General features: G+C 42.8%; 5 protein-coding genes across 10 annotated transcripts in view; 4 read left to right on the plus strand and 1 right to left on the minus strand.

Annotated features, from left to right (window-relative positions):
* Window positions 1–6,984: 6,984 nt before the first annotated feature.
* dpa (disc proliferation abnormal) lies at window positions 6,985–68,524 on the plus strand. 2 transcript variants are annotated; one of them, XM_069332290.1, is made up of 13 exons: window positions 6,985–7,139; window positions 21,353–21,520; window positions 33,555–33,700; window positions 35,099–35,359; window positions 42,871–42,969; window positions 43,999–44,134; window positions 53,743–53,985; window positions 55,176–55,408; window positions 55,531–55,721; window positions 56,378–56,626; window positions 66,397–66,933; window positions 67,091–67,301; window positions 68,090–68,524. In XM_069332290.1, the coding sequence occupies exons 2-13, from the start codon at window positions 21,379–21,381 to the stop codon at window positions 68,186–68,188; spliced, it is 2,547 nt and encodes an 848-aa protein (XP_069188391.1). In that variant the 5' UTR covers window positions 6,985–7,139; window positions 21,353–21,378; the 3' UTR covers window positions 68,189–68,524. The 2 variants fall into 2 exon arrangements, with proteins under 2 accessions (XP_069188391.1, XP_069188392.1); XM_069332291.1 differs by lacking the exon at window positions 6,985–7,139 and adding an exon at window positions 18,660–18,679.
* A 7,314-nt stretch (window positions 68,525–75,838) lies between these two features.
* On the plus strand, window positions 75,839–112,765 carry LOC123762840 (uncharacterized). Of its 2 annotated transcripts, none has more exons than XM_045749604.2 (5): window positions 75,839–75,961; window positions 86,164–86,247; window positions 91,248–91,321; window positions 107,105–107,277; window positions 110,574–112,765. In XM_045749604.2, exons 1-5 carry the CDS (start codon window positions 75,939–75,941, stop codon window positions 111,672–111,674), a joined length of 1,455 nt encoding a protein of 484 aa, XP_045605560.2. In that variant the 5' UTR covers window positions 75,839–75,938; the 3' UTR covers window positions 111,675–112,765. The 2 variants fall into 2 exon arrangements, with proteins under 2 accessions (XP_045605560.2, XP_069188393.1); XM_069332292.1 differs by having other exon boundaries at window positions 75,881–76,016.
* Window positions 112,766–123,726: 10,961 nt separating this feature from the next.
* Window positions 123,727–243,293, plus strand: LOC123762747 (transmembrane 9 superfamily member 1). 2 transcript variants are annotated; one of them, XM_045749507.2, is made up of 13 exons: window positions 123,727–123,881; window positions 148,297–148,386; window positions 156,761–156,842; window positions 175,996–176,219; window positions 178,623–178,729; window positions 185,298–185,433; window positions 186,950–187,097; window positions 187,452–187,670; window positions 199,432–199,542; window positions 200,587–200,749; window positions 218,169–218,360; window positions 223,527–223,755; window positions 240,204–243,293. In XM_045749507.2, exons 1-12 carry the CDS (start codon window positions 123,801–123,803, stop codon window positions 223,726–223,728), a joined length of 1,755 nt encoding a protein of 584 aa, XP_045605463.1. In that variant the 5' UTR covers window positions 123,727–123,800; the 3' UTR covers window positions 223,729–223,755; window positions 240,204–243,293. The 2 variants fall into 2 exon arrangements, with proteins under 2 accessions (XP_045605463.1, XP_069188394.1); XM_069332293.1 differs by having other exon boundaries at window positions 223,527–223,660.
* Window positions 243,294–262,721: 19,428 nt separating this feature from the next.
* On the minus strand, window positions 262,722–265,232 carry LOC138369083 (sarcoplasmic reticulum histidine-rich calcium-binding protein-like). Its single transcript, XM_069332015.1, has one exon. It carries the CDS (start codon window positions 265,230–265,232, stop codon window positions 262,722–262,724), a length of 2,511 nt encoding a protein of 836 aa, XP_069188116.1.
* Window positions 265,233–265,931: 699 nt separating this feature from the next.
* LOC123762748 (NBAS subunit of NRZ tethering complex-like) overlaps window positions 265,932–268,901 on the plus strand; it is a 504,795-nt gene continuing 501,825 nt past the window's right edge. For all 3 annotated transcript variants that reach the window (XM_069332294.1, XM_069332295.1, XM_045749508.2), the window contains exon 1: window positions 265,932–266,101. In XM_069332294.1, the coding sequence (XP_069188395.1) occupies window positions 266,012–266,101 (90 nt within the window). In that variant the 5' untranslated portion in view covers window positions 265,932–266,011. The remainder of the gene's footprint in view (window positions 266,102–268,901) is intronic.

Genomic DNA, 268,901 nt, shown 5'->3' on the forward strand with positions numbered 1-268,901 from the left:
CCGGACTTAGGAGGAGTTGGTTTGGGTCGTTGTTGGTCAGTGGTTCCCTTGTATTGAGACTTACCACACTTGTCTATGGTATGTCCATAGAGTCTACAATATTTGCAGTACAGTTGTGAACCAGCTTGATCGGGGCTCACCTTCTCGTAACTGTACCACGACTTCTTACTGGAGGATGGTTCAGGTGTCAGCCGGTGGATGAGGCTGTAAGTGTCAGCCGACTTAGCACACTTCAGGTAGTCGGTTTCTTCTTTATCTGCTAAGTAGAGGCGGACAGGAGGCGGCACACGTCTCAAGAATTCTTCAACAAGCATCAGGTTGACGAGTTCTGTAAAAGTAGAGACATGTGCTGCTTCCAGCCATTTCATGAAATACCTCCGTTTCGTGTTAGCAAACTCGAGGAAGGTAGTGGTACTTGCCTTCAGGTGGTCACGGAATTTCCTTCTATAACTTTCAGTAGAGAGGAGGTAGGCGTCCAACACTGCTTGTTTCAGAGTGTAGTAGTCATTCTCAGACGCCAAAGTACTGAGTGTGACTGCAGCTCTACCTGTAAGATGGACTCTGAGAAGTGTTGCCCATTGGTCGACAGGCCAACTGAGTTGATTAGCAAGGGTTTCAAAGGTGGTAAAGAACACATCAACTTCTGCTTCTACAAAGGATGGCATTAACTTACTTGCATGTGATATATTAAAACTGACGGGAAGATTGGCAGTAGCTTGTTGGCGTTGAGTGAAGTGTGAAGTTTCCAAGGAGATTTCGCGTTGACGACACTCTAGAGCCAGAGTCGCTTGTTGCTTGTCATGTTCGCGTTGCATCTCCAACTCGCGTCGTTTGGTTTCAAGCTGTACTCGTTCCCGCTCCTGGAGTAGTGCAACCTCACGTTCTTGTTCGTCTCTCCTCAAGGCAGCTTCACGTTCTCTGAGGGTGATTTCTCGTTCTTGTTCTTCCCTCCTCAAAGCAGCTTCGCGTTCTTGTTCTTCTCTTCGTATGGCAGCTGCTTCTCTTTGCTGCTCACGTTCAATCTTGGCCAGCTCTAGTTTAAGTTTCATCGTTGCCAAGTCAGTTTTCTCTGCAATATAGTAAGTTTCATGAGTGTCAGAGTCTATCTTACCTTGCTCTAAATAGTAATCCAGCAACAGGTTGTGTAGGTCATTTTTGTTGGCTTGGTAGGGAACTTCTAGTTGATACTCATGTGCAAGAGTTTGTAGTTCAGTCCTCTTGGCACGACTTAAAGTCCCTATTTCACCTGCTGGATTTGCACGGAAAGTTTGGAGACGAAACATGGTGAAATTAGCAAATAAAGGTACACGAATGTTCAATAATGAAATGTCAGAAACAGGACAACGTGGCAACTGGTACCTATCCTGTGTGATCTTTAACAATTAACGTTAAGTGAAAGATATTAAATTAAATCAAGGGCGCAGGAAATCTTGTACCCGGTACTCATGTAAGAGAATAAGGGCAAGAAAATCCTACTAACAAATGAAACAAAGTTTCGAAAACAAATGAAACAGTTAAATGCTTCAAAAGTAAAATTGGTAGTCCAAGGATGTAGGCATACCTTGCCAAGTCTCTATAGGACATAAAGCAAGTTTTCCCCACTGAATTTAATATGATACTTACAGAATTAGCGAACTTTTGTGCTCTGAAAAAATAAGCTAATTCCCTACCGTTGTATGTATCATCATCTCTGACTGACGTGTAGGGGTGCGAGGTGTCAACTGGTGACGAGAACTGCTGCTGAGGTCCCAATTCAGCAACTAAAGTTCGAGCTAGAGGAACTATGGCCCTCTTTGTCCTCCTACAGTCAGATTGCAGAAGATTGGGTACTCTTGACCCGGGGCAGACCACAGTACCAGGGTACCAATATGATGATCTGTCAGAATGAGAAATATTCAAGGGACATAGATGGTAAATACGAGTAATAACATGGAGGGAGAGATGACCAATTAAGAGTATGACTGAGGCCTACAGTCACCACGTAATCCAAAGTTGTCTCACCTTCACTATATGTTACTCTCGTAATGCACAATACACCGCACCTTATAAAAAATGAAATTGAATGAAAAATAGTAAAGCTACGTTAACAGAGTTAAATACGCTTACCATAAATTACCACTTGGCACCAGTACCTGAGTGAAGCTCCTAGGACAGGCCCCCATATAACTTGTGACGGTAACGCGTTGGTGTTCGGCTGTTTAAGGCTAGGGGTATGGCCTCGTCACATAGTTATAAAAAAAAATAGAAAAACTGGAACTTCGTCTGTGGTAAGGTAAGGAGAAGACACACAAAACACAAGTAAAACTTTAACAATGAAATTTTAATTACGTTAAATAAATCAAAACATGAAAATATGGACAAACAAATATGTATAATAAAATCAATGAATCAAAATAATAAGAATACTTAAATGACACAATGAAAGTTACGTTAAGGCAAAATAATAAGAAGTGCAACACAAAAGTTAAGTGGGAGGTGCTGGAATATTGGCTTAAAGCCACCACCTCTCTCAGTACACGCTAACGTCTAGCTGGGAGGAGTGCTGGCTACGAAAGCACGGAACATTCTGAGGACTGATGTTGGGGCGACCCCAGACATCAGGTAGTATTGGGGGCGAGTGCAGGTGCAGCCAGACCGGCGACCAATCAGCGGAGCCGTAGCGATCAACGGGTAGTTTGGTGGTTGGAGTTCGAACAGGTGGCTGGTTGCATACGTTTCTGCTCACCCTGGCAAGCCTTGCTGGTGCTGGTGTTGTTGTCGTTGTTGGACATTTCTTCCATAGTCTTTTTATATAATTGTGAAGACGTAATTTTGGAGGGAAGAGCAGGCTCAATCTCTTGAAGGAGATTATCGTCACAATATATATATATATATATCCATTTTTTGCTTTGTTTACCATAACTATTTTATATTTTTAGCAGATTTAGTATTTTACTGCTCTGTACTTGCTTCCTTATTGTACCTCGACTCCATTACATCCACATGCAAGCTGATATTGATCCTGAACAAAATCTACTATCTCAAATATACAACAACCAACACACTGATCACCACTGCAGGTATTACACAGCTCACCAGGCAAAAAACAATTTCCTAAATAACACTTATCAGTTTTCAACCAAAATGTCAAATCACTTGGTAAACATTTTGATGATATAAATGCACTACTCTCAGCGCTAGGTACTGAACTATCGTTCATTATTCTAACAGAAACCTGATTAAGTAAAGACCATACCCAACTTTTCAACTTAGCTGGTTATAGAGCCATTCACAACTGTAGGCCTAATAATAAAGGTGGCACAGCTATAAACTACCAAGATACCTTCATCTGCAACAGTGTCATTAGTGATAGAGATGACTACTGTGAATGTACTTTTGCTCAATTTTCAATTAAATCCCATAAATCCTCCTTGACTATTGGAGCCATCTATAGATTTACCAATACTAACATAGCTGTATTCTCAGATAACTTAAGGAGTCTTATCATAAACAATAGCCTCAACAAAAATTATATAGTTATGGGAGGTGACTTCAATATTGACCGAGGGCAACAAAACAACCCTCAAGTCGACTATTTCCTTAACCGCATGAATTCCTGTATGCTCATCCCCACAATCACCAGGCCCACCTGATTCACTCAAACATCCGCTACTACCCTGGATCACTTATGGACCAACATAACAGCTCCCCTTGTAACTGGTATAATCACTGACAGAACAACTGACCACTATCCTACCTTCCTGGTAGCGATCATGGCCATAACACCACCAGCTAACAAGAAAATTACCTTTAGGTTACACAGTGAAGCAGCAATAGGCAATCTCACAAATGCCCTCCACAATATAAACTGGGAATCTGAATGTAATAATACACAGGATATTAATTCGTTAACTAGCCTCTTCCTTTCTAAAATTCTAAGCCTTTACAATACTTATTGTCCTCTCCTCACCAAGCAAGTAACTGGCAAAAGGTTAAATAATCCCTGGCTCACTAATGTCATACTTAAAGCAATCGACAAGAAACATGAATGTGAAAAAACTTAGGATTGGTCTAGTTACAAAGGAAGTAGTTAAGAGGTACTCGTCAGTGCTTACCAGTATAATAAGAAGAGCAAAGCGTTCCTATTACGAGAATAGAGTCAAAGAAACAAAAGGCAACATGAAAAGTACATGGAGAGCCATCTCTACCATCCTAGGAGCTAAACAACATTCACATAACCAGATAATAAATCTCCAAGGATGGTTATACACCTGCAACGGATCTTGAAACAGGCAACTGAATTTAATAGCTTCTTTTCATCGATTGGTGCTAACCTTGCCAGAAAAATCCCACAGACCCAAACACATGTTACCATATATTTTTCACGCAGCTACCCAAACTATCTTCTCACCGGTCAGCCCTTCAGATGTTGTGTCCATCATTCACTCACTAAAAACCAAAGCTGGGAATATTAGTGAAATACCATCTATGGTATACAAGAGTGTCTCCCATGCCCTTGCGCCACCCATAACTTTGCTGTTCAATAAATCCCTAGAGTGTCATCCCTTCCCTGATATCCTTAAAAAAGCAAGAGTAACACCAGTTCATAACGGAGGTAACACGGCAGACATAAATAATTACAGACCCATATCAAATCTGATTATATTATCAAAAATATTTGAAAAAATTATTTACAAACAGCTCTACTCCTATCTTGTAAAATTCAGTATTACGAGAAAACTGACAGGGACAATAGTCCCTGTCAGTTTGATTTCCGCTCCCAAAAAGAGTACCAATGATGCAATTGTTAGTCTGCTTGACGTAATATACTCAGCACTTGACAAAAGTGAGTTCCCAATTGGACTCTTCATTGACCTGAGAAAGGCCTTTGACACTGTCAACCAGTAACTACCTCTTACTTAAACTTCATCATTATGGAATCCGAGGCCTTGCCCTCGACTATATCCGATCCTATCTTAGTGACAGACACCAATATTTAGCCATCAATTATTTATTTATTTATTTATTTATTTATTTATTATTTATTATTATTTATTTATATACAAGAAGGTACATTGGGTTTGTGAGGATACATAGCATAGTATTTACAATCTTGTAAAGCCACTAGTACGCAGCAGCGTTTCAGGCAGGACCTTAATCTAACAGATAATTTTAAGTAGGTAAATTCTAGCAGAATTAATAAAATGATAACAGATGCATTGCAAGAAAAAAATGAGATTAGAGAGATTAGCAAGTATATTACAGCACATTGGTATATTAACGCCCTGATTGATTACATTGACAACTTGATTGGTAATTTAAACAAGATTAATAGATACCATACAGTAGATTGATAGCACATATAAGAAGACAGCAATGATCACAATGGTAAAGATGTTCGGATTGGGTACATAAAGATTGGGAGATTGGGTTACCTTACCTTGAGGTTACCTTAAGGTGCTTCCGGGGCTTAGCGTCCCGGCGGCCCGGTCGTCGACCGGGTCTCCTGGTTGCTGGACTGATCAACCAGGCTGTTGGACGCGGCTGCTCGCAGCCTGACGTATGAGTCATAGCCTGGTTGATCAGGTATAGTGTGTATGATCAGGTAGCAATAGATACAGTGCAATTTTAAAGCAAAAGGTAAAAAACTATGAAGATGAGATTAGGTACTTTTTAGTATTGTTTTTGAATGACGCAAAAGTTGGACAGCTTTTCAAATCAATAGGGAGTGAGTTCCATAGACTGGATCCCTTTATTTGCATAGAGTGTTTACACAGATTAAGTTTGACTCTATGGATATCAAAGAGATAATAATTTCTGGTGTGGTGATAATGGGTCCTATTACATCTGTCCAGGGAGAGTTTCAGAGCATGGTTTGCATTTAAGAACAGGGTTTTGTAAATGTAGCTGACAAGAGAATGTGTGGAGGGAGTTTATGTTTAGCAAGTTTAGGGAGTTAAACAAGGGGGCTGAGTGTTGTCTGAAAGCAGAATTTGTTATTATTCTGATAGCAGATTTTTGCTGGGTGATGATGGACTTGAGGTGGTTTACAATGGTTGAACCCCATGCACAGATACCATAATTAAGATAGGGATAGATTAGTGCATAATATAGAGAGATGAGAGCAGAGTTAGGTACATAATATCTGATTTTGGAGAATATACCAACTGTTTTAGAGACTTTCTTAGTTATGTGTTGTATGTGGGTGCTGAAGTTGAGTCTCTTGTCTAGGAATAGACCAAGAAACTTTCCATCATTTTTATTGCTAATGTTTACATTGTCTATCTGAAGCTGAATTGCAGATTCAGTGTTGTCTATTTTCCATGTCTTGCTATTTTTTTTAAACAATGCTGTTTGTTCACCAACTTGTACAATTGCTGATTTCTGCCATTTCCCCCCCCCACCCTTTTTATCTTTTATTCCTTTTTTCAACACAATTTATACCTAATCCCAATTAGTTTTAGGTTTTAATATATTTTTTTCCCCCCACACCATGCCCGAAATGCTATGCGTACCTAGTGGCTTTAGGTATAATTGTATGTACTCACTTTATCTATAAATCCAACATTATGTTTGTAAATCAACTATGTATGTACATTCCTGAATAAAATTTACTTTACTTTACTTGCCTTTACTTCACTTAACTTTAGTTAGTTTTTTAGTTTAGTTCATTTATTATGCACCCCATACCCATCTTGTGGGCGGTAGTGGAAAGGGTTACTGAGGCACATTAATAGGCTCAGGGGCTGAACCCCACAATTCATTTAGCTAAGCAAGTTACAATCATTGATGAGCTAGTTACAAAATTCAATATAAGTCGATGTTAAATGGGATTCTTGTATTGTGATTTGTGTATCTGTACTCACTGAATTTGTGCGCCCCGTGAGGGACTTGAAATAGAGAGGGGGGGGGGTAGAAATAGCCTAAGCTACTCTATCCCTTTGAGATATATATTTTTTTTCTTGTCGCAATAAACATATTTGAACTTGAACCTGGTTAGTCATACATGGAATCAGGGGAGCAAATTGAGGTGTCTGGCAACGCTTTACGTTTGGCGCCTTTTTGTTGTCAACAATAATTTGGCGGGAAAAGTCCCAGGACAGTGGTGTCTCCCGGGGTTGTGGTCGTCTTGTGTCCTCAAGTTCACCCTTATTTGCACGGTAAATATGACTCCTGGAAATGTTACTGGTCAATATAGTACAGAATATTGTGTTACTTTAATCAGAAGCCAAGTAGGTGTAGGAATAGTACAGGAGTCAACAGCCAATTGGTTATCAGGACCTGTTGCCCTAGGTTCCTAAAACTAATCACTGGTGAGCAGGCCATCTCATACAGACCAGCACTGAAGTATTTGGAGCTTTTATAATTGACAGATTTTGGTTGAGTTCTGTGCTTACTTCAGTACTGTAATTTGGATGAATAGGTCAGATTGTACTTAAGTTGGTTTACCCACAGATCTTAATACTGTACTTACCTAACCATACCTAGCATAACCAAGTCTAATAGTAAGCTAATACATCCTTACCATAACTATATAAGGTTTTCAAAAATTGAAATGTCAAAAGTGCCATTTGGATACAATAATAATGTATTTGCAAGAAGGTACAATGGGTTGGTGAAATTACATAAGATTGGTATTTTTACATTCATGAGTAAATATATCATATTATTCATTACTAACATAAGCTTTCTGAAGCTTGTGTAGCTGGTGGTAATTAGACGGACCGCACTCCAGGTATGCAGGTATCCATAGTGTATTGGGCAGACAAGGAAAGGACCAGGTTACAGGAAATGTAACCAGAATTACATGTAGTTATAATTTTTCTTACTTATCCAAGTAATTAAGCCCATCATCACCCAGCAAAAATCTGCAATCAGAATAATAACAAATTCTGCTTTCAGACAACACTCAGCCCCCCCTTGTTTAACTCCCTAAACATGCTAAACATAAACTCCACAAATTCTCTTGTGTCAACTACATTTACAAAACCCTGTTCTTAAATGCAAATCCTGCTCTGAAACTCTCCCTGGACAGATGTAATATGACCCATTATCACCACACCAGAAATAAATTTCTCTTTGATATTCCCAGAGTCAAACTTAATCTGTGTAAACACTCTATGCAAATAAAGGGACCCAGTCTATGGAACTCACTCCCTATTGAATTGAAAAGCTGTCCAACTTTTGCATCATTCAAAAAAAAAAAAAAAACTAATAAGTACCTAATTTCATCTTCATAGTTTCCTACCTTGTGCTTTAAAATTGCACTGTATCTAGTGCTACCCAATCTCCCAATCTTTATATACCTAATCCAAACACCTTTACCATTGTGATCATTGCTGTCTTCTTATATGTAGCTATCAGTTTGCTGTATGGTGCCTATTAATCTTGCTTAAATTACCAATAAAGCTGTCAGTGCAATCAATCAGAGCTACCAATGTGCTTTAATATACCTACTAATCTCTCCCATCTCATTGTTCTTTTTCCTTGCAATGTATCTGTTATCATTTTATTAATTCTGCTAGAATTTACCTTCTTAAAATTATGTTAGATTAAGGACCTGCCTGAAACGCTGTGCGTATTAGTGACTTTACAAGATTATAAATGCCATGCTATGTATCCTCACAAACCTAATGTACCTTCTTGTATATAAATAAATAAATAAATAATTCAAATTCATATTCAAAAGAATGTGTGTACAAAGAACATAGGAGTAATGTACAATTGTGGGGACAGGCGTTACACAAACTATTGAAGGCACTATTACACAAAGCATTTCTCGCAAAACCTAAAATAATTTGGAAAAAATAAATAAAAGTGTGAATGGGTAAATACCTAATACAGTATTAAAAGAGAATTAGCTAACACATTGAAAAAGTTCAAGAAAAAACAACAGATGGCTACAATAAACAGGCAATACATAACTATGCCAGGCATCAAGTCATACCCTTATAGAGTTTGAGGGTTCCCGGTAGTACAATCGGGTTCATTCTCAACGCACAATTGAGAATTTCAGGTTCGAATCCCAGGCGGGACAGAAAAGATTGGGCACATTTCCTTTCACCTAGCAGTGAGTAAGTACTCAGGAGTTCACCCAGCTTGTTGTGGGGGTTGCATCCTGGGTGGGGTCAGTAATTTGGCCTGGGGGGGGGTGTACCTTGATAAAAGCCAAACATGTATGAATACGCAGGCGATGAGTCACAATAACGTGGCTGAAGTATGTTGACCAGACCACACACTAGAAATTGAAGGGACGACGACGTTTCGGTCCGTCCTGTACCATTCTCAAGTCGATTGTGATGAGGAGGTAGGGACAGGCAATAAATAGGCAAGAGAGAGCTGAGGAGGAAAGTCAGGTGTAGAGGATAGTATTTCAATTCAATTTCTAGTGTGTGGTCTGGTCAACATGTATGAATACATTCTAGCTACCTGTTCCCTGACACAGTGAATTATATATTATAGAGTCAGTAGGTCTAGCAGCAGTTCAGTAGTTTATTTACATTAATAACAATGTAATTACTAAGGAGTAATTTAGAAAAGCAACTGGAACATAACATAGAGTAATAAACAAATCCACAAGGGCCGTGACGAGGATTCAAACCTGCATCCGGGAGCATCCCAGACGCTGCCTTAATCGACTGAGCTACGACATGGTCAAAAGAGTTGAGTAAGTTCAGTAGAACTTTGGTTTCAACTCTGTCGTAGCTCAGTCGATTAAGTCAGTGTCTGGGATGCTCCCGGACGCAGGTTCGAATCCTCGTCACGGCTCTTGTGGATTTGTTCATTTGATGCATCACATTATTGTGATTTCTGTGGGTAATGATGTAAGGGACGAAGAGGGAGAACTGGCCTATTGACATAGCTCGAGTGCATGGGGGAGTTGTGTAAAACCCTGGTTTGTGTCTCGAAGAGGCTGCGGGATCCAGTAAGTTCAGTAGAACTTCAGTTTCAACTCTTTTGACCATGTCGTAGCTCAGTTGATTAAGGCAGCTGTCTGGGATGCTCCCGGACGCAGGTTTGAATTTTCGTCACGGCCCTTGTGGATTTGTTCATTTGATGCATCACGTTATTGTGATTTTTGTGTGTAATAGAGTAATAAAGTATAAATTAAGTTTAATCAGGCCAGCACTTCAAAATTAACAAGGATAAAAAAAGGACACGAGTTTACTTTATAAGTGAATTGCACAAATTTGATGACAATGAAGAAAGGACATTTATTAGTAAATAAAATTTACGAAAAGATTTAACAAAAAAAAATTAAAAATAGAGAACATGTGAGAGAAATTAGTTAGACGATATTGATAGCGTCCAGTGAGCCAGTAGCCAACTTATCAATAGTCTTGGAGTAAGACTTCATTCAGGTATTTCTAAAATTACTCCTAACCGAGAAATTTGTGCTTTCTCTAACACTTCTCATCACTTTCCACTGATGGACAGAGCAATGTCACAGTTTCCATGATACTATGGCAGCAGAGAATCTTTTTCATTAATAAGTGGCATTGCTAAAATTATGGCAACTGTTAATGTTAACAGTTAATAACTGTTAATCATTCACATTAGTGGAAGATATGATAAGCTCTGTGGTTAAATTGTACTACAACAACAGCACGAGCCACTACTTTCATGGCACAAGGTGTTGATAATATATGAGCACTAATGTCTTGTTTTCTTACTGGACGAAAGTATAAACAGTTTGGAGTATAGTTAGGTTAGATGTTATTTCCTTGTAATATGGTATTGGTTGGAGCTATTCACATAACAGTGTATACATACAATAGAATAATAGAAACTGCATAAAGCCTTTTAGTCAATATGAGTGGTCCTGTTTATACCCAACCAAATGCATTAGTGATGCCACACTTATAGTCTTCCCTGGTAATTTAGTTGATAAATCTACAAGATTCAATTTCGTCTTGCCAGAAACGCTGTACTAGTGGCTTTAGGCATAGTATGTACTTGTACTTTATCTAGAAATCCAACATATTTTTTTAGTTTTTTATTTATATATATACAAGAAGGTACATTGGGATTGTGAGGATACATAGCATAGTAATTACATTTTTGTAAAGCCACTAGTATATGCAGCGTTTCAGGCAGATCCTTAATCTAAGAAAATTTTAAGTAGGTAAATACTAGCAAAATTTATAAAAATGATAAGTTACATTGCAAGAAAAAAAATAAAAGATGAGAGAAAATTGTAGGTATATTAAAGCACATAGGTAGCTCAGATTGATTGCAATGACAGCTTGAATGGTAGTTTAGCAAAAATTAGTAGGCACAATACAGCATATGGCTAGCACATAAAAGAAGACAGCAATGAACACAATGATAAAGATGTTTGGATTAAGTACCTGGTTAAGTTAATATTGCCTGTTACTCATTTTGTATGTATGTACTTTTCCCTAAATCAGAAATTAGCTTATTATACATTAACCACTGCACTGCGCAAAGCGCCTTTATGCACTCTGAGAGTTGTGCTATTTTCTGGGGGGAGCCCCGTCGGCTCCCCGGAGCTATCCCAGGCTGATATGCTAATGTCAGACTTTGGCATCAGTCATGTGTATGGAGTTCTTAGGCCTACCGGGGACCACGGCCAGAACCGGGCCCCCTCAGAGAGGCAAGGGGAGCAATGGCCTATAGAAGCCCCCGTGTAGTTGGAAGCATTCTATGTCTGCCATCGACCGGAACAGGCACCCAGAAAGGTAAGCGCCCCAAAACAAACCCCTATTCTGGTTAAAATTGCTACCTAAAACCGAACTAGTGGATAGAACTCCCCAACCGAAAACAAGCAAACTAGTGTGACGTCACACACTGCCGCGCCGCTGTCTGCGCAGCTCCCCCCTCCCCGGGAGGGGGAAGGGGGAACCCCAGACCCCCCGCGCCGGCTACCCACACCTCAGTTCTTGAGGCTGATGCTATAGGCGATGGTCGTGTGCTCTGGCTCCGGTGTCGCTACTGCACTGTGCTTTGCATGTGGTGTTAGTTTTGTGGGTGCGAGAGCCAGGAGTTCTCTTCAGTACTCGGGCTGCATGCGCCTAGGGCTGCCTTCCCTAGGTGCCCTGTAAGTACTGCCCTTGGGGCTTGGGGCCACCTTCCACAGGCTCCTCGGAGTCTGCCTCTGCTGGTCCGTTTTACCTTTCGGTTTTTCGGCCGCCTGTTGGGCTCTTGGGTGTTCTGTTCTCCCTTGTTACCGGCAGGTAAGAGGCAGTTTGCACTGGTAGGGGCGCAGGGTGCTGCTCAGCTTGTATTTCCCGACATCGCGGCCGGCTCTGTTCCTTGGGGTTCGCTGTCCTCTTGCGGGGTTTTGTTTTTCTTTTTGTTTTTGCCTGGTGGGGGGTTCTGTCATTTTATTCAGTTTGTTTTTGCCCTTCCACTGTTCTCCTCGGTGGCGCCCCCTGCTAGGTCCCCGTGAGTGTACACGTCCCTGGGGTTCAGCTTTAGAAGTTTGCTTGGTAGTTTTGGGCGCCGGTTTGCAGCACCCTGCCTGGGACTACCTGAGCGCGAGTCCTCTTAAAGTAAACGCTCAGGACCCTGGGAATCCCCTAGGGGGCGCGTGGGTCCGATGGATGTGACCCCGGAGTCCCCACTCGCTGTGTGCGAGTTTGAGGGTTGCTCGGTCCCCTTGTCTCAGGGTGACCCTCATTGTTTTTGCCTCTGCCACGCTGCCTGTTGGGTCGGTGATACTTTCGACCCTGAGTCCTGTGAGTGTTGCTGCTTGCTTGTGACTCAATTTACCCAATCCTCTGATTCTATTCGGGTACAGGCGGCACGTGCGTTGCAGTCTAGGTTTCGTCTGTTGCAACGCGCTCGGTTGGTTGCTTCCCCGGATGCCCCGGGGCTGCCCCACTTTGCTTTTCGAGACCCGGACTTGGGGGTGGGGGTCGCTTCGATCCTGGTTCAGTCCTTCCCCTCCTGTTCGTTCTGGTCCCCCGCCCCTGCTTCCGGCCCCGAAGCGTCTGAGGGTTTCGGGGTCGGAGCAGGGGTTACTTGATCTCGAGACTCGGGCAGCTTCGGGGGTTGCCCCTTCCGGGGGGGGGCGGCAGAGGCATTCGAGTCTTGTCTCCCGGCCGAAGCTTCAGGGTCTGACCAGTGGGCCCCCCTTCCTCCAGCTTTTCCGGCTGCTCCGTCCTTGTCTTGTGGGGTCGGGGCTTGGGGAGAGGACTCGGCCTCGGGTCTTGTGGTGACGGACCTCGAGGCTGGGGAGGGGCTGACTTGGGGGCCTTGGGCCCCGCTGGACCCCGCCTGGGTTTTTCTTCCCACTGAGCGGGGCTTATTGTTACAAGGAGTGGGGTTTTCTTTCCCCCCCTCTGCGTACGAGTTGGATTTGGTGTCGGCCCCTCCCTGGGTTCGGTTCCGTGTTCCCCCGGGTACGTCGGTTCCGTCCTTCCGGAGGTTTTCGGCTTATCGCATCCAACCTGGTGTGGTGCGAGCGGCCTTTGCAGCTTACCTCCTGCGTGACCCGGATTATGCCTCGGAACTGGATCCGTCCACGTTCAGGTTTGGGACTTCGTTCCCTTTCTGGCTCCATTACGAGGTTCCGGAGTTGTCCTGGCTAGCAGACTGCCCCTTGTTTGGTCTGAATTCCTGGCATTCCTTCTGTCTTTCCCGCACGCTGGAGTGGCGGGAAGCTTCCACGGTGCTTCAGGTTTTCCTGGGGGGTGAACTTGAGTACCTGAATGAGTGCTTGTTTGCCCCTGCCCTTCCCCGCGATGTGGGCGTTATTCAGCTCCATGTGCAGGTTCCCTCCCTTTCGGCGGCGCTCGTGGCGGAGGACTTGCGCGCTCGGGGCCTTTTGTGTTCGGCCTTGCGGTTCTTTTCCCTCCTGGAGCTGTCTTCGGATTGGCTCGTGGAGGATGTGGGGACGCTTGGGTCCGTCTCGGGGTCCGGCACCTTGTCCTCGGCTGCGCGTTCGTCGGCTGCCTTGTTGAAGCTGTTCACGCCGATTTTGCGGGATGCGGTTTCCCTGTTCTATGCTTCCCGTCTCGCGTGTCGGCAGGCGGTGCTGGGTTCCTCCGTGGAAACTGCTTGGGCTCTGGCTCTTAGGCGTTCTTCACATTTTTGTCCTCTCCTGTTTGGGGAGTCGGCCGTGGCGCAGTTTATTCAGGCTGCGTCGGCGGCTTGTCGTCCGATGTCGGACTTGTTGGTTTTCCGGGGGTCCCGGGGTAGGTCTTCCCGGAAAGGTCGTGCCAGGGCTCGGGGTTCCTCTCGTCGTGGTAGGCCTCTGGTGTCAGGTTTGGGGTTGGCTCCTCCTGCGGACCCTCCCTCGTCTGGTCGGCGCGGTGTTCGCGCTGTGCGGGGTTGGTTCTGGGTCTCGTAAGGGTCGCCGGCCCTTTCGCGGTTTGCCCCCTTGACGGGGCGATGGGGGGGCGGCTTGTGCTGTTCGCCCGCGCCTGGTCCCACGATTCGTGGGCCTTTCGGGTCGTGTCTTGCGGCCTGCGGTGGCGTTGGGTGGCCCCTCCCCCCTTTGGGGGGTCGGGGCTGGCAGGGCAGGCTTCTTCCCCTGCGCTCTGTCGAGTCGTCTTGGAGTGGGTACGCTTGGGCGTCGTCGAAACGACGTCGTCCCTCAGATGGGTTTCCCGTCTGTTTCCGGTTCCGAAACGGGACTGCGCGGACCTGCGGTTCATTCTGGACTTGTCCCGTCTGAACCCCTGGGTTCATTGCCCCTCCTTTCGGATGACTACGCTGTCTCAGGTTCGGCTCCTCTTGGAGCCGGGAGCTTGGATGGTGTCCCTGGACCTCCGGGACGCTTATTGGCATGTCCCAATTCATCCGCAGTTCAGGGACTGGCTCGGTTTTGTAGTGGGGCGTCTGAGTTACCGCTTTCGTTGTCTCCCGTTCGGGTTGAACCTGGCACCTCGCGTGTTCACACGCCTTACACGGGTTGTGGTGGCTCGTTTGCGTCTCCTAGGTGTTCGGGTGTTGGCCTACCTCGACGACTGGCTGGTTTGGGCTCCCAGCCAGTCAGCTTGCTTGCTAGCCAGGGATTTGGTTCTTTCCCAGCTCGCCGGGTTCGGGTTCTTGGTGAACTGGAGAAAGTCCCATCTGGTTCCCTCTCAGGTTCGGACTTGGCTGGGTCTCGTGTGGGACTCTCGAACCGCCTCCTTGTCTCTCCCTCCGGAGTCTCTCCTGCGGCTGCGGTCCCGCCTTCGTCTGTTTCTGGAGGGCCCTCGGGTCACCCGGCGGTTGCTCGAGGGGCTGTGCGGGAGCCTGAACTTCGCGATGGTGGTCTACCCGCCGGGTCGGGTTTGGCTTCGACGGCTGTTCTGGTTCCTTCGGGGTTCCCCCTTCCGCCTCTCTCGCGATCGCAGAGTTCGACCCCCGGGGGACTTGCGTCGGTTGCTGCGTCACCGGCTTCCTCTTCGGGTTTTTCGGGCTTCAGTGCCTTGGCGCCTACCCGAGCCCTCGCTCGATGTGTACACGGATGCGTCGTCTCTCGGCTGGGGTTTTGTGACCAGTGCTCACCAGGCCGGCCAGGGGCGTTGGGATCCGTCCTTCCGTCGAGCTCACAGTACGGTGCGGGAGTTCGCGGCAGTGTGGTTTGCTCTGGGGAGGATTCGGGTGGCCCGCGGATCGACGATTCGGCTCCATTCGGACTGCTCTCCGGTGGTTCATTGCCTGAACCGCGGGGGTTCGATGCGGTCCTTGTCTCTTTGGGGTTGGTCGCTTCGGGTGACTCGTCTGCTGAGTTCTCGGGGTTTGGCTCTCCTGGCGGTTCACGTACGGGGCGTGTCCAACGTCTTGGCCGACGCCCTGTCTCGCTTCGTTCCCCTCTCCACGGAGTGGACGGTCGACGACGAGTCCTTCCGTTGGCTTTGCCAGACGTTCGGGCGCCCCGAAGTGGACCTCTTCGCGTCGGCGTGGTCGCGGCGTCTTCCCGTTTATGCGGCGCCCTTCCCCGATTGCGAGGCCGTCGGGGTCGATGCCTTTCGGCTCGACAGGTCGAGGTGGGGGTTCCTGTACCTCTTTTCCCCGGTCCGGCTGTTGCTCCAGGTCCTGACTCGCTTAGAGACTTGCCGGGGGAGAGTTGTCTTTCTGGCCCCTTGGTGGCCGGCCCAGCCTTGGTTTCAGGCGCTGGTTGCTCGGTGTCCGAACCCGAGGGTTTTCCCGCGGCTCCGCCTCTTTCAGCAGATCGGGCCGGTACATCACGTAGCTGGTTCGATCTTCTCCTCGAGTCTTCGCGTATGGTTTTTTTGACTCGAGTCTATCATCATCTCTATGGTGATCAGGTGGCCTCCTTGTTGGTGTCCCACCTGAGGGCTGCTTCTCGGCGGCAGTATGAAGTTTCCTGGCGGTCCTTCCGTTTCTTTTTGCGTCTTCGTCGTGTTAGCTCCTTGTCTGTTCGGGTGGTCTTGTCCTTCCTCTCGTGGTTGTTTCAGGACCGTCATCTTATGCCTAACACTGTCGCTTCGTATCGTGCGGCGCTGGCGGAGCCGCTTCAGCTTGCTTTCGGTATCTGTTACGTCTGCGCCGTTTCGCAAGCTGTCTCGTGCCTTGTTTCACCTCCGGCCTGCTCATGCGTCGCCTGAGCCGTCCTGGTCTTTGGACAGAGTGCTCGCTTTCCTTTCATCTCCTCGTTTCGTTGTGGCCCCTTCGGTCCAGGATTGTTTTTCCAAGGCACTTTTCTTGTTGGCTTTGGCCTCTGGGGGTCGGGTAGGGGAGCTTCATGCTCTCCTCCGGCGCAGGGGTTTCTGCTCTTTTGGTCGTGGTGATAGTTTTGTTCGTTTGCAGCCGTCTCCTTCTTTTCTGGCGAAGAATGAGACTGCTGCGTTCCGGAGGGGTCCATGGGTGGTTGATGCTTGGTTGGTCAGGCCGGGGGTGCATCATGTTTTGTGTCCGGTTGCGGCGCTTCGCCGTTATTTGCGCGCCACAGCTTCTGTGTCCGGGGACACGCTGTGGGTTGATCCGGTTTCCCTTCTTCCCTGTTCGCGGGTTCGGGTCTCTCAGGTCGTCCGCAGGGTTATTAGGTCCAGCCAGCCTGCGGTCTATCCCCGTGCCCATGACGTTCGTAAGTTCGCGGCTCTTGCTGCCGTCTTTGGGAATATGTCTTGGTCTGATATTCGGGCGCGGGGATTTTGGCGGTCGAACAGGGTCCTGGCTGCTCGTTACCTTGTGAATGTCCCTGGGCCTCGTCGGGCCTGTGTTGCTTTGGGTCGGCGGTTGCAGCCAGTTGTCTCGGCTTCGAGTTGAGGGGTGAGCGACGACCGCCTCCCGGGTAAGTCCCTCTTTTTCTGTCTGTGGGTAGTTAGCTCCGGGGAGCCGACGGGGCTCCCCCCAGAAAACCAGCGTTGAATGTAATGAAACGCCATTTTCTGGGTGAGTCCCGGAGGCTCCCCGGCATCCCTCCCTCCCTCCGGTCGGCGGTTTTTCGCGTTTTTGACATCCAGCCTCAAGAACTGAGGTGTGGGTAGCCGGCGCGGGGGGTCTGGGGCTCCCCCTTCCCCCTCCCGGGGAGGGGGGAGCTGCGCAGACAGCGGCGCGGCAGTGTGTGACGTCACACTAGTTTGCTTGTTTTCGGTTGGGGAGTTCTATCCACTAGTTCGGTTTTAGGTAGCAATTTTAACCAGAATAGGGGTTTGTTTTGGGGCGCTTACCTTTCTGGGTGCCTGTTCCGGTCGATGGCAGACATAGAATGTTTCCAACTACACGGGGGCTTCTATAGGCCATTGCTCCCCTTGCCTCTCTGAGGGGGCCCGGTTCTGGCCGTGGTCCCCGGTAGGCCTAAGAACTCCATACACATGACTGATGCCAAAGTCTGACATTAGCATATCAGCCTGGGATAGCTCCGGGGAGCCTCCGGGACTCACCCAGAAAATGGCGTTTCATTACATTCAACGCTGGTTTTTTTTAATTAAGCTATATTTTAATGTTTTTTTAAATATGTCCTTGACAATTGCACTAAGAAGTTTTTGCAGAAACCAGGTGCATAGTGCAGTGGTTAATCTGCTATCAGTACTATAACAAACTCCAGGTGCATAGTGCAGTGGTTAATCTGCTATCAGTACTATAACAAACTCCGTCTTCAAGCAACACACAGCCCCTCTGTTTATACTCACTCCACACTTATCATGGGCTATTAACATGTATAAAACCATGTTCCTAAATGCTAATCCTGATCTGAAACTTTTCCTTGATAGGTGTAATAGAACCCATGATCACCACACCAGAAATAATTTTCTGTACAGGAGGAAAAACTCATGCTTAGAATGGTGGTATTTATTTATTAAATAATTTTTTTTTAAATATTATGTTTGTAAGTAAATATTACAAACGTAAATATTCAGTGTTCTGTATAACTAAACGTATATGTACTGTATAAGTATAATGTAAGATAAGTACTGTATTACATAAGTATAAATGTAATTATTTCCATTTCCATTTTTCTCTGGTTAAATGAGAGAAATTAATTGTGCCTTTATTATTTCATTTATGAATAGATGAATTAAACATTGTTAATTACAATTTGCATTTTCCACATCAATTGTACATTCTTGCTGTAACTCATTTGAGCAGTGTAAATTTATGTTTAGTAACATTAAACATGTTCTTGAATAATTATATACTAGATGAGACACAGCAGCTAGTAAATAGCATATCACTTTGGGGTTTCCGGCAGAGCACCCCTGCTTATAGATATAATGAAAAGCTGAGGTCTATGGGAGGCAGGTGGGATTCTTGCTTGTGGAGCAAGCAGTGACTGAAGGTGAACAGCGGTCATGACCTCCGCTGCCCACGTTTTAAGTATCCCTACTTGTTGCGCGCAGTGCTTGATGCGAACCGCTGAACATATGTTTTTCTTTCCCCAGTAATTTCTTCGCTTTCTTTCAAGTAATGACCATATCGCTTTGATTTCCCTAGAATCAAACTAAATCTGTGCAAACACTCCATAGAAATAAAAGGACTCAGTCTTTGGAACTCGCTCTCTGAAGAATTAAATAATTGTCCAAGCCATACTCTATTCAAAAGTAAAACCAAAAAGTACCTAATTTCCTCCTCATACAGTAGTTTCCTACCTTGTGCTTCAAACTCATTCTGTATCTTGTACTTACCCAATTCCCCAATATTAGTACTGAAGACATACTGTATATCTTTACCAGTGTAATCACCTCTGTCAATTTATATGTTATTTGTTGATAACAAACCTTTCTACAATGTACCTTTTCATCTTGCCTGATATGTTAGATTGAGGACTTGCCTGAAATGCTGAGTGTGAGAGTAGCTTTGGAAGAATGTACAAATACCAATCTTATGTAATCTCACCAATCCATTGTATCTTCTTGTGAATAAATTATTATTATTTTGATTTATTATTATTATTATTATTACTGTATCTACTTACAATCAAATTCGAAAGCCAGTATGTGTTAAGACCTTTTATAAATCTAAACTTATGCAATTTCTGCCCATTGTTTTGTGCTGATATATTTGCCAGTCTTAATATCCCCTATTATATAACCTTTCTTCCATTTGTATACTTTAATCAAGTCTTTGCTTTTCAAAAGAATGTAAATTAAGCTTCTATTTAAAACAAAGAAAACAAAGGGTCTTGCTAAATGGGAATGAATCTGACTGAGGAAATGTGGTAAGTGGGGTGCCACAGGGACCCATTCTGGGGCCAACCCCTGTTGTCATACACATCAGTAACATAGATGCAAATATTACAAACCACATCATCAAATTTGCAGATGACACTAAGATCTATGGTAAAGTGGGAAGTGAAAATGATTTTGAGACTTTACAAAGAGATCCACATGAACTCCACAGGTGATTAGAAGACTGGCAAATGTTTTTGAATATCGATAAATGCAAGACCTTATATGTGGAACATAACTATCTATGTCACAACTACCAAATCAGCAGCATTACCTTGCAGCAGATTGATGAAGAAAAGGACCTTGGAGTCAGAAACCATTATTCATTGAAAGTTGCATAAGTGGGAGCGGCAGTGAAAAAAGCTAATCAAACCCTGGAAATAATGAAGCGTACCTTTACCTTTTAGGAAAAGAAGGTAGTCATTCATTTTTACGAGTCTCTGGTGCATCACTTGGATTATTGCATCCAGGCATGGAGACCTCATCTTCAAAAAGATATACTGTAGCTGCTCTGGAGAAGGTGCAACACCAGGCAACAAAAATCATTACAGAGCCAACTTATCTCTCGTATCAGGAACGGTTGAGGACCACTGGGCTAACAACACTGCAAACCAGGCATGACAGGGCGGATCTCATCTTAACCTTTAAAATACAGTACTGTACTGAACAATTTGGAGGATGTTGATCCGGACAATTGCTTCAAAAGGTCAGATGTAACACAAATGAGGAGCAATGGTTTCAAGCTCAACAAGCCACAATGTAGGACTGAGAACAGGAGATGCTATTTCACCGATAGGATTATAAACCCATGGACCCGCATACCCACCGAAGGCGTAAATGCCAAAACTCTGTTGTGTTGTAGAATACAACTGGAAAAGATTATCAGTGTAAAGGGGGGGGGGGACTTTTGACAAGCTCCCTGCATCATGTCCTCATCAAGGCCACTAGTATTAGTGACCCTCAGGTAAATTCTCTCTTCATACAAGAGGTTTCTAATTCCTAGGATTAACTGCCATCCTTTCGCACTTGGGCTGGATGGTAGAGCGACGGTCTCGCCTCATGCAAGTTGCTGTTCAATCCCCGACAGTCCAAGTGGTTGGGTACCATTCCTTCCCATCGTCCCGTCCCAAAATCCTTATTCTGATCTTGATCCTGATCCCTTCCCTGTGTTATATAGTCTTAATGGCTTGGTGCTTTCTCCTGGTAGTGCCCTTTCTCTGCACATTTCCATATTTTTATCTATGTTCTGTAGAATTTTATATATAATTTTATATATTTGTAGAACCAAACTGCATAATCTAAAGGGGGGGGCTTAACTAGGGGCAAGATAAAGCTAAAAAATAAAATTAGATATTACTCTTGGTATCCTAGTTGCCATATTTCAGATAGCAATTTTGATGGTTTACTGTAGGTAGACATGAATCTTTAACAGGTAAGTCTAACATTATTTGATTATTTTTGGGACATTCCATGATAATTTTTTGGTTATTTACCTGAGGGCCATTATCTGTAATGGACTTGATGGCTACATGAATTTGGTGGCTTGTCAAAGGTCGCTTTCGGCTGTGACTTGATTATGCTGACCACTGTGCCACAGGACCGTCAGAAAAATTGTTAACTAATTGCAGGGACATCATGCTGCTTTATTAAATTTAAACATGTGACAGTTACTGTACAGTGCAATATTGCTTTTGAAAAATGTTATTTTTGTGTTGGGTGTATTATATAGAGGAAGTGTAAACTATAATTCCTGAAATATTGTATTCTACTTTCATTGTATAAAGGTGGTCAATAGTAAGAGTGAATCATCATGTCGTCTCCTGGCCGTCGCAGCACACGTTCGACGCCTAGCAAGCAGAGTGACACAAGTGAACTGGTTCCTCTGCCTCCGTCATCACCTGGATCAGAACTTCTGCCAGCCACTTCACCAGCTCCAGTACGCTTTAACCCTGGTAGGTAATCAATAATGTACTCCTTATAATATTTCTATTATAAGGAGTTATAAGGTATATTATAATATTTTGTACTCCTTATAATATATTTAATGTACTCCTTATAAATATTTCTATGGGTTTGTGTAAAAACACAAACCCATAGAAATATTTGGTATCTCTGATGTATCCTAGGCTTCACATGCTTTTTACCAAATACAGTACAGGCAATCTTTGACTTATGAGGGGATAAGTTCTGAAAATGCCTTAGTAACTTGGTCCTTTGTAACATGGAACCAGATTTCCATAGTGCAATGCTATAAATGGGGGATGTGTTCCTGGACCACCAACAAGGCCAGTAGGTGGGGCATTAAGAGCTAGGCTTCACTTGTTCGTATTTACTAATAGGTAAACACCAAAAATCAACATATGAAACCCAGATTTTTCTTGACAAATAACATAAGAAATACAATGGCATCTAGACTTACAACTGCCCCTACTTACGAATTTTTTGAGTTACAACGTAAATTTCATTGAAAAATGCGAGTTGATTTGTGACGTTTGCCTCGACTAGCGACTTTGTTGATAGGCGTATGGGTCTACTGATTATGTGGTTCCTGGTGGCATAGCCAACCCCGCCTCAGTTTACCAGAGCTGCCCGCTTAGTCACGATTGTGCTTGTAACGAATTTCAATATTTTTGTGCTTTTTTTGTTTATTAAACATGAAAGTAATTATTGTATATCACACCATGGGTCCCAAGAAAGTCAGTGGTAAAGTTCAACCTAAGAACACATGTGTGGATGACCATAGAAGAAAAACAAGAGATCAGTCGTAAACATGAAAATGGTATGAGTGTTGTTGATGTGGAGTAGAGGATGTCCCTTCCTCATCTATTGAGAAAATGTGTGCAGTATGGGAAGAATTGCAAAGCTTATCTGAAAAGTTTCACCCAAATCAAGCTGTAGCAGGCTATTGTGTGAAAATTTTTAACCCTTAAGCTGCGCATGGCGTATAATACGACAGAACCCGATGATGTCATAAGTTAAATTTCTCAAACTTGCTCTAACGCTTTCCAATTTTTGTGCATAATCTACGTGGCGAACGTTCCAACTTTGTTTAAATGATCACCAACGTAACTTGAAAAACGAGAAAATTAAAAATAATATAAAATTTAACACTTTGGCGTACCCCGCGCGCCACTCCTCAACTGTGCGATATGGGACCCAGGGTGTCACGGGAGCGCGCGTAAATTCTGAAAAGTGTATACTCTCTTCAACTTTGTCACCTTAATTCTCGTCCTACGAGATTAAATTTGGTATCATTGTGTTCGCAATAGAATTCTCTACAGCACTAAATGCATATAAACTCCAAAAGCCCGGCTAATTACCCAAAGCAAACAGAGAAAGTGCGAACGAGTTACCCAGGAGCGCGCAAACGCGATAAAATGTTTTCACTATTTTCACTCTGGTCACCTCAATTTTTGTCCTAGGTCTTTCATTTTGGTCTCAATGGGTTCGCAATAGAATTCTCTAGAGGAACATTAGCATATAAAATAAAAAACCTGGTCACGCTTCAACCGCCGACGAGTTGAAGACGGGCCACACGTTAGCCCGTGAGTGAGCGCTCAGACGCCTTCCAGCTACACTCCCAATTCCGGCCCTTTTCAAGCCTTTCTTTCACAATTTTCTTCCTGGAAGGGCCTTGTTCATGATCACTATCCATCGTGGAGTAAGCGTAGATAGTTTCTAAAGCCGCAGTAAGAAATATAGCCATGGAAAATAGCCGAAATGTTCACGCGTTTTAGATGCGAGGGGAGGCGACATTGGTCACAACAGTGGAGCGAAAACAATGGGCCCCACGGCGTGTGCCAAGCCACCTGAGGGCTACGAGGCTCAACAAAGAAAATGAGAAGACATCGGCGCACATTTTAAAACCAGTCCCCAAAAAATCGGATAAAAACCTGATTTTTGGCGATTATTTTTATTTATTTTTTTTTTTTTTGAGATATATACAAGAGTTGTTACATTCTTGTACAGCCACTAGTACGCGTAGCGTTTCGGGCAAGTCCTTAATCCTATGGTCCCTGGAATACGATCCCCTGCCGCGAAGAATCGTTTTTTCATCCAAGTACACATTTTACTGTTGCGTTAAACAGAGGCTACAGTTAAGGAATTGCGCCCAGTAAATCCTCCCCGGCCAGGATACGAACCCATGACATAGCGCTCGCGGAACGCCAGGCGAGTGTCTTACCACTACACCACGGAGACTGCGATTTAAAGTGGATGACGCAATGCTGCGTCATCCCCGGAATTACCGACAGTAAACGGATGACGCAATGCTGCGTCATGCCCGGGCGAAAGTGTTAATATTGAAAATTTCAGATTTTCAGATCAAGCTGCAATAATATTAAATATCACCAATTGTTATTACAGTATGCTCTCAGAATAGTATGTGATCTTTATTTTTAGAAGATGTAGAATATAGATTTTCAGTTTGGTTTAGTGTAAGAAAAATCATCAATATGGCATTTGAAATATGCACCAAATTCAGACAACAAAATTTATAACTCCAAACATTTAGGGTTTATAAAAAAATCCATTCTAATAAGATTGTAGAACAGGCAGCTGAGCACACTATATGTAAAAATGGTGAGAATCGGCCAGAAACTTTATTTTCTGAAGGTAACACAATGATGAAACTCAAGTTTTAGAGAAATGGAAGTTGAAGTTAACGACACTGTATAAGGTAGTTCTAATTCATTAATTTCATTGTATGTTTACTAAAACATTGTTTGGCATTCGTACTCGAATGTGTGAAAGTTGTAGGTTAATATGTGTTGGAATGAAGTCAAGAAAAAATACCCCCCTCCCCACGAAAAAAAAAAAATATAAGGATAATTATAATTATTTAGGGGATAAAGATGTATACTTTATATAAGTGAAAAAGCCTTAATCTGGTCTCTAATCATCAAAACAACCTAAAGAGACAAAGAAAATTAGAGTTTGAAATTTGTGAAAAAATCACCCAAAAAATTCAAATTCCCAAGTTCTGCCAGTTATGACTGATTTATTTGTTGACCAATTTAATTCTATCTTCACATACTTACGGACAGGTATGCACTCTCCAGGATGTAGAGGTTACAACAAAATCAGATAATAAACAAAAGAAGAAAAAATACAAAATAAATCCCCCCCCCCCCCTGAAAAAAAAATTGTGGACATTGGTGAAAGTAACAGATATTACAATTGGACAATGTAATGTATTTGTATGATATATAACAAAATACAGTAGAGCATAATAACATATTCATTATTATTTGTGTTGTTATGTATTACTCAGCAATGCTATTAAGACACCTACCAACTGCATATCCACTTTGTGGACCCTCCTTACTACTATTCTTCTTTGTGCATTGGACTAATGCTTGCATCTCTTTATTACTGCATTATCCCTCAGTTCCAGTTAATAGGAGCTGTTCTCCTTATCAACAAAATGTTCTTTTTTTCTGGGGGGAGCCCCGTCGGCTCCCCGGAGCTTTACCGGCTGATATGCTAATGTCAGACTTTGGCATCAGTCATGTGTATGGAGTTCTAGGGCCTACCGGGGACCACGAGCCAGAACCTGGCCCCCTCAGAGAGGCAAGGGGAGCAATGGCCTATAGAAACCCCCGTGTGGTTGGAAGCATTCTATGTCTGCCATCGACCGGGTCAAGCATCCAGAAAGGTAAGCATTCCAAAACAAACCCCTATTCTGGTGAAAATTGCTACCTAAGCCGAACTAGTGAATAGAACTCTTCAACAGAAAACACGGAAACTAGTATGACGTCATACGTCACCGCGCCGCTGTCTGCGCAGCTCCCCCCTCCCCGGGAGGGGGAAGGGGGAGCCCCAGACCTCCCACGCCGGCTATCCACCCATCAGTTCTTCGGCTGATGCTATAGGCAATGGTTATGTGCTCCGGCTCCAGTGGTTGTTTCAGCACTGTACCTAGAGTGTGGTGTCTGTTTTCTAGGTGGTGCGTGAGCCGGGTGTGATTCTTCAGTACTCGGGCTGCATGCGCCTAGGGTTCCCTTCCCTAGGTGCCCTGTAAGTACTGCCCTTGGGGCTTGGGGCCACCTTCCACAAGTTCCTTGGGTCCTGCCCCTGCTTGGCCGTTTACCGCTTGGTTTTCGGCCGCTCTTTGTGTGCTCGGGTGTTCTGTCTCCCTTGTTCGCCTTAGAGTAAGGGGCAGTGTTTGCACTGGTGGGGCGCGGGGTACTGTGCAGCTTGTCTTTACCAATCATAGCGGCCGGCTCTGTTCCGCTTGGGTACGCTGTCCTCTTGCGGGGTTTTCTTTTTCTTTTGTTTATATACCTGGTGGGGGGGTCTGCCTTCGTTCTTGCCCCTTGTGTCCCTTGTGTTCTGAGTATTTCTGGTGGTACCCCCTGCTAGGTCCCCGTGAGTGTACACGTCCCGGGGGTTCAGCTCTTAGAAAGTTGTTTGGTAGCTTGGGTGCCGGTTAGCAGTACCCTGCCTGGGATTACCTGAGCGCGAGTCCTCTTAAAGTAAACGCTCGGGACCCTGGGAAACCCCTGGGGGCGCGCGGGTCCGATGGATGTGACCCCAGAGCCCCCTCTCGCTTCCAGCGAGTTTGAGGGTTGCTCTCACCTTTTGTCTCTGGGTGACTCTCTGTTTTGCCTCCGTCTGCTGCCTGTGGGGTCGGTGTCACCTTCGACCCGGTGTCCTTTGAGTTTGGTTGCTCGTTGTGGCTCGGTTACCCAGTTGTGCTAACAAAGCGGGTGCGGGCAGCAGGGGCGTTGCACTTGAGCCTTGGTGGTGGCAACGTTCTCGTGGTTTCCTCCCCGGGAGCCCCGGGGCTGCCCCGTTGTATTTCGTTTTGGGACTTGGGGGTGTTGGTTGCTTCGGTTCCATCCACGCCCCCTTGTCTTTCCCCTGGTTCCCCTTCCTGCCTGTATCCGGTTCCTTACCGTCTGTAGGTTCAGGGCGGGGTGTTTGGTGGTTTTGAGACTCGGGCAGTCTCGGGGAATTCCCCTTCCGGGGTAGTGACGGGGGCATTTGGGCCTGTTCCTCCAGCCGTGTTGTATGAGTCTGCCAGTGGGCTCCCTTCCTTAGTGTTTTCACGGCTGCCCCGGTTTTCTGGTACGGCCGGGGCTTTGGGGGAACGGCTCGGCCCCGGGGCCTGTCGTGTAGGTTCCCGGGGCTGGGGAGGGGCTGACTTGGGGGGGCCTTGGCCCCGTTAGACCCCGTGGGGGGTTTTATCCCCCTCTCGGCGGGGCTTGTGGTTACGCGGAGTGGGGTCTTTCCTCCCCACTCGCCGTACGTGCTGTTGGACGTCGGCCCCTCCCCGGGCTCGGTTCCTTGGCCTTTGAGTCGGTTGGTTCCGTCCTGTGGGTGGATGTTTCCTCCCCCGCTTTTTGGGACGGTGTTTTTGTCATGTTTCCCCGTTCGATGGGGTTCTGCGTGACTTTTGATCTCGGGTGCGCCTGCGCCTTCGTGTGCCTTCGGGACTAGTGTTGGCTTCTGTGTTCTCGAGGGTACGGGAAGGTTTTTCGCTACTTCCCGCATTATTGGAACGTCTGTCGGCTCCTAGTACTTGTCGCCCTGTTGGGCTACTTGTCGCCCTGTTGGGCTACTTGTCGCCCTGTTGGGCTACTTGTCGCCCTGTTGGGCTACTTGTCGCCCGGTTGGGCTACTTGTCGCCCGGTTGGGCTACTTGTCGGCCGTTTGGGCTACTTGTCGCCCGTTTGGGCTACTTGTCGCCCGTTTGGGCTACTTGTCGCCCGTTTGGGTTCCCTTTTTTTGGGCTCTTTGCTTCTTTGGCCGGTTTTATTGTTCCTGCTTCCTCTTTTGGCTCTTTTTCTCGTGCAATAGTCCTGGCTGGCGCCTTCCCGCAGGGAGGGTGTGCGGTTCGGCCAGCGTGTTATGCGCATGCGCCGTGGAGTTTGTTTTGGTCTGGGCGATGGTTCAGTGCTGGGGTTTTGCGCCCTTTTTTGCTACAGTGCTTCGCCTCTCGTTCTTCTCCCTGGCTGCGGTATGTGCCCCTTTGCGCCAGGGGTGTCCTGGTTCCCAGTTGTGGGGAGGACACCGCGGTTTTCTGTGTCATGGGTGTGGACCGCCTCCTTCGCCTCTCCCTGTTCTCCTGCGGGTCCGGCTCTGGCGTCTTCACCTGGCGGTGCTCCCAAGTTCTTCTGGGCACGGTTGAGTCGTGTCAAGTTCGAGCCACCATTCGCCAGGTGAGTTTCTGCGGTCTGGCGTCTTTTGGCCGGGCGCTGGATGCGGCGGTGTTCATATACCTGTCTTTATTTAGGTATAATTTTGTACGACTGAGACCGTTCGCACACCAGTGACTGTCCCTTTATCACCCCTTCCTGTCCCCCTCATGTGCATGTCCAACCCATGCTGGAGTCGTTCAGGGGACCCTCCTTTTTTAATGTTGTGAGGTGTGGGGGTTGTAGGGTTGGTTCTGTACTCACCTGGTGAGGCTCCTGGCTGTGCTTGCAGGATTTGAGCTCTGGCTCTTGGGTCCCGCCTATCTGGTAGAACTTGCGGGATAGTACCAGTGGAGTGCAGTGGTGCTATTGGCACTTTTGGGGAACACTGTATTACCATCAGTGGTCTGTGCTTGTTACACGACCTACTTGCGAGCATAAGCCTTCTTGCTGGTTCGTCCGTGGACTTCCAGGGCGCACTGGCCTGTTTTCGTATGGCAGTTCCGGCCCGTCCTGGTTGTGGGGGTATGTGGGCCGGTGGACTGCTCCTAGCAGCTGCCTGGTGGGCCATCCTCTGGCCGGTCTGGCCTGACCTTGGGCCGGGCTTGAGGTGTAAAAGAGCTCCCAGTACCTCATCCAGCAGGTATCGAGCGGGGTTTCTCCGCCGTCGGTCGCCTGGTGCAGGTTTCTGGGCCTGCAGGGTTTTGTCGTGTCTCCGTTGGCCCTGTCTGGGGTCTGCCTGCTCCGTTCTCTGCCTTTGCAGAGGGGAGTTGCTATTTACATGTTGCATGTTGCAGTGGTGCCTGTTGCTGCTGCTGCTGCACGTGAGCATTGGTACCGTGTTTCACAGTGGCGTGTCCTTGTTCCTGTGTCCGGTTGTGGAGTGGCGCTTTGCTGCCGTTTTGTGCCTGGGGATTGCGTGGGGTTTTTGTCCCTGCCTGATTGTCCACCCCTGGTTGTTCTCCTGGTTTTTTTTTTTGTGCTTCTGCTCTTTCTTCCTGCCTCTTCTGCAGCAGGAATGTTCTGCGTGTGTTCTTAGGCGTTGGTCAGCCTGTGTCCTGTGATGTGCTTCTTTGTCTCGGTCTGTTGCAGTTGTTCGTGCCCCTTGGTTCGGGTCCTGTTCTGGCGGCGACCCTTCCGCCTTCTTTGGTTTTCCTAGCTTGCCCTGCCGGTTGTTGTTGTTTTATTTTTTTGGGGGGTCTTGCGATGTCTCGCGTCGGACCCGTCGTTTCTGAACTCCTGGCGGGCTTGCATGCTTCGGAGTTTTTCTGTTCGGCAGACGTTCCATCTCCTTGTGCCGCCTGGGTTTCGGTGCTCGCGCCCGAGATCTTCTCGCGGCTCCGCCTTTTTCCTGGGCTCGGGGGGGCCTTGTCGGGGCTGCTTATGTTCTGCCTCGTGGTCTCGCCTCCGGTTGGTGGTCGGGTGGCTTCGTGGTAGGTGTCCCACCTGCGTGCTTTCTTGGCGGCAGTATGGGGTATTTTGGCGGTCCTTCCTTTTCCTGTCCCTTCTTCGGTGGGTCCTTCTTGTTGGCTTGGTTTACTCTCGGCTTGGTTTTCTAGTGGGGGTTGGGGGCCATCGTCTTGCCACATACTGTCGCCTCTTTTCGTGCGGCGCAGGCGGAGCCGCTTCAGCTTGCTTTCGGTCTTGGTGTTGCTTCTGCACCGTTAGTCAGCTGTCTTGTGCGTCATTTCACCTCCGGCCTGTTCGTGCGCCGCTTGCACCATCCTGGTCTCTGGTCAGCGTGCTCTGTCTTCTCCTCGGTTGGTAGTGCCCCTTCGGTTCCGGTGTGTTTTTTCGTCGGCTCTTTCCTTTGGGCCTTTGCCTCTGGGGGTCGGTTCGCTGTTTTCTTGCTCCTTCGGTTTTAGCGTTTTGGTTGTTTGATGGCAGCAGTCTCCATCTTTTCTGGCGCGGGGTGGGGCTGCTGCATTCTGGAGGGGTCCAGGGTTTGTTGGTGCTTTGTTGGTCGGGCCGGGGGTGTGTCGTTTTTGTGTTCAGTGGCGGCCCTCTGCTGTTGTTTGCGTGCCACGGCGTTTGGGTCCGGAGCGCGTTTTGCGTTGATCCGGTTCTGTTCTTCCCGGTTCGCGGGTGATGGTGTCCCAGGTGGTCAGCCGTGTTCTTGCGGCTAAGCTGCCTGTGTTCTTCCCTCATGCCTATGGCGTTCGTGGCTTCGCTGCTCTCGCTGCCGTCTGGGCGACGTGGCCTTGCAGTCTTTCGGGCATGGATTTTTGGTGTTCGTGCAGGGGCCTTGCTGCTCGTGGTTCTCGTGTTGTTCCCGGGATTTTCGGGGCTGTGGCGCCTTGGGTTGGCGTTTGCTGCAGGTTGTCTCTCCTCCTTGGGGGGTGCGTGGTGTCCGCCTCCCGGTTTTGTCCCTTTGACCTTCCTCTGTGGGTAGTTAGCTCCGGGGAGCCGACGGGGCTCCCCCCAGAAAACCAGCGTTGAATGTAATGAAACGCCATTTTCTGGGTGAGACCCGGAGGCTCCCCGGCAACCCTCCCTCCCTCCGGTCGGCGTTTTTCGCGTGTTTTGACATCCAGCCTCAGAACTGATGGGTGGATAGCCGGCGTGGGAGGTCTGGGGCTCCCCCTTCCCCCTCCCGGGGAGGGGGGAGCTGCGCAGACAGCGGCGCGGTGACGTATGACGTCATACTAGTTTCCGTGTTTTCTGTTGAAGAGTTCTATTCACTAGTTCGGCTTAGGTAGCAATTTTCACCAGAATAGGGGTTTGTTTTGGAATGCTTACCTTTCTGGATGCTTGACCCGGTCGATGGCAGACATAGAATGCTTCCAACCACACGGGGGTTTCTATAGGCCATTGCTCCCCTTGCCTCTCTGAGGGGGCCAGGTTCTGGCTCGTGGTCCCCGGTAGGCCCTAGAACTCCATACACATGACTGATGCCAAAGTCTGACATTAGCATATCAGCCGGTAAAGCTCCGGGGAGCCTCCGGGTCTCACCCAGAAAATGGCGTTTCATTACATTCAACGCTGGTTTTTTAAATGGTCTAAAATCCATTTCTGAAAATATTGGGATGAAACTTTCACGACGCTGAAGCCAATAAGTTAGAGATTTGTTTAACATTTAATATTAATTTTCACATAATTCAAATATTTTTAAGCCTAGCCCCAGCTTATACCCCCATTTACAGCCCAGACTGTAGCAGTGTAAGGGTTAATGACAATGTGATGTCTCACCCAGACTGTAGCAGTGTAAGGGTTAATGACAATGTGATGTCTCACCCAGACTGTAGCAGTGTAAGGGTTAATGACAATGTGATGTCTCACCCAGACTGTAGAAGTGTAAGGGTTAATGACAATGTGATGTTTCACCCAGACTGTAGAAGTGTAAGGGTTAATGACAATGTGATGTCTCACCCAGACTGTAGCAGTGTAAGGGTTAATGACAATGTGATGTCTCACCCAGACTGTAGAAGTGTAAGGGTTAATGACAATGTGATGTCACACCCAGACTGTAGCAGTGTAAGTGTTAATGACAATGTGATGTCTCACTTCAAGCTAGTGTTGCAGCATAGGGAAAAACAATTGTCGCTAGACAGGTATTTAGCAAGAAAAATAAGCAGTGAGCCACTAGCAGGTATTAGTGGTATGCAGGCAAAATGTAGGAGAGGGAGTACCCCCAGAAATTTCATTACTGCCTGATGTTATAATGTAACAGTGCAACATACAATCTCGCACAAGGTGAGAGGGGGACCCAGGGGTCGCATCCATTGGACCAAAGTGCCCCTGCGTGGTTTCCCCAGGGGCCCTTAGACAGGAAACACCCTAAGGAAAGCCCCAGGCGGGGTACTGTTAACCAGCATCCAAGTCTACCAAGAAAACTGCTAAAAGCTGAACCCCCGGGATGCGTCCACTCACGAGGGGGGGGGGGATGAGGCTAGCAGGGGACAACCCAGGGGGTAACCAAAACCAAGGCTAACCAAGTTCAATCTGCGAAAATAGTTGAGGATGACGATAGAAGAAAAACGAGATCATTTATAGTGACACAATGTGATGTCTCGCTACAGACAAGAGTTAAAACGTAGGGAAAAAACAAGTGTCTATAGACAGCTTAGTAAGACTAGCAAGCAGTGAGCCACAACCAGGTCCTAGTGGTATGCCTGCAAAATGTAAGAGAGTACCCCAGAAGTGTCATCACGGCTATTATAATGGAAGGGGACTCCCCTTCCAAATACTAACACCTCTCCTCCCCCTTCCTGTCTGTCTTCCATACGCCAACAAGAGTCCTCAATAATGGTAAGATATACTTGTACATACTGTAATACAAAATATAATTAGTAGTATGTATAAAATTTATTCTTTAAATAATACTTTTGGGAGTGTGGAACGCATTAATTCAATTTACATTACTGTGCAGGGGTATTCTTTAGAAGGTCTTCGTGCAACACCCTGGCTTTCTCACAAATAATGGCCTCCGAAACACTATCACCCCTCAACTCCTTGTCGTGTATCCAAATTAATAACAACTTTTCCACTTCTTCAAGTATTTGTGCCGTTAATGTTCTTACTCCTTTTGCCACTTTAGCACCCATAATCTTATTTTTCTTCTTAAGTATAGTGCATATTGTTGATGTGGCTTTGTTGTACTGCCTACAAAGTTCAACAACACGTGTACCGTTCTCATGCTTCCGAATGATCTCTTGTTTCTCCTCTATTGTCATCCTCACAGGAGCTTTCTGGCCTTTATCCTTACCACTGGCTTTCTTGGGACCCATGGTGAGATATATAATAACAAATTGTATAGACAAATCACCAAAAATCCAACAAAACACTGAAAATCCGCGAGAAGAATTGATGTGGGGGTAGTCACTGAGCGCCAGACAATAATAAACTGAGGGGCGGAGGGGCGACGTATCTTATAGGAAAATTTGTTTCGGTTTTTGAATTTTCAGTTTTTGAACCATCTCTGGGAATGGATTAAATTTGAAAACAAAGGTACCACTGTAAATACTAATAAACAAACATTAGCTTGCAATATTACAAATCATTGTAATGAAACCAAAATAATGTAATACAGTAGTGACTTTTCGAGATAGGGCTTCGTCGTTGCTGTATTCAACTTGCCATGTAAAATGTAACCATTCTGTGGCAGTGCTGCCTATATAGAAAAACACTTTGTTAGGTCTATTTTTTTTTTTTTCTACCACAGACGTGGCCACACATTTACAATGCTAACCAGCATATATACATTTTCTTCTGTCCTCCATGGACTGGGTTAGAGAAATGTTAAACATACAGTATAGTTCAAGGGTTTATTGAAACACTCAACCACAGAAGGTGATTCGGTGCTTTTAAAATGGTAAGCCTACATACGTAAATACGTAAACCTACATACCTAACCTACATACGTAAATACATAGATACACAGATTTACGTATGCCCTACATAAAGTGTTTGATGTGTCTTTTACATAGTGTCATTAATGTACATTCACAAAGGTGAAATGTAATTCTGATCAGCTTCCATATATACTTTATACCCATACATATACATACACACACATATACATACATATATACACACACATGCATTCACATACATCTGTCTCATTTACTCTGACAGGGTGAGATAGCTGATAAAGAAACTAGTGTGCAATTAATCACTGAAGGTGATGAAGGTGCTTTTACAAGCTCAGGTTATATAGTTACATCATATATATACATTGAATAAATGATATATTACATGGTCAATCTTGGATACAAATCCAATATATCTGCTGTATACTATACAGGTGTGGTGTTGGGATATGCTTGTCGTTTTAGTTCGTGTCCATTATTAAAAGATTTTTATTTCTTATTCAACCAAATAAATATTAAGTGCTTTCTCTTATTAGCCATCAGTGAGGTGGACTTGAGCTCTCCTCTTAACTATGGGACACCAAGCAGTGTTGGATCATCCCTACGAACGCCTCGCTCTGGAGTTCGAGGAACACCCATCCGTCATAGATCAGATATCCGATCTGATCGGCGCATTAGACAGGTAATGGGTTCCTTTAACCTTTAATGTTTAATTAATTTTGTTCTTAGTCATTGTTGCCACTTTTCTCTCTCCTTCCCCTAGTTTCCCTCACTTCTGATGTGTTTCTCTTGTCTGCATTATTTTTCTAAGATATTAATTGCCTAATTATTATTAGAAATAATCTTGTCAAAAAACAGCATATTGTATTTACATTGTTCCGGTTATTTAAAAATACTAAATTTAGCCATATCTAAGCACACTTCAGCATATACTGTACATACTATGGTATGTATGGTATACTATGGGTTAAAGATTTGAACCCCCAAATGGTGTTTTGTTGGTAAGAATATGTAATCTTTCATATGACATTTAAAATATGTATTGCATATTTGGAATATGTGTAATAGGTATGTATATAAATAACCCAACTCACACATGAAATGAAAGTGACTTTATTTCACTTTATTGTGAATCCTTATCAAGATGATACTGTGGATTGTCTTTGTTTTCAGTCACAGTATGGTGACTATTCTCTGTAACAGATGTGTTTATTATAAAATATTGCATTAAATGTTAATGTTAGAAGAAATTGTTGAATAAAGTTTTAATAGAGTAGTTGCTATACAATAATCTTGAAAGTGAAGGAAGGACTCAGTACATGTGTGTGTTAAACCTAAATTTTGAGATGCAACCTACATCCATTCTCAAGTGCTGTAAACAATTGTTTACAGCAGTTCGTGAAAGGATGTAGGTTGCATATCAAAATTTAGTTTAAATAAACTTAAAACATGTATTTGGTCTTTCCTTCACCTTCATTCAATCACTACAGCATTGTATTAAGTTTCTCAATATAATTGTTTTGTGTATGTAGGTCTGTTTGTAGTGTTTTTCATATTTATTTGGGACAAGTAATTTATTTAGTAAGAATTTTCTTAACTTAAGCCTCTCTTATGATATTAGTTACATTATTAATAAATATGGCTTCTCTACAAAGTATTTGTTATGCTGAAGATCATGAACATGTATGATGTTGTGTGCTATAGTTCAATATTTGTTGTTGCATTGGTCATATTAAATAATCACTAGTTTCATTGTACCTATTTAAAAAATATTATACCCCAAGGTAGGAATAACTGCTTTATTTTCCATTTTTGCTTAGAATTTCCTGACCCTCTCATATAGTAAACACTGCCAAAATATTCCCAAAGATGCTGTATAACAATATCTGTATAACATTACTTGTTATAAACAGTGTTGTAGTCTCCCTGTTTAAGGATTTTAGAGTTCTGAATTTTTTGTTTTAATTAATAATTTTTAGTAATACTAGTAACATTTTTGTTAGTCCAGTCATTATTATAATGATTTGTGCAAGTTTTTACAAATGTAGTTTCTCATTCTATATCAAACCAAAAAAATCAGGTAAACATCTCGACTGACCCAGCTAGCGAATCTAATGCAGAGGGAGTAGCTGCTACTTCAGCACCCCCTGGAGGATCGGCCCAAACTGAGGGACCCCAAGGCCCCCAACTTGTTATCTGGGGCACAGACGTAGTTGTAGCAGACTGTAAGGATCGATTTAAAACCTTCGTACTTCGTTTTGTGGATCCTGATGCAGCAGAAGATGAACGAGTTGAGGGCATGAATACTGAGGAACCATTGTATCTACAAAAATTAGAGGAGGTATTGTTGCTAGTTTTGTTTGTTGCATTACATGGTAGCAAATTAAATTCTCAGCTTTCTCCTTCACCTATCAATACCACCCCTATATAGACCCCACCCTCTTACATTCAATCTCATAATTACATGTTTATATTCAACATACTAGCAGTACCTGGCCATGTGTTGCTGTGGCTCAGCAACACATGTGCGTTGCTGAGCCACAGTCCTGTCTCCCAGTCCTCCCCACTATTTCCCCCTCACTCGTCTCCTCGGCCTCCCAACCATTCCCCAATCAACCATCCCCTTGTCTTCCCCACCATTCCCCACTCCACCATCCCCTCTTCCTTCCCATCATGCTCACTCCCCTGTCCCTTTGTCCTCACCACCATTCTCCATTCCCCCATCCCCTCGTCTCCACCATCCCAAACTTCCCCGTCCCCTCGTCCTTCCCCACCATTACTCCCTCCCTTGTTCGCCCCACCATCTCTCACTTCCGTTCCCTCGTCATCCCCACCATTCCCCACTCCCTCGTCCGATGCCTTCCCAAATGGTCTGATGTTCCCATCACTGAAATACTGTATAAGAAAAAAGTTAAAAAATGAAATGAAAATATGAAAAAGTAAAAAAATTAACTCTACTCACAAAAAGAACGGTATAGTAAAGAACACAGCTCAATTACAATGCAATTCACATAAAATAATTAAATCAAAATGAAAATAAATAAAAATCTATGAAAATTCAATTTATCAGTGCAATTAGAAACATTGAAATGTAATTGTAACATATTTAGTATAGCATGTGTGTTCCTCTTACATGCAACAGATGGCACTGTTTTTCAAGAAAAGCATAGTTTTACTTGTAACAGGTGTGGCATCTATACTTATACTTACGAAATGAGCAGTATGGTAAACAACACAGCTCAATTCGAACACAATGTCCCACAAAATAATTTAATAAAAAATTAAATAAATCAAAATCTATGAAAATAAAATTTATCATTGCAATCGGAAATATTGAAATGGAATTCATGACATATTTAGTAAAGCGTGCATGTTGCTATTATATGCAACAGATGGCGCTGTTTTTCAAAAACACATGCTTTTACCTGTCACAGGGGTGGCATTTATAAAGTAGGTATATAAAAAGACGCGCATATTCGAATGGAGCGTTGTCAGAATTTCAAAGCAATCAGTGAAGAACCTTGAAAGATTACAGCGTGTGTTGTTCTTACGTCCAACAGATGGAGATGTTTTTAAAAAAAAAACATGTTTTCTCCGGTCACAGGTAAGGCATGTATATAGTAGGTATATAGAAACACGCGCCTATTCGAATGCAACGTTGTGTCAAAATTTCAAAGCAATCGGTAAAGAGGTTTCAAAGCTTTCTCTCACATGAAAAACAGTTTTTTAAAAAAAAGCATGTTTTTCTGTGGGGAGCCCCTACGGCTCCCTGGAGCTCATCGGGCTAATGTATGTTATGTTAGACCGGGACATTAGCTAAGGAGTTCAGACCTACCAGGGACCAGCGCCAGAACCTGGCCCCTTCAGAGAGGTTTCAGGGAGCAATGGCCCTGGAAAACCCCATATGGTTGGGGGTTTTCCTTATCTGCCATCGACCGGGGTTAGGCACCCAGAAAGGTAGGCGTAACAAAACAAACCCCACATGGTAAGAAACTACAACAAAAACCGAACAGAGAGGTAGAAAAACTCCCTATAATCCCAAGAAAACAAGCAAACAAGCAAACATCACACTTTACTGCCGCGCCAATCGTCCGCGCAGCCCTCCCCACCCCGGGAGGGGGAGGGGGGAGCCCCGGACCTACCGCGCCGGCTGCCAAGCTTCAGTTCGTTCGCTAATGTCAACCGGGATTGACGCTTCTCTGGCCTCAGTTCCTGTGCCTCTTGGGCTCTGTCGTGTCTACATGTGACATTGTATGGGGGTCAGCCTCGTTACTTGTGTGAGGAGTCGCCACATTACTTCTTAGTGCTTTCCCGTTCCCATTCTGACACTCAAAAAAAAAAAAAAAAAAAAAAAAAAAAACTAATTCTATCTGTGGCTCTTTTGGGTACTCAGTTTCCACCTGTGTCCCCTAGTGCATGTGCCCCTTATGTTACATAGCCTGTCCTTCTCAACCCTGTCGATTCCCTTGGGTATCTTGTATGTGGTGATCAGGTCTCCCCTCACTTCCTCTTCCAGCGAAGTGTGGTTTCATTCCCGTAGTCTCTCCTCATGACTTCGGTAGTGTACTTTTTCTTTCTGAAGGGGTTCTGTTCCCTTCTCTGTTGACTGGGCGCTGGGGGAGCAGCTTGCTCTGTTGCCTCTCGCTTGGTCCCGCTGTTGGTGGGCGCTTTGGGTTGTCTTCCGGCCTCTGCTGGCGTCGGAGGACGGCTTCTCCCCCTTGGGGGGGTTCAGAGCTGGCGGGGTGGGCTTCTTCCCTGCGCTTCGCCATTTCCTCTTCGTGGGTGCTTGGGGCGTGGTCGATCCGCCCCATCCTTCTGGGCTTCCCGTCTGCTCTTTGCAGTCATGAGCTTTTCCCGTCTGCTCTTTGCAGTCTTGAGCTTTTCCAGTCTGCAGTTCTTCTGGACTACTTCCGTCTGCGCCCTGGATCCTCTGCCCTGCTCGGAGGACTGTTGTCTCCTGTTCGGATTCTGTTAGGGCCGGGTGCATGGATGGTGGACCTGGACCTCCAGGTCACTTCTTGGCACGTTCCTCTCCAGTTTTTCTGGGGCTAGCACGGTTGGTAATTACCTATGTGTACTTACCTAAGTGTAGTTACAGGATGAGAGCTACTCTCGTGGTGTCCCGTCTTCCCAGCACTCTGTCATATAATGCTTTGATTATAATTGTCATATTGTCATATAATGATTGTCATATGTCATAATATGTCTTAATATGATTGTCATACAATGCTTTGGTGGTGGGGCTTCAGGTTTGCTGTTTTTATTGCATTCCCTATTTTGTGAAGGGCACTTTGTATACTCTTTGCATCTATACCGGATCTTAGTGCCCTGTCTGCGTCTGAGATTCGGTGTCTGGCCTACCTCGACGACTGGCTGGAGTGGGCTCCCAGTCAGTCCGCTTGTCTGCTCGCCAGGGGATGGTTCTTTCCAGATCGCTGGGTTTGGTTTCCTGGTGATCTGGAGGTTTTACCTTCTGTTTCCGTCCCGGGTTCGGACCTGGGCCTTGTTTCAGGCTCTTGGGCCCCTCATTGTCTTCCCTCCAGAAGTGTTACTGTGGCTGTGGTCCCGCCTTTGGCTGTTCAGGAGGGGGTCCCGGGTTGCTCAGCGGTTGCTTGGGCGGTTGTGCGGGAGTTTGCACTTCGGCGTGCTTGTCTGCCCGCGGAGTCGGGTTTGGCTCCGGCGTCGGTTGGTTCCTACGGAGACTCCACTTCCGCCTCTTGCATTCCTTGGGTTCCTCTGGGGATCTGGTGTTGGTGCTGCGTCACCAGCTTCCTCTTTGGGGTTTTCGGGGTTCCGTGCCTTGGCAGCTCCCCGAGCCTTCGCTCGATGTGTTCACGGATGGGTCGTCTCTCGGCTGGGGCTTTGTGACCAGTGCTCACCAGGTCGGCCGAGGTTGATGGAGTCTGTCTGTCCGTCGGGCTCACAGCCCGGTTCAGGTGTTCATGGCTGTCTGGTTTGCGCTTCGGAGGGTTTGGGTCACTAGGTACTCTACCATTCAGCTCTGTTTGGACTGTTCTCTGGTGGTTCTTGCCGGAACCACAGGGGGTTTGGTTAACCGTGTGGTTCGTGTCCGGGGTGTGTCCTGCGTCCTGGTGGACAGCTGTCTCGGTTCATTCCTCTTCGTGGGTTGGCCAGTCGTCGCCGATTCGTTTTGTTGGCTCTGTTGGGCTTATGGACTCCTGGCCATGGACGTCTTCGGGTCGGCGTGGTCTAGGCGTCGCCCGTTTTGTGGCGCCCTTCCCACCTGCGAGGACTTCACGGTGGAGGCTTTCGGCAGGCCTGGTCGAGGTGGGGGGTACCTGTACCTCTTCTCCCGGTCCAGCTGTTGCTTCGGGTTCTGGCTCGGTTGCAGCCCATTCCCATGAGAACAGTCCTTATGGTTCCACGGTGGCCGGCCCGGCCTTCTTTTCAGACGCTGCTTGATAGGTGTCCGTACCCGGGGCGTTTTTTCCTGAGGCTTCGCCTCTTTCAGCAGGCCGAATCGGTCCTGTCCGTGACTGGTTCGGCCTTCTCTTTGGCTCTTCGCGTCTGGTATTTTGACGCCGGTATCGCCATCTCTATGGTGTTCAGGTGGCTTTGTTGACGGTGTCCCACCTGCGAGCTTCGTCTTGGAGACTGTATGACGTTTATTACGTTTTCTCGCGTTTTGTTTCCCCTCCGGCCTGCTCATGAGTCGCCTGAGCCATCCTGGTCCTTGTTCAGGGTGCCTTCTTCTCTTCCCCTCAGTTTGTGGTAGCCCCTTCGGTTTCAGTTTCCTCCTCTTTGGTACTGGTGGTAGCTTTATTGGTGTGCAGCCTTTCTCTGTCCTGGAGACGGTCGAGACGGCTGCTTTCCGGAGGGGTTCTTGGGGTATTGGTACTTGTTTGGTTTGGCCGGGGGGTGCGTCCTGTGTTGTCCAGTTGTGCTTTTTGCTGTTGCCGGCGTACCGTGCCTGGGGATGCGCTGTGGTTGATCCGGTTCCTTCGTTCCCTGTTTTCAGGGCTCGGGTCTCCCGGGTCGTCCGCAGTGTTTTCCTTCTTCCTGCGGTCTGTCTTTGCGCCCGTGCTGTTCAGACGTTTGCAGCAATTGCTGCCGTGTTGGTGACGTCTCGGGCTCATTTCGGGCGCAGGGAATTGTGGGTCGCACAGGTTTTTGGCCGCCCATCCATATGTGCGTCTGTTCTTGGGCGTTCTTGTTGCCTTGGGTCACAGGTTTGCGACCGGTTGTCTTGGCTTTGCGTTGCAGAGTTTGTGGCGGCCGCCTCCCGGGTTAGCCCTTTCTTTTCCTTCTCTTTGGGTATGAAGCTCCAGGGAGCCGTAGGGGCTCCCCACAGAAAACCAGCGTTGAATGTAATGAAATGCCATTTTCTGGGTGAGCCCTGGAGGCTCCCTGGAAACCCTCCCTCCCACCGGTCGGCGGTTTTTTCGCGTTGGTTGAAGCTTAGCTTCCGAACTGGAGCTTGGCAGCCGGTGCGGTAGGTCCGGGGCTCCCCCCTCCCCCTCCCGGGGTGGGGAGGGCTGCGCGGACGATCGGCGCGGCAGTAAAGTGTGATGTTTGCTTGTTTGCTTGTTTTCTTGGGATTGTAGGGAGTTTTTCTACCTCTCTGTTCGGTTTTTGTTGTAGTTTCTTACCATGTGGGGTTTGCTTTGTTACGCCTACCTTTCTGGGTGCCTAACCCCGGTCGATGGCAGATAAGGAAAACCCCCAACCATATGGGGTTTTCCAGGGCCATTGCTCCCTGAAACCTCTCTGAAGGGGCCAGGTTCTGGCGCTGGTCCCTGGTAGGTCTGAACTCCTTAGCTAATGTCCCGGTCTAACATAACATACATTAGCCCGATAAGCTCCAGGGAGCCTCCGGGGCTCGCCCAGAAAATGGCGTTTCATTACATTCAACGCTGGTTTTTTCCATCACAGATGTGACATCAATATAATATGTATATAAAAACCTGCTCGGATCCGAGTGGAACATTGTGTGAAAATTTCAAAGCAATCTGTGAAGAACTTTTGGAGATTAGCGATTTTGAACAAAGGAACATTTACATTTTTATTTATATAGATGTAGTCAAATAATGTACTGTATTTGAATAGCCTATCTTTAAGTTTATTAATTTTCTGAAGTGAAGTATACATGGAGGAAAATGTGTTATTGCATTTTTTTATATTTTCTGGGGAGGAGCCCCTTGTGGCTCCCTGAAAAGCAACTATACTGATGAAGTGCCAGACTACAAGATGCCATCAGTTGTGGAGTTTTATTTGGCCTACCAGAAACCATGAGCCAGAACCTGGACCCCCTCAGAGAGGCAGCAGTGGCATCTATGAAACTTTTGATATCAATTTATTCATGTTAGCTACCACCAAGGGAAGGCACCCAGAAAGTCAGCAAAACAAAACACACCAATACTTGATTAGAAACAAGTCAGCAGCCTCAAAACGGGTAAAAAGAATTCCCCAATTATGTAGACCAATGATAAAAAATTTGTGAAATTTGCATGAGCTATTTCGTCTTACCTCTCCCCCTCGTTTGGAGAGAGGAGGGAGGGAGGCAGACCGGTTCAGCTGGTTGCTCCCCCTCCAATTCTTATTCTGATGTGTACGTGCCTGGTTGCCCTCCCAGTTCACTCTAGCTCTAGTCTCCCATCTTTGGCTAAGTGGTGTGTTGCCTTTGATGATTTACCTGTGCATGGTTGTGCAGCTTGAGATAGGAATTTACTGTGCTTGGAGCGGCATGTGCTCAGGGCTGCTTTTTCTGTGTACTCCTAAAATGCTGCCCTTTTGCTGTCAGGGAGCTGTCTTCCCTGGAGTGTTTGGGGTTCTTTTCTTTAGGGGCTCTCCTCACTTGGGGGTGACCCTTACCTTTCTGGTTTTCTGGTGGTCTTAGACTATCTGTCTTCCCTTATGTTGGGTGATTTTGGCTTATAGGATGCAGTATGATTCTCATGACCTTGCGAACATCCTGGCTGCACACTACCTTGGGAACGTTCCTGGGCCCAATCGGGCCTGTGTTGCTTTGGGTTGGTGGTTGCAGCCCGTTGTCTCAACTTCGAGTTTTAATAGTGGAGCACCTCCCACCTCCCAGGTAAGTCCCCTTTTTCTTTTGTAGTCTTTGGTGAGGTAGCTCCTGGGAGCCGTAGAGGTTACCCCCATAAAACCAGCGTTGAATGTAATGAAATGCCATTTTCTGAGCGAGTCCTGGAGGCTCCCCGGCAACCCTCCCTCCCCCCAGTCGGCATTTTTTTTTTTCAGTTTTTAATATCCAGCCTCAGAACTGGGGTGGGGATTGCCGGAGCGAGGGTCTGGGGCTCCCTCTTTCCCCCTCCCAGGGAGGGGGAAGCTGCGCAGACATGCGGTGGGGCTTGTGTGATGTCATGCTTGTTTGCTTGTTTTTCTTTTGGGGAGTTCTGTCCACTCTTTTGACGATTTTCGTTGTTAACCAGAATAGAAGTTTGTTTTATGGCGCTTACCTTTCTGGGTGCCTGTCCCGGTCGATGGCAGATATAGAATGCTCCAAATCACATGTGCATTTCAATGGGCCATTGCTCCCTGTGCCTCTGTGAGAAGGCCAGGTTCTGGCTCATGGTCCCCAGTAGGCTAGAACTCCACCCACATTGACTGATGCAAAATAGTTGGGGGTATCCATATCAGCCTGGATAGCTCCGGGGAGCCTCCGGGACTCACCCAGAAAATGGCATTTCATTACGTTCAATGCTGGTTTTTTTTTTAGAGATGACCTAATATTTTTATTTTAACACATTAAATTTGCAAAATTTTAGATTTAATCAGTTATAAATTAAGTTTTCCTAAAATTTACAAAACTTTTAGTCCTGTTTTAATTTCTTATCATCAAACATTTAACATGTTTTTAATCATTTTCAGATTCACACATTGGAGGAACCTTTCTTGAATATAAACTGCTCACATCTCCATCAGTATGATTCAGACCTGTACCGCCAACTCATTTGCTATCCACAGGAAGTAAGTATGAAATAGCTTATTTTCCTCTTCAAAGTAAATGTAATAGTTTAGACACCTTCCATGTCTGAATTTTTCATAAATAAAATCTGGATGAAATTCACCATTATGCATGTTTTTACATCATTCCACACCAGACTGTCTCAATTATGCATATAATTTAAAGAGCCTTATTTCAACATAGCCTTATTTTCAGCCTTGGGCTTGATATCTGGGACGATTCCACATGGAAGTATAAAGAGTTTTATTTTGAATATCTTTATGGTAAAAAAAAATAATAATGCTGCTAGCTTTCATCTTCAGTTTCTTATGCTTCAACACTAAAGAACTAAATTCTGTGTGACTTAAATTTTGTCAGTTAGGATCATTGGTTGAACAGAACAAAGTGGTGACATTGTTAGAAAAAGATGTGTTTGAGATTAGACTACAGTGGCACCTCCATTTCTGTGGGGAACCCCTACGGCTCCCTGGAGCTTACCGGGCTAATGTATGTTATGTTAGACCGGGACATTAGCTATGGAGTTCAGACCTACCAGGGACCAGCACCAGAACCTGGCCCCTTCTTTCAGGGAGCAATGGCCCTGGAAAACCCCATTATGGTTGGGGTTTTCCTTATCTGCCATCGACCGGGGTCAGGCACCCAGAAAGGCAAGCATAACAAAACAAACCCCACATGGTAAAAAACTACAACAAAAAACGAACAGAGAGGTAGAAACTCCCTACAATCCCAAGGAAACAGTCAAACAATCAATCAACTGCCGGGCCGGTCGTCTGCGCAGCCGTTCCCTCCCCGGGAGGGGGAAGGGGGGCCCCGGACCTCACCACGCCGGCTGCCTTCGGTTCGCAAGCTAGTGTCGACCAATAACGTTTACATTTAATTTGGTTTTCTACATTATGAAAACTTTCATCTATATAAAGCACTCATTATCTCTTTATGATCTTTATTATTTTAAATAAGAACCTGAAGCTAGTTCACCATTTTTTATTAACTTATTCTATAATATCTTTACCAAAATTATGCCTTGATTACAGGTTATTCCTACTTTTGACATGGCTATCAATGAGATGTTCTTTGAACGATACCCAGATACCATTTTGGAGCATCAGATTCAAGTGCGACCCTTTAATGCCGAAAAGACAAAGAACATGCGTGCATTGAATCCGGAAGGTTGGTGACCTGTAATTTTCATTAAGTTTCCCTAATATGGATGCTGTTTTGTCGTCATTCAGTTCCTGAGTAACTCATTGTATTGACTAACTTTAAATGAAGGTATGCTCTCTTATCTTTGAATAAAAAAAAGCATGGGGATCTGAAATTTAGCAGTGTAAACTTGTACATGTATTTTACTTTTGAGTTATCTTCAGATAGCCTTTTTGTATTAACTTGAATTGACAACACAAGTATGAAAATAAAACTAAAGTTCCTTATGGTGTGTGTGTGTGTGTGTAATTTATTTTGTTTATCTTGAGCAAGGATCCTGATGGTTGCTCCCCAATCCAAGAACGTGTTTAGGCTGTTGACCTCTTCCCCACAGGGAGGTACTTTTCACATTCTTGCCCCTCTGAATTAGAGGGAAGACGGGGTCAAGAAAGTTCAGTTCACTACCAAGGAGATATTGTACTTTGATAACAAAGAGTAGAAACACACTACCACCACCTTGAAGAAATGGAAAACCAAAGGAATGCTGGCAGTTCAATTTCTGAAAACTATTCTTATGCTAATTTGCCAACTATGCTATCTGCCACCAGATGGCAACACTGTCGCTATGCTCAGATTGAGAGTTTGGAAATCTTCTTATTACCTCCTACACTCTTGAATGATTCTCAGTGGGGTTTCTCTGTCTCTTTCTTGTTGCCAAAAGTTTCTCTGGCTCTTTCTTGTTGCCAAAAGGTATCCAAGTCTCCATTCAACTCTCAAAGTCTCTGGTTTGTGCTCTGGGTCTCTTGCTTTGGTTTCTGATTTCCCGAATGCATTTCCATGTGTGAGATTGCTTCTTGGTTTCTAGGCTTGAGCTTTTGGTACATGGCTCAGAGTCCTGGGGTATTTCTGGTATGTTTCCCAACCCTCTTGCTGGGAGGATTCACCTGCTCCTGGGCATTTTTCAAAATTCTTTCAGGAAAAAGTTTGTTCCTCTGGTTGGATGCCCTGTTTCTGTAACTGGGCTGTGTGCTTTGTTTCACAGATCTGGGTATGTTTCTAGTTCTAGGGGTCTGCCTCCAGTTCTTTCATCTGGTTACTTTTGGGCAGTTTTTATCCTAGCATACCTATTCCATATACTTCAGGGAGTCCAGGGATGAAAGTTCAATCTCGTTGTATGGTGTCAATATTTTATTATAAATACATCACGTACTTATAATTTCATTGTACATCCAGTTTAATATTGAATATTTTGAAATGTTGTGCCTGCCAGATAATGGATTGCATCATTAGACAAGAAATGTAGAAAACATTAACAAATGCTCCATGAAAACTGCTGCTATAATAGGTAATGCTTATATTTAAATCAATTGATTTTTTAATTTTGATTGTGTAATGTGAGAATGTTGTTTTAGCATACATTACAAGGATGGATTGTGTAAGGAGGCAACATGGGAAGTATAGTGATATGGTGAGGAAATATGTCAGTGTTTGCATTTAATGGTAATGGTAAATACTGGTAATGATTTTTGAGAATAGGAAGCCTGTTAGGCTCATCAAGGTCCCTCCTAGCAAAGTGAAATTCTTTCTGCATAGTCACTTATCCAGTTACTGGCAAGACCCAACTGTGCTTAATCATGCATCATGCGCTGCTCCATACATGGATGGTTAATGGTTATTGAGTACATTTTCTGGGGGGGAGCCCCTACGGCTTCCCGGAGCTTACTAGGCTGATATGCTAATGTCAGACTTTGGCATCAGTCATGTGTATGGAGTTCTTATGGGCCTACCGGGGACCACAAACAAGAACCTGGCCCACTCTTAGAGAGGCAAGGGGAGCAATGGTCTATAAAAACTCCCTTGTAATTGGAAGCATTCTATGTCTGCCATTGACTGGGTTAGGCACCCAGAAAGGTAGGCATCCCAAAACAAACTCCCCTATTCTGGTGAAAATTGCAACCAAAAGCCGAACGAGTGGATAGAACTCCCCAAACAAAAACGAGCAAACCAGTATGATGTCACCCGTCGTCACGCCGCTGTCTGCGCAGCTCCACCCCCTCCCTGGGAGGGGGGAGGGGTAACCCCAGACCTACTGCACCCTAGTTCTTGAGGCTGATGCTATCAGCTCGGTTGTGTGCTCTGGCTCCAGTCTTTTTGTGGCGCTGTGCCTTGTGTGTGGCTGCTGTTCTCCATGGGTGCAAGAGCCAGAAGTTATTCCTCAGTACTCAGGCTGCATGTGCCTAGGGTTCCCTTCCCTAGGTGCCCTGTAAGTACTGCTCTTGGAGCTTCCATAAGTTCCTCGGGATCTGCTTCTATGTGTCCGTTTTACTGCTCGGTTTTTCGGCCGCCCTTTGGATACTGGGTGTTTTGTCTCCCGCGTTTACCTTAGGGGTAAGAGGCAGTTTTTGCACTGGTAAGGGGCGCAGGGTGCTGCACAGCTTGTTGTCACCTATCACAGCGGCCGGCTCTGTTCCTTGGGGTACGTTGTCTCCTTATGGGGGGGTTCTGCCATACTTGCCACTGGTGTTTGGCCTCACCCTGATATTTGGTGGTGCTCCCTGCTTGGCCCCTGTGAGTGTACACGTCTCTGGGGACTGTCGCTTTAGACAGTTTGGTACTTTTGGGCACCGGTTAACAGTACCCTGCCTGGGTTTACCTGAGTGCGAGTCCTCTTCAAGTAAACGCTCAGGACCCTGGGAATCCCCTAAGGGACACGTGGGTCTGATGGATGTGACCCCGGGGTCCCCCCCCCTCGCTTCGTGTGAGTTTGAGGGTTGTTTGGTTCCCTTGTCTCAGGACGACCCTCACTTTTTTGCCTTCGTCACGCAGCCTGTTGGGTCGGTGACACTTTCGACCCTGAGTCCTGTGAGTATTGTTGCTAGCTGGTGACTCGATTTACCCAATCTGTGGATGATCATCTTTGAGTACAGGCTGTATTCTAGGTTTCGTTTGTTGCAACGCGCTCGGTTGGTTGCTCACCCAGATGCCCTGCGGCTGCCCCGTTTTGCTTATAGGGACCCGGACTTGGGGGTGGGGGTCGCTTCGATCCTGGTTCAGTCCACACCTAGTCCATCCCCTCCTGTTGTTCGTTCTGGTCCCCCTCCCCTGCTTCCGGCCCCGAAACGTCTTGAGGGTTTCGGAGTCGGGGCAGGGTTAGTTGGTCTTGAGACTCTGGCAGCCTAAGTGGATGCCCCTTCCGGTGTGGCGACGGAGGCATTCGAGTCTCCTACCCCAGCTGAAGCCTCTGGGTCTGACCAGTGGGCCTCTTTCTATCCGGCTTCTACGGCTGCGCCGGCTTTGTCTAGTGGGGTCGGTGCTTGGGGGGAGGACTCGGCCCCAGGTCCTGCGGAGGAGAACCCTAGGGCCGACTTGGCTGCTCTTCGGGACCCCGCCTGGGTTTTTCTACCCTCTTGAGCGGGGCTTACTGTTACAAGGAGTGGGGTTTTCTTTTCCCCCCCTCTGCGTATGAGTTGGACTTGGTGTCTGCCCCTTCCCTGGTTTGGTGCCATGTTTTCCCGGGCACTTCGGTTCCATCTTTCCTGGAGGTTTTCAGCTTATCGCATCCGACCTGCTGCGGTGAGGGCGGCCTTTGTGGCAAACCTCCTGCGTGACCCGGATTATGCCTCTGCAATGGTTCTCTCGGCTTTCAGGTTTGGGACTTCGTTCCCTTTCTGGCTCCGTTACTAGGTTCCGGAGTCGTCCTGGCTTGCGGACTGTCCTGTCTGCCTTGGAGGCTTGGCACTCCTTCTGCTGTTCACGCACGCCTGAGTGGCAGGAGGCTTTGATAGTGCTTCAGGTTTTCCTGGGCGGGGGGGCGACCTTGAGAACCTCAATGAGTGCTTGTTTGCTCCTGCCCTTCCCCAGGGATGTTGGTGTTGTTCAGCTCCATGTGCAGGTTCCCTCCCTTTCGGCAGCGCAGGTGGCGGAGGACTTGCACGCTCGGGGCCTTTTGGTTGTGGTCTTGCACTTTTTTTCCCTCCAGGAGCTATCTTCCAACTGGCTCACGGAGGATGTGGGGGCACTTGGGGCTGTTCCTGGGTCTGGCGCCTTGGCCTTGGCGGCTCGCTCGTCGGGTGCCTTGCTGAAGCTTTTCGTGCCGATCTTGCGCAATGCGGTGGCTCTGTTTTATGCCTCCCAGCTCGCGTGTCGGCAGACGGTGTTTGCCTCCTCTGTGGAATCCGCTTGGACTTTGGCTCTTAGGATGTCTTCCCCTTTTTGCCCTCTCATGTGCGAGGCTTCCGCCGTTGCGCAGTATACAGGCATACCTCAGAATACGAGTTTAATCCGTTCCTGGAGACGCCTCGCCTTCCGAAAACTCGCATTCCGAAGTTAATTTCCCCATAAGAAATAAAGGGAAATGAATTAATCCGTTCCTGACTACCCCAAAAACCCCACATCAAACTAAATTTTTATACCTAATTTACCTAATTCATCTAAATAAACCTACAGAACTGTGTTCCAGTTATTACTTACCTTGCTGTCGAGTGCTGTAGGCGTATGGAAGATGGTGAGGAGGGGGGAGGAGGAGAGGAGTTACTGTTTGTAAGGGGAGTCCCCTTCCATAATCACATCACATAACCCCATGCCTTGTAACACTATGGATACCACTTCTCTTTCTAAATTTTTCAAACCAGCCCCTGATTGCCTTAAACTCTTTCTTATCTGCATCACTCGTTGCAGGGGTATTCTTTAGAAGGTCTTCGTGCAACACCCTGGCTTTCTCACAAATAATGGCCTTCGAAACACTATCACCCCTCAACTCCTTGTCGTGTATCCAAATTAATAACAACTTTTCCACTTCAAGTATTTGTGGTCTTTGTGCCGTTAATGTTCTTACTCCTTTTGCCACTTTAGCACCCATAATCTTATTTTTCTTCTTAAGTATAGTGCATATTGTTGATGTGGCTTTGTTGTACTGCCTACAAAGCTCAACAACACGTGTACCGTTCTCATGCTTCCGAATGATCTCTTGTTTCTCCTCTATTGTCATCCTCACATGAGCTTTCTGGCCTTTATCCTTACCACTGGCTTTCTTGGGACCCATGGTGAGGTATATAATAACAAATTGTATAGACAAATCACCAAAAATCAAACAAAACACTGAAAATCCGCGAGAAGAATTGATGTGGGGGTAGTCACTGAGCGTGAGACAATGGTAAACTGAGGGGCGGAGGGGCGACGATCGCCGAACCACCACGCGCTAGGTCGGCCTGTACGCGTATCAACAAACTCGCGTCCCGAAGTAACCCTCGCCTTCTGAGACAAATTTTTGGAGTAAATACTGCTCGCCTTCCGAAAACCTCGCATACAGGGACAATCGCATTCCGAGGTACCACTGTAGTCAGTTTGCTTCGGCTTCTTGCCATCCTATGTCGGACTTGCTGGTTCTCTGTGGTTCCTGTGGCCAAGGCTCGGGGTTCCTCTCGTTGTAGTAGGCCACTGGTGTCAGGTTTGGGTTTGGCTCCTCCTTCGGACCCGCCTTCCTCTGGTCGGCGTGGTGTTCGCTCTGTGCGAGGTTGTGGGTCTCGTAAGGGGTGCCGGCCCTTTTGTGGCTTGCCCCATTGATGGGGAGGAGGCTTGCGCTGTTCGCTCACGCCTGGTCCCACGATTTGTGGGCATTTCGGGTCGTTTCGCACAGCCTCTGGTGGCGTTGGCCACCCTAACCACCCTTCCCCCTACAGGAAGGGGGGGGGGGGTCAGGGCTGGCAGGGCAGGCTTCTTCCCCTGCGCTGTCAGGTCATCTTGGAGTGGGTTCGCTTGGGCAATGGTCGAAACGAGGACGTCCCTCAGATGGGTTTCCTGTCTGTTTCCAGTCCCGAAATGGGACTGCGTGGACCTGCGGTTCTTTCTGGACGTGTCCCGTCTGAACCTCTGGATTTATTGCCCTTCCTTTCGGATGACCACGCTGGGCCAGGTTCGTCTCCTGTTGGAGCCGGGCGCTTGGATGGTGTCCCTGGACCTCCGAGACGCCTTATTGGCACGTCCCGATTCATCAATGGTTCAGAGACTGGCTCGGTTTTGTTGTGGGGCTTCGTGCTTGCAGCTTTCGTTGTCTCCCATTCGGGTTGAACCTGGCACCTCGCGTTTTCACGCGCCTCACGCGGGTCGTGGTGACTCGTCTGCGTCTGTTAGGTGTTCGGGTGTTGGCCTACCTCGACGACTGGCTGGTTTGGGCTCCCAGCCAGGCCGCTTGTCTGCTGGCCAGGGATTTGGTTCTTTCTCAGCTTGCCGGGTTCAGGTTCTTGGTGAACAGATGAAAGTCCCATCTGGTTCCCTCTTGGACCGCTTCCTTGTCTCTTCTTCTGAAGTCTCTTCTGCGGCTGCCGTCCTCATGTGCCTGTTTCTGGGGGGCGCCCAGGTCACCCGGCGGTTGCTCGAGGGTCTGTGCAGGAGCCTGAACTTTGCGATGCTAGCCTACCCGCCGGGTCAGGTTTGGCTTCGTCGGCTGTTCTGGTTCCTTCGGGGACGTCCCTTCCGCCTCTCGCGAATCGCTGGGTTCGGACCCCGGGGGCTTTGCCTCAGATGCTGTGTCGGGTTTTTGGGGTTCAGTGCCTTGGTGCCTACCCGAGCCCTCGCTCGATGTGTTCACGGACGCGTCATCTCTCGGCTGGGGCTTTGTGACCAGTGCTCACCAGGCCAAGCCAGGGACGGTGGGGTCCGTCCTTCCGTCGAGCCCACAGCACGGTGCGGGAGTTCGCGTTGGTGTGGTTTGCTCTTCGGAGGCTTCGAGTCGCCCATGGGTCGACGATCAGGTCCATTCGGACTGTTTCCCTGGTGGTTCATTGTCTGAACCGGGGGGAAGGGAGGAAGTTCCATGCGCTCCTTGGCACTTTAACACTGGTCGCATCGTTTGACATCGTCTGCTGAGTTCTCGGGGTTTGGCTCTCCTGGCAGTTCACATGCGAGGAGTGTCCAACGTCTTGGCCGCTGGCCTGTCTCATTTCGTTTCCCTCTCCGCGGAATGGACGGTCGACGCCAACTCCTAACGTTGGCTTTGCCAGACATTCGGACACCCCGAGGTCGACCTCTTCATGTCGGCGTGGTCGCGGTGCCTTCCCCTGTATGTGGCGCCCTTTCCCGACTACGAGGTCGTCGGGGTCGACACCTTTAGGCAGGACTGGTTGAGGTGGGGGTTCCTGTACCTCTTTCCCCTAGTTCAGCTGTTGCTCCAGGTCCCAACTCGTTTGGAGACTTACTAGGGGAGAGTTGTTCTCTTGGCCCCTTGGTGGCCGGCCCAGCCGTGGTTTCAGGCGCTGTTTGCTCGGTGTTCGAACCCAGAGGTTTTCCCTGTGGCTCCGCCTCATTCAAGCAGATCGGACCGGTACATCACGTGGATTGTTCGATCTTCTCCTCGAGTCTTCGTGTATGGTATTTTTGACTCTTATCATCATCTCTATGGTGATCAGGTTGCTTCCTTATTAGTGTCCCATCTGCGGGCTTCGTCTCGGCGGCAGTATGAAGTTTCCTGGAGGTCCTTGCGGTTCTTCTTGTGTCTTCGTCGTTGTACTTCACTTTCTGTTAGGGTGGTGTTGTCCTTTCTCTCTTGGTTGTTCCAGGACCATCTCCTTATGCCTAACACTGTCGCCTCGTATTGTGTGGCGCTGGCGGAGCCGCTTCAGCTAGCTTTCAGTATTGATGTCACGTCTGCGCTGTTTCGCAAGCTGTCTCGGGCGTTGTTTCATCTCCGGCCTGCTCATGCGCCGCCTGAGCCGTCCTGGTCCTTGGACAGAGTGCTGTCCTTTCTTTCTTCTCCTTGTTTTGTTGTGGCCCCTTCGGGTCTGGATTGTTTTTCGAAAGCTCATATCCTGTTGGTGTTGGCCTCTGGGGTAGGGTAGGTGAGCTTCATGCTCTCCTCCGGTGCAGAGGTTTCTGCTCCTTCGGTCAGGGTGATCGGTTTGTTTGTCTGTAGCCTTCTTCTTTTCTGGCGAAGAATCATTCAGAATCAACCCAGGGACCCTAACCAGGGTCCCTGGGTTGTTGATGCTTGGTTGGTTAGGCCAAGGGTACATCATGTTTTGTGTCCGGTTGCGGCTCTCCGCCATTACTTTCGCAATACGACTTATGTGTCCATAGACGCGCTTTGGGTTGATCCAGTTTCCCTTCTTCCCTGTTCAAGGGTGCGGGTTTCCCAGGTCGTCCTGCTGGGTTATTAAGGCTAGCCAGCCTGCGGTCTATTTCCGTGCCCATAACGTCCGCAAGTTCGCAGCTTTTACCGCCAGTCTTTGGCAATATGTCCTGGGCTGACATTTGGGCACAGGGATTTTGGCAGTCGAACAGGGTCCTGACTGCTCGTTACCTTGTAAACGTTCCTGGGCCCAGTTGGGCCTGTGTCACTTTGGGTCGGCAGATGCAGCCAGTTGTCTCGACTTCGGTTTGAGGAGTGAGCAGCAACCGCCTCCCGGGTAAGTCCCTATTCTTTACCTCTGTGGATAGTTAGCTCTGGGGAGCCGCAGGGGCTCCCTCCAGAAAACCAGTGTTGAATGTAATGAAACACCATTTTCTGGGTGAGTCCCGAAGGCTCCCCTGCATCCCTCCCTCTCCTCCGGCCTGTTTTTTTCGTGTGTTTTGATATCCAGCCTCAGAACTGGGGTGTGGATCGCCGCCTTGATAGGTCTGGGGCTACCCCTTCCCCCTCTCAGGGGATGGGGGGAGCTGCGCAGACAGTGGTGCGATGACGGGTGACATCATACTAGTTTGCTCGTTTTTGTTTGGGGAAGTTCTATCCACTCGTTCGTCTTTTGGTTGCAATTTTCACCAGAATTGGGGTTTGTTTTGGGACGCCTATCTCTCTGGATGCCTAACCCGGTCGATGGCAGACGTAGAATGCTTCCACTTACAAGAGGATTTCTATAGGCCATTGCTCCCCTTGCCTCTCGAGGCCCATAAGAACTCCATACACATGACTGATGCCAAAGTCTGACATTAGCATATCAGCCTAGTAAGCTCGGGAAGCCTCCGGGACTCGCCCAGAAAATGGCATTTCGTTACATTCAACGCTGGTTTTTTGTATATTCTCATTGCCCCAACTTTTGTTCAAAACAAACAAGGCTAATAAAAGCAACTGATTATAGAAAGATGCATGTAGTTGCACTGTCCAGGAGTGACAGGTCGTGCCTATCATTTTAATAAGTGACGATTGTACTTACCACCCGGGAGTACTTATCACTATCGATTGTACTTATCACTAGGGAGCCAGGTCGGCCGAGTGAACAGCACACTGGACTTGTGATCCTGTGGTCCCGGGTTCGATCCCGGGCGCCGGCGAGAAACAATGGGCAGAGTTTCTTTCACCCTATGCCCCTGTTACCTAGCAGTAAAATAGGTACCTTGGTGTTAGCCAACTGTCACGGGCTGCTTCCTGGGGGTGGAGGCCTGGTCGAGGACCGGGCCACAGGGACACTAAAAAGCCCCGAAATCATCTCAAGATAACCTCAAGATATCACTGCTAATTAGTTAGTACTACTTTTACAGTAATATATTCAGCTGTGTGTTTTAAGCATAAGAGTTATAAAATAAACAATCCTGACTTGGTTTGTTAAATGGTTAATGGTATTTTGGAATGTTTTGTTTCATTTTAAACATTTGTATAAATTTCATTTTAAAATGCAGAAACTTGTTTAATGCTCATTATTTTCCAGATATTGATCAGCTCATCACCATCTCGGGCATGGTGATCCGCACCTCAAACATCATTCCTGAAATGCGTGAAGCTTTTTTCCGTTGCCATGTTTGTTCATTCACAACTACTGTTGAGATTGATCGTGGACGAATTGCTGAGCCAACTCACTGTACCCACTGCAACACGAGTCACACATTCACATTAATCCACAACCGCTCACAGTTCTCTGATAAACAAATGATCAAGTTGCAAGAGAGTCCAGGTATGGGAAATAAGTCACTAGTAGTATAATATTTTATAAGATGAATAACTTTGCCTTATAGGTGGTTCTGTTTTCTTGTGATGTGCATGCTTTCTGTAAAATTATCCATGTCAGATTTTTGTACATGTATGTAAACTTTCATATCAGTAGTATTATACATATGTATTTAGTGCAGTTTGAGTAACTTATAATGTTTATTAAGAGGTATAGTACTTCATGTGTTATTAATGTACCTGGAGTGTACCTGGAAGAGGTTCTTGAGTTGTTCTACTCCAAAAGCCTGGCCTAGGGCCAGGGGCCAGACCCAGGCAGTACTTGTTTGAAATATTTTGGGAATATTTACGACTGTAATGGCATACACATAATACATTGAAAATTCACAAATGCCTGTACAGTTATTATTTAATAATTAATTTTCTTTGTACTAGACAGTAGAAGAATCATTTGCTAAAATTTTCATGGATTTTTTTATATACATAAATCAGTTCACAAACAAAATTAACATGAAGACTTGTGTTCAGCACAACAGGAGCCACTTATGGGATTTTGTTTTCTTGGGTGGGAGTGCTACATGACTTGAAATTTACAGAAAATGTAATTAATATGCAATCTGTTTTCTTTGTTCCATACTATACACCAATAATATGCAAAATTGTGATAATACAACAATAAATGTATGACAATAAACAGCCACACAAACTTTGGTTATAAAAAAAGTATTGCATTGAGTGTAGCAGGTGCTTGCTCCTGGCCTGGTTCACTCATGCTTGCACACATGCAACAACGTGCTTAAGTGTTAATATTATTAAGTTTTTATTAGATGGATCAGTGTGAAATTGAAATAGTTTGGCTCCTGTGGCTGACACTGATCTTGATTTTTTTTTCTTACAAATAAAAGTATGTAAACATGCTTTTCTTTTGTAAGTTGTCTCCTTTTTTTCTTGTCATCTCTTCCTTTTTTTCGTTAGCTCTTCTTGTCATATAATTTGTACATTTTAGTTTCAGTTTTCATTTTTTTAAAGTGCTTTGTATAACATTGTGACTGGCATATTGTTAAAAATACTGAAGGCATGTAATTGAAATGGTGACTTTGTAACTTGTGCACTTTGCTAAATTTAAGCAACTTAAATTAAATAAATAATTGATTGAGTTCAAGTTGCCTATGGTTATAAAATTTGATTCTCTAACAGATGACATGCCTCCTGGTCAGACCCCCCACACTGTGCTTGTTTATGCTCATAATGATCTTGTTGATGGAGTCCAGCCTGGTGACCGGGTCACTGTTACTGGTATCTACAGAGCCACCCCCATGAGACTGAACCCTCGCATGCGAAACCTCAAGAGTGTTTACAAGACACACATTGATGTTGTTCACTTTCGCAAAGTGGACGTTAAAAGACTTCATGGACAGGAAGAAGGGTATGTGTTAAAATTTAGGGGTTGAAGACCTCCTTTTCTACTGTTTACTAAAGTTGTTATAGCTGAAATTATTTTTTATATTTCACTATTTCCTTTTGTCTTAAATTTATAATTTGAACAGAGGAGACTCCACGTTTTCCTCCTGAGCGGATTGAACTGCTGAAAGAATTATCCCGCAAGCCTGATGTATATGAACGCCTTGCTCGTGCAATTGCTCCCTCCATTTATGAAAATGAAGACATCAAGAAAGGAATATTGCTGCAGTTGTTTGGTGGAACTAGAAAAGACTTCACTAATGCTGGCCGGGGTCACTTCAGGTGGGTGTTAAATTAATCATGAGATTGCTATAAGATTTGAAAAGTGCTAAGTGTTAGTAAGTACAAAAGTCCTATAATTTATTGTTATTTGATGATATGAATGGCTTAGAGCGATTTTTTGCTTCATTCCACCATCTGTCACTGTGGGGAATAGACCAAGAAAACTGCATGTACAAATTTAAGAAGTACATTTCCTGAGTTACATTCCACTTCACTCAAGCCTACTTGGTAAATATATTAAAACATAATTTCTGCTGTTAATGTTTAAATATACACAGGTTTGTGTCTTTAATGCAGTAGTTGGTACAACATACATTATGCTTTCTTTCTTGTTTAGTCATTCAGTGCAGCACTAATGTTTTATTAGGTTCAATAGCAGCAGCAGATTTCAATCAGGAACTAAGATCTCAATGCCACACCATGAGTCAGAGGGTCATGTCAAGTCAATCAGTAATCCAAAGAGCAGATCCCATGTTTAATCTTCTAACATATGATGAAACCTGCCAACAAATATTCATACACACTAACTACAATAAGAAGCTTCTCAAGTAAATATCGTGTATATATTTTTGGGCAGATATGTTTATGTGTATAATTGCAGGAACTCGATATGTACCAACTTCATTATAAAAAAATAATATTGATATAATTTACAGATCTGAGGTAAACATTCTTCTATGTGGTGATCCTGGAACATCCAAATCACAACTGCTTCAGTATGTGTACCACCTGGTGCCACGATCACAGTACACCAGTGGCAAGGGCTCCTCAGCTGTAGGTCTGACTGCTTATATCACTAAAGACCCTGAAACTCGGCAACTGGTATTGCAGACTGGTGCCCTGGTATTGGCTGATAATGGTATTTGCTGTATTGATGAGTTTGACAAGATGAATGACTCCACAAGGTAAGTTGTCTTCACATATTTATGGGCTTGGCTGAACAAAATTATTACATTAAAATTTTGCTTAATATTTTTATTTAATGTATTTTTCTGGGGGGAGCCCCTTCGGTTCACCAGAGTTAACCGGGCTGATATGAATGTATTAGACCCCTGGCATTAGTCAAAGCAAATGGAGTTCTAGGCCTACCAGGGACTACGAGCAAATACCTGGCCCCCCCTCAGAGAGGTACAAGGAGCAATGGCCTATAGAAACCCCCGCGTGGTTGGAAGTATTCTATGTCTGCCATCGACTGAATCAGGCACCCAGAAAGGTAAGTGCCCCAAAACAAACCCCTATTCTGGTTAAAAAATGGCTACTGAAAGCTGAACTAATGGACAGAACTCCCCAAATGAAAAAGAGCATGACATCACTGCGCTGCTGCCTGCACAATCCCCCTTCCCCCGGGAGGAAGAAGGGGGAGCCCCAGCCCCCTGTGCCAGCTATCCACCTTGCAGTTCTGTGGCTGATGTGAACTGGCAAGGTTGTGTGCCTCTGGCACCCGTGTTTCCAGTTCTGTACCGTGTGGTGTGGTGCTGTCTCAGTGGTCGTGCGGGAGCCAGGAGTTAATTCACGAGTAATCGGTCTGCAAGCTTACTGGAAATATTTTAATATGCATTTTAATGATCTAAAAAACACGAACCCTCGCTTTATGATTTGAAGTAAAAATCCTCAAATTTGGTAATATAGTGACTTTTTCATGTTTTTCATGTGTGATTTCAGTAAAAATATTCAAATTTACTAATATTTTGATAACCTATTTAGCCAAGTTTTCTTGCATTTTGATTTGTACTAAAAAATCATTGAATTAGCAATATTTTGAAGCCCCTGTGGTCCCTTTCCCTAGGTGACCTGTGAGTACTGCCCTTGGCGCAGTACTCATGCTTGTGCTCTCTAGAGTGGAGTACTGCTGCACAATGACAGCCCCTTTCAAAGCTGGAGAAATTGCTAACCTGGAGAGCGTGCAGAGATCCTTTACTGCTAGAATCCACTCAGTAAAACATCTAAATTACTGGGACCGACAAAAGAGCCTAAATCTGTACTCCCTTGAGCGCAGGCGGGAGAGATACATAATAATTTACACGTGGAAAATAATTGAGGGGCTGGTCCCAAACCTGCACACAGAAATAACATCACATGAGACCAGAAGACATGGCAGGATGTGCAGAATACCCCCGTTGAAAAGCAGAGGTACAACAGGTACTCTGAGAGAGAACTCTATCAACATCAGAGGCCCGAGACTGTTCAACACGCTTCCACTACACATAAGGGGCATAACTGGCCGACCCCTCACAGTGTTCAAGAGAGAACTGGATAAGCACCTCCAAAGGATACCTGATAGACCAGGCTGTGACTCATACGTCAGGCTGCGAGCAGCCGTGTCTAACAGCCTGGTTGATCAGTCCAGCAACCAGGAGGCCTGGTCGACGACTGGGCCGCAGGGACACTAAGCCCCGGAAGCACCTGAAGGTAACCTCAAGGTAATCTCAAGGGGCTTGGAAAGGTGCAGACACCTTCTCCAAGTCACCTTGGGGTCTTCCTCTGCAAGGTCATTTGCTACTCGGTGATTGACTGCTCTTGGAGTCAGCTGGGGTGTTTCATGCACCACTGTTTGCATCTGGGTAGGGAGTAGTTTTGTCACTGGTTGGGGAGCAGGGTACTGTGCAGCTAATTTTCACTTCTCAAAGCGGCTGGCTCTGTTCCGCCTGGGCACGTTGTCCTCTTGCGGGGTGTTTCTTGTGTTTTTGTTTTCCTGCCTGGTTGGGAATCTGCCCCCTTGGTTTTGGTCACACCCATTTATATATAGGCCCCTGTGAGTGTATACGTCCCAGGGGTTCGGCTTTAGCAGTTTGATTGGTAACTTTGGGTGCCAGTTTGTGATAATGTCTGGGCTTCTCTTAGCGAGATATGTGACTAAGGGCCCTGGGAAACCCCGTGGGGGCTCTTAGGTCAGGTGGATGCTCTGTCCTCTTGTCTCAGGGTGACACTCACCGGTTGTGCCTGTCATGCTGCCTGTTGGGTCCGTGACACCTTCAACTCGAAGTCCTGCGAGTTTTGTTCCTTGTTTGTACTCCAATACACCCATTCCATTGATCATGATATTCGGGTGCAGGCAGCCTCTGGGTTTCATACTCGGTTTATGTTGCTGCAACATGCTAGGTTGGTTGCTACCACAGATGCCCTGAGACTGCCCTGTTTTGGTTATAGGGAACCGGGATTTTGGGTTGTAGTCGCATCGAGTTTGGTTCATTCTGTGCCCCTTGTCCTCCCCCCTTCATGGTTTGTCATGACCCTCCCCCCCCCCCACCCTCTTGCTTCCAGCTCAAGCATCTGAGAGTTTCAGAGTCAGCACAGGATTTAGTTTGTGTTGAGACTTCTCCAGTTTCGGGGGATGCCCCTTCCGGTGTGGCAACGGAGGTATTTGAGCATGTTCCTCCAGCCGGAGCTTCTGGTGCTGACCAGTGGGCCCCATTCATTCCTGCCTTTTCTTTTGAGGCAGGGGACTTGGAGGACAGCTTGGCCCCAGGTCTGCACTGGTTGCTGAGGACTTGCACGCCTGTGGCCTGTTGGTGATGGTCTTGAGGTTCTTTTCCCTTCTCGAGCTGTCCTCGGACTGGCTGGAGGAGGATGTGGAGTCGCTTGTGGCCGATCCTGGGTCAGTGGTTCCAGTTTCAGGGCTGGCGCAGCCTTCGGAACTGCTTTCATCTGGTCGGCACGGTGATCACTCTGTGTGGTCAGGTTCACGTAAGGGAAGTTGGCCCTTTTGCGGTTCGTCCCATTGATGGGGGCAGTGGGTGGGAGGCTTGTGCTGTTTGCTCACGCCTGGTCCCCCATGATTTGTGGGCATTTCGGGTCATTTTGTGTGACCTGCGGTGGTGTTAGGTGGCCTTTGCTCCTTCGGGGGGTTCAGGGGTTGGTAGGGGAGGCCTCTTCTCTTGCACTCTGTCAGGTCATCTTGGAGTGGGTTCCATTGGGCATGGTTGAAACGACCTCGTCCCTCCGGTGAGTTTCCCGTCTGTTTCCGGTTCCGAAATGGGACTGAGCGGACCTCAGGTTCATTCTGGACTTGTCCAGTCTGAACCCGTGGATTTATTGTCCCTCCTTTCGGATGACTACTCTGTCCCAGGTTCGTCTCCTCTTGGAGTTGGGCATTTGGATGGTGTCCCTGGACCTCTGGGACGCGTATTGGCACGTCCCGGTTCATCCGGGGATCAGGGACTGGCTCGGTTTTGTTGTTGGCGTCAGGGATACCGCTTTCGTTGCCTTCCATTGGGCTTGAATCTGCCACCTTACTTTTTCACACACCTTACTAAAGTCGTGTTGCCCATCTGCATCTTTTAGGAATTCGGGTTCTGGCCTACCACGACAACTGGCCGGTGTAGGCTCCCAGCCAATCTGTGTGTCTGCTCCCAAGGGATTTGGTTCTTTCCCAGCTTGCTGGGTTCGGGATCCTAGTGAACTGAAGGAAGTCCCATTGGGTTTGGTCTTGGCTGGGTTTTGTGTGGGACTCTCAGACTGCTTCCTTGTCTCTCCCTCCGGAGGCTCTGCTTCGGCTGTGGTCCCGCCTTCACCTATTTCTGGGGGGAGGGGAATAGGCTCCAGGGTCACGCAGCGGTTTCTCGAGGGTGTATGTGGGAACCTGAACTTTGCCGTGATGGTCTACCCGCCGGGTCGGGTTTGGCTTCATTAGCTGTTCTGGTTCCTTCGGTGAGGTCCCTTCTGCCTCTCGCGATCGCTGGGTTCGGCCTCTGGTGAAGCCTTGCATTGGTTGCTGCGTTGCCAGCTACCTCTTTGGATTTTTCGGGGTTCAGTGCCCTAGCGCCTACCCAAGCCCTCGCTCAATGTGCTCACTGACACACCATCTCTTGGTTGGGGTTTTGTGCCCAGTGCTCACCAGGTCAGGGACGGTGGGGTCCGTCCTTCCGTTGGGCCCACAGCACGGTGCAGGAGTTGACGTCAGTGTGGATATCGCTTCCGAGGGTTCAGGTCGCTCGCTGATCGAAGATCAGGCTCCATTCAGACTACAGTACTTCCTGGTGGTTTATTGCCTGAACCGGGGAGGTTCGATTTGGGACTTTGTTCTTTGGGCTGGTTGCTGCTTATGACTCGTCTGCTGAGTTCTTGGGGTTTGGCTCTCCTGTCCGTTCACATTCAGGGAGGGGGAGGGCGTAATCCAACATCCTGGTTTACAGCCTGTCTCGGTTCATTCCCCTGTCCACTGAATGGACGGTTGATGACTCGTTCAGTTGACTGCCGGGCATATGGGCCACCGGAGGTGAAACTCCGGAGGGAGGTTCGATTTGGGACTTTGTTCTTTGGGCTGGTTGCTGCTTATGACTCGTCTGCTGAGTTCTTGGGGTTTGGCTCTCCTGTCCGTTCACATTCAGGGAGGGGGACGGGGTAATCCAACATCCTGGTTTACGGCCTGTCTCGGTTCATTCCCCTGTCCACTGAATGGACGGTCGATGACTCGTTCAGTTGACTGCCGGGCATATGGGCCTCCGGAGGTGAAACTCTTGGTGTTGGCGTGGTCGCTGTGTCTCCCATTGTATGTGGCAACCTTCCCCAACCATGAGGCTGTTGCTGTCAATGCTTTCAAGCAGGACTGCTTGAGATAGGGTTACTTGTACAGTACCTCTATCACCCGGTTCCGCTGTTGCTCCAGTTTCTAGCTCGTTTGGAGACTTACCAAGGGAGAATTGTCCTTCTGGTTCCTTGGTGGCCAGCCCAGCCTTGGTTTCAGGGGCTGCTTACTCGGTGTCCGAACCCGAGGGTCTTCCCGTGGCTCTGCCTCTTTCAGCAGATTGGTCCTGTTCGTTACGTGGCTGGTTCGATCTTCTCCTCGAGTCTTCACGTCTGGTCTTTCTGACTCGAGTCTATCACCACTTGTATGGTGAGCATTTTGCTTCATTGATGGTGTCCCACCTGCGTGCATTGTCTCAGTATGTAGGGCGTTTCTTGGTGGGCTTTCCTTTATTTCTTATCCCTTCGTAGGTTTACTTGTCTCTAAGATTGCTTTGTCCTTCCTTTCGTGGTTATTCCAGGGCAGTCATCTTATGCCGAATATTGTCTCTCTGTATCGTGTGGCACTGGCAGAACCACTGCAGCTTGCGTTCGACATTGGTGTTACTTCTGCACCGTTTTGCACGCTGTCTCGTGCATTGTTTCACCTCCGACCTGCTCATGCACTGCCTGAGCCATCCTTGTTGTTGGACTGGGTGCTCTCCTTTCTCTCATCTTGGTTTGTGGTGGCCCCTTCAGTTCAGGATTGTTTTTCCAATTCTTTTCCTGTTGGCCTTGGGGGTAGGGTTGGGGAGCTTCATGGAAGCTCCCCAACTTCCCCAACTGGGAAGCACCTTAGGAGGGGAGGGTCTCCTCTGGCACAGGACTTTCTGCTCTTTTGGTCTTTGTGGTAGATTTGCTCATTTGCACCTGTCTCCTCCTCTGAAGAATGAGACTGCTGTTTTCCAGAGGGGATTTTGGGTTGTAGATGCATGGTTGGTTAGGTCAGGGGTGCATCATGTATCTGGTTGAGGCTCTTCGCCGTTACCTATACGCCACGACCTTGGTGGCCGGGGATGTGCTTTGTGTTGACCTGGTTTCCCTTCCCTGTTCCAGGGTTCGGGTCTCTCAGGTCGTCCACAGGGTTATTCAGTCCAGCCAGCCTGCGGTCTATCCTCAGTGCCAACGCTGTTTGTAAGTTTGCTGCCCTGGCAGCCATCTTCGGTAATACAGTATGTCTTGGTCTGACATTTGGGCACTGGGTTTTTGAAGGTCGAACAGGGTCCTGGCCTGCTCGCTGCCTTGTCAGTGTTCCTGGGCGTAGTCGGGCATGTGTCACATTAGGTAGGCAGTTGCAGCCAGTTGTCTCAACTTCGCGTTTAGGAGCGAGGGCCGACCTCCTCCCGGGTAAGTCCCCCTTGTTTTCTCTTTGGGTAAGTAGTTCTAGGGAGCCAAAGGGAGCCAAAGGCGCCCCCAGAAAACCAGCGTTGAATGTAATGAAACGCTAGTTTCTGGGTGAGACCTAGAGGGTCCCCAGCATCCCTCCCTCCCTCAGCCTCAGAACTGCAGGGTGGATAGCCGGCGTGGTGGTCTGGGGCTTCCCCTATCTCCCTTCCCCTAGGGAGCCGGTCGGGCGAGCGGACAGCACACTGGACTTGTGATCCTGGGTTCGATCCCAGGATCACAAGGTCCAGTGATCATTGGCAAGAAACAATGGGCAGAGTTTCTTTCACCCTATGCCCCTGTTACCTAGCAGTAAGATAGGTACCTGGGTGTTAGTCAGCTGTCACGGGCTGCTTCCTGGGGGTGGAGGTCTGGTCGAGGACCAGGCCGCGGGGACACAAAAGCCCCGAAATCATCTCAAGATAACCTCAAGATAGATCTCCTCCTGGGGAGGAGGAGGGGGATTGTGTAGACAGCAGTGTGTTGAGGTGGTGATTTTTTTTTTCTCTGGGGATATTCCTGTGCAGGCCCTAAGTCTATGGTTGACCCACTAAGTGTTGCTTGTTTCTGTTTTACTTGGGCGGAGTATGAGTGTTTATGACTCATATGGTCGCTTCAGTAAGATATTGCCTCATGTGTTTAACACTTTCGCACGGGAACTGACGCAGCATTGCATCATTTTTGAAGTTGAAGCATTCCTGGGAACGACGCAGCATTGCGTCGTTTTCAGGCGGCAAATTGGCGGCGGCTTCAGGAGGGGTGCACAGCGGTTTTGGATATTATATGCATATACTCTTGTAGAGAATTTCATTGCGAATACATTGATACCAAAATGAAAGACCTAGGACCAGAATTGAGGTATCAAAGTTGAAAACAGTATACCCATTTTATTAGCACTCACTGGGATTATGCTTCGTCACTTTCTCTGTTTGCTGTGGGTGGTACGCCTGGCTTTTGGACTTTATATTTGCATATACACCTGTAGGGAATTCTATTGCGAACACAATGTTACCAAAATGAAAGACATAGGACGGGAATTGAGGTGACAAACGTGAAAGGAGTGTACACATTTTATCGCTCTTATGCGCTCCTGGGTAACACACGCACTCACTTTTCTCTGTTTGTTGTGGATGGTACGCCGGGCTTTTGGAGTTTATATGTCTTTAGTCGTGTAGAAAATTCTATTGCGAACACAATGATACCAAATTGAAAAACCCTGGACGAGAATTGAGGTGACAAAATTGAAGAGAGTATACACTTTTCAGAATTACCGCGCGCTCCTGTGAAACGCTGGGACCCACTCGGCCTAGTTGAGGGCTGGCGGGCTGGGGACCGCCCAAGTATTAACAACTTTTTCTGCTCTGTTGAATCGAAGTTGAAATCTAAATGGGTTTGTAACTGTGCACTGTGTTAGATAATGTGGTCTCCCAGTGGTCTGTTGGACATTTCCCCACAGTGCTGATACAGTGGGGCCTCAACTTACGATGGTAATCTGTTGCCAGAGACAGGATCGTAAGTCGAAGCGATTTTTCCCATAAGAAATAAAGGGAATTGAATTAATCCATTCCCAACCCTCCAAAATATTAACTTAAAAATACATTTTATACTGAATACAATGTTTTTTCTAACTACAATACAGTACATATGTATGTCTTACCTTCATGGAGGATTCATGATGCGTATGGAAAATGGTGAGGAGGGAGGAGGAGAGGTGTTACTGTTTGGAAGGGAAGTCCCCTTCCATTATAACATCAGGCAGTGATGACTTCTCTGGGGTACACTCTTTCCTACGTTTTGCCTGCATACCACTAGGACCTTGTTGTGATTCACTGCTGGTTTGTCTCACTAAAAACGTTTCCAGAGATTTTTGTTTTTCTACGTGTTTTAATTTTTGTCTGTAGTGAGGCATCACAGTGTCATTAAAAAGTGTAAGGCAACGGCCTACTGCGCCGAGATTAGGGTGAGTAGTTTCAGCAAAAGTTTGCAATTCTTCCCATGCTGCACACATTTTCTTAATTAATGAGGAAGGGACATTCTGTACTGTCTCCTCCTCCCCTTAAGAAATTTCCTCAGCTGTCTCTTGTTGCTGCTCCTTGTGAAGTTCTTCAGGTGGTCAGTTCTTCGCTGTGTTTCTCCACCAGCTCGCAACACACAACACTTGGAACACTATGAATGCCACTTCTTTTTCTAAATATCTCATACCATCCCCTGCTCGCCTTAAACTCTTTCGCATTTGCATTACTCATTCCAAGGGTTTTCTTTTAAAGGTCTTCATGAAATTTCCTTGCTTTTCACAAATGATGGCCTCTGAAACTGTATCACCCGCTAACTCCTTGCTGTGTATCCAAATTAATAATAACTGTTCAACATCCTCAAGTGTTTGTGTTCTATGTTTTGTGATTATTGATACGCCTTTTGCCACTTTAGCACTCATAATGTCCTTTTTCTTCGCCAGTATGGTGGATATCGTTGACTGTGATTTGTTGTACTGCCTAGCTAGTTCAACAACCCGCACACCATCTTCATATTTACGAATGATCTCTTGTTTTTGCTCTATGGTCATCCTTACATGGGTTTTCATATGTTGAACTTTACCACTGACTTTCTTGCGACCCATGGCATGATAGTCAGGGTAATCGTAAGTCGAGGTGCCACTGTATTTCCTCTCGTCTTTGTCATGCTCATTTGCTCTGTATTCATTTGGGGAATTCTGTCCACTAGTTTGGATTTTAGTAGCAATATTTTAACCAGAACGGGGGTTTGTTTTGTGGCGCTTACCTTTCTGGGTGCCTGACCTGGTTAATGGCAGACATAGATTGCTTCCAACCACACGGGGGTTTCTATAGGCCATTGCTCCTCGTACTTCTCTGGGGAGGCCAGTTCTGGCTCGTGGTCCCCTGTAGGCCTTAGAACTCCATGTGCATTGACTGATGCCAGGGTTTAATACATTCACATCAGCCCAGATAGCTCCTGAGAGCCTTCGGGTCTCACCTAGAAACAATGGGTTTAAATTGGATAAGTTTAGATTTAGGAAAGACCTGGGTAAATACTGATTCGGTAACAGGGTTGTTGATTTGTGAAACCAATTACCGCAGTAACGTGGTGGAGGTGGGGTACCTTGATTGTTTCAAGCGTGGGGTTGGACATGTATATGAGTGGGATTGGGTAGTTATAAATAGGAGCTGCCTCGTATGGGCCAAAAGGCCTTCTGCAGTTACCTTTCCACTTACGTTCTTATGTCTCGCCCAGAAACTGGCGTTTCATTACATACAACTTTGGTTTGATGAACAAATCCACTAGGGCCGTGACGAGGATTTGAACCTACATCCGAGAGCATCCCAGACGCTACCTTAATCAACTGAGCTACAACAAGGAAAAGAATTGCAACCAGAAATTCTACTGAATTTACTTGGATCCTGCAGCCTCTCCGAGACACAAACCAGGATTTTACACAAATCCCGTTTGAAGTAATGTAATGAAGTAAGGGCGAACGGCCTATTGACATAGCTTGAGTGCATGGGGGAGTTTTGTAAAAACCTGGTTTGTGTCTCGCAGAGGCTGCGGGATCCAAGTAAATTCAGTAGAATTTCTGGTTGCAATTCTTTTCCATGTCATAGCTCTGTCGATTAAGGCAGCGTCTGGGATGCTCTCGGACGTAGGTTCGAATCCTCGTCACGGCTCTTGTGAATTTGTTCATTTGATGCATCACGCAATTGTGATTTGTGTGTGTTCTAGTTTGATGTCTAAAATAAAATTGTTTCATGTAAACTAATAAAATAATTGCTTGCAGATCCGTGCTTCATGAAGTGATGGAGCAGCAAACTCTTAGTATTGCAAAAGCAGGGATTATTTGTCAACTTAATGCTAGAACCTCCGTACTTGCTGCTGCCAATCCTGTTGAATCACAGTGGAACAAGAACAAAACCATCATTGAGAATATCGAGCTTCCTCATACTCTTCTTTCACGTTTTGATCTTATCTTCCTCATCCTGGATCCACAAGATGAATTGTACGATCGTCGACTTGCACGCCATCTCGTTTCCTTGTACTATCGCTCAGAAGGTTTGAGTGAGGAAGAAATGTTGGACATGAGCATTCTTCGAGATTATTTGGCATATGCACGTGAATATGTCCACCCAAAACTTTCTGAAGATGCTTCCCAGCGTCTTATATCGGCCTATGTTGATATGCGTAAGGTGGGTAGTGGCCGTGGACAAGTGACTGCCTATCCTCGTCAGCTCGAGTCTCTTATCCGTCTGGCTGAGGCACAAGCTAAAGTACGTCTGTCTCACACGGTGGAAGTTGCAGATGTGGAAGAGGCATGGAGGTATGCAGTTTGTCTTATATTTTGATCAAAGATATGTGCAACATTTAATTTTCATGTGAAGTTGAAACTATGATATATCCTGACTGTAGAATACACCTGTAACAATTTGATTACTGTATTAATATGCTTGTTTTAAAATTAAATATTAATTCTTTAGATTGCACCGTGAAGCCCTCAAGCAATCTGCTACAGACCCCATGTCTGGTAAGATTGATATCAGCATCCTAACAACAGGAATGAGTTCTGCTGCCCGCAAGCGGCGTGTTGAAATAGCTCAGTCTTTGAAAAAGTTGATTCAAGCTAAAGGCAAAGTGGTTACTCTAAACTTCCAGAAGGTATTCCAGGAATTGAAGGATTCTTCAGACTTGGTAAGCCGGAAAGAGTGTTTTTTTTATATTTTTATTTTAGTGAGTTAATTTATGATCAGTAAGCAGAGTACTGTATTAAGTTAAATTGCAGTTTGTGATTTCTTCATGATATAATTAATAAAGTGGAAAAAGCTATTTTCATTATCCACTTGCCTTGTGTAAAGATGTTGGCCTGAATATGCAAATGTGAAGTATGTACTGAGAACTTTTGTAGTGGAGCATGTACTACTAAACTAAAACATTTTACATTGTATCAAGAATATTTTGTCACATGAATTGATTGGCTATGCCAAAAATCCTACAAGAATCCGATATTTTTAGTATCTAAAGAATTATCATATTTTTAACTACCGGTAATAACTTTAATATTACATAACATATAAATACAATTCAAGCAGGAAAGTTGTAAAGGCATCCTAGTGCCTGAGTGCCTTATTAAAGGCTGACTCATTGTCTCACTACTATACTACACCAATGCTACAAAATTGATTAAACATGTTTTGAGGGTGATACAGGGATGTGTAGCACAGCTTTATTCTGGACTTGTTCATAAACATGTTGAGGATTCCTTGATATTCAGTGGTGTAAGTCATCACTACCTAAAGGAAATGTTCCCCAATCTTTGTGAATTTGATTTTTCTTCAAGTATAATCTTCAGGCAACTTCTGCAAAAATACATTATTTTATTTCAGAATAGAGAAAATAGTATAAATAACTTTTAACTGCTTTTTGGAAATGCTTTTGCTCCTATGTTTCACTTGCTAAACTTTTTCATGGCTTACTTTCAGATGATCACTCGTGAGATGTTCGAGGATGCTCTTCGTGATCTACAGGATGACGAATTCCTTGCTCTCACTGGCAAATCTACTATTCGTATAATTCATTAGGGACTGAAGACATCTAAATAATTTGCTTAGTATTGCAAGCTTCAGTAAAACATCTTTTAATTTTTATGAAATCTACAGTATTTACATAATTTTCCTTGGAAGATGATTGTCACCTTATATTGATCTTCATGTACAGTAGATATTGGATTGTCTCTTGTATAGTAAGTTCCTTCTAATAAATCACAGTTGATATAGTGAGAGGTCTGTAAAATGTTGGGTCACATTTTTTTATATAGATTATATTACTAAAAGTAAAAAATGGCTATTTTAATGTAAGCCTTACAATTTTCTAAAAATGCATTTTTCTGAAATAAAGAGAATTTTCTGACTAGCAAATTTAATTTTTCTCTAATGACCTTGCACTAATGCGATATATATATATGAGAAAATCCATTGGGGCTCTGAGTGACACAAACTTGCAACCAAAGTACTGCTAGCCACATGCTCTACCACTGTACCACCATTGACTTTATAAAGTCATGCCACTGAAATTCTAATGAAATCTCTCTCTATTTTTACCAAGTATTTTACTTGGAAAGGTACGTTAACACTTTCGCAGTTCCAGAGCGATGGCTCCACCTTTCCTAGTGGTTTTGGGCATTCCGCAGGAGCGTGCGGTAATACTGAAAAGTGTATACTCTCTTCAACTTTGTCACCTTTTTTCTCGTCCTAGGTTTTTCAGTTTTGTATCAATGTGTTCTCAATAGAATGCTCTACAGGACTAAAAGCATATACACTCCAAAAGCCCGGCTTACCACCCTCCAGCAAACGGGGAAAGTGAGAGCGAGTTACCTGGGAGCGCGCAAGAGCAATAAAATGTGTATCACTCTTTTTCACTTTAGTCACCTCAATTTTCATCCTAGATCTTTCATTTTGGTATCAATGGGTTCGCAATAGAATTCCCAACAGGAGTATATGTATATAATGTCAAAAACCATGGTATGCTCCACCCGCCAACGTGATGAAAGCAGGGAGGCGTGCCCAGCCTTCCATTAGAGAGCGCGATAATACTGAAAAGTGTATACTCTTTTCAACTTTGTCAGCTCAATTCTCGTCCTTGCTTTTTCAATTTGATATCAATGTGTTTGCAATAGAATTCTCTATGTGATTAAATACATATGAAGGCCAAAAGCCCGGCGTACCACCCGCACAAAACAGAAAGTGAGAGCATGTTACCCAGGAGCGCTAAAGAGCCATAAAATGTGTACACTCTTTTCACTTCGTCACCTCAATTCTCGTACTAGGTCTTTCATTTTGGTATCATTGGGTTCGCAATAGAATTCCCTACAGGAGTATATGCATGTATAAAGTCCAAAAGCCTGGCGTGCCACCCACAGCTAACAGAAAAAGTGACAGCGCGTTACCCTCATGAGCGCTCATCAAGAGCAATAAAATGTGTTTACTATTTTCAACTTTATTACCTCAATTCTCGTCCTAGGTCTTTCATTTTGGTATCAATGTATTCGCAATGAAATTCCTTCCAGGAGTACAGGCATATAATGTCCAAAACCACAGCGCACGTCTCTCGCAGCTAAGACAAAAGCAGGTCAAATTTTTATTTTATTTTTGACGCCATACTTTGTCATTAGTGGAAATAAGGTACTAAAATTTTGACTATACTTTGTTATTAGTGGGCAAAAGTGTTAACAAGTCCCTGGTAATTACCTAAGTGTAGTTACAGGATGAGAGCTACGCTCGTGGTGTCCCGTCTTCCCAGCACTCTTTGTCATATAACGCTTTGAAACTACTGACGGTCTTGGCCTCCACCACCTTCTCACTTAACTTGTTCCAACCGTCTACCACTCTATTTGCGAAGGTGAATTTTCTTATATTTCTTCGGCATCTGTGTTTAGCTAGTTTAAATCTATGACCTCTTGTTCTTGAAATTCCAGGTCTCAGGAAGTCTTCCCTGTCGATTTTATCAATTCCTGTAACTATTTTGTATGTAGTGATCATATCACCTCTTTTTCTTCTGTCTTCTAGTTTTGGCATATTTAATGCTTCTAACCTCTCCTCGTAGCTCTTGCCCTTCAGTTCTGGGAGCCACTTAGTAGCATGTCTTTGCACCTTTTCCAGTTTGTTGATGTGCTTCTTAAGATATGGGCACCACACAACAGCTGCATATTCTAGCTTTGGCCTAACAAAAGTCATGAACAATTTCTTTAGTATATCGCCATCCATGTATTTAAATGCAATTCTGAAGTTAGAAAGCATAGCATAGGCTCCTTGCACAATATTCTTTATGTGGTCCTCAGGTGATAGTTTTCTATCTAGAACCACTCCTAGATCTCTTTCTTTATCAGAATTCTTTAAAGATTTCTCACATAATATATAGGTTGTGTGGGGTCTATGTTCTCCTATTCCACATTCCATAACATGACATTTATTAACATTAAATTCCATTTGCCAAGTGGTGCTCCATATACTTATTTTGTCCAGGTCTTCTTGAAGGGCATGACAGTCATCTAAATTTCTTATCCTTCCTATTATCTTAGCATCATCAGCAAACATGTTCATATAATTCTGTATACCAACTGGTAGATCATTTATGTACACAATAAACATCACTGGTGCAAGAACTGAACCCTGTGGTACTCCACTTGTGACATTTCTCCATTCTGATACATTGCCTCTGATTACTGCCCTCATTTTTCTATCAGTCAGAAAATTTTTCATCCATGATAGAAGCTTACCTGTCACCCCTCCAATATTTTCCAGTTTCCAGAACAACCTCTTATGTGGAACTCTGTCGAAAGCCTTTTTTAGGTCCAGATAGATGCAGTCAACCCAACCATCTCTTTCCTGTAATATCTCTGTGGCTCGATCATAGAAACTGAGTAAATTCGATACACAGGATCTTCCAGATCGAAAACCATACTGTCTGTCTGATATTATATCATTTCTCTCTAGGTGTTCTACCCATTTAGTTTTGATTAGTTTTTCCAATACTTTCACTATTACACTTGTCAATGATACAGGTCTATAATTGAGGGGGTCTATAATTGGTGGTATAGTGGTAGTGTGTGTGTGGCTGACAGTGCCTTGGCCATGGGTTCATGTCACCTCAGAGCCCCAATGAATTTTCTTATCATTATTTATTAATATTATAAATGCTAATTATAATAATACACAGTAATTACATGATATATCATGTTAGTGTGATTAGTCTCTTGTGTATTGAAAGAGAAGCATCAGAGGTAAAACAGTCCTGGATGACACAGCTAGTGTACTTGAGAGGATTGTGTGAAAATCCTGGTCCAGCTGCAGTGGAAGCCTTGGGAAAACGTGTGTGTGTGTTCAGTACAACTGCCATGTTGCAATCCTTATTACCATGTCTTGGAGTAGTTGCATAGGTTCTAGGTCTAGTTGTCCCACCGCATAGGTTCGAATCCTCATCACGTCTGCTACCGATTTTCTCAATGATAATAAAGGTCATGTTATTAGCCTTACTCCACTAGTGTTCCTTGCAATATGACCTGCCAATCAATTTTACTCCCAGGTCTCAAATTACTGCTTGGAGAACGGTTATGAATTTATTTATATACAAGTAGGTACATTGGGTTTGTGAGAGTACATAACATTAGTGTTCTTATATTCTTACAAAACCACTAACAAGCATAGTGTGTTGGGCAGGTCCTTAATCTAACCGATAAGGTAAGTTTATTAATTGGTGCAATGTCGCAAAATTTAAATTCAATCCATTTAATCCATTATCACAATCGACTATAATGGTCCAGGACAAACCGAAATCTACGAAACCGTAGTCTCTTCAATTTCTAGTGTATGGTTTGATCAACATTTTTCAGCTACGTTATTGTGATTCATCATCTGCTTTAAGTTCAACATAATAACTACAATATAAATTGATGTTAATGATTACACTGAAGAAACTGCATGTTTTAAGTACTAATATTAGGGAAGTGGGTAGCACAAGATACTGTGCGAGTTTGAAGCAAAAGGTAGGAAATTATGAGCATGAAATTTGAGAGTTTTTGGCTTTACTTTTGAATAAGGCATAAAGTGGAAATTTAATTTTCCAACCTATTGTTTAGAGGGGGGGGGGGTTTATATTAGGGACTGAGTTCCATAGTCTGGGTTTTTTATTTGCATGGAGTGTTTGTACAGATTTATTTTGATATTTATTTATGGTGTAGTACTCATGGTTTCTATTACACCTATCAAGGAAGTTTCAGATCAAGATTAGCATTTAGGAACAAGGTTTTGTACATGTAGATAGCACATGAGTGTGTGGGGTGTGTATGTATGTTTAGCAAGCTAAGGGATTTAAACAGGGGCTGTGTATTGTCTGAAGACAGTTTATTACATTCTGATAGCAGATTTTTGCCGAGTGATGATAGGCAATTTGCAGTGGTTGAACCCCATGCACAGATACCGTATGTAAGATAGGGATAGATTGCTGTAGCAACTACTGACCCTAAGAGTAGAGCAGAGTGGGGAATATAGTATCTGATTTTAGAGAGTATGCCAACAGTTTTTGAGACTGCTATATGTTGTATGTGGGTGTTGAAGTTCAGTGTCTTATTTATTTATAGGCCAAGAAACTTTTCATCAATTTTAATGCTAATGTTAGCATTGTCTCTGAAGTTGAATTTGGATTGATGATTTACTTCCATATAAAATGTAGTAGGTCTTTTCTGTGTTTAGCGTGAGTTTGTTGGTTGACAACATGGATTTTCTTCAATTCATTATTTTCAATATTCTTTGGTGTGGGGGTTGGGATGTGAATAGATGAAGGAAATATCATCAGCATCAAGTTGGTTCCCAATCACTCCTCCCTGGATTTGTTCAGTGTGTGTGTGTGTGTGTGTGTTTATCACACATTGTATGTATGTATGTTGTATGTCTTAACCACTAATCCAACTACTGAGTATCACCAGGATGTAGCCCCCAGAATCTGTCTGAACTATTAAGTACCTATTAAATGCTTGGTGAACAGAAGCACGAGGTGAAAGAATATGCTGCCAATTTATTTCTGCTCTGGCCAGGATTTTAATCCAGGAGGGATTAATATATATGGAGGGATTCTACCCTCTGATTACATAGGAGGGAGATAAATAATAATAGGAGGGATTATATACATATGTAATTCAGAAGAAGGGAAACTATTGGGGACCGACTAAAGAGCCTAAATCTGTATTCTCTTGAGCGCAGGTGGGAAAGATACATAATAATTTACACATGGAAAATAGTAGAGGGGCTGGTCCCAAACCTGCACACAGAAATAACATCACATGAGACTAGAAGGCATGGCAGGATGTGCAGAATACTCCCGTTGAAGAGCAGAGGTGCAACAGGTACTCTGAGAGAGAACTATCAACATCAGAGGCCCGAGACTGTTCACGTTTCCACTACACATAAGGGACATAACTGGCCGACCCCTCACAGTGTTCATGAGAGAACTGGTTAAGCACCTCCAAAGGATACCTGATAGACTAGGCTGTGATTCATACGTCAGGCTGCGTGAATAGATGAAGGAAATATCATCAGCATCAAGCATCAAGCAGCCGCGTCCAACAGTCTGGTTGACCAGTCCAGCAACCAGGAGGCCTGGTCGATGGTGGAGACGCTAAGTCCCAGAAACACAAGTTAACTTCAAGGTAAGGAGGGAGAAAGGGATGACCTCCCCCTCTCTCCCTTCCCCTGCTCCCTACATCACTAAGAACACTTTACATATGGTCTAGAAACAATTATCACCAGAATTAGCACAATGTTAGAAATGCGGTGTCCAAGAGCTAATTCAAGTTCAAGTATGCTTAGTGAGACAAGAAAATACATCCCAAAGGGATAGAGTACTTTAGGCTATTTCTAACAACCACCCCCCCCCCCCCCACCCCAAGAGCTAATAGCTCGATTCTGCGAATGCAAATACTAAATACAATCTAAAAAAGAAAATCGTCATCAGTATTTAGAGTTTAAGATATTTTTTATTTTAGCATGATCAATCTACAAATGTTTTACGATAGAAAACAAATTCAGACTGTTATAATGGTTCTCTGAACCCACCCATGTTGAGCATGTACCCATCAGAAATTACCAGGTAAAATTGAGTGAAGCTCCAAGCGTTGTTGTTATAGATTCAGCTACTCGGAACAAGTTCCAAGTAGCACGGGCTATGGTGAGCCCGTAGTGGACTTACCTGGCACAAGAGTGGTGCTCCAAGCGTCTGGCATTTCTACTTATAGATAAATTGACCTGAGGGCCGAGCATATACCTAGTGGCCTCGACGTATTTTACCCACGGGTTACATAAATTTCAAACACAGGATTCCTGTATTTTCCTTGATAATGTGGTGAAACGCCAAACGTTTGGATTTTTCGTTTCGTTTTCCTAGAAGATATTTATGCATAACAGAATCACATGTTTTTTGTGACTATTCTTGCATATATATATATATATATATATATATATATATATATATATATATATATATATATATATATATATATATATATATATATATATCGTACCTAGTAGCCAGAACGCACTTCTCAGCCTACTATGCAAGGCCCGATTTGCCTAATAAGCCAAGTTTTCCTGAATTAATATATTTTCTCTAATTTTTTTCTTATGAAATGATAAAGCTACCCATTTCATTATGTATGAGGTCAATTTTTTTTTTATTTGAGTTAAAATTAACGTAGATATATGACCGAACCTAGCCAACCCTACCTAACCTAACCTAACCTATCTCAATAGGTTACGTTACGTTAGGTAGCCGAAAAAGTTAGGTTAGGTTAGGTTAGGTTAGGTAGGTTAGGTAGTCGAAAAAACATTAATTCATGAAAACTTGGCTTATTAGGCAAATCGGGCCTTGCATAGTAGGCTGAGAAGTGCGTTCTGGCTACTAGGTACGACATATATATATATATATATATATATATATATATATATATATATATATATATATATATATGTCGTACCTAGTAGCCAGAACTCACTTCTCAGCCTACTATGCAAGGCCCGATTTGCCTAATAAGCCAAGTTTTCATGAATTAATGTTTTTTCGTCAACCTAACCTACCTAACCTAACCTAACCTAGCTTTTTTTGGCTACCTAACCTAACCTTACCTATATATATAGGTTAGGTTAGGTTAGGTAGGGTTGGTTAGGTTCGGTCATATATCTACGTTAATTTTAACTCCAATAAAAAAAAATTGACCTCATACATAGTGAAAAGGGTAGCTTTATCATTTCATAAGAAAAAAATTATAGTAAATATATTAATTCAGGAAAACTTGGCTTATTAGGCAAATCGGGCCTTGAATAGTAGGCTGAGAAGTGAGTTCTGGCTACTAGGTACGACATATATATATATATATATATATATATATATATATATATATATATATATATATATATATATATATATATATATATATATATATATATATATATATATATATACATACATACATACAGGGTATATATATGCACGTACGTGTGTATAAAGCTGCCGGTGGGAGAGAAAATGAGAATATAGAGTGTTCATGTAAATGAACATTCTATATGGATGTGTCATATAGAGTGGCATAATTAATCTGTAATTAGTAATTAGTCACAATTATCTACCAAAAAAGCGGACAAATTTGTTCATGAGAGAGTATAGAGTTTTGAGAGGACGTGCGGGCGGCGAGGGTGGTGAAGTAGGCGGCGGGAGGTCAGTGTTGGGAGGCGGCGAGGTAAGGTGACGTCTGCTGCTGCTGCTGCTGCTGCTCTCAGCTCCTCGACCATGGGCAAGCTCTCTCATACAAGGTGAGATACGCAGGATATACACATTGCTGGAGTGTCACGTAGCCTAAGTACATGGGTGAGTTTATCTGGGTTATTGTTGACTTTTCAAAGCACGAGGTTTGTTGTCAGTCGACTTCCCCCCTCCTCATTTGTGCCTTCATTTCCGCTTAATGTTGACAGCTTAATCCAACACGAGTCCAAGTTTTGTCAGCTTCTTGTATTAGACAAGCATAAAGTGCCGTAACCCTAATTGAGCAACAGGTCTTCCAATTATATGTTGGGTACAAACTATTGCTTACTAAGGTGAATATTTTTCTGCATCAGTTTTTGTTTTGCACTTTCGTATGCATTAAAAATGTCTGTAATTAGTCTGCGAACGCATTTTCGTGACTCAGATGTGTTAATGACTTAATTAAGTACTAATAAGCATTGTGTTTGAAGTTGAAACTGGTGCTATAGGCTAGGGCTTTACCTCAAGTGACCCATAGTAGCTACAGCAGTCACTTTACACATGTAGTAATGTATACACATATACGCCACGTTAACAAAGTTGAGTGGCCTCCAGCTATAATAATAATGATCATTTACTTCACATCAAAACAGTACTTAGTTCCTCACGTAACCGAAACAGGAAATATGAACCTGAGTACACTTGATTACGGAAGGTTAACTTACAGCAAAGTAAGTACATTTGTATTAGTGTAAAGCATGGAAACTGTGGACACTGATTACACATGGCTTGTGTGTCAACACATTTGCAACAAGTCTTAACTCTACAGTCGTGTGATCTGCCACACAATGGTCACAGTCTTGTTGGTATCAATGTTTGAAGGCTACGGCCTAATGATTTTTTTTTTTTTTACATTTTACGCCTAGTGTTTATTAATTGTTCATTTAAAAGCAGGGTGCCCCAGTTTCAGAATGACTGAAAAAATGTCAAAATAACTGAAAGTAGACGCTTTAAATAACAAAACTATTATTTTTGAATACGATTACTTCAGTAAATGTTTAAATAATTTGTTTACCATGTTTTAACAGCCAGGAAGAATCTATTCAACTTTGATGTAAGTGTATGAGTTTCTTTCTTATAAGATTGTGAGTTTCTCCTTTAAGATTATGAGTTTCTTTCTGAACTTGTCATAATCTTGATTTTAACCCACAATTATAAAAATGTAGAGTAAACTTTATTTTGGTATATACAAGACGACATCGCACATTGTATGCAGAGTCGCTTATAATGTATTATTAAAAAAGTATGAACATTTTATGAACGTAAAGAAGACTGAATTAAAATAAAAATATGGAGTTACGACATTTTAAATTTCCCGCCAAAATGCGCTTGATATAACACTACAAGAAATCAATCTATACGTACGGTCAGCACAAAACTTCCCCAAGACTTTATGACACTGTTATTGCCAGAATTAGGCTGGGATAATGATACAGTTAAGTGTCTGCAGGTAATGAGTCTCCAGCAAACTGCGAGCATTTGTACGCTATATGGGAATAAGTCGAGCCATAGGACACACTCTCCTTTTATTTTATTCCAGAGCAAATGACACGAAATACTTTAAGTTTTGTAACTTTCGTACACTCACGAATATTGGAAGATATTCTCGTGCTCTACTTAAAGTTTAGTACAGGCTGTAGTAGATTAGACAGGCATCTCATGTTTTCTGATTTCATGCGTGACTAATATCTCCCATCCTGTGAGATGGGAATATTAGATGAACTCGTAGCTAACGCTTGATCTGTACTTTGTAAACCCTCATATATAGAATAGGGTAGCAGCACATTATAATTGTTGTGTGTACCTAAGTTTGTTAATAAAAAAAAAGAAACTACAAGAATTTAACGGTGTGGTATGTATCGAATCTGAAACGTGTTGATCTAGCATCAGTAAACTGGAAAAGAGCTAGAACATATAATTCAACATTATATTAGTAAATGTTCAATTGTCTGTGATTTGAGAACAAATGACATGGTGGTTTGTAACTTTAATTTACTTAAGGATATACAAAATGTTATAGATCACCCGAAGTTTATATTCTTTATCTTTTGCTAAACTTCTTGAACTTCGTGCATGTGATGGAAGATCCTGTACTGGGCCTGGAGAGTGTGACAGTGGGGATGGCAGACAGGATGATACTAGGCCGTATCAAGCAGTAGTAAACAGATATAAACGGAGAAATATTCAAAGACAGTGAGGAGGAAATAACAAAGAGACCAAAAAATGAAGACATGCTCAGCAGGACGCGGGAGATGCAGACTAATGGAAGGAAGAGGCTGTTGTTCCCTACAGCATGTCAACTGAATTTCCATCAAAAGCTGGAGTGGACGGTTCGTTTGGCTAAGGAGTTTTTTGAATATGAACCACTATTCAAGGAGGGTCTTCACCGGCCCTATATAACAGTTGGGACAGAGGAGGCCGTGGAACACCTAACGAAGGATGGGTTTGAGAATATTGTGATGGTTACTCCGGAAAAAGGTATGATGTACACCAAGGTCATAGTGTTTAAGTATCCAACTTATTTGGATCCTGATTATCTATTGCTCAACAATGATAGTGTTGTTTGGGCAAAGAGGAACAGTGTTCGTGGTGAAAAACAAAGCCAGGTTGTTGCCTTGGTAAAGGGTGAGGCTCCAGAAAGAATTTTTGTGCAAGGACTAGGCTACAGGAAAGTTGTAAAATACATTGAGGAGCCCATATTATGCATGAAGTGTTCTCGTTGGGGACATATGGCTTGGAAATGCCAGTTTGACTCCAGGTGTCGGTACTGTGGTAAGAAACACGACTCTCGAGAGTGTAGAGTCAAGATTAAAAACGGTGAAAAAATCGTCCCATCTTGTTGCAATTGTCGATGAAGCCACAATGCTGGTTCCTATCTATGTCGCATGAAGCCTCATCTGAGAGACTCGAGGACGGGTGCTACAAGCAGGATAGATGTATCCTCGAAGGAAGGAAAGATTGTGCAGCAGGAACATGGAGGAAACAGTTGGAAGCCAATGACAGCGCCTATGAACAATGTGTGGGAGAAAGGAACAGAGACAATTAAGGCGAGCCTAGGGAAAGTAGGAAATGCAGCTGAAAAAATTAAACCTTGTGGAAACAAGGTTCAGGTCAATATAGTGAACTCTGAGGTTGGTACTCAAATATTGGAATATCTAAAAAAACTAGAAAAGAGGATTGAGGCATTAGAAAAATTAACTATGGGGGGTAGACGGGGTGAAGATGGTGGTGAAACAGGACGTGAAGTGGAAAGTGAAACAGGACGTGAAATGGAAAGTGAAACAGGACGTGAAATGGAAAGTGAAACAGGACGTGAAATGGAAAGCCAAACAGGACGTGAAATGGAAAGCCAAACAGGACGTGAAATGGAAAGTGAAACAGGACGTGAAATGGAAAGTGAAACAGGACGTGAAATGGAAAGTCAAACAGGACGTGAAATGGAAAGTGAAATAGGACGTGAAGTGGAAAGTGAAACAGGACGTGAAATGTGCGTTGAAGAAAGTAAGGAAGAACATGACGTATTGATGATAGAGGATAGTCAGGAAAATGAACTTTCTAGTAGTGTTAGCGTTCAACCTTCTGTAGTGACAAATGTCGAAACAAAGGTTAAAGTAAAACGGTATAGAGAAATAAGAAAGAAATTAGATATGAATAAGATCACCTTTGATGCTAGTAGCTGTTGTGCAAATGAGGAGAAAGCAGAAATGTTACAGTGTTGGGAGAGTCTGTCTGAGAAAATCTCGTATCTCATGGAATGTGACAGACAGGGCAAAGGTAGTTTTATTAAATCATGGATGAAAGTAGAGTGAGAATATTATCTTGGAGCGTTAATGGGTTAAAATCTAGTGCGGTGGATGTACACTATTATACTCTTAGATAGTACTATATTAACCTGATATGTTACATGGGAATCTTGTATTTGTACTCACTGAATTTGTGCGCCCCTTGAGGGACTTGAAGTATGGGAAGGGGTAGAAATAGCCTAAGCTACTCTATCCCTTTGAGATGTATTTTTTTCTTGTCTCAATAAACATACTTGAACTTGAACTAATTCCTTCTTGTTTAGTATTGTTTACCCGATAATAGCTATAATTTTGTTTAACTTAATCTAAGTTTTCCCGAAAGCGTTTCGCGTATTAGTTTATTTTTTTTTTTTTGCAGGGATATTCCTGCGCGGGCCCCAAGCCTCTGACTGGCCCACTAAGTGTTGCTTGTTTCTGTTTTACTTAGGCAGAGTATGAGTATTTATTAACTCGTATGGTCGCTTCAGTAAGATTTTGCCATATGTGTTTAACAACTTCTTCTGCTCTGTTGAATCTAAGTTGAAATCTTAACGGGTTTGTAACTGTGCACTGTGTTAGATAATGTTCCAGTGGTCTGTCGGGCATTTCTCCACAGTGTTGACATTTCCTCTCATCTTCCGGAACCTGTAAGCCTATTTCCCATGCACATGGGTATCCAAGCCTGTCTTATCACTTTGTGTCCCGCTCCTAGACGGTGCCCTGGGATTGCTCTCGTTATATTCAGTCGTGATTTTGCTTTCTCCTTTAGATATTGAATTTGTTTGTTGAATGTCGTTTTAAAATCTATCCACACTCCGAGATATTGATATTGTGTAACCCACTGAAGGTTAATGTCTTGAATGTGGCTTGATGTGCACTTATACTGTATGTGAATATTTTATGAATGAATTGATTACTAGTGATTACTACATATTTAATCACCCACACAAATACACACATCAATAATCTTTTGTGTCACAAGTGATTCAAGAAGAAGCTCACAAGTCACAATACAAGGCACTTTACACATATGATGAATGTATATGTATACGTATGCAAACAAGCCTGAATGGTCCCCAGGACTATATGCGAATGAAAACTCACACCCCAGAAGTGACTCGAACCCATACTCCTAGGAGCAACGCAACTGGTAACTACAGGGCGCCTTAATCCACTTGACCATCACGGCCGTCAAAAGGAAGTGATAGCCGAGGCTATTTGAGCCACTTCCCCGACGGCAACCCGGATGGTAATCTTGGGCATAGCATTTCACCAAATCACCTCATTCTTTGGGGCACACGTGAGGAACACAAATGCAAACAAGACATTCTTGTTTGCATTTGTGTTCCCCACGTGTGCCCCAAAGAATGAGGTGATTTGGTGAAATGCTATGCCCAAGATTACCATCCGAGTTGCCGTCGGGGAAGTGGCTCAAATAGCCTCGGCTATCACTTCCTTTTGACGGCCGTGATGGTCAAGTGGATTAAGGCGCCATGTATACGTATGTATATATACATGTATGCATGAATATGTGTACATGTATATATAACATTGATAATTTTGCAACTAGCGTCAAAAGATTGTTATTTGCTTAGCTGAACGAACTAGAGGGTTCAGTTCCTGAACCGATATGTGCCTCTGTAATCCTTTACACCACCACGCATGGGATGGGTATGGGGTGCATAATAAAGAAAGAAATTGAAATAGTGATTACTACCATTACACTTTAGTCACATTCCATGCAATTTAACAAATCATTCTGCGAGATAGGCATATTAGGTAAACATAAATAACCTTTGAATTAAACTCTGTAGGTCTTACTCCTCATAATAATAATAATTTATTTGCAAGAAGGTACAATGGGTTGGTGAGGTTACATAAGTTTAGTTTAGTTCATTTATTATACACTCCATACCCATCTTGTGGGCGGAAGTGGAAAGGGTTACAGAGGAACATAATGGGCTCAGGGACTGAACCATAAGTTAGGTATTTTTACATTCATGCAAAGTCTCTAACACGCATAACGTTTCGGGCAAGTAATTCATCTAACATATCAGGTAAGATGCAAAGGTACATTGTAGCAAGGTTTTATATCAACAAATAACTACAACATAAGTTGACAGAGGTAATTACACTGGTAAAGATATATGTCTTAAGTACTAATATTGTGGAAGTGGGTAGTACAAGACACAGTGTGAGTTTGAAGCACAAGGTAGGAAACTATGAGAATGTTATTAAGTACTTTTTTGGTTTTACTTTTGAACAGGGCATTGGTTGGGCAATTTTGTAATTCATCAGGGAGCGAGTTCCAAAGACCGGGCCCTTTTATTTGCATGGAGTGTTTGGACAGATTTAGTCTGACTCTGGGGATATCAAAGAGACATATATTTCTGGTGGTGATCATGGGTTCTATTACATCTATCAAGGAAATGTTTCAGATCAAGATTAGCATTTAGGAACAAGCTTTTGTGCATGTAGATAGCACATGAGAATGTGTGGAGTGAGTGTATGTTTAGCATGTTAAGGGACTTAACCAGAGGGCTTTGTGTTGTCTGAAGACAGAGTCCGTTATAATTCTGATCGCAGATTTTTTTTTGCTGAGTGATGATAGGCTTGAGGTAATTTGCTGTGGTTGAACGCCATGTATAGATACCGGATGTAAGATAGGGATAGATTAGTGCGATTAGGATAGCAGCACGTACACTGATGTACTCACCTAGTTGTGTTTGCGGGGATTGAGCTCTGGCTCTTTGGTCCCGCCTCTCAACCGTCAATCAACAGGTGTACAGATTCCTGAGCCTATTGGGCTCTATCATATCTACACTTGAAACTGTGTATGGAGTCAGCCTCCACCACATCACTTCCTAATGCATTCCATTTGTCAACCACTCTGACACTGAAAAGGTTCTTTCTAATATCTCTGTGGCTCATTTGGGCACTCAGTTTCCACCTGTGTCCCCTTGTGCGTGTGCCCCTTGTGTTAAATAACCTGTCTTTATCTAACCTATCAATTCCCTTCAGAATCTTGAATGTGGTGATCATGTCCCCCCTAACTCTTCTGTCTTCCAGCGAAGTGAGGTTTAATTCCGTAGTCTCTCCTCGTAGCTCATACCTCTCAGGTCGGGTACTAGTCTGGTGGCAAACCTTTGAACCTTTTCCAGTTTAGTCTTATCCTTGACTAGATATGGACTCCATGCTGGGGCTGCATACTCCAGGATTGGCCTGACATATGTGGTATACAAAGTTCTGAATGATTCTTTACACAAGTTTCTGAATGCCGTTCGTATGTTGGCCAGCCTGGCATATGCCGCAGATATTATCCTCTTGATATGAACAATTTCTGCTTTCAGACAACACTCAGCCCCCTTGTTTAACTCCCTAAACATGCTAAACATAATCTCACTCCACAAATTCTCTTGTGTCAACTACATTTACAAAACCCTGTTCTTAAATGCAAATCCTGCTCTGAAACTCTCCCTGGACAGATGTAATAGGACCCATTATCACCTCACCAGAAATAAATTTCTCTTTGATATCCCCAGAGTCAAACTTAATTTGTGTAAACACTATGCAAATAAAGGGACCCAGTCTATGGAACTCACTCCCTATTGAATTGAAAAGCTGTCCAACTTTTGCATCATTCAAAAACAATACTAAAAAGTACCTAATTTCATCTTCATAGTTTTTTACCTTTTACTTTAAAACTGCACTGTATCTATTGCTACCCAATCTCCCAATCTTTATGTACCCAATCTGAACATCTTTATCATTGCTGTCTTCTTATATGTGCTGTCAATCTGCTGTATGGTGTCTAGTAATCTTGTTTAAATTACCAATCAAGCTGTCAATGTAATCAATCAGAGCTTTAATATACCAATGTGCTTTAATATACTTACTAATCTCTCTCATTTCATTTTTTTCTTGCAATGTATTTCTTATCATTTTATTAATTTTGATAGAATTTACCTACTTAAAATTATCTGTTAGATTAAGGACCTGCCCGAAACGCTGCGCGTACTAGTGGCTTTACAAGAGTGTAATTACTGTACTGTGCTATGTATTCTCACAAACCCAATGTACCTTCTTGTATATAAATAAATAAATAAATAATGTGCTGCAGGAGACAGGTCTGGCATGATATCAACCCGCAAGTCTTTTTCTTTCTCTGACTCCTGAAGAATTTCCTCTCTCTCCCAGATGATACCTTGTATCTGGCCTCCTGCTCCCTACACCTATCTTCATTTCATTACATTTGGTTGGGTTAAACTCTAACAACCATTTGTTCGACCATTCCTTCAGCTTATCTAGGTCTTCTTGAAGCCTCAAACAGTTCTCTTCTGTTTTAATCCTTCTCATAATTTTGGCATCGTCCGCAAACATTGAGAGAAATGAATCGATACCCTCCGGAAGATCATTTACATATATCAGAAACAAGATAGGACCGAGTACAGAGCCCTGTGGGACTCCACTGATGACTTCACGCCAATTGGAGGTCTCACCCCTCACCGTAACTCTCTGCTCCCTATTGCTTAGGTACTCCCTTATCCACTGGAGCACCTTACCAGCTACACCTGCCTGTCTCTCCAGCTTATGTACTAGCCTCTTATGCGGTACTGTGTCAAAGGCTTTCCGACAATCCAAGAAAATGCAGTCCGCCCAGCCCTCTCTTTCTTGCTTAATCTTTGTCACCTGATCGTAGAATTCTATCAAGCCTGTAAGGCAAGATTTACCCTCCCTGAACCCATTTTGGCGATTTGTCACGAAGTCCCTTCTCTCCAGATGTGTTACCAGGTTTTTTCTCACGATTGCATGAATGATGTGTATCTATAAGCTTGTTAATATATACAAAATATTGCTACAATAATTAATTTTGAAGAAATTTGGTGAGACGATCAAAGCAGTCTTCATATGCAAACAAAATCATCCCATCTTGTTGCAATTGTCGAGGCAGCCACTATGCTGGTTCCTATCTATGCCGCATGAAGCCTCATCTGAGAGACTCGAGGACGGGTCCTACAAGTAGGATAGATGTATCCTCGAAGGAAGGAAAGATTGTCCAGCAGGAACATAGAGGAAATAGCCGGAAGCCAATGGCAGCGCCTATGAACAATGTGTGGGAGAAAGGAACTGAGACAATTAAGACGAGCCTAGGGAAAGTAGGAAATGCAGCTGAAAAAATTCAACCTTGTGGAGACAAGGTGCAGGACAATATAGTGAACTCTGAGGTTGGTACTCAAATATTGGAATATCTAAAAAAAAACTAGACAAGAGGATTGAGGCATTAGAAAAATTAGCTATGGAGAGTAGACGGGGTGAAGATGGTGGTGAAACAGGACGTGAAATGGAAAGTGAAACAGGACGTGAAATGGAAAATGAAACAGGACGTGAAATGGAAAATGAAACAGGACGTGAAATGAAAAGTGAAACGTGCGTAGAAGAAAGTAAGGAAGAACATGACGTATTGATGATAGAGGATAGTCAGGAAAATGAACTTTCTAGTAGTGTTAGCGGTGTTCAACCTTCTGTAGTGACAAATGTTGAAACAAAGGTTAAAGTAAAACGGTATACAGAAAAAAAAAATAGATATGAATAATATTACCTTTGATGTTAGTAGCTGTTGTGCAAGTGAGGAGAAAGCAAAAATGTTACAGTGTTGGGAGAGTGTGTTTAAGAAACTCGTATCTCATGAAATGTGACGGACAGGGCAAAGGTAGTTTTATTATTAATCATGGATGAAAGTAGAGTGAGGATATAATCATGGAACGTTAATGGGTTAAAATATAGTGCGGTGGATGTACACTATTATACTCTTAGAGTACTATATTAACCTGAAATGTTAAATGGGATTCTTGTATTTGTACTCGCTGAATTTGTGCGCCCCTTGAGGGACTTGAAGTATGGAAGGGGGGGGGGGGGGGTAGAAATAGCCCAAGCTACTCTGAGATATATTTTTTTTAACTTGTTACAATAAACATACTTGAACTTGAAAGAATATTATGTTTTAGAGTGTCAACTTATTGATAACTATATAAATAAGGAAATAAGTAGTGTGCCACATCAAATTGTTTGGATGTGTGATAATGGTATGATAGACAGTATACTTAGGAGCTACAAGAATTTTGCCCCAATGATTGTAACACTTATATGCTGTACTTACTATATTAACCTGCAATGTTAAATGTTGTATTGTGATTTGTGTATTTGTACTTACTGAATTTGTGCGCCCCTTGAGGGACTTGAAATAGAGGGGGGGGGGGGGAGGGGTAGAAATAGCCTAAGTTACTCTATCCCTTTGAGATGTATTTCTTTCTTGTCTCAATAAACATACTTGAACTTGAACATATGCAAACAAAATCATTTTAGAATCGTTAATAAAAGCTTTAGAATAAATAGGTTATAAACACGCCAGTAATGCCGATTTTATCTTTTAGCACCCTGCGGCAGTCACCCATAGAGGAGTTCATTCACCTCCAGCACAAGCAGCCATTTATGCTCAACAAACCCTCCAGGCCCAAGTACGTAGGTTACCTTTTGTAAGCTATTGTAGAGTAAATAATAAATAATAAATAAATGTTTATTCAGGTAAAGTACATACATACAAGAGGTTTTACAAAAATGGAGATTTATAGGTAGAGCTAGTGCATACAATGCCTAAGCCACTATTACGCAAAGCGTTTCAGGCAGGAAAAACATTAAAGACTAAAACTTAATACTAAGCTTTAGTATCATAAAAAATAGCAGTAGAAGTTGAACATGTATAAACAAAATTATGCTCATTCGATTATGGTTTCAAATACTGACTTTGATTAAAAATAACAACAAAACGCTACATATATCACATGGTAGCGATTATTATTTTATGTGACGGAAATATTTCACTAAGCAATTGACATTTCTGTACCTTGAAGGAAACTCATGTAGAAACTTACGAGTATGCATGGGACTTTTTATTTAAATTAATTTAAGTAGTTTATACTAAATATTATTATAAACAAACTTTATATGTATAATTTATAAGTAGTTACTATTATAACTGATTTAACCTAATAAATAATTATGGTACGGAAGAGAAGGGAATTTCCAGGGGAAAGTACCATGCCATTACGACTATATAGCACTTGGAACGGGGACGGAATAAGGATTTGGGATGGGTTGGGTGGGGAAGGAATGGTGCCCAGTCATGCAGGTCGACTTGCAGGACGCCTGACCGTCGATCTACCGTCCAGCCCAAGTGGTGCGGGGGGGGGGGGGGGGAGTTAAGTAAGCTATAGTCACAGTCTATATCCTAGTTAAAATTAATAATTCATGAGTAATGCAGTTACTCAATTCAATTGAGAGTAATTCAATTACGCAATACGGTCTTATATTTTTAACACCATCATAACTCTGCTATCAGAACTATAACAAACTGTCTTCAGACAACACAAAGCCCCTCTGGTTAAGTCCCTTAACATGCTAAACATACACTCACTCCACACATTCTCATGTGCTATCTACATGCACAAAAGCCTTGTTCCTAAATGCTAATCTTGATCTGAAACATTTCCTTGATAGATGTAATAGAACCCATGATCACCACCAGAAATATATGTCTCTTTGATATCCCCAGAGTCAGACTAAATCTGTCCAAACACTCCATGCAAATAAAAGGGCCCGGTCTTTGGAACTCGCTCCCTGATGAATTACAAAATTGCCCAACCAATGCCCTGTTCAAAAGTAAAACCAAAAAAGTACTTAATAACATTCTCATAGTTTCCTACCTTGTGCTTCAAACTCACACTGTGTCTTGTACTACCCACTTCCACAATATTAGTACTTAAGACATATATCTTTACCAGTGTAATTACCTCTGTCAACTTATGTTGTAGTTATTTGTTGATATAAAACCTTGCTACAATGTACCTTTGCATCTTACATGATATGTTAGATGAATTACTTGCCCGAAACGTTATGCGTGTTAGAGACTTTGCATGAATGTAAAAATACCTAACTTATGTAACGTCACCAACTCATTATACTTGCAAATAAATTATTATTATTATTATTACTATTATTATTATTATTATAACACGGTAGGATGTAAGTAGATATAAGTATACACAGAGAAATCACATTATCGTGATATATCAATGAACAAATGCACAGGAGCCGTGACAGGGACTCGAACCTATGCACTGGGTGTTCAAAGATGCACACTAGTCAACTGCGTCACGACATGGTACAATAATTGTAACCTGGGGTACACCTTCACCCACAAGGATCCCGAGGCTGCCACTGAAGATCAACCGGGGTTTCACACAATCCCCCCCCCCCTACCCTCGGGCTCTGTTGTCCAGGGGTTCTGCGTCTTTCAATACCTCTTAGATACAAGTATAACTATAATAAGCTAGGGTTAAAGCAGATCATAACTTATGAATAGTAATTTCTTACCGAAGTTTACAAAGTTATAGTTAACTGTAGCTATAGTCTGAAGTGCATTTAACTGACATAATGGAATGTATTTGAGTTAACTGATAAAAGGAAAATTATGTAACCAATTCCTATTAGTAAACTAGAGGCAAAGGCCGCGATGAATAACAGAGTAACTAGGGATATAGAAGGATAACGTAAGCAATTAACCAGTTACCCGATTCATAATGTAGGGGTGCCGAATGGAGCTGTATGAAGCGTATATATGACAAGTGGCACCTGGGGCTATGCAAGAGTCCCGTACGCTACGAGGGAGTGAGTGTGGGACATCACGGCGAAATCTGGGAGACAGGTGGGCTGTGCGTTTAATGTGGTTGGCGGCTGCTTGTGTAGAGAGCTCGCGACCTTCTTGTTGTTTTAGATTTAGCTACTCTGAACTAAAAGTTCCAAGTAACACGGGCTATGGTGTGCCCGTAGTGAACTTACCTGGCACAGGAGCGAACCGTGGTTGACCTCTTAAGTACACGTAGGATGTGCGCGCGCAGCCCCACCCAATCCGATTCACTCGTTTTCTTCATACAGAAACTTTCCAGCAGGATTATTTCTCAAACTTGAAACTGGCATTTAAAAATGTTTTAATGTCGTATATAGAGCTAAAGTTATGTTATGAATTAATATGAATGACCAAAGGTAAGGATGATTTATCAGAGATTTGCCCTTAACACACACACGCACACACTCACACGAACACGCATATACACACACGCACACGCATATACACACACGCACGCCGAAGAAATATAAGAAAATTCACTTTCGCAAACAGAGTGGTAGACGGTTGGAACAAGTTAGGTGAGAAGGTGGTGGAGGCCAAGACTGTCAGTAGTTTCAAAGCGTTTTTTTTTTTTTTTTTTTTTTTATTATTTTCTACCACAGACGTGGCCATACATTTACAATGCTAACCAGCATATATACATTTTCTTCTGTCCTCCATGGACAGGGTTAGAGAAGTGTTAAACATATAGTTCAAGGGTTTATTGAACACTCAACCACAGAAGGTGATTCGGTGCTTTTAAAATGCTAAGCTAACCTACATACGTAAATACATAGATACACAGATTTACGTATGTCCTACATAAAGTGTTAGATGTGTCTTTTACATAGTGTCATTAATGTACATTCACAAAGGTGAAATGTAATTCTGATCAGCTTCCAAATATACTTTATACCCATACATATACATACACACACACACATATACATACATATTCTCCAGCAAGGTGCTGGAGAAGATCGTGAGGAAAAGGCTCGTAGAGCATCTGGAGGGAAATAACTTTGTAACGCACCATCAACATCAGTTCAGAGATGGTAAATCGTGCCTCACAGGTTTAATAGAATTTTGTGACCAGGCAACGAAAATTAGGCAAGAAAGAGAAGGGTGGGCCGACTGCATTTTCCTGGATTGCCAAAAAGCCTTTGACACAGTACCCCATAAAAGGCTGTTAAAAAAGTTGGAGCAACAGGCAGGAGTAAAAGGGAAGGTGCTCCAGTGGATAAGGGAGTACTTAAGCAACAGGAAACAGCGAGTAACGGTGAGGGGGGAGACATCAGAGTGGCGAGATGTCACCAGCGGAGTCCCACAGGGCTCAGTACTTGGACCCATCCTGTTTCTAATATATGTGAACGATCTTCCAGAGGGTATAGACTCATTCCTCTCGATGTTTGCTGATGATGCAAAAATTATGAGAAGAATCAAGACGGATGAAGATAGACAGAGACTACAGGATGACCTGGATAAACTGGAGGAATGGTCTAGAAAATGGCTGCTAAAGTTCAACTCGGGAAAGTGTAAGGTGATGAAATTAGGCGAAGGGAGCAGGAGGCTGAACACAAGGTATCATCTGGGAGGGGAAATCCTGCAAGAGTCAAATAGAGAGAAGGATCTGGGGGTTGATATAACACCGAACCTGTCCCCAGAGGCCCACATCAAAAGAATACCATCAGCGGCATATGCTAGACTGGCCAACATAAGAACTGCCTTCAGAAACTTGTGTAAGGAATCTTTCAGAACCCTGTATACCACTTATGTAAGACCAATCCTGGAGTATGCAGCTCCAGCCTGGAGTCCATACCTAGTTAAACACAAGACAAAGTTAGAGAAGATTCAGCGGTATGCCACCAGGCTCGTCCCGGAACTGAGAGGATTGAGCTACGAGGAAAGGCTAAAGGAGCTGAACCTCACATCCCTGGAAAACAGAAGAGTAAGGGGAGACATGATAACCACCTACAAAATTCTCAGGGGAATTGACAGGGTGGACAAAGACAAACTCTTCAGCACGGGTGGGACACGAACAAGGGGACACAGGTGGAAACTTAGTACCCAGATGAGCCACAGAGACGTTAGAAAGAATTTTTTCAGTGTCAGAGTAGTTAATAAATGGAATGCACTAGGAAGTGATGTGGTGGAGGCTGACTCCATACACAGTTTCAAATGTAGATATGATAGAGCCCAGTAGGCTCAGGAATCTGTACACCAGTTGATTGACAGTTGAGAGGCGGGACCAAAGAGCCAAAACTCAACCCCCGCAAGCACAATTAGGTGAGTACAATTAGGTGAGTATATACACACACACATGCATTCACATACATTTGTCTCATTTACTCTGACAGGGTGAGATAGCGGATAAAGAAACTAGTGTGCAAATAAGCACTTAATCACTGAAGGTGATGAAGGTGCTTTTACAAGCTCAGGTTATATAATTACATCATATATATACATTGTATGATTGATATATTACATGGTCAATCTTGGATACAAGTCCAATATATCATCAAGTGTTCCAGTACTCATATAGTAATTACAGAGTTCAGCATACCTTAGCCCAGGAGGGCGAAAGTCAGTCAATATGGGACATTCTACAATATAATGTTCAAGAGAGTGCATGTTTTCTCTTTCACAAAGTTGACACATTGTGTACTCGACATTTGGCGTTATATGACAAAGAGTACTGGGAAGACGGGACACCACGAGCGTAGCTCTCATCCAGTAACTACACTTGCAATAACCTTAATTCCAAGTACAGTTGTTCATAAATGCTTATTTCAGCGTGGCGCAGCACGCCTTCCTCTACCTGCAGTGGCTCAAGGTGGGCGTGGCTGTCCTTGGTCAACAGTGTCCAGGTTGGTACTTTACTAATCTACCACTATATATATTGACTCTAGAATTGACCGCTTATATACATTACCACTTCACTATTATATTGTAAAGTATTCTTGGAAGGCACATCTGTACTGAGGTTAGAGTAAACTTACAGGTTAATGTAGCACCACTAATAATTTTCCTTGCGTGTTAGTGACCTTGCAAGAATGTAGAATCATCAATGCTATGTACTCTCATAAACCCAATATATATATATATATATATATATATATATATATATATATATATATATATATATATATATATATATATATATATATATATATATATATATATGTATATATATATATATATGCAGGTATTTTTGTTCAACATTTCTCTTGTTAGAGTAATGTCATGGGCTTGTCTCATGTGATTCCTAGGGGCACCAGATTGAAGATGGTTATCTTCAATCTGGTGCCCCTAGGAATCACATGAGACAAGCCCATGACATTACTCTAACAAGAGAAATGTTGAACAAAAATACCTGCATAATAGACAATACCCAAGATGCAAGAAGATTACAAATTCTTGAGGCAATATATATATATATATATATATATATATATATATATATATATATATATATATATATATATATATATATATATATATATATATATATATATATATATATATAGCATAAAATACAGTGTAGGCACTTGACCATATGTATTAACTGGTAAGTTTGCAGGTAGAGTAACTACCTTACCAGTAAAAAGAATGAAAGTAATTCATCTCACCCATCGGTGTACACCTTAATACTCAACACACACATTACTCAACTTTACATACATTACCTAGAATGTCTGATTTACCTGAGGACCATTAATACTCTAGTGGCCTCGATTAGGACAGGAAGCCGGTGGCTTGTCTCAGGTTCCCCTATTTGTGCTATTTGTGCTATTTGTGCTGATAATTTTTTCAAGCTGGATTTTAAAATTCAGCAGTACAGTATTTTGACATTTATGACTTGTGAGGGTAGGCGTTTCCTTGGATTTTGTTACATCTGACCTTTTGAATGTGTTGTCTGGATCAATATCCTCCAAATTGTTCAGTATTTACAAAGTTTCTGTGAGATCCGCCCTGTCATGCCTGGTTTAGTATTAGCCTTATGGCCCTCAACCGTTGCTGGTATGAGAGTGGACTTAGCTCGGGAATAATTTGTGTTGCCTGGTGTTGACCTTTCTCCGAGGCTGCACTGTGTTTCTGAAGATGAGGTCATCTCCATCCTTGGCTACAGTAATCCAAGATGGGGGCACACCACAGATTTATACCTTTCCTTAAATTTATGCAAATTTCCTTAAAGTCAAAGATTCGTTTGACTATTCCTAAGGGTTTGGTTACCATTGTTGTTACTGTAGCTCCCATTTGTGCATCAAGTAAATACACTACCTACAAGTGCACATGTGTAAGTCATCAGTGTTTGAATGGAGCACGCTAGGATCCGTGTTTGAGCTAATCTTGTTCTTAATTTACGTCAATGACAAAGTCTAAAACTGCGTAAAAGCACATACAATGCCATATGTATGCCATATATGCCATATATCAATGGCATATTACGTTATTACAAAATGGCTTGCACAACCTTCACTAATGGTCAAAATATTAGAAAATGCTTCTTAGTATAGAAAACTGCAAAACCCTGCATATGGGATACAGAGATCCACATCACATTTAATACATTAAAAACACTTCCTGTTTGCTACCGGTACTGATTGAAAAATTATAATAAGTTTGGCGCGATGGTTTACCAATGGTTACTGGCAGTACAGTTGGAGGAGCTGTACACAAAGATAACCCAAACTTGTAACAACCTGAGACTCGTCGTGTGTGGTAGTTTATTATGTCGCCCCGACTTTGTGAGAACCCTGTCACTGTACCTGAAATCCTTGCACTGTACCCACATTTTGCTTCCAGTAGATGAACGACATATGAGATTCAGAAACAAGTAGTGTATTGTGAGGACTAATAATAAATAGAAGCTCCCCTATGACTCTGTAATATCCCCATTGGCCAAACTATTATGTATTAACGACAAGATCTACCATTAATGTATGATGACTTACTGTAAATATGTAGCTCTTGTAATAGCACTTTCTCTGTAACTAGCTGACATTGAATCTATAAGGTGTGAAGGATAGATGAAATTGTTTATGTAATAATCTAAGATGAGGTCTGATAAAGACCTTTTGTGCCCTCTGTAATGCTTTTGCACTACCGCTCACAGGATGGGTATGAGGTGCACAATAAACTAGCCGCCTTCGGCGGCAACAATCAAAACCTGTCACTGTTTGACACGGTTACAATTACCACTATGTGCACTGAGAATGTCATTGATGGTAACACAACAAATTATTATTGGCGATATACTAAATATGCCAATAAGGAAATGTTTGTACTCTAATTGCTTGCTTTAATAATTGATATGCATATTTATTATTGAGTAATGTAAGTAATGCAGTGACTTGAATTTACTATAATTATACATTTCTTATAATTTGTTTATGTACATAGTTTCCTTTATCTGATAGTATACCAAGATCTTCAACAAGATCTTGTAGATCTGAGGCAAAGTGAAATTGACACCAGTAATTCCATCTATCATCATACTATCATGCAAGAGGAGCCACACATCTATGGTTCATCCAATAAAATCAGCAGACTTCTAGATGTTACTACTGCTCGGCTTAGACTCGGTTACAAGTATCTCTGGGAATTCTCATTATCTGCTGATGTACACCTGACCAAATGTAAACTGTGTCAACAAAATTATTCGCACACCCTCCGTCACTATGTGATGGAGTGCGAAAAGATACATGAATTTAGAGGCAATTCTATAACCAATGTTCCAGCGATGTGTCAATATTTCATTCAAAATGATCTGCTACCAGAAATTTTATCCAAATATCCCCAGTTTGCTAACTGTAGGTAGTAACTGAGTGATTGTAACCTATCCACCGCTGCCCACTGGATGGGGGGCGGTGTGCAGGACAAACATATCAATTGTGACACTAGCTCTCCACATATGTCAGTTGCATAATTTAGAACCTGTACTTGAGGTCGATCTCGAACCCATTGTTGATGTGATGACTTATATTGAAGTTTGTAACTAGCTCATCAAGATTGTAACTTGCTTAGGTAAATGAATTGTGGGGTTCAGTCCCTGAGCCCATTATGTGCCTCTGTAACCCTTTCCACTACCGCCCACAAGATGGGTATGGGGTGCATAATAAATTAACTAAACTAATTGTTAAGGCAAAATGTGAATACAGTATAGAAATTTCAGATATTTTACTGTTAATGATAAAGTGGTGCTCACGTTCAGGCGCAGAAGCAAATAGACAATGTACAGAATGATAGTGTGCAGAATCCAGGAACAATCTCAACCCCTAGCAGCAATATCGGGAGTTTAAATTGCTTATAAACAAATGCCAGAGGTTTAGAAAATAATTTTTATGTATGGTCGGCCGGTATGGTTTGATATAGGGAGCCGGTCGGCCAAGTGGACAGCACGCTGTGCTTGTGATCCTGTGGTCCCGGGTTCAATCCCGGGCGCCGGCGAGAAACAATGGGCAGAGTTTCTTTCACCCTATGCCCCTGTTACCTAGCAGTAAAATAGGTACCTGGATGTTAGTCAGCTGTCACGGGCTGCTTCCTGGGGGTGGAGGCCTGGTCGAGGACCGGGCCGCGGGGACACTAAAGCCCCGAAATCATCTCAAGATAACCTCAAGATGGTGTGCATACACGAGGTTGAGAACCTCGACATCATTGGGATCAGCGAAGTATAAGGACAAGAAGACATAATTAAAGGGTAATTGTGTCATGCAGGATACGACCAACCTTTCAAAAGGGACACCAACAAGAGCAGGTGGCGTGATAGTGGGAATATACATAGTGGGAATATACATAGTGGGAATATACTCCACCTGAAGCCCCATGCTCATATAATGGGGGGATTTTAACGCGAGAAAATATATATAAATTGTTCTCCTAATTACAATTGGAAGGAGAACAGAGTCTGGACGTAGCACAGGAGTCTTCTAGTGTACCATGTGAGGACGGAGCCCTCTCGAGGTAACAACATACTTGTCCTAACATCAAAAGACGACATGATCAGTTCCAGGTAGAAGCTCAACACTTGTTGTTACCACTGTATCCTAAGACGGAAAACTATTTACACTAGTCTCCGTGGTGCAGTGGTAAGACACTCGCCTGGCGTTCTGCGAGCGCTTTGTCAAGGGTTCGTATCCTGGCCGGGGAGGATTTACTGGACGCAAATCCTTAACTGTAGCCTCTGTTTAACTCAACAGTAAAATGTGTACTTGGTTGTAACAACGATTCTTCGCGGCGGGGATCGTATTCCAGGTCCAGGTTTCGGGCAGGTCCAGGGACCTGCCCGAAACGCTACGCATACTAGTGGCTCTACAAGAATGTAACAACTCTTGTATATATCTCAAAAAAAAAAAAAATATATATCGAGATCTGAGATGATGACTTCCTTCGAGGAGGCTATCATAATATGAGAGAGGAATTGAAGAATACAACCTGAAGGGAATGAATAGATCAAGACATGAAAGCGTCATGGAAAAAATTCACAAAGTTCGTCAACTACCATCCGATCAGCTTGAATTCACACATTTGCAAATACACGGAGAATTCTAAGAGAGGAAATCATTCAACATCTCACAATGAACAATATTGTAAAATCAATACAACATGGGTTTATAAAAAATAAATCCTACTTTCCAAACCTGCTCACATTTTTGGAAACGGTAATCAGCTATTCAGGCAAAGGATTTCTGGATTTCCGGTAGATCTAGTATACATGGACTTTGCTGACGTTTTTGATAAAGTAGCACATGAAAGACTAGCAAGGAAATTACATTCGCATGGAACATATGGTAGAATACTGGAATGAATAAAGCAAAGGTTAAAACAAAGGGTCGTGCTAAACGATAAGGAATCTGACAGAAATGTTGCGAGTGGGGTAGAGCAGGGGTCCATTTGGGGGCCAACCCTTTTCGGTCATATATCAGTGACATAGATGAGGATATTACACACACCACATCGTCAGATTTACAGACAACACTAAGGTTATGGTAAAGTGGGAAGGGAAAATGATACTGAAGTCTTTCAAAGACATCTACATGAACTCTACAAATGATCGGTAGACTGGCAAATGCTTTTAAATATCGGAAAATATAAGACTTTGCATGTTAGGCATAACGACCCACGCCACAACTATCAACTTGACAATACTGAACAACAAGTGGGAACAGCAGTAAATACAAAAAAGCTAACCAAACCCTACGAATAATTTCGCTTAGCTTTGACTTGAAGGAAAAGAAGTATTTATTCAAGTGTATAAAATCTCTGGTGCTTGGATTATTGTATCCGAGCATGGAGACCATTTTCAGAAAGACATTGGAGAAAGTTCATTTTCAGACTGCTTCTTTTGGAGAAAGTTCAACACCGGGTAACAAAAAACTTTCCAGAACTAAATCACTCATACCAGAAACAGTTGAGGGTCACGGGGCTAACAACAGCATTGCAAACCAGACATGACAGGGCGGATCTCATCGAAACGTTTTAAATGCTGAAGAATTTAGAGGATTTTTGACCAGACGACACACACTAGAAGGTGAAGGGACGACGACGTTTCGGTCCGTCCTGGACCATTCTCAAGTCGATTGTTGACTTGAGAATGGTCCAGGACGGACCGAAACGTCGTCGTCCCTTCAACTTCTAGTGTGTGGTCTGGTCAACAACCTAGGAGTTAAGTCATTGAAAGTTGCACAACAAGTGTGAGCTGCAATAAAAAAAACTTACCCAATTTTATAAATAATCAAAAAAATCTAGCTTGACTTCAAGAAAAAAATGTTGTTATTTAGCTGTACAAATCTCTGTTGGTCCCATCTGAACTACTGTATCAAAGCATATAGACCTCACCTCCTTGAGGTTACCTTGAGGTGCTTCCGGGGCTTAGCGTCCCCGCGGCCCGGTCGTCGACCAGGCCTCCTGGTTGCTGGACTGATCAACCAGGCTGTTGGACGCGGCTGCTCGCAGCCTGACGTATGAGTCACAGCCTGGTTGATCAGGTATCAAAAGACCTCAAAAAGAGTTATTTGCCTCGGAGAAAGTTCAACAAATAGCAACAAAAATCATCATGGAACTAAGTGAACTCTCCTCCCAGGAACGGTTGAGGCAGGACTAACACGACCACAAACCAGACATGACAGAGCTTATCTCATCGAGACTAAATATTGAACAAACTGGGGTATATTAATCCAGACCACTTCTTGAAAAGGCAACAGCAGTTACAGCCCAGCTCCTGTGCCGGGTAAGTCCAGTACGGGCTCACCATAGCCCGTGCTACTTGCCCCGCTCCTGTGCCAGGTAAGTCCAGTACGGGCTCACCATAGCCCGTGCTACTTGCCCCGCTCCTGTGCCGGGTAAGTTACGGGCTCACCATAGTCCGTGCTACTAGGAACTTTTTCTGAGTAGCTGAATCTATTAACAACAACAACTTGAAAAGGCCAAAGGTAACGCTGACAAGGGACAACAGCTTCATGCTCAACAAGTCACAATGTATGACAAAAAATGTTTTTTAAACTATAGGGTTATAAACCCATGGAATTGGCTACCCGTCGAAGCCGTAAATGCCATAACATAACTTCAATTTAAAATCCATTTTCAAAAAATCTTCAGAAATAATGATGGGAGGGGGTGGACCTTTGACAAACCGCCGGCTTTATGGCCTCGAGGAGGCCACTGAAGATGGTGGCCCTCAAGTAATCTCTGGTAAATAGTCCAGATCTATCTAAACGGCGCAATTTTCACAGTTGAAGATATAATGTTGTGTGTTACTCTTTGTCCACCCAATTATGTCATTAGAGGTAGATCGTCGGAAAAGCTGAACTATCTGAGATTGAAATTGAAATTGAAATAAGTTTATTGAGGTAAAATACACACAAAGGGATGAGGTAGCTCAAGCTATTCTCACCCCGTTCAGTACATCGTGTTAATACATACATAGACACACATCACAAACTAGTTCAGCTTTTACGATACTTAGATACTTGTAGTCTCGTCGTATATGAGCTGACACATCAACTAGTCTTACTAATTTTCTGTTCGGGGAGAAAAACTCGCACCTAGTGTGGGGGGGATACTTATTTATTATATATAAAGATTTTAATACATATTTATATAATAAAATATAAATTATTATAAAATATTATTATATTATAAAATATAATAAATATAAATAGTTGTAAATATTTCATTTATGAATAAGTATTATAAACGCAACCGAGAAGTAGTTTCATAGAAATAACTATAGATGCCGGTATAAGTATTACATAAGTAAATGCACGTATATATTTATTGCTAAGTATGAAGGTAAGTATCACATAGTGTGTAGCTATAGTATCTTTCCATTTACATTTTCCTCTGTTTAATGGTAGGACTTACTTGTGCCTTTTAGTACATTTATGAATAATGACTTACGCTTAGTTATTTACGGTTTGCATATTCCTAGCATTCGTACCTTCTTGGTTTTATGCTTAGTACCATTAGCCAGGGGTCAGATTCACGAAGCAGTTATGCAAGTACTTACGAACGTGTACATCTTTCCTCAATCTTTGACGGCTTTGTTTACATTTATTAAACAGTTTACAAGCATGAAAACTTGCCAATCAACTTTTATTATTGTTATAAATAGCCTCATGATGCTTCGGCGCTCATTAACTGTTTAATAATTGTAAACAAAGCCGTCAAAGATTGAGGAAAGATGCACACGTTCGTAAGTACTTGCGTAACTCCTTCGTGAATCTGGCCCCTTGAACAGTTATGTACTAGCTGAGGTACAACAGCCACGGCAGCATACCACTTTGGGGCTCCGGCGGAACACTCTCAGGGTATTTCTGGTAGGTGGCGGTGAGAACAGGTACAGCCTGTGGCAAAGGTCTCCGGAGCGGGCGGGTGTTAGGCTTGTGAAGTGGACGGCGCCTGGAGGTGAACAGAGGTCGTGACCTGTTGTTGTTCTTGTAGATTCAGCTACTCTGAACAAGTTCCAAGTAGCACGGGCTATGGTGAGCCCGTAGTGGACTTACCTGGCACAGGATCGGTGCTCGTGTATGGTCGTGACCTGATTGATTGATAAAGATTAAGTCATCCAAGAGGTGACACGGATATGAATAACCCGTAAGTGGTACAATTTTTTGTTTAGTAATTCTTTTTAGTATTCTGAGGATGCATTTAATCGTCAAACTGTTATCGCGGGAGAGAATACTGCTTGACAGTCTTTATGAGGGTGTCCAGCTGCTGGACACCTTTGTTGACCAGGAGAGTGGCTGAGTTGAATGCTTCAGGGTGGCCACTACAAGATTCAGGGACTCTTAAAGCTCTTCTAAGGTCGTTGGTTGCATCACATTCCAGGAGATAGTGAAGTAATGGCTTTTTCGTGACAGTTTGGCAGAAGATGCACTCTCTCTGTCCGGGTTCACCAATCTCCCAGTTGCATCTGTAACCTAGACGTAGTCTATATAACCTAACTGCTATTTCCCTGTGGATTCCTTTGGGGATATTTAACCTTTCTAATTGCCTGAAGATACCATATTGCAGAGAGCGAACCTTCAGCTACTCTCTGGTGTAGATGGAATTTGTTGAGGTGTGAGAGTTTTTTGGTGATGATGTTTTTTATGTTCTCTAGGCTGGGTTGAATTGTTTTATGTATCACTAGATGACAAGTTGCCAACGCTTCCTAGAAGGTTGTAACAGAACTCATGGGCACCAGAAACAAATACCTATTTGATATTCCAAGAGTACGACTTAATCAAACTAGGAATGCTCTACAAATCAAGGGATCCAGAATGTGGAATGACCTTCCCAATCATGTCAAAGATTGTACCTTTCTCAACCAGTTTAAGATGAAAACTAAGTACTATCTAATTAACTCCATGTAACCTTCCTTCTAAATGTCTATCCATGTCTTACTATTTAAAAAGAAAATTGCTGTTTGTTGACCAACTTGTATATTGGCTATTTTCTACCATGTTCCCCCTTTTTTTATCTTTTATTATTTTTTTTCATTCAACGCAATTTATACTTTAAGCTCAATTACTATTAAGTTTTAGTCTAAGTGTTTTTCCCCCACCTCACCTTGCCCGAAACGCTATGCGTACTAGTGGCTTTAGGTATTGTATGTACTGTACTCCCTCTATCTGTAAATCTAACAGAATGTTTGTACTGAAACTCTGCAACTATGTATGTACTTTTCCTAAATAAATTATTATTATTATTATTATTATAATTTTGCAATTTCATAGGCTTTCTCATTTAATGGGATTCCAACATGGGATGGGATCCAGTTTAGGGTTATGTTCTTTGCCTTTAGCGACTGCTCCAAGATACAAAATGGTGGTAATTATTTCCACGTTATCTTTTTACTGCTTTTGTCCTAATATTTGAAGTGCAGCTTTTGAGTCTGTGTGTATGATTGCATTTTGAGTGTTTTGTGCAATCACATATGCGAATGCCTGTTGTATGGCAAACAGCTCAGTTTGGGTTGATGATACTAGTCCTCCCAGTCTCCATCCAGTATGCCTGAACGCTGGTCGTGCAAAGAGCAGCGCCAGCACTCTCATATTCTGTGTCCACCGATCCCTCTGTGAAGATGTGGGTGGCTCCTGCTACTGCTATGCTATCCATTTGCTTTTCTATTATGCGTCTTAGGATTGTTGGATCATAGGCAGCCTTTTTCATTGGGAGACTTTCTATTATTATTATTTTGAAAGTAGGCTCTTCCCACGGTGCGGAAGAAGTGTAATTTGGGTGTGGTTGATCACTCTCTATCAAGGATCATGTTTTTTAAATATAGTCTGTTTAGGACATTTCCTGCTTTTGCAGCCTAAGAGTTTCCATTGTTTTGGCCTAGTCCAACCACCAAGGCCTGCCGTACTAGGATTGGATCAGAAGAAATAATTATCTTACTGATAATTGTAGCTGTTCTTTGTGATATTCTTTCTTGAAGAGAGGGCAAACCCGTTTCCAGTCTTAGAGTTTCAAGCCTGGTCCACATAGGGGCTCCCATTGCGGCTCTCATAGCATTGTTTTGGGCAACTTCAAGCTTTTTTCACTGTTGGTGTGATAGACCTGTAAGTGCAGGTGCTTTGTGTTACCTATCGTTCGTTACGGCTCGTGACCCTACAGCAGCCAAGCTTTAATTACGTCTAGGGATACGAGAAAACTGCTGTTCTCAAGAGCGGGTCACCAGTATAACCCCTTGATAAGTAATGAGCACGTAAATAAAAATCTTCCTTTAGGACTGAAGAATAGATACAAAATATTATATAGATATATATTCAAGACAGTATAATATAAAAACACAGATGGTCAAGTTAACTTATACAACAAACAAGAGGTATTGTCCTTCTCCTAATATAGTAAAATAAAATATGGCACAACAAGAAATAAACAGACTTATCTCCCACATGTTACTCCGTCGAGTCCCGTTCAGCTACTGAACTCTCGCTCTGTCGCCACCCACATTCTCACCTCCCGTCTGCCTCATCCCAGGATGAGGGATGGAAACTAAGGACTTTTTAATATTTAAAACTAATTGAACAACCACTTGTTCTCAAAACACACAAGAATGCAAATTACAGATAATAGTTACTTACAAAATATATAAGTACAATGCCACCGGTTTAATTGCAGACAATAAACAATTATCTAAACTAAATAAAAGTGACATCTGGAACTCTCAACTGAACAGGTCCAGCTTTCCCGAATCTAACAGGTAATAGACGTGTATAAAGCAACCGCGCTCCTGTCTCCACTGACGCTGCCACACCACACGATAATTTACCAAAACACAATGTGTGTACATATACAGGCAATGATATAATGGAATCAAAACAAGTTATTTTTAATTTATATACGTATTCTGCTAGGAGTACGTAACACTTTGCACGTAGGCCCTTCCTAACCACTCTACATACTTTGGTTACCTTGGTGTGTTGTGCAGGCTCCTGTGTCAGGTTAGGTCTCCGCTGGTGGGTTTTTGACGGGTTCCTTCATGGATATCCTACTCCCTCTTTGGGTCGTGGGTGCCGAGTTGTAAACCTGCTCGGATGAGGTGATCCTTGATGGACTTACCTCGCCTCCACGCAATCATTGGTGGATTTTGCGGGAAATTCTCCCAAGAGGGGTGGTCACTGTACATCTCCCTCATCCAGGTCCATACGTCTGAGAGTTTCTGTTTTAGTTTCCCAGCAAAACCAGGAAAGAACAGGGTAGGGAGGATCCATCTCCTATCCTCCAACCGTGGGGCCAGGGGCCTGAGAAGTTGTTCTCTGGTCTTTCTACGTAGTTTCTCTTGGGCGTGGTTCAGCGTTTCCTCAGGGTAACTTCTATGCCTAAACATCTCCCATAGGTCGTCTAGCTGGGGGTAGAGGGTTTCGTCCTTGCTGTTTATTCTTTTAAGGCGTAATCCTAGGGAGAAGGGTAATAAATAAATAAATGTTTATTTAGGTAAGGTACATACATAAAGAGATTTTACAAAGTTTGTTGGGTTAATAGATAGAGCTAGTACATACAATGCCTAAAGCCACTATTACGCAAAGCGTTTCCGGCAGGAAAAACATTAATGACTAAAGCTTAAAACTAATGGGTAAAAAGAATAAAATGTGTTGAGAACAAATAAAAATAGAGGTAAAAGAGGGGGGAACATGGTTGAAAAAGCAGCACAAATACAATTACAAATTATTACAGAAAATTACATTCAAACAGCGTTGTTTTGAAAAAAAAAACAAAAAACAGACATGGGTTGACAATAGAGGGGTAAGGTAGGTTACAGGGAATGTATTAGGTATAGCTTCGTTTTTATCTTAAACTGGTTGAGAGAGGTACTGTCTTTAACATGGTTGGGAAGATCATTCCACATTCTGGGTCCCTTGATTTGTAGAGCATTTCTAGTTTGATTAAGTCGTACTCTAGGAATATCAAAACTGTATTTATTTCTGGTGTGGTGCTCAGTAATGATTTCTTTAGGGTTAGCGGATGGCATGAGTCGAACTTCAAGTATGTGCGAAGGTTCGTAGGTTTGTAACACGCCTTCGTGTTCAGGTGTCGGGTTGTTTCGTCCACGTACACCGTGGTGTCCAGGAAATTTATTGTGGTGTCGTCGTGTTCTGGAGTAAATTTGATATTTCCGTGGACTGTGTTCGCCCAGGCAAAGAAACCCTCTAGACGTGGGAGTCTGCCTGCCATGACTCCAAAGACATCGTCTATATATCTGTAGTACACTGCCGGGGCGTCTTCTCTGTGGGATCTCTTCCTTTCAAAAACTACATGCATAAAGATGTCAGCAATAGCCACGCTACTGGACGCTCCTATGGCAGTGCTCTTCGTCTGTCTATATGCCTTACCATCGAATTGAACGAGGGTATCCCTCATTACATGGAGTATTGCTTCCTCCAATAATTGCCTGCGAGGCGGCCTCCATACTCCCGCTTCTCGTAGTTGCTGTGTAATTTTGTGTTTGTTTTCATCAAAGAAGGTTGCTACCACTTTGGCTGCCTCTCTCTGTGGTATGCTCGGGTAGAGCGATGCACGTCCAATGAGAAAAGTCAGGCTCCGCTTGGAACTGGATTTCTCATGCTGGCTATCTTGTTCAGGAAGTCTGTTGTATCTTTAAGGCGTTTCGGTAGGAGTCGTAGAAGGGGGTTGAGGAAGGCTGTTTATATCCAGTGCACCGGTCTGGTAGGTGCCCGGCAGCCGCTCAGCACTGGTCTCCCCTGCCACGTTCCTGTCATCTCGTTCGGTGGTTTGTGAATCTTTGGTAGAAGATAAAGGTGTTGGATAGCTTTCTGTTTGTGGAGTGTTTATATGTTCAAGGATACTTAATTTAGCAGCAAGCTGAGTTTGAGAGTTATGTCTGATTAGTTCCTTTGGGCATGTAGCCCCAATGTTGTATCTAATAATAAACCAATGTACCATATAAATAAATAAATAAATATAGGTGTCATCTGCCAGGTTGACTGTTTATATTTTGTTAATTTATTATGCAGCCAAAGCTATCCCGTGGGCAGTAGTGGAAAAGTTAGAGACTCAGGAGCTCAACCCCAGAATTCATTTAGTTAAACAAGTAACAGTATTGTTCAGCTAGTTATATAGCTTAATGTATTTATATTAATAATCTATTAGAGCACAAGGGGCTTAAGAACTGGCCCACGACAGTCTTTCAGCAGATCAATTTACATTTAATCAATTTATCAAGGCAAATGGGGGGGGGGAACTTCGACAATCCGCCGGCTTTCTGTCCGACGAGGGCCACTAGGGTTAGTGACACAGCTAAATGAGGTAACTCTGTGATGAGCCCGTTACATAATAATCCCGCATCCCCACACTCCATGCAGTGGGCGACAGCTGTGGAGAGTGTAGTCATGTAGTAGCCTTTACCTAAGGCCAAAAAGCTCTCGCACTAGAAAGTGGTAGTGTTAGTTTAGTTCATTTACTATGCACCCCATACCCATCCTGTGGGCGGTAGTGGAAAGGGTTACAGTGGCACATAATTTGTATATGATGTGCTTAATAATATCACCAGTGTCACATTATCAATATCACCAGTGTCACATTATCAATATCACCAGTGTCACATTATCAATATCACCAGTGTCACATTATCAATATCACCATTGTCACATTATCAATATCACCAGTGTCACATTATCAATATCACCAGTGTCACATTATCAATATCACCATTGTCACATTATCAATATCACCAGTGTCACATTATCAATATCACCAGTGTCACATTATCAATATCACCAGTGTCACATTATCAATATCACCAGTGTCACATTATCAATATCACCAGTGTCACATTATCAATATCACCAGTGTCACATTATCAATATCACCAGTGTCACATTATCAATATCACCAGTGTCACATTATCAATATCACCAGTGTCACATTATCAATATCACCATTGTCACATTATCAATATCACCAGTGTCACATTATCAATATCACCAGTGTCACATTATCAATATCACCATTGTCACATTATCAATATCACCAGTGTCACATTATCAATATCACCAGTGTCACATTATCAATATCACCATTGATAATGACCACACACTCGTCTGTATAGTTAAGTAGTTCGGCTTTTGGTAACTTGAACTTTCACAATTGACTTGAGAATGGTCCAGGACGGACCGAAACGTCGTCGTCCCTTCACCTTCTAGTGTGTGGTCTGGTCAACATACTTTAGCCACGTTATTGTGACTCATCGCCTGCACTTGAGCTTCATGAATGTAGCATGAGACAGGTGAAGAGGAAGGGGCTTAGTATTCCTCCCTGCGGAGTCCCATTTTCCAGCCTCTTTGAAGAGGATATTTTACTTTGAAATTTGACTTTAGCTTCTCTGTTGAGCAGACATCATTTGGTTTTTATTTCCTTATCCACCTATATACAAGAAGGTACATTGGGTTTATGAGAGTACATAGTATTGATGTTTTTACATTCTTGTAAAGCTACTAACACGCATTGCATTTCGGGCAGGTCCTTAATCTAACACATAATTGTAAGTAGGTGATTTCTAGCAAAAGTGAAGATAAAATGTTAAAAGGTGCATTGTAAAAAAATCCTACAAAGATTAGTAGGTACATTAAAGTAAAATTTGAGGGTTATCAACAGGTACATTGTAGCATAATTTGAGGATTATTTCAAGGTATAATGCGGTAAAATATGCGTTCATTATAACAACAATGATATAAGATGATAGCAATAATTACAACGGTGAAGTTGTGTTGCTCAGGTGCATATATTGGGGGATTGAGTAGCACTAGATACAGTGCGAGTTTAAAGAACTAGGTAGGAAACTATGAAGATGAAATTAGGTATTTTTGGGTTTTATTTTTGAATAAGGCAAAGGTTGGACAGCTTTTCAATCCATAGACTAGGTCCCTTTATTTGCATAGTGTTTACACAGATTAAGTTTGACTCTGGGGATATCAAGGAGATATTTATTTCTGGTGTGGTGATTATGGGTTCTATTACAACTCTCCAGGGAGAGTTTCAGAACAGGGTTTGCATTTAAGAACAGGGCTTTGTAAATGTAGTTGACACACGAGAATGTGAGGAGGGAGTTTATGATTAGCATGTTTAGGGATTTAAACAGGAAGGAGGGGGGGGGGAATGAGTGTTGTATGAAAGCAGAGTTTGTTAGTGTCCTGATAGCAGATTTTTGCTGGGTGATGATGGGCTTGAGGTGGTTTGCAGTGGTTGTACCCCGTGCACAGATACCATATGCAAGATAGGGATAGATTAGCGCGTAATATAGTAAGAGGAGAGCAGAGTTTGGAACATAATATCTGATTTTAGAGAGTATACCAACCGTTTTTGAGACTTTCTTGGTTATTTTTGTATGTGGGTGCTGAAGTTGAGTCTCTTGTCTAGCTTCCAAATAAGATGTAGTAGGTCTTTTCTATGTTTAGTGTGAGTTTCTTGGTTGACATCCATAAGTTGACTTTTTTTAGTTAATTATTCACAAAATTATTTAATATGTGTGGGTTGGGGTCTGAGTAGATGAGAGTAGTATCATCAACAAATAATATAGGTTTAAGAATGTTAGAGACACTTAACCTATCCAGAATAGAGACACTTACTCTGGATAGGTTACAATCACTTAGTTACTACAGAGTAACTGTACATTGTATCTGATATAGCGTTTGTCTGTTTTGCAGAAGACAAGAGTTACAATAAAATAATACAACTGTTTGGTGAAAGATGGGCAGAAAGCAGCTGCCAGCCCCAACGCTTAGAACTGCTACAAAAGCAACAGTTAAAACACAGTCATCAACAGGAACAAAAACTGCAGCAAGACAATAGGCGATTGTCAGTCTTGCAACACACACAGGTAAATGTCGTAGTTGTACATGTGTTGCAGTAGTGAGATGGGTTATTCTCGTATTTTGTACACAATGAGTCTTATTATTGCAGTCATTTATTATTTTTTCCTAAATTATTCTTAATATTACAGTCATTTTCGTCTTTTTTACAAAGTGATTCTTAATATTTGCAGTCATTTCTTCTTTTTTTACAGAATGATTCTTAATATTACAGTCATTTTCTTCTTTTTTACAAAGTGACTCTTAATATTGGGGTCATTTTCTTCTTTTTTACAAAGTGACTCTTAATATTGAGGTCATTTTAACATACATTTTTTTTTTCAAAACAACGCTGTTTGAATGTAATTGTCTGTAATAATTTGTAATTGTATTTGTGCTGCATTTTCAGCCATGTTCCCCCCCTCTTTTACCTCTTTTTTATTTGTTCTCAACACATCTTATTCTTTATACCCAATTAGTATTAAGTTTTAGTCATTAATGTTTTTCCTGCCCGAAACGCTTTGCGTAATAGTGGCTTTAGGCATTGTATGTACTAGCTCTATCTATTAATCCAACAAACTTTGTAAAATCTCTTGTATGTACCTTACCTATATAAACATTTATTTATTTATTTATTTATTTATTTATTTATTTATTTATTTATTTATTTATATAGTCGGGATTTTGTAATGTTTGAATTAACTTCAAAGGTTAGTTTATAAACGTGTTCTTGGATCCATCAAGATACTGCATGTTAACATGTGATGTCATAATTATTACAAGGGTTGTTTATGAACCGTATAATAATGTTAACTGAGAATAACACATAGAGGAGTTAAACTAGGCTCGGCCCCGCTAGGAATTAATTCCACAAGTCAACATAAAAAGACTGTTGTCTAGCTGATGACTGCCTTACTCCAGGCGAGGGAGGAGGTAAACTCCAGTTAAGACATACTCTATTTAATAATTACTGAAAACCTCCAAGTAGCATCACATGCTCTACCACATCCTTAGGATTGGGTGGTTATAGATAGGAGCTGCCTCGTATGGGCCAATAGGCTTTCTGCAGTTACCTTTGTTCTTATGTTCTTATCCTACTTTACGTTACATCTCAGACTCCACACAGGCAGGAGACGAGATGTACACACCAGCAAGCTAGTAGCACACCTAGGGGCTCCATTAAGGAGAACCTTCAAAACTTAACGTGAGACTTGCAAAATATGCGCTCTACTTGCTAGTGACTGGGTTCCAACTTACAGGATCCCCAGCTTCCAGCTAGGGGGTAACATACATAAAACTATTCTCAAAAGAGAAGGGTGACACATTACAAAATAGAGCTACTTAACTTAGAGAAGGAAGAAGGGCAGTTCCCCATGGTGTAGTGGTTAACACACTCGCCTAGCATTTTGCGAGCTCTTTGTCCTGGGTTCGTTGGATTTACTCGGTGCAAATCCTTAACTGTAGCCTCTGTTTAACCCGACAGTAAAATGGGTACCTGGTTGTTAAACGATTTGGCGAGATCGTATTCCAGGTGTGAAAATTTTCTTTACTTGTCCTTTTAAAGAAAGTAATTGATTGAATATTAATATATCCTCAGCCAGAAAGTACTGATTAGCCAATATGTTAAGTGTCAGTAGCAGCTTGTACTCTAAGGCTGACAATATGTAGATATGCGAGAGCAAACGCCACGGTTCCAACGATGGAAATCCTAATCCACTAGGTCGTTGAGTTCCTTCAGTGCTAACTGCAATTGTAAGGGTAACTCATGAGTTCTCACACCAAATTTAATTTGATGTGTGTGCAGCTATGAATCTGGGTCGAATCCTGAAGCAGGCCTTCATTAAAGATATCAAGAAGAGCTCGACATTGTTGCATAATATGTGTATTGGAAGAGATGGATGGTAACGCCATGGTGATGGAGATTGGCTGCTGGCCGACAGGCACAATCTTACACACTTCTACTCAAGACAACGCGGGGATCAGAATAGCTTGGCGAGGGCGAGGCGGGACTGAGCATGCTAGTCCCCTCTGTGTCCTGTGTCCCCAGCGTAGCGCGCCAAAGGTCTCTGGTGCCGCTACGACCTTTGGTCACGTGATGCCTGGGTGACGTGATGTCACCCGGCCGCTTCACGGAGGCAGCGAGGGAGACCGTTGGATCCTGTCCGCAAGCCCTCCCCGTTTTCCTTCCCGCTGACTACAGATTGATGATTGATTAAGATTAAGCCACCCAAGAAGTGGCACGGGCATGAATAGCCCGTAAGTGGTGGCCCTTTTGAGCCATTACCAGTATCAAGAGATGATACTGGAGATGTGTGGAGGTGCGACTGCACCCTGCGGGACGGGAGATGTCTCCCGTGACTGACTACACAATTCTCACGTAAATCATGCCAATGTCTGTAACTCTGCTCACAGATGCGCTACAGTGGCCCCTGTAGTCTTAATGGAATGGTCTGGAGCTAGGCTACCCATAGACTCCAAGCAAGAAATGTTTCGTGGAAGAATTACGGAATCTAGAAAAGAGTGCATGACTGTGCCACGTGTCTCAGTGCACAGTAACGGTTTAAGCACTCCCACAGTCTAAAAGGAGCCGGTCGGCCGAGCAGACAGCACGCTGGACTTGTGATCCTGGGTTCGATCCCAGGCGCCTGCGAGAAACAATGGGCAGAGTTTGTTTCACCCTATGCCCCTGTTACCTAACAGTAAAATAGGTACCTGGGTGTTAGTCAGCTGTCACGGGCTGCTTCCTGGGAGTGGAGGCCTGGTCGAGGACCGGGCCGCGGGGACACTAAAGCCCCGAAATCATCTCAAGATAATCTCAAGAAAAAGTTAGCTGGAAAATTCCATCCCCTCACACCAGGGAACAGGATTAAGGACCTGCCCGAAATGCTACGCGTGCTAGTGGCTGTGCAATAATGTAAGAACTCTTGTATATATAAATAAAAAATAAAGTTCGACACCTGCCCTGACCAGCACCTAACTACGTCGCGAAGGAAAGAGAGCAAAAGATCGCGGTTGGGTCCCTGAGCCCATTATGTGCCTCTGTAACCCTTTCCACTACCGCCCACAAGATGGGTATGGGGTGCATAATAAATGAACTAAACTAAAACTAACTGGTGCACCCGTGTGCATTTGGGTAATTGTATCGCATTTTAATTTTGATAATTTGAGAGATTGTGTAACCCTTCCCTTTCCCCCACTTCTCTTCACACACAGGTCACTCAGAGAACACTCTTCCCTCATCCTAAATGTAATTTTTTATATGTAAAAATAGTTTATGTTATTTAATTTTAATAGGAATTCACGTATGCATATGTTTTAATCCCAGGCTGATCGTGAAGTAAACGGGGGCGACTGCTGCCATTCCTCCAAATACTCCACAACACCTGCAAGAACAGATTTAGGCTGTTGGACACAAAATTTACCAACCTCACAGAACTATAAGGACCACAAGACTGGTATCAGTGAAGCTAGGAGGAAGTATAAGCAGTTTGAGAATTTAAAAAAGTTATATGAACTCTCTAAACGACATCGTCAATGGAAAAAACCTCACAAGACTCATAACTATTATAATGATAATGTAGAATATGACAGAAGTGGATGGATAAGGAGGCTGCAAAATAAGGACCGTCTTGTGTCAGGTCATGGTGTTGTTACCCAGAATGAGGTGGATAAAGTGAGCAAGCCTTCAACCTCACAAGTAGTGGCCTCGGCACGACACTCACACACGCTGCCAGATAAGATTCATGTTGCAACAGAAGACATAGGTGCCAGTAGACGCAGCAACATTAAAACAGTAGAGATCTACAGTAACCATTCTCGCAGGACCAATGTTAAAAGCTCAACACATTTTAAAAGAGTGCATGACATTTACTTGGAAAATATAAACAATAATCAGAAATGCTTGTCCTCACCATACCTTACACTGGCTTCATGCAAAAATTACGGCGATTACAAGATTGGCTCAAGTTTCCATTATGATATTTTGGATCCCATGTGGTCTCACCAGAAATGTACTGATTCTGGCAGCATGTCTCCAAAGATCGTAGAGTCAATAGTGAAAGACTCAAGTATGTCTAGTGCTTGTCCCCAACAACTCGACAATAATTTTCAGAAGCATGCTTATCCCTGTTCACCTTATGTTAAGAAAGAATTATTAACTGATTCGGATAATTCTCCCCTTCAAGCTGTTTTGAAAATGAACATATTTAGTTCACCAGCAAAAAGTATCCCCATCATCTCTGATGTCTCTAAAAGCCCTATTTACGAAACCAAACATTGTAATTGTGGACCTACAGCCCCTCTTTCACCATGGAATACTTGGAGTTTACTTCCAAGAAGCCCTTCATTTTTCTCTGCCACAGCAGCAGTATTGAGTGGAAAAGCGTTGGTTAATGAAAACACCGAGGGAGTGTTTATGTCTCCATGATCACTACCAAGAGGCATGGAAATGTACACCACGGACTAGGCCTTATGTGCTCTTAGGTGTCATCAAAGAAACCTCAAGCTCAAATTTTTCTTTTTATACTGGGTATGGTAACATTACTTACGGAGAGCAGAACACCAAGAAATCCAATGTGTAAAGTGGAAGTATGAACTAAGATACAGTGTTTGTGAATTACAATTGACTGATTGTACACAGGAATTTGATTTGCTGTGATGGTTTGAATGAGAATTAGTAATGAAATATTCGTATACTGTATATAGAGTTAAAGTAATATCTGCACTGGATCTATTTAATTTCAAGCAGGCAATATAGCACAGATGAATTATTTTATTTTTGCTGTTATACTTGATTGTATTAATTCTATTAAGGATTCAGTTCATACTTAATTCATTGTGATCAGTATTTCACTTCTTTATCATTACTTTTATTATATGTATTAATCATTTGCGTGCTTGTCGGAGTAATTAGTGCGTAGCCGAATACAGTATAGCGTTTCCATACGATTAATTCATATAGGTAGGAAATTTGATTTTTCTTATAATATTTCTTCATAGTTGTTCTCGATGTGTTTATCTGGCTGTAATGTTGAGGCCTTCAGTATTATACTGTATTTTGAGGATAGTTGGAAGCACACAAAGTAATATGGAACCTGAACATTGCTTCTGGTCACATTCAGATAATCACGTAAGGTCTGTGTGCTCTTATCATTTATTAATTTGTCTTGCTTACATGTGATTGAAACAAATTTATAAGTTTGCATTTAATTCATTTCGTGTTTATTTTTATACAATTAATTGGTAAGAAAAATTGCCCGAATTAAGGCAAATTTTGTTTTATAGTAATTTCATGTCATTTCGTAATTCAGTGATTACCTTATGTAACAATATTTTTCTTTTGGTCCCTGGGTAGTATTATCTCCTAATTACTTATGCCTCCGAAGTATAGATAAATTGCTATTATTTTCCTCAAACTTTGCTTTGACTTGCCGTAGAGAGCTTAGGGAAGACGTCTTGAAGGTAAAGAAGGTCATCGACTCCTATTGTGGAACTGCGACAATTTGTTGCAGCTCAAGATAAGACGTCAACAGCCTTCAAGTAACTCTCAAGACATCTTTGTAAGCTCTCTAAGGCTAAGTCTAAGTAAAGTTTGATGCGAATAATAGCCATTTTCATAACTTGATTTATTTATATATATATTTTTTAATATATACAAGAGTTCTTACATTCTTGTACAGCCACTAGCATGCATAGTGTTTCGGGCAAGTCCTTAATCCTAATTTTCCCCGTAATACGACTTACCACGGCATGGGGAATATACTTTGGAGGCATAATTAATTTGGATATAACACTTACTACCTAGGTATAAAAATTGTGTTAATAGCTACAAGGATCTTTTTTTGTTATCCACACATTTTTTTAATTAAATTAGTATCCCTGCAATGATTACATAGTCTTCGAAAAAAATCTCTTTCTCGTACACATACACACACACACACACACACACACACACACACACACACACACACACACACACACACACACACACACACACACACACACACACACATACACACACATACACACACATACACACACATATAACAGAGTGGTAGACGGTTGGAACAAGTTAGGTGAGAAGGTGGTGGAGGCCAAGACCGTCAGTAGTTTCAAAGCGTTATATGACAAAGAGTGCTGGGAAGACGGGACACCACGAGCGTAGCTCTCATCCTGTAACTACACTTAGGTAATTACACACACACACACACACACACACATATATATATATATATATATATATATATATATATATATATATATATATATATATATATATATATATATTATGTATATATATATAATATATATATTATATATATAATATATATAACATATATATACATATACATATATATATATTATATATAATATATATATATAATATAATATATATATATATATATATATATATATATATATATATATATATATATATTACAGTATATATATATATTATATATATATAAAATATATATATATACATATATATATAATATATATATAATATATATATATATATATATATATATATATATATATATATATATATATATATATATATATATATATATATATATGCATAACAAAAGAATAGGGGTGGTAGGAGAAGAAAATATCAGTGTTCAGTGAGGATCCACAAGGTCTTCTCTGAGTACTCTTTATTTTCTTCTCCGAGGCTATGGGTCCCTACACTTACACCAGAGGTGGTACCCCTTCTAGGTAAAAAAAAATATATATATATATAATATATATATATATATATATATATATATATATATATACATATATATATATATATATATATATATATATGTATATATATATATATATATATATATATATATATATATATATATATATATATATATATATATATATATATATATATATATATATATACATTCCAGGAATCAGACCAAAAATAAAGAGTGAAAATGAACTCTGGAGTTAATTTTTCAACAATCCCCGACAGTGAAGAAAAACATAAGTAATATTGAGAAGATTCGTGTTAGAATCATTAATCTTGCCCTTTCGGTCATATTCAATAATATATATATATTTGTTTTTCACATTAAAATATTGACGAAAATGCTGTTTCATTTTCTTATGAAAATGTCACATTTTCAAAAGGCGGCAAATTATAATAAACAGAGGACGTGCGATTTTCATCACACTGTATATTTATAAATTAATATGCAACAACAATCATGAAACTCTGAGATTTAGATGTGCAGGAAATACACATTGAAAAATGGTAGTAAAACTAGGACTTTTTAGCCGTTAAACCATTCTATCTTAACTGCGGAAGAAGGCAGGTCTAACGGCTGAAAACGTGATACGGTTGTACTTTCATGTTTAAATGTAGTTTTTCCTGCATAAATTATTATATTTGAAATGTTATAGTATTTATTTGCATGAAAGTGGACAGTTTATGAGCCCCATACCCATCCTTTAGGCGGTAGTGGTCTATACCGAGTATATTATATCAAATCAAATGAAATGTTTATTCAGGTAAAGAACATACATACAAGGTGACATTTATATATATATATATATATATATATATATATATATATATATATATATATATATATATATATATATATATATATATATATATATATATATATATATATATACAAGAAGGTACATTGGGTTTGTGAGAATACATTGGATAGTACAGTATTTACATTCTTGTAAAACCACTAGTACGCGCAGCGTTTCGGGCAGGTCCTTAATCTAGCAGATAATTTTAAGTAGGTAATTTCTACCAGAATTGATAAATGATAAAGATACATTGCAAGAGAAAAATGAGATGAGAGAGCTTAGTAAGTATATTAAAGCACATTGTTATATTAAAGCTCTGGTTGATTACATTGACAGCTTGATAGTAATTTAAACAAGATTAATAGACACCATACAGCAGATTGACAGCACATATAAGACAGCAATGATCACAATGGTAAAGATGTTCAGATTGGGTACATGAAGATTGGGAGACTGGGTAGCAAAAGATACAGATAAACAAGATTTATAAACACCATACCACAGATTGGCAGCACATATAAGAAAACAGCAATGATCACAATGGTAAAGATGTTCAAATTGGGAACATAAAGGTTGGGAGATTGGGTAGCAATAGATACAGTGCAATTTTAAGGCAAAAAGTGAAAAACTATGAAGATGAAATTAGGTACTTTTTAGTATTGATTTTGAATGATGTAAAAGTTGGACAGCTTTTCAATTCAGTAGGGAGTGAGTTCCATAAACTGGGTCCCTTTATTTGCATAGAATGTTTACACAGATTAAGTTTAACTCTGGGGATATCAAAGAGATATTTATTTCTGGTGTGGTGATAATGGGTCCTATTACATCTGTCCAGGAAGAGTTTCAGACAAGGATTTGCATTTAAGAACAGGGTTTTGTAAATGTAGTTGACACAAGAGAATTTGTGGAGTGAGATTATGTTTAGCATGTTTAGGGAGTTAAACAAGGGGGGCTGTGTGTTGTCTGAAAGCAGAATTTGATATTATTCTGATAGCAGATTTTTGCTGGGTGATGATGGACATACAAACTTGACTTGTTTGATGGCTTGATGATGGACATACAAACATAATTTTGAATTTACAGATAGAGCTAATACATACAACACCTAAAGCCACTAGTACGCACAGCATTTCGGGCAAGGTGTGAGAAAAAACACTTAGACTAGAACTTAATGTCAACAACTTCAGACCTATATCAATTCTGCCAAACTTGTCAAAAATATTTGAGAAACTAATCTACAAGCAGCTTTACTCTTATTTAGCCAAGCTCAATATACTTAGCTCTTGTCAATATGGCTTCAAACCCCCAAAAAGCACTAACGATGCACTTATTAGTATGATTAACTTGATACATGCAGCTCTTAATAAAAATGAGTTCCCTGTTGGGTTATTTGTGGACCTGCGTAAGGCTTTTGACACTGTTAACCACCAAAACCTTCTTCTTAAATTACATCATTATGGAGTCAGAGGTCACTCCCTGCAATACCTTAAGTCTTACCTTACTGACAGGCTCCAGTATGTTTCTGTGAATAATTCAATTTCTCCCACCCTACCCATCAACATTGGTGTTCCCCAGGGCAGCATACTTGGCCCTCTCCTCTTTCTCATCTACATTAATGACCTTCCAAATGCCTCCCAACATCTCAAACCAATTCTATTTGCTGACGACACGACCTTCATTTACTCCATTCTTGACCCCCTTGCTCTAAATGTCACAGTGAATACTGAGCTAAATAACGTCCATCTTTAGCTAACTGCCAATAAACTCACCCTCAATATTGACAAAACTTTCTATATTTTGTTTGGTAATAAATCCTCAAATCAAATAAATCTCAGGATAAACATTACCCAAATTTATAACAAAGTAGATGGCAAATTCCTTGGCGTTCTCATTGACCACAAGCTGAATTTTCCAGGGACACATTCTAAATATATCAAAAATAGTTAAAAAAAACTGTTGGCATTTCGTTGCTAGTTCCATAGAGCAGGTTTCCTTATTTGCAAAGAGTGTTTACACAGATTGAGTTTGACTCTGGGGATATCAAAGAGATATTTATGTTTGGTGTGGTGATTATGTGTTCTATTTCATCTGTCCAGGAAGAGTTTCAGAACAGGGTTTGCACTTAAGAAAAGGGTTTTATAAATGTAATTGGCACAAGAGAATGTGTTTAGTGAATTTATGTTTAGCATGTTTAGGGATTTAAACAAGGGGGCTGATTGTTGTCTGAAAGCAGAGTTTGTTATTGTTCTAATAACAGATTTTTGCTGGATGATGATGGGCTTAAGGTAATTTGCAGAGGTTGAACCCCATGCACAGATACCATAAGTAAGATAGAGATAGATTAGTGCATAATAGAGTGAGAGGAGAGCAGAGTAAAATACATAATATCTGATTTTAGAGAGAATTCCAACTGTTTTTGAAATTTTCTTAGTTATGTGTTGTATGTGGGTGCTGAAGTTGAGTCTCTTGTCTAAGTATAGGACAAGGAACTTTCCATCATTTGTATTGCTGATGTTAATATTGTCTATCTGAAGCTGAATTGTATTTGTTGATTTGCTTCCAAATAAGATCTAGTAGGTCTTTTTTGTGTTTAGTGTGAGTTTGTTGGTTGACATCCATAAGTGGACTTTTTGTAATTCGTTATTTATAACATTATTTAATATGTATGGGTTAGGGTCTGAGTAAATGAGGGTAGTATCACCAGCAAACAATATAGGTTTAAGAATGTTAAGAGACATTAGGCAGATCATTGATGTATATAAGAAATAGGAGGGTCCTAGGTTGCTGCACTGTGGCACCCCCTGCAGTTGTAGAGTGGGAGAGGTTATATCATTGATGGCTACATATTAGTGTCTGTCACTAAGATAGGATTGGATATATTCCAGGGCAAGGCCTCGGATTCCATAATGGTGGAGTTTAAGTAAGAGGTAGTTGTGATTAACAGTATCAAAGGCCTTTCTCAGGTCAATGAAGAGTCCAGTCGGAAACTCATTTTTGTCAAGGGCTGAGTAGATCATATCAATCTGACTAATAATTGCATCGGTAATCTTCTGGGAGCGGAAGTCAAACTGACAGGGGCTGAGTATGTCGAATTTTACGAGGTAGGAAGGAGTAGAGCTGTTTGTAAATAATTTGTTTTAAATATTTTTGATGATATGGGTAGGTTTGACATTGGTCTGTAATTGTTTATGTCTGCCGGATTACCTCCTTTATGAACTGGCTTTTTTAAAGCACGAGTAGCGCGCTTTATTAGAGCGTGTTTTTTATATGGCAGGGAACCCATCAAAACTCAACTGTCTTAAATCTACTGGAGATAAGAAACAGCCAATGTTGAATCTCGATTACCACCGGATTGACTGGATTAAAGGACTCCAGAGCCATGAAGGCACTGCGAGTCAACTACAACAATAAAGGAGAATTGACAACTGCGGAAGCAGGAGCAGGAGAAAGCAGGAGACGAAGAGCATAGAGAATAGCATAAAGTTCTGCCGTGAAGATGCTAGACTCCGGAGGCAGGTAACACATATAGGTGTGGTCAGGAAAAGCAACAGAGTAGTCTACACCGTCTGCAGACTTAGACCCATCTGTGAAGACGGAAATGAAGCGGGAGTGTTAAGAAAAGTGTTCAAGAAAAAGGTGTTTTAGAACTGTAGGAGGGGGAAAAAGTTTTAGTCACGTTTTAAAAAATTTACGAATTTTGTTTTATTTTGGTACGAGAACGTTGTGGACCCCACCTTCTCTACCCTCGGTACAAGATCACTGTGGACCCCACCTTCTCTACCCTCGGTACAAGATCATTGTGGACCCCACCTTCTCTACCCTCGGTACAAGATCATTGTGGACCCCATCTTCTCTACCCTCGGTACAAGATCATTGTGGACCCCACCTTCTCTACCATCGGTACAAGATCACTGTGGACCCCACCTTCTCTACCCTCAGTACAAGATCATTGTGGACCCCACCTTCTCTACCCTCGGTACAAGATCATTGTGGACCCCACCTTCTCTACCCTCAGTACAAGATCATTGTGGACCCCACCTTCTCTACCCTCGGTACAAGATCATTGTGGACCCCACCTTCTCTACCCTCGGTACAAGATCATTGTGGACCCCACCTTCTCTACCCTCGGTACAAGATCATTGTGGACCCCACCTTCTCTACCCTCGGTACAAGATCATTGTGGACCCCACCTTCTCTACCCTCGGTACAAGATCATTGTGGACCCCACCTTCTCTACCCTCGGTACAAGATCATTGTGGACCCCACCTTCTCTACCCTCAGTACAAGATCATTGTGGACCCCACCTTCTCTACCCTCGGTACAAGATCATTGTGGACCCCACCTTCTCTACCCTCGGTACAAGATCATTGTGGACCCCACCTTCTCTACCCTCGGTACAAGATCATTGTGGACCCCACCTTCTCTACCCTCGGTACTACAGGGTAGAGAAGGTGGCTATAACTAAAAACCAAATTTGGTTTTACAAAATTTAGGAAAAGGGACCCTCCATGGGGGCAAGGACGGAACAACGCGAGGAGAAATATTGGTAATACTAACCGAAAGAAAATTTTGCAGGCGAGACAACGGGATAGAAAGTGGGAGTTGGTGAACGGGAACAGGACTCACATGAGGGGTAAAAGTCAAGGCACGACATAGGCGAGAGTGAGGGTGGTGTAAAGCCCGCGCAAGGTAGCGAAGACAGTAGCAATCCCGGCGAGACAGGGGCCAGATTCACGAAGCAGTTACGCAAGTACTTACGAACATGTACATCTTTTCTTAATCTTTGGCGGCTTTGTTTGCAATTATTAAACAGTTAATGAGCTCCGAAGCACCAGGACGCTGTTTATAATAATAACAACAGTTGAATGGGAAGTTTTCATGTTTGTAAACTGTTTAAAATTAATAAATATAACCAAAGCCGCCAAAGATTGAGGAAAGATGCACACGTTCGTAAGTACTTGCATAACTGCTTCGTGAATCTGACCCCAGGACGCCGGTTTCAACATACACGATTAGGGTAGAAGTCGAATAAAAGGTACCAGAGCTGAGGCATAGCCTAGTATGGTGCAGACAGTGACATCAAGTATGGCATTAAGTATGACATCAAGACAGTGAAGAGTAGAAGGAGAAGCAGACGAGTAAGTTTCACCTGTATCGAAACATAATCGAGTTTAGGCAGTACGAGAGAGACTGTAGAGAGAAGCATGCGTCTACCCGCTCCCCAAGAAGTAAGGGACAAGACCTTAAGTAGGTTAAGGACCTTAGAGCATTCAACTCGGAGGTAAGAGATACGGGTGATCAAGACAAACGAGTGCCAAAGATTTAACCCCAAAAGCTTAGCGGAATCTTTGTACACAAGGGGATGACCATAAAGCGACAGAGAACAACCTGCTTCCGAGTAAAAGTCATAGCACAAGTCTTAGTTGCAGAGAACATGAAGCCATGATTGGTGGCCCAGGACGATACAGCATCAATCGCAAGTTGAAGCCGTCGTTGAAAGTAAGGCAAGTCATCACCCCGACACCAAAAGGTAAGATCATCGACATAGAGCTGAGAAGATGCCAGAAAAGGAAGGAAAGAAGATCATTGAGTAAGTAAAGTAAATTTTATTCAGGAAAGTACATACATATTTGATTTACAAACATAATGTTGGATTTATAAATAGAGCTAGTACATACAATACCTAAAGCCACTAGTACACATAGCGTTTCGGGCAAGGTGAGGTGGGGGAAAAAATCAGTTAGACTAAAACTTAATAGAAATTGAGCTTAAAGTATAAAATGCGTTGAAAAAAAGAAAAAAGATAAAAAAGGGGAGGAACATGGTAGAAAATATCCAATATACAAGTTGGTCAACAAACAACATTGTTTAAAAATAGTAAGACATGGGTTGACATTTAGGGGTAAGGCAGGTTACATGGAGTTAATTAGGTAGTACTTAGTTTTCATCAGTCATTAGTATGATTAACTTGATACATACAACACTTGATAAAAATGAGTTCCCTGTTGGGTTATTTGCGTAAGGCATTTGACACTGTCAACCACCAAAACCTTCTTCTTAAATTACATCATTATGGAGTCAGAGGTCACTCCCTGCAATACCTTCAGTCTTACCTTACTGACAGGCTCCAATATGTTTCTGTGAATAATTTCATTTTTGCTATATTTAGAATGTGTCCCTGGAAATTCAGCTTGTTATCGATGAGGACACCAAGGAATTTACCATCAACTTTACTACTGATTTGTATATTATTTATTCTTAGATTAATTTCATTTGAGGATTTATTACCAAACAAAATATAGAAAGTTTTGTCAATGTTAAGGGTGAGTTTGTTAGCAGTTAGCCAAAGATGGACTTGATTTAGTTCAGTATTCACAGTGACATTTAGAGCAAGAGGGTCAGGACTGGAGAAAATGAAAGTTGTGTCACCAGCAAATAAGATTGGTTTGAGGTGTTGAGAGGCATTTGGAAGGTCATTAATGTAGATGAGAAAGAGGAGAGGGCCAAGTATGCTGTCCTGAGGAACACATGGTTTATTGGTAGTGTAGAAGAAAAGTTTCTAAAACTGTTGGCATTCTTTCTAAGATCAGATATTATGTTCCTCGCCCTGCCCTGGCCACGCTCTGTAACGGTTCTATTGTTACGTAAAGTATGGTGACAATAAACACAGACACTAAGAGAGTATATATATTTGGTCAAGTATACAGAAGTATGCAGGTGATACTTTGGCGAGCAATGGTGAGAGTTGAGCGCACTGAGAGTTGGTACAGTATCTCGCAATTGTCTGTTCTAGACCACACTTGAAAGTAGACTGGCTATTATTCGTTGTTGTTGTTATAGATTCAGCTACTCGGAACAAGTTCCAGGTAGCACGGGCTATGGTTAGCTTACCTGGCACAAGAACGGGGCAAATAGCACGGGCTATAGTGAGCCCATAGTGGACTTACCTGGCACAGGTGCGGTGCCGTCTGGTGTTATTATTCGATTGATGAAGATTAAGCCTCCGAAAAGGTGGCATGGGCATGAATAGCCAGTAAGTGGTGGCCCTTTTGAGTCATTACCAGCATCATTAGCTGATACTGGAGATCTGTGAAGGTGCGACTGCACCCTGCGTGACGGGAAAGATAGATAGATAAAGATTAAGCCACCCCAATAGGTGGCACGGCATGAATAGCCCGTAAGTGGTACAATTTTTTGTTCAGTAATTCTTTTCAGTATTCTGAGGTTGCATTTAATCGTCAAGCTGTTATCGCGGGAGAGGATACTGCTTGACAGTCTTTATGAGGGTGTCCAGCTGCTGGACACCTTCTTTGACCAAGAGAGTGGCAGTGTTGCGTGACGGGAGATGGTTATTATTATCTCCCGTGGTTATTATTCGATTGATTGATTGATGAAGATTAAGCCACCCAAAAGGTGGCACGGGCATGAATAGCCCGTAAGTGGTGGCCCTTTTGAGCCATCTGTATAGATCTGTGGAGGTGCGATTGCACCCTGCGTGACGGGAGATGTCTCCCGTGAGGTTATTATTCGCTACTCTGCTGCTTATATGCTCGGGAAACACCTCACTGTACTCCAAATGTTGACAGGAATATTATGTGGAAGTTGGGAAAGGTTTGAGTTCCATAATTAGCACTAAGAAGAGCTTTATTTCTAGGCTAATGCTTCTTTGCTCATTAGGCAAATGCGTTTGGAGCGAGTATATTATTGGGATAATCTACTCGCTACAGCTCTATTACTCTCTCATATATCCTTATCTCAACTATGGTATTTGTGCTTAGGGTTCTACTACCCAAAATCATTTACGTCTTCTAATTACCCAACACAAAGCTTCCATTAGAACAATATCTAATTCTGGCCCCAGACAGCACTCGGTACCCTTACTCAAATCTCTGAATATGTTAGATATTAAGTCACTGCACATCCTCTCTTGTGTACTCTATATATTAAAACTCTGAACTGTAATGTCAATTCTGACCTTAAAAGCTTCTTAGAAGGTTGTAACAGAACCCATGGGCACCACACCAGAAACAAATACCTATTTGATATTCCAAGAGTACGACTTAATCAAACTAGAAATGCTCTACAAATCAAGGGATCCAGAATGTGGAATGACCTTCCCAACCATGTCAAAGGCTGTACCTCTCAACCAGTTTAAGATGAAAACTAAGCACTACCTAATTAACTCCATGTAACCTACCTTACCCCTAAATGTCAACCCATATCTTACTATTTTTAAACAATGCTGTTTGTTGACCAATTTGTATATTGGCTATTTTCTACCATGTTCCCCCCTTTTTTATCTTTTTTTTCAACGCAATTTATACTTTAAGCTCAATTACTATTAAGTTTTAGTCTAAGTGTTTTTCCCCACGTCACCTTGCCCGAAACGCTATGCGTACTAGTGGCTTTAGGTATTGTATGTACTACCTCTATCTATAAAACCAACATTATGTTTGTAAATCAAATATGTATGTACTTTCCTGAATAAAATTTACTTTACTTTCAAATGTAGATATGATAGAGCCCAATAGACTAAGGAATCTGTACACTAGTTGATTGACAGTTGAGAGGCGGGACCAAAGAGCCGAAGCTCAACCCCCGCAAGCTCAACTAGGTGAGTACAGGTAAATTCAGGTAGATACGTCAGCATATTATCTGTTGTAAACTCAATGAACCAGCAACGAGGAAACGTCTTTGTATTTTGAGCTAAAAGAAGGAAAATAAATCAATAATATTTTTGTCTTTACTTTTACAGCAAAATAAGGGGAATGTCATGTTAAAATACGATAAATAATACCATTACGTGTGCAAAAAAATATGTTATTACGTAGGTTATACTTGAGGATAAAGTATAAATTACATATTGAAGTGTATGTGGTGTTAGAATGTATGTGGCGGGTTGAGGAAGGTGTTTGTGTGTGAGGAGTGATAGTGTGTTGGCCGCCGCCTGACAGGGGATCCCGCCCGCCACCACTCACTCTCCTCCTTATCGCCACGAAGCAAGATGAAAACAACTTTGGTGTTGGGAGTCATATTTTCGTGTATCACAGCCACATTTGCTGTCGTCTACAAAAATGGAGACGAGGTATGACCCTAACCTTCTTGTGCTCTTGTTAGACGCTGCTGTCAGTATAGTGGCGCTGAAGAAATACGTTCAATTGCTCTATTGGAAACTTGACTCTATTTCATCAATAGCATTGCTAGGCAACTCATAATAACAATAATAATAATAATAATAAGAGGCAAATGGATAAATAGCCTAAGTACTAGTTAGGAGTAACTGCCTTGTTGAGGAATAACATCAGTATGTGAGTGTCACACTTCCACGAGTATTTTATACAATACCAACTAAACGTTAATAATTGTTTTAAAGGATTATGTGTTCTAAGTGGAATCTGGGTTTGTGTAGTGGGCAGGCTGGGGAGCTTTTCCCCATTCCTTCATTAATTGGGGCCGTGAATGTAGACAGTTTTGGTAGAACAAACGCCCGAAACGCTGCGTGTACTAGTGGCTTTACAAGATTGTAAATACTATGCTATGTATTCTCTCAAACCCAATGTACCTTCTTGTATATAAATGAATAATTAACATACTTTAGTGTAAATGTTCCATACCATATTGGTCTCTGACCCAACTGTCAGTTGAGTCTACCCATGTATCACATTCTAACAATGTGCAACCATGTTGGAACAGGCAAGTGTACAAATTTTTTATTTTTAAAAGATTGTGATAAGTTAATAAACAAAAGTTAATTTTTGGAAGAAAGATGCAAATGTAATCTATATGTAGAACCTCTACCAGAGAAATATTTTAAGTAAAACAGAAGATATATGTACTGTAATTGTATAAATTCTCTCGAGCTCTAAACCTGCAATAATTTTATTTTATTTAAATATACAAGAGTTCTTACATTCTTGTACAGCCACATTCACTGTACCCATTCACTGCTGGGTGAACAGAAGCTACAGTTAAGGATTGGCATCCAGTCAATCCTCCCCGGCCAGGATACGAAATCCAGACCAAAGCGCTCGGGAAGCGCAGGACAAGTGTGTTACACTGCCCAATGGGGACTGCTGTCTCAGAATGTCTATTTCATATACCATAGATACGTTAATAAACTTGAGTGTTTTATGTCTCAAGAAAGATAGAAATACCTATAAGCTTTATTTTAAATCCTTTACCATGGAAATATTTAAAGCTAAGCGAAGATACACGTATTTTTATAATTGCTTTGAGCGGCCTGTCGATCATGGAGTATAGATTGTCATCCACACTTTCATGGAAATAAACATTCCATTCACCCGGCCTCTAGGAGACTCGAACTGCGGATCCCACACGTGTGAGGCTGAAGCTCTATCGACCGAGCTATTGAGTAGTCTTAATAAGGAAAGTTTCCTTTCCTTATTTAGACTAACTTATTAAGGAAAGTTGGATCACTATTTCCTCTGAGCTTCAGTAGTAGTTCAAGAAAGTTGAAAATTCCAGTTTGGCAGCAGGATGTTGCTTCTGGAAACTTTCCTGGAAACTTTCGCCCGAAACGCTGCGAGCACTTTGCGCTAACTTTTTTTTCTCGTTTGCTGGGAGGAGCAAAGTGTTAAGACTACTCAATAGCTTGGTCGATAGAGCTTCGGTCTCACACAGGTGGGGTCCACGGTTCGAGTCTTCTAGGACCCAGGTGAATGGAAGGATCATGGAGTGCCGAAGCCTACACACTGGCCAATATGTAATTGAGAGATACGCTAATAAAGCTTAAAATATTATATGCCTTCAGAAAGATGGAGATATAATCACTATTGTGAGTGCATCACAGGAATATATCTTATCGGAGAACAAAGATATTTCAGATTCGTTCTCGAATGTGTGAAAGTTGTAAGTCAATATGTTTTGAAATGAAGTCAAGAAAAAATAACCCCCCCATAAAAACAAAATGTAGGGATAATTATAATTATTGAGAAGATATATATATCTGTTTATTTATATACAAGAAGGTACATTGGGATCATGAGAGTACAGACTTGATTTTTTTTATTTTTTTATTTTTTACATTGTAAAGACACTAGCACGCATAGCATTTTGGGCAGATCCTTAATCTAACATGTAATTTTAAGAAGGTAATTTCTAGCAAAATTTAAATTTTTTTACAGGTACATTGTAAGAAAGCACAAAAAGAACATTGTATAAGAAAAAAAAGTAGGTACATTAAAGTAAATTTAAGGGTAATCCACAGGTACATTTCAGCATAATTTGAGGAATATTGCCATATATAATATAGCAAACTATGTGTATAATATGTGTATAATATGATACAAGATAGTAGCAATGATTAGAATGGTAAAGTTGTATGTCATAGGTACATATATTGAGGAATTGGGTAGCACTAGATACAGTGCGAGTTTCAAGCACTTGGTAGGATGTATACATTTTATAAGTGATAAAGCCTTAATTTGGTCCCCAATCCCCAAAATAACCTAAAAACACAAAGAAAATAGTTTGAAATCTTTGAAAAAATCAGCCAAAAAAATTCTGCCACCTGTGGCCGATTTACATATTCACCAATTTTATTCCAACTTCACATCTTTAGTGACGGGTATTCATTCTCCAAGATGTAGAAGCCACAACAAAATCAGATGAGAAAAAAAAAGGCCCCCCTAATTTTTTATTTATTTTTTGACATTGGTGGAACTAACAGATATTGGCAGTGAACGATGTATTTATGATACATAACGAAATACAGCATAATAACATACTTACTCATTATTGTGTTATTATGTATTACTCAGTAATGCTAGAAAGGCACCAGCTGCATATCCACTTTGTGGACCCTCCTTGCTACTTTCTTCTTTGTGCGTCAGACAGGTGCTTGCATTTCTTCATCACTGCATTATTCCTCAGTTCCAGTTAATAGGAACTGTTCTCCTTATCAGCATTTTTATTTTTTTATATATTCAGGTAAAATCCATTTCTTAACAAGTTGGATGAAATTTTCACAACGCTGTTGCCAAAAAATGGGAGTTTTGTATAACATTTTCAAGTAATTTTCATTAAATTGAAATATTTTTTGAACTCCTGGCACCTAAAAGAGGTGCCATTGGATGCCATCGAGTGATGCCACTGGAAGTCAATGATCCAAGTTCTAATGTTTGTGGAGCGACTCAAGATACATATTTTCCTGGAGAGCGATTGCTGGCATATCAGCCTCCTTTACACAGTGATTGAATTGTTGTATTTCTCTGCTCAACTTACTGCAAATATAATTTATATTAACTATAGCAGAATACATATTTTCAATAATATTTTGCATAAATTGCCATAAAATATTTCAGATTTATTGAAAAAATGTGTCTGGGGCTTAAATCAACTGCAAAAGACATGTAGATTCTGCTTGCAAACACAGACCACACAATACTGGTAAATTATGTAATTCATATTAGTGTTTTATATTTCATTAGAAACAAAAATATAAACTGTGTTGTCAGACGTTATAAATATATAAAAGTATATTCAAGTGTGTGCTCACGAGAGAGGGAGAAAGAGGGAGAGGGAGAAGTAGAGAGAGGAGGGAGAGGGGGAGGGGGAGGGAGAGGGAGGGGGAGGGGGAGAGGGAGGGAGGGAGAGGGAGGGGGAGGGGTGTGAGAGGGGGAGGGGGAGGGAGAGGGCGAGGGGGAGGTAGATGGAGAGGGAGGGAGAGGGGGGAGGGGGGGACGGAGAGGGGGGAGGGGGGGGACGGAGAGGGGGGAGGGGGGGGACGGGGAGGGGGGAGGGAGATTGCGCATAGACGCAATAAAGCACCTAAATTATTGGGATCGTCTCAAAGCCCTCCAAATGTACTCACTAGAAAGAAGACGAGAGAGATATCAAATAATATACACCTGGAAGATACTGGAGGGCCAAGTACCAAATCTACACAGTAAAATAACAATGTACTGGAGTGAACGATATGGAAGAAAATGCAGAATCAACCAGTGAAGAGCAGAGGTGCCATAGGCACAATCAGAGAACATTGTATAAACATCAGAGGTCTGCGGTTGTTTAACGTCCTCCCAGCAAGCATAAGAAATATTGCCGGAACAACCGTGGACATCTTCAAGAGGAAACGAGATTTATTCCTCCAAGGAGTGCCGGACCAACCGGGCTGTGGTGGGTATGTGGGCCTGCGGGCCGCCCCAAGCAACAGCCTAGTGGACCAAACTCTCACAAGTCAAGCCTGGCCTCGGGCCGGGCTTGGGGAGTAGAAGAACTCCCAGAACCCCATCAACCAGGTATCAACCAGGAGGGAGGGAGAGGGGGCGGGAGGGAGGGAGAGGGGGGAGGGGGGGGAGGGAGAGGGGGGAGGGGGAGGGAGAGGGGGGAGGGAGAGGGGGGGAGGGAGAGGGAGGGAGGGAGAGAGAAAGGGGGGGAGGGTAAGAGAGGGAGGGAGGGAGGGGGGAAGGGAGAGGGGGCTGATGGAGGGAGAGAGAGTGAGAGGGAGGGAGGGAGGGAGGGAGGGAGAGTGAGAGGGAGGTGTGGGAAAAACCTGCTGGGATTGATATGAGAGGAGTACTACCAGGGACCTGTACTGAACTAAATTAAAAATTACTGTCTGCAAATTAATTCAACTAAAATCTCTAGCTAGGGTTGTAAATCCTAGCTCCTCTTTTCCTAATGACAGATTGTGGGCTGTAAGGGGGCAGGTGGGGTGAATGAATTAGTTGATAGGTTGATTGAAGATCCACAGTCCACCTTCCAACAGGTATCTCACATCAGCTTGTATTTAATACAAGGATAAGATTTAATAAATTCAGTTATATGACTGAACACTGGCTCTGTTTAAATCAGAGATTTAAACATGTACATAGTCTAGCCTAGCACCATAATTATTAACAGCCAATATTCTTATACTATAAACAACAATTTAAATTGTAAAAGTATAATAAATGACTTTAAATGTAGTCTAAGTACAGTACTGTTACTAAGTACTAGAAATTATATTCAATCAAATGAACTTACATGATAACTTGAAAAATAACTAAGCAAGCAATTGTTAACTTAATTTATATATTCAAGTATATATGCAATGTATTTATATTCAATTTATATGATGATGTACAGTCAGCCTGACTGAATCTCTTCCAACACTATGGACACTTATGAGGTCTTGTTTATTTATTGCGACTGAATCTTTTCTGACACAATGAACACTCATGAGGGTTAGTGCTTGGATAAGATTCTACTGCTGCTCTACAATATTAATAAACTTACTGAGATATGAGACGTTGCCTCGCTTTATAACCAACAGACAGACTTATAGAATATTAAAGTCACACAAGCATACAATTGGCCAACTATATACCAAAATAACCTCAAAATACTTCTCTGCTTGCCGGGTGCCTGTCTGACAGTGTGCCAGACTTGATAACTCTCTTGTCGCGAGTTAAGGCACGATATTTTATATAACAGCTTTGCTGTAGGTTGTTGTTGTAGCATTGCTACGTGATTTTACTTTAACCCTTAACATGCTAGGGGTATAATATCCTTTCTTCCCCACAGGCGCATGTAAGTTTGAAAAAAAAAAAAAATTTTTCTTCCTAACCTGTTAATTTGTGTTCACTGATCACGGGAAAAATAATAATAAAAATCGTAAGTGGCATATATTGCCTGCTATAGGGCGGGGCAGTCTGGCAAAAAATAGGCGCAGACTCAGCGTGCGTCCCAGGCGGTCTGTTGCTCGCCAGCTGTCAGGCCGGAGTTGCCACAAAGAGATAATTACCTAATTATTTCAATGTCTGATTTTTCATAGTTTTTTTGCTGTAATATTATTCAATAGTGTGTAGTTTGATATACAGTGGTACCTCGCATAACGAATTTAATCCGTTACATGTTCGTCATGTGAAACGGACGTCATACAAAACGAGTGTCCCCCATGTAACCAGTGTGATGCACTGTGTTTATTGTGAAATTCCCCCAGTGTGCATAACATCAAATGTTCCCCAAAATATCATTTTTCTTTGCAAAATGATAAATTACCTTCCCTGAACATGTCTGTGTAAAAATAATTACCAAATTCCACTTACTTTGGCTGTGAGGGCGTGGACAAGGTGCGCTGTGACGTCATCAGGGCCTGGTCGCCCATGTGTGAAGCTCCCAGACACGGTCGCGCAGGCCATTCAAGCACCGCGTGTTGCCACAAATATATTTTCAAATATTTTTTCTATGCATTTCCAATGTGGTTTTATTTGTTTCTTTTATCGTATATGATGCATATTTGTGACCTTTACAATATGTATACAGTAGAATGTTCATAATTTTCCATGAAACTGTGATACATGTGTCAGTAATGTGTCCACAATAAATGTTTATTGTCACAATATTACATGGTAAAAATTCACTAAAATTACAATATGTACAGTTTCACATACTATTTACACAGTAACACTGTATTACACACTCAGTACTTTGGAGGTGCGTAATAGTCAACGAAGTAGTCCATGGTACACAGCGCGACTTTGCTCTCCTTGCACCAGCTACAGATAGATTTTCGTTTCCTGTTTCATCGTTCTGTGTGCTTGCAAATAACGCACTCGCGTGCACCCTTGGCTTTAGTACTTGTAGGTGGTATGTAGCCAAGCTTGTAAAGCATAAGGTAGTATTGAAACGATTATAGGAAAAGCTCAATTTGTAAGGTAGTCTTGAAAAGATCGCTTTGTAAGGTCCCACACAGGAAGAGATTCAGCTAGCCTCAAAGAGTGTCCATCAGTCAGGAAGAGATTCAGGTATTCTTGAAAATATCATTGAACACCACCACCATGGAAGCCGCTAACACTTCATCTATGCTACTTGTATCAGATGCATCATCACTGAATGCAGAAAACAATTCATCTCTGTATCATCTATATAAATTCGCGATGGCAAGGGTGGGGCTCAGAGCTACAACTGGATACACTCGCTGTATCATCCTCATAGGTGCTGTATCACTGGCATCCGACCGTTGTGTTAAGCCCTTATTGCGCCTAGCTTCACCAATGTTATGACCCTTATGTTCTTCAAACAATAGGGTCTGAATTGCACCGACTGAGCGCAGTCTTTCAACACCGTGTGGGACAGGTGTTTGAGAGCCAGAGGCACGTGTGCTACAAATGGTTGCTCATGCAGTACTAACCCAGCCAGCAGCCCTTGTCTTCCATATTCGTTATAGCAAAAGGTTCGTTCAGTGTTTGTTGGGTAGGCTGCTCCATTATGACAATCTTTCTTTGTTTCAAATGTGTTCCATTTGTTTTGTATTTGTCACTTACGTCTCAATAATGGAGCAGGCTACCCGACAAACACTGAACGAACCTTTATGACATTTGTCCATTTTTCAAATTGTTTCAACAGTTCTTTTATTTTTCGTTTTTTTTTTATTTAAGAAACATGGAGCAGCCGACCTGTAGACCACCGAACGAACCTTTTTGACATTTGTACTGGTTTTCAAATTTCTTCATTTTTTTTATTATTTACGTTTTTTGTATGTAAGAAACATGGAGCAGCCTACCTGCCGACCACCGAACGAACCTTTTGCTAGAAGACAAATGAAAAATAAATATTGAACACATTTGAAGAAAGGAAAATGTCATAATGGTTTATTCAGTGTATGTAAGGTAGACTTCTCCATTATTGAGACGTAAATGACAAATACAAAACAAATGGAACACATTTGAAACAAAGATTGTCATAATGGAGCAGCCAACCTGCCGAACACCGAACGAACCTTTTTGACATTTGTTGTATATCAGACATTTCATTTCTTTTTTCCTACAAAAACATCAATGCTTTGCAACATCTCAGCAGTCACCCTTTTATATCCCAGCATCAATAGCACCTTTAACCCTTAAAGTGTGCATCACGTCATATGACGTGCTGGACGTTGTTCCAGTAAACTGCGCATCACGTCATTTGATGTGTTGGAGTACTACGCAAGATTTAAACAGCCCGCGGATACACGGGGTTCACCACACCTTCATCAGGGCTCTTGTAAACAGACGGCATTTTTTAAAAAAATCGTGGGCCAAACTCCCGGGTGTTATTGGCCTCAGTATTGAGTGAGCAACCAAGCCTGACGCACGCAGCATGAGCTAACAGCACTGCTGTTCAGCGTGTGACCACAGCATCGCCTAAAAATGCCAAATTATACTTGTTCATGCTATTATGTAGCGATGATATTATTACAGAAGACCCCTGACTGTGATAAAACTGACCAGGGTTCTGATAATAACAGGATTGTGGTGATATTTGGCGCTGTGCGCCATGGAAGGAGGTGTAATGCTGTGGGAGGGAGAGTGGTGGCGATGTCTTTTGACTGTGTGTGGCCACCTTTTATTGACTGCACTCACCATACCAGCTTAGTGGTTCGCTATGGTGAACACAAATGTAGATACTTATATATAACGTGCGTATAGAGGGTATAAACAGCAAGAGAAGGTTTGGAGCCGCCATTTTGGTGAGGGCGGTGGCGTCGTCTGCACGACGCCACCGTGCAGACGACGGTGTTGTTTACTGGTTACCACGATGGTCTTTGGGCACCATACCAGTTTATTTGTACAAGTATGATGAATAAAACAAGTAGATATTTATATATAATGTGTGTATATAGCGTAATAACACCACACAGTATTGTTGGAGGAGAAATATTAGTGCGTCTGGCCTTGAGGGCGGCCGCCGATCAGCTGACTGTGTGAGTAGCCACATCTCTGTGCCTTTACTCACCATATAAGCTTAGATGTACAGTTATGGTGAACAAAACATGTAGATACTTATATATAACGTCTGTATATAAGATATATAGCGTAATAACACCACACAGTATTGTTGGAGGAGAAATATTAGTGCGTCTGACCTTGAGGGCGGCCGCAGATCAGCTGACTGTGTGAGTAGCCACATCTCTGTGCCTTTACTCACCATACACGCTTAGATGTACAGTTATGGTGAACAAAACATGTAGATACTTATATATAACGTCTGTATATAGTGAATTAGAGCAAAAACATTATTGTGGGAGGAGAATGAGGGTGAGTCAGATGACTGGAGGGAGGGCGGGAGTGGCTGGCTGGTACACTGCGGTCACTCCTCATTACTTTTTGACTCATAATAGCTACTTAGTGGTTCGTTATAGTGAACAAAACATGCAAATAGTTATATATAACCTGTGCTTATAGTGTAATTACCGACAAAGTATTTGTTCACTGATTGATGAACATAATTGAATCAACAATATGCACACCATATTTTTGAGTACACCAACGATTCACTCATTTTATTATATAAATATATCAAACTACACACTATTGAATAATATTACAGCAAAAAAAGTATGAAAAATCAATCAGAGACATTGAAATAATTCGGTAACTATCTCTTTGTGGCAACTCTGGCCTGACAGCTTGCGAGCAACAGACCGCCTGGGACGCACGCTGAGTCAGCGCCTATAATTTGCCAGACTTCCCCGCCCTATAGCGGGCAATATATGCCACTTACGATTTTTTTATTATTTTTCCCGTGATCAGTGAACACAAATTAACAGGTTAGAAAGAAAAAATAATTTTTTTTTTTTCAAAATGACATGTGCCTGTGGGGATGGTAGGATATTAAACCCCGAGCATGTTAAGGGTTAAACAAGAACAATATAATTTATATGCATCGTCGGAGGCATCTAAGAATGTGCAAGAAGCAGCGCGACCCCACCATGTGGTGCTGACGTTACTCAAAGCAGCGTTTGTCATACGGGACGATTTGACGCCGATCGGGCCGTTCGTTACCCAAAATGTTCGTCTTTTGGGGCGATCGTTATGCGAGGTACCACTGTATTTATATAATAAAATGAGTGAATCATTGTTGTACAGGCATACCTCAGTTTAAGAGTTTAATTGGTTCCTGGAGACGCCTCGTATTCCGAAAACTCGTATTCCGAAGCTAATTTCCCCGTAAGAAATAATGGGAAATAAATTAATCCATTCCTGACTACCCCAAAAACCCCTCATCAAACTAAATTTTTATACCTAATTCATCTAAATAAACCTACAAAACTATGTTCAAGTTATTACTTACCTTGCTGTTGAATGCTGTAGGCGTATGGAAGATGGTGAGGAGGGGAGAAAAGCTTGCTTTTCCCTTCGCAAGCTGTCTCTGTAGTAAGGCATCACATTGTCATTGAAAAGATAAAGGCCTACTACAGCTTTCTCTGGGTGAGTCTTTTCAACAATTATTTGAATCTCTTCCCACATCTGACACACCTTCTTAATTACTGCAGAAGGGACATTCGCTACTGCCTCCTCCTCCTCCACTGTAGAATCATCCGCTGCGTTGTCTTGCTGTTCCTGTTGAAGGGCTTGGAGTTCTTCGGTGGTCAGTTCTTCGTTGTGTTCTTCCACCAACTCCTCCACATCATCACTATCCAATTCCAAGCCCATTTGCTGGCCTAGACTAACAATTTCCTCAACAATAGGCGCATCATTTACAGGCTCAAACCCCTCAAAGTCTAGTTCTCTCACACATTCAGGCCACAATTTTCTCCAGCCAGAGATCAGGGTTCTTTGAGTCACTTCTTGCCAGGCTTTGTCAACGAGTTTTAAAGCACTACAAATGTTAAAATGGTGTTTCCAGAACTCTTTGAGGGTGAGGTTTGTGGCTTCAGTCACTTCAAAACATTTCCGGAAAAGTGCCCTTTCATAAAGTTTCTTAAAATTCGCTATGATTTTCTGGTACATAGGCTGAATTAGAGGAGTGGTGTTAGGAGGAAGGAATTTAACTGTGAGAAATTTATTGTATCTGGGCAACAAATCATCTTCCAAGCCTCAAGGATGAGCAGGAGCATTGTCGAGGAGAAGCACGGCTTTGAGTGGCAAATGTTTCTCATGCAGATATTTTTCTATTGCAGGGCACAGGACTTCATTCACCCACTCCAAAAAAATAAGCCTAGTCACCCATGCTTTTTTATTAGACTTCCACATCACACACAAATGGGTTTTCTGCACTTTATACTGTTTGAAAACCCTTGGATTTTCAGAATGATACACTAGCAAGGGTTTAATTTTCAAATCGCCACTCGCATTTGAACACAGCACAAGCGTAAACCTATCTTTCATATGCTTGTGTCCGGGCAAGGATTTTTCCTCCTTGGTAATGTATGTCCTCTTAGGCATTCTTTTCCAAAACAGTCCTGTTTCGTCACAATTAAACACTTGTAACATATTGTTGTAACAAAACAACAAACATATTGTTGATGTGGCTTTGTTGTACTGCCTACAAAGTTCAACAACACGTGTACCATTCTCATACTTCCGAATGATCTCTTGTTTCTCCTCTACAGTATTGTCATCTTCACATGGGCTTTCTGGCCTTTATCCTTACCATTGGCTTTCTTGGGACCCATGGTGAGATATTTAATAACAAATTGTACAGTCAAATCACCAAAAATCCAACAAAACACTGAAAATCCGCGAGAAAAATTGATGTGGGGTAGTCACTGGGCGCGAGACAATGGTAAACTGAGGGGCGGAGGGGCGACGATCGCCGAACCACCACGCGCTAGGTCGCCTGTACGTGTATCAACAAACTCGCGTTCCGAGGTAACCCTCGCGTTCTGAGACATATTTTCCGAGGAAATCCTGCTCGTATTCCGAAAAACTCGCATACAGGGACACTCGCATTCTGAGGTACCACTGTACAGTGGTACCTCGGAATGCGATTGTCCCTGTATGCGAGGTTTTCGGAAGGCGAGCAGTATTTACTCCAAAAATTTGTCTCAGAAGGCGAGGGTTACTTCGGGACGCGAGTTTGTTGATACGCGTACAGGCCGACCTAGCGCGTGGTGGTTCGGCGATCGTCGCCCCTCCGCCCCGCCGCCCCTCAGTTTACCATTGTCTCGCGCTCAGTGACTACCCCCACATCAATTCCTCTCTCGGATTTTCAGTGTTTTGTTGGATTTTTGGTGATTTGTCTATACAATTTGTTATTATATATCTCACCATGGGTCCCAAGAAAGCCAGTGGTAAGGATAAAGGCCAGAAAGCTCATGTGAGGATGACAATAGAGGAGAAACAAGAGATCATTCGGAAGCATGAGAACGGTACACGTGTTGTTGAACTTTGTAGGCAGTACAACAAAGCCACATCAACAATATGCACTATACTTAAGAAGAAAAATGAGATTATGGGTGCTAAAGTGGCAAAAGGAGTAAGAACATTAATGGCACAAAGACCACAAATACTTGAAGTGGAAAAGTTGTTATTAATTTGGATACACGACAAGGAGTTGAGGGGTGATAGTGTTTCGGAGGCCATTATTTGTGAGAAAGCCAGGGTGTTGCACGAAGACCTTCTAAAGAATACCCCTGCAACGAGTGATGCAGATAAGAAAGAGTTTAAGGCAAGCAGGGGCTGGTTTGAAAAATTTAGAAAGAGAAGTGGTATCCATAGTGTTACAAGGCATGGGGTTATGTGATGTGATTATGGAAGGGGACTCCCCTTCCAAACAGTAACTCCTCTCCTCCTCCCCCCTCCTCACCATCTTCCATACGCCTACAGCACTCGACAGCAAGGTAAGTAATAACTGGAACACAGTTTTGTAGGTTTATTTAGACGAATTAGGTAAATTAGGTATAAAAATTTAGTTTGATGTGGGGTTTTTGGGGTAGTCAGGAACGGATTAATTCATTTCCCTTTATTTCTTATGGGGAAATTAATTTCGGAATGCGAGTTTTCGGAAGGCGAGGCGTCTCCAGGAACGGATTAAACTCTTATTCTGAGGTATGCCTGTACTCAAAAATATGGTGTGCCTATTGTTGATTCAATTATGTTCATCAATCAGTGAACAAATACTTTGTCGGTTATTACACTATAAGCACAGGTTATATTTAAGTATCTGCATGTTTTGTTCACTATAACGAACCACTACGTAGCTATTATGAGTCAAAAAGTAACGAGGAGTGACCGCCGTGTACCAGCCAGCCACTCATGCCCTCCCTCAAGTAATCTGACTCGCCCACATTCTCCTCCCACAATACTGTTTTTGCTATAATTCACTATATACAGACGTTATATATAAGTATCTACATTCGTGTTCACCATAATGAACCACTAAGTTGGCATGCTGAGTGGCAGTGCCAGTGGCAGCCCGCCACTGGTTGCTACTTCCTCCCTCCCTTTAGTCGCCTGACTCACCCACATTCTCCTCCCACAATACTGTTTTTGCTTTTATTCACTATATACAGACGCTATATATAAGTATCTACATTCGTGTTCACCATAACGAGCCACTAAGTTGGTATGCTGAGTGGCAGTGCCATTGGCAGCCCGCCACTGGCTGCCACTCCCTCCCTCACCTCATCTGACTTGCCACCATTCTCCACCCACCATACTGGTTTTGCTTTTATATACAGACGTTATATATAAGTATTTACATGTTTTGTTCACCCTAACTGTACATCTAAGCTTGTATGGTGAGTAAAGGCACAAAGACGTAGGACCTCACACAGTCAGCTGATGGCTGCCGCCCTCAAGGCCAGACACACTAATATTTCTCCTCCAACAATACTGTGTGGTGTTATTACGCTATATACACACATTATATATAAATATCTACCTGTTTTATTCACCATACTTGTACAAGTAAACTGGTATGGTGCCCAAAGACCATCGTGGTAACCAGTAAACAACACCGTCGTCTGCACGGTGGCGTCGTGCAGACGACGCCACCGCCCTCACCAAAAATGGTGGCTCCCAACATTCTCTTGCTGTTTATACCCCTCTATACACACGTTATATGTAAGTATCTACATTTGTGTTCACCATAGCGAACCACTAAGCTGGTATGGTGAGTGCAGTCAATAAAAGGTGGCCACACACAGTCAGAAGACATCGCCACCACCCTCTCTCCCACATCATTACTCCTCCCTCCATGTCGCACAGCACTAAATATCACCACAATCCTGCTATTATCAGAACCCTGGTCAGTTTTATCAGTCAGGGGTCTTCTGTAATAATATCATCTCTACATAATAGCATGAACAAGTATATTTTGGCATTTTTAGGCGATGCTGTGGTCACAAGCTGAACAGCAGTGCTGTTAGCTCATGCTGCGTGCGCCAAGCTTGGTTGCTCACTCAATACTGAGGCCAATAACACCCGGGAGTTTGGCCCCGGAAGTAAAATGGTGTCTGTTTACAAGAGCCCTGATGAAGGTGTGATGAACCCTGTGTATCCGCGGGCCATTTAAATCTTGCGTAGTACTCCAATACGTCATATGACGTGATGCGCAGTTGATTGGAACAACTTCCAACACATCATATGACGTGATGCGCACTTTAAGGGTTAAACTGCGTTGATGGTGAAGGTGGAGACAAGTCACTGTGCTCCACTCTACACTTATAGATATAAATGTTCTAGGGATTTCCCGTGTAGATATATTGTCAGGTACTCCCCCAGTTCTAGAGAATATTCACTGGTGATAAAGATAATTAGATAAGATGTCCTGAGCTAAATAATGTTCGCTAAGGATCCGTCACACTTGTTCACTGTGTTGTCAACAAACGCGAAGTGCCGCGGGGTATGCTCGGCACTTCTTGTTCCCGAGATGCTCCTCCCTCTCCCTTCAGAGGGGGTAGCTTTCAATGAATATTGATTGATTATTTTTAATGTCTAGACTTATGATTGAGGTAAGATGTGATTATAATATAATTAGATATAGGATTTAAAGATTACAAGTAGTACTTGATAGTACCACTGATTCTTATTTAGGATTCGATTTATAATCCCAACCGGAAGCAATTAATATTCCAATAGTTTTTTAATTAAGAAATCCTTCTAGAAACTTCTGGATCCTTGAGAGATCATGCACAAAGTCACGTAGGCATCTATAGGGCCCTATGGCATACGTGATCATAGTGACATTGTCATCTAGGATCAAGATGTATAATGAATCTATAATGATTCGGATATGATTTAGATTTGATTTTGATACGATTTTGATGTGATATAGATATGATATAGAAATGATATAGAAATTATATATTTCTTAGATGATGATATTGATATAGTGGGTAAAATTTCCCACAGAAGGGATGGAGGGAGGGTGAGAGGGAGGGAGGGTGAAAGGGAGGGAGGGAGAGTGAGAGGGAAGGAGAGTGAGAGGGAAGGAGAGTGAGAGGGAAGGAGAGTGAGAGGGAAGGAGAGTGAGAGGGAAGGAGAGTGAGAGGGAAGGAGAGTGAGAGGGAAGGAGAGTGAGAGGGAGGGAGAGTGAGAGGGAGGGAGAGTGAGAGGGAGGGAGAGTGAGAGGGAGGGAGAGTGAGAGGGAGGGAGAGTGAGAGGGAGGGAGAGTGAGAGGGAGGGAGAGTGAGAGGGAAGGAGAGTGAGAGGGAAGGAGAGTGAGAGGGAAGGAGAGTGAGAGGGAAGGAGAGTGAGAGGGAAGGAGAGTGAGAGGGAAGGAGAGTGAGAGGGAAGGAGAGTGAGAGGGAAGGAGAGTGAGAGGGAAGGAGAGTGAGAGGGAAGGAGAGTGAGAGGGAAGGAGAGTGAGAGGGAAGGAGAGTGAGAGGGAAGGAGAGTGAGAGGGAAGGAGAGTGAGAGGGAAGGAGAGTGAGAGGGAAGGAGAGTGAGAGGGAAGGAGAGTGAGAGGGAAGGAGAGTGAGAGGGAAGGAGAGTGAGAGGGAAGGAGAGTGAGAGGGAAGGAGAGTGAGAGGGAAGGAGAGTGAGAGGGAGGGAGGGAGAGTGAGGGAGAGGGAGAGTGAGGGAGAGGGAGAGGGAGAGGGAGGGAGAGGGAGAGGGAGGGAGAGGGAGAGGGAGGGAGAGGGAGAGGGAGGGAGAGGGAGAGGGAGGGAGAGGGAGAGGGAGAGTGAGAGTGAGAGTGAGAGAGAGTGAGTGTGTGAGTGTGTGTGTAATTACCTAAGTGTAGTTACAGGATGAGAGCTATGCTCGTGGTGTCCCGTCTTCCCAGCACTCTTTGTCATATAACGCTTTGAAACTGCTGACGGTCTTGGCCTCCACCACCTTCTCACCTAACTTGTTCCAACCGTCTACCACTCTGTTTACAAAAGTGAATTTTCGTATATTTCTCCGGCAGCTTTGTTTCGTTAGTTTAAATCTATGACCTCTTGTTCTTGAAGTTCCAGGTCTCAGGAATTCTTCCCTATCAATTTTATTGATTCCTGTTACTATTTTGAACGTAGTGATCATATCACCTCTTTTTCTTCTGCCTTCTAGTTTTGGCATATTTAATGCCTCTAACCTCTTCTTGTAGCTCTTCTCCTTCAGTTCTGGGAGACACTTAGTGGCACGTCATTGCACCTTTTCCAGTTTGTTGATGTGCTTCTTAAGATATGGGCACCATACAACTGCTGCATATTCCAGCTTTGGTCTAACAAAAGTCGTGAACAATTTTTTTAGTATTTCTCCATCCATGTATTTAAAAGCAATTCTGAGGTTAGAAAGTGTAGCATAGGCTCCTCGCACAATATTCTTAACGTGGTCCTCAGGTGACAGTTTTCTATCTAGAACCACCCCTAGATCCCTTTCTTTGTCAGAATTCTTTAAAGATTTCTCACATAATTTATAGGTTGTGTGGGGTCTATGTTCTCCAATTCCACATTCCATAACATGGCATTTATTCACATTAAATTCCATTTGCCAAGTGTTGCTCCATATACTTATTTTGTCCAGGTCTTCTTGAAGGGCATGACAATCATCTAGGTTTCTTATCTTCCCTATTATCTTAGCATCATCAGCAAACATGTTCATGTAATTTTGTATTCCCACTGGTAGATCGTTTATGTAGACAATGAACATTACCGGTGCAAGAACTGAACCCTGTGGTATTCCACTCGTAACATTCCTCCAATCCGATACCTTGCCTCTGATTACGGCCCGCATTTTTCTGTCAGGAAATTTTTCATCCATGTCAGTAGCTTACCTGTCGCTCCAATATATTCCAGTTTTCAGAACAACCTCTTATGTGGGACTATGTCGAAAGCCTTTTTTAGGTCCAGATAGATGCAGTCAACCCAACCATCTCTTTTCTGTAAAATCTCTGTGGCTCGATCATAGAAACTGAGTACGTTTGTTACACAGGATCTTCCAGATCGAAAACCATACTGTCTGTCTGATATTATATCGTTTTCCTCCAGGTGTTCTACCCATTTAGTTTTAATTATTTTTTCCAATATTTTGACTATTACACTTGTCAATGATACAGGTCTATAATTAAGGGGGTCTTCCCTGCTTCCACTTTTGTAGATTGGAACTACGTTAGCCCTTTTCCACACATCAGCTACAACTCCTGTACACAGGGATGCCTGAAAAATCAGTTGAAGTGGAATGCTGAGCTCAGGTGCACATTCTCTCAGAACCCATGGTGAAACTCCATCTGGACCAACTGCTTTGTTCTTACTTAGCTCCTTGAGCATTTGTTTCACTTCGTCTCTAGACTCCTCTATGTGCTCTATGTTGTTCTCTGGAATTCTTATTGTGTCTGGTTCCCTAAAGATTTCATTTTGTACAAACACACTTTGGAACTTTTCGTTTAGTGTTTCACACATTTCCTTTTCATTTTCCGTGAATCTATTTCCCATTTTCAACCTCTGAATATTATCCTTTACCTGCAATTTGTTGTTTATGAATTTATAGAGTAGACCTGGTTCTGTTTTACATTTGTCTGCAATCCCTTTTTCAAAATTTCTTTCTGCCTCTCTCCTCACTGCCATGTAGTTGTTTCTCCCATCTTTGTATCGCTGGTATGTTTGGGGGTTTGGCCTCTTCCTGTATTGATTCCATTTTTGTGTCTTTTGGTCTCTGGCCCTCTCGCAATTTCTATTGAACCAATCCTGTTTCCTAGTTCTGCATCTCTGTTTTGGTATAAATTTTTTTGTGCCTTTATCATATATTTCACAAAACTTGACATACATCTCTTTCACTTCCTTGCTTAGCATCAAGTCTGTCCAATTATACTCACTAAAAAAATTTCTAAGGTCGCCATAAAGTCCTCTCCTGAAGTCAGGTTTTTCAACTGCTTCAACCTCCTTATTTTTTTCCAGATTATAACGCATTGCATACTTTATTCCCAAAAAAGACATGGTCACTTTTACCCAACTGTGTAATTACCTAAGTGTAATTACCTAAGTGTAGTTACAGGATGAGAGCTACGCTCGTGGTGTCCCGTCTTCCCAGCACTCTTTGTCATATAACGCTTTGAAACTACTGACGGTCTTGGCCTCCACCACCTTCTCACTTAACTTGTTCCAACCGTCTACCACTCTATTTGCGAAGGTGAATTTTCTTATATTTCTTCGGCATCTGTGTTTAGCTAGTTTAAATCTATGACCTCTTGTTCTTGGAGTTCCAGGTCTCAGGAAGTCTTCCCTGTCGATTTTATCAATTCCTGTTACTATTTTGTACGTAGTGATCATATCACCTCTTTTTCTTCTGTCTTCTAGTTTTGGCATATTTAATGCTTCTAACCTCTCCTCGTAGCTCTTGCCCTTCAGTTCTGGGAGCCACTTAGTAGCATGTCTTTGCACCTTTTCCAGTTTGTTGATGTGCTTCTTAAGATATGGGCACCACACAACAGCTGCATATTCTAGCTTTGGCCTAACAAAAGTCATGAACAATTTCTTTAGTATATCGCCATCCATGTATTTAAATGCAATTCTGAAGTTAGAAAGCATAGCATAGGCTCCTTGCACAATATTCTTTATGTGGTCCTCAGGTGATAGTTTTCTATCTAGAACCACTCCTAGATCTCTTTCTTTATCAGAATTCTTTAAAGATTTCTCACATAATATATAGGTTGTGTGGGGTCTATGTTCTCCTATTCCACATTCCATAACATGACATTTATTTACATTAAATTCCATTTGCCAAGTGGTGCTCCATATACTTATTTTGTCCAGGTCTTCTTGAAGGGCATGACAGTCATCTAAATTTCTTATCCTTCCTATTATCTTAGCATCATCAGCAAACATGTTCATATAATTCTGTATACCAACTGGTAGATCATTTATGTAGACAATAAACATCACTGGTGCAAGAACTGAACCCTGTGGTACTCCACTTGTGACATTTCTCCATTCCGATACATTGCCTCTGATTACTGCCCTCATTTTTCTGTGCGCGCGTGTGTGTGTGCGCGCGCGCGAGTGCGTGTTCCCAAGAGAGAGGAGGAGTAAGTGCGTGCTCGCGAGACTGAGCGGGCGTGAGTGCATGCTCACAATAGAGAGGGAGCAAGTGTGTGCTCATGGCAGATAGGGAGCACGTGTGTGTGTGCTCATGAGAGAGAGGGAGAATGCATGCTTGCCCTCAAGAGAGGGAGCGAGTGCGAGATTGCGGCAGATAGGGAGCGAGTGTGTGCTTTAATTGGGGTAGGCTGCAGTGCATGTAGCCTGATTGGCCCTTTTTGAAGAACAAGAAATGTAGTGGGGATACTACTTGGAGCAGCTGGGCCTAGGGAGTAGTAAAATCCCAGAACCCAATCAAGCAGAAATCACTCAGGTTGCCCCAAGCTTCCAACATCATTCTGTTTCCCATCGCTTGCCTGTGAAGGCGTGATTTTCTATACTGCGGCCACAGCTAAAGAAATCTGCCTAATGCGATGGTAATTGTAATCTTGTTATATACTGATGTCACCTAGCGCGCATCGCTAGAGAGTCCGGTCCGCGGTAGGAGATTCCTTTTAATATTGAAGTGATAAAACGAGAGAGAAAAGAGTGTACTCATCACATGAACACCAGCAGACGCAATGAGACTGCCAAAGTGTTCATCAGTAATTACGTATTGCTAACATACGTTAGCCTATTGTTACGATAGTTATCTAGAAGAGTTAAGCAAGTATTTCCTAGTGTACTGTTGATTTGTCTGAGTGAGAACTGTAATTTCGGCCCTTTCTGTCGACTTTAATGCAGCAGTATGTGTCACATAATCATTGAAGGAGACTGCCTCTGACAATTGCTCTGTCAATACTTCAAATTTGCCAGACTTCCCCACATTATTGTGGCCAAAATATGTCACTATGATTTTTTTATTATTTTCCCATGATCAGGGAACACAAATGAACACTTTTATAAGACAATTTTTTGTATTTCTTGCACCTGACGGTGTTGAATACTATTAATAGCAGAGCAGCACAAGGGTTAAAAAAGCACGAGTAATGCCAGTTGATTAAGGAGGCGATACTGCAAACACAAACAATAACAGACTAATATAAAATCTACAGTGTATTAAAAAAAATTGAAAAAATTATTTACAAACCGCTCAACTCCTACCTTGTAAAATTCAACATATTAAGTCCCTGTCAGTTTGGCTTCTGCTCCCAAAAGAGTACCAATGATGCATTCGGCTTGACTAGTACCAATTATTCTGCTTGATATAATCTACGCAGCCCTTGAGAAAAATGAGTTCCCAATTGTGCTCTTCATTGACCTAAGAAAGGCCTTTGATATTGTAAACCATAACTACGTCATACTTAAATTAAACCATAATGGAATCAAAGGCCTTGCCATGAACTATATTTGATCCTATCTTGGTGACAAACACCAGTATATAGCCATCAATGATATAACCTCTCCCACTCTACCACTGACCATAGAAGTGTTACAGGGCAGCATCCTAGGACTTCTCCTATTTCTTATATACATCAATGATCTGCTTAATGTATCTAACATTCTTAAACCTATACTAATTGCTGACGATATTATTTACATCTACTCGGACCCCAACCCACACACACTAAATACTGTTGTAAATAACGAATAAATGTCCACTCATGGATGTCAACCAACAAACTCACACTAAACATAGACCTACTTATTTGGAAACAAATTTATTTATTTGGAAACAAATCATCAAATGAAATTCAGCTTCAGATAGACAATGTTAACATCTGCAATAAAAATGATGGAAAGTTCCTTGGCCTATACTTAGACAAAAGACTCAACTTCAACACCCACATATAATACAGCCAAAAAAGTCTCAAAAACAGTTGGTATACTTTATGAAATCAGATATTATAATTCAATAATAATAATAATAATAATAATAACAGGATTAAAATTAATTCTATATATTAATTAAATTAAAATAAAGAGAGAATAATTATGTTCCAAACTCTGCTCTTCTCTCATTATACTATGTGCTAATTTATCCCTATCTTATATATGTGGTATCTGTGCATAAGGTTCAACCACTGCAAACCACCTCAAGCCCATCATCACCCAACAAAAATCTATCAGAACAGTAACGAACTCTGTTTCAGACAGCACTGAGCCCCCCTCTTTAATTCACTTAACATGCTACACACAAACTCACTCCACACATTGTCTTATTTTATTTACATGTACAAAACCTTGTTCCTAAATGCAAATCCTGATCTGAAACTCTTCCTGAACAGATGTGATAGGACCCATAATCACCACACCAGAAATAAATACAGTGGTACCTCCCATAACGAATTTAATCCGTTCCATGTTCGTCATGTGAAACGGACGTCATACAAAACGAGTGTCCCCCATGTAACCAGTGTGATGCACTGTGTTTATTGTGAAATTTCCCTAGTGTGCATGACATCAAATGTTCCCCAAAATATAATTTTTCTTTGTAAAATGATAAATTACCGTCCCTGAACATGTCTATGTAAAAATAATTACCAAATTCCACTTACTTTGGCTGTGAGGGCGTGGACAAGGTGCGCTGTGACGTCATCAGGGGCTGGTCGCCCGTGTGTGAAGCTCCCAGACACGGTCGCGCCGGCCATTCAAGCACCGCGTGTTGCCACAAATATATTTTCAAATATTTTTCCTATGCATTTCCAATGCGGTTTTATTTGTTTCTTTTATCGTATATGATGCATATTTGTGACCTTTACAATATGTATACAGTAGAATGTTCATAATTTTCCATGGAACTGTGATACATGTGTCAGTAATGTGTCCACAATAAATGTTTATTGTCACAATATTACGTGGTAAAAATGCACTAATATTACAATATGTACAGTTTCACATACTATTTACACAGTAACACACTGTATTACACACTCAGTACTTTGGAGGTGCGTAATAGTCAACGAAGTAGTCCATGGTACACAGTGCGACTTTGCTCTCCTTGCACCAGCTACAGATAGATTTTTGTTTCCTGTTTCATCGTTCTGTGTGCTTGCAAATAATGCACTCGCGTGCACCCTTGGCTTTAGTACTTGTAGGTGGTATGTAGCCAAGCTTGTAAAGCATAAGGTAGTATTGAAACGATTATAGGAAAAGCTCAATTTGTAAGGTAGTCTTGAAAAGATCGCTTTGTAAGGTCCCACACAGGAAGAGATTCAGCTAGCCTCAAAGAGTGTCCATCAGTCAGGAAGAGATTCAGCTAGCCTCAAAGAGTGTCCATCAGTCAGGAAAAGATTCAGGTATTCTTAAAAATATCAATGAACACCACCACCATGGAAGCCGCTAACACTGTTCATCTATGCTACTTGTATCAGATGCATCATCACTGAACGCAGAAAACGATTCATCTATGTATCATCTATATACATTAGAGATGGCAAGGGTGGGGCTCAGAGCTACACCTGGATACGCTCGCTGTATCATCCTCATAGGTGCTGTATCACAGGCATCCGACCGTTGTGTTAAGCCCTTATTGCGCCTAGCTTCACCAATGTTATGACCCTTATGTTCTTCAAACAATAGGGTCTGAATTGCACTGACTGAGTACAGTCTTTCAACACCGTGTGGGACAGGTGTTTGAGAGCCAGAGGCATGTGTGCTACAAATGGTTGCTCACGCACTACTAACCCAGCCAGCAGCCCTTGTCTTTCATATTCGTTATAGCAAAAGGTTCGTTCAGTGTTTGTTGGGTAGGCTGCTCCATTATGACAATCTTTCTTTGTTTCAAATGTGTTCCATTTGTTTTGTATTTATCACTTACGTCTCAATAATGGAGCAGCCTACCCGACAAACACTGAACGAACCTTTATGACATTTGTCCATTTTTCAAATTGTTTCAACAGTTCTTTTATTTTTCGTTTTTTTTTTTTTTTTAAGAAACATGGAGCAGTCGACCTGTAGACCACCGAACGAACATTTTTGACATTTGTACTGGTTTTCAAAATTCTTCATATTTTTTATTATTTACGTTTTTTGTATGTAAGAAACATGGAGCAGCCTACCTGCCGACCACCGAACGAACCTTTTGCTATAAGACAAATGAAAAATAAATATTGAACACATTTGAAGAAAGGAAAATGTCATAATGGTTTATTCAGTGTATGTAAGGTAGGCTTCTCCATTATTGAGACGTAAATGACAAATAAAATACAAATGGAACACATTTGAAACAAAGAAAGATTGTTATAATGGAGCAGCCTACCTGCCGAACACCGAACGAACTTTTTTGACATTTGTTGTATATCAGACATTTCATTTCTTTTTTCCTACAAAAACGTCAATGCTTTGCAACATCTCAGCAGTCACCCTTTTATATCCCAGCATCATTAGCATCTTTAAACAAGAACAACGTAATTTATGTGCATCGTCGGAGGCGTCTAAGAATGTGCAAGCAGCAGCGCGACCCCACCATGTGGTGTTGACGTTACTCAAACCAGCGTTCGTCATACGGGACGATTTGACGCCGATCGGGCCGTTCGTTACCCAAAATATTCGTCTTTTGGGGCAATCGTTATGCGAGGTACCACTGTATATCTTTAATATCCTCCAGAGTCACATTAAATTTGTGCAAACACACTATGCAAATAAAGTGACCTAGTCTATGGAACTTGCTCCCTAATGAATTAAAAAGCAGTCCAACCTATGCTTTATTAAAAAGTAAAACCAAAAATTACCTAATTTCATCCTCATAGTTTCCTACCTAATGCTTCAAACTCGCACTGTATCTTGTGCTACCCCATCCCTCACTATATGTGCCCAAGTCGTGCAACTTCACCATCGTGATCACTGCTATCAACTTAGATCATAGTTGTTGTATGAATATTTTATTACAATGTACGTATTAATATTCTTCAAATTACGCTACAGTGAACCTGTTGATAATCCTCAAATTTTACTACAATGTACCTATTAATATTTTTCAAATTTTCTTACACTTTACCTGTTAATATTCTTTAAATTTTGCTACAAATTACCTATACTGTAGTACTTAAAATTATCTGTTAGATTAAGGACCTGACCGAAATGCTATGCGTGTTAGTGACTTTTTTAAGAATGTAACAACATCAGTGCTATGTACTCTCATAAACCCAATGTACCTTTTTGTAAATACAGTATACAGTATAAATAAATAATTAAAAATAAATAAATATCTAAACAATGCATATGTTAAGATTATCTCGCCACATCCTTGTGGGCGAGATTAACCTTCCCCCTTTTTCACACATTGACTATTTTTATTTTTTTTTGTAAAATGGTGAGGCAGAACATTCACCAGTGTTTTATTTTTTGTTATTACTGTACAGTATTTGATATTCACAATTAAATGCATTAACTGTGCTATTTACACTTTCAGGTTGTACTTTATGTCAACAAAGTGGGACCCTACTTCAATCCACATGAAACTTACCACTATTACCAGCTGCCTGTTTGCCGTCCTAAAATTGTAAGTCATATAAAAATTAAATGACAAATTGTGTCTTGAACACAGTTCAGCAAAATAATTGTCTTGTGCTTAATTAACTGGTGCACACACAGTTTATTAAAATTATATAGTTCCTGCATTTTCCAAAGTATGTACTTATCTCTCCTAGCTCTCAAGATTATTTGAAATGGTGCCATCATGATTCTATGGCATTTATCCCAGTTATTATGTTGATACAGTATTTTAGTCATTAAAACTATTTTATTTCGATGGCATTGGCTCTAGCAATTTTTAACAATATCTTGCAAATTTTCTGGGGGGAGGGGGTGGGGGCCTTCAGCTCCCCAAAGCTATCTGGGCTGATATGAATGTATTAGACCCTGGAATCAGTCAAAGCGAATGGAGTTCTTAGGCCTATCGGGACCATGAGCCAAAACCTGGCCCCCGTCAGAGAGGCACGAGGAGCAATGGCCTATAGAAATCCCTGTGTGGTTGAAAGCATTTTATGTCTGCCATCGACCGGGTCAGGCACCCAGAAAGGTAGGTGCCACAAAAAAACCTATCTGGTAATAATATTGCTACTGAAAGCCAAACTGTTGGACAGAACTCACCCAAACGAAAACAAGCAAACGAGCATGACATTACAATCGTCACCGCACTGCTGTCTGCGCAGCTTTTCCCTCCCCGGTAGGGAGAAGGGGAAATCCAAGACCCCTGCGCCGGCTATCCACACCTTCAGTTCTGTTGCTGATGCGAGACCTGGTGGTCGTGCGACTCTGGCTCCAGATCTGTTCCTGTGCTGTGCCTTGTGGTGTGGTCCTGTCTTCTTGTGGTGTGCAAGCCAGGAGTAATTTCACCTGTACTCGGACTGCATGCGCCTAGGGTTACCTTCCCTAGGTGCCCTGTAAGTACAGTAGCACCTCGACTTACGATTGCCCCGACTTACGATAATTTCGAGTTACGATATAAATTTGACCGGAAAATGCGACTCGACTTACGATAGTGTCGTCGACTTACGATATTCGTTGATACACGTTCGGGTCAACCGAGCGCGTCGCACGGGCTGACCTGCCTCAGTTTACTAGAGCCTCCCACTTAGTGACGATCAGGTTTATAAGAAATTACATTTTTTTATGATTTTTTGCTTTTTGAACATAAAACTGATTATTATATATGTAACATGCCATGGGTCCCAAGAAAGTCAGTGGTAAGGTTCAAGATATGAAAACACATGTGAGGATGAGCATAGAAGCAGCTGAGCAAATATCTTCGGGGAAGGAGGAGGCATTACAGAATGTCCCTTCCTCAACAATTAAGAAGTTGTGTAGAATGTGGGAAGAAATGCAAATTTTGTTGAAACAACACACCCAGAGCAAGCTTTAGTAGGCTGTTATGGGGGAGGTATGTGGTTGTACTGAGAAGGACTAATAGCTAGATTCAAGATGTATAAAAAATAGTGGGATAGATAGGCCCGGCCCCCAAGGAACATAGGTTCCTATTAATGATTCTATGTTTTAAATTACATGTCTGCTGTCTAGTAGCTAATCATCTACACCACTTCAACAGGATGAATTGATACTTCTCATACACTAACTTATTTATTAAACCCTCTAATAACCCCCATATACATTAATACAACTAGTTTCTTTACCACTCTATCTTACGTTAAACACTTTGGTCCACATAGGCAGGATGCAAGGTTTACAAATGCAAAACTAGGGTAAAGTCTACTTGGAGAAAGGCACTTGTAAGGCTTGAAGCAGTCTGGGTGGCTATGACCCACGTGGTTCACTAGTCACACTGGAGTACACTTAGTGATGCCAAAACACTGGCTTAGAATACACAATAACTATAAATACACCTAACCATGTAGCACAGTAACTATACAGAGATAGTACTTATCTTGGACATAGGTTATAGGGAGAGGAGAAAGGAGGAGGAGGAAGACAGAGCCCTACAGGGAAAGTCAAGACGCCACGGCAGCCAGCCAGAGAGAAGAGCGAGCACAGCCACCCGAGATCATTTAAGTATGCTGCTGGGACGGATATTTAGCTGATCGTACAGCAACAATCATCACAAGTTTACTCAGACATTCATTACTAGTTACTTTAATAATTCTAAAAATAGTTGATAACAAGTTCAATATTATATTTAATAATCAACAAGCCCAGAGCCTGAATGCTCTGTGAGAAACAAGATTCATCTTATGTCTGGCAAGAAAGATGGGAACAAATGTATCCCCAAGTTCTAAGGAGCCATGAATGTAAATGTTGTTATTAATTAAATATCCTTTTCACATGATCCAATCCTATCAATTAATGTATAATAATTATTTAGAGCTCAAATTGACCTCTGGTTTCCAGATAAGAACTCAGGGTCATAACATAGGCTCTTGCCTGAACCTTTTCAATGACACTGATGCATCACTACAGACACGTTAAAACAAAGGGAAAAACAAGTGTCGCTAGTCAAATTTTTAGTGATACAAAGAAGCAGTGAATCTTTTGGCTTCGGCGAATGTTCTGGTTTCTACTGGGTTGTCCCTTCCGCCGTGGTCGCGATCGATGGGTTCGGATCCCGGGAGCCTTGCGTCGGCTGCTGCATCGCCGGCTTCCTCTGCGGGTTTTTTGGGGTTCTGTGCCGTAGCGCCTCCTCGAGCCCTCACTCGATGTGTTCACGGATGCCTTGTCTCTCGGTTGGAGTTTTGTGACAAGTGCTCACCAGGCTGGCCAGGGTCGGTGGGGTCTGTCCTTCCGTTGAGCTCACAGCATGGCGGGAGTTTGCGGCAGTGTGGCATTTGCTTCAGAGGATTCGGGTTACTCGAGGAGCAACGATCCAGCTCCATTCGGACTGCTCCCCGGTGGTTCATTGCTTGAACCGTGGGGGTTCGATGCGGTCCTTGGATCTTTGGGGCTGGTCACTTCGGGTGACTTGTCTGCTGAGTTCTCGGGGTTTGTCTTTCCTGGCGGTTCATGTTCAAGGGGTGTCAAACGTCCTGGCGGACGGCCTGTCTTGCTTCATTCCCCTTTCCACGGAATGGACGGTCGACTCGTTCAGTTGGCTCTGCCGGACGTATGGGTGCCCTGAGGTGGACCTCTTTGCATCGGCGTGGTCGAGGCGTCTTCCAGTTTGTGGCGCCCTTCCCGGACTGCGAAGCCGTCGGGGTCGATGCCTTTCGGCTGGACTGGTCGAGGTGAAGTTACCTGTACCTCTTCCCACCGGTCCGGTTGTTGCCCCTGATCCTGGCTCAGTTGGAGACTTGCCAGGGGAGAGTAGTTCTGTTGGCTCCTTGGTGGCCGGCCTAGCCCTGGTTTCAGGAGCTTCTTGCTCGATGTCCGAACCCGAGGGTCTTCCCGTGGCTCTGCCTCTTTCAGCAGATCGGTTCAGTCTGGTATGTGGCTGGTTCGATCTTCTCAACTCTTCGCATCTGGTCTTTTTGACGCGGGTGTATCACCAATTGTATGGTGATCAGGTGGCTTCTTTGATGTTGTCCCACCTGCGAGTTTCGTCTAGATGGCAGTATGAAATTTCCTGGTGGTCCTTTCGGTATTTTTGTCTCTACGTAGGTTGTCTTCGATTTTTGATCAGGTTTTGTCATTTCTCTTGGTTGTTTCAGGACCGTCATCTTATGCCAAATACTGTCGCCTCGTATCGTGCGGCACTGGCGGAGCCGCTGCAGCTTGCTTTCGGGGTGGATGTCACTTCTACTCCGTTCCGCAAGCTTTCTCGGTCGTTTTTCACCTCCGGCCTGCTCATGCGCTGCCTGAGATGTCCTGGTCGTTGGACCGGGTCCTCTCTTTTCTCTCTCCTCCTCGATTTGTGGTGGCCCTCTCGGTTCAGGATTGTTTTTCTAAGGCTCTTTTCTTGTTGATATTGGCCTCTGGGGGTCGGGTCGGGGAGCTTCATGCTCTCCTCTGGCAAAAGGGTTTCTGCTCTTTTGGTCCTGGTGGTTGTTTCGTTAGTTTGCAGTTTTCTCCTCCTCTTCTGGCGAAGAATGAGTCTGCTGCTTTCCAAAGGGGTCCTTTCGTTGTTGATGCTTGGTTGGTTCGGCCGGAGGTGCATCATGTTTTGTGTCCGGTTGCGGCTCTTCGCCGTTATCTGCACACCACGGCCTCCATAGCAGGGGATGAGCTTTGGGTGGACCCGGTTTCCCTTCTTCCCTGTTCCAGGGTGCGGGTCTCCCAGGTCGTCCGCAGGATTATTCGGTCCAGCCAGCCTGCGGTCTATCCCCGTGCCCATGACGTTCGTAAGTTCGCGGCTTTGGCTGCTGTTTTTGGGAATATGTCCTGGGCTGACATTCGGGCACGGGGCTTTTGGAGGTCGAACAGTGTCCTGGCCGCACAGTATCTTGGTAATGTTCTTGGCCCTTCTCGGACATGTGTAGCCTTGGGTTGCAGGTTGCAGCCAGTTGTCTCAACTTCGAGTTGAGGAGCGAGTGACGACCGCCTCCCGGGTAAGTCACTCTTCTTTTTCTTTGGTTAGGTAGCTCTGGGGAGCCAAAGGGGCTCTCCTCAGAAAACCAGCATTTGAATGTAATGAAACGCCATTTTCTGGGTAAGACCCGGAGGCTCCCCAGAATCCCTCCTTCCCTCCGGTCGGTGTTTTTTCGTGTTTTTGATAGCCTCTGAATTGGGGAGAGTTGCCGGCGCGGAGGTCTGGGACCCCTCCGTCCCCCTCCCGGGAAGACGGGAGGGTTGTACAGACAGATGCACGGCGTTTGTGGTGACGTTATACTGGTTTCCTTGGTTTTGATTGGAGAGTTCTGTTGCTAGTTCGGCTTTTGGTTTGCAATTAATTAATCAGCAGTAGTTTGTTTTGGAATTCCTACCTTTCTTGGTGCCTGACCTGGTAGATGGCAGACAAAGATTGCTTCCAATTACACGGTGGTGTCTTTAGGCTATTGCTCCTCGTGCCTCTCTTGAGGGGGCCAGGTTCTGGCTCTGGTTCCCGGTAGGCCTAGAACTCCTTTGACTGACTGATGCCACTGTCTAATATATACTCATCAGCCCGGTATAACTCCGGGGAGCCTCCGGGTCTTACCCAGAAAATGGCATTTCATTACATTCTACGTTGGTTTTTTCAATAGGGGTGTAGCCGATGTACAGTTGGGCGTGCGGTAATGGGTAACCCTTTGGCAACTTCCCACGGTCTTGCGGGTGGGGCACGCCCATGTTTTGTACTTTATTTTCATATGTCTGTGTATGGAATTTTATTGCGATCACAGCAAATAGGACACTTGGATTTATTAATCAGTGTTAGTAACAAGACACCTGGTGATGTTCTTCAGCTACATCCTGCTCTGGTTAGGGCCCATTTAGATTATGCAGTTCAATTTTGGTTGCCGTACTATGGAATGGATATGGATTCACTTGGGCACGTCCAGCGTGGGATGACAAAGTTAATCCCTCAAATTAGATAAATGTCATATGAAGAAAGATTAAAAAAGCTTAAATTGCATTCACTGGAAAGGCGAAGAGTTAGGGGTGACATGATAGAGGTTTACAATGGGTATAAATTGGACAAGTTTAGATTTAGGAAAGACTTGGGTAAATACTGATTCGGTAACAGAGTTGTTGATTTGCGGAACCAATTACCGCGAAACGGGGTGGTGGGGTCCCTCGGTTGTTTCAAATGTGGGTTGGACATGTATATGAGTGGGATTGGGTGGTTATAAGTAAGAGCTGCCTCGTATGGGCCAATAGGCCTTCTCTAGTTACCTTTATTCTTATGTTCTTATCCCTTCAAGGTTCAGGTGGGTGGGCTTGTGCTCTGTTTCTCTCTCTGTCTCCCTCCCTCTCTTCTTCCTCCCCTTCTCCCCTTTCCTCCCTCTCTCTTTCTCCTCTCCCCCCTTCCCCTCTCCCCCCTTCCCCCCCTTCCCCTCTTCCCCCCCTTCCCCTCTTCCCCCCCTTCCCCTCTTCCCCCCCTTCCCCTCTCCCCCCCCTTCCCCTCTCCCCCCCCCCTTCCCCTCTCCCCCCCCTTCCCCTTTCCCCCCCCTCTCCCCCCTTCCCCTTTCTTTCTCCCCACTCTCATCCTCCTCACTCTCCCTTTGTGTCTCGTGTAGGATTTGACAGCAACTTTTGAAACAGTAACTGCTATGACATTACCCACCTGTCCTGACTGTGCATGTTGCTGTCCAGGAAAGAAGTGTGTTATAAGCTATGCATTTAGAGCCTGATTTATTTTAACACTTTCGCGCTTTAGATTAGAGATAACTCGTCGCCGTTTTCTCTTACGATTCCGCATAACAGCCGAGTTTTCTCGTCCATCGAAAAAATATTTCTATAAATTCCATTTTTTAACCGAAATGGATGGGGATACTTTTGTTTTGTAGGGAATTTATTTGCGAATGTTTTGGTACCAGAATGAATATTATATCACATAAACTTCTATGAGTAAAAAAAAAAATACACAAAGTATGTTTGGGGGTGTGGCGAGTGTGTGGCAGTGGGTTCCCTTTAGCCGTTGATATATCCAACACGTGGGAAATATTTGTATGTGTTATGTATATGTCTGTGTAGGGAATTTTACTGCGATCACTGTCATACAAATTATAAAATGTTTCAAAAAGTATAAACATGACAAACATCAAACGAACGAAAACAATGCGTTCGTTTCTGCCGCGAACGCATACTGAGCGACGTGGTTCTATATTTGGCGCTTCTCTTACACATGCTTTGTACAAATGTTATACAGTTCATCTTATAGAAAATTTTATTGCGAACACATTGGTATAAAAAAGAAATACGTACATAGAAAAGTAGGGTCAGGAAACGTATAAACTTTCCAAGCATGATTTCCCCCCTGTGTTTTCGCCAGTGCGCTCGCGGCTAACTACTCTCCACTTCACACACTCTTGCGGGTGGGCAATTACCTATATTAAACATTCATATGCATATGTCCGTGTAGAGAATTTTATTGCGATTCCAATGATGCCAAAATTAGCGATGTAGGACAACTGTAGGTTTCGCAACCATTAAGAGAGTGGAAACATTTTGTTGCTGTTTGGCGCTCTCGGCGAGTGATCTGCATAGTTTTTTATTTGGTGTTGATACTCCTTATGCTTGGGCGGCATTTTATAGGTATGCTCTTATAGACAATTTCATTGCGAACACAGTGATACCAAATTTAAATACGTGCGCCTTCAATTATTGTCAGGACAGTCAAAAGAGTGTACACTTTTCGGTCTTACCGCGTAGGCGCGCGAAGTGCTGAAAGCATCTGGGGTATTGTTTTTTTTTGAGCGCCGAGAGTGCGAAAGTGTTAATTTGTATACAATATTTTGTTACTGTATGATGTGTAACACACTGAAGTTGGACAGGCAGAGTGAGCGAGTGTAGCAGTTCTTGCTCACTTTTGCTACTGTGAAGAAATGTTTATATAGTACTGTACTTTATCTAGTTGCTTTCATTATAGTATCCTATTTAAATATTGATACAATGAAATTACAAATATACAGATATTTTTATTTACCACTGCCAGTGCTGTAGAGTGTGGTGCACTTTTGGCTCCATTGACAGTGACATGCAAGTTTTATTCACAGTAGCATTTCAGTTTATTATTTATATGTTCAAAGTATTGATACACAGTGATATTTATTTTAGTAGGTGTGTTTTGGCATACAACATTTTTTAAAACCTTTACAAAATAGTTTTGGAGGACAAAATATTATACAGTACAGTATTAGATTACTTTTGAGAAGATATTACAAAATATTCAACATACAGCTGATACTCAATGCATTATATTATTTATTTAAACAATAAACCAAGTAGAAGGAAGAGTGATAATTATTAAATATTATTATTATAGTAATTATAATAATAATTGTTGTTTTTAATAATTATCACTTCCTTCTACTTGGTCTTGAAGGAGGCCGGCCTCGGGTGAAAGGGGACTGTGACGATCTTTGTCTGGAACCCGTAGGTGCGGGACTGGGATGTCCACCTCCCGGGGGTCATGTGGCCCAGGCTCTGCTTCAGGAGGCTAGGGTCATTCATAACCTTGATGGGGTGGTTCTTCTCCGGCCACATCCACAGCGGTCTCCAGGGTTGGAGGTCCCTGTGCCCTTTTTCACCAACTTCGAGGTCATCCCCGGAACTCACAGTTCCTGCGACGGCGCTGGAACCAATCGTATTGGCGTATGCCTTTCCATTGGAAATTTACAGTGCTGTGGAGAGGGGGTACCTGCTGCCAGGGTAACAGCTTCTTCCCCAAATCGGCCTACCCTGGCTTTGCGCTCTGGTGAGGCCACTCCAGACCAGGCCGACACCAGAGCTCAACTCCATAGTCTCCTGAGACTGATGGAGGCCTATTACTACTACTACTACTACTACTACTACTACTACTATTAAAATCATTACACAAGTCAATATTAGCTTGTATTTTTTGTCCCCAGATTGAACATAAGAGTCTTTCACTGGGAGAAGTCTTGGATGGGGATCGCATGGCCAAGTCAGACTACCAAATCAAATTCAAAGGTAATGTTTTGCAAATTTAAGTTTCAGCTGTGTTTATAGCAAGATCTCTAATAAACAGGAATTATGTTCATAAAAGCATATATGTGATAAAGTAATTCATTGTCAAGTGAAACTTTTTATATTTTGATCACAGCAACATGAGTTATGTATTAAATATTTTGTATTTCTATCTTGTGTGTCCTGTTTCTCCCAGTTCAGTCTTTATAGGAATTTCTGGTAGGGATATCTTCTTGTTTTTACTGGTTTTCTTTTTCTAATTTGTTTTCATATACTGTATTGTGATGCAGACATGGTCTCTTATTATTGTTGGATCATGTAGCTCAATGGTGGTAAATTTCAAACTGTTTTAAAAATCTCTTGGGAAAGGAAGTGAGGGGCTTGAATGATATCTAAAAAGCATGTGTAGCTGCACCAGAATCTCGACACATATGCCCTGATGCCAGCTATAAACAATAACTTTGGAAGTTTTGCAATTCTGCATACCCTTGATATTTGCATGAATAAATTTGTAAATGTCAACCTAATCATAGATCCTGCATGTAGAAGTTTTCAGTGCATGAATGCTGTCCTAAGCCAAGCCCCTATTAACACTTTCGCGCTCTCCGCAAAGGTCACTCAGCCAACCGAATGTGCGCGCTGCGTTTTTATCGCTTAAGCGTAAAAACAAAAATGTGTATACTCTTTTTACTCTTCTGACCTTAGTTCTCATGCTACGTATTTCATTTTGGTACCAACGTGTTCGCAATAAAATTCTCTAGAAGAACATTAGTAAAATAAGTCACGAAACATATAGGGATACCAGCACCAAATAAATAACTACGTAGATGACTCGCTGTGAGCGCCCATCAGCAACAAAATGTTTTTACTCTTGGGATTGTAATCACCTCCACACTTGTTCTACAGCGTTAATTTTGGTATCAATGGACTCGCAATGAAATTCCCAACACGGTGATATGAATATAAGCGTAGAATAATGATGCAGCCCGCCCGCAAGAGTGTGGGAAGTGGTGAAATTGTTACCCGGTATCGGTGACGGGACGACGCACGGCGCTTTGAAAGTTTATACTTATTTCACTCTCATGACATTAATTTTCTATGTACGTCATTCATTTTTATGTCAATGTGTTCGCAATAGAATGTTCTATGTGCCCATAGGTTAAAAATATCAACAAAGCGTAAGTTAGAATAGCGACAAATATAAAACAACGCTGGAACATATCAGTGAGCGTCAAACACACACGAAATATTTTTACTTTTGTTATGTTTGTCAAGATTATACTTGTTGCACACAGTTATTTTTGGTTGTATATTGATCGGAATAAAATTCCCTAAACAGACATATGCATATAATACATGATATGGGGGAAGAATTACCAGTATAAACGGCTAAAGTCACCCACCTGCAACCCGTTTGGGACAAAATACCATTTGATCGAAGTTATCCACACCTTTCATGAACTTATTGTACCATGCAGCCTAGTGGTGAGAAAGAGAGCCTCATAGCGCGCAGTTTGAAACAAACCCAAAGTAAATCGGATAAAAATTGAATTTTATACAAATATTTTAAAAGTAGACATAACTTTGTGTCCACTATGTGTTTACGTTAGACGAAACCGAACGCGCCGGCGCGTCCAGATAGCGCGAAAGTGTTAATGCCTTGGCCCTGCAGGAACTAGCCAGGTTTAAATTAAGGATGACACTTGGCTGAATATGCAAGATGCCAAGAGTCAAGCACATTGTCAAGCACCATAACCACGTCTTAGGGTTATCTGCCTAAGCTAGACCACGACACCTGCCAGAATGGTTACAGAAACCCCAGAAAGAATTGGACAAATGGCTAGTAATTGGGACTAGTCCCTTTTTCAGTAGTATCTGGGCTCCACACTTCTACATGTGGTTTCAAAGAGAGCTCTGGGAGAGCGACAACTGTGTAGAGACTACAGATCACTTGATGTCAACGTGATGCCAGACTATTATGTGATCTTTCATATCCAGGATTTCTCACAAACTGCTTGGAGTGACCGCATTGTCTACCCTTGCTTTTGTTTATTCATTACGACACCTTTTAGCACGTGTGTATTCTTCCGTGCCCTTCAGACTATGCAACTTGGCCCCGACTTTGAAATTGTTTATGATAAGGTTGCCTGAGATTTACCTTTCTGATACTCCTTCATTAATGACCTACAGTACTTAATTTTTATTTTTTTGTTATTTTTCAAAGAAAATACAATGTGTTTTGTTACAATTTTTGTGTGCAAATGATTCATTCTTGCAAAACCACTAACACAAGCAGCATTTTGGGAAAGTTGATGTATAGCAGAATATTGGCAGATTTCCTTCACCTGCTTCCTCCTCGCATGACTGCCAACAGTGGTTCCCATTCAAAGAGAGCCTCTCAACACTTAAACTACATATCACAGTTCATAAACATCCATCATGTTATGATTCCTGTACTGTATAAACCTGCTAATCTGGACTATATGGGAAGGACCCCCAGCCGGATTAGCACGCTTTCCGGATTAACATACTTTTTCATCGCGGAAGTCCAAAAGTGAACATTTCCAACTATTTTTATACCAAACATAATTTGAATTGCCACATAATTATAAAATATTCAACTAGAAACCTCAACTTAACTTGTTGTAGTTCGTCTTCTTGATGCCACACATCTTGAAGTTAAGAATTCTTGACAATTTACATAACCTATTCTAACACAACACTAAAATTAACACTTAAAATTACTGTACAATTCATGAGGCAAAGTTAGTTTTGACTGGCAGCTGCTGAAGGCACTGGTTAAAGACTCTTGGCTTGCCTGTGAGGCTTCACTGGTTGAAGGCACTTGGATTGCCTGTCAGGCTTCACTGGTTGAAGGGCCTTGGTTGCTTTTCTTGCAAAAGTAAGAATCAAGTTTTCTAAGACTGTTTTCTAAGAGAAGTTCCGGATCAGCCGGGCTGTGGTGGGTATGTGGTCCTGCGGGCCGCTCCACGCAACAGCCTGGTGGACCAAACTCTCACAAGTCGAGCCTGGCCTCGGGCCAGGCTTGGGGGAGTAGAACAACTCCCAGAACCCCATCAAGCAGGTATCAAGTTAAGCTTGCCTACTGTGTTCATTGGCCTTTTTATGATCAGCTCTTTGGTTCGCCTCAGGTACTGATACATGTTCCCAACTTCTGGATTAGCACAGCTGGATGAAACTTAATTAATCCATCAACATAGGACATGAATACACTCTGTTTCGTGGTCTGTGGTGTTGGTTCCTTCATCCTCCACTTCTTTGTCAACCTTACCTGTAATAGATACCTGGTTGATACCTGGTTGATGGGGTTCTGGGAGTTCTTCTTCTCCCCAAGCCCGGCCCGAGGCCAGGCTTGAATTGTGAGAGTTTGGTCCACCAGGCTGTTGCTTGGAGCAGCCTGCAGGCCCACATACCCACCACAGCCCGGTTGGTCCCGAACGTCTTTTAGAAAACAGTCTAATTTTCTCTTGAAGATGTCCACGGTTGTTCTGGCAATATTTCTAAATGCTCGCTGGGAGGACGTTGAACTGGTTCTATTCTGCATTTTCTTCCATAGTACTTCCATAACTCCAGTACTTTGTTATCCAGTACTGATACATGTACTTACTGTACATATATCATGCCTAGTCTACTGGGCATAGACTCTAGAATCTCTTCTTCATTCATCACACCATATCCAGGGTTATTAGCATCTCTTTCAAGCCAATCAACCACATTCTGTCTTTCTAATTTTTTGCCAGCATTTCTGAACATTCCATGGATTTCATCTGTGAATCCTCCAAAATTCATTTCTTCATCCTCCTCATTGATGACCATAGACATGAGGAGTTTTTTCAGGAATTCTTCAAAGTCATTTCCTTTACTTAACTCCACACCTTGGCCCAGATGGCTTCCTTTATGGAATAGTTCTTCAAATTCTCAAGGGTTCTTTTAGCCCTGAAATCCACGCCAAGTTCCATATCTTCAAGAGACAAAACCACCAAAACTTTGTTGAACATCGTTTTGGTGTACAACCTCTTCGTGGGCACAGATAACTCCCTGATGCATAGGCTGGATGTGAGAGGAAGTGCCATACACGTTATCTTGCCATCATGTGAGGTTAACGTGTCGATTCTGGGGCAGGCAGGCGCATTATCAAGCAACAGCAAAGCCCGAACTTCGCTTGGCCTCACTTTGAGTTTCTTAACTTTATGGTCACGAACTTCCTTGCAGAACACGTCATGAAACCAAGAAATAAAGATCTGTGTAAACCATGCATTCTTTAAGTTATAATATTTCACAGGCAGTCTGTCCAAGCAATGTTGCAAGGCTCTTGGTTTCTTTGATTTGCCAACAATTGCACACGTAATTCTGTCTATGCTGTCGGCATTGGCACACATCATGGCAGACAGCCTGTTCTCTGTTAACTTTACGGCCTGGCACACAACCCTCACTCCTCATAGTTAGTTTTTTCTAGTAAACTCCTCCAATACAGCTCAGTTTCATCAGCATTATAAATTTGATAAGAATATAAATTATTTGACAACATGTATGTTCTTAACCCTTGTATGGTGCCTGGCTATTTAGCATGTGTCACTCACAGATGCATACCAAAAAAAAAAAAAAATTATTTTTCCTTCTAAACTTGTTAATTTGTGTTCACTGATCATGGGAAAAATAATAAAAAAATCGTAAGTGGCATATATTGCCTGCTATAGGGCGGGGAAGTCTGGCAAAAAACAGGCGCTGACTCAGCGTGCGTCCCAGGCGGTCTGTTACTCGCCAGCTGTCAGGCCGGAGTTGCCACAAAGAGATAATTACCTAATTATTTCAATGTCTCTGGTGTGTAGTGTGATATATTTATATAATAAAATGAGTGAATCATCGCTGTACTCAAAAATATGGTGTGCATATTATTGATTCAATTATGTTCATCAGTGAACAAATACGTTGTCGGTTATTACACTATATACTCAGGTTATATATAAGTATCTGCATGTTTTGTTCACCATAACGAACCACTAAGTTGCTATTATGAGTCAAAAAGTAACGAGGAGTGACCGCCACACACCAGCCAGCCACTCACTCCCTCAACACCTCACTCGCCCACATTCTCCTCCCACCATACTGTTTTTGCTTTTATTCACTATATACAGACATTATATATAAGTATCTACATTCATGTTCACCATAATGAACCACTAAGTTGGTATGCTGAGTGGCAGTGCCAGTGGCAGCCTGCCACTGGCTGCTACTTCCTCCCTCCCTCAAGTCACCTGACTCACCCACATTCTCCTCCCACAATACTGTTTTTGCTTTTATTCACAATATACAGACGCTATATATTAGTATCTACATTCGTGTTCTCAATAACGAACCACTAAGTTGGTATGCTGAGTGGCAGTGGCAGCCTACCACTGGCTGCCACTCCCTCCCTTCCTCACCTCACCTGACTCGCCACCATTCTCCTCCCACCATACTGTTTTGGTTTTATATACAGACATTATAAATATAAGTATTTACATGTTTTGTTCACCATAACTGTACATCTAAGCTTGTATGGTGAGTAAAGGCACAAAGACGTAGCTACTCACACAGTCAGCTGGTGGCGGCCGCCCTCATGGCCAGACGCACTAATATTTCTCCTTCAACAATACTGTTTGTGGTGTTATTACGCTATATACACACATTATATATAAGTATCTACATGTTTTATTCACCATACTTGTACAAGTAAACTGGTATGGTGCCCAAAGACCATAGTGGTCACCAGTAAACAACATGATAAGTCGTGCAGACGACGCAACCACCCTCACCAAAATGGCGGCACCCAACCTACTCCTCTTGCTGTTTATACCTTCTATACACACGTTATATATAAGTATCTACATTTGTGTTCACCATAGCGAACCACTAAGCTGGTATGGTGAGTGCAGTCAATATAAGGTGGCCACACACAGTCAGAAGACAACGCCACCACCCTCCCTCCCACAGCATTACTCCTCCCTCCATGGAGCACAGCGCTAAATATCACCACAATCCTGCTATTATCAGAACCCTGGCCAGTTTTATCACAGTTTGGGGTCTTCTGTAATAATATCATCGCTACATAACTGTATGAACAAGTATTTTATGGCATTTTTAGGCGATGCTGTGGTCACAAGCTGAACAGCAGTGCTGTTAGCTCATGCTGCATGCATCAGGCTTGGTAGCTCACTCAATACTGAGGCCTCTAACACCCGGGAATTTGGCCCATGATTTAAAAAAAAAATGGCGTCTGTTTACAAGAGCCCTGATGAAGGTGTGGTGAAGGTGAACCCTGTGTATCCGCGGCCGTTTAAATCTTGTGTAGTACTCCAAAGCATCATATGATGTGATGCGCAATTTACTGCAAGTCGGTCAGAGCATCATATGATGCGATGCGCAATTTAAGGGTTAATTTATGTTTAAATGGTACCACGCTGCTTGTATCTGCACTCGATTCTTCAACAATTTTCCTCTTCACAATATTTTGTCTCCCTTTGAACCTTGCAACCCACCCTTCACTTGCTTCGAAATCCTTTATTTCAAGGCTTGCTGCAAACCTACCTGCAGCATTTCTTATTTCTGGGCCATGAATTGTCACGCCTTCTGTGTGGTGCTGAGCAAACCACTTGTACACAACCTCATCCAACTGTATATGCTTTGAAGGTTTCAAAGTTCTTCTACCGCACCCTCTGCTAGTGCTTGCACCTTCACTTTCACTGGTTGAAATGTATTCAAGGTATTGCTCTTTTTGTTTCCTTATACAGTGGAACCTCGGTACTCGTATGCCCGTGCTCGTATTTTTCGGCACTTGTGCTCAATTTCCCCGAAGAATTTGATTCAGTACTCGTTGTTTGCCTCAATGCTCGAAGTTTGTTCATACCTGTACACATACAGGTCCACCACGAGCATAACGCTTCAGTTTACCAATGTCTCTTGCCTAGTGATGATCGCGTTTGAAGTATTTGTAAAGTATTTTATTGTTTTGTGCTTTTTTGGTTTCTGAACATAAAAGTTCTTCTTATATATCATGCCATGAGTTCCAAGAAAGTCAGTGGTAATGTTCAACCTAAGAAAATAGTTGTGAGGATGACGATAGAGGAAAGACAAAGAGATCATTCATAGTGAGACACAGTGATGTCTGACCAGATAAGTGTTAAAACATAGGGAAAAAACAAGTGTCTATAGAAAGATTCTTAGTATAACAAGAGAGCAGTGAGCCACAACTAGGTTCTAGTGGTATGGTGGTATGCCTGCAAAATGTAAGAGAGAGAGAGTGCCAGAAATGCCATCACTGGCTGATGTTATAATGGAAGGGGACTTCCAAACACTAACACCTCTCCTCCTCCCCCCTTCCCCCTCTTCATTGTCTTCCATATTCCAACAAGAGTCCTCCATAAAGCTAAGGTACTATGATTAGTTTTCTGTGTAAAATGTATTTTTCTGGGGGGAGCCCCGTCGGCTCCCTGGAGCTATCTAGGCTGATATGCTAATGTCAAACTTTGGCAGCAATGTGTATGGAGTTCTGTGTGTCTACCTATCAGGGACCACGAGCCAGAACCTGGCCCCCTCAGAAGAGGCACGAGGAGCAATGGCCTATAGAAATCCCCGTGTGGTTGGAAGCATTCTATGTCTGCCATCGACCTGGTCAGGCACCCAGAAAGGTAAGCGTTCCAAAACAAACCCTTATTCTGGTGAAAATTGCTACAAAAAAAACGAACAAGTGGATAGAACTCCCCAAAAAGAAATGAGCAAACGAGCATGACGTCACATGTCGCCGTGCCACTGTCTGTGCAGCTCTTCCCTCCCCAGGAGGGGGGAAGAGGGGAGCCCCAGACCCCCACACCGGCCATCCACACTTCAGTTTTAAGGCTGGAGGCTGAGGTCGTGTGCTCTGGCTACAGTGATTTTCAGCACTGTGCTTGGCATATGGTGACTGTTCTCTAGGAGTGCGATAGTCAGGAGTTAATCTACAGTACTCAGGCTGCATGCACCTAGGGTTATCATCCCTAGGTGCCCTGTAAGTACTAACCTTGGGGCTTGGTGTAAGGTACAAGATTGAAAGCTGTACCCTAAAGTATCGCTAACAACACCCGATCTTACTTTCTTATAATAGTGGAAGTGCAGGGGTCTATATAGTAATAGTCACCAGTTCTAACTACATGGGACAAGAAATACACCTTGGGGTACAATTTTACAAAAAGGATAGTCGGTTTTCAGCTTCCCGCATCCAACCGTTTGCAGTGCGGGTGGCCCTTGCTGGTTACCTCCTGCGTGACCCGGATTGTACCTCTGTTATGGATCCGTCCTCTTTCAGGTTTGGGACGTCGTTCCCTTTCTGGGTCCGTTATGAGGTTCCAGAGTCGTCCTGGCTTGTGGACTGTCCTGTGTTTGCTTTGAAGGCTTGGCATTCCTTCTGTCATTCCCACATGCTTGCGTGGCATGAGGCGTCAATGGTGGTTCAGGTTTTCCTGGCAGGCAACCTTGTTTGCCCCTGGTTTGCCCCCAGGGGATGTTGGCGTCGTGCAGCTCCATGTGCAGGATCCCTCCCTTGCGGCTCCCCAGGTTGCTGAGGATTTGTGCTCCCGTGGCCTCTTGGCTTCAGCCTTGCATTTCTTTTCCCTCTTTCCCCTCTTCGGACTGGGTTGAGAAGGATGTGGGGGACTCTTGGGGTCATTCCTGGGTCCGGTGCCTTAGGCTCGGCGGCTCGCTTGTCGGCTGCCTTGTTGAAACTCTTTGCGCCGATCATGCGGGATGCGGTTTCGCTGTTTTGTGCTTCCCGGCTCGCGTGTTGGCAGGCGGTGCTTATCTCCTTCAAGGGAGCTGGTGGCTGAGCGGAAAGAACACTGTACGCATGATCCTGTGGTCCCGGGTTCGATCCTGGTCGCCGGCGAGAAACAGTGGGCAAAGTTTCTTTTACCCTGATGCCTCTGTTACCTAGCAGTAAATAGATACCTGGGGGTTAATCAGCCATTATGGGCTGCTTCCTGAGGATGGAGGTCTGGTTAAGGACTAAGCCGCGGAGACACTAAGCCCCGAAATCATCTCAAGATAACCTCCTCTCTGAAATCGGCCTGGGGGCCCTGGCTCTTAGGATGTCCTCTCCTTTTTGTCCTCTGCTTATTGCGGATTCTGACGTGGCGCAGTATTTGCAGGCTTCTTCGACTAGTTGTCGTCCTATGTCTGACTTGTTGGTTATCTGGTGGTCCCGGGGGAGGCCTTCCCGGATTGGTCGTGCCAGGGCTCGGGGTTCCTCTCATCGAGGTAGGCCGCTGGTGCCAGTTTCGGGTCCGGCCCCGCCTTCGTCTGGTCGGCCCGGTGTTCACTCTGTGCGAGGTTCGGGGTCTTGTAAGGGGCACCGGCCCTTTCGTGATTCACCCCATTGATGGGGCAATGTGGGGGGAGGCTTGCGCTGTTCGTTCACTCCTGGTCCCACGATATGTGGGCGTTTCGGGTCGTTTCCCTCGGCCTGCAGTGGCGTTGGGTGACCCCTCCTCCTTCGGGGGGTTCAGGGCTGGCAGGGCAGGCCTCTTCCCCTGTGCTCTGTCGAGTCGTCTTGTGGGTGCGCTTGGGCGTGGTCGAAACAACGATGTCCCTCAGATGGGTTTCCTGTCTGTTCCCAATGACGAAACGGGACTGTGCAGACCTGAGATTCATTCTGGACTTGTCCCGTCTGAACCCCTGGATTCATTGCTTTTTTTTCAGATGACTACGCTGTCCCAGGTTCGGATCCTGTTGGCGCCGGGCTCTTGGATGGTGTCCCTGGACCTTAGAGATGCTTATTGGCACGTCCCGATCCATCCGGGGTTAAGGGACTGGCTCGATTTTGTTGTGGGGCGTCAAGCTTACCGCTTTCGTTGTCTCCCATTCGGGTTGAATCTGGCACCTCGCGTGTTCACACGCCTTACCTGGGTCGTCGTGGCCTTTCAGCGTCTTTTAGGTGTTCGGGTGTTGGCCAACTTCGACAACTGGCTGGTTTGGGCTCCCAGCCGGTCCTCATGGCTGCTGGCCAGGGATATGGTTCTTTCCCAGCTCGTTGGGGTCGGGTTCTTGGTGAACTGGAGGAAGTCCCATCTGGTTCCCTCCCAGGTTCGAATCTGGCTGGGTCTTCTGTAGGACTCTCGGACCTCTTCCTTGTCTCTTCCTCTGGAGTCTCTCTTACAGCTGCGGTCCCGCATGCGTTTGTTTCTGGGGGCTTCCGGGTCACCCGGCAGCTGCTCGAGGGTCTGTGCGGGAGCCTGAACTTTGCGATGATGGTCTACCCGTCGGGTCAGGTTTGGCTTTGTCGGCTGTTCTGGTTCCTTCGGGAACGTCCCTTCCGCCTCTCTCGTGATTGCTGGGTTCGGCCCCCGGGGGCCTTGCTTCAGCTGCTGCGTCGCCAGCTTTCTCTTTGGGTTTTTCAGGGTTCAGTGAATTGGCGCCTGCCCGAGCCCTAGCTCAATATGTTCACGGACACGTCATCTCTTGATTGGGGCTTTGTGACCATGCTGAACAGGCCGGCCAGGGACGGTGGGGTCTATTTTTCCGTCGGGCCCACAGCATGGTGCAGGAGTTCGCGGTGGTGTGGTTTGCTTTTCAGAGGGTTTGGGTCACCTGCGGATTGACAATCCGGCTCCATTCGGAATGCTCCCCAGTAGTTCATTGCCTGAATCGAGGGGGTTCGCTGGGGTCCTTGGCTCTTTGGCGCTGGTCGCTTCGAGTGACTCGTCTGCTGAGTTTTCAGGGTTTGGCTCTCCTGGCAGTTCATGTGCGGGAAGTGTTCAACGTCTTGGCCTACAGCCTGTCTCATTTCGTTCTGCTTAACACGGAATGGACGGTTGATGACGACTCCTTCCTTTGGCTCTGTCAGATGTTTGGGTGCCTCAAGGTGGACCTCTTCGCGTTGACGTGGTCACAGCGCCTTCCCCTTTACGTGGCGCCTTTCCCCAACTGCGAGGCTGTCGGGGTCGATGCCTTTTGGCAGGACTGGTCGAGGTGGGGGTTCCTGTACCTCTTTCCCCAGGTTCAGCTGTTCCAAGTCCTGACATGATTGGAAACGTACCAGGGGAAGAGTTGTCCTCTTGGCCCTGTGGTGGCCGGCCTAGCCGTGGTTTCAGGCACTGCTTGCATGGTGTCCGAACCCAGAGTTTTTCCCACTGCTCCGCCTCTTCCAGCAGATCAGACCAGTGCTTCACATGGCTGGTTCGAACTTCTCTTTGAGTCTTTGCATATGGTATTTTTGACTCAAGTTTATCATCATCTTTGTGGTGATCTGGTGGCTTCCTTGCTAGTGTCCCACCTGCGGGCTTCGTATCGGCGGCAGTATGTTTCCTGGCAGTCCTTCCGGTTCTTTTTGACTCTTCATCATTGTGCCTCGTTTTCGGTTCGGGTGGTGGTGTCCTTTTTCTCTTGGTTGTTCCAGGACCGTCATCTTATGCCGAATACTGTCGCCTCGTATCGTGCGGCGCTGGCGGAGCCACTTCAGCTTGCTTTTGGTGTAGATGTTACTTCTGCTCCGTTTTGAAAGCTGTCTCGTGCGTGGTTTCACCTCCGGCCTGCCCATTCTCCACCTGAGCCGTCCTGGCTTTTGGACAGAGTGCTCTCTTTTCTTTCTTCTCCTCGGTTTGTGGTGGCCCATTCGGTTCAGGATTTTCTCTCAAAGGCTCTTTTCCTGTTGGCATTAGCCTCTGGGGAGTCGGGTCGGGGAGTTTCATGCTCTCCTCCAGCGCAGGGCTTTCTGCTCTTTCGGTCATGGCGATTGGTTTGTTCTTCTACAGCCGTGTCCTTTTCTTGCGAAGAATGAGACGGCTGCTTTCCGGAGGGGTCCTTGGCTTGTTGATGCTTGGTTGGTCAGGCTGGGGGGTGCATCTGTTTTGTGTCCGGTTGTGGCCCTTCACTGTTATTTGCGCTCCACGGCTTCTGTGTCTGGGGATGCGCTTTGGGTTGATCCGGTTTCCCTCCTTCCCTTTTCACGGGTGCGAGTCTCCCAGGTCATCCGTAGGTAGGTTTATTAAGGCTAGCAAACCTACGGTCTATCCCCATACCAATGACGTTCGTAAGTTCGCTGGTCTTGCTGCCGTCTTTGGCAACATATCCTGGGCTGACATTCAGGTGCAGGGTTTTTGGCGGTCGAACAGGGTCTTGGCTGTGCGCTACCGCGTTACTGTTCCTGGTGTGGGAAAATCTGACTCCAATATTTGTAATTAAAATGAAGAGAGACTTCAATAGCTACGAAGGACCACCACATCAACAAACTGAAAAAGGTGCAAAGACATGCTACTAAGTGGCTCCCAGAACTGAAGGGCAAGAGCTACGAGGAGAGGTTAGAGGCATTAAATATGCCAAAACTGGAAGACAGAAGAAAAAAAGGTGATATGATCACTACATACAAAATAGTAACAGGAATTGATAAAATCGATAGGAAAGATTTCCTGAGACCTGGAACTTTAAGAACAAGAGGTCATAGATATAAACTAGCTAAACACAGATGCCGAAGAAATATAAGAAAATTCACTTTCGCAAACAGAGTGGTAGACGGTTGGAACAAGTTAGGTGAGAAGGTGGTGGAGGCCAAGACCGTCGGTAGTTTCAAAGCGTTATATGACAGAGTGCTAGGAAGACGGGACACCATGAGCGTAGCTCTCATCCTGTAACTACACTTAGGTAATTACACTTAGGTAATTATTTTTGGAGAAAAAGTGGAAAACAAAATGAGCAAGTGAATTAAATTGATACCAAGAACTAAGTGTCCTATGGATCTTAGTGAAACTGTATTTATCATGAAATAAGAATCAGATTAACTTTCACAAATTGGGGGGTACGAGCGCTAGGATACAATTAAGTTCTAGCACCAGTAATCTGACGCTGGTTCAATCGTCAGAAAGAAATATGTATGCAAATTCAAATTATTAGTTCATATATAAATGAAATAAATATAGTTAGTAAATAATATAAATTTCATAAATGACAAGCAAATGGCAATTTGGAAGGAAATCATTCATATAACTAGAGGTTAGTACATTTAATACTACACTACTAGAAAATCAATTCAGCTTAGCTGTTCGACTGAATTAGTGGGAAACGTGTTGGCAATAACGACAGCACACTCGTTGCAACAGGTGTCGAGCAAGTACATGGAATGAAATTAATTCTTTTCCTTCACGCCGCCCCCAGTCAAGCTGAAAGGCAAATTAAATGTAAAGGTTGTCTAGACTATCGTTAATATCGCTATTTCTCATTGAGAAGTAAGAGTTTAGATTCTGTTCAACTAACTTTGTTTTGTTAATAATTGCGTGGTATAATGAACGAGCAACCTACATATGAAAAATGTTACCAAGTGCACTTATCTAACAAAAATCAGTAGGAACTGGTATTATGCTTGCCCGGTATTGTGTTGCATGCAGATGTAGACCTCCACGAACTGTGGCATCCGCTGATGCAAGGATGACGTAACTATGAGTCGTTAATTAGGAGTTCTGCAACACAGTAACTTGGCAAGATAGTTGCCCACGCTTCTGTGTAATGGCATCGGAGAGGCAAGTGTTGATGTGTTCTGTAGTACGCTGTTAATGATGTTTCACTCACATAGAGGCACGTTGTTAATGGCATCTTTCTCGCGTGGCGGCTAGTGACACACTCGCATGTTCTTCCTCCTCCCGATTGCGCATGCACGGCTCTCGATAGGCATCTCAAGCGTAAATGGATTTACTGTATATATATCGGAATTAACTAAGGAAAGAAGAGATTGTGACGAGTATCTGTCATGTTTAATTCTTTCATGTTATAATATGACTCCTCATAGTGTAAGTCAGTTTATTAAAGCTACGTAGCTAAATAAGGATTATAAACTGGAATTATTTTACATTTAAATAATTTCCACTGAAATGTTTAACCCTTTAACACTTTCGCCCGGGCATGACGCAGCATTGCGTCATCTGTTTACTGTCGGTAATTCCGGGGATGACGCAGCATTGCGTCATCCACTTTAAATAATCGCCAAAAATCAGGTTTTTATCCGATTTTTTGGGGACTGGTTTTAAAATGCGCACCGATGTCTTCTCATTTTCTTTGTTGAGCCTCGTGGCCCTCAGGTGGCTTGGCACATGCCGTGGGCCCATTGTTTTCGCTCCACTGTTGTGACCAATGTCGCCTCCCCTCGCATCTCAAACGTGTGAACATTTTGGCTATTTTCCGTGGCTATATTTCTTACTGCGGCTTTAGAAACTATCTACGCTTACTCCACGATGGATAGTGATCATGAACAAGGCCCTTCCAGGAAGAAAATTGCGAAAGAAAGGCTTGAAAAGGGCGGGAATTGGGAGTGTAGCTGGAAGGCGTCTGAGCACTCACTCGCGGCTAACGTGTGGCCCGTCTTCAACTCGTCGGCGGTTGGAACGTGACCGGGTTTTTTATTTTATATGCCAATGTTCCTCTAGAGAATTTTATTGCAAACTCATTGAGACCAAAATGAAAGGCCTAGGATAAAAATTGAGGTGACCAGAGTGAAAATACTGAAAACATTTTATCGCGTTTGCGCGCTCCTGGGTAACTCGTTCGCAATTTCTCTGTTTGCCGCGGGTAATTAGCTGGCTTTTGGAGTTTATATGCATTTAGTGCTGTAGAGAATTCTATTGCGAACACAATGATACCAAATTTAATCTCGTAGGATGAGAATTAAGGTGACAAAGTTGAAGAGAGTATACACTTTTCAGAATTTACGCGCGCTCCCATGACACCCTGGGTCCCATATCGCACAGTTGAGGGGTGGCGAGCGGGGTGCACCAAAGTGTTAACGCTGGAACGGGAATGTCGTTCCCTATATAGGCGAAGAAAATGAATCGCGGAACAACTTGAGTCGCACCCTACCTCATGAACGCCAAAGAAGGTTAGGTAGAGAAATAGAAACAATTGAACTCAAGCTACAAGAATCATACAAAACCCAGGAGAGGCAAAGAGTGCAAAAGGCCATCAGTGAAATAGAGAGAAATCCAAAATATTTTTTCTCCTATGCAAAATCAAGATCAAAAACCACATCTAGTATCGGGCCCCTGCGATAGGGAGATGAAACTTTCACCGATGGCAGCAAAGAAGTGAGTGATTTACTGAGGAAGCAGTACGACTCTGTTTTCAGCGAGCCACTAAACACACTAAAGATTGATAACCCAAATGAATTTTTCATGGATATGATACCAATATCAAATCATATATCAGACGTCACCCTATCCCCACTGGATTTTGAAGAAGCCATAAACAGTATGCCTATGCACTCTGCACCAGACCCAGATTCTTGGAACTCCATATTCATTAAGGACTGTAAAAAACCACTATCGCAGGCCCTTCACATTCTGTGGAGACAAAGCCTAGATACTGGCGTTATCCCTGACATACTAAAAACAACAGATAGCACCACTCCATAAAGGAGGAAATAAGGCAGAGGCAAAAAATTACAGACCGATAGCACTAACATCGCACATCATAAAAAATTTTCAACCTCCAGGTCTTTCTCTCTCTGACTCGAGTAGAATATCATCTCCCAAATGATACCTTGTAACTGGCCCCCTGCTCCCTACACCTATCTTCATTACATTACATTTGAGTAATGTGCGAGAGTGAGTGTGTAATTACCTAAGAGTAGTTACAGGATGAGAGCTACGCTCGTGGTGTCCCGTCTCCCCAGCACTCTTTGTCATATAATGCTTTGAAATTACTGACGGTTTTGGCCTCCACCACCTTCTCACCTAACTTGTTCCAACCGTCTACCACTCTATTTACAAAAGTGAATTTTCGTATATTTCTCTGGCAGCTTTGTTTCGTTAGTTTAAATATATGACCTCTTGTTCTTGAAGTTCCGGGTCTCAGGAATTCTTCCCTATCAATTTTATCGATTCCTGTTACTATTTTGAACGTAGTGATCTTATCGCCTCTTTTTCTTCTGTCTCCTAGTTTTTGCATTTTAATGCCTCTAACCTCTCCTCGTAGCTCTTGTCCTTCAGTTCTGGGAGCCACTTAGTGGCATGTCTTTGCACCTTTTCCAGTTTGTTGATGTGCTTCTTAAGATATGGGCACCATACAACCGCTGCATATTCCAGCTTTGGTCTAATAAAAGTTGTTAACAATTTCTTTAGTATTTCTCCATCCATGTATTTAAAAGCAATTCTGAGGCTAGAAAGTGTAGCATAGGCTCCTCTCACAATGTTCTTAATGTGGTCCTCAGGTGACAGTTTTCTATCTAGAACCACCCCTAGATCCCTTTCTTTGTCAGAATTCTTTAAAGATTTCTCACATAATTTATAGGTTGTGTGGGGTCTCTGTTCTCCAATTCCACATTCCATAACATGGCATTTATTCACATTAAATTCCATTTGCCAAGTGTTGCTCCATATACTTATTTTGTCCAGGTCTTCTTGAAGGGCATGACAATCATCTAGGTTTCTTATCTTCCCTATTATCTAAGCATCATCAGCAAACATGTTCATGTAATTCTGTATTCCCACTGGTAGATCGTTTATGTAGACAATGAACATTACCAGTGCAAGAACTGAACCCTGTGGTACTCCACTCGTAACATTCCTCCAATCCGATACCTTGCCTATGATTATGGCCCTCATTTTTCTGTCGGTTAGGAAATTTTTCATCCATGTTAGTAGCTTACCTGTCACTCCTCCAATATGTTCGTTTCCAGAACAACTTCTTATGGGGAACTCTGTCGAAAGCCTTTTTTAGGTCCAGATAGATGCAGTCAACCCAACCATCTCTTTCCTGTAAAACCTCTGTGGCTCGATCATAAAAACTGAGTAAGTTCGTTACACAGGATCTTCCAGTTCGAAAACCATACTGTCTGTCTGATATTATATCGTTTTCCTCCAGGTGTTCTACCCATTTAGTTTTAATTATTTTTTCCAATATTTTGACCATTACACTTGGTCAATGATATAGGTCTATAATTAAGGGGGTCTTCCCTGTTTCCACTTTTGTAGATTGGAACTATGTTAGCCTTTTTCCACACATCAGCTACAACTCCTGTACACAGGGATGCCTGAAAAATCGGTTGAAGTGGAATGCTGTGCTCAGGTGCACATTCTCTCAGAACCCATGGTGAAACTCCATTTGGACCAATTGCTTTGTTCTTACTTAGCTCCTTGAGCATTTTTTCCACTTCGTCTCTAGACACCTCTATGTGCTCTATGTTGTTCTCTGGAATTCTTATTGTGTCTGGTTCCTAAAGATTTCATTTTGTACAAACACACTTTGGAACTTTTCGTTTAGTGTTTCACACATTTCCTTTTCATTTTCCGTGAATCTATTTCCCATTTTCATTCTCTGAATATTATCCTTTACCTGCAATTTGTTGTTTATGAATTTATAGAATAGATCTGGTTCTGTTTTACATTTGTCTGCAATCCCTTTTTCAAAATCTCTTTCTGCCTCTCTCCTCACTGACGTGTAGTTGTTTCTCGCATCTTTGTATCGCTGGTATGTTTTGGGGTTTGGCCTCTTCCTGTATTGATTCCATTTTTTGTGTCTTTTGGTCTCCGGCCCTCTCGCAATTTCTATTGACCAATCCTGTTTCCTAGTTCTGCATCTCTGTTTTGGTATAAAAATTTTTGTGCCTTTATCATATATTTCACAAAACTTGACATACATCTCTTTCACTTCCTTGTCTAGCATCAAGTCTGTCCAATTATACTCACTAAAAAAATTTCTAAGGTGGCCATAATGTCCTCTCCTGAAGTCAGGTTTTTCAACTGCTTCAACCTCCCTATTTTTTTCCAGATTATAACGCATTGCATACTTTATTCCTAAAAAGACATGGTCACTCTTACCCAAGGGAGGAAGGTACTGAATGTCAAGTATCTCTTCCTCCTTCCTGGTAAATATCAAATCTAGCATGGAGGGAACGTCCCCTTCCCTCATCCTCGTAGCTTGGTTAACATGTTGGCACAAGAATGTTTCCAGGATGAGGTCTACAAATCTACAGGTCCAAAAATCTTCTGTTTTAGCTTCATATGCTTCCCAGTCTATGGATTTCATGTTGAAGTCACCGACTATCAACAGTCGTGATCTATCGTTATCCGCTCCTGCTATAATCTCTCTCATTATTGTTATAAGACCTTCTCGTTTACTATCTAGCTCCTCCTTTGACCATGTGCTGCTTGGCGGAGGAGTATATGCATTTATGATCATTAGTTTATCATCCTCATGGCAGATCTCTAGTGCTATTATGTCAACTTCTTGTGGATTGGCAGTCATTATTTCTTTCACTTTTAGGTGTTCTTTCACCAGCACAGCAACGCCACCGCCTTTCCTCATTTTGCTGTCTCGTCTCCAAATTGAGTAGCCCCTTGGGAATATGACCTCATGTAAAATAACATCTTCAAGTTTTGTCTCCGTGAGTGCAACAATGTCTGGTGTCTGCAGCTGTATTACGTCACTTAACTCCTGTATCCTCAATCTCACTCCATCTATGTTGGTGTATGCAATCTTCAGGAACTTGTTCCCCCTCTCCTTATTTTTCACTCCCCCTCTCTCTATTGATTTTGTTGGCAAACCAACAAAATCATTAGAGAGGGGGGAAGTGAAGAATAAGGAGAGGGGCAACAAGTTCCTGAATATTGCATACATCAACATAGATGGACCACCTTTTACTGTCTGGACTCACTATACCAGCTTTGTGGTTTGCCATGGTGAGCACAAATGTAGATACTTATATATGTGTGTAAATAGTGTAGTAACAGCAAAAGGAGTATGTTGGGAGGAGCCATTTGGCAAGGAAGGTGGCGTCGTCTGCACGACTTGTCATGCAGTGTATGGTTGCCGCTATGCTGTTTGGGCAACATAGTTGTACACTTATGGTGAATAAAACATATAGATACTAATATATAATATGTATTATAGTGTAATAACACCACATAGTATGGTTGGAGGAGGAATGTTAGTGTGTTTGGCCTTGAACGAGTGAGGGAGGAGAGGGATCATTAGCTGACTCCGTCTGCTGACTTCTGTTATTGTCTGAACTTACCATACCAGCCATACTCACTTCTCCACTTCAAGAATATATCATATACATGGTGCATGTTTGTTTATAAGTACAGTACATATAAACAGTATACTGTATACAGAACTATAATGTTAATTTTATTTTTTTATAATCAAGAAAACCTCCAGAACCGCAAGCTGTGTGACCTGATCCTCTCCGAGCAGGAAGTGCAGTACTTGAGAGAGGCTATAGAAGAGCATTACTACTATGAGTTTGTGATCAATGACATACCTGTGAGGGACTTCATCGGTCACCTTGAAGAGTCGGGCTTTGTTCCTCATACGCACAAGGTGTTTCTATGGACTCATCAACACTTTAATATATATTTCAATGGGGACAAGGTATGATTGATGATAACTTTTTTGAATTATTTAATAAGAATCTGGAATTATTTAATATTGATTTAGAGCAGAAATATGTCTGTAATGCATTTAGGAAGATTAATGTGCTCAAATAACAGCAAATATGGGTTGTGTGATGGTACAATAGGAAACTGATTATGGATCACAAACTGAGGCATACATTTATAATACTGACTGATTAATATAAATAGTGATAAGAGAAGGTGGGTAGTCAAAGAGGAAACTAAGGTGATTAAAGGGAGAGTAAAGAAAGTTGATGGTGTGAAGTGAGAAGAGAGTAGCTGCTTCAAAATGTACTGGAGTTTACCTGGAGTTGGCTTTTCGAGTTCTTTTTACACTTCAAGCCCGGCCTGGGGCTAGGTACGTCCTATGATAACTTGCTCCAAGAGGTGTGGCTTTGGAGCAGCCCGCAGGCTCACATATACATTACAACCTGGTTTGACCGGCACTTTCTGCAGGAACTTATCTGATTGTTTCATTAACACCTCCACTTTTGTTCTGGCAATATTCCTTGTATTGCCAGAACAGTATTCAAGGAGATTGAAGAGCTGTGGACCTCTAATGGATTAGGAAATCAGTATAAGAGGTCATTATGCATTTGCATGTGTCAAGAGGGAAAGCAGTTATTTATTATTACAAGTCACCAAAGCCAGAGGGCTGGGCATTGCAAGAAAGAAAGAAGCAGGAAACTAAAGAAATAAATCATTATTCTCCACAAAGTACAGACAAGCATTGCAGGCAATTAGATAGAAAATTATTACAAGATCTATAAGGAAGCTTTGTCTCGTAGCCTGGTGGATAGCGCGCAGGATTCGTAATTCTGTGCTGCGGGTTCGATTCCCGCACGAGGCAGAAACAAATGGGCAAAAGTTTCTTTCACCCTGAATGCCCCTGTTACCTAGCAGTAAATAGGTACCTGGGAGTTAGTCAGCTGGCTTCCTGGGGGTGGAGGCCTGGTCGAGGACTGGGCCGCAGGGACACTAAAGCCCCGAAATCATCTCAAGATAACCTCAAGGGCATCCACAATGGTATTAGTAAAGGACATCTTTTGGAACAGCAACCTAATAAATACACACTGATAGAAAGGTGGAAGTTGAGGAATGAACAAAATACAATGTAGTGTTACCAAGTAAGAACATGTTCTAGAAAGGGAGGAAATCAAGCAAAAAAGAGGAAAAAGATGAGCTGAAAATGCAAGGAGCAGAAACCATTGAACATGAATGAGTACGGCAGTCAAGTCAGACAGTCGGTTCTTCCTACAGCAGTGCACTATGTCACCATTCCAGCCAGCCACCCCATCCTTCCAGCAGGATGTGCTGATATGATTTGCACTCAGATCAACCAGAACTTCCATCACCTGGGCAAGGAGAAAGGCACTCCAGTCAGCTGGAGTGCCTGGAGACAAAAGAAGTAACAAATTACAAATTAGGTCGGCAGGTCGATTAGACAATCGACTTGAGATTAGTCCAGGACGGACCGAAACGTCGTCGTTCCTTCACCTTCTAGTGTGTGGTCTGGTCAACTTACTTTAGCCACGTTATTGTGACTTATTGCCTGCATAGGTGGTATGGTTACAGTACAACAGTGGGCACAAGTTACTGCAAAAATGGAGATAATCTAATCAATGTAGTATGACCAGCAATTTTTGAAGGAATATACCAGGAGGGAGCATCCACTGGTTTATTATCTCCACCACAGGCACTAGAGATTGTGGCCATCAGGTAAATTCATTATCAAGAAGCAAATTTAGATGGCTGGGTGATAGCAATTTTTGTCATGTATTCAGGTTTGTGTTACCAAGTATTACATATTACAAAATGATTGGAGAGATTATTTTTTACGATGATGAGCGTTAATTGATGCTTGATACCTGCTTGATGGAGTTCTGGGAGTTGTTCTACTCCGGCCAGGCTTGTCTTGAGAGCTTGGTCCACCAAGCTGTTGCTTGGAGCGGCCCGCAGGCCCCCACACCCACCACAGCCCAGTTGGTCCTGCACTTCTTTTAGAAAACCATCTAGTTTTCTCATGAAGATGTCCTGCAGTATTACTGTATTAAAGAAATCATAATTATAGCACATTCCTTTTTATGTCAACAAAATTGTCTGGGAGTGTCATTCCATTTTGTTCTACCTGCTCTGTTTTGTAGTCCAATTAGGCTATTACAATACAGTACTACAAAACTGGAGATGTTTAGCTCTTAATTATTACACAAGTTCAAAGGGCATGACAAATGTACAGTATTTCGAAGCTGTACAAATATGGTCTTGTAGCCCCCCGTATTTCTTTTCTTGGTTCCCTTCTTATAGGGAATATGATCGTGTATTATTGTGCTTCCTAAGTTATCCTTCGATGATTATTTTACATACTGTACTACTGTTTCAGATTATTTATGTGAATGCAACCAAAGAACACAATCCCATCAGTTTGGATGATGTTGAAGCACCTCTAACGGTGAAAATTACATACTCGGTAACATGGATCTCCACAAAGTAAGGAAAAGTATCTTCATTCTAGTATCTTTAAGTGAGCCTTCTTTATTTGTCAAAATTGAGTAGAGTTGTGCAATAGGTGCACAGCTCACCTAGTTGTGAGTATACTGGGTACAGTACGTTGTGAGGTATGGTGAGCATAGTACTGGAGATATGCAGCATGCACAGCTTTTACAAGGTATCACAAATTTAATTAATGTACAGTGGAACCTCGGTTGACGAATGCCCCTCTTTACAAATGTTTCAGTTACAAGCTCAATTTCCTCGTAAAATTTGACTCGGTATATGAGCTTTCCCTCGCTTCGCGAGTTTGTTGATTCATGTATGGGTCGACCGAGCGGATGGTTCTTGGTAGCATGAGCAAGGCGTGCTTTAGTTTATCAGTGTTTCCCTAGTGACAATCGTGCTTGAACATTGTATTTGGGAGGACAACAGGATGGATGGTGAGGGGACTGGATGGATGGTGAGGGGACTGGATGGATGGATGGTGAGGGGACTAGATGAATGGATGGATGGTGAGGGGACTGGATGGATGGATGGATGGTGAGGGGACTAGATGAATGGATGAATGGTGAAGGGACTGGATGGATGGTGAGGGGACTGGATGGATGGATGGATGGTGAGGGGACTGGATGGATGGATGGATGGTGAGGGGACTAGATGAATGCATGGATGGTGAGGGGACTGGATGGATGGATGGATGGTGAGGGGACTGGATGAATGGATGGATGGTGAGGGGACTGGATGGATGGATGGTGGGGGGAACTGGATGGTAAGGGGTACCAGATTATTGTGCCATTCACAGTCAGTCAGCCATTCACAGTCAATCAGGCTTTCACAGCCTGATTGTCAGCTTTCACATCCTGATTGTCAGCCTGAATGTCAGGCATGTCAGGCAGGTGAGTGGGACTGGGAGACTGGTGGGGGGGGGGAGATATCTTTCAGAAACACCAGCCCTAAAATCATGTAAGGGAAGAGTACGCTGAGGGCGAGTGGGTGGGCAGGTGATAGTGGATGAATGAGTAGCAGGGCGGGCAGCAAAGTGGGTGTATAGATGGGCAGCGATTGTCAGGCTGGTGTCAGTGTGTGCAGGCAGGCAGTAGGGTGAAGGTTGGCAGAGTGGCCATAGTTTGGCATGCAGGCAGCAAAACAAGTGGGTGGCAGGGCATGCACAGAGCAGGTGGGTAGCAGGGCAGCCAGGAGACAGTGGGTGGGCAGGTGAGTATCAGGACGAGTGGTTAGAGTGGGTGGGTGGTTAGCAGTGTGCAGGCAGGCGGTGGCGTGAGTGGGCGAGCTTCCGACTAACACAGGAGCTGGTCAATCCCGGTTCCTTTCCAAGACCCCCCCTCCCCATCCCACACACCACACCCTCCTTGCTACCTTCATCTCCTCATCCCCCACAATGACCCCCCCCCCCCCAGCTGTAATATCTTGAGGTTATCTTGAGATGATTTCGGGGCTTTTTAGTGTCCCCGCGGCCCGGTCCTCGACCAGGCCTCCACCCCCAGGAAGCAGCCCGTGACAGCTGACTAACACCCAGGTACCTATTTTACTGCTAGGTAACAGGGGCATAGGGTGAAAGAAACTCTGCCCATTGTTTCTCGCCGGTGCCTGGGATCGAACCCAGGACCACAAGTCCAGCGGGCTGTCCGCTCGGCCGACCGGCTCCCTCAATATGGTGGGCTTCCTTGCTTCTAGCTTATCGGGATTCAGACTTCCTGAATGCCTGACATTCAGGCTGTCAATCAGGCTGTGAATGACTGATTGACTGTGAATGACTGACTGACTGTGAATGACTGATTGACTGTGAATGACTGATTGACTGTGAATGACTGATGGACTGTGAATGACTGATGGACTGTGAATGACTGATGGACTGTGAATGACTGATGGACTGTGAATGACTGATGGACTGTGAATGGCTGATGGACTGTGAGTGGCTGGCTGACTGTGAGTGGCTGGTTGACTGTGAGTGGCTGACTGACTGTGAGTGGCTGACTGACTGTGAGTGGCTGACTGACTAACTGTGAATGCGTGACTGACTGTGAATGCCTAATCGGTAGCTACTACAACAGTGAATGCTTGACTGCCTTTGGTTATGACTGCCTATGACTGGTCTTGACTGTGAATGCTTGACTGACATGTTGTGACAAAGTGACTGGTTCTGACTGGCTGCCACATAAGAGGTAATGAAATGTTTGAAAAGAAAATTTGGAACCAGTGATGTGTATACAAAAACGTTTAAGGTGAGCAGGAGATGATCTCGCCACCACCTCCCGCCTCCTCACCCTCCCTATACACCAACACCGCTCCTCCCCTCCCTCCCTCCTCACCGTCTCCCATACACCAACACCGCTCCTCCCCTCCCACCCTCCTCATTGTCTCCCATACACCAACACTGCTCCTCCCCTCCCACCCTCCTCACTGTCTCCCATACACCAACACTGCTCCTCCCCTCCCACCCTCCTCACTGTCTCCCTCCCCCATACAGTCTCCATACACACTGCTCCTCCCCTCCCACCCTCCTCACAGTCTCCCATACACCAACACTGCTCCTCCCCTCCCACCCTCCTCACAGTCTCCCATACACCAACACTGCTCCTCCCCTCCCACCCTCCTCACTGTCTCCCATACACCAACACCGCTCCTCCCCTCCCACCCTCCTCACAGTCTCCCATACACCAACACCGCTCCTCCCCTCCCACCCTCCTCACAGTCTCCCATACACCAACACCGCTCCTTCCCTCCCACCCTCCTCACTGTCTCCCATACACCAACACTGCTCCTTCCCTCCCACCCTCCTCACTGTCTCCCATACACCAACACTGCTCCTCCCCTCCCACCCTCCTCACCGTCTCCCATACACCAACACTGCTCCTCCCCTCCCACCCTCCTCACAGTCTCCCATACACCAACACTGCTCCTCCCCTCCCACCCTCCTCACAGTCTCCCATACACCAACACCGCCCCTCCCTCCCACCCTCCTCACAGTCTCCCATACACCAACACTGCTCCTCCCCTCCCACCCTCCTCACAGTCTCCCATACACCAACAAGAGTCATCAGTAAAGGTAAAGTGCAGTTAAATGTTCACTTATTTTATTTATGGTTTATATTTATATCCGAGTGTTTTATGTATGAAAAATATGAGTAGTATTCTGTATAAAATGTATTTTTGTTAATATTTTTGTGTGTATATGGAACGGACTAATTAAATTTACATTATTTCTTATGGGAAAATTCGTTTCGATTTAAAAAATTTCGGTTTACGAACCGTCTTTGGGAATGGATTAAATTCTTAAACTGAGGTTCCACTGTATTATAAATTATTGTGTGGTTTCTATATTTTAATTTTATCTATAGAGTACTGTAGTTAATTTTTCACATCCCATTTAAATGAGAATGGATTAAGGTTGATTAACACACAATATAAATGCTATACTGTATATACAGTATTAAATTAATTTTTATTTAAATTAGCTGTATTTTTATGTGATTGTATTACTGTTACTAATAAATTAATGAGGAAATATAAATATATAGTAAGGTATTAGAAGGAAAAGGATGCTGAAAACAAAGATTTTAGTGCTCATTGATATTGAAGGTAATGTCATTTCATTATTTATTTTCCTTCCAGGGCTACTGTATTTAGAATACTGAAATTAATTACATTATGCTGACATCTGATGTTTCAAAATCATTTGATTGCAGAAAATGTTGAGTAATTTATTTTTCTGTTGAGAGCCCCTTCGGCTCCCTGGAGCTATTGGGCTCCAGTGGTACCTCGGTTTAAGAGTTTAATCCGTTCCTGGAGACAGCTCGTTTTCCGAAGCTAATTTCCCCATGTGAAATAATGGGAAATGAATTAATCCGTTCCTGACTACCCTAAAAACCCCACATCAAACTAAATTTTTATACCTAATTCATCTAAATAAACCTACAAAACTATGTTCAAGTTATTACTTACCCTTGCTGATGACTGCTGTAGGCGTATGGAAGATGGTGAGGCGGGGGGAGGAGGAGAGGAGTTACTGTTTGGAAGGGGAGTCCCCTTCCCTTATCACATCAGGCAGTGAGGACCTTTCTGGTGTGCACTCCCTTGCACGTTTTGCCTGAGTACCACTAGGTCCTGGTTGTAGCTCACTGCTCGATTTTCTCACAACAAATCTGTCCATGGAAGCTTGCTTTTCCCTTCTTCGCAAGCTGTCTCTGTAGTAAGGCATCACATTGTTATTGACAAGATTAAGGCAACGGCCTACTACAGCTTTCTCTGGGCGAGTCTTTTCAATAAAAGTTTGAATCTCTTCCCACATCTGACACACCTTCTTAATTTCTCCAGAAGGGACATTCGCTACTGCCTCATCCTCCTCCACTGGAGAATCAGCTGCGTTATCTTGCTGTTCCTGTTGAAGGGCTTGGAGTTCTTTGGTGGTCAGTTCTTCGTTGTGTTCTTCCACCAACTCCTCCACATCATCACCATCCAATTCCAAGCCCATTTGCTGCCCCAGAGTAACAATTCCCTCAACAATAGGTGCATCATTTACAGGCTCAAACCCCCTCAAAGTCTAGTTCTGTCACACATTCAAGCCACAATTTTCTCCAGCCAGTGATCAGGGTTCTTTGAGTCACTTCTTGCCAGGCTTTGTCCACGAGTTTTAAAGCACTACAAATGTTAAAATGGTGTTTCCAGAACTCTTTGAGGGTGAGGTTTGTGGCTTCAGTCACTTCAAAACATTTCCGGAAAAGTGCCCTGTCATAAAGTTTCTTAAAATTTGCTATGATTTTCTGGTCCATAGCCTGAATTAGAGGAGTGGTGTTAGGAGGAAGGAATTTAACTGTGAGGAATTTATTGTATCTGGGCAACAAATCATCTTCCAAGCCTGGAGGATGAGCAGGAGCATTGTCGAGGAGAAGCAGGGCCTTGAGTGGCAAATGTTTCTCCTGCAGATATTTTTCTATGGCAGGGCACAGCACTTCATTCACCCACTCCGAAAAATTAAACCTAGTCACCCATGCTTTTTTATTAGACTTCCACATCACACACATTTGAGTTTTCTGCACTTTATACTGTTTGAAAACCCTTGGATTTTCAGAATGATACACTAGCAAGGGTTTAATTTTCAAATCGCCACTCGCATTTGAACACAGCACAAACGTAAACCTAACTTTCATAGGCTTGTGTCCAGGCAAGGATTTTTCCTCCTTGGTAATGTATGTCCTCTTAGGCATTCTTTTCCAAAACAGTCCTGTTTCGTCACAATTAAACACTTGTTGCGGTAGGTATCCCTCAGCCTCTGCAAACTCTTTATATTTGTCAATAAATCGTTCAGCGGCTGGTTTGTCTGAGCTGGCTGCCTCCCCATGCCTCGCAACACTATGGATACCACTTTTTTTTCTAAATTTTTCAAACCAGCCCCTGCTTGCCTTAAACTCTTTCGTATCTGCATCACTCGTTCCAGGGGTTTTCTTTACAAGGTCTTCGTGCAATACCCTGGCTTTCTCACAAATGATGGCCTTCGAAACACTATCACCCCTTAATTCCTTGTCGTGTATCCAAATTAATAACAACTTTTCCACTTCTTCAAGTATTTGTGGTCTTTGTTTCGTCATTGTTCTTACGCCTTTTGCCACTTTAGCACTCATAATCTCATTTTTCTTGAGTATAGTGCATATTATTGATGTGGCTTTGTTGTACTGCCTACAAAGTTCAATAACACGTGTACCATTTTCATGCTTCCGAATGATCTCTTGTTTCTCCTCTATTGTCATCCTCACATGGGCTTTCTTGCCTTGATCCTTACCACTGGCTTTCTTGGGGCCCATGGTGAGATATATAATAACAACTTTTATAGTCAAATGACCAAAAATCCAACAAAACACTGAAAATCCGGGTGAAGAATTGATGTGGGATAGTCACTGGGCGCGAGACACTGGTGAACTGAGGGGCGGAGGGGCGATGATCGCCGTACCACCACGCGCTAGGTCGGCCGAGCGGACAGCACTCTGGACTTGTGATCCTGTGGTCCTGGGTTCGATCCCAGGCACCGGTGAGAAACAATGGGCAGAGTTTCATTCACCCTATGCTCCTGTTACCTAGCAGTAAAATAGGTACCTGGGTGTTAGTCAGCTGTCACGGGCTGCTTCCTGGGGGTGGAGGCCTGGTCGAGGACCGGGCCGCGGGGACACTAAAAAAAAAAAGCCCCGAAATCATCTCAAGATAACCTCAAGATAACCTAAACACGTATCAACAAACTCGCCTTCCGAGGCACATTTTCCGAGGAAATTCGGCTCGTATTTCGAAAAACTCGTGTACAGGGACACTTGTATTTCGTGGTACCACTATATATATAATAATAATTACAATGACCTTCAAGAGGATATAGTGTGGACCTAATCCAGGGGAGCATTTATGATATAGAATAAAAAAAATAGGATATCACAAGTATAACTCTTCCTATATCTAACAACACATTTTCTTTGAGTAAAATATTTTAATTGTGTTTAATATGAAAACAAACCTGCCTCTGCAGCATGTATACTTATGCAATATATTTTTGTCTGTTTGCCAGGATTAGTTTTGCTGATCGTGGACACCTGGTTCAAGACAACAGTTTCTTTCCCAGGAGCTTGGAGATCCATTGGCTTTCTATTATCAACTCCATGGTTCTTGTTTTCCTCCTCATGGGATTCGTCGTTATCATATTGGTACTTTTTTTTAATTTATAATATGAGATTGAAGAAGATGGATGAATATGGTGAGGGAATATGTGAGAAAGCTTGTGAGCAACGTATGGAATATGTTAAGGAACTAGGCTGGGTGCTAGTGGTTTGCAGTGTGTATGTCTGTTGATGAGGAGCTATACAGTACTGTATACCCTTGCTTGCAAGGTGGTGGCAGTGTTGTTGTGAATGACTACTGACGTGTGGTGGAGATTGTTTATCTGTGGTGCTATGTAGTGTGACTGATGTAACAAATGGACAAGCAATATTTGTTAATGTATTTACTATATTCTCTCTGTTCACTATATTCACCTTTTTATAATAATAATAATAATAATAATCTTTATTTAGGTAAGGTACATACATAAAGAGATTTACAAAGTTTGTTGGCTTTATAGATAGAGCTAGTACATACAATGCCTAAAGCCACTATTACGCAAAGCGTTTCGGGCAGAAACGCTTTGCGTTTCAGAGAAAAGACTGAGAAAACTTTGGCAGGCAGAGGAATTCAGAGAAAAGGCAGAGAAAAGGCAGAGAAAACGCAAAGCGTTTTCTCTGAGCTGATGCTTTTCTACCCCCCTGTTAAAGTTGGAGACAATGGTGCTGATGAAGAAATGTAGACTAAAAAATTTGCTTCTCATATTTCTTTGTACAGTCTAATATTTGAGGTAAAATAAATTTGATTTGTAAATATTTAAATATATAGTTATTGAACTTCAATTACAGTAATTATTGATAAATACTTTTTCATTACTAGGCATAACTTTAAGGAATGCCTAGATAATATTCTGATATTCAGGCAGTCATAAAGGGTCAAGGTCATGTTGTTCTTTCTGTACATACATGCAACTAGCCCCCCTACTTGGTAAATGAACAAAGACCCCATGTAATGGGAAAATTCCTTTTGACAGATGAGGGGTTCCATCCTCAGTGGTCCTAGGAGGTATTATGCATATTCTATCTCGGAATTTATAATTTACCCATGTTAGTTTACTTTCCGTTGGAAATATTGTATGGACATGATGCTATGGTGTGTTTGAGCTCTGAAAAATTTTGCCCCTCTATAGTCAACCGGGTTCTGCTAAAGGAGACTGCAAAGATTCGTTTGTTGTATTAACTGTGGTGAATATCGCCCAGCTTGTGAGCACTGTCAGGTAGTACAATCCATAATCTATTTAAATTTTATAGATTTATAGATCAATTTTATTGCATCCAGAGGCAAAAAATACCACTAGGATTCACACTTTAAATATACAATTTTTTACTATACATCTCACTTGGATGCATTTGCATTAGTTGTTGGTTTCTTCCGTACTTATTTCATAGTGATAAAATACAATTTAATACCTAATAAAATATAGAGCTATGGCACGTACTGAACTGAAATGGCGCAGACTGGTTACGGGTGATTTGTTCATTTGCTATGGTTATTTCTGTGATTTGTTTTGTGCATCATATACAAAGAGTTTTGGTGAGGATTTATGTATATATTTGTTAACAGACTCGAGTACTGAAGAATGACTTTGCCCGTTACAACATTGATGAAGAAGGACGGGAAGAAGTTGATAGCGATGAATATGGCTGGAAAATCATTCACACAGATGTGTTCAGGTTTCCTGAGCGCAAGAGCCTATTTTCTTCTATTTTGGGTATGGTTACAACAGTGAGATGCATTATTTATGGATACTTTTTGTTTTGAAAAGTGTGGAGGTAGAATTCTCGGGAAGCAAAGCTGTATAACTATGAAAATTCACTGAAGTAGCTTAATTGTGTACTTTGTGAACTACAGTACAGTGCCTCACCTTGGGTAATTAGGGAAATTAGACATAATTTTATTCATTTTCAGATGATATACTGTTACATAAGTGTTTGTTTTTGCATCAATAATTATAGTACAGTAATGTTAAGAAGGTGTTACAGCATCGATATATTTTTTATTTCATGTATTTTGTATGTTCTGCATTATTGGTGAATTTGTAATTATAGTATTCATTTTTCTTCAGGTGTTGGTTGTCAGTTCCTTGCTGTTACAATAGGCATTATTGGAATGGCTCTCTTGGGAATTTTTAATGTCCACCGGCATGGTGCCATGAATAGTGCGGCCATATTTCTGTATGCCCTCGCTTCTGTCATTGCTGGATATGTGTCATCAACATACTTCAGAATGATGGGTGGAACTACGTGGGTTTCAAACGTTAACCTTACTACCGTTCTCTTTGCAGGTAAATTTGATTAATATTTTGCATGCATATTTAATCCTTCATTGTTCAGTATTGTATTTAATTCACTTATATCACTGGTGTAAGGGCATGAGCTTGAAAGCCATACTCGAGAGTACAGACTAACAAAACCTGTTCTTACTTTCTAACGAATAATGGAAGGGATAATAATATATAATCATCAAAAGTACTGAAGTCGAAACTAAGTAATCTTATTCCGAGTTGGACAATAAGTACACCTTGGAGTACAATTTCAGAAACGGGTTTTATTGAATAACACAGGATTATTTTACTCTGATTAACTATGGGGCACACGGTTATACATTACAGATTTGCTGAAATTAAGATGGATACTTTTCAACACACAAACATTAGGAGTGAAGTGATTATTGGATCCACACAAATTAGGACTTAAGGTTGGCACATTACATTACACTTTCTTAGTAATCTACAAAGGTAACATGGGGATTTTACAATATAAGGTCCTGGCACTTAACCCTTAAACTGCGCATGGCATACATACATATATGACAGGAGTAACATGTCCCACCATGAACTTGGCATACATATATGATTTGCATATTTATAATATTTGAAATAGTCCTGCACATACATAGAGCTCACATTTGCTTCCTCAGACCACCAGTAACCATCCCCCATCTTGAAAAAAAAAAATCCTGAGTCCCTCACTTTCCTTCTAGGGCCTTAGTAAGAAAATGATGACCATTGCTTGGCAACATCACCATCCAGTGTCGGAATGTTTAGGGCAGCCATAGAGGAGACACTAAACATTTAGCAACAGGAAATGAGTGTTTACTATGTATATGAGGCAAAATGTGTGCTATATGGAATTTTAAGATTTAGGCATATAATAAATATACTGTCTCCACTCGATCATCCGGACTATATGGGAAGGACCCCCAGCCGGATTATCACATTTTTCGGATAATGGTACTTTTTCACCTACGAGTCCAAAAGTGACCATTTCCAACTATTTTTATACTACAAACAACATAATTTGAATTGCCTTGCCATATACAATTATTAAATATTCAACTAGAAACCTCAACTTACCTTGTTGGTGTTCGTCTTCTTGATTGATGCCACACATCTTGAAGTTAAAAATTCTTAACAATTTATGTAACCTATACTAACACAACACTAAAATTAACACTTAAAATTACTGTACAGTTCATTAAGCTAAGTTAGTTTTGACTGCCAGCTGCTGAAGCCTCACTGGTTGAGGGCATTTGGGTTGCCTGTGAGGCCCTCACTTGTTGAAGGCGCTTGCTTGCACCTCACTTGTTGAAGCGCTTGCATGCCCTCACTTGTTGAAGGCGCTTGGCTTGCCTGTGACGCCTCACTTGTTAAAGGCGCTTGCTTGCGCCTCACTTGTTGAAAGCGCTTGGCTTGCCTGTGGCACGTCACTTGAAAGCGCTTGGCTTGCCTGTAATGCCTCACTTGTTGAAGGAGCTTGGCTTGCCTGTGGCGCCTCACTTGTTGAAGGCGCTTGGCTGCCTGTGACGCCTCACTGGTTGAACAACACGTAACTTGTCTTTAATTGCTAGGACAATCTTCTTCCTCTTAACACTTCCAGAATGATTGATGCTGCTACCAGACATATTCTTGGCCAAAAATGTTCAAAATTACTATGAAAATTAAGAAAGTTATTTAAAAAAATATTTCACTAATGGCGCAACACTGTGAGGCCGCACTGGTTGAGGTGTATAACTGTGACTTGTCTTTTATTGTTAGGACAACTTTCTTCCTCTTAACACCTCCAGAACGATTGATGCTGCTACCAGACATAGTCTTGGCCAAAAATGTTCAAAGTTACTATGAAAATAAAAAAGTTATTTAAAAAAATATTTCACTAATGGCGCAGCACTGTGTATAACACGAGGGACGGACGCACATGGGTTGACCAGTGTTGGACGGGTCCACTTGGAGTGGGGCAGCTATAGCGCGTTACGTAGGCCGCCAGAAGGAAAAAAATTCACAATATTTTTTAAGGAAACTTCAGCCTGTGCACAATGCTTTTAGGAAACTTATTTATTTGTTATTACATAATTACTAGTACTTATTTCATTTGTTTTTGGCTATGATTAATTGTTCTAAAATTAATGGTAATTCCTGTACCCAGGTGGTCCCTCCTGACGCACCCCTCCCACCCTCCCAACACCACCCACCCACCCCACCCCCCTCCTCCACCATGCGTCTAGAGCCACAGACGGGATTAATACGGTATGGCCGTATTTTCATCCGGCCAAACCAGCTTTTATCTGCTTCCTGTGGCCATTTTGGCCGGATATTGTGATAACTTTATCCGATCACGATTTTGGCCGTATAAGGGCGTTTTCCGGATGTTTGAATCCCGGATAATCGCGGGGTTACAGTATATATATACAGTGGAACCTCGATTAACGAGTGGCTCTATTAACGAGTTTTTCCAGTAACGAGCAAGCCACTCGCAGCAAATTTGTCTCTATTGACGAGCTCGCCTCTATTAACGAGCAAAACCACATGGTGCTTCCTAGCATCTCGCGGGTTCTCGCAAATTCTCGGACGCCTCCGACGCCAGTGTTGTTGTTGTATTGCACACGACAAGCATCCCTCTGGATTTATTTGAGCTTTTCTTTGGGTTTTTAGTGGTTTTGGAACTACAATTTGTAACACACGATGTCTCCAAAGAAGCTGCTTGCTAAAGAGTGTTGTCAAGATGAAGAAAGACACAATTACTGTGGATTTGAAGAAGGAAATTATAGCAAAGCATGAGTGTGGTGTCTGTGTGACTGATCTCACAATAGAGTATGGCAGGTCCTCATCAACAATTTACACCATTAGTAAGGGAATGAGGAGGTAAGGGAGGATGCTGCCTCTTCCACTGAGATCAGGGAAGTGTTTGGAATGTTTGAAAAGGTGAACACATTCTTGGAAAAGCTGCCCTGATAAAGCAGTGACAACCCGGTGTGTGAAAATGTTTAATTAATTTATCACTTTGTGATAACACTTTGTGAAAGTGTTATCACTTTCGCAGGTATATGTCGTTTGAACGTGACACACCTTTTTCTCTTGAATGCACCCAAACACCGCGCTCAAGCATCATTTGAGCAAATATTTCTATAAAATCCAATTCTTATCCAATCGACTTGGGGATTGTATACATGTTTGCCATGAAATTTCCGTTTTCTCTAATAACCACATTGCCTATTTGGGAGAACAGCATTGTATTGTATCTTCGTGGTAAGACCATTATATTGTTGACACAACGAGTGTAATCGACGTAGTTTTTTATTTGGTGCTGGTCTAACACATCCTTGTGTGACATTTAAAATGAAATTTGGCTGAAATTCCAAAGAAGAGAGAGTCTGCCTGACTCAGAGGTGGATTCTCCTTCCACACCATAACCCCATTCCTCCTTTCCACCTCTCCATCGTCTCCCTCAAGCCAGCAACTACTCTTCATAAGGTAAAGTAAACATTAAAACACTACAACAAAACATTTGTATTTACATGTGCAGTATTATATTTACATAAATGTCATTCAAGTATGGATGTTTTTGGGAGTGGAACGGATTAAATTTATTTCCTTTATTTTAAATGGGGAAATTTGTTTCTCAAGACGAGTTTTCCAGGTAACGAGCTCGGTGCCAGAACGGATTAAACTCGTTAATAGAGGTTCCACTGTGTGTGTGTGTGTGTGTGTGTGTGTGTGTGTGTGTGTGTGTGTGTGTATATATATATATATATATATATAATATGCATATATTATTATGAATAAGTATGTGGGTGTCTATATCTATACATGTATATCCATACATATTTATATTGTTAAAGTTATACATAATAGGCAGTACCTTTGACACACAAATGCAACCTCTTAGCATCCCAAAAACTAAATAAATAATGTGAGAAACAATGAAAATAAATCAGCAAAGTTATGCGTATGCGGCACCTCGAGTCATTGTGCCTCAACTTCTCCAGGCCACTACAGCTAAACATCAAGAGCTACAGACATTTTAGTTAGATTTTTGTGCTTCCTGAAGGATAATTAACAATGTCATAAGAAACAATAATTTTTTCAGAGTGATATTTTTCTGGAGCACACTGGGGGATATCAGTTGACCCTTAACCCCTTAACCCTTATGATGTGTTGAGTAACTTGCTATAAATTGCGCATCACATCATATGATGTATTGGAGTACTACGCAAGATTTAAACGCCCACGGATACACGGGGTTCACCTCACCTTCATCAGGGCTCTTGTAAACAGACGCCATTTTTTTTTTTTTTTAAATTGTGGGCCAAATTCCCGGGTGTGAGGGGCCTCAGTATTGAGTGAACCACCAAGCCTGATGCATGCAGCATGAGCTCACAGCACTGCTGTTCAGTTAGTGACCACAGCATCGCCTAAAAATGCCATAATATATATGTTCATGCTATTATTTAGCGATGATAGTATTACAGAAGACCCCTGACTGTGATAAAAATGACCAGGTTTCTGGTAATAGCAAGATTGTGATAATTAGCATTGTAGTGGGAGGAGTAATCTTGGTGGGGAGGGAGGTAGCGTTGTCTGCTGACTGTGTGTGACCACCTTTTACTGTCTGGACTCACTATACCAGCTTAGTTGTTCGCTATGGTGAACAAAACATGCAGATACTTGTATATAATGTCTGTATATAGTGAATAAAAGCAAAAACAGTAGTGTGGGAGGAGAATGTGGCGAGTCAGGTGAGGTGAGGGAGAGAGGAAGTGGCAGCCAGTGGCAGGGTGCCACTGGCTGTCACTGCCACTCAGCATACCAACTTAGTGGTTCGTTATGGTGAACACGAATGTAGATACTTATATATAATGTGTATATACAGTGTAATAACAGCAAAAGGAGTGTGGTAGAGAAGCCATTTTGGTGATGGGGTCTGTGCAGCTCTTCCCTCCCCAGTAGGGAAATGGGGGAGCCCAAGATCCCTGCGCCGGCAATCCACCTCTTAGTTCTGAGGCTGGACATCAAAACGTACAAAAACCGCCGACTGGGGGAAGGGAGGGTTGCTGGGGATCGTCTGGGTCTCGCCCAGAAAATGGCATTTCATTACATTCAATGCTGGTTTTGTGTGGGGAGCCCCGTTGGCTTCCCGGAGCTTCTTACCTAAAGAAGAAGAAAAGAGGGACCTAACCCGGGAGGTGGAAGACGTGCACCCCCAACGCGAAGCATAGATAAAAACTGCAACTGCCAACCCAAGGCCACACAGGTCTGACAAGGCCCAGGAACATTAACGAAGGAACACAGAGCCAACCAACGAACGACATGGGTACGGGGACAGACAGCAGGCTGGCAGGACCGAACCACCCAGCGGACGACCCGAGAGAACTACACCCCGGAACAGGAAAGACGGGAACTCGGAACAACCCAAAGCGCGACCACGGTCACGGTAGCCGTGGCATGCCAAGCATGGTGCAATGCCGCAACCTAACACAACACACGATGCACCTCTGGCCAGATCAACCAAGCATTAACCACTTAACTGCACCAACTGAGTATTCTCGGTCGGCAGGAAACTGCGCCAACCGAGAAAACTCTCTTTGATTTTTTGGTACCAATTCTAAATGTGTATGAGGTTGGTTGTGTACAAAATGGACTCTTAGGACCTCCAATGAGAGGCAGCCATCTTGGAAAAAATTCCCAGAATGCCCAAGGGCTGCTGGCTGGGTTAGTACTGAATGAGCAACCATGGGTGGCGCACGCGCCTCTGGCTCCCAAACACCTGTCCGACGCGGTGTTGAAAGATAACCTCTGTCGGTGAAATTCAAACCTTATTGTTTGAAGAACATAAGGGTCATAATATTGGTGAAGCTAGGTGCAATAAGGACCTAACACAAATAGTGCGCAGGACTCATAATTCTGTGGTGCGGGTGCGATTCCCGCACCAGACAGAAACAAATGGGCAAAGTTTCTTTCACCCTGAATGCCCCTGTTACCTAGCAGTAAATAGGTACCTGGAAGTTAGTCAGCTGTCACGGGCTGCTTCCTGGGGTGTGTGGGGAAAAAAAATAGTAGTTAGTAAACAATTGATTGACAGTTGAGAGGCGGGCCGAAAGAGCAAAGCTCAATCCCCGCAAACACAACTAGGTGAATACAAAGGTCGGATGCAAGTGATACAGCACCTTTGAGGACGATACAGCAAGAGTATCCAGTTGTAGCTCTAAACGTCACCCTTGCAATCCTATGCTATCTCCAATTTATTTAGATAATACATAGATGAATCGTTTTCTGTGTTCAGTGATGATGCGTCGGATACAAGTAGCATAGATGAACAGTGTTAGTGGCTTCTATGGTGGTGTTTTCCATAGATATTTTCCACTCAATTGAACGGCCTCTTTTATACCGATCTGCCAGTAATAACGACCAGTTTGGGAGATCGGTATCTGGAGCCTCGTATACTGGTCTGGTGATCAATATTACCGACAGTCGGTAATGGGTTTGTTTTGGCATCGGCGGCCCCTCACATGGCAACTAGGTCACCGACAACGATTATCCAGAGTCGTATAATAAATCTTAACTTTCTTTTAAAATAATTCAATTTACAGAAGAAAATTCTAAATTATTATTAACACTTTCGCCCGGGCATGACGCAGCATTGCGTCATCCGTTTACTGGCGGTAATTCCGGGGATGACGCAGCATTGCGTCATCCACTTTAAATAATCGCCAAAAATCAGGTTTTTATCCGATTTTTTGGGGACTGGTTTTAAAATGCGCGCCGATGTCTTCCCATTTTCTTTGTTGAGCCTTGTGGCCCTCAGGCAGCTTGGCACATGCCGTGGGCCCATTGTTTTCGCTCCACTGTTGTGACCAATGTCGCCTCCCCTCGCATCTCAAACGTGTGAACATTTCAGCTATTTTCCGTGGCTATATTTCTTACTGCGGCTTTAGAAACTATCTACGCTTACTCCACGATGGATAGTGATCATGAACAAGGCCCTTCCAGGAAGAAAATTGCGAAAGAAAGGCTTGAAAAGGGCGGGAATTGGGAGTGTAGCTGGAAGGCGGCTGAGCACTCACTCGCGGCTAACGCGTGGCCCGTCTTCAACTCGTCGGCGGTTGGAGCGTGACCAGGTTTTTTATTTTATATGCTAATGTTCATCTAGAGAATTCTATTGCGAACCCATTGAGACCAAAATGAAAGACTTAGGATAAAAATTGAGGTGACCAGAGTGAAAATAGTGAAAACGTTTTATCGCGTTTGCGCGCTCCTGGGTAACTCGTTCGCACTTTCTCTGTTTGCTGCGGGTAATTAGCCGGCCTTTTGGAGTTTATATGCATTTAGTGCTGTAGAGAATTCTATTGCGAACACAATGATACCAAATTTAATCTCGTAGGACGATAATTAAGGTGACAAAGTTGAAGAGAGTATACACTTTTCAGAATTTACGCGCGCTCCCGTGACACCCTGGGTCCCATATCGCACAGTTGAGGGGTGGCGGGCGGGGTGCACCAAAGTGTTAATAAAATAATTTGACACAATTGTTATTAAGCAAAATTCTTTTTCTTATTAAGTACCTTTTATAGTATAGGCAATAAAAAAAATTTTCCCACGAACATAGAATGTACTGCGCTGGGCTATGTGACCGCATTGTTTAAAGTGAACTCGCGCGGCTGAGAGCAATGTCTCAGAATATTAGCCAGAGAAAATCAGATTCAGATAAAAATAGATAAATTCATGATTTCAACAATTCGTGAAAGCACCTACTGGGAATTCAACAAGTCTTGCAGCATCCGCCGGCAACGAATGCTCTGCAAGCTATGCTGCACCCGCCAATGCTGAATTCCCATCGACAAGTCATGGAGCATCTGCCGGCAACGTATGCTCTGCAAGCTTTGCTGCACCCGCCGATGCTGAATTCCCATCGACAAGTCATGGAGCATCCGCCGGCAACGTATGCTCTGCAAGCTTTGCTGCACCCGCCGATGCTGAATTCCCATCGACAAGTCATGGAGCATCCGCCGGCAACGAATGCTCTGCAAACCATGCTGCACCCGCCGATGCTGAATTCCCATCAACAAGTCGTGCAGCCTCCGCTAACGATATAAAATATGATTGAAAGGCATATAAATTAGTGTAAAGTGTTGATGGAGTACAGTATTGTAAGTGTTAATGATTATTTAAGCCTTGACAAAAAGATACTGTACAGTGTAAATATACAGTAGAAATAATTTTCAATTGTGAATCAGAATTAGAACTCATGTGAATTAGTAGTAAGACTAGCTGTTGTGTGAAGTGAATGCCTGAAAATAAGTGTACATACTGTATGTACCCTGTATACAGTACTGAACAATATAAAACAAGCGCTGCAGAGGATGACGTAATCTTCACAGCTTCGTAATCTTCAGCTTCATTAAAGTAAGTCAATTTAGCAGTTTTGTTACAGTATAGTATTACAACATATTGATATTTTTTCAACAAGCTACATATTAGTCTCTGCAAATGTATATTCTATCATTAGCAGAGAAAAGGTGAACTCAAAATATTTCGTCTTGGTTAGCTCTCAGTTAGTGACAAGGCTTGATCGCCATTGTATGGCATGGCCACCACAGCCTGTGTCGTAACATTAAAAATACATTACCTGGACTGTATAGGGTAAAACAAAACATCTCTCTAAAATTTTATTGAGAAATTATTAACAATCACTGATTGATACATGAAATATTTTGGAATACAAAGGAATGAACCAATTTTTTCCCACCCATCTGGACTTGATCAGAGCGCGTTCACACATCATCCATGCAGCAGCCACCAGCTGGCTTAATTGTCGGCGTGGCACTAAATTGGAATGCAATTTCACAATGAACTTTATTTAATTTTGGTTATACAGTATAAAATATATCTTACCTGAATGTTACTTGAAAAATTACCCGACCCGACTTAACTTCGGAAATAACGGAGCTCCGGAAATAACGACCAGGGTACAGCCCCGTATAGGCCGTTAAATTGAGTGGATACTGTACCTGAATCTTTTCCTAACTGACGGATACCCTTTGAGGCAAGCTGAATCTCTTCGTGTGTGGGACCATACAAAGCGATCTTTTCAAGACTACCTTACAAATTGATCTTTTCCAATAATCTTTTCAATACTTTCTTATGCTTTACAAGCTTTACTACATACAACCTAATATACAGATGTTATGTATAAGTATCTACATTTTTTGTTCACCATAACTGTTCAACTAAGCCAGTATAATGTACAAAGAGTATAGTGGCCACCCCTACCAACATAATTCATGCAGATGTTGCCACACCCATAACCAAAATAGCTTCTTCCCCACACTCCTTTTGCTGTTATTACACTGTATATACACGTTATATATAAGTATCTACATTCGTGTTCACCATAACGAACCACTAAGTTGGTATGCTGAGTGGCAGTGGCAGCCAGTGGCAGGCAGCCCGCCACTGGCTGCCACTCCCTCCCTCACCTCACCTGACTCACCACCATTCTCCTCCCACCATACTGTTTTTGCTTTTATATACAGATGTTATATATAAGTATCTGAATGTTTTGTTCACCATAGCGAACAACTAAGCTGGTATAGTGAGTCCAGACAGTAAAAGGTGGTCACACACAGTCAGCAGACAACGCTACCTCCCTCCCCACCAAGATTACTCCTCCCACTACAGCGCTAATTATTACAACAATCCTGCTATTATCAGAAACCTGGTCATTTTTATCACAGTCAGGGGTCTTCTGTAATACTATCATCGCTAAATAATAGCATGAACATATATATTATGGCATTTTTAGGCGATACTCTGGTCACAAGCTGAACAGCAGTGCTGTGAGCTCATGCTGCGTGTGTCAGGCTTGGTAGCTCACTCAATACTGAGGCCCCTCACACCCGGGAATTTGGCCCATGATTTTTTCTTTAAATGGCGTCTGTTTACAAGATCCCTGAACAAGATGAGGTGAACCCTGTGTATCCGTGAGCCATTTAAATCTTGCGTAGTACTCCAATACATCATATGATGGGATGCGCATTTTATCGAAAGTCACTCAACCCATCATATGATGTGTTGCACAACTTAAGGGTTAAGGTCTCTCTCTCAAGTCAGAGAATAATTTTTTAGCTCATGCATTCATCATTGCACATCTTTTTTAACTTAAAAATAAATTTAGATTTTTTGTTATCAATTTAATACACTTTCGCCCCGGCAAGGACTAAGCATTAAGTCCTCTGTGCGGCAACAGTAGCGGCGTTTTTGGGAATTTCTTGCTGCGGTTTTGGACATTATATGCATATACTCTTGTAGTGAATTTCATTGCGAATACATTGATACCAAAATTAAAGTCCTAGGACCAGAATTGAGGTAACAAAGTTGAAAACAGAATACCCATTTTATTGCTCTTTATTAGCGCTCACGGGGGTAACACACTGTCACTTTCCCTGCTTGTTGTGGATGGTATGCCAGGCTTGTGGACTTTATATTTGCATGCTCATGTAGGGAATTCTATTGCGAACACAATGATACTAAAATGAAAGACTTAAGATGTGAATTGAGATGTCCAAAGTGAAGTGTGTACACATTTTATTGCTCTGGCTCGCTCCCAGGTAACACGCTCTCACTTTCTCGCTGGGCTTTTGGATTTTATATGCATATAGTCCTGTAGAGAATTCTATTGCAAACACATTGATACTAAATTGAGAAACTTAGGACGAGAATTGAGATGACAAAGTTGAAAAGAATATACAAGTTTCATAGTGAGAAGCGCCGTGGGGTGGCGCAGCGCTCTCTTTCTTGTAACTGCAGCCTGTTTTCATCATGTCGGCGGGTGGAGATTGCTGCTGTTTTTTATATTATATGCATATAGGCCTGTTGGGAATTCTATTGCGAACACATTAATACCAAAATGAAAGACCTAGGACGAGAATTGAGTTGACAAAACTGAAAAGAGTAAACATTTTATCACTCTTGTGCGCTCCCGAGTAACTTTCTCACTTTCTCTGTTAGTTGCGGATGGTAAGCCGGGCTTTTGGAGTTTATATGCATTTAGTCCTGTAGAGAATTCTATTGCGAACATATTGATACCAAAATGAATATCTTAGGACGAGAATTGAGCTGGCAAAGTTGAAAAGATTATACACTTTTCAGAATTTACTGCGCTCTCCCTCGCGCTCCCGCGGAACGCCCAAGCCCACCTGGGGTAGTGGGGAGGTCCCGCACGCTGTGACCGAAAGTGTTAAGGATATAATTAAGACTTTATTATCTAAGATGCACAGTACATAATTTACTAGGCTGGAATGTATCATGTAATGATCACTGGTGTTACTTCAAGCTGAAGAAGAGTGGAAAGCTGAATCGTATGCGCTCAGTTCTAGGAAGATTGCTGCTTTTAATCGATGGGATTAACATACACACAAAAAAGGAGGTTGTACAACACATCACTATATGCAGATGACACAATGCTAATGAGGAATGTAAGAACTTAAGAGGACTGTTGAGTGTTGTCATATTATTTTAACAAACTTCAGGAGTAAATATACATACCTTATGTTCTTAGAGTTCAACCACAGCAAGTGTTAGGTAATGATGGTTAGAAAAGGAAAACAAGAGATCAAAAGGACTCTTCACTGTAAAGGAAACCCATTACAAGAATCAAATTGAAAACTACCTGTACCTGGTTAATATAATTCTAACACTAATAACAAAGGCACACATAAGCAGGATAATGTCAGCAGTAGCTGGCAATCATTAATATTCTTAATATTTTCAGGGCCTTTCTTCCTTATATGGAGTGTGCAGAACAGTGTAGCTTGGGCATACCACTCAACGCAGGCCCTGCCCTTTACCACCATTATACTTCTCTTTCTGGTGTGGCTTTGCAGTTGAGTATTACCATCTTCTAGTTTTCTTTTATTATCCCTTACAGTTTTTTATGGCCGTGAGTGTCTTAATGGGAATAAGGGGGACAACTATGTTACCACTGGGCTTAAATACACGTGTATGCCTTAGGACCACTTAGTAAGATTTAGACGAGGCCTGACCCCCCAGGGAACTTGCTTCCCATAATTCTTATTAGCACTGTGTCAAAGAATAGATCTGTCTACTCTCTACCTGATAAGTAGAATCTGCTAAATCAAAACTAAGAATAGAGGGAGTCAAGAAAGGAAAACGCCTGGTAAAATAAAATCCCTGATTGTAAACAAAAGAGGAATGTGTGTGCAGACTGGTGCAAGATAACAGTATGATACGAGAGTGGAAAATTATGAATTGGTGTACTGTGCTGTAGACATAGCACAAGTACACTAATTGTAGAAATGGACAATGAGAAACATGTATGGTGTTATAATGGAATAACAAGTAAAAATATCATTGATGGAGGTGGAGTACAAGTGTCAGTAAGCTATAAAATTGAAGAGAGTTTACCAAAATGAATTGACATTCAGGTTGAGCATTAGATTTTTAATACTGTACATATTTAAACAAAAAAAAAATTGTTAGAAAGCCTTTATATTGGTGTCCCATTGTTGTAAACAGAACTGTGGTAGGCTTATCTAGGACTGACTTCCAGGATGCAACCCCCCACAGTTGCATAACTCTTATTTGCTACTAGGTAAAGAGAGGTATTCAGGTGCAAAGAAACATATCTTGTCCTGCTCAGGAATTGATCTTGGTCCCAATTGGTTGTGAGTCAACTGTGCTACACGTCGCCCTAAGCTTCTAATGTTTTGTAGTGTATAAATATATTCTGAATATTGAATTTATAGTTTTCTACTGAATGTTTATCTAATGGCTCCATATTATTTTTTGGAAAATTATGCATAAGTATGGTTTTATATTTATATATAAATGTGTGTGTGTGTGTGTATATACTATATATATTATTAAATATTTAAAATATATAATATACAGTATTTTTTTTTTTCAGTTGGATATCCTTTAACTGTGTTTGGAGGCATCATAGGCAAGAATGGTCATATAGAATTCAACTTTCCTTGCCGCACCAAAAATATAGCACGTGAAATACCACCTGTTCCCTGGTATCGCTCCTACTGGGCTCATTTTGCTGTTGGTGGATTTCTGCCATTTAGGTAAAATATAATTTTTTTTTTTTTTGTTCATCTGCCATTTTTCTGTGGGGAGCCCCTTCGGTTCCCTGGAGCTTTCGAACTAATATGTGATACATTAGTCTAGGGCATTAGTCAATAAAGTTCAGCCTACCGGGGACCTCAAACCAGAACCTGGCCCCCTCAGAGAGGCAAGGGAGCAGTGGCATTTGGAAAACCCCCGTGGTTGGGGCTATTCCTTGTCAGCCATCGATCAGGGTTAGGCACCCTGAAAGGTAGGCATAATGAAACGAACCCCACTTGGTAAGAAAAGTGCAACCCAAAAACCGAACAGGGAGGCAGAACTCCCCCAACCCTTAAGGAAACAAGCAAACGTCACATCACCGTCACGTCGTTCATCCGTGCAGCCCTCCCCCCACAAGGATGAGGAGCTCCAAACCCCCCCCCCCCTTCCCCCGCCGTCTGCTCCAACCCTCAGTTCGTTGGCTGACGCGATCTGGGGTGGTCGTCTCGATTTCTTGGCAGTGTTTTGCCTTAGTGGTGTTCCCTGCTGTGTTGTGGTGGTGGTGGCCAGGTGTAATACCAGTTTACTGGGGCTGCATACACTTAGGACTGACTTTCCTAAGTGCCCTGTAAGTCCTACTCCTGGGTGCTAGGGTTCTCTTCCATAGTGCCCTCAGGACTCCACTACCATAGGGGTTCTTGCTGCTCTGTATAAACTCCGCTTATGGGGGCCAACTGAGGTTTCGTGGCCTTTGTTTGGCCTTGGGTAGGAAGTGGTATTGTTGCTGGTTGGGGTGCATGGTGTTGCACAGCTAGCCTACCTACTCAGCGGCCGTGTTCCTTTTTTCTCTGGGGACGTTGTACTTTTGTGGGATTTTTCTTTTATTTTTGTTTTCTTTGCCTGGTGGGGGGGGGGGGTCTATCTTGTTTGGCTATTAGTCTACTTATGATATTTTGGTGGTCCTCTGCTAGGTCCCTGTGATTGTACACATTGCAGGTGTTTCAGTGTTCTAGCTCATCCCCCTTGTTAGCTCTTGGGATTAATCCTCAAACCGCAAGGGGTCCAAATGGCTTCAACACCCACAGGTGCAACGAAAAAAAAAATCCAAAAAATTCTTTAGTCTTATAAAAGTGTTCATTTGTGTTCCCTGATCACAGAAAAAATAACAAAAAAAAAATCGTAGGTGGCATATTTTATAGCAATAGGGTAGGGAAGTCTGACAAAAAAGGGGCGTTGACAGAGCCTTCACCAGACGAGGTCTACTCCGCCTGAGCTGTCAGGCGGCAGTTGCCACAAATATATTGTTGCCAAATTATTTCAATTTTTTTTTTTTTTTCAGTAATATTATTCAATAGTGTGTATTGTGATATATTTATATAATAAAATATGTGAACCATTGCTGTACTCAAAATTATAGTGTGCATATTAGTGAATTAATTATGTTCATTAAACAATAAACAAATAGTTTTGCTGTTATTAAAGTATATACACGGGTTATATATAAGTATCTGCATGTTTTGCTCACTATAACGAACCACTAAGTGAGTCAAAAAGCAACGATGAGTAACCACCACACACCAGCCAGCCACTCGCTGCCACTCCCTCCCTCAACAACACCTCACTCACCCTCATTTTCCTCCCACAATACTGTTTTTTCTTTTATTCACTATACACAGACATTATGTATAAGTATTTACATGTTTTCTTCACCATAACTGTACATCTAAGCTTGTATGGTGAGTAAAGGCAATAAGACGTGGCTACTACGTATGGGGCCTCGTAGCCTGGTGGATAGCGCGCAGGACTCGTAATTCTGTGGCGCGGGTTCGATTCCCGCACGAGGCAGAAACAAATGGGCAAAGTTTCTTTCACCCTGAATGCCCCTGTTACCTAGCAGTAAATAGGTACCTGGGAGTTAGTCAGCTGTCACGGGCTGCTTCCTGGGGGTGGAGGCCTGGTCGAGGACCGGGCCGCGGGGACACTAAAGCCCCGAAATCATCTCAAGATAACCTCAAGATACTCACACAGTCAGCTGGTGGCAGCCGCCCTCTAGGCCAGACACACTAATATTTCTCCTCCAACAATACTGTTTGTGGTGTTATTACGCTATATACACACATTATATATAAGTATCGACCTGTTTTATTCACCATACTTGTACAAGTAAACTGGTATGGTGCCCAAAAGACCATAGTGGTCACCAGTAAACAACATGATAAGTCGTGCAGACAATGCACCTCCCTCACCAAAAAGGCGGCTGCCAACCTATTCCTATTGCTATTTATACCCTCTATACACACGTTATGTATAAGTATCTACATTTGTGTTCACCATAGTGAACCACTAAGCTGGTATGGTGAGTGCAGTCAATAAAAGGTGGCCACACACAGTCAGAAGACATCGCCACCACCCTCCCTCCCACAGCATTACTCCTCCCTCCATGGAGCACAGCGCTAAATATCACCACAATCCTGCTGTTATAAGAACCCTTGTCAGTTTTATCACAGTCAGGGGTCTTCTGTAATAATATCATTGCTAAATAATAGCAAGAAAATGTATATTATGGCATTTTTAGGCGATGCTGTGGTGACAAGCTGAACAGCAGTGCTGTGAGTTCATGCTGCGTGTGTCAGGCTTGGTAGCTCACTCAATACCGAGGCCCCTCACACCCGGGAATTTGGCCCACGATTTAAAAAAAAAAATGGCGTCTGTTTACAAGAGCCCTGATGAAGGTAATTACCTAAGTGTAATTACCCAAGTGTAGTTACAGGATGAGAGCTACGCTCGTGGTGTCCCGTCTTCCCAGCACTCTTTGTCATATAACACTTTGAAACTACTGACGGTCTTGGCCTCCACCACCACCTCACCTAACTTGTTCCAACCGTTTACCACTCTGTTTGCGAAAGTGAATTTTCTTATATTTCTTCAGCATCTCTGTTTAGCTAGTTTAAATCTTTGACCTCTTGTTCTTAAAGTTCCAGGTCTCAGGAAATCTTTCCTATCGATTTTATCAATTCCTGTTACTATTTTGTATGTAGTGATCATATCGCCTCTTTTTTCTTCTGTCTTCTAGTTTTGGCATATGTAATGACTCTAACCTCTCCTCGTATCGTTTGCTCTTCACTTCTGGGAGCCACTTAATAGTATGTCTTTGCACCGTTTCCAGTTTGTTGATGTGCTTCTTAAGATATGGGCACCACACAACCGCTGCATATTCTAGCTTTGGCCTAACAAAAGTCGTGAACAATTTCTTTAGAATTTCGCCATCCATGTATTTAAAAGCAATTCTAAAGTTAGAAAGCGTGGCATAGGTTCCTCGCATAATGTTCTTCGTTATGTTTTTCGATAGTTTTCTATCTAGAACCACCCTTAGATTTCTTTCTTTATCAAAATTCATAAAAGATTTCTCACATAATTTATAGGTTGTTTAGGGTCTATGTTCTCCTATTCCACATTCCATAACATGGCATTTATTCACATTAAATTCCATTTGCCAAGTGTTACTCCATATAGTTATTTTGTCCAGGTCTTCTTGAAAGGCATAGCAATCATCCAAGTTTCTTATCCATCCTATTATCTTAGCATCATCAGTAAACATATTCATATAATCCTGTATTCCATCTGGTAGATCATTTATGTAGACAATGAACATCACCGGTGCAAAAACTGAACCCTGTGGTACTCCACTTGTGACATTTCTCCAGTCCGATACATTGCCTCTGAATACTGCCCTCATTTTTCTATGTCAGAAAATTTTTCATCCATGTTAGAAGCTTACCTGTCACCCCTCCAATATTTTCCAGTATCCAGAACAACCTCTTACATGGAACTCTGTCAAAAGCCTTTTTTAGGTCCAGATAGATGCAGTCAACCAACCATATCTTTTCTGTAAAATCTCTGTGGCTCGATCATAGAAACTGAGTAAATTCGATACACAGGATCTTCCAGATCGGAAACCATACTGTCTGTCTGATATTATATCATTTCTCTCCAGATGTTCTACCCCATTTAGTTTTGATTAGTTTGTCCAATATTTTGACTATTACACTAGTCAACAATACAGGTCTGTAATTGAGGGGGTCTTCCCTGCTACCACTTTTGAAGATTGGGATTGTGATGTCTGAAAAATCAGCTGAAGTGGAATGCTGAGCTCAGATGCACATTCTCTCAGAACCCATGGTGAAACTCCATCTGGGCCAACTGCTTTGTTCTTACTTAACTCCAGGAACATTTGTTTCACTTCGTCTCTAGACACCTCTATGTGCTCTATGCTGTTCTCTTGAATTCTTATTGTCTGGTTTTCTGAAATTCTCCTTTTTTACAAACACACTTTGGCACTTTTCGTTTAATGCTTCACACATTTCCTTTTAATTTTCCGTGTATCTATCCCCCATTTTCAACCTCTGAATATTATCCTTTACCTGCAGCGTGCTTTTAATGAATTTATAGAAAAGGTCTGGATTTGATATACATTTGTCTGCTATACCGTTCTCAAAGTTCCTCTCTGCCTCTCTCCTTACTGACATGTAGTTGTTTCTTGCATCTTTGTATCGCTGGTATGTTTGGGGGTTTGGCCTGTTTCTACAATGATTCCATGCTTGTGTCTTTTAGATCTCTGGCCCTATTGCAATTTCTGTTGAACCAACCCTGTTTGCTAGGTCTGCATGTTTGTTTTGGTATGAATGTTTGTGTGCCTTCATCGTATATTTTGCAAAATTTGGCATACATCTCATTTACTTCCTTGCCTAGCAACAAGTCTGTCCAATTATACCCATGAAAAAAATTTCTTAGTTCCCCATAGTGACCTCTCTTGAAATCGAGTCTAACAACTATTTCACTGTCCCCATTCTGTACTAGATTATATCGCACAGCGTATTTAATGTCCAAGAGGACATGATCACTCTTTCCCAAGGGAGGAAGGTACTGGATGTCAAATACCTCTTCTTCTTTCCTGGTGAATATTAGATCCAGTACTGACAGAACATCTCCTTCCCTCATTCTTGTGACCTGCTTGATGTGTTGATACATGAATGTCTCCAAGAGGAGATCTACAAATCTACAGGTCATGTCATACAAATTGTCAATATCTCGAGGGTTTTCAAATATTAACTCTATTAACTTAAGGTGTTCTTTCACCAGCGCAGCCACTCCTCCCCTCTTCCTAGTCTTCCTGTCACGTCTCCAAACTGGGTAGCCCTTTGGGAATACGACCTCAGTTTAAATATTTTCTTAAAGTTTCGTCTCTGTTAATGCGACAATATCTGGGCCTTTGAGCTGAATTATATCCTTCAACTCCAATATTTTCTATCTCACTCCATAAATGTTGGTATACTACTTTCATGAATATGTTACCCTTCCCTTTGTTCTTTACACCCCATTCCTTTAATGATTTTGTTGCTCTGTCTTTATGTGCCATTTCACAAGCTTTCCAGTCTGACACTTTGTAGAAAAAAAAATCCTTTCTTCTACATTTGTATCCCTATTTAGACATTATGCTTCAATGAGGTTCTTTTTCAGCTTTTCTCTGTCCTCTTTTGAGAGGTCTTGTCTTATTGACCAAAGTTTGCCATCCTCGTCACATTGCAAATTTTTGGTATTCCGAAGCACTTCTATCATATACTTCACTCCATTTAACATCACCCTTAAGGGGTGGTTCTTGTCTTTCTCATATTTTCCTATCCTCCTAAAATCACTAACATGCTCCTTTGAATTTAGGCCTTCTCCTAATCCTACTATTTTTTTATGATTTTCATCTCTTCTGCTGCTTGGTCCACCTTAGATGAAATTTCCTTCTCTAAACATCCAAAAATTATGGACTTGCTTCCATCTACAGTGTTTTGTACCAGTTTACTGTTGGTTACCAGTTCTTTCCTAATTGCTTGCCTAGATCTGCTTCTTGTTGGTCATTTCTGGTTTTGACTTCCGAACACACTTCCTTGATTGTCTCTCTCTCTTTTACAACTTGGGCATACATCTCTCTTATTCTTTATACTTTTCTAATTTTTTATTAACCTCCTCCTATGTGAGTTGTCAATGAGGTTTCCAGTTGCATCTCCTTGCCTAACTCCATGTTAGCCCTCAAGCTAACTAAAGCTAAAAATAGACTCATAACTCCTTTGGAGTTATGAGTCTATTTTCTTGTTTATTTCTTCAATGTCATCACACTTCACTTTCCACCCCTCATTTTTTTTCACTAGTGCCTTGATTTGTTCCTCCTGATTTGTTACCTTGTCAATTAATGCAGTAATAATCTTACCTTGCTGAAGAATACTTCCTTTTAGGGTGTAAAACTCACTTCTAAGAGCTCCATTGTCCTCATCCAGTTTAAGCACTTTTTCTTCATACTTCTTTTGAATATCCTCAATTATCTCTAACCTGCCAAGAACACCTCCTTTCCTTATATCTTGTTGTAATTACCTAAGTGTAGTTACAGGATGAGAGCTACGCTCGTGGTGTCCCGTCTTCCCAGCACTCTTTGTCATATAACGCTTTGAAACTACTGACGGTCTTGGCCTCCACCACCTTCTCCCCTAACTTGTTCCAACCGTCTACCACTCTGTTTGCGAAAGTGAATTTTCTTATATTTCTTCGGCATCTGTGTTTAGCTAGTTTATATCTATGACCTCTTGTTCTTAAAGTTCCAGGTCTCAGGAAGTCTTCCCTGTCGATTTTATCAATTCCTGTTACTATTTTGTACGTAGTGATCATATCACCTCTTTTTCTTCTGTCTTCTAGTTTTGGCATATTTAATGCCTCTAACCTCTCCTCGTAGCTCTTGCCCTTCAGTTCTGGGAGCCACTTAGTAGCATGTCTTTGCACCTTTTCCAGTTTGTTGATGTGCTTCTTAAGATATGGGCACCACACAACTGCTGCATATTCTAGCTTTGGCCTCACAAAAGTCGTGAACAATTTCTTTAGTATATCGCCATCCATGTATTTAAAAGCAATTCTGAAGTTAGAAAGCGTGGCATAGGCTCCTCGCACAATATTCTTTATGTGGTCCTCAGGTGATAGTTTTATAGAACCACCCCTAGATCTCTTTCCTTATCAGAATTCTTTAAAGATTTCTCACATAATATATAGGTTGTGTGGGGTCTATGTTCTCCTATTCCACATTCCATAACATGGCATTTATTAACATTAAATTCCATTTGCCAGGTGGCGCTCCATGTACTTACTTTGTCCAGGTCTTCTTGAAGGGCATGACAATCATCAAGTTTCTTATCCTTCCTATTATCTTAGCATCATCAGCAAACATGTTCATATAATTCTGTATACCAACTGGTAGATCATTTATGTAGACAATAAACATCACTGGTGCAAGAACTGAACCCTGTGGTACTCCACTTGTGACATTTCTCCAGTCCGATACATTGCCTCTGATCACAGCCCTCATTTTTCTATCAGTCAGAAAGTTTTTCATCCATGTTAGAAGCATACCTGTCACTCCTCCAATATTTTCCAGTTTCCAGAACAACCTCTTATGTGGAACTCTGTCGAAAGCCTTTTTTAGGTCCAGATAGATGCAGTCAACCCAACCATCTCTTTCCTGTAAAATCACCGCTTAGCGAGCCGTCTCTGGCGTGGTTCACCTCCAGCCTGCTCTTGTGCCGCTTGAGCCTTCCTGGTTCTTGGTTTGCATGCTCTTTTCTCTTATGCTCGGTTTGTTGTGGCCCCTTCGGTTCCGAGTTGTTTTTTCGAGGATCTTTTCTTGTTGGCGTTGGCCTCTGGGAGTCGGGTTGGAGTGCTTCATGCCCCCCCCCCCCCCTCTCCGATGCCTGGGTTTTGGCTCTTTTGGTTCTCCTGATAAGTTTTGTTAGCTTGCAGCCGTCTCCTTTTCTGACGAAGACTGGCTCCGCTGCTTTCCGGAGGGGTTCTTGGGTTGTTTGATGCTTGATTGGTCAGCCAGGGGTGCATCGTGTGTTGTGTTCGGTTACAACTCTTCGCCGTGCTTGGCGTGCCACGGCTGCCGTGACCGGGGTCATGCTTTGGGTTACTCTGGGTTCCCTTCTTCCCTGTTCCAGGGTGTGGTTCTCTTGGGGTCGTCTGCGGGGTTGGTTTGGCCCTTCCAGTCTGCTGTCTGTCCCCGTGCCCAAGTTGTTTGTTAGTTGGCTCTGCGTTTCTTCGTTGATGTTCCTGTGCCTTGTCAAGCTTGTGTGGCCTTGAGTTGGCAGTTGCAATTTTTGTCTCCGCTTCGCATTATGATGTGTGGGTCTTCTGTCTCCCGGGTTAGGTCCCTCTTGTTCTCGTCTTTGGGTAGGTAGCTCTGGGGAGCCGACGGAGCTCACCCCAGAAAACCAATGTTAATTGTAATGAAATACCATTTTCTGGGTGAGACCTGGAGGCTCCCCGGCAACCCTCCCTTCCCCTGGTTGGCGGTTTTTTGTGTGTTTTGATGTCCTCAGAACCGAGAGGTGGGTCTGGGGCTCCCCCTTCCCCCCTACCGGGATGAGGGGAGCTGCGCTGACAGCGCTGCGGCAACGTGTGACGTCATTCTCGTTTGCCTGTTTCTGTTTGGGGAGATCTATCCACTTGTTTAGCTTTTCGTCGCAATTTTCACCAGAATAGGGGGTTTATTTTGGGACGCTTACCTTTCTGGGTACCTGACCTGGTCGATGGCAGACATAGAATGGGTTGCTCAGGGCTTCACGAACCGGCTCAATTCAGACTGCTCTCCAGTGGTACATTGTCTGAACCGTGGGAGTTCTCTTTGGTCCTTGGCTCTTTGGGTCAGGTCGCTTTGGGTGGCTCGTCTGCTGGTTCTCGGGGTTTGGCTCTCTGTGCAGTTCATATCCAGGGAGTGTTCAACATCCTGGCGGACGGCGTGTCCCGGTTCGTTCCCCTGTCTATGGAATAGACTGTCAACTCTGGCTCCTTCAGTTGGCTCTTCTGGACTTATGGGCTCCTGGAGGTGGACCTCTTCTCGTCGGCGTGGTCGAAGCGTCTCCCGATATATGTGGCACCCTTCTTTGACACCAGAGCTGTCAAGGTGGGGATACCTGTACCTCTCTTCCCAACCCCCAAATCCCCCCGGTCCAGTTGTTGCTTCGGGTTCTAGCCCTGGAGAGTTGTCAGTGGCTCTTTGGTGGCCAGCCCAGCCTTGGTTTCAGGTGCTGCTTGCTTGATATCCATACTTGGGGCATTTTCCGTGGCTCAGTTTGTTGTTGTCAATCCGACCTTTTTCCAGCAGGTCGGACTTCTCCGGTACATGGCTGGTTCAGTGTACTCCTCTGCTCCTCATGTTTATCATGTGTGTGGTGATCAGGTGGCTTCTTTGATGGTGTCCCACCTGGGAGCTTCGTCTCGGTGACAGTATGATGTTTCCTGGCATTCTTTTCACCATTTTCTGTCTCTTCGGCAGTTGTCTTCTATTTCTGATTGGGTTGGCTTGTCCTTTATTTCTTATCTTTTTCAAGACCATCATTTTGATGCTGAATACTGTCGCCTCGTATTGTGGGGTGCTGGTGGAGCCACTCCGTCGTGCGTTTGGGGTAGATGTTACTTCTGCAACTGTTCCTTAAGCTTCTTGTGTTTTGTTTCACTCCCGGCCTGCTCATGCACTGCCTGAGCTGTCCTGGTCCTTGGACCGGGTGCTCTCTCTTCTCTCTTCTTCTCGGTTTGTGATGGTCCCTTCGTTTCAAGATTGTTTTTCCGAGACTATTTCTGTTGGCATTGGTCTCTGGGGGTCGGGTTGGCGAGCTTCATGCTCTCCTCTGGAGCAGGGGGCTTCTGCTCTATGAGTCCTGGTGGTCGATTTGTTCGGTTGGAGCCGCCTCTTCCTCTTATTTATTTATTTATTTATTTATTTATTTATTTATTTATATACAATAAGGTACATTGGGTTTGTGAGAATACATAGCATGGTACAGTAATTGCACTCTTGTAAAGCCACTAGCTCGCGCTGCGTTTCGGGCAGGTCCTTAATCTAACAGATAATTTTAAGTAGGTAAATTCTATCAGAATTAATAAAATGATAACAAATACATTGCAAGAAAAAAAAAGATGAGAGAGATTAGTAAGTATATTAAAGCACATTGGTATATTAAAGCTCTGATTGATTACATTGACAGCTTGATTGGTAAATTAAACAAGATTAATAGACACCATACAGCAGATTGACAGCACATTTAAGAAGACAGCAATGATCGCAATGATAAAGATGTTCAGATTGGGTACATAAAGATTGGGAGATTGGGTAGCAATAGATACAGTGCAGTTTTAAATCAAAAGGTAAAAACTATGAAGATGAAATTAGGTACTTTTTAGTATTGTTTTTGAATGATGCAAAAGTTGGACAGCTTTTCAATTCAATAGGGAGTGAGTTCCATAGACTGAGTCCCTTTATTTGCATAGTGTGTTTACACAGATTAAGTTTGACTCTGGGGATATCAAAGAGATATTTATTTCTGGTGTGGTGATAATGGGTCCTATTACATCTGTCCAGGGAGAGTTTCAGAGCAGGATTTGCATTTAAGAACAGGGTTTTGTAAATGTAGTTGACACAGGAGAATTTGTGGAGTGAGATTATGTTTAGCATGTTTAGGGAGTTAAACAAGGGGGCTGAGTGTTGTCTGAAAGCAGAATTTGTTATTATTCTGGTAGCAGATTTTTGCTGGGTAATGATGGACTTGAGGTGGTTTGCAGTGATTGAACCCCATGCACAGATACCATAATTAAGATAGGGATAGATTAGTGCATAATATAGAGAGATGAGAGCAGAGTTAGGTACATAATATCTGATTTTAGAGAGTATACCAACTGTTTTAGAGACTTTCTTAGTTCTAGCGAAGAACGAGACGACGGCTTTCCGGAGGGGCCCCTTGGGTCTTTGATGCTTGGTTGGTCAGGCCAGGGGTGCATCATGTGTTCTCTAGTTGCAGCTCCTCACCGTTATCTGCCCATCTTGGCCTCCGTGTCTGGGGCTGTGCTTTGGTTTGATCCGGCTTTAAAATAACAATGTACTGGAGTGAACGATATGGAAGAAAATGCAGAATAGAACCAGTGAAGAGCAGAGGTGCCATAGGCACAATCAGAGAACACTGTATAAACATCAGAGGTCCGCGGTTGTTCAACGTCCTCCCAGCAAGCATAAGAAATATTGCCATAACAACCGTGGACATCTTCAAGAGGAAACTAGATTTATTCCTGCAAGGAGTGCCGGACCAACCGGGCTGTGGTGGGTATGTGGGCCTGCGGGCCGCTCCAAGCAACAGCCTAGTGGACCAAACTCTCACAAGTCAAGCCTGGCCTCGGGCCGGGCTTGGGGAGTAGAAGAATTCCCAGAACCCCATCAACCAGGTATCAACCAGGTATCAGGCTTCCCTCTTCCCCGTTCCAGGACTTGGGTCTCCCAGGTCGTCCGCAGGGTTATTAAGTTAAGCCAGCTTGTGGTCTATTCTCATGCCCATGATGTTCGTAAGTTTGCTGCTTTGGCTGCCATCTTCGGCAACATGTCTTGGACCGATATTCGGGCTCCAAAAGATTTTGGAGCTCGCACAGGGTCCTGGCTGCCCGATATTTGGTAAACATTCTTGGTCCTGGGCATTTGTGTGTAGCATTTGGTCACAGATTGCAGCCTGTTGTCTCGACTTTAAATTGAGAAGCGCATGGTGGCCGCCTTCAGGATAGGTCCCTCTTTTACTTACTTTGGGTTATGTAGCTCCAGGGAGTAGAAGGAGCTCCTCTCAGAAAACCAGCATTGAATGTAATGAAATGCTGTTTTCTAGGTGAGCCCCTGAGGCTATCTGGCACCCTCCCTTCCTCCGCTCAGTAGTTTCACTTCGCTTTTGATGCTCGGCCTTCGAACTGGGGGTTGGAGCAGCCAGTGCGAGGGTCCAGGGCTCCACATCCCCTCCTGGGCGGGGAAAGGGGGCTGTATGGACAAGCAGCAGCGGTGATGTGACGTTTCCTTGAGAGTTGGGGGAGTTCTGCCTCCCAGTTTGGTTTTCGGTTGCAATTTTCGTACAAAGTGGGGTTTGTTTTGTTATGCCTTCCTTTCTGGGTGACTAACTCTGGTACCACATGGGGGGTTTTCCAGAAGCCATTGCTCTCTGGCCTCTCTGAGGGGGCCAGCTTCTAGCTCGTGGTTCCCGGTAGGCTGAACTCCATTGACTAATTCCCTAGTATAATATATTTCATATCAGTCCGATAGCTCCAGGAAGCCTCTGGGGCTCACCCAGAAAATGGCGTTTCATTACATTCAACGCTGATTTTTTTTATCACATGTTGTGTTAAATTTATATGATATTTGTTGTATTCCATACAAATATTACAGAGTTTAATGGTATACCTTTAGTTTTTGGATATGCTTCATTTAGCACTGCCCCATGTAATGCGATTCATTTTATATGAGGAGGCATGTGGTGTCAGTGGTTGAAGTTGTTGTCAGGGTAGGCAGGTGTGTTAGTAGTGAATGTCACTGAAGGCAGGTAGTGTTAGGGGGAGGCAGGTGGTGTCAATGGTAGAAATTGTTAGGAGTGGCAGGTTGCGTTAGTGGTGAGCATCAGGGAAGGCAGATGGTGTCAGTGGGGGGGGTAAAAAGATGCGTGCAGCATAAGGACATTTGTACGCATTAATACTGTATTTATATGTACTGTACAGTGGAACCTCGAGCGACTAGCGACTCAAATTACTAGCATTTTGAGTAACGAGCGTGCCGATCGCCGACAATGTGTCTCGATTGGCAAGCTCTCATTTGATTAACGAGAAAACCACATGTTGAGTTCCCGCTGCTTTTCGCACATTCTCGAACGCCTCCGACAATGCAAATAACACTCGCCTGGCGTTCCGCGAGCACTATGTCATGGGTTCATATCCTGGCCTGGGAGGATTTACTGGGCGCAATTTTTACCATGTGGGGTTTGTTTTGTTATGCCTACCTTTCTGGGTGTCTAACCCCGGTCGATAGCAGATAAGGAAAACCCCAACCACAATGGGGTTTTCCAGGGCCATTGCTCCCTGAAACCTCTCTGAAGGGGCCAGGTTCTGGCGCTGGTCTCTGGTAGGTCTGAACTCCTTAGCTAATGTCCCGGTCTAATATAACATACATTAGCCCGATAAGCTCCAGGGAGCTTCCAGGGCTGACCCAAAAAATGGCGTTTCATTACATTCAACGTTGGTTTTATGATGATTGTTCTTTTTTCAACTTTGTTCACTTTTTTATATTTTTTAATTTTTTTTATAGCAAAAGGCTCATTTAGTGTTTGTTAGGCAGGCTGCTCCATGTTTCTTAAGAAAAAAAAACACATTTGAAAATAGGAAAAATGTCATAAAGGTTCGTTCAGTGTATGTCAGGTAGGCTGCTCCATTATTTAAAAAATCGAATATCATATTGAGGTTTTTCGGTGGTGGAACGGATTATTTTTATTTCCAATACACTATTTTAAATGGGAAATTCATTTTGAAAGACCAGCATTTCACATGACGAGCTCGGTGCTGGAACGGATTAAATTCGTCAATCGAGGTTCCACTGTACATTACTTTGCATATTCCTTATTCATATTAATAAACTGTTCGTACCTAATACCAATTCCAGAGCATGCCATAGCATTCATATAGGAATCTCAAGACAAAGTTGAATAAATAACTCTAGGGGACTAGAAGAAATAAAGCAGTTGGACCTGATGGAGTTTCACCTTTGGTGCTGCGAGAATGTACAACTGAGCTGAGCATTCCACTCCAGTTAATATTCCAGACATCCTTGTGCACAGGAATCTTAGCAGATATATGGTAACAGGGAAACATAGTACCAATCTATAAAAATGGTAGTCGAGAGGAACCTCTAAATTATAGACCCATATCATTAACAAGCGTGGTAGTCAAAATACAAGAAACAATAGTTAAAGCCTAATGGATTGAACACCTCCAGATTAATGACACACACAAATGAACAAACACTATGGTTTCAAACGTGAAGATCCTGTGTAACAAATCTACTTAGTTTTATGATGGAGCCACAGGGATAATACAGGAAAGAGGTGGTTGGGTTGACTGTGTCTATCTGGATCTAGAAAAAAGTTTTTGACAGAGTCCCACACAAGAGGCTGTTCTTTAAACTGGAACATGCTCGAGGAGTGACAGGGAGGCCTTTGACATGGATAAAAAACTTTCTAACTGACAGACAGATGAGGGCAGTAATCAGAGACAAGGTATCTGACTGGAGGAGTGTTACTAGCGGAGTATTACAGGATTCAGTTCTTGCACCAGTAATGTTAATCATGTACATAAACGATCTACTAAAAGGAATACAGAATTATTCGAACATGTTTGTAGATGATGCTTAGATACTGGGGAAGATAGGAGATGCAGACGATTATAATGCCCTTCAAACTGATCTAGATAAAATAAGTGCTTGGAGCGTAAAGTGGCAAATGGAATTCAACATGAATAAATGCCGTGTTATGGAATGTGGATTAGGAGAAAATAGACCACACACAAATTGCAAATTATGTGGAATGGAATTACAGAACTCTAATAAAGAACGAGACTTGCTCTCGCTCTCTCTCTCTCTCCCCCTTGTCTCACAAAGAACATTGTGAGAGGAGTGTATATGTTGCTTTCCGACTTTAAACTTGCTTTTAATTATATGAATGGTGAAATACTAAAGAAACTGTTCATGACTTTTGTGAAACCAAACCTGGAATATGCAGCAGTTGTATGGTGCCCAAATTTCAAGAAGCACATAAGAAAACTGGAAAAGGTGCTACAAAATGGCTTCTGGAACTGAAAAACGAGAGTTACAAGGATAGACATTAAACACACCAAAACTAGAAGATAGAAAAAGAAGTGATATGATCACCACATACAAAATTCTAACAGGAATCTACCAAATTGACAAGGAGGAATTCTTGAAACCAACATCATCATGAGCAAGAGGACACAGTTTCAAGCTAAGGAAACAGAGGTGCAGAAAAAACATTAGAAAGTTTTCTTTTGCAAACAGAGTGGTAGACAGTTGGAACAAGGTAAGTGAGGTGGTGGTGGAGGCCAGAACCGTCAGTAATTGCCAAGCGGTATATGACAGTGCTGGGAAGACAAGACACCAGGAGCGTAGCTCTCATCCTGTAACTACACTTGGACAATTACCATCAACATTTATATGCATCATAGCAAACTAATAAACAGTTCTGGTGGATATGGTAATGAAATTAAAAGACAGTATGGAGCCACATGATACGAGCAGATGACTCCAGCAGTTACGTGATGCAAGACAATTAATGCCTCCAATATTCTACACATCTCGCTATGACCAGCTACAAGAATGCTGTTATTACCACATTCCTGTCACAAAGTCCTAAATATGAATCCATTTCCACAAGGTTATATTGTAAAGGAACATGAGGTCGTTTCATGATGTGTAGATGCAGGAAAAAATAACTGGGTGCTGTGTGTGTACCTCATGCTGTGAACATCATAACTAGCATTGTGTTTACTGGTATCTGAACATTGAACATAGTCTTTATCAGTCAGGATCATCTCTGACACTATCAGTGAAAAATAATTAGTTACCTGTTTTAGTCATCATTATTAAGTGGTGCTGTGGCCCCTAGCTGTACAGGGGTGCTGTGAGCTCCTGCTACATGTGCCAGCCTTGGTTGCTCCCTCAATATTGAGGCTCTCACAGCCAGTACGAATGCAGATAATTTTTTTTTTTTCAAGCTGGCTTCTGTTTACTGGAGTTCTGAGGCACAGGATGTGAGCCCTGTGTATCGGCGGGAGTTTTGAATCATTTCCTATACCTAAAAGCCCCATTTGGCACTCTGCTCACCCTTGAACCGGCGCCTTAAGGCACTTAGTGCAGTGCATTGGTTAAGATGCTATACACACCACTGGTCGAGTGCCTTAACCACTGTGATGCGCCGAGTTTATTGTGACATTCTCCCTGTGCTCATAAAATCAAGGGTCGCAAAATTTATTTGATCTTTGTAAAATTATAAATTCCCTTCCCTGAACACGTACCTGTACAAAAACCTAAAAAATTCCACTTTGGCTGTGGGGACGTGGAGAAGTGGGCGTCACAGAGCTCCCAGAGGCAGTTGCGCTCGCCATTCAAACACCACGAGTTGCCATAATTATATTTTTAATTATTTGTTCTATGTATTTCCAATGTGGTTTTATTTGTTTTATCGTATATGATGCATATTTGTGTCCTTTACAAAACGTGTACAGTAGAACGTTCATAAGGGTTCATGGAACTGTGATAAATGTGTCAGTTATGTGCCCACAATAAATGTTTGTCACAATATTACTTGTTAAAAATTCATCAAAGTTACAATATGTACAGTTTCACACACTATTTACACAGTAACACACTGTATTACACACTCAGTACTGTGGAGATGTGTAATAATCAACGAAGTAGTCCATGGTACACAGCACAACTTCACTCTTGTTGCACCAAATACAGATAGATTTTTGCTTCCTGTTTCTTCCTTTGTGTGCTTGCAAATAATGCACTCACGTACACCCTTGGCTTCAGTACTTGTAAGTGGTATGTAGCCAAGCTTGTAAAGTGTAAGGTAGTATTGAAAAGATTATAGGAAAAGATCAATTTATAAGGTAGTCTTGAAAAGATGGCTTTGTAAGCTTCCTAACTGGAGAGATTCAGTCATTCTGGAAGAGATTCACCTATTTGTGAAAATATCTAGGGGAAAACACCATCATGGAAGCCACTAACACTGTTCATCTATGCTACTTGTATCAGATGCATCATCACTGAACCCAGAAAATGATTCATCTATGTATCATTGATCAAAATTGGAGACGGCATGGGTGGGCAAGAGTGGCACTCAGAGCTACAATGGGATACACTCGCTGTATTGTCCTCATCGGTGCTGTATCACTTGCATCCGACCTTTGTGTTACGTAGGTCCTTATTGCACCTACCTTTATCAATATCATGACCCTTATGTTCTTCAAACAATAAGGTCTGAATTTCACCGACAGAGAGCGATCTTTCAACACCTCATCAGATAGGTGTTTGGGAGCCATAGGCGTGTGCGCCACCCATGGTTGCTCACTCGGTACTAAACCAGCCAGCAGCCCTAGGACATTCTGGGAATTTTTTCAAAGATGGCTGCCTCTCACTGGAGGTCCCAAGAGTTCATTTCGTACACAACCTACCATGCACCCATTTTGAATGGGTATAAAATATTCAAAAGATGTTTTCTCGCTTGGTGCAGTTTCCCACAGACCGAGTTTTCTCGGTTGGTTCAGCACAGTGGTTAAGGTGCTATGTATAGTGGTTAAAAATGCTAATAAAAATTATTTGTTTTTTTATTCTTTTTGTTTCTAAAATTATATACTGTATATATTTTTTTCCCACAATCAATTTTCCATGATTAGAATGAGTGATGTTATAACGAAACTGTATTTCAGATCAAGTGCAGGCGTTTCTAAAATTATTTTAACATTGATTTCATATTCTCTTTTTTGAACCAGTGCCATTAGTGTGGAAATGTATTACATTTTCTCCACTCTGTGGGGCCGGGAGCAGTACACACTCTATGGCATACTGGGTGTAGTGTTTGTTATCCTGTTGAGTGTGACTGCGTGTGTGTCCATTGCACTGACATACTTCCAGCTGGCTGCAGAAGACTACAGGTGGTGGTGGCGATCAGTCTTCAGTGCAGGGTAAGGAATCTTTCTATATTATTTGTGCCTAAAATTCATTGTTAATATCTGTACATTAATTTGCTAATCGGGTTTTCAATCAGGAGACCTACCATAGTTAGACCAGGCCATTGGGGCAATGAGTGCCAGAACCACTGAAAGGCTGATAGGGAGATCTCTTTTTCCAGCTATTGTAATTTAGTTAAAAAGGTATCCCACTCCTTACATTTGAATGCAAATTTATGCTTCTCTTCTTAATCTTTTGACTGTGGGTTTTCAACTTCACTTAAATAAAAAAAAAGTCCCTGTAATGCAGTATTCAACTTAATCACCCCATCTTAGAAAAGTGTTTATTACCTAGACCAGTAGTCGCCAACCTTTTGGGGCTCACGGATCATCAAATTCATAATTTTAAATCCCGCAGTCCATTAATATGAATCCCTCGGTCCACCAAACAAGAAATGATAGTTATTAAAGTCAAACCATTTGATGTTATTAAATATAACAGATAAAGAAAATACAGGTACATACAATACACAAATAAAATTGTCTCTTGGACCACCGGCTGTACTGTACTGTAGACTGTACCAAAGGGTTCTATACTATCCCCATGCCTTTAAATTGCTGCCTTTGTGTATTGCTTGAAAATTTCAATATTCATGTTTAGTGGTGCAAAGTAGTTCTCTATTGTTATTGTACAGTACAGTATAGCTCCAAAGTTGCAAATTTTAGGACCATTTTAAAAATATTGGGGAGGTGAGAAAGTGCTAGTGCTAGAAATACAATGGTACCTTGATTTACAACTGCCCTAGATTGATTTTTTTCTAGGGGGAGGAGCCCTGTCGGCTCCCCAAAGCTATCCAGGCTAATATGGATATATTAGATTTCTGGCATCAGTCAATGTGCATGGAGTTCTAGGCCTACCAGGGACCACGAGCCATAACCTGGCCCCCTCAGAGAGGCACAAGGAGCAATGGCCTATAGAAACCCCTTGTGGTTGGAAGCATTCTATGTCTGCCATCAACCGAGTCTGGCACCCAGAATGGTAAGTGCCCCAAACCAAACCCCTATTCTGGTGAAACCATTGCTAAAAAGAGCTGAATGAGTGGACAGGACTTCCCAAATGAAAACAAGCCAATTAACATGACTTCACCACGTTGTGCCGCTGTCTTCATAACTTCCTCGACAGACCTCCTCGATTCCACCTTCCCCCCTCCTCGAGAGGGGGAAAGGTGGGGTTCAGGAAGGGTGGCTACCCACCCTTCAGCTCTTGGCTGATGTGACACTGGCAAGGTCGCATGCCTCTGGCTCCAGAAAATTGTTTCAGTTCTGTGCCTTGTAGTGTGGTGCTGTCTCTACGGTCATTGTGCGAGCCAGGAGTAATTTCTTCACTACTCAGGCTGCATGCACCTAGGGTTTCCTTCCCTAGGTGTCCTGTAAGTACTGCCCTTGGGGCTTGGGGCCACCTTCCACAAGTCGCCTTGGGATCTACCTTCGCTGTGTCTTTTGCTGCTCGGTGATTGACCACCCTTAGAGTCAGCTGGGGTTTCTGTGTTTCCTTGTTTGTCTCTGGGTAGGGGTAGTTTTTGTCACTGGTAGGGGTAGTTTTTGTCACTGGTAGGGGCATAGGGTACTGTGCTGCTAGTTATCACCTCACATAGTGGCCGGCTCTCTTCCGCCTGGGTACGTTGTGCTCCTGTGGGGTTTTTCTTTTTCTTTTTGTTTCACTGCCTGGTGGAGGGTCTGCCTGTTGGTTAGTCAGACCCTATTGTTACTTGGTGGTCCTCCGCTAGGCCCCCTCGAATGTACATGTCCTGAGGGCTCGGCTTTAGCAGTTTGCTTGGTAGTTTTGGGCGCCGGCCAGCAGTACCCTGCATGGGCTTTCCTTAGCGGAATATCATGACTAAGGGCCCTGGGAAACCCAGTGAGGGTTCTGTGGTCTAATGGATGCAACTCCTGGGTCTCCTCTTGCTTTGTGCATGTTGGAAGGTTGCCCTGTCCCCCTGTTTCAGGGGTCACAATCACTGGTCGTGCCTCCGCCATGCTGCCTATAGGGTCGGTGACACTTTTGACCCGGAGTCTTGCGAGTTTTGTTGCTTGTATGTACGTACTTCAGTTCACCCAATCTACTGATGATCATATGCGGGTGCAGACGGCTTCAGTGTTGCATGCTAAGTTCAGGTTGCTGCAACGTGAGAGATTGGTTGCTTCCCCGATGCCTCGAGACTGCACCGCTTAGGCTTTAGGGACCTGGACATGGGGGTTTTAGTCACCTCAGCTTTGCTTCCGTCTGCATCCCCTAGTCCTTCCCTTTCTCTTATGCGTCCTGGTCCTTTTCCCTTGCTTCTGGCCCAGAAGTGTCTTAGGGTTTTGGAGTTGGAGCAAGGTTTAGTTGGTGTTGAGACTCGGGCAGCTTCGGGGAAGTCCCCTTCTGGGGTGGCGGCAGAGGCATTCAAACTTGGTCCTCCAGCAGAAGCTTCTTGATCTGAACAGTGGGTTGACCTGGGGGGTACGGTTCCATGGGTTTGTCGTTTCCGTCTTTCCGGAGGTTTTTGGCCTCCCGCCTCATGTGGTGCGAGAGACCATTGTGGCTTACCTTAGCATGCGTTCTGTCGGTCCCACACACTTGAGTGGTGAGAAGCTCATACGGTGGTGCAGGTTTTTTTCCTGGGTGGCCGATTTTGAGCATCTCATTGCATGCTTGTTCGCCCCTGCCCTTCTGTGGGATGATGGTGTGGTGCAGCTTCATGTGCAGGTTCCTTCCCTTTCGGCTGCAGTGGTCGTGGAAGACTTGCGCACGCATGGCCTGTTGGCTTCGGCCTTGCGTTTCTTTTCCCTGCTCGAGCTGTCCTCAGATTGGCTTGAGGAGGACTGGAGGCACTTGGAGCCACCTGTGGGTCTGTTCTCGGATTCTGCTGTGGTGCAGTATTTGCAAGCGGCTTCGGCTAGCTGTTGTCCCATGTATGATTTGTTGGTTCTCCGGAGGCCCGGGAGGGTGGGCCCCCATCCCAGAGGGGTCATGCCAGGGCTCAGGATTCCACTCGTCGGGGTAGACCACTGGTGTCAGTTTCGGAGCCGCCTTCGTCTGGTCGGCGAGGTGTTCGCTCTATGCGAGGCTCGGGTTCTTGTAAGCGGCACCGGCCCTGTTGCGGTTCGTCCCATTGATGGAGTGATGGGGGCGGCCAGGGAGCCTCCGGGGCTCACCTAGAAAATGGCATTTCATTACATTCAATGCTGGTTTTTTCCACCTCTGGCCTGCTCATGCGCTGCCTGAGCTGTCCTGGGCTTTGAATCGGGTGCTCTCCTTTCTGTCTTCCCCTGGTTTGTGGTGGCCCCTTTGCTCCAGGACTGTTTCCAAAAGGCTTCATTCTTGTTGGCTTTGGCTTTTGGGGGTCGGGTCGGGGAGCTTCATGCTCTCCTCTGGCGCAGAGGCTTTTGCTCTTTTGGTCCGGGTGGACGTTTTTTTCGTTTGCAGCCATCTCCTTCTTTTCTGGCGAAGAACGAGTCGGTGGGCTTCCGGAGGGGTCTATGGGTTATTGATGCTTGGTTGGTCAGGCCGGGGGTGCATCATGTTTTGTGTCCGGTAGTGTCTTTGTGCTGTTACCTGCGCACTTTGGCTTCTGTGTCCAGGGACACACTCTGAGTTGGCCCCTGTTTCTCTTGTTCCCTGTTCCAGGGCTCAGGTCTCTCAGGTCGTCTTCAGGGTTATCAAGTCTAGCCAGCCTGCGGTCTACCCTCGCGCCCATGATGTTCGTCAGTATGCAGTTTTGGCTGCTGTGTTCGGCAATATGACTTGGGCGGATATTACGGCATGGGGGTTGTGGAGATCGAACAGGGTCCTGGCTGCCTGATATCTTGTCCATGTGCCGGGCCCTCAGCGCGGTCTTGTGTCATCTTGGATCGGCTGTTATTGCCACCTGTCTCGCCTTTGGTATGAATTGTGCTGTGCAGCCGTCTCCTGGGTAAGCTCCATTATTATTTCTGTTTAGGTAGTTAGCTCTAGGGAGCCGATGGGGCTTCCCACTGAAAACCAGTGTTGAATGTAATGAAAGACAATTTTCTGGGTAGAGCCCCAGAGGCTCCCTGGCACCCTCCCTTCCCCCTTAGTCGGCAGGTTTTGTTTCCATTTTAAATCTCCAAACTGACGATCTGGCTGCTGGCTCAGTGGGCTTGAACCCCTCTTCCCGAGAGGAGGGAGGGGGGGCTCGGTGCAAATGAGTGGCACGCAGTGTGATGACGTGTTGCTTGTTAAGTCTTAGGTTGCAATATTTATACCAGGTGAGGTCTGTTTTAAAGCACCTACCTTTCCGGGTGCTCAACCCAGGTCGATGGCAGACATGAATACTTTTCATACATGGAATTTCATAGGCAATTGCTCCCTATGCCTCTGAGGGGACCATTTTCAGGCTAGTGGTTCCCAGTAGGCATGACAACTCCATATGACTGAAGCCCTGTATTAATATTAGCTAAAATCAGTCCAATAGTTCCAGGGAGCCTTCGGGACTCAGCCAGAAAAGGGCATTTCATTACATTCATCGCTGGTTTTTTTGCATATATCTCTTAATTTCCAATTCTGTTCACATTTTGTTAGCTTGCATCTCCTATAGTATTAACTGCTTTACCCTTCCCTCCCTTCCCCTCACTCATTTGGTTAAATGTTATTGTCAATTTATTTTTGTTATGCCCAAAAGGCCTGGCATGGTAGTGGCATCATGGATTGTGTAACTCCTGGCACTGCAATTGTACATTACTCTTATGTTCTTTGTACCACACATTCTTTTGAATAAACATGGAATTGAATTTGAATTGAATAGTGTTGACAAGGGCTCTAATTCTTTAAATAAATTATTGAATCCAAATGAAATTTGGGCTTTGCATTCAGCTTCAGATCAAGTGATTTGCTCATGAAGTAATTTATCCCGAGTCCTCTCCACCATTTAAGTCCACCGAGTCTTTTTCGAATACTGTAACTTGAAAAAATAAAAAAGTATAAAAACATTTATACATTCGTGAGCAGTGCCCAGGAGGGCTTGACCATTTTTGTCTGAGCATGTGGTGAAAGGCTGGACCATAATAGTGTAGAACTGCTAAATTTTAAGAATAGTAAATGTAAATCAAGCAATAATTGAAATATTTTGAAAAAGTGTTTTGTTTAACTGCAATTCTGAATTCTGATTTCCTCAACAGATCAACTGGAGGTTTTGTCCTGATGTACTGTCTATTCTACTATCTGAAGAGATCTAACATGTCTGGTGGACTACAGACCATTGAGTTTGTGGGCTGGTCACTCCTCACCTGTTACGTCTTCTTTCTCACCCTGGGTACCGTGTCGTTCTTTGCGTCGCTTGCTTTCGTCAAATATATATATCGAAACATCAAGATGGACTAGCTGGTAGTCTAATGCAGATATAACTAGGCAAGTCTTAGACAAAAAGTTTAAATAAGTGTACTGTACATTCCTATCCATAAACATTGTATGTGAGAATTATGATGGTAGGTGTAATGATTGTATACATGAATGTTTTTTTGCTTTATAAGTAATTTTTACATAAATCATCATGGTAGAGTACCAGAGGCTACAATGCATTTGTGAATTTGGTCGTTAAAGATGTGTATCGAACACGACCAAGATATGTTGAGAGTTACCATTGCCTGTGTGAGAGGTGTGCAAGCTGTAGTTAAGCAGCAGATGAAACTCACAAAGCAAGTGTGGTGCGTGGAGAAGAACTGGAGAGGTGCTAGTATTCTTGATATGAGTTTTAGTAGACACAATCATTGTGTGGTGGTGGATGTAATTATCAGTACTCTTATTAAGTGGCTTGTTTTTGTGTTCAGAAATATCACTGCTGAGTGTAGTGCCTTAAAATGATGATTGAATAGTGAAGCAAGTATTGTACCCTTGAAGACTGTGGCATATCTGAAGGCTGTAAAAATATTACAGGTGTAATTTCATACATTTACAGTAAATTGAATGATTTCATAAGAGTTTTGATAAAAGGATACATTAAAGCATAATTTTAGATTTAAAACCTGTTTTTTAATTTTGTTGTTGATAGCCACTAACTGTAAAATTGTGGTGGCTGATTACTTCCTAAGTACAGTATTAGTAATTTGTTCTGTATCATTATTGATAATGTTTTACCGTACTTAAATCATGCCACCTTTCAAATCACTTCTCTTCCCCCATTTTAAACACAAATACATAAAAATACACAAACACATGTACAGTATAGTTAAACATCATATGACAAAGAATACTGGGAAGATGGGGACACAACAAACGTAGCTCTCATCCTGTAACTACTCTTGGGTAATTACACACACACACATTTCCAACTTCATAATCTCCCGTAAATACATGGATGATGAAATAATAAACTGTTCACAACTTTTGCAACACTAAAAGTTTTGCATCCCCCATATCTCATGAAGCACATCACTAAACTAATACAAAAATACAACTACACTTAGGTTACAGGAGATTACAGGATACATGTACATATATATACAGTTACCCACTCACCTCCCTATACACAAACACCTGATTACAACAACTCATGGTTGTGTTTACATAGACATCTTAATCAAAGGTCAGTTGTCATTTTAAGACAACATGTATATCACTCTTGGGTTTCAAAGTTAAGGACTGAGAATGTTGTTTCATAACTCCGGGCATAACATACTGGTTTTTTTTTTTTTTTTTTTTGAGGGGGGAGCCCCTATTGGCTTCCTGAAGCTACAGTGCCAAACTATTAGGTGCTGTCAGTCATGGAGTTCTTTTAAGCCTACCGGGGACCACGAGCCACAACCTGGCCCCCTCTAAAGAGGTGCAGAGAGCATTTGCATTTTGATCAAACAATTATTTGTAAATTTAATAATGCCCGCCACCACTTGGAAAACACCCACATAGCCAGCGAAACAAAACAGAGCCCTGCTTGTTATAAGGAAAGATCGATGCCTCAAGACCCTGTCAACAAACGAATGAAAATTCACAAACTAGCTCAATTTCATTCGCTCCCTTCCTCCCCTCTTTTGGGGAAGAGGAGGAGACAGACCGGGTCAGCCAGCTGCTCCACCCTCGGTTGTTTGCTGATGGTAGACAGTGTGCGGTTACCCCTCTTTCGATCTGGGACCCATGTTCTGCTTCAACTAAGTGGTGGTGTTTGCCTTTGTGGTGTTCCAACACATGTTTGTGCTGTGTGTGTGTGTGTGCCAGGAGTATAGGGTGCTTGGAGCTGCATGTGCACAGGGTTTTCTTCCCTGTGTGCTCTTAGAGGGGCTCCTCCATGCAGACAGTGCCCTTGCACTCCCAACATTCTCCTCCCTGGAGTGTTTGTGGTTTGCTCCTTTAGAGGGCTTCCACACTTGAGGTGGTCCTCACCCTGGGTAAGTCTGGTTGTCTTTGCTTTCTGTCTTTCCTGAGATTGGGAGAGAGTTTTGGCTGGCTGGGCACACTAAGATTTGTGTGACCTAACTACAGCACGCCTGCAATCTACCCTCGTGCCTATGCTGTTCGCAAGTTTGCCACACTCTCGGCTGTGTTTGCCGATGTGTCGTAGGCAATTTTCGAGCACAGGGGAAGGGAGGGCTTTTGGCAGGTCCTGGCTGCCAGGTTTCTCTTGTCTGTTACTGGTGCACATTTGCCTTGTATGGCCTTGGGTCAAGTATCATGGCCCGTGGTTTCTTGTTCATTATGGTCCCTGCTGTGGTCACTCCTCCCTGGTATTTTCCCTTCATTTAGTTCTCCATGAATAGGAAGCTTCAGGAAGCCACAAGGAACTCCCCCCAAAAAACTAGCATTAAATGTAATAAAATGACAATTTCTGGGTGAACCCCAGTGGCACTCTGACACCCTTCCTTCCTCAGGAAGTCAAAATGGTCTTATCATCATCATAGAACTCATCATCATCGTAGACCTGAGGGTGTAGCAGATAACTGACCCAGTCTATCCCTCTCTTCCTCATCCTCCCCTGCAAATGAGGATAAAGGTGGGGCGAACAAGCATGTGCTTGTTCATGAATTTTCATTCGTATGTTTTCATTGTTGGGAATTCTTTTGGCGATTTTGTTTTGTTTCGCTGACTTTGTGGGTGCTTTCCCGGCGGTGGTGGACATGATTAAAATTTACAGCCAGTTTTGTCATAGTGCCACTGCTCTCTGCTGCTCTTTAGAGGGGGCCTGGTTGTGGTTCCTGGTAGGCCAAAAAGAATTCCGCGACTGATGGCACCTAGTAGTTTGGCACTATGAGTATAACAACTTCAGGGAGCCACCGAGGGCTCACCCAGAAATTTGCGTTTCATTACATTCATCACTAGTTTTTTGTTAAATATTTGAGTAAGTTTGATTTTAATGTTGATTTTGTAATAGTTTATTTATTTTTTGTGGGCATACTGCCATCTGGCAGAATTCTGCATGTACTGCAGTGAAAGTTAGAATTTATACAACTGTACAGTATCAAGAATAACTTTGATTCAATTCTTTATTATTCGTCAAATTTAAAACTACGTTTTTAGTTAAAATCCTATTAATATTTATTTAAAGAAAATAATATGGAAGTGATGTGTAATAACATTGTCAGAAACCTGTTGCTCAGCTGAGATATTTATTTATTACTTGAGGTAGTTGAGGGTAAGCACAGCTCTTGTGTATATATATATCTTTGATGAAGGTGTCTTTTGGCGATACTTGCAAGTTAATGTTAATTGTACTGTTGCATGCATGGTGCAACTTTGACTTGATAATATAATAAAGGCAATCAGTCATTCCACCTTGTGTACTGAATCTAAAAAGTTTGTTTAGATTCAATACATGTTTGTTTCACCTAGATGTTTGTTTGGAGCTAAACAGCTCCAAGCACCCTATACTCCTAGCTCACACAGCACAAACGTGTGTTGGAACAGCCACAAACACCATAACTAAATCTAACATGTTTGCAGCTTCCCTTTTTTGTGTAGAGAAGTCTTCTACTACCTTTGGGGTTTACATATATGTGGGATTCATGTCTTGACTCAGGTTAGCGTTGTATATTCTCACCCATGGGACCACTTCCTGCAAGAGCAGTGGAAAGTGAATGAAATTTCTTTCATTCATATACAGGAAGGCATCTGCCCATGGAAGATACTAGAGCAGTACTCTATAGAAAAGATTCAAAATATTAAAAATGATAATCATTCATTCACCATGCCTTCCATACTCGTGCAGCCTATCCTCTCAAGCATTTCCAACATCATTAAACTAATGTACTAAATTAGCCATGCCTCACCAAACAGAGGGCCCACGAATAGAAAATGGGACATCACGTCAGTTTTGTGAGCGCCATGATTTTTAGTAAATCAGAATTTGGCTGTAGGGGATTTGTCAAAATGAAATGTACTATTCGAGAGGATAGGTTAACTAATGAGCCTATCATCCGCAGCACTTCACTGCTTCATAAGGCTTGGTGTAAAGTGCTCAAGCTGTGTTATGTGCATTTGTCCCACCTTAAATCGTTCCCTCCTAGCCTTGGTCTGCTATTACTTTGTTCACTTATTCCACACTTTCTCATACACAATCATTCACCATGTCTGCCCATATTCTTGACTTTTTTCATCTAATACCCACACATTCCCTTGAATGCATTTTATTTACCACTTGATTATTCATATATTAACAACCAAACCATCTTGGTACAACCGCCTCAATCTTAGGATTTAGTGACTTGCATTATACATTTTTCATTGCATTATCTTTCCTTCTATCTTTACTTTTAACTCCAGACTGGCTCCTGAGATTGTTAATTTCTTCTGCTTTAACTTACAATTTATGCAACACCAGTGTTTCATGCCAGTACGGGAAGGTACACTTTATCATGTCATCTTGGAGTCATCAAGTTGCCCCTTTTCCTATCTTTTTTTTCCTTCCCAAGGTTTTCTTTGCACCAGTCACACTTGTTTCCTGACTCATCTTACCTGATTCTCAACTTACCCAAATTATTCTTTTGTCAGCCATACACCCTAGGTGTATGGGGAGCCGACCGGCCAGCACGTTGATCCTGTGGTCCTGGGTTCGATCCCAGGCACCGTCGAGAAACAATGGGCAGAGTTTCTTTCACCCTGATGCCCCTGTTACCTAGCAGTAAAATAGGTACCTGGGTGTTAGTCAGCTGTCACGGGCTGCTTCCTGGGGGTGGAGGCCTGGTCGAGGACCAGGCCGCGGGGACACTAAAAAAAAAAAGCCCCGAAATCATCTCAAGATAACCTCAAGAAGATAGGTATATAAACTGATCAGCCAATTTCCAGAACCTCTCCATTCACCTTGTTCACACTCAAAAGGTTTTCTTCTACCACTTTCATAATTTTACCTTTATCCACATTTAGCAGTCTTCACTATACAGTATATAAAAACAACTACACTCATATAAAATTAAAGTGACTACATTTGGGTCTGTCCTGGGCCCTTATCATGTCATAACCGATAAGATTCCAGGATAGACCCCACACACACACACACGCATGCACACACTGCAAAAAGGTGCAAAGACATGCTACTAAGTGGATCCTAGAACTGAAGGGCAAGAGCTACGAAGAGAGGTTAGAGGCATTAAATATGCCAAAACTGGAAGACAGAAGAAAAAGAAGTATGATCACTACATATAAAATAGTAACAGGAATTGATAAAATCGATAGGGAAGATTTCCTGAGACCTGGAACTTTAAGAACAAGAGGTCGTAGATATAAACTAGCTAAACACAGATGCCGAAGAAATATAAGAAAATTCACTTTCGCAAACAGAGTGGTAGACGGTTGGAACAAGTTAGGTGAGAAGGTGGTGGAGGCCAAGACCGTCAGTAGTTTCAAAGCGTTATATGACAAAGAGTGCTGGGAAGACGGGACACCACGAGCGTAGCTCTCATCCTGTAACTACACTTAGGTAATTACATACCCCGCACGTCCACGCATATCACTAAGAACTCTTTTTGACCCTATAAGATATCCACATGACATTTTGCCATGGAACCCATCTTTGTTTATCACTGACCAGTTTTTCAATTGTTTCCTGTTCTCTTTCATTTTCTATATTGTCACATGGCACACACTGCTCAATACACATTGTAAACAAATCCCTGTATAGTACTTAGTCACGATATTTACTTCCTTATGTATGTTCCTTACAGACATCTGCAGCTTTTCTATATTTCAGCAAAGCTTATATTTAGATTTGCATTTTCATAAATTTCACCATTCATTTTGTAATTTGAGATATATTGTATTTTGTTTTCTCTACTGTGTTTCTAACTTGTTTATACTGTTGAGGGTAAGTGCGTTAAGAACCTGTTGGCTACTACTTTGTATTTTGTTTATTCAGATGAAGGCTTTTGTTCATAATATCTCTGAAGTTTGATTTAGTTACAATTCAGGGTACTGTCAATAATATTGGGGGTTAGGGAATAATTTTTCTATTGTAATATTAAGATACATAATGTCTCCCAAAGGTCTTGGAATAGTTCATCTCATTCTTGGGATGCATTTACAATTATTTATTGTGAACAATGTATTCAATATAATTTTATGCTTTTATCTATGTTATTTATATTTTACTATACTTTCTACAGTTTTTATAATTCTTCATAAATCTTCAATTTCTGGGGGGAGCCCATTGTAGATCCCTGAAGCTACAATGCTGATAGTGCCAAACTACTAGGTGTGATCAGTGATGGATTTATTTTAGGCCTAATGGGGACCTCGAGCCAGAACCTGGTCCCCACTAAAGAGTTGCAGAGAGCAGTGGCACTATGATAATGTTGTTAGTGAATTTTAATCATGTCTGCCACCACTTTGAAAAGCACCTACAAAGTCAGCGAAAGAAAACAGATGACTGCTGGTTATTTGGAAATATTGATGCCTCAAAATTGGCAAAAGAACTCGCCCAACAATGTAAACAAATGATCAAAAAGTCATGAAACTAGTGCTAGCTTGGATGCCTCCCTCCCCCCTAGTATAGGGAAAGGAGGGCGGTAGACTAGGTCCGCTGGTTGCTCCACCCCTTTTTTTTTCTTGCTGATTGTAGCTAATGCCCTGACTGTCAGCTCTGTCACTCTGGCTCCTATTTCCTGCTGCAGCTAAGTGGTGGTTTTGCCTTTGTGGTGGTTCCAACAAATGCTTGTTTTGCATGAGCCAGGAGCATAGGGTGCTTGGGTTCTGCACCTGTGCACAGGGTTCTCTTCCCTGTGTGCTCCCTAATGCTACCTTCGTGCTGCCAAAGTTCTCTTACTTGGAGTGTTTACGGTTCACTCCCTTAGAGGGTTTCTTTGCATGTGGTGTTCCTTGCCCTGAATAAGTACATATATGTTTTGCTTTGTCTTCCCTGGTATAGGGAGTAAATTTTGGCTAGTGGGTTGCACTTGGGGTTCAGGCCATCTAACCAAAGTATGCCGAGATGATCTGGGTCGGCCTAATTATACCTGTTCAAGTGTCCATACGAGTGTATTCTATTCATATTTTGAGACTTAGAGACTTTCCTTCTTAACAACTGGGGACCTGCTTCCTGTTCCAGTGTAGAATCTCAGTGTCTGAGCTTCCTGCAGGGTCATTCCCTGCAGATCCAGGAAAACTCCTGGTTCAGTGGTCCAATGGATATCCCCGCTGAACCTGCTCTCTCGCCATGTACGAGTTCAAGGTTTGTTCATCGTCTGTGTCACGTAGCGATGCTCATACCTTCTACCTCTTCCATGCTGCCTGCTGGGCAGTTGACATCTTCAATCCAAAGTCATGTGGGCTTCTTCTCTACACGTTACTCCACTTGCAAACCCTTAACCGTTGTGATGTTCAGGGTTTTCTGGCAGTGACCACTTTACGGGTTGAGGTTTTCTGTTTTACAGTGGTCTAGGTTGTGTGCCTTGTTGAATGCCCCAAAAGCTACCCATTGGTGTTTAGGAACTTGGATTTGGAGGTGTTAGTAAATTCAACCATGGTTCTGTCCACACCACCTCTTCCTTCCCCTTCAGGTGTGGTGTGCACTCCCTCAGTTGTTTTCCCCCTTGCTTCTGGCCCCGTAACATCAGAGGGTTTGTGACCAGGGCAAGGTTTTGCTCGGGATGTGGCTTGGTCACCTCCGGGGTTCACCACTTCTGACTTTGGCATCGAGGCAGTTGTGCCTGTCGTAAGTACTTGCATAACTGCTTTGTTAATCTGGCCCTTGGTCACCAGTTTCAGAGAGACCAATGACCTCCACAACCCAGTCCATCATGGATTTAGAGCAAGAAGATTGTGCCTCTCACAGCTACTTGGCCATTACAACAAAGTCACTGAGGCATTAGAAAAAAAACAGAATGTAGATGTGGTATACACAGATTTTGCAAAGGCATTCGATAAATGTGACCATGGAGTGATAGCACACAAAATTAGGTCAATGGGAATAACTGGTAAAGTAGGACGCTGGATACTCGATTTTCTGTCAAACAAGAGTAACAGTCAACCACATAAAATAGTCCAAGCGCAGTTAAAAGCTCTATACACTGTACCTCAAGGTACAGTCTTTGCACCACTGCTTTTCCTTATTCTCATGTCATAGACAAAATAAAGACAAAAATACAAGTCACAGTTTCATATCATCCTTTGCAGATGACACAAAAGTCAGCATAAAAATTATCTCTGTTGAAGACATTGAAAAACTACAAGCAGATATTAATAAAGTTTTTGACTGTGCAGCAGAAAATAACATGATGTTTAATGGTGATAAATTCCAGGTACTCAGGCACGGTTAACATGAGAACCTTAAACAAAATACAGGGTACAAAACACAATCAAATGTGCCCATAGTAGGAAAGCAGCTTGTAAAGGGACTGGGAATAATTATGGCTGATCACCTAATGTATAGGGAGCATAACCAAGCAAATATTGCTTCAGCCAGAATAATGATAGGATGGATTATGAGAATCTTCAAATCATTGTACTATTCAAATCACTTCTGCTCCCATCTTGAGTACTGGTCAATACTCATTTACCCCTTCAGAGCAAGAGAGATTGCTGAGATAGAGGGAATACAGAGAACATATATGGCATACATAGACACGATAAAGCACCTAAATTATTGGGATTGTCACCAAATGTACTCACTAGAAAGGAGATGAGAGAGAGAAAGTAATACCCATGAAAAATACTGGAGGGCCAGGTCTCAAATCTACACAGGAAAATAGCAACATACTGGCATGAATGATATAGAAGAAAATGTAGAATAGAACCAATGAAGAGCAGGGGTGCCATAGGCATAATCAGAGAATACTGTACTGTATAAACATCAGAGGTCCACGGTTGTTCAGCATACTCCTAGTAAGTATAAGAAATATTGCCAGAACAAAAGTGGACATCTTCAAGAGAAAACTAGATAGATAGTTTTCTTCAAGAAGTGCCGGACCAACTGAGCTGTGGTTGATATGTGGGCCTATGGGCTGCTCCAAACTCTCACTAGTCAAACCTGGCCTCGGCCCCAGGCCGGGCTTGGGGAGTAGAAGAACTCTCAGAACCCCATCCTGGTACAATCCAGACTTTGCTGTGTGGGTTACCTTTTTCAGGCTCATTCAAGCTCAATTCTTGCACTTTCACTCATTTAGCCAAGGTCGTAGTGACCCATCTTTATCTTCTTGGTGTTCGGGTTCTGGCCTAACTCGATGACTTGCTGGTGTGAACTCCCTGCCGGTCTACATGTCTGCTGGCCAGGGATCTGCTTCTTTCTCAGCTTGCCGATTTCAGGTTCCTGGTGAACTGGCTGAACTCCTGCTTCATTCCAACCCAGGTTCAGACTCGGCTGGGCCTCATTTGGAACTAATGGTCAGTCTTGGTGTCCCTGCCTCTGGCTGCCTTGACACAGCTGCATCACCACCATCTGTTGGCGTCAGCGAGCGCCAGGTGAGTCTGTGGTTACTTGAGCAACTGTGCAGGAGCCTCACCTTTGCCCTCTGTTTTTTTCTCGGGCAGGGTTTGGCTTCGGAGACTGTTATCTTTTCTATGGAGCTAGCTCTTCTGCCGCGGCCGCATTCGCTGGGTGTGGATTCCAGAAGCCCTTTGCTGGCTGCTGCATTGCTGAAAATCCTTTTCAGATTTTTCAGGGTTTGGTTTCTTGACGCCTTTCTCCACCCTCACTCTATGTCTTCACAGATGCCTCCAATCTAGGTTGGGGCTTTGTGACCTGTGTGTACCAAGCTGGTCAGGGGTCATGGTCCCTTCACCAATGTCGGGCTCACAGTACAGTACTGTACTGTGAGCCTTTTCTTAATTTTTCCTTTTTCCTTTTTCCTAAAAGCCTTTTTTCTTATTTTTCAGTAAGTATAAGAAATATTGCTGGAATAACTGTGGACATAAAGAGAAAACTGGGTACTGTAGTTTTCTTCAAGAAGTGTCGAACCAACTGGGCTGAGGTGGATATGTGGGCCTGTTGGACCAAGCTCTCACAAGTCGAGCCTGGCCTCGGGCCGGGCTTGGGGAGTAAAAGAACTTCTAGAACCCCATCAAGCAGGTGTGGGAGTTTGTGGCCTGTGCTGCAGAGGGCTCAGATCCTTCCAGGCTCTGCACCCCATCTCCATTCAAACTGTCAACCTGTGGTTCATTGTTTCAACTGGGAGGGGAGTGCTGGGGTCCCTGTCTCTTTGTAGGAGACCTTTATATGTATAGCGGAACCTCGGTTTACAAATGCCCAGGATTACAAATTTTTAAGTATTTTAATTTCAAGTCAATTTCCTCGTAAAATTTGACTCCATGTACGAAGTTTGCCTTGGAATATTAGTGTTTATTGATACATATATGGGTTGAGCACATTGGTTCTGCTGGGTGCAGGGCGAGGCATGCTTAGTTTACCACTGTATCCTGCCTAGTGACAACTGCGCTTGAATTCGTTGTGAAGAATTTAATTGTTTTCTGCTTTTTCGTTTTTTTAACATAAAAAGTTCTTATTATATATCATGCCATGGGTCCCAAAAAAGTCAGTGGTAAAGTTCAACCTAAGATAATAGTTATGAGTAGAGGCAGTAGAGGATATCCCTTCCTCATTACGAAAATGTGTGCAGTATGGGAAGAACTGCAAAGTTTTGCTGAAAAGACTCGCCTAGATAAAGCTGTAGTAGGCTGTTGCATTAACCTTTTTAATGACAATGTGATCTGACTTCTCGAGGTTTTGGCTCTCTATGCCATTTATGTCCAAGGAGTGTCTAACGTCCTAACGTCTTCCTTGGTTCTGTCCCATCGCCACCGAGTGGATCATTGATACCTGCTCTTTGTTTTGGCTTTGCTGGATGTTTGGGTGCTTGGACATCGACTGGCTGGACTGATAGAGATGGGGGTTTCTGTACCTCTTTTTCCCGGTCCAAATCTTGCTCCAGGTCCTGGCTAAATTGGAGTCCTACAAAAGAATGGTAATCCTTCTGTCTTCCTGGTGGCCTGCCCAAACATGGTTTCAGGAACTGCTTGTTCGGTGTCTGAACCCGGTTATTTTCCCACGGCTCCACCTCTTTCAGAAGATTGGTCCAGTGACATACCTTGATGGTTCCACCTTTTCCGACCTTCTTGTCTGGAGTTTCTGGTGCCTGTTTATCTCCATTTGTATGGTGATCAGGTGACTGGCTTGTTGGTGTTCCCCATGCAGTCCTCTTCTCAGTGACAGTATGAACTCTCATTGCATGCTTTGTCATTTCCTCTCCCTTTGTCTGTTAGGTGTCTGTTTCAATTGTCCTGTCTTTTCTTTCTTGGCTTTTTCTGGATCAGCATCTTGTGCTGAATACTGTTGCCTCGTATCATGTGGTTCTGGCAGAGCTTCTCCAGCTTGCATTCAGGGTCTCTACCTCCTTAGCACCATTTCATAAGCTTTACCTTCAACCTGCTCATGTGCGGTCTGAGCCTACTTGGTCTATGGACTGTGTTCTTCCATTCTTCTACTCATTTTACGGTTTCCCCTTTGGTTCGTGATTGTATTTACAGCTTTGTTTTTGGTCTCACTTGCTTCCGGTTGCGGGGTAGGTGAGCGTCATGCTCCCCTTCAGTACCGGTGTTTTTGTTCCTTCAACCCTGGGGATCATTTTGTTCATCTGCAGCCAGCTCCTTCTCTTCTGGTGAAGAATGAGATGGTTGGCTTCAGGAAGGGTCTGTTGGCGATTAATGCATGCTTGGTTCAGCCGAGGGTGCATCATGTTGTTTGTCCAGAGGTGGCTTTTCGCTACCTTCGTGCCACAGCTTTTGCTTCGGTAGACTTGTTGTGGGTTTGTCGGGTTTCCCTCATTCCCCGTTCAAGGGCTCGTATTTCTCAGGTTGTCTGCAGTGTTAAGTCTAGCTAGCCTGCAGTCTACCCTCGTGCCCGTTACATTCATAAGTTTGCCGCTTTCTTGGCTGTGTTTGCCAGCATGTCTTGGGCTGATATTCAGGCACTGGGATTTTGGCGATCGAAGAAGGTCCGGGCAACTAAGTATCTCATGAATGTTCCTGGTCCTTGTCAACCTCGGTGTGACCTTCGTGTGCCATGGCCTGTGGTTTCTTCTTCATTGTTATGCCTGCAGTGCTCCCTCCTCCCTGGTAAGTTCCATTGTTTTCCTTCTCCATGGGTCGGTAGCTTCAGGGAGACACAGGGGGCTCCCCCAATAAACTAGCGTTGGATGTAAGGAAATGCCAATTTCTGGGAATCAAGGGTGGTTTTTTCCATCATCATGGAACTGGTGGAGCAGCCAGCAGACCCGGTTTGCCTCCCGCCGCCGCCTTCAAATGCAGGGGTAAGATGGGGCAAACACACTTGCACTAGTTTCATAACTTTTTGATCATTTGTTTACATTATTTAGGAAGGTTTTTAATTTTTTGGTTATTTTGAGGCATCGATATTTCTGTATAACCAGCAATGGTCTGTTTTGTTTTGCTGGCTTTGTGGGTGCTTTCTTGGTGATGGTGATGGATATACAGTAATTAAAATTCATTTTAATTACTCTGGCCTATTAACTAGTCGACGGATCTCCAGCAATTGGTGTCCAGTTCGCAACTTCTTCTTAGAGGGATTAGCGGCAATTCTAGCCGCACGAGATTGAGCAATATTCACTGACAATTCACCGAGATTGAAAAAAATTCACTGACAATTTTATCATAGTGCTACTCTGCTGTGCACCTTTTTAGAACAGACAAGTGTCTGGCTCATGGTCCCTGGTAGGCCTAAAAGAACTACACAACTGATGGCACTATATCAACATTGTAGTTTCAGGGAGCCACAAGGAGACTCCCCTCCAGAAATTGGCATTAAATTACATTTCACTGCCGGTGATATTTTTTATATGCATTATGTGCACAAGTGTTAGGCCTGAACAGTGTTATTCTGGACTTTCTCAGATTTGGTGATCTGCAGGTACGATATGTGAAAGCACAGCTTTCACTTGCTTATGTTTTGCTGTACTATTTATTGTAAGCACTTGATTTTACTGACTTTTCAGAGCACAAAAGCACACATTATTAGTTTTTAACACCAAAATTGGGAAATCATGCACTGGGATTTTCACATACATTACTTGAGTTGGCTTGGTTATTTAATATGATTTATATGTAATATTAAATAATGTACAGTATACCAATGTGGTAAAAATATAACAAAAATACAAAGTTTATACCATTAACCCTTAACCCTCAATATGCAAGAGAGAGAGAGAGAGAGATTGAACAGAGTTAATTTGCACATAGTGAACTTTTCCCACTTTTCTCGATAAATTGCCCATTTCCTGTGTTGTACTGTACTTTAACCCCTAAGCTGCTCTAGGCTATTTGGGCTATCAACACCCACAGGCGCAACAACAACAAAAAATTCAAAAAATATTTTGTCTTATAAAAGTGTTCATTTGTGTTCCCTGATCACAGGAAAATAATACAAAAATCATAGGTGGCATATTTTGGCCGCAATAGGGCGGGGAAGTCTGACAAAAAAATAAGAGGCGTTGACAGAGCAATTGTCAGTGGTTGTCTACACCGCCTGAGCTGTCAGGCGGGAGTTGCCACAAAGATGATATTACCTGATTATTTCAATGTCTCTGACTGATATTTTCTAAGTTTTTTGCAGTAATATTATTCAATAGTGTGTAGTGTGATATATTTATATGATAAAATGTGTGAATCATCACTATAATGAAAAGTATTGTGATCATATTAGTGATTAAATTATTATGTTCATAAAACAATAAACAAATAGTTTTGCTGTTATCACACTATATACACACAGGTTATATATAAGTTTCTGCAGATTTTGTTCTCCATAACGAACCACTAATTTGGTATGGTGAGTCAAAAGCAATGAGGAGTGGCCACTCGCTGCCACTCCCTCCCTCAACAACACCTCACTCGCAACATTTCTCCTTCTACCTTACTGTTTTTGCTTTTTTTCCTCACTATATATAGATGTTATATATAAGTATCTACATGTTTTGTTCACCATAACTGTACAACAAAACTGGTATGGTGAGTTCAGACAATAGGAAAGATTGCCCTACCCCCCAACACACACACACACACACACACACACACACACACACACACACACACACACACACACACACACACACACACACACACACACACACACACACACACTCATTGTGTGTGTGTGTGACCTCACTGGTTCAAGGCCAGCCACACTAACATTCCTCCTTTAAGTATACTGTTTGTGGTGTTATTACACTATATACAGGTGTTATATATAAATATCTACATGTTTTGTTCACCATAACTGTACAACTAAGCTGGTATGATGCCCAAAGAGCATAGTGGCCACCCTTTACACATTCTGTGTAATTTTGTGTATCGAATTTACTCAGTTTCTATGATCGAGCCACAGAGATTTTACAGGAAAGAGATGGTTGGGTTGACTGCATCTATCTGGACCTAAAAAAGGCTTTCGACAGAGTTCCACATAAGAGGTTGTTCTGGAAACTGGAAAATATTGGAGGGGTGACAGGTAAGCTTCTAACATGGATGAAAATTTTTCTGACTGATAGAAAAATGAGGGCAGTAATCAGAGGCAATGTATCGGACTGGGGAAATGTCACAAGTGAAGTACCACAGGGTTCAGTTCTTGCACCAGTGATGTTTATTGTCTACATAAATGATCTACCAGTTGGTATACAGAATTATATGAACATGTTTGCTGATGATGCTAAAATAATAGGAAGGATAAGAAACTTAGATGATTGTCATGCCCTTCAAGATGATCTGGACAAAATAAGTATATGGAGCACCACTTGGCAAATGGAATTTAATGTTAATAAATGCCATGTTATGGAATGTGGAATAGGAGAACATAGACCCCACTCAACCTATATATTATGTGAGAAATCTTTAAAGAATTCTGATAAAGAAAGAGATCTAGGGGTGGTTCTAGATAGAAAACTATCACCTGAAGACCACATAAAGAATATTGTGCGAGGAGCCTATGCCACGCTTTCTAACTTCAGAATTGCTTTTAAATACATGGATGGCGATATACTAAAGAAATTGTTCACGACTTTTGTTAGGCCAAAGCTAGAATATGCAGCGGTTGTGTGGTGCCCATATCTTAAGAAGCACATCAACAAACTGGAAAAGGTGCAAAGACACGCTACTAAGTGGCTCCCAGAACTGAAGGGCAAGAGCTATGAGGAGAGGTTAGAGGCATTAAATATGCCAAAACTAGAAGACAGAAGAAAAAGAGGTGATATGATCACTACATACAAAATAGTAACAGGAATTGATAAAATTGATAGGGAAAATTTCCTGAGACCTGGAACTTTAAGAACAAGAGGTCATAGATTTAAACAAGCTAAACACAGATGCCGAAGAAATAAAAGAAAATTCACTTTCGCAAACAGAGTGGTAGACGGTTGGAACAAGTTAGGTTAGAAGGTGATGGAGGCCAAGACAGTCAGTAGTTTCAAAGCGTTATATGACAGAGTGCTGGGAAGACGGGATGCCACGAGCATAGCTCTCATCCTGTAACTATACTTAGGTAATTACACAAACAACACACACACACACACACACACACACACAGTGAGAGTGAGTGAGTGAGAGTGAGTGAGTGAGTGAGTGAGTGAGTCAGCCAGCTGACGGCTGCCTACCTCACTGGTTCAAGGCCAGCTGCACTAACATTCCTCCTTTAAGTATACTGTTTGTGGTGTTATTACACTATATACAGATGTTATATATAAATATCTACATGTTTTGTTCACCATAACTGTACAACTAAGCTGGTATGATGCCCAAAGAGCATAGTGGCCACCCATTACACAGCATGACAAGTCATGCAGATGATGCCACCTCCCTCACCAAAATGGCTTCTGCCAACATACTCTTTTTGCTGTTATTACACTATACTGTATATACATGTTATATATAAGTATCTGGGGCCAGATTCACAAAGCAGTTACGCAAGTACTTACGAACCTGACATCTTTCTTCAATCTTTGACGTCGTTGGTTACATTTATTAAACAGTTTACAAGCATGAAGACTTCCCAATCAACTGTTATTGTTATAAACAACCTCCTGGTGCTTCGGAGCTCATTAACTGTTTAATAATTGTAAACAAAGCCGTCAGATTAAGAAAAGATGTACAGGTTCGTAAGTACGTGTGCAACTGCTTCGTGAATCTGGCCCCTGGATGTTTTGTAAACCATACCGAACCATTAAACTGGTGTAGTAAGTGCAGACAGTACCAGGTTGCCACACAGATTTGGCAGATGACACTACAGCCCTCCCACACTCAATATTACTCCTCCCACAGCGCAGTGCAAATTATTACAACAATTCTGCTATTATCAGAATCCTGGTCATTTTGATCACAGTCAGGGGTCTTCTGTAATGCTATCATCGCTAAATAATACCAGTTACATATATTTTTTACATTTTTAGGTGATGATGTGGTCAAAAGCTGAACAGTGCTGTGAGCTCATGCTGCATGCGCCAGCTTTGGTTGCTCACTCAGTACTGAGGCTCTCACACCCGGGAATGTTGCCTACAATTTAAAAAAAATGGCATCTGTTTACTAGAGCCCTGAGGAAGCTGATGTGAACCCCGTGTAGCCGTGGGCCGTTTAAATCTTGTGTGATACTCCAAAACGTCCTTTGAAGGGGGTGTGCACTGTCGCGTCAGTTACTCAACACTTCATATGAAGTGTTGCGCAGTTTAAGGGTTAATGGTGGTGGGGGCTTGGGAGGAGACGGAATGTGCTGAGAAAACATAAAAGCAGTGTAATGCCTCACTCCTAAACAACAGCTTGGATACCTGCAACATCTTGCTCAGCACAATTTGCATCCCCCCCTCCCCCCCCCTCCACACTTAGAGCTTAGGTGTTAAAGACTAATTAGTGCTGCTGTAAATTCACATGTCAACCATGTGCAGATTATGGGTCTAAGATACTTGATATAAGACTCGTGCAGGTAGCAAATCCTATTTAATTGAGATATGTGTAACAGATTTAAAAAGTGAGTCGTCGTCTTCTCTGATAAATTGCCTCAAATCTATCTAGTATATAGCTTCAAAATGTACAGTACACTACATATATTTACAAAATATCACAGTACAGTATACGGATGATTGTATGTGTGTGAATTTAAAGAAAACCTTTCAAGAAAAGAATATAAATTGTTGGAACTATTAACTGAGAATAGTTCCAACAATGTTATGTTTAATACTTACATATTGAATTTGGTTGATAGTTACAACTTCCCTTCCCACTGTCTTATTTTTTATTTATTTTAATTTTATTTAAGTATTTCAACAGTTCATAACCAAATTAAGGTACAGTATTTTTTAATATTGGAATAAATCATTAAATAACCCCATATTGTGTTTATAAACCTTAAACTTATACGGAGAAACATTATAGTACATTAATTTTCTGTTGATACATTCAAATTAACTTTGTTCTGAAGTGCATTATTTTTATTTGTTTATATACAGTAATAAAATACCTTGTCCTTTAATGTATCCCCACTAAGGTTCTTAAAATAGAATAATTTAGTGATTGCTGAAACACAGTGTTTGGAAAGTTTCAGGCAAAGAATTGGGTGTTGATTGCACAAAACATCTAAGTTACAACTGATCTTATAAAATATTCTACTGTAATCAGTGATTTTATTTTTACAAGTTTATTGTAAATGTCAGAAACATAGTGCTCGTCTCATTAGAGTATATTGTACTGTACTCTGTGAACATCCTAGCCAATCCTGTTTTGCTAGTATTTATAGTAACTATGACGACTATAGTATATATACCGACATACAACGAAATTAGAAAGTAGAAATCTGAACTATTGAGTTGGACAACCTGGAAAGTTATTTTTAACCTGTGTTGCAAAGACAAACCTAACTAATCTAACCTAACCTTTCTAGGCTCGTGTTCTTATGTGTAAACACTGCCACATTTTATGGAAAGTCACCAACAGTATTTCAACATTATGGTGAAGTCTTGTGCAATATTCACAACTTAATAGAGAAGATTTTAAGAGTTTTTGTATTTGTTTTCTTTTAAACCATTTCCCTCTGATTTCCATTTCCTTTACAGGGCTGCCTCATATAGATTATTCAGAATTTCATCTGCCTGTAAACTTAAGGTCACTAGATCTTACAGGATCACTAGAAATAATTATTTTTAAGAACTCCTTGGTGGGGGAGGGAAAAAATTACAATTCAATACCTTCCTTGTTATACATTGGAACAGTGGGGCTCATGCCATTTTATATTAAGGTTGTGGTCTGTTAACTTAAGGTGTTCAAGAGCACAGAATGGAGTGCTGACAATGGTGTAGAGAAACATCAAGATAAAGAGCATAGTTTGTCCTGTGGTAGTGGTCTTGATCCTCACCTCACAATCTAGGATCCCAGGATCAATCCCCGGACATGACAGAAATAGTTGCACTCATTTCATTTCACTTGATGACTCTGTTAACCTACCAGTAACTAGGTACACAGGAGTTAGGCTCTTGTTGTGGGTTGCATCCTGGAAATGGTCAATAGTTGGCTTAGGTGGAAGCCCAAGTACTGAGTAGGCTTTCTCTTCCCAACAATGAGAATTGTTTAAATATTTTGCCTGTAATGGCTGTATAAAATCTAGATTTGATAAAGCACTTGCTGGTACAACTGTTTCTGTGCTTTGTCTGCTCTCATCTTGCCACTTTCTCTGCAATTTTTATGATGTTTAACAATGTGTTGATCTTGGTGGGTACTTTGTTTAAAAACATTTATGATTTCTCTCTGGCAATATAATCTTAGGTTCATTTAAAAACTATGTTGTTATTGTTTTATTCTTGTAATATACTGTACTGTTAATGTTTTACAGTTTTCTTTGGTAAATTTATAGCACACAAGTTTTAAACTCTTGTAATAAAATTAAATGTATTGTTCTTCAGTATTATAATTCTGGGAGTAATGTATGAGTGTGGTGTTTGTGAGTGCTAGTATGATGTAATAGTGTAAATATTAGTGTTTAGGTACCCTTCTCAACCATCATTTTTTGATGGTGCAAAGTTTATTTTTTGTCATTGTTTCACAGTACTGTAGTTTGTTTCTATTGATAATTTGAATCTCATTTATAATAAGAATTGCAATTGATGCACACAACTGTTATTTGGAGGTGTTAATGCACATGTATTACACAAGGTGATGTGTGATTTTGTGAACTTTTGAAGGGTATTGGGCATTATCCTGCATTTACTATTTTAGCAATACAGTAATGGTTAATTTTGCATCACCACTTCAGTTTTATATTCATCACAGAAACTATTTTTATGGTATTACTAGACCAGAATATTTAATATTTCAATTGTATTTTTGGAAGAAGTTGGTTTTGATAATTGCACAAGCTTTCTTTGACATGCAAATTAATTGGTCTGCTACTGTTTTTATCTTCATGTGCTGATCTACTTTAACAAGTCTATAAGTCTATAAGTTGCCTACAAATATTATGTATTTATGTTTGAGAATACAGTATAAGTGATATTTGATACTTTATATAATTTAGCATCCTATTTTGTTTAAGTGCAAATACAAAAATTGTACAGTTCTGATTTATTTCATATAACATTGGTTGTTAATACAAACATTGTTCCCCCTCTCTCCCTTTCCAGCCCGTTGTCATCGTGAGGGGGAGGGGAGGGGTGGGCTTGGTGGGTGGCTGCCGGGGTGTGATGCTCTGTAGGACAGTCCTTTGTCCTTTTGAAACATTATGCTCCTGCTGCCATCTTCACTAATTGTGTTGGATGCCTTTTCCTCTTATTAATCCTCTCCTTTCCTACCCCTTCTTCTGTTTTGATGCCGGGTGTTTGGACAGGCACACTCTCTCGTCCCTTAAAAAGATCACCGCTTCTGTTTTGATGCCGGGTGTTTGGACAGGCACACTCTCTTAAAAAGATCACTGCTTTCCCCCCCCCCCCCAAAAAAAAAAGCGGTGGGTTTTCTGAGGAAGAGAAAACGTATGTCGGGGAGCTGAGTCTAACTGCCCAAGCTGCGCTCGCAACCAGCCGAGGCTATATAAGCTCTGCCTGCAGACAGGCTTGTCCCCTGTTCTCGCAAGCAAGCAGCTGCTCACTTACAAAACGCATAAGGGGGCCCAGGAAGTGAAAAATATTTGAATTATGTAAAAATTACTTAAAAATGTTAAACAAAGCTCCAACTTATTGGCTTCAGTGTCGTGAAACATCCCTCAAAATATTTTCAGAAATTTATTTTAGACAACTTTTTAAAAAAGAACAAGATTTTGTTGATAAGGAGAACAGCTCCTATTAACTGGAACTGATGGATAATGCAGTAATAAAGAGATGCAAGCACCTGTCCGACGCACAAAGAAGAATAGCAGTAAGGAGGGTCCACAAAGTGGATATGCAGCTGGTGCCTTTATAGCATTACTGAGTAATACATACTAACACAATGAGTAAGTATGTTATTATGCTCTATTTTGTTATATATCATATAAATACATTGCCCAATGTTTATATCTGTTACTTTCTCCAATGTCCAACAAAATATTTTTTGGTTGGGGGGGGGGGGTTCCCCCTTTGTTTATTATCTGATTTTTTTTTGAGATATATACAAGAGTTGTTACATTCTTGTAGAGCCACTAGTACGCGTAGCGTTTCGGGCAGGTCCCTGGAATACGATCCCCTGCCGCGAAGAATCGTTTTTTCATCCAAGTACACATTTTACTGTTGCGTTAAACAGAGGCTACAGTTAAGGAATTGCGCCCAGTAAATCCTCCCCGGCCAGGATACGAACCCATGACATAGCGCTTGCGGAACGCCAGGCGAGTGTCTTACCACTACACCACGGAGACTGCAACCTGCCCCTGCAACCTTGTTGTAACCTCTACATCCTGGAGAGTGCGTACCCTTCCCTAACTATGTGAAGATAGAATGAAATAGGTCAACAAATAAATCAGTCACAACTCGCAGAACTTGGGACTTCAAATTTTTTTTGGCTGATTTTTCACAGATTTCAAACTATTTACTTCGTCTTTTTAGGTTGTTTTGATTAGGGACCAGATTAGGTCTTTTTCACTTGTATATAAAGTATACCCTAAGTATGTCTCCTAAATCATTATAATTATTATAATTATTCCTATATTTTGTTTTTCTAGGGGGAGTCCTGTCGGCTTTCCAAAGTTATCCAGGCTGATATGAATATTATTAGCTTTCTGGCATCAATGTGCATGGAGGTCTTGCCTAGCAGGGATCACGAGCCAGAACCTGGCCCCCTCAGAGAGGCATGAGAAGCAATGACCTATAGAAATCCCCATGTGGTTGGGAGCATTCTGTGTCTGCCATCGACCTGGTCTGGCACTCAGAAAGGTAGGCACCCCAAAACAAACCCCCTATTCTGGTGAAAATATTGCTACCGAAAGCCGAATGAGTGGACAGAACTCTCTAAACGAAAATTAGCAAATGAGCATGATGTCTCTGTCCACAGAGCATTCTCTCTCTCAAATCATATACACTGATGGTTCCCTACACCGCACCACAGGTGCAGCTGGAAGTGCAGTTGTTCTGACAATGGGCGATGGCTTGTACTTTGAGTGAGGAGTCCGTATAAACAATTGGGCCTCTACCCTTCAGACCGAACTATTTGCCTTGATCCTTGCACTGAAATGTGTACAAGTCTCCAAGCTTGATATATTAATTGTAAGTGACTCCTTATCATCCTTAAATGCTCTCAACTCTTTAAGACATAACTGTAACATGCTCGTGTCCGAAGCTAGACACAAATACAACAAAATTATTAAGGATGGTAACAGAGTCCATTTCATGTGGTCTCCATCTCATGTTGGCCTCCGAATGCATGATAGAGCTGATAAGTTAGCTAAAGAATCTGCCTTTAAAGGAGCCGTTGAGTGTAACCTTGGATTGTCAATGAGCAATCTGAGACCAGCAGTACACCGAGAACTTCAACAAGATCTTGTAGATCTGAGGCAAAGTAACAGTCTCCGTGGTGTAGTGGTAAGACACTCGCCTGGTGTTCCGCGAGCGCTATGTCATGGGTTCGTATCCTGGCCGGAGAGGATTTACTGGGCGCAATTCCTTCCTCTTCTGTTGTTCATCTGGTCCCCTCCCTCTTCCTTCCGGCTCCGAAACGTCTGAGGGTTTCGGAGTCGGGGCAGAGTTTAGTTGGTGTTGAGACTAGGGCGGTCTCGGGAAAGTCCCCTTCCGAGGTGGCGGCGGAGGCATTCAAGCCTAGTCCTCCAGCCGGAGCTTCTGGGTTTGACCAGTGAGCCCCCCTTTGTTCTTGCTTTTTCTGCAAAGATTCATAGAAAACACCGACCTTACCTAACCTTGTTAGTATCTTAAGATAAGCATCTTATTGCTTCGTAATTACAATTATTACTTAACCTATACCTGTTATAGGTTAGGTAATAATTGTAATTACGAAGCAATAAGATGCTTATCTTAAGATACTAACAAGGTTAGGTAAGGTCGGTGTTTTCTATGAATCTTTTTAAGGGTATCTATTATGTTAAGTATGTCACCTATGCACATATTTAATAAGTCAATATTGACTTATTAAATTTGCGAGAACGGGTTGTTTTCTGCTGTTCCTGCCTTTTCTTTAGAGGCGGGGAATTTGGAGGATATTATGCTTTCGTGATGGATCTGCGTTCCTTTGTGTATGGATCTTTGTGTCCGTACTGGGTTCGTTATGAAGTTCCGGAGTTGTCCTGGTTAGCAGACTGCCCGCTCTTCTCATTGAAGGCTTGGCATACGTTCTGTCGGTCTCAGGCGCTTGAGTGGAGGGAGGCTCAGATGGCGTTAAAGGTTTTCCTGGGGGAAGGGGGGAAATTTCAGCATCTCGATGCATGTTTGTTCGCCCCTGCCCTTCTACGGGATGTTGGAGTGATGCAGCTTCATGTGCAGGTTCCTTTCATTTCGGCTGCATTAGTTGTGGAGGATTTGCATACACGTGGCCTGCTGGCTTCGGCCCTGCGTTTCTTCTCCCTCCCCGAGCTGTCCTCGGACTGGCTTGAGTCCTGGTGGCCCACTTGCGTCTGTTAGTTGTTCGGGTTCTGGGTTACCTCGACAACTGGCTGGTTTGGGCTCCCAGCCAGTCCACGTGTTTGCTCGCCAGGAATTTGGTTCTTTCCCAGCTCGCCGAGTTCGGGTTCTTGGTGAACTAGCGGAAGTCCCATCTTGTTCCCTCTCAGGTTTGGTCTTGACTGGGTCTTGTGTGGGACGCTCAGACCGCTTCCTTGTCTCTTCCTCCGGGGGGCCTGCTTCGCCTTCATCTTTTTCTGAGGGGCTCCCGGGTCACGAGTTGGTTGCTCGAGGGGGTTTGTGCGGGAACCTGAACTTTGCCATAATGGTCTACCCGCCAGGTCGGGTGTGGCTTCCTTGGCTGTTCTGGTTCCTTCGGGGAAGTCCCTTCAGTCTCAATCGCGACCAGTGCCGTTCAGTGCCATGGCGCCTACCCAAGCCCTCGCTCGATGTGTTCAAGGGTGCGTCGTCTCTTAGCTGGGGCTTTGTGACCAGTGCTCACCAGGCCGGCCGGGGATGGTGGGGTCCATCCTACCGTCGGGCTTACAGCACGGTGCGGGAGTTCGCGGCTGTGTGGATTTCGCTCCGGAGGATTCGGCCGCTCGCGGATCAGATTCAGATTCAGAGATTCAGATTCAGATGTTTATTCCTAGAGTACGTCTTAATCAAACTAGAAATGCTCTGCAAATCAAGGGGCCCAGAATGTGGAATGACCTTCCCAACCATGTTAAAGACTGTACCTCTCTCAACCAGTTTAAGATAAAAACTAAACACTACCTAATAAATTCCCTGTAATCTACCTCACTCCTCTATTGTCAACCCATGTCTGTTATTTTCTTTTTTTTTTTTTTAATCAACACTGTCAACCTATTGTATTTGTGCTGCTTTTTCAGTCATGTTCCCCCTTTTTTTATCTTTATTTGTATTTGTTATTTTATTTGTATCTTTATTTGTATTTGATCAACGATCTGGCTCCATTTCCTGTTTCTGGGCTCTGTTTCCCAGTGGTTCATTGCCTGAACCGAGGGGGGTTCGGTGCTGTTCTTCGCTCTTTGGGGCTGGTCGCTTCGGGTGACTCGTTTACGAGTTTTTGTGGTTTGGCTGTCCTTCCGGTTCACATTCAGGGAATGTCCAATGTCCTTGCGAACCGCTTGTCCCAGTTCATTCCCCCTGTCTACGGAATGAACGGTCGATGCTAATTCGTTCAGTTGGCTCTGCTGGACATTCGGGCCTTCAGAGTGGATCTCTTTGCGTCGGCATTGTCAAGGCGTCTCCCGGTATACGTGGCACCCTTCCCAACTGCGATGTCATCAGGGTCGACGCCTTCTGGCAGGACTGGGCAAGGTGGGGTTACCTGTTCCTCTCTCCCCCAATTCAGCTATTGCTCCAGATCCTGGCTCGCTTGGAGACTTACCAGGGGAGAGTTGTCCTTCTGTCTCCTTGGTGGCTGGCCCAGCCTTGGTTTTCGGCGCTGCTTGCTCAGTGTCCGAACCCGAGGGTCTTCCCGCGGCTCCGCCTCTTTCAGCAGATCGGTCCAGCCCGGTATGTGGCTGGTTCATTCTTCTCTTTGAGTCTTTGTGTCTGGAGTTTCTGACTTGAGACTATCATCACTTGTATGGGGTGCAGGTGGCTTCGTTGTTGGTCTCCCACCTGCGTACTTCATCTCAGCGGAAATATGAAGTTTCCTGGCGGTCCTTCCGGTTTTTCCTATCGCTGCATAGGTGTACTTCGGTCTCTGATTGGGTTGTTTTGTCCTTCCTTTTGTGATTGTTTCAGGACCGTCATCTTACACCAAATACTGTCACCTCGTATCATGCGTCGCTGGTGGAGCAGCTCCAGCTTGCGTTCGGTATTGATGTTACTTCTGCCTCGTTACACAAGCTGTCTCGTGCGTTGTTTCACCTCCAGCCTGCTCATGCACCTCCTGAACCGTCCTGGTCTTTGGACCGGGTGCTCTCTCGTCTCTCTTCTCCTCGGTTTGTGGTGGCCCCTTCAGTTCAGGACTGTTTATCTAAGGCTCTTCCTGTTCTGGCCAATGGACCGGAGGCCAATGGCCAGAGGCTCCCTAAGCATGACTAGGCATCCCTCACTCCCTCCCTTCGGTCAGCAGTGCTTTTCGCGTGTTTTTGACATTCAGCCTAAGAACTAATGGTTGGATCGCTAGTGCGAGGGTCTGGGACAGTCCCTCTTTCCCCTTCCAGGGAGGGGAGGGGGAAGACAGACAGTGGCACGGCAATGTGATGACGTCATGTTCGTTTGCTTATTTTCGTTTGGGGAGTTCTGTCCACTCGTTCGGCTTTCGGTAGCAATATTTTCCCCAGAAAAGGGGTTTGTTTTGGGGCGCCTATCTTTCTGGATGCCAGACTTGGTCGATGGCAGACACAGAATGCTCCCAACCACACAAGGGACTGTATTGGCCATTGTTCCTCGTGCTTCTCTGAGGGTGCCAGGTTCTGGCTCGTGGTCCCCGGTAGGCAAGAACACCATGCACATTGATGCCAGAAAGCTAATAATACCCATATTAGCTTGGATAGCTCTGGGAAGCCTCCGGGACTCACCCAGAAAATGGCATTTCATTACATTCAACGCTGGTTTTTTTTTGGGGGGGTGTATTTTTTCTTGACTTCATTTCAACACACATTGACCTGTAACCTTCACATATTCGAGTATGAATGCCAAACAATGTTTATTAAAACATACAAGTAAATTAATGAACCAGAACTACGTTATTCATTGTTGATAACTTCAAATTCAATTGTCTCTAGAACTAGAGTTTCCAGTTTGAAACAGCTTCAAAAATTCCATTTTCTGTTAGATTCTCACCATTTTTACATATAGTGTGCACAGCTGTCTGTTCTTAGAATCCTATAGAATAAATGTTTCATAAACCCAAAATATTAGGAGTTATAATTTTATTGTCTAAATTTGGCGCATATTTCAAATGCCATATTTAAGATTTATTTTACAGCAAACTATACAAATAATAAATAAAATAAATAAATGTTTATTTAGGTAAGGTACATACATACAAGAATTTTTTTTACAAAGATTGGTGGACTTATAGATAGAGCTAGTACATACAATGCCTAAAGCCACTATTACGCAAAGCATTTCGGGTATGAAAAACTTAAATGACTAAAGCTTAATACTAATTGAGCATAAAGAGTAAAATGAAAACAAGAAATGAAAACATAGCTGAAAAAGCAGCACAAATACAATTCTGTCGACAAACAGTGCTCTTTAATAAAAACAGACATTGGTTGACAATAGAGGGGTAAGGTAGGTTACAGGGAATTTATTAGGTATAGCTTCGTTTTTATCTTAAACTGGTTGAGAGAGGTACAGTCTTTAACATGGTTGGGAAGGTCATTCCACATTCTGGGCCCCTTGATTTGTAGAGCATTTCTAGATTGATTAAGTCGTACTCTAGGAATATCAAAACTGTATTTATTTCTGGTGTGGTGCTCATGGGTTCTGTTACAACCTTCTATGAAGCTTTTGAGGTCAGGATTGGCATTACAGTTTAGTGTTTTATATATGTATAATACACATGAGAGAATGTGCAGTGACTTAATGTCTAACATATTCAGAGATTTGAGTAGGGGTACCGAGTGATGTCTGGGGCCAGAGTTGGATATTGTCCTAATAGCAGCTTTGTGTTGAGTAATTAGAGGACGTAAATGATTTTGGGTAGTAGAGCCCCAAGCACAAATACCATAGTTGAGATATGGATAGATAAGGGAGTAATAGAGAGTCACCAGGGCAGGGCGTGGTACATAATATCTGATCTTAGAAAGAATGCCCACAGTTTTTGAAACACTTTTGATATATTTAGAATGTGTCCCTGGAAATTCAGCTTGTGGTCAATGAGAATGCCAAGGAATTTGCCATCTAATTTGTTACAAATTTGGGTATTGTTTATATTGAGATTTATTTGATTAGAGGATTTATTGCCAAACAGAATATAGAAAGTTTTGTCAATGTTAAGGGTGAGTTTGTTGGCAGTTAGCCAAAGATGGACTTTATTTAGCTCAGTATTTACTGTGGCATTTAGAGCAAGGGGGTCAGGACTGGAGTAAATGAAGGTTGTGTCGTCAACAAATAGAATTGGTTTGAGGTGTTGGGAGGCATTAGGAAGGTCATTAATGTAGATGAGAAAGAGGAGAGGGCCAAGTATGCTGCCCTGAGGAACACCAATGTTGATGGGTAGGGTGGGAGAAATTGTATTATTCACAGAAACATACTGGAGCCTGTCAGTAAGGTAAGATTTGAGGTATTGCAGGGAGTGTCCTCTGACTCCATAATGATGTAATTTAAGAAGAAGGTTTTGGTGGTTGACAGTGTCAAAAGCTTTACGCAGGTCCACAAATAACCCAACAGGGAACTCATTTTTATCAAGAGCTGTATGAATCGAGTTAAGCATACTAATAAGTGCATCGTTAGTGCTTTTTTTGGGTCTGAAGCCATATTGGCAAGGGCTAAGTATATTGTGTTTGGCTAGATACGAGTAAAGCTGCTTATAGATTAGTTTTTCAAAAAATTTTGACAAGTTTGGCAGGATTGATATAGGTCTGTAGTTGTTAACATCTGTGAGATCACCACATTTGTGGACAGGCGTTAGAGCATAAAAACACCAAATGAACAATTGGTGATATTTTATATTTTTTCAGCTGATTTGAAAATCTGAAGTTTTCAATATTCAGTTTTATAATTATTTTTTATTTTATTGTTTTTCAAGTTACGATATGATTTACACAAAGTTGGAGCATTTGCCTAGTAGATCATGCACAAAACATTTGAAAGCATTTGAGCAAGTTTTAAAAACTGAGTTATATGCCTCATCGCCTGTGTGAATTTTGAGCAGCCTAAAGGGTTAAGGTGGCGATTGCAGGGCGTATTTACGATACACCCCTGGGGGACCCCTGTCTTGTTGGGTGCCCTATCCTTTAATTGTGGCTCCATGGTGTGTATGGGGCTTATTCGTGGATGAATTCTTTTCTGTTCGTTTTTATGCCTTTTTCTGACCCTCCTTTAACTTCTCAGACTTGTGGGGTAGGCGACCAGGCCACTGAGTCGGACTGTGCTGGAAGGCAGGGCTCTGTAGCCCCCGTTACATTGGACCCTGACCATATTCCTTCATGGACTCTCCTGACTACCTCTTTCTGCTCCCCTTCCACCTCTGTGGTGGTGTTGAGCCCCAAGCCCCCAATGGTGACCACTTCCTGCGTGGTTCCATCTTTCATTGTCATAACTGCACCTTTTACCCCCTCTCTTACCAGAGGTGCTCGGCGCCATTACTTCTGCACTCGCACGTACATGATTCCTTCCCAATCTCCTTTTTTCCAGGATTTTTTTTTTAGGTCCTGCTATGTGGACTAAGTATTTTGATCCTAGTCATGTTGACCTTACTCGTCCTTATGATTTATTCCTCTATAAGCACCTTGTTGATTTGGTGGATACGTTTGTCATCTTTAACCTCACCCACACTGGTACCCGTGTGGTTGCAGCCCCTTATCAGGAAGCGGCTGACTGCTTGGCTTCATTGTCCTGCATTGGGAAGTTCCCTGTTGAGATCTCCAAAAATACTTGTTTGAATGCCAGCATTGGCACGGTTCTCCTGCACCATGTTACGACTGGTGATAGGGAACAGAAAGACTGCCATCAGGATAATAAGTGTATCCTTGAGGTCCAAGGCCATTCTATCCTCCAGATAGATACCTTCACTCGACTCCCTCGTGGTCGTCGTTTTTAGCCTCTTCGCATTGTGAAACACCTGCTGTGTGTTGGGGCGTTAGCCAGGAGTACCAGTACTTCGTGCTGCATGCACTTAGGGTTCTCTTCCCTAGGCGCCCTGTAAGTATATCTCTTGGGCCTTGGGATTTCTTCAGTGGGGCATTTTGGGTATTCACTGTTTTAGGTGTTGCTGTCTCTTGACATCGGCCTCGCCCGCGTGGCAGGAGCAGGAGTGAATGCATGACCTAGAGAGAGAGAGAGAAGATTAAGCCACCCAAAAGGTGGCTTGGGCATGAATAGCCCATAAGTGGTGGCCCTTTTGAGCCATTTCCAGTATCAGTAGATGATACTGGAGATCTGTGGAGGTGCGACTGCACCCTGCGTGACGGGAGATGTCTCCCGTACCAAATGCATGACCTCTCTTCCCAACTTTATATATGCCCCCTTGCCCTGCTCGCACAGCGCCTGCGGATCGCACTGTGCCAGTGTCTCTTTCCTGCCATCAGAAATTCTTCTGCTTTCCTGTGTAAAGCATTGGCCATTTTCTGATCAGGAAGAATAAAACACACCAACAGCATGGGGGCCTATTTATTAAGTAATATAAATACTGTATTTATTCATGTAAAGTACATACATACAAGGTGAGATACAAAAAGTTGATGGATTTATAGATAGAGCTAGTACATACAATGCCTAAAGCCACTTTTACGCAAAGTGTTTCGGGCAGAAAAAACACTAAAGACTAAAACTTAATACTAATTGAGATTAAAGTATAAATTGTGTTGAGAAAAAATAAAAAAATTAAAAAAAGGGGGGAAACATGGCAGAAAACAAAACAAAAAAATACAATTTGGTCAACAAAGACCATTGTTTAAAATAGTAGACATGGGTTGACATTTTGGGGATGAGGTAGGTTACATGGAGTTAATTAGGTAGTACTTAGTTTTTATCTTAAATTGGTTGGGAGAGGTACAGTCTTTAACATAATTGGGATGGTCATTCCACATTCTGGGTCCCTTGATTTGTAAAGCATTTCTAGTTTGATTAAGTCACACTCTTGGAATATCAAATAGGTATTTGTTTCTGGTGTGGTGGTCATGGGATCTGTTACAACCTTCTAGGAAGCTTTTAAGGTCAGGATTGGCATTACAGTTCAGCGTTTTATATATGTAAAATACACATGAGAGGATGTGCAGTAACTTAATATCTAACATATTCAGAGATTTGAGTAAGGGTACCGAGTGATGTCCGGGGCCAGAGTTGGATATTGTCCTAATAGCAGCTTTGTGCTGAGTAATTAGAGGACGTAAATGATTTTGGGTAGTAGAACCCCAAGCACAAATACCATAGATGAGATAAGAATAGATGAGAGAGAAATAGTGTCACCAGGGCAGGGCGAGGTACATAATATCTGGTCTTAGAAAGAATGCCAGTTTTTTATTTTATTTATATATTTAGAATGTTTCCCTGGAAATTCAGGTTCTGGTCAATGAGAACACCAAGGAATTTGCCATCTACTTTGTTACAAATTTGGGTAATGTTAATCCTGAGATTTATTTAAATTGAAGATTTATTGCCAAACAAAATATAGAATGTTTTGTCAATATTAAGGGCGAGTTTGTTGGCAGTTAACCAGTGATGGACTTCATTTAGCTCAGTATTCACTGTGGCATTTAGAGCAAGGGGGTCAGGACTGCAGTAAATGAAGGTTGTGTCGTCAGCAAATAGAATTGGTTTGAGATGTTGGGAGGCATTTGGAAGGTCATTAATGTAGATTAGAAAGAGGAGAGGGCCAAGTATGCTGCCCTGAGGAACACCAATGTTGATGGGTAGGGTGGGAGAAATTGAATTATTCACAGAAATGTACTGGAGCCTGTCAGTAAGGTAGGACTGACGGTATTGCAGGGAGTGACCTCTGACTCCATAATGATGTAATTTAAAAAGGTTTTGGTGGTTGACAGTGTCAAAAGCCTTACGTAGGTCCACAAATATCCCAACAGGGAACTCATTTTTATCAAGAGCTGCATGTATCAAGTTAATCATACTAATAAGTGCATCGTTAGTGCTTTTTGGGGGTCTGAAGCCATATTGACAAGAACTTAGTATATTGTGTTTGGCTAGATAAGAGTAAAGCTGCTTATAGATTAGTTTTTCAAATATTTTTGACAAGTTTGGCAGAATTGATATAGGTCTGAAGTTGTTGACATCAGTGAGATCACCACATTTGTGGACTGGGGTTGCTCTCGCTTTTATTAGAATATCTGGAAAGGTTTGGAGTTCAAGTGACTTGTTGTAGAGCAATGCAATGTCAGAGGCTAAAGATCTGGAGTTTTTTTTGTAGATTAGAGTTGGTATCTCCGCAAGGGCACTAGACTTGGTCTTAAGGGAAAGTTTAGTTTAGTTCATTTATTATGCACCCCATACCCATCTTGTGGGCGGTAGTGGAAAGGGTTACAGAGGCACTTAATGGGCTCAGGGACTGAACCCCACAATTCATTTAGCTAAGCAAGTTACAATCTTGATGAGCTAGTTACAAAATTCAATATAAGTCGTCACATCAACAATGGGTTCGAGATCTACCTCAAGTACAGGTTCTAAATTAAGCAACTGACATGTGTGGAGAACTAGTGTCACAATTGATATGTTTGTCCTGCGTGAATAGTTACAATCACTTAGTTACTACCTACAGTTAGCAAACTGGGGATATTTGGCTAAAATTCCTGGTAACAGATCATTTTATAAATAAATAAATAAAATAGTCACTGCTTTCACAACAAAAGCGGTTAAGTTCTGCGAAGAAGAAAATGTATTACCATGATTTGGAGACTAACCGACTAAGTAGCGCGCGCGCAGCGAGTGGGGTACTAACAAGCGAACCGCGGTCTCAGCGACCTCTTGCTCGCCTCCGCCTCGCCAGTTACACATTTAGGTAGGGTACATACATACAAGAGATTTTACAAAGATTGATGGATTTATAGATAGAGCTAGTACATACAATGCCTAAAGCCACTATTACGCAAAGCGTTTCGGGCATGAAAAACATTAATGACTAAAACTTAAAACTAATTGAGTATAAAGAATAAAATGTGTTGAGAACAAATAAAAATAGAGATAAAAAAGGGGGGGACATGGCTGAAAAAGCAGCACAAATACAATTAGGTCGACAAACAGCGTTGTTTAAAAAAAAAAACAGACATGGGTTGACAATAGAGGGGTAAGGTAGGTTACAGGGAATTTATTAGGTATAGCTTCGTTTTTATCTTAAACTGGTTGAGAGAGGTACAGTCTTTAACATGGTTGGGAAGGTCATTCCACATTCTGGGTCCCTTGATTTGTAGAGCATTTCTAGTTTGATTAAGTCGTACTCTTGGAATATCAAAACTGTATTTATTTCTGGTGTGGTGCTCATGGGGTCTGTTACAACCTTCAATGAAGCTTTTGAGGTCAGGATTGGCATTACAGTTTAGCGTTTTATATATGTATAATACACATGAGAGAATGTGCAGTGACTTAATATCTAACATATTCAGAGATTTGAGTAAGGGTACAGAGTGATGTCTGGGGCCAGAGTTGGATATTGTCCTAATAGCAGCTTTGTGTTGAGTAATTAGAGGACGTAAATCATTTTGAGTAGTAGAACCCCAAGCACAAATACCATAGTTGAGATATGGATAGATGAAGGAGTAATAGAGCGTCACCAGGGCAGGGCGGGGTACATAATATCTGATCTTAGAAAGAATGCCAACAGTTTTTGAAACTTTTTTTTTATATATTTAGAATGTGTCCCTGGAAATTCAGCTTGTGGTGAATGAGAACGTCAAGGAACTTGCCATGAATACATCAGTGGAATGAATACATCAGTGGAATTAGCGGGCGTTAGGTACAGAGACTGTGGGTAGTTACCTGTAAGATAGTCCTGAACATTAGTACTGGAAAATGGAATATCATTAGCAAGGGATGACCCAATGGATGAGAAGAACCTATTGAATTCAATAGCAGTATTGGCTGAAAGCAGACCATCGTTATTGGACAGGATTATTGGTTTGTTATTTAAAATCTTTTTTTGATTCCAATATTTGTGAAATTGTGCTCCATGTTTTCTTGATGTTGCCCTTTGTTTGAGTAAATTTATCTTCTTAGTATTTAATTTTGGCTCTTCTAATTATTTTAGATAGTAATGATGAGTAATTCTTTGAAAGTTCTTTGGAGAAGATTCCTAACCTATACTTCTTCTCAAGTTCATGTTTCTTATTAATTGATTTAAGTATCCCCTTTGCAAGCCAAGGATTGTTTAGCCTTTTAGTTGTGACTTGTTTCGTTAGCATAGGACAGTGGGTGTTGTAAAGGCTGAGAATTTTTTGAAGAAAAGATTGCACTGCTAGGTTGATGTCCCCTATGGTACCTAATTCGGACTCCCAGTTGACATTAGCAGCAGCAGCCTATAGAAGTTTCATTGTGCAGCCTAAAGCTTATCTTCCTTGTATCTAGAGGTGGTTTATTAATGTTAGGAGAAATGTGGGGTAATGGTCTGTAGTGCTATCAGTGATTATCCCTGAAGTAAGCGGAGAGGTTATGTTGGTCCAGATGTGATCAAGAGCCGTGGCAGTACTATCAGTGATTCTAGTAGGTCTAGTGACTAAGGGTATGAGGAAGCAGGAATTCATACAATACAATACAATACAATACAATACAATTTTATTTAGGTAAGGTACATACATACAATAAATATTTACAAGGATTGTTTAACTTATAGGTATAGCTAGTACATACAATGCCTAAAGCCACTATTACGCAAAGCGTTTCGGGCATGATAAACTTAAATGACAAGCTTAATACTAATTGAGCATAATGAGTAGAATGAAAACAAGAAATGAAAACATAGATGAAAAAGCAGCACAAATACAATTATGTCGACAAACAGCGCTCTTTAAAGAAAAAAACAGACATTGGTTGACAATAGAAGGGTAAGGTAGGTTACAGGGAATTTATTAGGTATAGCTTCGCTTTTAACTTAAACTGGTTGAGAGAGGTACAGTCTTTAACATGGTTGGGAAGGTCATTCCACATTCTGGGCCCCTTGATTTGTAGAGCATTTCTAGTTTGATTAAGTCGTACTCTAGGAATATCAAAACTGTATTTATTTCTGGTGTGATGCTCATGGGTTCTGATACAACCTTCTATGAAGCTTTTGAGATCAGGATTGGCATTATAGTTTAGCGTTTTATATATGTATAATACACATGAGAGAATGTGCAGTGACTTAATGTCTAACATATTCAGAGATTTAAGTAGGGATACCGAGTGGTGTCTGGGGCCAGAATTGGATATTGTCCTAATAGCAGCTTTGTGTTGAGTAATTAGAGGACGTAAGTGATTTTGGGTAGTAGAGCCCCAAGCACAAATACCATAGTTGAGATATGGATAGATAAGGGAGTAATAGAGAGTCACCAGGGCAGGGCGTGGTACATAATATCTGATCTTAGAAAGAATGCCCACAGTTTTTGAAACTTTTTTTGATATGTTTAGAATGTGTCCCTGGAAATTCAGCTTGTGGTCAATGAGAATGCCAAGGAATTTGCCATCTAATTTGTTACAAATTTGGGTATTGTTTATTTTGAGATTTATTTGATTAGAGGATTTATTGCCAAACAGAATATAAAAGGTTTTGTCAATGTTAAGGGTGAGTTTGTTGGCAGTTAGCCACAGATGGACTTTATTTCGCTCAGTATTTACTGTGGCATTTAGAGCAAGGGGATCAGGACTGGAGTAAATGAAGGTTGTGTCGTCAGCAAATAGAATTGGTTTGAGGAGTTGGGAGGCATTTGGAAGGTCATTAATGTAGATGAGAAAGAGGAGAGGGCCAAGTATGCTGCCCTGGGGAACACCAATGTTGATGGGTAGGGTGGGAGAAATTGTATTATTCACAGAAACATATTGGAGCCTGTCAGTAAGGTAGGATTTGAGGTATTGTAGGGAGTGTCCTCTGACTCCATAATGATGTAATTTAAGAAGAAGGTTTTGGTGGTTGACAGTGTCAAAAGCTTTACGCAGGTCCACAAACAACCCAACAGAGAACTCATTTTTATCAAGAGCTGTATGAATCGAGTTAAGCATACTAATAAGTGCATCGTTAGTGCTTTTTTGGGTCTGAAGCCATATTGGCAAGGGCTAAGTATATTGAGTTTGGCTAGATATGAGTAAAGCTGCTTATAGATTAGTTTTTCAAAAATTTTTGACAAGTTTGGCAGGATAGATATAGGTCTGTAGTTGTTAACATCTGTGAGATTACCACATTTGTGGACAGGCGTTACTCTCGCTTTTTTTAGAATATCTGGGAAGGTTTGGAGTTCAAGTGACTTGTTGAAGAGCAAAGCAATAGCAGGGGCTAAAGATCTGGAGGCTTTTTTGTAAATTAAAGTTGGTATCTCCTCAAGGGCACCAGACATGGTTTTAAGGGAAAGGATTATCTCATTGACGTCAGTGGAATTAATAGGCTTTAGGTACAGAGACTGTGGATAGTTACCTGAAAGATAGTCATTAATGTCTGTACTGGAAGATGGAATATCATTTGCAAGGGATGAACCAATGGAAGAGAAGAACCTATTGAACTCAGTAGCAGAATCAGAGGCTGAAAGCTGACCATCGTTATTAGACAGGAGAGTCGGTTTGTTATTTAAAGACTTCTTTGATCCCAATATTTGAGAAATTGTTCTCCAAGTTTGTTTAATGTTGCTCTTTATTTGGGTAAATTTATCTTCGTAGTATTTAGTTTTGGCTCGTCTAATTATCTTAGACAGCAATAATGAGTAATTCTTTGAGAATTCTTTGGAGACAATTCCTAACCTATACTTCTTCTCAAGGTCATGTTTTTTATTAATAGATCTAGATGTTGACAGTTGTTGTTACAGTTGATGAAGCTAACAGCAGTAGGGTGTTCAGGCTCGCAGAGGTCAATATTAAAGTCCCCTGCGATAATTAGATTGTTTTTGTTCAGTCTGTTATCTAGTATTAGATTTCTAAGGTTTGAGTTGAATTCTATCACATCAGTGTTAGGAATTCTGTAGACTGCTCCCACAGTCAGGACAGACTCACTACCCTTGACTCTGAAACAGGCAAATATATACTCTCAACAAGGGTCTCTAGTTTTAATTACTTTTAAGCAAGTCAGTTCTTGGTGGTAGTAAAGAGAAGTACCACCACCTCTTTGTACAGGACGACAATTGTGAATAGCTGAGTAGTTAGGTATGTTGTAGAGTTGAGTAGTATCCTCTTTTAACCACGTTTCAGTAAACACAATAAAAGAGAATATGTTGTCAACTGTTTGAATCAGGGCATTAACATCATTAAAGTGTTTGCTTAGAGATCTTACATTCAAGTTAATTACAGAAACATTGTGATTACATGTTAAAGCGTTGTTCACATCAAGAGCTGTATAATACCTGCAATTTTGATAATTAAAGTGATGATTGTCATAGATACTAGATAAGAGGTTTAGGTCTGGGTCAATACTAGTTTGCATAAGAGGACTGTTTGACAAAAAAAAAAATCTTATAAAAAGATCTAGATATATAAAAAAAAATTATATAACTATACACCAAATGAGGTAGGTTGCTTAAGGTACTTTCAATAGATGACCAATACAAATCGACTAACAATTACTAATTCTATAAAATAAAAACTTACTTACTATATAATATTATAATTACAATATAATTAATTACTTAAGTTACACTAAAACAAAATGAGGTAGATTAGCTAGAGGTACACTCAGGTACACTGAATGATAAAGTTTACACTAGAGGACACAGACAAAGCCAGTGGTCAAATGGAATAATGGAGTATATAAAAAATATAGCAAAACACAAGAAAAAAAGAGACAATAACAAGATGACAATTAAAAAAAAATAAAATTAAAACTTTTTGAATGGAAAAGCAGAGCTATAGTACACATTGGTCGTTAGATGAGACTATAATTTGTATAATTTGTATGTAGATGAGACTATGTAATTTGTATAATTATGTATTTGTAATAATAACTTAATGGGAACTTAAGAAAAGTAAAAATGAACTAGAATAATTAATAACAATAGATGACCAATAAAAATAAAAAAGCAATTAAGAAATCTATAAAACAAATAGTTTACTTACTATAATATTAGAAGTACATTATAGTTGAATATTAAAGTTACACTAAAACAAAATGAGGTAGAATAATTAGAGATACACTCAGGTACACTGAATGATAAAGTTTATACTCGGTTACAAGTATCTCTGGGAATTATCATTATCTGCTGATGTACACCTGACCAAATGTAAACTGTGTCAACAAAATTATTCGCACACCCTCCGTCACTATGTGATGGAGTGCGAAAAGATACGTGAATTTAGAGACAATTCTATAACCAATATTCCAGCGATGTGTCAATATTTCATTCAAAATTATCTGCTACCAGAAATTTTAGCCAAATATCCCCAGTTTGCTAACTGTAGGTAGTAACTAAGTGATTGTAACCTATCCACCGCTGCCCACTGGATGGGGGGCGGTGTGCAGGACAAACATAAATTGTGACACTAGCTCTCCACATATGTCAGTTGCTTAATTTAGAACCTGTACTTGAGGTCGATCTTGAAGCCATTGTTGATGTGACGACTTATATTGAATTTTGTAACTAGCTCATCAAGATTGTAACTTGCTTAGCTAAATGAATTGTGGGGTTCAGTCCCTGAGCCCATTATGTGCCTCTGTAACCCTTTCCACCACCGCCCACAGGATGGGTATGGGGTGCATAATAAATGAACTAAACTAACTTATACTAGAAGATACAGGCAAAGCCAGTGTACAATGGAACAAGAGAGTAAAAAAGAAAAAAAGAGACAGTAATAAAGATGGCTATTTTTTTTTAATTAGGTTTAAAATCTTTTGAAAGGAAAGGCAGAGCTATAGTGCACATTGGCATTCAAATAAGATTATAATTTGAATTCTGGTTATTCAGCAGCTATCCCACAGTCATTTAGGAAAGAATTGAGGTGAGCTTCAGTGGTTCAGTGCTGTTACATAGGGTTTTCCAGTGTCAGTCTTCCTAGCTATAATTTTACCATCTCGCACAAAATAATGTTTAATTACAGGGGGATTTTTTGCAGAAAGCACACAGTTTAAGTAAGAGATTTTGTCTGAACCTGGTCAGACATTCATTCAAATAAACAGAGGATTTACAAGAGATTGCAGATTTATAAGGTCTGACTTGCGGGAGCAGCTATCTACTTTAACTCGATTTTTCCTGTTATTTATACCAGGTGATTTGATACCCACTCTATAAGCTGATTTGATGTCACTTGTTTTGATTGAATACCTTATCTTATCCTGCACTTCGTTGGATCACGATGGCAGCACAGTCTTCTCCTTCAGATTCTTGGGGAAAATCACGTGAAGAGATAACGACAGAATCAAGGAGTTTATGTTGGTCTGATTCGTCTTGGGTAATAGTGTGTTGCTGTTGAAGGTTGTTAAGATGGTTTTGAAACTGTTGTAGCAACGGTTCCTGTTTTCTAGTGGTTTCTGCTGGTTTAAAGTCAGTAACTGTGGTCTTGAGAGAGTTTAATTCTAGTTGGAGGAGGTCGACAGATCTTGATTAATTTTGAGCATTGCTGAAGCTTCACTTCGCATGTTAATTATTAAGTCCGATTGCTATTGGATTACTGACAGTTGGTCTTCATGTATTTGGGTTAATAACTTGAGCCATGGGTTATCAGCAAAGCGCTTGTAATCGGAACAAGGGGCAGCAGCTCGTTTAAGTTGATCCATACGGCTGTGGTCGGCTGTGATCCATTGCGGTCGATCTCGAACCCATTTTTGATGTGACGACTTATACTGAATTTTGTAACTAGATCATCAAGATTGTAACTTGCTTAGCTAAATGAATTGTGAGGTTCAGTCCCTGAGCCCATTATGTGCCTCTGTAACCCTTTCCACTACCGCCCACAAGATGGGTACGGGGTGCATAATAAATGGACTAAACTAAACTTATGTTTTTTCTTACCCCCAATGTACTTTCTTGTATATAAATAAATAAATAAATAAATAAATAAATAAATAAATAAATAAATAAATAAATAAATAAATAAATAAATAAATAAATAAATAAGGAGGGGGGAAAAGATGAAAACAAACAGCCCCAGGTCACACTACCGGACCCAAGAGAATTCCAGCAGGGAAGTAGGAAGACGCCCCCTGTTCTCCTCCATGTGGCCGCTCCCCCTGTCCTCCTCCATGTGGCCGCTCCCCCTGTCCTCCTCCATGTGGCCGCTCCCCCTGTCCTCCTCCATGTGGCCGCTCCCCCTGTCCTCCTCCATGTGGCCGCTCCCCCTGTCCTCCTCCATGTGGCCGCTCCCCCTGTCCTCCTCCATGTGGCCGCTCCCCCTGTCCTCCTCCATGTGGCCGCTCCCCCTGTCCTCCTCCATGTGGCCGCTCCCCCTGTCCTCCTCCATGTGGCCGCTCCCCCTGTCCTCCTCCATGTGGCCGCTCCCCCTGTCCTCCTCCATGTGGCCGCTCCCCCTGTCCTCCTCCATGTGGCCGCTCCCCCTGTCCTCCTCCATGTGGCCGCTCCCCCTGTCCTCCTCCATGTGGCCGCTCCCCCTGTCCTCCTCCATGTGGCCGCTCCCCCTGTCCTCCTCCATGTGGCCGCTCCCCCTGTCCTCCTCCATGTGGCCGCTCCCCCTGTCCTCCTCCATGTGGCCGCTCCCCCTGTCCTCCTCCATGTGGCCGCTCCCCCTGTCCTCCTCCATGTGGCCGCTCCCCCTGTCCTCCTCCATGTGGCCGCTCCCCCTGTCCTCCTCCATGTGGCCGCTCCCCCTGTCCTCCTCCATGTGGCCGCTCCCCCTGTCCTCCTCCATGTGGCCGCTCCCCCTGTCTTCCTCCATGTGGCCGCTCCCCCTGTCCTCCTCCGTGTGGCCGCTCCCCCTGTCCTCCTCCATGTGGCCGCTCCCCCTGTCCTCCTCCATGTGGCCGCTCCCCCTGTCCTCCTCCATGTGGCCGCTCCCCCTGTCTTTCTCCATGTGGCCGCTCCCCCTGTCCTCCTCCGTGTGGCCGCTCCCCCTGTCCTTCTCCATGTGGCCGCTCCCCCTGTCCTCCTCCATGTGGCCGCTCCCCCTGTCCTCCTCCATGTGGCCGCTCCCCCTGTCCTCCTCCATGTGGCCGTTCCCCCTGTCCTCCTCCATGTGGCCGCTCCCCCTGTCCTCCTCCATGTGGCCGCTCCCCCTGTCCTCCTCCATGTGGCCGCTCCCCCTGTCTTCCTCCATGTGGCCGCTCCCCCTGTCCTCCTCCATGTGGCCGCTCCCCCTGTCCTCCTCCATGTGGCCGCTCCAGCTGTCCTCCTCCATGTGGCCGCTCCCCCTGTCCTCCTCCATGTGGCCGCTGGCCCTGTCCTCCTCCATGTGGCCGCTGGCCCTGTCCTCCTCCATGTGGCCGCTCCCCCTGTCCTCCTCCATGTGGCCGCTCCCCCTGTCCTCCTCCATGTGGCCGCTGGCCCTGTCCTCCTCCATGTGGCCGCTGGCCCTGTCCTCCTCCATGTGGCCGCTCCCCCTGTCCTCCTCCATGTGGCCGCTCCCCCTGTCCTCCTCCATGTGGCCGCTCCCCCTGTCCTCCTCCATGTGGCCGCTCCAGCTGTCCTCCTCCATGTGGCCGCTCCCCCTGTCCTCCTCCATGTGGCCGCTGGCCCTGTCCTCCTCCATGTGGCCGCTGGCCCTGTCCTCCTCCATGTGGCCGCTCCCCCTGTCCTCCTCCATGTGGCCGCTCCCCCTGTCCTCCTCCATGTGGCCGCTGGCCCTGTCCTCCTCCATGTGGCCGCTGGCCCTGTCCTCCTCCATGTGGCCGCTCCCCCTGTCCTCCTCCATGTGGCCGCTCCCCCTGTCCTCCTCCATGTTTCCGCTGGCCCTGTCCTCCTCCATGTGGCCGCTGGCCCTGTCCTCCTCCATGTGGCCGCTGGCCCTGTCCACCTCCATGTGGCCGCTCGCCCTGTCCTCCTCCATGTGGCCGCTCCCCCTGTCCTCCTCCATGTGGCAGCTTGCCCTGTCCTCCTCCATGTGGCAGCTCGCCCTGTCCTCCTCCATGTGGACGCTCCCCCTGTCCTCCTCCATGTGGCAGCTCCCCCTGTCCTCCTCCATGTGGCAGCTCGCCCTGTCCTCCTCCATGTGGCAGCTCGCCCTGTTCTCCTCCATGTGGACGCTCCCCCTGTCCTCCTCCATGTGGCAGCTCGCCCTGTCCTCCTCCATGTGGCAGCTCGCCCTGTTCTCCTCCATGTGGACGCTCCCCCTGTCCTCCTCCATGTGGCGGCTCGCCCTGTCCTCCTTCATGTGGCAGCTCGCCCTGTCCTCCATGTGGCCGCTCGCCCTGTCCTCCTCCATGTGGCCGCTCCCCCTGTCCTCCTCCATGTGGACGCTCTCCCTGTTCTCCTCCATGTGGCCGCTCCCCCTGTCCTCCTCCATGTGGCCGCTCCCCCTGTCCTCTTCCATGTGGCCGCTCCCCCTGTTCTCCATGTGGCCGCTCCCTCTGTCCTCCTCCATGTGGCCGCTCCCCCTGTCCTCCTCCGTGTGGCCGCTCCCCCTGTCCTCCTCCATGTGGCCGCTCCCCCTGTTCTCCTCCATGTGGCCGCTCCCCCTGTCCTCCTCCATGTGGCCGCTCCCCCTGTCCTCCTCCATGTGGCCGCTCCCCCTGTCCTCCTCCATGTGGCCGCTCGACCGGTGGACGGAATGGACCTGGTCAGAGGACGGGTTGCCGACCCGCTAGAGGACAGTTTGGCGCGTAAAGTAGTCTCCTTGGTGTAGTGGTAAGACACTCGCCTGGCGTTCTGCGAGAGCTTTGTCATGGGTTCGTATCCTGGCCGGGGAGGATTTACTGGGCGCAAATCCTTAACTGTAGCCTCTGTTTAACTCAACAGTAAAATGTGTACTTGGTTGTAACAACGATTCTTCGTAAAAAAAAAAAAATCCTTTACCTCATCCCTGACGTCACACTTCGCTAACGTTTTGGCGACGTTTCAGTGCGAAGTCACGTTACTTTAGTTTAATTCATTTTATCGATATACACAGGGTTTCTGTCATTGACAAAAGTGATTAAACTAAAGCAACTTGACTTTGAAATTGAAACTGAAATAAGTTTATTGAGGTAAAATACACACAAAGGGATGAGGTAGCTCAAGCTATTCTCACCCCGTTCAGTACATCGTGTTAATACATACATATACACACATAACAAACAATAAACATATTACCAAACATTCTGAGAGATAAACATATACATTTCCTCCTTTACACAAGTAAGCTTGACTTGGTCTTTAAACGTCGGCCAAATTAGCGAGGAGTGTGACGTCATGGATGACGTAGGCGCCAGTTGTTTACCCTTCGCCAGGTGTTGTGTTGTGGCGGGTCGGGGATCAGCTGACGGGCTCACCACACGGGACCAGTGTCTCACCAGCACCATGGACGACTCCCACCACCTCCATCACGAGGATAATATATTGTATGAGCTGCTGGTCCACGCAGAGTGGCCCTTGGAGCAGGAAATAATCGTAAGGATCCCGGAGTGTGTGTGACAGGAGGCCACAATCTGCTACTTCACTAACCTAAGGGTCCACAATACGGTACACTTCGTACACAAAACGGGTTCGCCAACGGATTTTAAATGAAACTTAAAACTAACCCAAAACCCCATCGATATACCCTGTTCACAATTAGAAAAACCAATTTTTGTAGAAATGTTTGGGTGTTTCGTACAACACATGCTGTGGTATTAGTGGCTTTAGGTATTCCCCTAGTTGTGTTTGCGGGGGTTGAGCTCTGGCTCTTTGGTCCCGCCTCTCGACTGTCACTCAACTGGTGTACAGATTCCTGAGCCTACTGGGCTCTATTATATCTACATTTGAAACTGTGTATGGAGTCAGCCTCCACCACAACACTACTTAATGCATTCCATTTATTAACTACTCTGACACTGAAAAAATTCTTTCTAACGTCTCTGTGGCTCATCTGGGTACTAAGTTTCCACCTGTGTCCCCTTGTTCGTGTTCCACCCGTGCTGAAGAGTTTGTCTTTGTCCACCCTGTCAATTCCCCTAAGAATTTTGTAGGTGGTTATCATGTCTCCCCTTACTCTTCTGTTTTCCAGGGATGTGAGGTTCAGCTCCTTTAGCTTTTCCTTGTAGCTCATTCCTCTCAGTTCCGGGATGAGCCTGGTGGCATACCGCTGAATCTTCTCTAACTTTGTCTTGTGTTTAACTAGGTATGGACTCCAGGCTGGAGCTGCATATTCCAGGATTGGTCTGACATAAGTGGTATACAGGGTCCTGAACAATTCCTTACACAAGTTTCTAAAGGCAGTTCTGATATTGGCCAGTCTTGCATATGCCACTGATGATATCCTTTTGATGTGGACCTCTGGGGACAGGTTCGGCGTGATATCGACCCCAGATCTTTCTCTCTATTTGACTCTTGTAGGATTTCACCTCCCAGATGGTACCTTGTGTTCAGCCTTCTGCTCCCTTTGCCTAATTTCATTACTTTACACTTATCTGAGTTGAACTTTAGCAGCCATTTTCTAGACCATTTCTCCAGTTTGTCCAGATAGTCCTGTAGTCTCTGTCTATCTTCATCGGTTTTGATTCTTCTTGTAATTTTTGCATCGTCAGCAAACATTGAGAGGAATGAGTCTATACCCTCTGGAAGGTCGTTTACATGTACTAGAAACGGGATGGGTCCGAGTACAGAGCCCTGTGGGACTCTGCTGGTGACATCTCGCCACTCTGATGCCTTCCCCCTCACCGTTACTTGCCGTTTCCTATTGCTTAGATAATCCCTTATCCACTGGAGCACCTTACCTTTTACTCCTGCCTGCTGCTCCAACTTTTGTAACAGCCTTTTGTGAGGTACTGTGTCAAAGGTTTTCTGACAGTCCAAGAAAATGCAGTCTGCCCACCCTTCTCTTTCCTGCTTAATTTGTGTTGCTTGGTCATAGAATTCTATTAGGCCTGTGAGGCATGATTTACCATCTCTGAACCCATGCTGGTGGTGTGTTACAAAGCTGTTTCCCTCCAGATGGTCTACGAGCCTTTTCCTCACAATCTTCTCCATCACCTTGCATGGTATACAAGTTAGGGAAACTGGCCTGTAATTCAGTGCCTCTTGCCTGTCACCCTTTTTGTAAATTGGGACTACATTAGCTGTCTTTCAGCTTTCCGGAAGGTCTCCCGTTTCCAGTGACCTGCTATACACCATAGAGAGTGGCACACTTAGTGCTTCTGCACCTTCTTTTAGAATCCACGGTGAGATTCTGTCAGGCCCAACAGCCTTTGACACATTCAGCTCCAACAGATTCCTTTTGACCTCATCACTGGTGAGGTAATTTCCTCTAAGGTTGTTCGGTTTGCCACCTCATTTAGTGCAGGGACCTCTCCTTGTTCTATTCTGAAGACTTCCTGGAATCTCTTGTCGAGTTCTTCTCACACCTCTTTATCGTTCTCTGTGTATCTGTTCTCCCCTTTTCTCAGTTTCATCACTTGTTCCTTCACAGCAGTTTTCCTCCTGATGTGGCTGTGGAGCAGTTTTGATTGGGTCTTAGCTTTACTCGCGATGTCATTTTCATACTGCCTCTCTGCTTCTCTCCTCACTCTGATGTACTCATTTCTGGCCCTCTGGTATTTCTCCCTGCTCTCTGGTGTTCTGTTGTTCCTGTAGTTTTGCCATGTTCTTTTACTCAATTGCATTGCTGCTGCACATTCCTGGTTGAACTGCTTATTCTGTTGCTTTTCATTTTTCACTTTTTGGACTGGGATAAACATGTCTGCAGCCTCCTGACCCTTCTGAGTGACATAATCCATCATATCCTGTACAGTCTTTTCTCTGAGTTCTGTTTCCCATGGTATTCCCATTAGGAAGTACCTCATCTCGTCATAGTTTCTTCTTAGGTATAGTACATACTAGCACTATCTAGAAATCCAACATTGTTTGTAACTCATCTTGTATGTATGTACTTTTATCTGAATAAACATTTGATTTGGGTACAATTTGACCATACCCCACTCGGCCCTAATCTAACATACCCGGGGTATAATCATTTTGGACACGAGATGATTCAACGAAGTTCGTTTGTTAAAACCATATATATAGTTATTCAAGCATGTATTAACTTGGGTTAGGCTGTACAGTATTGGTCTTGGCTGAGTTAGTTTAGGTAGGTTTTAAAATTCATTGGCGAATCGTCTTGTGCATAATGTGACTTGTATCCACATGACCTAATCCACCCCAGCCTGAAGATATATGCTCTGTTGAATAATTTGTGTACAAATTAATTGTACTCCAATTTGAGAGTTGACGA

Source organism: Procambarus clarkii, chromosome 27, assembly GCF_040958095.1.
Source record: "Procambarus clarkii isolate CNS0578487 chromosome 27, FALCON_Pclarkii_2.0, whole genome shotgun sequence".
Taxonomy (NCBI): domain Eukaryota; kingdom Metazoa; phylum Arthropoda; class Malacostraca; order Decapoda; family Cambaridae; genus Procambarus; species Procambarus clarkii.

Coding starts and splice junctions, on each gene's coding strand:
- dpa (XM_069332290.1), top strand. CDS start 21,379: ATGTCGTCTCCTGGCCGTCGCAGCACACGTTCGACGCCTAGCAAGCAG. Junction 53,986..55,175: donor CAAGTTGCAAGAGAGTCCAG/GTATGGGAAATA, acceptor ATTCTCTAACAG/ATGACATGCCTCCTGGTCAG. Junction 67,302..68,089: donor TGAAGGATTCTTCAGACTTG/GTAAGCCGGAAA, acceptor GCTTACTTTCAG/ATGATCACTCGTGAGATGTT.
- LOC123762840 (XM_045749604.2), top strand. CDS start 75,939: ATGGGCAAGCTCTCTCATACAAG. Junction 91,322..107,104: donor CCTTGGTCAACAGTGTCCAG/GTTGGTACTTTA, acceptor TCTGTTTTGCAG/AAGACAAGAGTTACAATAAA. Junction 107,278..110,573: donor CAGTCTTGCAACACACACAG/GTAAATGTCGTA, acceptor TTTTAATCCCAG/GCTGATCGTGAAGTAAACGG.
- LOC123762747 (XM_045749507.2), top strand. CDS start 123,801: ATGAAAACAACTTTGGTGTTGGGAGTCATATTTTCGTGTATCACAGCC. Junction 199,543..200,586: donor CTTTCTGGTGTGGCTTTGCA/GTTGAGTATTAC, acceptor TTTTTTTTTCAG/TTGGATATCCTTTAACTGTG. Junction 218,361..223,526: donor CGATCAGTCTTCAGTGCAGG/GTAAGGAATCTT, acceptor TTTCCTCAACAG/ATCAACTGGAGGTTTTGTCC.
- LOC138369083 (XM_069332015.1), bottom strand. CDS start 265,232: ATGGAGGAGGACAGGGGGAGCGGCCACATGGAGGAGGACAGGGGGAGC.